General features: G+C 39.2%; 20 protein-coding genes across 50 annotated transcripts in view; 6 read left to right on the top strand and 14 right to left on the bottom strand.

The window, feature by feature from the left end:
• Positions 1 to 2,057, bottom strand: part of ddx56 (DEAD (Asp-Glu-Ala-Asp) box helicase 56) — a 9,443-nt gene extending 7,386 nt beyond the window's left edge. The window contains exons 1-6 of the mRNA XM_079657755.1: positions 1,940 to 2,057; positions 1,067 to 1,228; positions 794 to 948; positions 540 to 710; positions 260 to 350; positions 1 to 116 (exon numbers count right to left, since the gene is read on the bottom strand). The exon at positions 1 to 116 is cut by the window's left edge and continues 126 nt beyond it. Of these exons, the coding sequence (XP_079513881.1) occupies positions 1 to 116; positions 260 to 350; positions 540 to 710; positions 794 to 948; positions 1,067 to 1,228; positions 1,940 to 1,996 (752 nt within the window). The 5' untranslated portion in view covers positions 1,997 to 2,057. The remainder of the gene's footprint in view (positions 117 to 259; positions 351 to 539; positions 711 to 793; positions 949 to 1,066; positions 1,229 to 1,939) is intronic.
• Positions 2,058 to 2,614: 557 nt separating this feature from the next.
• dusp26 (dual specificity phosphatase 26) lies at positions 2,615 to 19,694 on the top strand. Of its 4 annotated transcripts, XR_013803769.1 has the most exons (7): positions 2,615 to 2,939; positions 3,204 to 3,387; positions 5,100 to 5,311; positions 5,819 to 6,007; positions 17,585 to 17,714; positions 18,280 to 19,197; positions 19,389 to 19,694. XR_013803769.1 is itself a non-coding variant. In XM_079657291.1 (5 exons), the coding sequence occupies exons 2-5, from the start codon at positions 3,209 to 3,211 to the stop codon at positions 17,602 to 17,604; spliced, it is 600 nt and encodes a 199-aa protein (XP_079513417.1). In that variant the 5' UTR covers positions 2,615 to 2,939; positions 3,204 to 3,208; the 3' UTR covers positions 17,605 to 19,694. The 4 variants fall into 4 exon arrangements, 2 of the variants coding, with proteins under 2 accessions (XP_079513417.1, XP_079513416.1); XR_013803770.1 differs by having other exon boundaries at positions 18,280 to 19,694; XM_079657291.1 differs by having other exon boundaries at positions 17,585 to 19,694.
• On the bottom strand, positions 9,769 to 12,429 carry LOC307023759 (peptidyl-prolyl cis-trans isomerase-like). Its single transcript, XM_079657293.1, has 5 exons — positions 12,301 to 12,429; positions 12,145 to 12,175; positions 10,364 to 10,452; positions 10,082 to 10,254; positions 9,769 to 9,993 (listed from the first exon to the last, which is right to left on the bottom strand). Exons 1-5 carry the CDS (start codon positions 12,361 to 12,363, stop codon positions 9,861 to 9,863), a joined length of 489 nt encoding a protein of 162 aa, XP_079513419.1. The 5' UTR covers positions 12,364 to 12,429; the 3' UTR covers positions 9,769 to 9,860.
• Positions 19,695 to 19,853: 159 nt separating the features above from the next.
• Positions 19,854 to 22,741, bottom strand: LOC307023758 (peptidyl-prolyl cis-trans isomerase-like). Its single transcript, XM_079657292.1, has 5 exons — positions 22,571 to 22,741; positions 21,641 to 21,671; positions 20,587 to 20,675; positions 20,322 to 20,494; positions 19,854 to 20,225 (listed from the first exon to the last, which is right to left on the bottom strand). Exons 1-5 carry the CDS (start codon positions 22,637 to 22,639, stop codon positions 20,090 to 20,092), a joined length of 498 nt encoding a protein of 165 aa, XP_079513418.1. The 5' UTR covers positions 22,640 to 22,741; the 3' UTR covers positions 19,854 to 20,089.
• A 676-nt stretch (positions 22,742 to 23,417) lies between these two features.
• On the bottom strand, positions 23,418 to 46,541 carry zmiz2 (zinc finger, MIZ-type containing 2). 7 transcript variants are annotated; one of them, XM_079657275.1, is made up of 21 exons: positions 46,403 to 46,541; positions 45,925 to 46,017; positions 41,138 to 41,239; positions 39,078 to 39,195; positions 37,973 to 38,175; positions 36,924 to 37,092; positions 35,970 to 36,173; positions 33,942 to 34,154; positions 33,386 to 33,469; positions 33,089 to 33,266; positions 32,402 to 32,543; positions 31,908 to 32,013; positions 31,517 to 31,648; positions 31,299 to 31,404; positions 30,690 to 30,847; positions 30,322 to 30,389; positions 30,170 to 30,238; positions 29,698 to 29,939; positions 27,693 to 27,811; positions 25,987 to 26,196; positions 23,418 to 25,518 (listed from the first exon to the last, which is right to left on the bottom strand). In XM_079657275.1, the coding sequence occupies exons 3-21, from the start codon at positions 41,185 to 41,187 to the stop codon at positions 25,411 to 25,413; spliced, it is 2,679 nt and encodes an 892-aa protein (XP_079513401.1). In that variant the 5' UTR covers positions 41,188 to 41,239; positions 45,925 to 46,017; positions 46,403 to 46,541; the 3' UTR covers positions 23,418 to 25,410. The 7 variants fall into 7 exon arrangements, with proteins under 7 accessions (XP_079513401.1, XP_079513406.1, XP_079513404.1 ...); XM_079657280.1 differs by having other exon boundaries at positions 31,935 to 32,013; XM_079657278.1 differs by having other exon boundaries at positions 39,078 to 39,192.
• A 301-nt stretch (positions 46,542 to 46,842) lies between these two features.
• On the top strand, positions 46,843 to 60,524 carry pargl (poly (ADP-ribose) glycohydrolase, like). 4 transcript variants are annotated; one of them, XM_079657287.1, is made up of 19 exons: positions 46,843 to 46,980; positions 49,213 to 49,320; positions 53,446 to 53,526; positions 53,735 to 53,818; positions 54,132 to 54,562; positions 55,040 to 55,159; positions 55,344 to 55,430; positions 55,797 to 55,868; positions 55,960 to 56,046; positions 56,137 to 56,297; positions 56,377 to 56,450; positions 56,536 to 56,608; positions 56,996 to 57,071; positions 57,161 to 57,308; positions 57,952 to 58,030; positions 58,623 to 58,731; positions 59,162 to 59,258; positions 59,340 to 59,468; positions 59,548 to 60,524. In XM_079657287.1, the coding sequence occupies exons 3-19, from the start codon at positions 53,448 to 53,450 to the stop codon at positions 59,664 to 59,666; spliced, it is 2,025 nt and encodes a 674-aa protein (XP_079513413.1). In that variant the 5' UTR covers positions 46,843 to 46,980; positions 49,213 to 49,320; positions 53,446 to 53,447; the 3' UTR covers positions 59,667 to 60,524. The 4 variants fall into 4 exon arrangements, with proteins under 4 accessions (XP_079513413.1, XP_079513415.1, XP_079513412.1 ...); XM_079657289.1 differs by having other exon boundaries at positions 49,213 to 49,338; XM_079657286.1 differs by lacking the exons at positions 46,843 to 46,980; positions 49,213 to 49,320 and adding an exon at positions 50,898 to 51,054.
• Positions 60,525 to 61,468: 944 nt separating this feature from the next.
• On the bottom strand, positions 61,469 to 81,895 carry ogdhb (oxoglutarate dehydrogenase b). Its single transcript, XM_079656669.1, has 23 exons — positions 81,759 to 81,895; positions 80,370 to 80,778; positions 77,205 to 77,393; positions 76,249 to 76,342; positions 71,682 to 71,797; positions 71,086 to 71,240; positions 70,810 to 70,956; positions 70,261 to 70,351; positions 69,837 to 70,016; positions 69,627 to 69,755; positions 69,225 to 69,404; positions 67,269 to 67,427; positions 66,570 to 66,672; positions 66,336 to 66,464; positions 66,101 to 66,251; positions 65,710 to 65,837; positions 65,333 to 65,511; positions 65,104 to 65,175; positions 64,491 to 64,616; positions 64,335 to 64,407; positions 64,054 to 64,217; positions 63,360 to 63,514; positions 61,469 to 63,021 (listed from the first exon to the last, which is right to left on the bottom strand). Exons 2-23 carry the CDS (start codon positions 80,601 to 80,603, stop codon positions 62,901 to 62,903), a joined length of 3,075 nt encoding a protein of 1,024 aa, XP_079512795.1. The 5' UTR covers positions 80,604 to 80,778; positions 81,759 to 81,895; the 3' UTR covers positions 61,469 to 62,900.
• A 4,066-nt stretch (positions 81,896 to 85,961) lies between these two features.
• camk2b2 (calcium/calmodulin-dependent protein kinase (CaM kinase) II beta 2) lies at positions 85,962 to 123,806 on the bottom strand. 9 transcript variants are annotated; one of them, XM_079658922.1, is made up of 20 exons: positions 123,644 to 123,806; positions 119,985 to 120,079; positions 118,257 to 118,316; positions 117,264 to 117,318; positions 116,417 to 116,482; positions 113,527 to 113,599; positions 109,557 to 109,659; positions 107,106 to 107,189; positions 106,924 to 107,018; positions 106,711 to 106,833; positions 105,337 to 105,420; positions 104,033 to 104,075; positions 101,378 to 101,449; positions 100,250 to 100,287; positions 91,131 to 91,196; positions 90,313 to 90,357; positions 89,709 to 89,757; positions 87,436 to 87,511; positions 86,285 to 86,379; positions 85,962 to 86,198 (listed from the first exon to the last, which is right to left on the bottom strand). In XM_079658922.1, the coding sequence occupies exons 1-20, from the start codon at positions 123,703 to 123,705 to the stop codon at positions 85,963 to 85,965; spliced, it is 1,620 nt and encodes a 539-aa protein (XP_079515048.1). In that variant the 5' UTR covers positions 123,706 to 123,806; the 3' UTR covers position 85,962. The 9 variants fall into 9 exon arrangements, with proteins under 9 accessions (XP_079515048.1, XP_079515047.1, XP_079515049.1 ...); XM_079658921.1 differs by lacking the exon at positions 113,527 to 113,599 and adding an exon at positions 112,823 to 112,895; XM_079658923.1 differs by lacking the exon at positions 113,527 to 113,599 and adding an exon at positions 112,823 to 112,895 and having other exon boundaries at positions 100,250 to 100,284.
• A 4,215-nt stretch (positions 123,807 to 128,021) lies between these two features.
• On the bottom strand, positions 128,022 to 131,809 carry nudcd3 (NudC domain containing 3). The gene is made up of 6 exons (XM_079660708.1): positions 131,474 to 131,809; positions 130,662 to 130,978; positions 129,892 to 130,024; positions 129,651 to 129,794; positions 129,378 to 129,566; positions 128,022 to 128,390 (listed from the first exon to the last, which is right to left on the bottom strand). Exons 1-6 carry the CDS (start codon positions 131,669 to 131,671, stop codon positions 128,280 to 128,282), a joined length of 1,092 nt encoding a protein of 363 aa, XP_079516834.1. The 5' UTR covers positions 131,672 to 131,809; the 3' UTR covers positions 128,022 to 128,279.
• Positions 131,810 to 132,075: 266 nt separating this feature from the next.
• Positions 132,076 to 134,066, top strand: mrps24 (mitochondrial ribosomal protein S24). Its single transcript, XM_079660713.1, has 4 exons — positions 132,076 to 132,305; positions 133,077 to 133,154; positions 133,249 to 133,360; positions 133,576 to 134,066. Exons 1-4 carry the CDS (start codon positions 132,264 to 132,266, stop codon positions 133,857 to 133,859), a joined length of 516 nt encoding a protein of 171 aa, XP_079516839.1. The 5' UTR covers positions 132,076 to 132,263; the 3' UTR covers positions 133,860 to 134,066.
• Positions 134,067 to 134,498: 432 nt separating this feature from the next.
• Positions 134,499 to 147,933, bottom strand: gnsb (glucosamine (N-acetyl)-6-sulfatase (Sanfilippo disease IIID), b). The gene is made up of 13 exons (XM_079660703.1): positions 147,572 to 147,933; positions 146,043 to 146,102; positions 145,239 to 145,442; positions 144,439 to 144,504; positions 144,194 to 144,292; positions 138,959 to 139,126; positions 138,790 to 138,872; positions 138,144 to 138,262; positions 137,951 to 138,054; positions 137,757 to 137,858; positions 137,561 to 137,671; positions 137,010 to 137,120; positions 134,499 to 136,291 (listed from the first exon to the last, which is right to left on the bottom strand). The coding sequence occupies exons 1-13, from the start codon at positions 147,749 to 147,751 to the stop codon at positions 136,142 to 136,144; spliced, it is 1,557 nt and encodes a 518-aa protein (XP_079516829.1). The 5' UTR covers positions 147,752 to 147,933; the 3' UTR covers positions 134,499 to 136,141.
• A 2,782-nt stretch (positions 147,934 to 150,715) lies between these two features.
• polm (polymerase (DNA directed), mu) lies at positions 150,716 to 165,809 on the top strand. Of its 4 annotated transcripts, none has more exons than XM_079660700.1 (12): positions 150,716 to 151,096; positions 151,719 to 151,896; positions 152,328 to 152,426; positions 154,048 to 154,218; positions 154,313 to 154,384; positions 155,322 to 155,442; positions 155,525 to 155,657; positions 155,746 to 155,848; positions 155,959 to 156,294; positions 156,368 to 156,451; positions 156,538 to 156,660; positions 165,673 to 165,809. In XM_079660700.1, the coding sequence occupies exons 1-11, from the start codon at positions 150,909 to 150,911 to the stop codon at positions 156,622 to 156,624; spliced, it is 1,572 nt and encodes a 523-aa protein (XP_079516826.1). In that variant the 5' UTR covers positions 150,716 to 150,908; the 3' UTR covers positions 156,625 to 156,660; positions 165,673 to 165,809. The 4 variants fall into 4 exon arrangements, with proteins under 4 accessions (XP_079516826.1, XP_079516828.1, XP_079516827.1 ...); XM_079660702.1 differs by lacking the exon at positions 165,673 to 165,809 and adding an exon at positions 160,417 to 165,261; XM_079660701.1 differs by lacking the exon at positions 165,673 to 165,809 and adding an exon at positions 158,992 to 160,349.
• Positions 165,810 to 170,826: 5,017 nt separating this feature from the next.
• On the top strand, positions 170,827 to 173,226 carry purbb (purine-rich element binding protein Bb). The gene has a single exon (XM_079660709.1). It carries the CDS (start codon positions 170,842 to 170,844, stop codon positions 171,868 to 171,870), a length of 1,029 nt encoding a protein of 342 aa, XP_079516835.1. The 5' UTR covers positions 170,827 to 170,841; the 3' UTR covers positions 171,871 to 173,226.
• A 2,436-nt stretch (positions 173,227 to 175,662) lies between these two features.
• cnnm3 (cyclin and CBS domain divalent metal cation transport mediator 3) lies at positions 175,663 to 205,941 on the bottom strand. Of its 5 annotated transcripts, XR_013804281.1 has the most exons (13): positions 203,549 to 205,941; positions 202,062 to 202,396; positions 201,197 to 201,373; positions 199,832 to 199,989; positions 199,223 to 199,366; positions 198,989 to 199,147; positions 196,381 to 196,550; positions 195,677 to 195,773; positions 194,803 to 194,933; positions 193,811 to 193,940; positions 193,227 to 193,293; positions 192,975 to 193,015; positions 187,673 to 190,976 (listed from the first exon to the last, which is right to left on the bottom strand). XR_013804281.1 is itself a non-coding variant. In XM_079660690.1 (12 exons), exons 1-11 carry the CDS (start codon positions 204,251 to 204,253, stop codon positions 193,244 to 193,246), a joined length of 2,256 nt encoding a protein of 751 aa, XP_079516816.1. In that variant the 5' UTR covers positions 204,254 to 205,941; the 3' UTR covers positions 187,673 to 190,976; positions 193,227 to 193,243. The 5 variants fall into 5 exon arrangements, 4 of the variants coding, with proteins under 4 accessions (XP_079516814.1, XP_079516816.1, XP_079516817.1 ...); XM_079660690.1 differs by lacking the exon at positions 192,975 to 193,015; XM_079660691.1 differs by lacking the exon at positions 193,227 to 193,293.
• On the bottom strand, positions 180,490 to 185,789 carry il1b (interleukin 1, beta). Its single transcript, XM_079660710.1, has 6 exons — positions 184,809 to 185,789; positions 184,088 to 184,139; positions 183,296 to 183,485; positions 182,514 to 182,687; positions 181,444 to 181,568; positions 180,490 to 181,212 (listed from the first exon to the last, which is right to left on the bottom strand). The coding sequence occupies exons 1-6, from the start codon at positions 184,841 to 184,843 to the stop codon at positions 180,997 to 180,999; spliced, it is 792 nt and encodes a 263-aa protein (XP_079516836.1). The 5' UTR covers positions 184,844 to 185,789; the 3' UTR covers positions 180,490 to 180,996.
• A 138-nt stretch (positions 205,942 to 206,079) lies between the features above and the next one.
• LOC307025801 (metal transporter CNNM4) lies at positions 206,080 to 232,552 on the bottom strand. 2 transcript variants are annotated; one of them, XM_079660686.1, is made up of 8 exons: positions 230,357 to 232,552; positions 224,934 to 225,077; positions 223,071 to 223,205; positions 222,156 to 222,325; positions 216,501 to 216,597; positions 213,801 to 213,890; positions 211,752 to 211,927; positions 206,080 to 210,944 (listed from the first exon to the last, which is right to left on the bottom strand). In XM_079660686.1, the coding sequence occupies exons 1-8, from the start codon at positions 231,867 to 231,869 to the stop codon at positions 210,429 to 210,431; spliced, it is 2,841 nt and encodes a 946-aa protein (XP_079516812.1). In that variant the 5' UTR covers positions 231,870 to 232,552; the 3' UTR covers positions 206,080 to 210,428. The 2 variants fall into 2 exon arrangements, with proteins under 2 accessions (XP_079516812.1, XP_079516813.1); XM_079660687.1 differs by lacking the exon at positions 213,801 to 213,890 and having other exon boundaries at positions 230,357 to 232,549.
• Positions 232,553 to 232,994: 442 nt separating this feature from the next.
• Positions 232,995 to 241,621, bottom strand: sec14l7 (SEC14-like lipid binding 7). Its single transcript, XM_079660707.1, has 12 exons — positions 241,515 to 241,621; positions 240,627 to 240,702; positions 238,236 to 238,279; positions 238,071 to 238,133; positions 237,495 to 237,683; positions 236,857 to 236,952; positions 236,709 to 236,769; positions 236,542 to 236,625; positions 235,991 to 236,097; positions 235,767 to 235,906; positions 235,081 to 235,250; positions 232,995 to 234,800 (listed from the first exon to the last, which is right to left on the bottom strand). Exons 1-12 carry the CDS (start codon positions 241,566 to 241,568, stop codon positions 234,637 to 234,639), a joined length of 1,248 nt encoding a protein of 415 aa, XP_079516833.1. The 5' UTR covers positions 241,569 to 241,621; the 3' UTR covers positions 232,995 to 234,636.
• A 1,872-nt stretch (positions 241,622 to 243,493) lies between these two features.
• zfyve16 (zinc finger, FYVE domain containing 16) lies at positions 243,494 to 269,062 on the bottom strand. Its single transcript, XM_079660714.1, is given in 20 exon segments — positions 243,494 to 246,267; positions 247,063 to 247,239; positions 247,321 to 247,426; positions 247,980 to 248,082; positions 248,085 to 248,135; positions 248,138 to 248,140; positions 250,381 to 250,461; positions 250,615 to 250,765; positions 251,165 to 251,269; positions 253,695 to 253,777; positions 254,335 to 254,559; positions 254,643 to 254,798; positions 255,761 to 255,883; positions 256,765 to 256,972; positions 257,629 to 257,768; positions 257,873 to 258,049; positions 261,436 to 261,532; positions 263,784 to 265,858; positions 266,274 to 266,382; positions 268,835 to 269,062. Coding segments are annotated over 19 exon segments (4,290 nt in total). The 5' UTR covers positions 266,344 to 266,382; positions 268,835 to 269,062; the 3' UTR covers positions 243,494 to 246,108.
• On the top strand, positions 258,080 to 274,864 carry LOC307025816 (ubiquitin-conjugating enzyme E2 L3-like). 2 transcript variants are annotated; one of them, XM_079660712.1, is made up of 5 exons: positions 258,080 to 258,102; positions 270,723 to 270,867; positions 273,060 to 273,155; positions 273,277 to 273,463; positions 274,146 to 274,864. In XM_079660712.1, exons 1-5 carry the CDS (start codon positions 258,095 to 258,097, stop codon positions 274,298 to 274,300), a joined length of 591 nt encoding a protein of 196 aa, XP_079516838.1. In that variant the 5' UTR covers positions 258,080 to 258,094; the 3' UTR covers positions 274,301 to 274,864. The 2 variants fall into 2 exon arrangements, with proteins under 2 accessions (XP_079516838.1, XP_079516837.1); XM_079660711.1 differs by lacking the exon at positions 258,080 to 258,102 and adding an exon at positions 270,147 to 270,175.
• Positions 274,865 to 275,725: 861 nt separating this feature from the next.
• ckmt2a (creatine kinase, mitochondrial 2a (sarcomeric)) lies at positions 275,726 to 284,892 on the bottom strand. 2 transcript variants are annotated; one of them, XM_079660706.1, is made up of 10 exons: positions 284,737 to 284,892; positions 282,883 to 283,068; positions 280,863 to 281,061; positions 279,672 to 279,767; positions 279,357 to 279,578; positions 278,415 to 278,500; positions 277,477 to 277,600; positions 276,646 to 276,780; positions 276,159 to 276,284; positions 275,726 to 276,072 (listed from the first exon to the last, which is right to left on the bottom strand). In XM_079660706.1, exons 2-10 carry the CDS (start codon positions 283,026 to 283,028, stop codon positions 275,956 to 275,958), a joined length of 1,251 nt encoding a protein of 416 aa, XP_079516832.1. In that variant the 5' UTR covers positions 283,029 to 283,068; positions 284,737 to 284,892; the 3' UTR covers positions 275,726 to 275,955. The 2 variants fall into 2 exon arrangements, with proteins under 2 accessions (XP_079516832.1, XP_079516831.1); XM_079660705.1 differs by having other exon boundaries at positions 279,357 to 279,767.
• Between the last annotated feature and the right edge of the window lie 794 nt (positions 284,893 to 285,686).

Here is a 285,686-nt window from a genome sequence, read left to right as displayed (position 1 = left end):
CTCAGCTTCAGCAGCGTGTAGATGAGCAGGAACTTATCCTCCTCCTCACACTTGAGGCCGTACTGCTGCAGCTGGCTGCTGTCGGGGAGCTGAGAGCCCTGGAGCTTCAGGATCACCTGGGAGAACACAGATACAGGGGTAAAGACAAAACCAGGAACACTTACAGCTTCTAATATGTATTTAACTTAATAAACTGTAAGCAGATAACTCAGACACACTTGCAGCCTTTTTAATATTATGATTTTGAATAAGACATTACAGGGTTGTGCAGCAGCAGCTCCTTTAAGGCCTGAACGTCTTCTGTGAGAGTAGCTGACATCAGGAACGACTGGTAGATGTTTGGCAAATGACTGTTAAAACACAACAAAAATATGATTATGTACATTTTAAGATAACAGAAATAGTGTAGAACAACATGTGGAAATGTTGCAAATGTCACATGTTTATTGTTATAATAACTGCCTGCCATGACTTATTGCTTAATTAAACCATGTGCAGCTGCCTCAGGTAAGTGATTTAAAGTCAAACTGTGTTCTCACCACAACAAGTTCTTCAGGTCTGCCTCGAAGCCAAAAGAGAAGAGCAGGTCGGCCTCATCTACCACCAGCATCTCAAGGGACGAATGCAGGACCAGGTTCTGGGCACTGAGGTGGGCGAGCACTCGTGACGGGGTCCCCACAACCACATCTGGCTTCTCCATTAAGATAGGCCTGTTTAAACACAAAAGAAATCTCATTATATCTTATTACACTTGATACATTCTAAGGTATTAAAACTCCTCAACCAGACTGACCTCTGTGCTGATAGGTCAGCTTTCCCCGTGATGTCGGCCACTCGGACGTCCCTGGAGCAGTACGCTGTTAACTGTCTCATCATGGCCTGAACCTGCTGACCCAGCTCTTTGGTTGGAACCAGGATCAGAGCTCTCACTTCCTGTTCTCTAACGCTCTGAAAATAACAACAAAACAAAACACAAAGTGAGCTGACCAAGGGACAAAAAGGAAAGCTGAAGGATATGCATCACAGAGAGAATATCTTTGGTTTTTAATATAAGTTGTTTTCTCACCTGTTTGGAGGCCAGGATGCGCTGGATGACGGGGATAGCGTAAGCAGCAGTCTTTCCTGATCCAGTCCTGGCTCGTGCTAGAAGGTCTTTCCCCTCCAGAGCCAGAGGGATCGCCTTCTCCTGGATCAAAGTGGGCTGGGACCACCCGAGATCTGCAACTGCCTAAATCATGAAAATAAGAACAAGGATTAATTTCATGCGTTTAATACAGTGATTTCAATAGATGTGTGTTATTTTGTCAGCTCTGACATGGGAATATATAAATGAAATTCCATTATCCCTTGTATAGGCTTCTGACTGGTTATAAGGCATACATTATCCCAGAAATGTGTTTTACGAACTACTTAGCCAACTGAATTGTAACCGATTAACACACTTCTTTTTGGGTGATCAATAGACCTCAGGATATGAAACCTAATGTTAAAGTAAGCTCAGAACAACATATATATGAACTATCAGAGACACCATATATGTACAGGTTTTTACATATTGACAGATATTGTGATTCAATTTGTTGGGGGATAATGACATTCTGGTATGGATTTAAAGTATGTCCTGAAAGTCCTGAGAAATAAATAATAGTGGGAAGTGAACGTTTCATGCAAACAACAAAAATAAGGTCATGTAAACTCTAACATGGATATAAACACAAAGATAACAGTAATAATGTATTTGTTTATAGGTTAAACCCTTTCCTTCATATTTGTTCTAGTTCCCCATACACGAGACAAGTTAAAGCGACACACGGAACCTCTTGTAGTTATTTACGTCGCGTTCCCTTCACGTTTCTGCCGTTTTCCTCTTAAAATAAAGGTTTACCGTTTTATTAACAGTCTATTTATGATTTACTGATAGTGTCAAACTGGGTTTTACCTTTAAAAGACGGTCGTCAAAGCCCATTTCATGAAAATTAAGCATTTCAGCAGCCATCTCTGCTCCTCACTACACCACACGTGCGTCGCAAGGTTCTGACGTCATGATGCCTTCACGTCCCTCTTCTAAAGCTCCAAATTCCCAATTGTTCCTTCATATAATCTTGCTTCCTTTTTTTCTTGTTTTTTAGTCAAACAAACATATATTTAAGGTGGTAAGGTAACAAATAAAGAAAATAATAATAATACCAAGTTAAATAGAATACATTGAAATGTAATTCAATTACATTTAATTTAAGCAATACTTAAAAACTGTCACAATCACAACAAACATAGATTAAAATCAAAATCTGGATCTTTGCACAGTAGATTTTTTTATCTAAAATAAATGTTGCTTTGGTGTATTTGTGAAGAAAATATTTTTTTTAAAACATAAAAATAGTAGAGAAAATTAGACAAATGCAAAATATAGTAGGATAATGGGAGTTTTAATATGATAGGGATTATGTTGCTTAAATATGCAATGTACTTCTACACCAGGGAAGATATGAATAATTCAACCACTGCTGAAAGGACTGTTGTGGTGAGATTGTTTACTCCATTTTCTCGCTTATTTCCCTAATATGGCCAGTAGATGGCAACAAACGCAACCAATGACTCAATCTCTAACGTCACAAAGAATTGTATTAACAATTAAATATAAAAATAACCATGTTACATTCAGCCTACTGAAACACACACACCAGAAGAGCGTCCATAACACAGCATGGACGTGGCTTTGAATTAGCAGCCATGTTTTTGTAGTAGTTTCTTTTGAATGAGGACTTGTTGAGAAGATGGTGCTGAGGAGCGGGGGCTGGAATTGAAGATGTCTGGAGCTGGATGCTCAGCAGCAGCTTTCTCATCTTCCCATCCATCCTCCGAAAGCAAAAATAAAAGAGTCAACATGGCCGCGGAGCTCGCCCTGCAGCACCTCTGAGGCTGAATAAAACCACACAAAGGTAAATAAAACAAACATGGAGGGTTCTTTGTGGAAAATACTGGGCATACATTGTTTTTTCCTCATTTTAATGGATTGTTCAATCACTATGACACATCCAGCCGAGTATTCCCCAAGATAAAGCCACAGGTTGTTACATAATCTAAAAATGATAATATTGTAACCCTAAAAGCTGTAATAATGTCCCTTTATTGGATAATATGTTATACAAGCTCTTTATTGTTTATTGTTTAATATTTCACGGTTATTTCTCTATTGTTTTCAGATTAAATGGCGTTTATGTCCCGGTTCTCCCGGTCCAGGAGCAGCTCCAGGTCCCCGAACCGAAAAGACACCGAGCGCGTGTCCCCGCTGCTGACCGTGTCCGAGCTGGAGAGGCTGCTGTGCACGGGCAAAACTGCCTGCAACCACACAGACGAAGTGTGGCCAAGACTTTACATTGGAGATCAGTGAGTGTACATCACCCTCACTTCATGATAACAGTGATGGAAGAACTCTATGTGCTAGTACAACTAGTGCAATCAAATACATTATACTTTAGGAAATGTATAAGGGTTTACTATTTTGAATACAAGTACAATTAAAAGTATTTATTATACATAATGTGTCATTGCAAATAATACATTACATTATTAAAGCATCACTTTAATCAGAGATGGCAAAAGTACACACATCCTTTACTCGAGTAGAAGTACAGATACTCGTGTTTAAAAATACTCTGGTAAAAGTTGAAGTACTGACTAAACTTATTATCTTTACTCAAGTAAAGTAAAGAAGTATTGCCTTCAAATGTACTTAAGTATAAAGTACCCATAACTACCAACAGTTTTATAGAGTAACTGGTAAGTGCACCTCACTTTATATTAATAGAACATTAAAGATATTCTATTTCAAATTGTAATAATGTCATTGTTAGCTAATTACTGTTTCAACACTGAACAACCACCATTTAGAACACAAGCAAAGAAAAACAAAGTGTGGACAGGAAAGAAAAAAACGCCTAGGCTAAATTATATATTCAAGGGTGATTTTACCTCTTCCTTGGAAACAACACAACATTATTATGGTAATGCTTTTTTTTTAACTGAATTGATGTGAGTTATATGTTCAACTTTATTTAAAATCAAATAATTAACGACTACAAGTACTGTATTTTTGTTAAGTATTAGTTATATTATTAATCTGAAACTGTAGATGAACTCTTAACAAAAGCTGTTGAATGTAATGTAATATGTTTCTAATACAGTGGTCCTAAATGTAGAATATTTCCCACTCAAATGTCGTACAGTAGAATAAGTGGCATAAAATGGAAATACTCAAGTTCAAGTAGTTCAAAACAGTAAAGGTATTGTCACACATGCTTAAGAAACTAATGCACGACATGAAAATGTAATGCATGCATTAATGCAGGCGCACAAAGAAACTACTCCTGCAGCAGATGTTGGTGAAAACAAACTCTGCATATCCATCCTTCTGCAAAGGGAAGCTCAAACAACCCCATAAGTGTTTCACACAACAGAGTCAAACCCAGAAAACATGACATACAGTCAGCCATGTAAGAGCAGAAGTTCTTGCCATGCAGGCAAGTTCAGGCAAGGAGAAGAAAAAAGGCCGGAAAGCTAAAGGGCGTTTGCCAGCCAGACAATCTGGCAGAGAGCTAGTGGAAATAAACCGGTACATAAACTTGTTGGCTGAGAGCCAGGGGGAGGAAATGGCGGGAAAGGGGTTACTGCAGGGCAGGAGGGAGTGGCAGGATCTCATGAGAGTCAGTAACAGAAAAAAGAAACAACAGGAAGGTAACGATCAGGCTGAAGTTGGTACACACAGTGAAGCAAAACACATTTTAGAGTGTAATTTATCCTCAATTTATGAAGGTTCACTCACAATATCTTCCGTACATCAGTGTTGGAAAGTTTGTTTTGTTTGTGCTGTGCTTCAATGTTATGCCACTTAATACTTCCACTTCATTACATCTCAGGGGGAATATTGTATGTTTTTAGTATTTGTCTATCAAACCGGCCGTCAAACTCTAACATCTGCACAAACCCAACTGCCTTTGTTTATGTCACATTTACAAGTTAGAGGATTTCACTTCATTACTTAAATGAAACTGATTGGGAGAGAAGTGAACAAAAAGCTGCAAAAAATGTCTTCTCTGCAGAGATATCGCATCAGACCGACGAGAGCTGGCCAAACTCGAAATTACACACATCCTCAACTGTGCCCAGAGCAAGTGGCGAGGCGGTGCCGAGTATTACGCTGGGATGAACATCACTTATCACGGCATCGAGGCTCATGATTCCCCCACCTTCGACATGAGCGTCAACTTCTATCCTGCTGCTGAGTTCATCCACAAAGCCCTCATCAATGGAGGTATTCTGAGTGTGTGTTTGTGTGTGAAGTGCATCCTTTGTAAACCTCAACAACATGGAAATATGTGGATTTGTCTGTAGCCAAGATTTCAGAAATGCTAGATCCAGAATTTAAAATTGCAATTAAAAACTATTTTTTGGTGTTCAAATTACGTAACAATTTAAATTTGAAGAATACAAAATGCTCCAAATTGCTTTACAGTTACTATATATTTTTTGGGCAATGAAAATGACAAGCCCCAGGCTTTTCCAGCAATGCACATTTTACACAGCACTAAATTAAAGCAAATATGGATGGATGGATTTTTGGTCTATAAAACTTAATTCAGACTAGCAATCATTTTTATTTGTTTTACTCTTGTCTTCAGCAGACACCACACTGACATATCATCCCTTTTTTTAAGTTGATGCAATGACTAAGTCTCAACGAATGACCTAACAAAATGTATATAAACACGTAAGAAACATATGGAACAGATTTAGGGTTTCATGTTGTTTGTGTGTTCAGGTAAGGTGCTGGTCCACTGCACAGTGGGAGTGAGCCGCTCGGCCACTCTGGTGCTGGCGTACCTGATGATCAGACAGAACCTGACGCTGGTGGAGGCCATCAAAACCGTGAAGGACCACCGAGGCGTCATCCCCAACCGAGGGTTCCTCCGCCAGCTCAACGGCCTGGACGGCATCCTGAGAGAGAGCCGTAAGACGTCTTCACAGAGCTGAAAACACACACTCAACTGATATCTGATATTGGTTTCTTCTGATTCATTTGAATTTGTTATTTATTTATTGAAGTATTTTATATTGTTGTTCGTTTGTGTTTGAGCCGCTGAAAAACATCAACGCTGACATTTAATGTCTAAGGGAACTCTCAGCGCATTAATGAAGATCTCATTACGTCTACTTAGTCGAGTCAGTTTTATTGATTACAATACAACTTGGCTGTAAAGGGTCAACAACTATTCTCTTTTCATACCAGGGTAAAGTCCACTTTAATCAAACTTCAGACCATTCCACTCGAAACTGATGTTCTACTGCCACTGAACCTTCAAAAATGAAATCATAGCTAAACAGAATACAGGCTGCAGGAATCCATAGCAAATCTAATCTAATCTCTGGTGCAATTTTTCTTATGTCAAGAAATGTCTTCAAATGTGTTAACAATTATTACTGGAAGAAGATGAAATGATCTCATCTCACTGGTAGATTTTTACAAAAAACAGTCAGTTGTACTCATTTTATTACCAAAGTCCAAGCAGTCCAACTTACCATGTCATTGTAGTAAATATAGACATATAAAATACATAATTTCATTCACTGGAGACATTGAATAGTGTAGTTAGAAACTGTTAGAATAATATATGAGCAATGTTGATGTTTTAATAAGGGCAATTGTAGGTGGTTGTGTTATTTTATAATAATGCAGCAATTTATGTAAATGTTTTGGTAACTGGAAAGGAAGACAACCAATTGAATCATAATGAAATATTTGCTAAATGATATACCATAGAAAAAAACAACAAGGAACCAATAAATAAACATTAATAGTGCTTGTTTTGGTTTTAAAATGAGGCATCATTCATGTGAACTAGATCAATGGGAATCAGAGTATTGCCACTGGCTCTTAGAGCTCCTTAGAATCATAAAGGTGAAATTGTTCTCTCACGCAAGAGAGCTAGTGTGCACTTGTTCACACTTACATGTTATGGTTGTGATTCAGGGTCCCAAACATTTAGTCCCTGGAAATACCACACCTGGTTTTTCAACATACGTGCTTTCCTGTCTTTTGTAATCAAAATGGAGGGTTAAACCTATGATATCAGCCCTCAGTCAGAAGACTCTTGCTCATTATTCCCCATAGATTAAGCATTTGCAGGTCTTCCCTCTACTTTTTTTACATTCAGCAAGTGTCATTAAGTGCTCTGAACAGCTCACACACTAGCGCAGGTCTATACCAGCACAGTTATGTAGCCTGTCGATTATTGTACTACAGTGTTGTCACAATCTGTACATAATTGTTAGCTGTGAGTTTGTGAATAGCGCATACAGTATACTTCAGTATGCTATGATTTTCGTTCGAGTTCAATGTATTGTTTCGATCAAATAGTCACAGTCCTTCTTAATGTTTGTATTCGATATCTGAAATTCATCAAGTAGAGATGGATGGACATCTACGAGATGAACATTACAGTCTGCAGTCTGGTTTATCACTCCTTAATCACTATAAGGGTGAATATTTAATATGCCTGCATTTAGAGGCACTGAGACTTGACGTGCAGTGGGAGAAAATACCACAAATGTGCCATTGCAAAAGCTACCAACTGCCTGGCTGTCAGGAGAGTTCAGTGCTGTACGCGAGTCTTACCAAGTCCGCTCTTTTGTCTTGTTATTTAGTGAGGCCTGTGTTCTCATGCTAACGAAAAACAATCGAGGATCCAATGCTGACATTTAAACCAGCTTTTCAAATACCCTCCAGTGTTTTATTAATGATTACCTCGGGTATCACATCTGTTTTTTGTGACTTGTGGTCTTCATTTGTGCTGTTTTAAAACCACCATGATGAAAGGGGGTAAAGAGTTGTACTTTGCTCAACTCACAGGGAGAAAAACAATGTAAACTAAAAGCTAATTAGTGGATTTGTACAGTCTGTGGGGGTATTAGGGCATAGTTTGAATGTTTTTGAAATAAGCTCATCGGATTTTCCTGCCAATAGTAAGATGAGAAGATAACTGCGATAAGCATGGAGCTGGGGCAGGAAGTGATTAGCTTAGTTTAGCTTAGCATAAAAGCTGGAGGCAGATGTAAACAGCTAGCCTGTCTCTGTTTAACATGTTTTACATGAATGTTGCTCACGGATTAAACATACAAGACGTTTCATGTATTGGGCCCCTCTGTTGCTACGCCTTCCAAAGTCTGTGTTTACAATTAGTAACAAAGGCAGTCATTTTTGATATAACAGGTATTTGATTTCCCACAAAATTTAAAAATGTTAACAGGTTTGACAGTGTTGTTGGTAAACTAATACTAGCAGATTTTATCAGATGTAGTTGTTAAAGCTAACTGTAATTTCGCTGATTTTGGTAGCCTTTAAAAAAAAATAGCTAGCAGTTTTTATTTGTCTTTAGTGCTAATGCTAAGCTAAGATAATCACCTTTCTATTGACTGCACGATATCTTTAAAGAGTGTTTTGTGTTGTGACCTTGGAAAGCGCTATCGCGATTTCACGGGACAGTTTGCTTGCATTGTGTTTTAGATTAATACCCATTTGCATCGTAGCTGGATTCTTTGGGACCAATATATGACCCAAGGGGCCACATCAGACCCCGAAATCCATATTGCATGAAACATATTTTCCATGGCATCTCGGATATTTTAAATTGGCAAATTTGGTATATTTGGATTGATTTGTGAAGGTATGAAATAACTACCAAAATCCAGAATATATGGTAATTTGGTGTCAGGAAAAGCAGAGATGTACTTATGTGTAAGACTTTGTTAAATACAACGATGTCCTGGTGCAGCTTAGACCGTCTTTTTCAAGAATATTTCCACTCAGTTAATACACAAAATAAACACTTTAAAATAGGTGAACTATCCAAGAATATTCCTCTGGATAGGGCCTTTAACCATTGCGAACTTTACCTTTTCTGTATCAGATCTGCGTTTTGTATTTGTGGTTTTACTGTGCAGTGATTGGTCGTTGATCTCTATTCCCGTTTATATTCTCTTTTTTGTTTTCTCACTGAAACCTTTCTATAGGGAAACGTTAACTATATTGAATGTATTTTTGTATTACTCCCTTTGAGGTTCATTGGAAACTGGCAAAGGAGATGTCGATGCGTTAATCTGTGCACTTCACGTTGGATTTTAATGTTTTTATTGTGAATAACACTGAGCCTACTTTGTTTTGATCAATTCTGTACTTAATCAGACATTTTAAAAAACTAAACTTCTCTCAAAGCAGTTGTACTGTATTTTGTATTTGAAAGAGGTATATTTCTATTTCTACACCATTACATCAAAGATGCATTTTTAAAACACTGCATTTGTCTGATAGCTTTTGAAGGACTTACATTTATAATATACTTATTCCAGCACTGTTTAATGATAGGAGTGTCATTTTTCACTGGTTTGAGTTCAAGAGATTCCCCTAAAACTAAGACTTGTTGTCTTAGTTGCGTCTGTGTTGTTAGCTTAGAATGAGCGCTTCACATCTACATACTAGAGTTCCACGTTTTGTTTGTACAGTAGCCCAGAACAGAAAAAAATAAACACTATAAGCAGGCCTTTTGCGCTCATTGACCCAATTTTCATTTTTAATTCTTATGACTTTAGAAGCAATGTCACGACAATGATAAAAGACTAAACCTTATTGTTAAAACACTTGCAATGGAAGATCCCACCCAAATTCCCCAAAAATTATTAGAACAAAGCATCTTTATGAATGAGATGACAAACACATTCAGCTTTAGGTTGCTTTATTGACACTTTCAGCCTCATTTTGAAGTGGATGTTAGAGGGTACATGGGAACTTAAGGAGCTTTGTCACACTATTATAATTCACCACAGTCTGCAATGACAACCTTCGCCGAAGGAGCACCTTTTTGCGAGCCTACCGCGTCCATTTTCTGGACGACGTCGATTCCCTCCACCACCTTCCCAAACACCACGTGCTTCCCGTCCAGCCTGAAAAGGAAAGAGGCAACTCTGAAATAGGCTGAAACAGTTTGAATAAGCCTGAATGCAACAGCACATGGCTCAAAGTGGAGCTTACCAGCTAGTGTCCCCTGTGCAGATGAAGAACTGGGACCCGTTGGTGTTTGGCCCAGCGTTCGCCATGGACAGTGTGCCCAGGCCCTGATGCTTCAACTTGAAGTTCTCGTCACCAAACTTCTCCCCGTAGATGGATTTGCCTCCAGTTCCATTGTGTTTGGTAAAGTCCCCACCCTGAGAAAACATTAAAGTCTCAGTTGACTAAGTATTTTTGGCAAATGGCATACAAAAATCTATTTGAGGTTTGATCTGAACTTGAACTAAATTCTTTCCTTTACTCTACCTGGCACATGAACTTGGTGATGATTCGGTGAAAACTGGAGTCCTTGTAGCCAAAACCTTTCTCTCCGGTGCACAAAGCACGGAAGTTTTCTGTGAAATAAAAACACTGTTATTTCCTTTCATTCCCCCCAAAAATATGTCACAAATAATCAGCAATATTTACTCTTTTTTTGCATCAATCATTTTCAACTACCTCAGCAACAAGTTAGGCTATATGGTTGCCCCTCACCTCGTAGTTTATACATAAAACTGAATTGAGTTTTCCTCTTCTTGTTATCCACAAAAGACCAAAAGCCAGCTAAAACGCAATTGGACAACCAACTGAAACAGAAATCTGCCTGGATACAGATTCTGCATTAATGTGCTTTACATCTGTACTTGTCAGTGGAGTAATAATATAAACTGTATTTAAGTATCACCTTCTTAAAACTACTGTTATAAAATGCATTGTGAACCAAGAAACTCAAAAGCAAAACAGGAGAGCATTCAAAAACAAAATCATTAACAAGTAGGAAATAGCACATAAGACGGCAGGAGTAAAAACAATGCATGAACATGCACAGAAATAAAACATCTGATTGGAAACAGTGAAAACTGAGGGGGGGGAAAGCCTAAATTGAGTCTTGAGAGTACAATGTACAAGAAACTGGTGAGTTTTTTGTTCTTAATGTTCATCAAGTAAGCTTTTCCAAAGTGTTGGAGCTATAACAGAAAAAAACACTGAACTAGCTAACAGGGCCTTAACCAGGAAGAAGCTTAGCGCCAAATCATGCAGGGCCTTGTAAATCAAGATTACGAATTAAAATGCTTATCAGACAGACATGTTTTAGGCCTCTCAGCCTTCCTACAAAAGCAGCAACATCGTTTAGTTTCTCTTTGTAGTCGGGATACTGAGGATATTGCAACAGATCACACCATGATGTATTTGAGCCACTATATAGTAGGATACTCTATGCACAAAGCAAAATGTAGGCCATTTTGTCTGCATCTACTGGGTATATTTAAATGAGATCTTATCACAAAATTTGTTAGACAATTTCTAAGGATTCTCATGCTAGATTCAAGGTTGTGGTACAGAATAAGCAACACTATGCTGTCATCTGCTTGGTGGAAATATTACAAAGAGAACAGTTACTTCCTCTTTCTACTCTTACTTCCTCCTAATCCTCCCTGTGGTAGCACTCCTTTTTTGACTCACATTTGGCACTGCAACTGGTTATTCAGGCTCTCAAATCCTCACCTACAGCGCGCCCCATATTATGAATCACGTCTCAGGTGAGGATTGAAAGCCAATCATAAATCCCTTTGGTGCTTCTCAATGTCGAGGAAAGCAGCCCAAGAGCCACTATTTCTAAGATAATACGTCATCGAGTGCCGCCGGAGGACTGTTCCAATGTCTAGCATACTTGGAATTCTACCAAGGTGCGGGAAATGTCGAGGCTGCACATGTGTAGACTCCGCGGTCTTAAAATCCCCACAATGCTTTGCGCACGGGCCAATTTCCAAATATTTGGTGGAAATCGCGCTTCATTTTAGGCGGGGCCTTGCATATGACGCACACCTGCACACCTGCCTGTACCACAAGTCTTCGTTTTCCTAGGCTAGGAAGGATTCTTGTATCGCTTCTGAAGGACCTGACTCGGAGGGACATGTCCTACCAAGGAAGCGTATTCGACATTGAGAAACACCCAGTGGGTGGAAAAAGCCAGAGCAGTGGCTCAGTTATTGCTACATGCACTGCAGTACATTTTCAACGCTTTCTTCCTTATTGGCAAAGCTTACCTGCAGTTTTTGGGACTACATCATTCCGGAGCTGCAAAACAGACATTGGAATTTGTAAATCATTCAGAGTTTTGTAAAATGCATCCTAGCTGCTCATTTTTAACCTTAATGAAATCACCATCGCTGAAATAAAGGGATATAACTTAATAGTCTTACCTCCATTACAATCCTGCCAGCAGGAGCTCCATCAAGAGTGATGTCAAAGAAAACCTTTCCCATGTTTGCAAACGGCGTTGTAATATGGTTATGATGAAAAAAACATTTCCTGTTGAAGCCTGTACTTATAGGAGTCCAGGAACATGTGATGTCAAAGTTGTTACCAGCCAATCACAGCCATGTGAAGGCTCAAGAATAAACCAATTGGAATGAAGATGGGTGGGGTTCAGTTAGTAACATTACTCCACAGGCGGAGCAATGATCAGTTTTTGAAAATCAGCTCTATGAAACATGCACTCCAGTACAAACATGTTATGATCCAACTCCCCTCAAAAGAAGAAGGTGACATTAAATATATGTTCAGATGGGGAAGGGGGCTCATCCAAAGGGAAAGTATCTGTCCAGATGTGAACAAATGGTTCTAAGGTTAAGATAACCAAATTATTGTAACAGACGGTCAATACATAAATGAATTTTATGGAGGCAAGGCCCACATTAAAGGCAAATAGAATTAAAAACATAGCACTCGGAGTCACGAGTGTAATAAAAAGCCTTATATGTTACACAGCGGAAACTAATGTATTTCAGCTGCAGTATAAACACAGACACCAAAGGCACAAGAAGACTCAAGATGTCATGTCATAAATCACCTGAGCCACCCCTTGAAAAATCCTGTAGGCCTACTGAAATACATACGACGGACACAATACTATTTTCTCGGGTTAAGTTTGTAGTAGATTTACTCAAGTATTGTACTTAATTACAATTGTATGCTACCTTGTACTTTTACTCCACTACAATTCAGAACTAAATCATGTACTTTTTTCAACTAGTGCCACTTTGCAGATTTGTATTAATGTGAAATATAAACACTTAAATCGGACTTTAGTAAATTCCGACTTTAGTAAATTCACAAGCTACCCTATAGTATATAAAGTCATTCAGCTAGCTGTTTTGATAACACTTGAATGCATCAATAATTATAATCAAAACATATTAACATGGTCCAATTTGCATAACAAGTACTTACACTTTTGGTACTTTAAGTATATTTTGATGCCAATACTTGCATTTTTAACTTATTATAAATGCATTATTTGTACTTGTAACATGTTTTTTGTACACTGTAGTAGTTCTTTTAAGTACAATAGCTGGGTACTTCTTCCACCACTGGACAAATATGACATCACTGAGCTGAGTTAACGGGCAAATATTTCTACACAAATAAACAACACCGCATTTATGTATTGCATTACAAATTAGAAAATGTATTCCCTGCTGAAAATGTGTGCGAATGGTGTAAGCTGCGTTAATGTTTTGCTGAATTCAACTGAAAATGCAGAAAAAGGTGAATATGTTAATAGTTGAATGGTATCTGTAGCTGCTTTTAGCTACAGAGACCAAGTAAGTGTTTTGCTGAACTTAGCAGAAAAATGCAGAAAAGTGAAATGATTTGAATCGAAAATTGTTACAACTCAAATGCATTGCACTGACTTTGATGAACATTTGAAAGTGAAGTGTTTTAACTGGAAGAGTAGGAAAAATAGTGATGAAGCTTAATATTTCAAAGAATAGTTTAAAAAGGTATAAATAAAACAATGTATAGCCTCAATGTCCTGAAATAGCTGAATCATTTAACAGTTTAATGGTTTCTGTAGCTGAAAGTAGGCTGAAGTAGTTAGATATCAGATGTACATAGTAGTATACTGTAAGTACAAGTAGTAGTAGTAGTAGTAGTAGTAGTAGTAGTAGTAGTAGTATTAGTTTTAGTAGTAGTATTAGTAGTATTAGTAGTAGCTATAGTAGTGATAGTAGCAGTTGTAGTTGAAGTATAGTAGCAGTAGTAGTATCTGTACTAGTAGTAGTGGCAGTAGCAGCAGTAGTAGTAGCAGCAGTAATATAAGTAGTTGTATGAGTAGTAGAGGTGTTGTTAGTAGTACTAGTAGTTGTAATTGTATTAGAAGTTGTAGTAGTAGTAATGTAGTAGTTGTATTAGTAGTAGTAGTATTTGTAGTAATAGTGGTAGTAATATAAGTAGTCGTAGTAGCAGTATAAGTAGTAGTTGTAGAAGTAGTAGTCAAAGTAGTAGTAGTAGTTGTAAAAGGAGCAGTAACAGTCATAGTTGAAGAAGTCGTAGTGTGTATGTGTGCGGGGGGGGGAATAATTTTGAAATAATTTGAACAGAGTGTATATTTTGGGATTGAGCGGTTTTTAAGGATTTTTTCAGAAGATTTGAAACACCCTCTTCACTCAAAGTGATGATGTCACACACTCTAGCCCTGAAGATTCCGTCCCATAGACACCCATTATAAAATCTAAAAGGGCCTAAAGATTTACCATAACTTACACTGTGATAAGTCAAAAACTGTAAAAGATATCAAAAATCTGAATATGAGTTTAACAGCTGAATTTCTTGTGACCATTTTACAGCTGGAATGAAGTCTGTAGCTGAAAGTATGTGGAAGGAGTAGCATTGTGCACATGGTGTAGGTAAAAGAGGATTTTAAGGTTCGTCTCTTTGAGTTACAGGTTAAGAAAATAATTTTAAAAAATGAATATTTTAAAAAGTAAACCTGAAGTTATTCAACGGCAAAAAATGGGGTGAAATAAGAAAAAGAAGAAGATGAAGGCCAGGCAAGGCAAGTTTATTTATATAGCACCTTTCAACACAGGGTAATTCTAAGTGCTTTACATAAATAAAAGACATTAAGAACATGGCATTAAAAAGCAAAGATAATAAAAGAAACATTAAAAGAAAAAATACATCAATAAAGGTTTACATTGCAGTTTAAGATAGCTCAAGTAAAAGCAGTGGCAAAAAGAAAAGTCTTCAGCCTGGATTTAAAAGTAGTAAGATTTGCAGCGGACCTGCAGGTTTCTGGGAGTTTGATCCAGATATTTGGAGCATAATAACTGAACGCTGCTTCTCCATGTTAAGTTCTGACTCTGGGGACAGAAAGCTGACCAGTCCCAGTGAACCTAAGAGATCTGGATGGTTCATAATTTAGCAGGAGATCAGAAATTTATTTTGGGCCTAAACCATTCAATGCTTTATAAACCAGCAGCAGTATTTTGAAATCAATTATTTGACACAGGAAGCCAGTGTAAAGACTTCAGAACAGGAGTGATGTGATCCACTTTCTTAGTGTTTGTAAGGACTCGAGCAGCAGCGTTCTGAATTAGCTGCAGCTTTCTAATGGATTTTTTTAGTGAGACATGTAAAGACACCATTACAGCAATCTAGTCTACTGAAGATAAAAGCATGGACAAGTTCTTCCAAATCCTGCTGTGACATTAGTCTTTTAATCCTAGATATGTTCTTTAGGTGATAGTAAGCTGATTTAGTAACTGTTTTAATGTGACTGTTGAAACTCAGGTCCGAGTCCATGACTACACCTAGATTTCTGGCTTTATCTGTTGTTTTGAACATTGCAGACGGAAGCTCAGCGCTAACTTTTATACGTTCAGCCTTGGCTCCAAAAATCATTACCTCAGTTTTATCTTTGTTTGATTGGAGAAAGTTCTGAGACATCCAGTCATTGATTTGTTCAATGCAATATTCAGTGTTTGAATTGGAGCATAGTCTCCTGGTGAAATGGTTATGTACATTTGTGTGTCATCCGCATATATGGTAACTTATTTTGTTGTTTTTCATTATCTGAGCCAGTGGTAGCATAGATGTTAAAGAGAAGAGGCCCCAAGATGGAGCCTTGAGGAACCCCACATGTCATATTTGTCAACTCAGATATGTATTTACCTATAGAAACAAAGTTGTTTCTGTCCTTTAACCCTCCTATTTTCTTTGTTTTCCCCCCCTTACTTTGGTGTTCGCGGTAACATTTGTCCGGTCTTGTTTTAACTGCTATTACATTAACACAAAGACCATTCATCGTCACCAAATTTCATTTAACACCCTTTCAAACTGTAAATATTGTATCAGACTATTGGTATACATGAAGAACTGTAGTAAATATACAAAAATTAGACACTGAACATGTATTGCGTTTGCCAGGTGTGATCCATGTGGGGGGATGGGCACATAAGAGCGGGAAATATGTCAAATTTTTCTGTGTGTTTGTGAGTGCCAGGTGTGATTCACATGGGAGGATTGGGCACATAAGGGGTGTGTGTGTGTGGGTGGGTGTTTGTGGGTGTGTTTTATCTGATCCGGATGGTTACTAATTCCTTTTCTTTATGGCGGTCATTTTTGACTGGGAACACCATGGGTGTTACAAAGTCTAAATCATCCAAAATCCAACGAAAGTGATGGCCAGCTATTTTTTATGTTCAAATGTCTACTGTGAAGGATATCATATAGCCTTAATGTAATCAAATGTAAAACAAAAAGTTATGATTGATGAAAGTAGTAAATCTGTCAGATTTGACCCGAAGACAACAGGAGGGTTAAGTAGGATTCAAACCAATTAAGAACTGTTGCCGAAAGTCCCACCCAGTTTTCCAGTCGGTCTAGTAATATGTTGTGGTCAACAGTGTCAAACGAAGCACTGAGATCTGATAATACTAACACTGAAGTTCTGCCACTGTCTATGTTTAAGTGGATGTCATTGAAGACCTTTACAAGAGCAGTCTCAGTGCTGTGGTTTGGACGAAAGCCTGATTGCAACACATCAAAACAGTTATTTAAATTCAAGAAATTACTCAACTGTTGAAAAACAACTTTTTCAATGATTTTACCTAGAAATGGCAGGTTTGATATGGGCCTGTAATTGTTAATTACTGAAGCATTTAGTAGAAGAAGTTGAAGACGTTGCACAGCATTCGCACTAATTACTATTAATATATTTTTTTTAAATTTCTGATGCATTCAAATGTTATGTACATATCTATATATATATATACATATAGACATATAATTAGTGGAAAGAAGAAACAGATCTTCATAAAATAAGTCCTGCACTGATATGGCAAATAGTTAGCAACCTTGAAAACATGAAATAGTCATAATAAATTAAAAATATATATACTAAAGAGACTAAAGTCAATTTCTTCATATAATGATCTGTGGTTTGCATATGCTGTATAATAAGGTTTCTTTCGAGACTTTTAAATATAAAGCTGTCTCGATTGTTAAAGTCATAGGATAACACACATTATATTCTACTTTCATACTTATGCTCCAAGATTGTCTTTCAGTCAGCTATTTGTGCAGCCTATAAAAACCCCAGGTACAAGATGACTGTACACAACAAATGTAGAGTTACTGCTTTAAAGTCACTGATGTTTGTTTCTTTTTAATTCATGTTTGCTTCTATCTTGTTCGCAGGCCATCAGCTCTTTGAATAAGTATCCATTGCCACTTCAAAACGCCAAAGAGGCTAAAATCCTGCAGAGCTTCGGAGACGGCATCTGTAAAATACTGGATTAGAAACTGCAGCGATACCTCAGAGAGAACAGTGAGAAACAGAGGAATGAATGGGTTCACGATTGTATTCATTCACTTATAGATATAGGACAAGATGATTAAAGAAAATCATTGATGCCTGCATTGAGAAAGGGATGAAACTATAAGAAGGGGAAACTAGTGAAACTGGGGACAATTTTACAATGAATGGAAAACAAATTAAAATGATAACCATGCGTATAAAAACTACATGAAATACAACATGAGCATCAAGAAAAGCTTAATGGAGAAAAATACAAGAACATATAAAAAAAACTATAAGAGAATAGATGGGTACAGTAGATTTATTTGACATAAAAATGTAATTATAGCTCCTCTGCACTACTAGGAGTATTACAGAAAGGAAAGGCTAGGAAACAAATACTTACTTAAAGCTTCAATATAATGTATCACAAAAGCGTTTTTGTCTGTAAAAAAAAAAAAGTCTAAAACGCTTTAAATTATATAGCATGAGAATTTTTCTTGGATCTTAAAAACAAAATAGTCTTAAAATGTGTTAAAGTGAATCATTTTACTTTCTAATTTGTCTTCGTTTGCTACCTTTACTTTTACTGTAGGTCCAGACCTCTTGAAGGAGCGTCCCCTCCTGGTCGACAGGACAACAGCCTGGATCCAGATGGAGTGTGTCTGTGTGTGTGTTCATCTCACTGTGTAAAGACACCATTTCATGGTGGGGAAATCCCAATAATAACATCTCAAAGCAGATACATGTTTGGAGATGTGTTCCTATGAAGTGAGTGTGTTCCTGGTCAAAATTATTCAACCAAATACATGATCACTTATTAGTCAATCATGTGCAAAAAACAAAACTAAAATGAAGCTACCCACTTGTTTAATAGAAGTTAAATGGCATTTTCTTTTTGCTAACACAAAATGCTTTAGGAAAACACATTTTTAAATCCCTTGAGACATACCTTTTTTCCAACCTATTTGTCATTGCTAACCTCTAATTTGTGACTTCTCAAGTTACATACTTTTTAATTTCCTTGTAGAAGAATGCAGCAGGGGATCAAGGGAAAAACAAAGGAGGAGGGAGTATAAAGAATGAGGCAGTTAGCACTAGCCGATATAGTTGCAAAAAGATGACATTTCAAAGGATTCAAAGGCTTTATTTCTCAAAAACCCAATACAATAGACAAAATGGGGAAGGTAAGTTGAAGGAATAAGAAAATGTTAAAATATAGAATAAGATACAAAAACTTCATTGAGATTTCTGACCAAATTCTGTCAGAAAGGTGAGTTTTTCATGAGTTTTGTTTAAGGTAATTAAACACAAGGTTGAAAAGTAAAAGGTATACATACATTTTTTTACAAACTCATTTATATTCCCGAGTACAATGCTACTGTAAGAGATTGTTGATATTTATTTCAAATCTTTCTGCCCCACTTATCATTCTGACAGCCTATGAACGATGTGCAGGTGAAGCAGAGAAAGAGAAGCTCCTCTCCTCCATCAGATATGGGAAGCTCAAAAGGTTTGTAGTCCAACTGAATTCACATTTTCCCAGCATGCTCTAATGATCCATGTAGTATTTGTTGTTAACAAGTTGAAACTACTGTGGCTTTACTTACGGTTCAGATACAAATTGATGAAACTGAAAGAAAAACATGCTAAATACTTTATTCAGTGGCAATTAATTCACATTTAATTTTCTCTGCTTTTCAGGAACCTGGGTCCAGCTCTGAGCAGAATAGTTCATCAGCTGTACTGCACTCAGGGAGCACTGACATATGCTTAATATAAAAACATATCATGAACATTTCACATAGTTTCTATCCCTACTTTACTTGAATAATACACATTTTTAGGATGGAATTGTCCTTTGTTATGTAAATATAAACATGCTCCCAAGTTCTCATTACCGCAACATATTGCTACTTGTATGAAGAATTTCCCAAATGCCCCAGGAAACTTAAATAAAGTTTACATTTTGAATAGTATTTTTGTTATTGAATATGTTAAACAAGATGTTCTACAGTACAGTTTGTGAAAAAGGGGCAGAAAGCACTGTGGTAAACTTCTAAACTGTCAGAAATTAAATAAAGAAGAATATTTGTTTAACCCCCTGTACTTCTTTGTGACCCCAGCTGCTGTTGAACAGCATTTACACTAATGACAAGACAAACAAAGTTAGCCTTACATATCTTTTTATTTTTCACCATTAGAATCATTTTATCCAGACTTTAACAAATGTGGTCCTTAAACAGATAAGCAGGTACAAAATATTAAACAAGACAACACGGGAGAGAAACATTTTTAGTGGAGAAAGGGAATTAATTCAGTGTTTTTCTCTGATATTCACCATCTCAAATATTAACTATTTGTTGTGGATGATAAAAGGAACCAACATAATGAGCCTTGACGCACTAATTGAATTGACCGCAGTCGGCAATGGCAACCTTGACCTTAGGAGTGCCGCTCTTTGTGCCTTGCTTCTCCATTGCCTTGACAACATCGACGCCCTCCACAACACTTCCAAACACCACGTGCTTCCCGTTCAGCCTGAGAGGAGTGAAGCTCATTAGTATGCGAGACGGTCATGGGAAACAGTTTGAATAAACCTGAATGCAGCAGCTCATGGCTGAGAGGGGAGCTCACCAGTCAGTTTTGTCCGTGCAGATGAAGAACTGGGACCCGTTGGTGTTCGGCCCAGCGTTCGCCATGGACAGTGTGCCCATGCCCTGATGCTTCAACTGGAAGTTTTCGTCACCAAACTTCTCCCCGTAGATGGATTTGCCTCCAGTTCCATCGTGGTTAGTGAAGTCTCCCCCCTGAAATAAATAGTTCACTCAGCAGTCAAAAAAGTTGAATCTGAGCTCGTTTTAAAAATACAAGGAAGACACATTTCTAGCCTGTACTGTACCTGGCACATGAACTTTGGGATGAGGCGGTGAAATGTGGAGCCCTTGTAACCGAAGCCTTTCTCCCCGGTGCAGAGAGCACGGAAGTTTTCTGTGAAATGGAGACACTTCAGTAAGTACACACCACATTCCTGTATTTTAGTTTGTGTAGCGTCTCTCTGCGGTTGTTTAGTGTCCCTTGTAGTCGTTAGAGTCCCTTTTTGGTTGCTTTGCCTCTGTTCTAGTTTGTTTATGGTAATTTTTGTGATCATTTTTTTCTGTCTGGTGATGTGTTTTTTAGTCAGTGTTTTTCTAAGTAGTAATTTGCATAATATCTTTGAGGACATCTGACTCCTTTCCAAAGCTTCCTGTCACAGCAGATCCATTGACGCTACTTTGCACAGATTATTATTCTGAATCCTACAGCACACTATACATCCTACAGTATAACCCCCCCCCCCCCAGACATTAAGAAGGCCTTGCGGAAAATAAATATCTGGAGCTGGCCCTCAGGATCCTGCTTTTGAAGATATAACATTTGAGTCACTTAACAGCACTGTATGACAGAGGAAGCATATAGGCAATTTCTCTGTATGAATGAGGTCAAATAAACAATGGCTACAGTATGCGGGTGAACATGGGTTAGTCATTAATGCATCCTGCAGGTTTCCATGTTGGGAGTTGAGACAGAGCAACCAATAGGCTGCCATCATCCACCAGGAGGTAAAACAAATCAATGCGAATTACAGCAAACAAGAGTCATTTCCCCTTTCCTCTTCCCCTTATGTTTGAAGTGTGAGAGCACTTGGTAGCATACATTCTTGAATCAATGTTTACACTCACATTCAGCTCTATAAATAGCTACGTAGGTTCTTCAGATTCATACAGTCACACTATGAATCACCCACAGCCACGAGTCCACGACCCATATTCAGAATAAACAGCTGTGGATTCATGTGGACCAGTACTTTCCCCAACTAAACAAATCCATTTTCGGTGTGTGAAAAAGCAGGAGCAGTGTTTATTGCTGCTTGAAGTGATGTTAGAGCTTCCTGCGTGCCTTTAAATCTTACATACCTGCAGTCTTTGGGACCGCATCCGCTCGCAGCTGCAAAACACAAACCGTTTCAAATAAGTGGGTGGCCGTTGAACACAAAATGCATAGAATGAAAATAAACTAAACCTCTCGAAGAAAGCTCAACATGTCTGACAACAGCAACTACAGGCAAAGTGGCTTGTTCAAACAACTGCAGGATTTTAGGCTTAAAGTTGAATTAGTCATTTAGGATTTTGTGTTTAGGGCTGCCAATTTTTTTTATTAAAATGTCACATAATTCTCAAAATTATGTCTCAAATTCGTTTTGTTTAACTACCGTCATCAAACATTGAACATTTGTTGTAATACTTTAAATATTTTTGCATTATTCCATAAATATATCAGATCATATAACACAAGACAAAGCAATATATCCTTACATTTAAGGAGGTTAAAACCAGAGACTGTTTGGCACTTCACTTTAAATAACAATGTTGATTTTCGGTCCATCCCTTCATACATTACTTCACTTATCAGTTCAACTCGCATTGTGTTTTTTTAAGACACATCAGAGAAGATTCATCCCCCTTTATCTGCCTGATCTGCCCATGATCACACAGCAGCACCATTTGTTACACCCAGCTGTTCTGCTGGGCGTTTCCCTCAGGATATGTATAGTCTCTCCGGAGGACTGTTTATGATGTAATTGATGTGATCTGTGCTAAGACAATAAATAAAACAAACAACGGGCTATACAAATATATACAGCGTGTAAATGCAAATTGCGACCAAAATGGAATCCTAAAAGATTCATGAGAAAAGTTGACGCACTACAATAATGTCAGTCATTTCTCCAGGCACTTCAAAGCACACATATGGATGCAAGAGGTATAGGCTTCTTGTCATCAATTTAAACCTTAATAGAATGAAGTTTTAAAGATAGTGACGAATGTTAATGTCTGTTTTCTTACCTCCATTATAATCCTCCCAGCGTTAGCTCCATCAATAGTGATGTCGAAGAAAACCTTGGGGTTCATCATTTTGATGAACGCTTGTGATAGAGTTGATGGAAATACGCACTTGAATTACTACCTATCGAAGCGCCAGTACACTCTGTCTATTTAGGTCGGGTTTGTGCACCAGTGACGTAAAGGATTACAGCCAATCACAGCCTTTTCTGCTGAAAGACTGCAGAATGGACCAATAGGAATGAAGAGGGGCGGGGTTAGTGTGATGCTGCATGAGATGGGGAGAAAGATGGGCCTCTGTGGTGAAAATCAGCAAATTGAATGCACCCGTGTGCAAAGGTGTGTCCAGTTAATTCATTACTTGTAAAACATGTTGAACCCGTTTGTTTCTTCTTTTGCAACACGTGTAAAAACCGAGCTCCTCTTTTAGGGACGGTTCCTGAAGTAGGCCTAATACTTTTTGATATGACCCCTTTGGTAGTCCTGTTTTAAAACAGAAAATGTGATAATCCAACTCCAAAGTAGTTTTTTGGATGATGTAATGTCTCAAAAGAAAATGTATGTCAACAATCTTATTAGCAAAATACCATAAATGAAATGTGAAGTTTTTTTTCCCTTGCCATTTAATGTTAAATATCAATCTGAAAGTAACTATAATCATAGATAATAAATGTATGTAAAGGGTGCAATAGGTCCCTCGCAAATAATAGGGATGAAATAAAAGTAAAGAACAAGAACCTCACAGTTATATGAAGTAGCATTTTATGCAACAGTATTGGATATAAATAAAAATGACAACCACTTCAAAGGCTACTATAAAAATAAGAAAGCCTCCAAAACAAACAATTCGTCAGATAAAGTGATCTTTAATTCAGATTCTGAGATTCAGGAAAGGGACAAGGTAACTGTAGGTACAATGACGATTATGATTAAAAAATAAATAGAAAATAATGGCAATTACAATGTGTTACAAAATGTGGAATAGTTTACATATTAAAAAAACATTTTTTCTAGCAAATTTGCAGTTAAATAGTCCAGTTTCCAAATATAACATTATTGGCTTTCTCAATTGGCAATGAACATTAGTTCTTGTTGCCTTGTTGGACCACAAAGGGTGAGATCATTCATAGAAAAAAACATCAGCTTTAAAAAGTGTTAATAAGAATAATTTCTTCCTCTGCATCTTTAACTGCATTACTCAATGTCAGCTGACTGTTTTCTGTCATACATGCATTAGTACGACCTTTTTACAATTGCTTTATAATCTTCTAACATACAGTATGTATACAGTGCCAACAATGATCCATTATCCAACTAAATAACATTACAATTACCATGATTAACAATTCATTTGATACACACACGTTCTCTAATGAAAACAGCTGATTATACAGTACATAAACCCGTGTCATTATGGGTTATACATGTGAAACCATTTTAAAACATACTAGCTTTCAAATGGCAGAAAATGCCACGACACACAGCTGTACTCATTTACAGATGCTTGAAAAACCCTTCATAGGAAGGTGAAAACAAACCAAGGGAAAGATGGGAGCTTTAATATATTTCACAGTGCTGAAGGATGTCAGAGATACAATGAACCTCAGCCTGCTCCCAAACTTCATGAATTAAAAAAATGTCTATTTTACATCTGGGCCCCGCCTTCATAGGCTGGGCTTAGTTTGTCCTTAGGTGAGGAGGCCCCTCGGATCTTTTTGTTTACTCTGCCATCGGACTGAACACAAAGAAAAAAAAAAAAGTGACCACTGCCCTTATCTTACATCATTGTGAACAAAGTCTAGTGATGCTCTGTGTTTCCTTATTGTCAATAAAGCCCAAATCAACAGAAATGGTATCTACTAACAAGTATTGTGTGTGTATTAAAGCTCGATACACCTTGGTATGTGCCATAGAGCTCGATTGTTGTCCAAAAACACCCGAATACTGCTGAAAATAGTCCCTCACAAATGCCTTATCTCCTGCATTGTATTTGATTACCAGCTGTTTGAAGAAATAACTTAGCTTTTTTTAAAACATAAAAATATAGATGTTTTTACTGATTTTGCTGTCCTTGAATTGCATTGACAATTAAGGATCTGTTTCTCAAGATCTGCACCACAGACAGGAACTCATTTAGCATTGAAAGATGGATTCATATAATGTTGGTTCTTTACATTGGAGTCGTTGACAATACGAAAAGTAAAGAATATCCCTTAATGCAGTGGTCCCCAACGCGGTAGAGGGTTGGAGGGGTTTACTGCTGTTCAATATATATTGAGGAAGGATTTTACAACTCTGGAAACTGTCATCTCAAAGAAAACAGTTGAAATCCGGTTGTTGAGCTACGAAGTAATTTACCAGGAATGTGCATGTGTGCAAAATAGCGACAGAAACATTTGGGAACCACTGTATTAATGCGTCCTATAACTCCTTATAAACACACCCTATCTTCCATTATCCTCCACTTCTAACTATTACAATCTATGAATTAAATACTGTATATTTAAATCCTTCACCCTGTGGTTTGTGCTATAGTTTAAAATGCTGGTCTGCAGAGTCAGTGCCTACAGTTTGTACTGTTATATTCTTCATGAAAGACAGTGATCACATGTGAAGCATGTTCCCTCCGGTTCCTGTATACTGCAATGAATGAATTTACAGCAGGACACTTACAAAAAAAAAGATACTCAAAAACGCAATCATATACACACTCTCAAACACTCACACATTCATGCACACTCACACACAGAAGAGGGCACCCATAGAGACAGTGCTGGCTTTAGCCAATGAGGGCCAGGCTACAGCACCGTGGGAAGCAGAGGCTGGAAGATGACTGGAGGGGGTCAGTTGTTCTCAAAGAGAGACAGCAGGTCATCACTGCTGTTGTTGGGAAGGTCCGGGGGGCCCAGGTAGGACAGCAGCTCGTCCGGGTTGGTCAGCTCAGGAAGAAGCTAAGGACAAATGAAAGTTTTCCCTTAAGTCAGAGTTTAGGTTTTCTTAAAATATACATGTTGCATAAAATATAAAAGGTCACATTTTCTACTTAAGGTTTCCTTAAAATGTTCACATAATTACTCAAGGTTTCCTCCATTGTGCTCTGTACTTAAGGAATTAATATCTCATTATTATTTAAAATGTTAGCAAAAAGAATTAGCAACCAAAGTAAGGAAACAAACTTTCTTTAGGGTGCTTAAAATGCTTTAAAGAGACAACTTGGGAGTAAAAAAGGTATTTTCATATGGAAGTCGAAGGGTGAATTGCAACTCTTAAGTGTTCTCATGTTCAATTACATGTATGTTCCGTGCAGTATACAGTATACAAGCTGATCAATATTGGCCCTGAACCTACAGAAGAATAAAGCTACATTTTAGTTCTGTGAAAGGGCCAGTTTGTGCTCTTAAACAACTGGGTCGACTCACGTCTAGTGCATGGTCGGCCGCGTCCCCCCCGGGGGCTCCAGGGCCTCCCAGAACGAAGGGGCCTTCGTTCTGCAGCCGAGAATTCTGGGTGTTGATGTTCCGCTGCGACAGTGGACTGCCGGCGTCTCCGAGACTCTGGTTTCCATGGACACCTGAGCTGTGCTGCTGCAGGATGTTATGGCCGTGTTCCATTCGTCCAGGATGAGACGTCTGAGAGAGAAAGAAGGAAGAGACGAAAAGACTATCTTTAATTTATGGTAATAAAAACATCAACAAGATGATGCTATTAGGCACATTAAATTCAAACACTATGCTTTTGATGGATTGAAACCTTTTGTTTCTTTCTTTAGAACAACAGAAGTGTGTGACAGTAAAGGAGGATGTCTTCATTGTTCTCTCTCTGAAAGCCTTCAGCAGACAGCTGAACAGCTGACAGCGACAGGTGGTATGTGGTGTAGATGCTCGATATGTAATTAAATATATTCTCAGTCTATGCTGTCTACTTCAGGTTTAGATAAAGGCTCTTAACTAAACTCACAAGCCAGAAGGACGAGACAGTCCGTGTTGGTGACAGCAGCACAATATCAGCCCCTTTCAACTGAACAGCTCCAGGTACTGAAGGACTGAAAGTCCCTGACTCTGGTGTATTCTGTGTTTCTGCAACATCTGAACAGGTTTGGAAATATCTAAGTAGTAATACTGTTGTTCTTTGTATTAAATGTAGAGACTGATGTTTAAATGGATGTGATGAATGACACGTAGAGGGCACCCCCCCAAGGTAGATCATCTGCTGATTGTTTTTAACTTTATAATTCAGTTTTACAAATAAGCAAATTAAGTTTGAATATCTTGGCATCCTCTCGTTGCTCTAGACTAGATCACAGTCTTTCTGTGAAAGTGTTAAGGCAGCAGTGTCCTGTTGTCATACATTTCCAGCCTTTTCCGATGATTCATATTTAGTGTGGTGAAAGACCCACATCAACAATGTGTTGGCCCATGGGTTCCTGCTAAAGATGTAAACACACATTTACAGTGTCAAAAAGGAGGAAATTGTTTATTTTTTGGATTATATTTTTCAGCTTTGGATTAATCCTCATTTGATGCTCTGGTGAATATTTGGGTCAGCAGGACACACACACACACACACACACACACACACACACACACACACACACACACACACACACACACACACACACACACACACACACACACACACACACACACACACACACACACACACACACACACACACACACACACACACACACACACACACACACACACACACACACACACACACACACACACACACACACACACACACACACACACACACACACACACACACACACACACACACACACACACACACACACACACACACACACACACACACACACACACACACACACACACACACACACACACACACACACACACACACACACACACTATGGGTCTGTATGTGAGGGGAGCTCAGTGCCTTCAGGCTGGGGTCTAATCATACTCTGTTTGTCATTGTTGGCCACTCGACCATTAAGGAAAAGGCAGCGAGTGAACTGAACAGAAAAAAGACAGTGATCCTCATAGCAGTGGCCAAAGGCTATGTCGAGGAAAAGGGACAGGAACATGCTGCATGTGTGTTTGCTTCTACATACGGTATGTTGTGTCAGAGAGGGGTGTTGAAGTAGAAGGAGTCTGACCTGCTCCGACTGATAGGGGAGGGGAGGTCCGGAGGAGGAGGAGTACTCTCCCAGTGTCGGGGTGCCGGGAGTGTTGGGGAAGTCTGAGAAGCCTCCTTGGCCGGAGAATCCCTGGCTCCCTACCAAAACAAAACTATTACTTACAAACAGAGAAGCATTGGTCTTTGTCGTCGTCTGTCATTTTGATGGACATAGCAGTAAATATTCTGTCACAATCGATTATAACCTGTAACTTTAATTGTAATATTTTAATGATGAATAGACTGACTTAATAGTATTTCATTTTTCATTAATTTTTGAATAATTTATAAACAGAACAAGCTTATGGATTATGCTAAGGCCATGGATTGACACAACATGTAGCAGATGAAGGATCTGCGATACTCTTTGCTCTGCAGCTTGAAATATTCTTCTGGGTCACCTCCCATCTAAGGGCAGATGATCTGAGCTATGAAGCATGATTTTGTTCAGTATGTGAATATAGAGAAAACAGCGATTGTATACTGTACCAGTCAAAAGTAAACATTTACTAGGTTTAAAAAATACAGTGGGGCAAAAAATTATTTAGTCAGCCACCAATTGTGCAAGTTCTTCCACTTAAAAAGATGAGAGGCCTGTAATTTTCATCCTAGGTATACCTCAACTATGAGAGACAAAACGAGAAAAAAAAAATCCAGAAATACACATTGTCTGATTTTTAAAGAATTTATTTGCAAATTATGGTGGAAAATAAGTATTTGGTCACCTACAGACAAACAAGATTTTGGCTTCGTAAGAAGCATTTCAAGTTCCTGGAGTGGCCTAGCCAGTCTCCAGATCTCAACCCCATAGAAAATCTTTAGACGGAGTTGAAAGTCTGTGTTGCCCAGCGACAGCCCCAAAACATTACTGCTCTAGAGGAGATCTGCATGGAGGAATGGGCCAAAATACCAGCAACAGTGTGTGAAAACCTTGTGAAGACTTACAGAAAACGTTTGACCTCTGTCATTGCCAACAAAGGGTATATAACAAAGTATTGAGATGAACTTTTGTTATTGACCAAATACTTATTTTCCACCATAATTTGCAAATAAAGTCTTTAAAAATCAGACAATGTGATTTTCTGGATTTTTTTTTCTCATTTTGTCTCTCATAGTTGAGGTATACCTAGGATGAAAATTAGAGGCCACTCTCATCTTTTTAAGTGGGAGAACTTGCACAATTGGTGGCTGACTAAATACTTTTTTGCCCCACTGTATATCTACAACTTAAAACTAGGTTAATAAGTTATTATTGTTTATAGGTTTTGTTTTTCACGGTTGACTCTTAAAATGTAATTGACATGATAACTTATAACAGACAGAGTGGGTTGTTTAACAGCTGACAGAGTGACAGTAACAGCTGTAGCCTCAAACATTGTCTCATAATTATCTCCATGATATTGAATGCCTGTCATTTAAATCATAGACCAGTTTCAATCAGACAGATCTCTTTTTAGAATCTAACGTTATATCAATGTTCCCCTCTTTATTTCTTCACAGAGAACAGCTCTACAGTCATTTTCAGCGTGTTCAAATGTTCTAATTTTGGGTTCACTAACACAATAACTGTCTCCGCTGCATTCCATCGTCTGATGATAACCAACAGCAGGAGTTGAAGCTCCACAAACAGAGGAACAGGTTGCTTTGTGTAGTATCTTTGGAGGCGTTGATGATGCTGATGATTAAATGTCCAAAACATTCCAGTTTTCTTTCATCTTGTTGAAATAAGTAATATAAGCCACACCTGTTTGTGCAGTAAATACAGTTTGATGATTAAGAAACAAATCAAAGAATAAACTTCATTTTATTTACATACACGTGGGATATGTTTCTAAATTAAGTACATTTTCGACCTAGTCTAGTGTTCTTTTACTGAGTTACATTTTCAATGCTTGACATTTACTTGTTACATTGTGTTTACAGTATGGTATTAATATTTCCTTCCACCACTGACTATCTGTTTCACTCCTCTCTGCTGACCCTACCTGGCCGGTTGTAGTCGGGGGTGTTCCTGCCCCCTGCAGACAGACTGTGGTAGGGGGACGATGCGGGGCCCAGAGCGGCAATCATCTCCATCACGTTAGGCAGCACCATGTGACTCGGGCTGACGGTCCGGCAGCGCTTCAGCACCGGGCCGTCCGGCTCCTCCTTTATGTGCAGGTCTGGTTTTACAGGCACCGGCCTCCAGCCACACACCGGGTCTATGGTGATCTCCTCATACTCTGAGCTGAGGGAGTAGGGTATGGAGGTTTATTAAGATACTTGCTAAACATACAAATAACTCAAGGAGATGCACGAGTTACAATTATGTTTTTAAAGTCTGAGCTGCTGATTCCAATTTGTCTTTCTTTCCACGACTTAATAAACAAACATTTTCTAACCATTTTCTCTTCCATTAGCAGCCTTCTATCATAGCATCTCTAGTTGTTCACATAACAAACACAAATAAGCACTCACTTCTGGATGTAGACGAGAATCCCGAGCATGTACTGGTCCACCTCCAGTCCTTCTAGCAAAGCTGATTTACTGTTAGACCAAAGGAAAAAGTGTTGGTTATATTTAATTGTGAGAAGATTCCAAAAAGGTGCAATGGGTGCTTCTTTACGTACTTGCACACAGGACATCTCCAGGTCCCTCTTTCACAATTAAGCTGCAAATAGGACTCCAGGTCAAAACACTGAAAAATAAAGGAAATCAATATAAGAGAACATATTAGCAAGTCATTTTAATTTGTGTGTGTGTGTGTGTGTGTGTGTGTGTGTGTGTGTGTGTGTGTGTGTGTGTGTGTGTGTGTGTGTGTGTGTGTGTGTGTGTGTGTGTGTGTGTGTGTGTGTGTGTGTGTGTGTGTGTGTGTGTGTGTGTGTGTGTGTGTGTGTGTGTGTGTGTGTGTGTGTGTGTGTGTGTGTGTGTGTGTGTGTGTGTGTGTGTGTGTGTGTGTGTGTGTGTGTGTGTGTGTGTGTGTGTGTGTGACTCCCACCTGTATGTGTCTGCAGTCGTGCCCCCTGGCTGGCAGCTGGATTCGTCTGAACGTGATCGGACATTTGAGGGAAACTTTGATTGCCGTCTGCTCTACGCCGTCCTCTCCGTTCAAACCAGGGGTCCCGGGGATCGTACCGCTACTGAAATTTCTCTTTACTGAAACAAGAAGACAATTAAGAAAAGCAAAATTACTTTCTAGATCGATGAATAACTTTTATCAGTCTGTTTATTTGCTATCAACGAATACAAATAAGTTTACTTTTCAGTATTGACTTTCTTTGTAAGTGAAAGTGTTACAATTTAGGTTTACAGGGAGACCGAACAACCCCCAAACAAACCAAAGAGGTTGCAGGACATGTGAGCCTGCTGGTGTACACTACACACACTCTAGATTTGTAGGGTAATTGAAGAACTAGGAAGGCGTTTCACTCAAAACTCCAAAAATATCCTGCATTCAAAATCTTGAAGTAAATGTGGGTCAAGGTCATGAACTTAGTTACTTTCCAACACTAGACACAGAACCACTAGGTTAAGCTAAACAAACATAATCAGCCACTGTTGTACACCAAAATGCTTTAAATCTAAAGCGAGCTGGATTTGAACTCACTCTTGGTGATGCAGTGCTCGGCGGGCAGGAGTCTCTTCTTCATCAAACCCTGCAGGACAGACCTGACGGACGGCCGGTGGACCAACTGTAACACAAACAGGTGCGACTGGAAAGAGAAAAGGGTGGGTTCAAAATGGGATTATATAAAGAAATATGAACGTGTGGGAATATGGGAACCAAACGCTGAGACAGGAAGTTGTCAGGTTCAGGGTACTTACACAGCAGCAGGCGGTTACTGTGATCTGCACTGTGTTACGTCCCGGTTGACACACCGTCTTCAGGTACAAGGGCTTGTGGGAGGTTTTGTTGTCCCCTCTTTCAATGCACAGAGGAGTTGCATTGACACTGACCTAATACAGATGAAAAAAGTATATTATTATATTTATTTAATGATGTTTAGCCTTGTTTGACAGCAGAATCCAACAATAATACAAGTAGCATGGTATTGAAGTTCAACAATAAAAAATAGCATCCTGGTGGTATGAAATCTCTACAATTAATACAAGTGATACTTTATTTGAGTAATGTCGATAAAAACCAGGGAAATAAAGTGAAAGCTCTAAAATAGCCAGTTACCCTTTAAGAAATAGTGCCGTGTCATGACTTAACTAATAAAGAAAGGCTGATGATGCTCACTTGAACGGATGCAGGCCAGTTTGTGTTCATCTGTCGGTCCTCGTGGTGGTAGCATTTAAACTGCAACTCCAGGTCCGGCCTGCAGGGGGCAACACAACACTACCATCAGGGGAGACTGGGTGGGGTTATCAAACATTCCTCATTAGTTTTTTCTTCATGTCTCTAAGAAATCCTTCAGTTAGAAAAAGAGAGCTCTGAATCCACACTGAAGCCACATATCACGTCACAAATAGAGTCGTATTTAATTTTTAAGGTAAACACCACATATTTATCTTGTATTCGCAGTAACTTCGGCTCATCAGAGAGTAGGAGACTTTGAAGATATTATTTCAATATTGTTATGATGATATACTATTTTATTTGAATATAAAACCCATGAGATGTTTCTTTAAAAGGGAGTAGTGCTGCACACAGACTGGACATTCATAGATGTTTCAATATAAAAATAAAACTATAAATAATAGTACCTCAACATGAGTGTTTTGTACACAGAGTCTCTCAGCTGGAAGGCGTGGTTACTGACGGCCAGGTTGTGCTCCAGTCTGAACGGCTCCAACACGACGCCGTCTCGTACCGGGAACGTCAGACGCAGGTCGTCACTCGGGTTACCTGGAATGAAAAAGCCAATGTGGTTTTTGATTAACTTGCATACATTTCAACAAAAAGCTGCAGACGGTGAGGGGTGGAAATGCAGATTTTAATGTGTAAAGGCCCTTTTAGTTAAGTCATTATGCTTCTCAAAACAATTTGGTCAAAATAGGTATATTAAAAGGATATTTTACTGTTACACTGATTACGTGTGTATGCACTGTAACATAACAACAGGTTAGTCATAGAAACAAGATAATGCTTTGTGTTGCTCAATAATGATTGAGCAACACATTCACACATTAACTTGGCAAATCTGTATTCACCTCAGGTCAATGACAAGTATTTTCCTCTACCCTGAACATAATGTTATTTTATTAACAATCTGTTCGTAGCCAGACCTTGGAAAAAAGTTTGGACTTTCCGATTTAATTCATTTTAAATACAAAGATACATATATTTGTGACATTTTTTTTTTCAGCTCTGTAGTTAATTTCCCTGCCTGCAGTGTTTGTCTCTCTCTAACCTGCATCTAATAAGCTTAAAAGCTGGATGTGGGGTCTCACCTGTCGAGATCTGCTGGGCGTTTATGTTGGGTTTGATGTCCGGTGGGAGGTAGGGGGGTTTTGTGTCCTGGCCCGGGGACAGGTATGGGGGTATTGACGTCCCGGGTGTCATGGGAGGCGTGGGATTCCCTCCCATGGGAGAGCTGGGATATCCGGGCATCACTCCACCCCGACCTGGCTGAGGGACGAGGATGAAAACGAGTGCTTAGAACTTCAGTGTTTCTCATTAAAAGCCATCGTCAAACTGTTAGAACTCAGTCCTATAATGGGATTAAGAAGAGTGCATTTATGGCTTACCCCGTTGACTGCAGCCTGTGTGAAGGCATTGTATCCTCCTGCTCCTCCAGATGGCAGGCTGCCCTGACCATTGAATGGCTCCGACTGGAGAACAGACATGAAACATGAAACTCAGCTAATGATCGCTCTCTCTGGACCCCTAAGAGTCCAACAGTGCTGACAAAATTAGATCTGTGTGCTGGAAGCTTTCAACAACTTGCTTTTAATAATGTGATCAAACATCACCAGGTCAGGTGGAAATAGGACTTACACCAACAATTCTTTTCTCAATGAAAAATGTATTTAAAATTATTTGTTGCTGTTTTACTGTCCTGCCTGTCAAAATCTTTATCATTAGCAAACTGTGAACTATTTAGAAACATATGTTTTGTAAACAAATCTTAAATAACTTGCAAATAGCTTAATAATAGATTTGAGTGAATTATTGCAATTTTTCTTTGCACATGTTCCTATTTTTTGGGACAAAATGACTTTTTAACATTGGTGATATCAATGTTAGCATGAGTCTCAAACATCCAGAATCTTTCGGCTGTAATTTGTACAGGAAGTGGTTTACCTTATAATACTGTGGAGGGTTGGGCTGGCCGGCTCCTGGGGGGAACTGTCCCAGGTTGTGTGATCCAGAAGAGTACTGCCCCATGAGAGGCATCCGACTGGAGGGGTAGGAGGGTGAGGGCGCACATCGCTGCTGTGGACCAGGGGGGTACTGCAGAGGCTGGTTAGGGTACCCCGACATCCCACCAGAGCCGTACTGCTGCACTGGGAAACCCTGGGGAAAACACAGAGTAAATTGTAACTAGTGTTAATTTCGTTGACGAAAACTATGACGAAATATGTTCGTCAACGACCTTTTTTTCCATGACGAAAACGAGACGATGACGATACTGCACCGACGGCAGTAAACAATAACTAACGAAATCAACATGCAATATCGTTGACGAAAAGTGACGAGACGAAAATGTAGTTTGCTAAATAAAAACAATGCCAAAATCTCTCTTTACTTTCGTTGACGAAAAATGAGGAGACAAAATATTATCAAAGATAACGTTACATCTCTGATAGTAAGTTTTTCTCCCAGCAGTTCCATTTCCGGTGCTGCGGCTGGGCAGCAGCTGTGTGTCCGTACTGCGCGCGGCAGTACATTTGAATTACACTGGGCAGTGTCCGAATATGAACTGTCAGGAAGACTCGGGTCTAACTCATGGTCTAACTAACCTTATTCAACAGAAAATAAAATGGCAACAAAAGGGCTTGGGATTAGTGGTCGCACTAGCGTTAACCGAATACCCCCCCGTCAGCGCGAGTGAGTGATAAATTGTGCACTCGACGGGTAATAATGGATTATGACGGAAATGTTACGATCCTGCCCGTCAAAATGACTGACAACGAAAAAGTCTAAACCCACCACTGCTTGGGAGAAATAAACTATGTGATATTTGGGCCCTTTTTCGCTACAATGAGGCGGAGAAAAAAAGCGAATGCATTGTTATATCAGAAGGGAAGCAATGTGGCCATAACACAGCTGGTAAAAACACCACAAACCTGACCTGATACTCTCTGCAAAGCTGCATTCTTAATCATTCAACCTGTGTTTTTCATCAAATAAGGACAAGATATAATCTTATTTTGAAATAAGTTTGACTAAAAGGACAAATTACTGGTTTTGGCTAGAATAGTTGGACTGAAATGTTCTATATAATCTGATGACTAAAAAAGATTCAACAGTTTTCATTGACAAAAAGTAGACTAAAATAATTAGTTTTCTTAGACTAAAATGCTCAGACTTTTAGTCGACTAAAACTTGACTAAATAAAAACAGGATGAAGGTGACTAAATATGACTAAAACTAAAAAAGGAAATTTAACACAGGACTAAAACTAAATAAAAAAAATAGCTGATGAAATTAAGACTAATTGTAAGAATGTATTGCTGAAGGAGCAGGTACATATTCAATGCATATATTATATTTATATTATACATCATATATTTTATATATAAAACTTTTTCTTTTGTCCACCGCTTCAAACCATGTAATCATATGAAGATACATACTGAAGGTGTGCATTTCAAAATACAAATAGCAGTGAAAGACTGGGATTATTAATCAGTTTCTTTCTTTCATGTTTCCATTTTTGTTTTTTTCTTTTAAAAAGGAGCCTGCGCACTTTGTCTGGTCAGAAAATTCAATTTCTTTTGGGCATACAGTTAAAGAATCTACAGTCTAATACTCAAACATATTTCATTTGTAGTTAAATAAAAACAAAGAAAAAAAAACAAAGTCCTCACATTTAAACTAATGAAGATTCAGCTTTCCCCCCCCAAAATAAATTGGTTAATTAATTATTTAACAGATGTTAAATTAAGATTGCTGTTGATTAATCGACTTATTGTTCAAGCTCTCATCTTATCAACTACTTCTGACATATTCAATGCAACTACTATAAATTGCAGAGTAAACTTGGAGAGCAAAGAAAACTGTAAACAACTTATGAGCAGTGCATTTTGTGTTGGCTTGAAGAATCCTGGCAATAAGTGCCTGGCAAAAATCTAAAAGTGTGTATGCCCCTTCTGCCCCCTCACTGACCTCTGAGTGATACGGGCGTTTGAGCCCCTGCTGGGGCCCGGGATAGCCTCCATGCTGGGGCATCTTCTGAGCCTGGTGGGGGTGGGTGGGATACAGGCCTGCGGTGGAAGGTGGAGGTCCGGGCCTGGAAGAGACCATCCCTGGAGGACCGCGGGGGCCCGCATGAGACAGGAACTGGGTGCTGTAAGAGGATGCTCCACCCATCTGGGCGGGAAGAGGAAGAACAACAGCGGGGGTGAAAACAAAGCTCAAAGGGTGTTTGACACAGAGCAGAGGGGGTGAGTGTGAACAGAGTGACAGAAGGGGAGAAGTCATTAAAACGCTGTTAGTGTGACTGTAGGAAAAAACAGACCAGAGCCTGGATTTATTAATTATCAGAATCTCTCCAAAATATCTCACTGAAACTACATCTAGGACGAAAAACAAGCAAAACACTAGACACATTTTGTATTTCTCCGATAGTTCTGGTTTGAATAATTTCAATAAAGAAAGTATGGCAACTTTTAAAACTAAGTCTAGACACTTAGGATCAGCTATGCATCACACTGTGGCTGCCTCCTATTAGCTGGGTAAGTTGTTTTGGTCTTTCTTCATTCAGTTATTAATTTTTTCATGGGGAATAACTTATTTTCAAGAATCTCATGAGCACATCTTTGCTTTTAGAGCGGAAAGTTTGCATGACTCTTTGTAGAGAAACACAATTAGTTGCCGATATCATAGGATTTTTAGTCGACTTTAATTTTTTTAATGGAGGCCAGCCCTGAAACTAAGATCTATAACTTAGAATTAAAGTTCATTGCTCCAAATTAAGATACATCTAAGACCAACATTTCACATAAGTTGTGACTGGGGAAGTTTACTGGATCAGAAGGGGATAGTTGTTTCGCCAAAAGAGATGAAATGATTCTGGGCTGGGTTAAAAGCTCTCCGGCTCCAATACAGTCACACATGTACCTGGCCATAGCTCATCTCCTGGTGCTGTTTCTCCTGTATTGCCGCAACAGTTGCCGTAGCAGTGGCAGTTGCTGTGGCAGCGGCGGCGGCAACAGCAGCCGCAGCAGCCTGAGTGAAGTCTGAGGGAGGACGGATGCCCATACCGGCACCTCCACCGTTACCAGAGTAACTGCAGAGAGAGGGGAAGACGGGGAGAGGAGTGGGCGATGAACTAAGTGAACTGAGCGTGTGAGCGTGTGGTTTCGTCATGAGCATGAGTCAGAGCAGTGGGAGAGAGCAGCCGGGCTGACATATTTTGATGCAAAATCACGTAGATGTATTTCAAAGCGTAGTGCTACATAACACTGAACATTCATCAAACTAATTTAGTTTTTATAATTTCATTTCTTGCTGATCACAGCCAGGCATGATAAATAATGTTCTCTACCCAAACTGCTCAATGTAAAAGGACAGTTAACCAGTTAGTAATCAGCTGGTGCACTCCACTCCACATCTAGCAGCGAATATTCGGCGCGCTTCAACATGTGTATTTCGGTTTATTAAAGGCATTCATTTTGTTATTCTACAGTATTGTTGTTTTATAGTTATTTGTTAATGTATATAACCCAATCTGTTTTCTTTGAAATTGAAAAGGATATTGCATTGTGTTTGTTACTTTCGTTGCAGTTGTATATATGTCTTAAGTGTAATTTGGCTTCCTATTTTTCCAATTTGAAAAAAAAAAATAATAATAATGAACGAATAACGAAATTTAAAACCGAATAGTACTCCAACGACCGAATATTCGGGTAGAGCCCTAGATAATTGAAAATGTGATATTGTGACAGCCCTTGTTGCAACACAGCCCATGCCACATGGCTATAATATTTTCTTGATTTCATTAACATATAATTATAAACACAAACATCCATAATCTGGTGAAAGTTAAAATAATAATATATCCATTAATTAACTTGTTTCTGCCTTTTCAAATGCTTTTCACAACACAAATGGACATGGGGCATTAAATGAACTGCAGCTGATATTTGGTGAGCAGAAACGCAGCCTACCTTCCTCCGTACCCCGAGGCCGGGTTGTAAGCCGGATTGGGACGTCCGTACATGATTGGCTGGCCGTATCCTTTGGAGATAGCGTCTCCGTACGAGTGCTGGCCCATGAACTGGGACCCCATGCCAGGACCCATACCAGGACCACCGCCAGGCATCATGTGACCGCCAGAGCTCTCACCTGGACCCATGGGTGAACAGAACACCTACATGAGAAAAAAGAGAGAAGTGTTATCACAGTAAACAATCATAAGAACCATAACCAAGTCAATCAGAGAGAGAGGAAGGAACACAAAGGCCACAGTGTACAGTCATATTCACTTCTAAGTATCACAATGATAGTCCCTCTGATATGAGATATGACATCCCTATTTTATGAGGCCATACAATTGAATAATGAAAGTCTTTTAGTTTTCGTCAGCAGTTATGGCGTTTAAAATAAACCCATTAAAAAGACTGACTGATATAGTTCAATCCACCTAAATGATTGACATTTCAAGTGCATTTCAATCTTGCAAAGCTTAATTCAAAGCTGAAAATAATTGTTATATGGTACTTAGTAAAGGGTACATTGAAAAAGTCCTTGAAAGAAAATCTCAATTAAACTCAAATATAGACTTATTTAGGGCTGATAGGTCTTGATTGTAACCTGACATGGTTTTTATTTAGTTTTATTTGTATGAATTCTAAAAAGAAATCCAGTTGCAGAAACATATAACACAAAACAACCGAACAAGTAGCTTAAAAAAACAAAACATGGCATAGATAATATTATTAACAATTTACCTTTACTGTAAAAGTCTTATACTATGGGACTAGGATTAACATTAAATGTATAAAACAATAGAATTTGGAATGGAAAATATTAAATAAAAATGACCTAGGCAATGTCATCCTTGTTCACCACTTAATAAAGGCACTCTGGTTCTTTTTTAAATGATAGGAGCGAAAATGTTAAAAAAATGTGCCTTTACTGTAGCAGTCTGGTGAATATGGTTCTATTTTTTATACATAAATAATACATTTATTTATTGTATCTTTACAGCACATAAAACAGGAGGAGAAGGGAATAATAAAAGATGTCCCCGGGTGCTGAGACATGTGCTACCTGGCTGTGTGTGGGATTGGTCACGCCCCACACTGTGGTTACTACAGAGAGAGATCCTGGGTGCTGATTGGTTCCTGGTTGCCAGGAGACTGGGTCATTCAGGAAGGGGCCGTCACTGCTGCAGGAGGACATGAAGCCGAGTTACAGGGATGTTGAGGAAGGTTCAGGAGAGAAATTCATCCATTTATCAATGACTGTACGACAGACTTTCATAATGTCCTCAATACAACTAAAAAGAGTGTGTACCAACTTATTAGGGTCTTTTTTACTGGAGCAGACATAGTGTATTGAGTAAGAGGTCATCAATACATCATTAACACCCCGTGAGCTAACGATTAACCTGAGCATGGTTTATTCATCTGACGGTTGTGGTTACCCTGTGCTTCCTCCTTTAAAACCGTTTCCTCAACAGGAAACTACCACAACAGCATTGATGTCATACCAGAAGTTATGGGTTAATACAATTTACATCTTTACCCCAATAAAAAGTATTTTTACAAGTTAATTTACTATCTATTTTCCATAGTTCTTGGGGCAAAGAATCATAAGATCACAAGATTGAAATGAACCACTTTGTTCTTTCCCTTTCCTTTTATCACCAGGCCGATTTCTGAGGCTGTTAGTCGTGTCAATGAGCTGGCAACACATTTTAGCTTTCACGGCTTTCTAGGGGGGGAATAGAGCCTTCAACAGGCTTTGTGGCCGCACTCAATTAAAGGAGCGTTTTGGCTCGAGACCACCTGATCAAGACACTTCCAAAAAGGAAGAACAGAGGACACTCAGCAGCCAGTGTCCTTAACAGTTCTTAATTAAAGATTTGAAGCAGTTTGGTGTCCATTTATTTTGTCTTTTGTGCCTCTACAACAACAGGTTTAGCAGTAGCACATCCCACGGCTGCACTCTTGAACGAACACTATTTTCTGATTCAAAGATTCTTTTTTCTGTACAGACTATTAATGTGCTCGTCTGTATGGCAGGAGATACAACCTGACCTACATTCTAGTTGTGTGATAATATTGTGTTTATTTCACCACACAGAATATCACTTTTTCACTGCATTTATCGCCGGTTCATCTTATGTAATATTGGGGACTCTACTCATAGCTCTGAAGATGTTGCTAGTGGTAAAGAACTTGGCTTTTTACATTTGAATCTGAATTGGAAAGGAGTAAACTGCATCAGCAGGGAACTAGCAGGCTGTCCAGCTGTTTATTTGCATTTCACATTATTGCGTTAAAAAAGCTGATTTGAAGATGACGTCGAGTGAACGTCAGTGAAGAGCTGAAAACATCAGACGTGTGTCGAGAGGTGACTTCCTCACCACAGAAACGTCATATTTACATCTTGTTTTCGCATGGTTTCCATGGTTTGATCTAAACCTGGGCAGATGTTGTACACAATCAGCTCAAACGTCTGCCTGATCAGTTGTTGTTTGACGTGCAGCATGATGGGGTGGGGTGGGGGGGGGGGGGGGGGAATCAATGATCTGGCTTATGCAGTCAGATGAAGGTCAGAATTTTGAGTCTGCAGACTTACAGCCTGATTTCCCTCATGGTTGCTGTCAAAACATCCCTAGTACACTGTCTGAGCTTATTTGAATATTTCTGAAGTAGTATTTTACATGTTGTGGATACATTCATTCTTCGATGCGACTAAGCTGTGATTTTAAAGTGAACCATGTCTTTCCGACAACTTCCATGCTGTATTTCACTTCTTATTTCTAAGTACTGATGCCTTTTTTTAAATATTTCTGAGGTCGTTTTGCTGGACAAAATCGACCAGGTGTTCTTTGCTAATGTTCAGAGAGAGCTCCACATCATGGTTGGTCAATTGATTGTTAAAAAGGCCAAATAAAACGTGCAGCGAGTTAACCCAGATGCCAGATCAATGAAAAAAGCACATTCATATTTGTAGAGGATGGAAATGCACATTTAACTGCATTTTCTTTTACAATTGATCCGAAAAATCGAACCAGGTGACCAATACAGGGTGTCACATGGTTCACCTGAGGACACTGAGCTTGATGTCACAACAGTGTGTGTGTGTTTGGGTGTGTGTACCTTTGTGGATTGAGAGGCAGGGAGGGTTTCATGGAGTTGAGGGGGTTCATCGGATGAACGGGGGGATCATTACAGAGCCCCCACAGTCCTCAAGAGGCAGCCCTGAGAGGGAGAGAGACGCACACATAAAAAGACGGTTACTCAGAGCTCATTTGCTGCACAGCAACAATTCATCACTATAGCCCACACTGTGCGCACAAAGACACAGCGCCCTCCCACTCACTTTAATCTGTATGTGTGTGGACTGTGCACATCAAAACGTTAGCCTATCACTGGCTGCTGTAGCTCTGATACCTCTCTGAGGAGGGGGGAGGGGTGCTGGAAGCTAAATTTAGCTTGCTGATTTCAAAAGGAATTTAAGAGAACAGAGATGTGAAGAGGCAGACTCTTCTCTCAGCAGCTCACCGACGTACAAATCAGCCGCTAACACACACTTCTGTTGTGTCGCTGTGAGGAATCATCTTGTTCTGCGATTTGAATCATTTATAAACACCCCTGCATGTTGATCTGCCACTTTCCCTCCTTCAATACCAGATGTTTTCTCTTTGTTTCTACTCTCCATCTCTGCTCCCGCTAATGATTTTCTTTATCTGACAGTTAACAACGGATATATGAAAATGGTATTTATTTGTTTATTTGGTAGGGACACATTAATAAACACTTACAACAATAAATGTGCCAAGCGTAAATATGCTGGATTTAGCTTTGATCTACTTTCCATCCCTCACATAAAACATTTCATTTCTGCCATTTGGTTTCCTTTTTGCACTTTTGCAGATTTGGGTCAGACACCCCACCCCACGTCTTGTGTAGAAGGAGGGGAGGTGGGTGCTTGAATCACATGACCGTTATACCTGAATTCCCTCCTATCAAAAGGCATCTTCAGCCTCCAGACAGCACCTTGTAACTTCCATCACAGCTGAGCGTTAACCACACAAAGAGCTTGTAAGATGTCTGTCTCCATCACAGGCAGCACAGGCTGTACCTGCAGTGCAACGACTGAGACACGCTGTTCTCTCACAATCTCCTTGCCTCTTTTGACCTCAACTTCCTGACCTTTTCTATACCCGCAGCTCTTCCTCTTCATCCAACTGCTTTCTTTTCTTGTCCTTCCGCTCTTATGTCGTGTCAGCTACTGCCATCAGACTGACAGCCAGAAACACTGGAGGCGCTCAATCAACCCTCAGCTGACCCTCGGATTTCAGCCACTACAAACGCTGTTTGGCTTGGACTGATTCCAGCTATTTGTGCAGAAGCAGATGGAACGGATAACAGAGAAAGGGTGGTTCAAGTTTAATAACCCACATTTATTTCTAATGCTCCTTTTCAATGAATACTACAATAAAAGCCACAATGAAACAATTGTCTGTAGACTGTGTACCACATGTTCAGAGGATGCAGTCAAAACACTGATTTATGCAGTTTGAATGCGTTTTTCGAATGTCTATTCAATTATTCTGACAATTATTATTATTGGTTCAATGAATTGTGAAGGCATACAATGCTCCTTATGCTTTTTTAGAGTCTAAAGTGAGGTCTAAATGTTGGCTTCTTTTGTTTAATGAAAATGTTTTTGGCATCTATACTTCAAAGTTCAAACAATGTCATGCAGTTATAATCGTCATTAACATTAACATTTGAAACTGTAAAACGGTAATAAAGCAGTCTTTACAGCTTAATATTTGTTACGTTATCATGTGAAACTTAAAACTAACATTTAAAACAAAGTTATTAACACTAATGAAAACATACTGGAGTCTCTATGGATTTGTTAAAAGCTACTGATTACATCTGGAGCCAAAAATATATAATCAAATTCAATTAAACCTAATAATCAATTCACGTCTGGAGAAAACTGCTATTAATGTTCAAGTTGCTGCTCGAGGGTAAGACAGGTTGGCAGCCATTCAGGAAAGATGATTAAACACTCCCTCTGCTACTTAATCAAATCAAAAACACAAATACACTTTACATAATTAATGAGTTGACAGTCAGACCACCATGTAAATTAAATCAAGGCTCTTCAGTGGCTCTTCTGTTACGACACCCACTGTGTGCAGTGATGGAATGGAACTCAGTACACTTACTCAAGTACAAGTTGCAGGTAGCTGTAGATAACTTATTTCATGCAACTCTATACTTCTTTTCCACTCTATTTCAAAAGAAACATTTAACATTTTACTCCACTACTTTTTTTTGGATGACCTCAGTCATTCTAAAATAAAGAATCACAACACTGAAGAACAAGTTTAGGATCAAGTTCACATTTAAACTTGATGTATAGTAACATTGATTTTTTTTTTTTTTTAAATGATTTGATTACCTCAAATGTTGTGTATTGTTCGACAAACAGTCCAAAACACAAATTTGTTTCCACACATTATGATATGAAACATACAAAATAAGAAAACCCTTGGACTAAAGATGCTGGGACGGTATAATATTAGACTTCTGTATTCATTGCATTACAAAGATAAGTGTTAGATTGTTTCATATTACCCTCAGTAATATAAAGGGGGTGGACAACATCATAGTTACACCTTTCAATATAAAACAACCAGAAACTACATGTCCAAATTAATCATACAAAGTAATACACTTCAACAGAAACTGAACATCATGACCTTTATGAAGGGATGAGTTTTTCAGGACTGCTTGAATAGACTGCATTAACATTCGCCAGCTGTATCTGATAAACCAAAAAAACAAGTTTTTATTACCAAAACATCTATAAAAAAAAAAAGGGAGAAGGGGTCGGATTAAATAAGTGTAAACTTCTTCCGACCCCTTTTCGGACGTGTAATTAGCTAAAGCTTTGTTGTTTATTGATATCAGACAATGATACTACAGATTATTCAATTATTAATTAAATATTTCGTTTTGTTATTGCATTCATTTGTATAGTACTGCATCATGTCTGTATCATCTTTTGTTTCATTTGCAGTTTCTTTGGTTTTACACGCTCGAAAAAAGAAAAATAAACTAAACTAACCTACGAGTCGAGTTGCCCATCTAACATTCCTGAAGCGCAAAGTGATATCTATCCAACAGTAAAAAACCTGAATATTTAAATATCACATGACAACTGAGATACTTAAACTATGAAAGAAAGACTCAGACAATGAAAATATTTCCTGATCACTTTTTCTTTGATCAACCAATTCACTAAATGATGAATTGGCTTATTCTTTTTGCTTTTATTTGCCACTGAATTTCGTGGCAAATAGCTGAGCAGGTACATTGAATTGACTCGGAACGGAAAACATTTGTTTTCTTGTTAATACAATAAATCACCCTTTGACAACAAGGTACATTCTAACATCTGCTCACAATATTGTCGGGAAATTCAAAGTACTTTTCTGAATAACCAAAGCAGCGTAGGAGGCCACTGCTGCCTGATAACTGGGCTTCCGGCTGAAAACATGTTCAACAATACACAAGCTTAACCTGGTTGATCCTGAGCAGACCTGCCTTTAATACAGCTTAATTAAGAGTCTCATTGGGATATGAGAGATTATCAGTTAATAGTCTTATAAATACAGAGGAGCAGGAAGCACCATGGGAGGAAAATGTCAGCTTGCAGCCATCGAGAGATACAAATATTACTCCAAGGAATGAAACATTGTCTCACACTAACAAATGGCATATACAAATTGTGAAGAAAGGATGAAATAAAAGGTATCCAGCACATTTCATATGTTGTTTTTGTTGTCGTTTATGTTTAGTGGTGGAATCTAAGTACATTTATTCAAGTACAGTACTACCAACGGAAATAATGTAGCCTACTCCTTACAGCTTTATTCACGTTGCAGGTGCAGATTACTAATGGTAAATGTATTGCTAAATTATGTAATGCATGATAATGTAAAATTACAGATTAAGATACAACTTTCTTGATTCTGGGGTAAATTGATAAGCCTCACAGTAACATATAAAGTAATACAAATGATTCCCAGCTTTACCAGGTTCACAATTAAAGTGATATACATGCACGAATAAAACGTAAATTATATATGGTTCCAAAATTGATCATTCTACATATTAAAGAAATGTTTTACTAGTGGTACTTACTTAAAGTACATTAGATGATTACAGTGTTGTACTTTTAGTTACAGAGTAAGATAACATTGCGGTTTTGCTACTTTAACGATTGGGGTACTTACATCACACAATGTGGTGGCATTATACGAAAAATAATGCTACAGGTGACTGATTAGAGCTAAAATGATCCCGATCTAGGCTTGAAATTTACCGGAAAATATAAAATATACAGTGCAAGAAAATTAATCGGAAAGAGTTAACAGTACAATTAAAGCCCTCACACTTTACTGTGTATCTGTAGTTATGTCCTAAAGCAAATCAAAAATCATCAAATCTAAAACATCTGGATGCTTCAAAAAACAACAGCATCGATCTGCTTTGAGTCGTTAAAACACCTTCTTCACCCAAGACTGCTTTTTCACAGAAACAGTGAAGCCAACTAACTCAGCCTGGCTTCCAGCCAACACAACATGTTATTGTACCCATGATACATTCAGGAAGTCATGTCAAACAGGGGAAGAAAACCGGCACTGGCTACCTAATAAAACACATTGCAATTCAACAACAACCCATGCATATTAAAACAACTTGTGTAAACCATTCAGGGTGCACAATCAGCTTGTGCAAAACGGACAGAATTTCATTTTACGATGTGCCAATTTGTATTTTGTTTTAAAAGCATTGGAAAATTATGCAAATTCTCTGTACCTGCAAAATATTATATAAAAACAAAACATGCTGCTTACATTTGCAGCAGTACAAAGCAGAACAAAGCATCTCAGCAGTGTGCATGCTATGGAGGAGTGCAGCCTCTCTCTGTCTCTTCATGTTATCCATCACTGAAAAATGAAAATAGCAGATGTTTCCTTTCACCTACCTGAGCTGATTTGCTTCATAAACGCAGATAATATGCAGCAAGTAAAGCTGGGAGTTAGTAATGATACAAATGTAATATCTAGGTGATATTGCTGTGTTGTAGCCTCAAGTTTGAGTGATCTATCTTGTTAGTGGCAGTGAGTGAAACAGGAGCTGTGGAGGGTCTTTAACACGTTGCTGCTGCGCCGCTGGCACCGTTAGCTCCTGGAGGCTACTTAGCTAAGTATGTGTAACGTTAGCTTGTTCTACGTTACACTGAGCGAGTATCTATCTACAGCGTGTTATAAGCAGTTAACTGCAGAGCAAACAAGGCTATATTGATTATTAGTAACTGTAAACAGAGCTTACCTTTTGCCTGCTCAAGCTGCCAGACGATGAAGTGCCGCTTGATTGTAGACGGTTAGCCACTCGGCTAGCTAGCTAGCTAGCTAGTGTCGCAGTCCCGGCTAACAAGACAAGGCTGCTTGATTACCGTGTGGTCGAACATTAATAATATATTTGTATTTTGTTATCACACACCAGCCTCTTGAATAGTAAGTATACTATAAATAACCCTTCAAATGTTATTATGCTACCCTTATTTATTGCTAACTATAAATTATGAACAGTGACTAACTATGAGCTATCCGAGTCAATTAGGATAAGCGTGTTGCAGTCTGTGCTTGGGGCAAGCCATAATAACCTGGCAGCTCAGCAATACCTTCCTCATTGCACAATGACCCTCTATAATATATTCATGAGATCACAAGGGCTAATGTCTCCCACAGAGAAAGGCATTTTCCTGTCCCTCCTCCTACAAGTCAGGCGGCTGGCTGTCTGACTGACTGCAGACCAGAGCAGCAGATCATTTTAGAGAAGAGGGTGGAGGTGGTGGAGGAGGAGGAGGGGAGAGAGCATGGACAATGACGTCACCCGTGCATGATCACGTATGTATGATCCATGCATGCAACATGATCTGTGCTTTCCACTTATGCACCTGCATGCATGTGTCACAATATTGTATACACACACACACACACACACACACACACACACACACACACACACACACACACACACACACACACACACACACACACACACACACACACACACACACAGGTGGGTGGTGTCACTTGCTAACCAGGCGGTGTTTCTCCAGCAGCAGCAGTAGCATCAGGGCCAGCAGGCAGCGAGTGTTATTGGAGTCATTAAGAGGTGTCTGCAGTATCTTGCCAGAGGGCAGTGCAGCGTGGAGAATAAAAAAAGTCCAACCTGCCTGTGTTTTTCAGACCTCTGTTGCCCTGGAAACAGGTGCAGAGATTTCCCATTTCTTCATTTTTTTCCTCCACACTATCCATATCTCTCCCCACCACCACCACCTCTACACTCACACTGCTGCTGCTGCTTCCTCCCCCACGACCTGCCGCATAGTACAATCACACATACACACACACACACACACACACACACACACACACACTCACACATACACCCTTTGCTCACAATTTCCAATCTACGACTGCAGTCATTTCACAATGTCACAGTAGGATGGAGTGAATGACTCCTCAACAACATATCTGCACACAAAACCTGAGACATCAGTGAGGCGTTGAGCCTCCTTTCACTCTGAGGCAATGCTGCAACAACCTGACCTCCAGGAGGAAATAAAATAGGGGGGAGATGGGGAGGGTTGAGGAGACAAAGAGGGAGTAAAAAAACAAAGCTGCCTGCACTCACAGATTAAAGAATGTGGTTAATCTCGCTTTTTTCCCCCCGAGGCAAGCGAGGAGAAAAACGGGGACAGGAACAGTGCCATCTTTTCTAAAACTTGATTATTCTCATGGCAGTTCTATAGAGTTCAGGCAGATGGCTCACCATATTGCACACATAACTCTAGGTGTTATTTTTGAATATTCATGCGTAAAAGTGGTTTAGACAGAAAAGGCATACAGTTGCCACCAGGGGAGACACATTTACTCTGGGCATGTCTCCTTACTTTCAGGCCTTTTTAAGTCATCCTTGTGTTTCTGAAGTGTTATGTGTGCATACCATTGTAGTGACTTCTCTTTGGCATGAGGCAGAACATTCCAGGGAAATGGCTGACCCTGAGTAACACAGTGAGGAAGTGAGGTCCTCCGCCCTTTTATTGCACAAGCTGCTGTTTCCTTACAGACACATGACATTGTGTGTGGGAAAACACAGCCACACATAATATACGCAGCTACTGTAGAATAGCAGCATGACTATCATCACAAGAACACATGACAGTGTTTCCCCCTCAGCTATGTCTTTAAAAAAACATTCAAAATCTTGATTTTCACCCTGCATCCATCAATGAACTCCCATTTACTCTATGCTGAAACCATAGGCTGAAACGAGAGCATTGAGTATTTGTGTTTTGCTAATGACTGAAACAATTCATCTATCATTGAAAAAGTTGCCAATACATTTTCTGAATAAATCTCGGGCTCAACTCAATTACTGTACTTAAGTGCAAATATGTGACACATTAAAGTGTTACTATTTAAAGTAATTTTTCTACTTCCCTTGAGAAAAATATTATACTATATACTGCAATACATGTATCTGTCAGCTATTGTGACTGTACAAATGATCATTTTAAAAACATAATTAATTTATATAGTGCATTTAGATACATTTAAGTTAAAAAAAGAGTGTATAGTATTAGAATAAAGTTAAATAAGCCATCAACTACAATTATTAATACATACCGATAAAAAGCAGGAGAGTAATTTTTTTACTTTCATATTTTAGGAACTAATTATTACTCATGTACTTTTAGTTAATTCATATTCTAAAAATAAATGATTTAATGTGAAGTGGAGTACTTTCACAGTGTGTTATTGCTTTACTTTTTAAAAATTATATAAATACTTTCTCCACCACAGCCATAACCGATAACTCCTTTTCTCCTGATGTCTCTCTCTCTATATCCAGCTTGGCCATCTGTGTGACCCTCCATTTGTGCGATGTGATGATGCAGTAGTGTATTTTTACTCCAGTCTCACTGGTTGAAAGCAGTTTGACGCAATTAGCATGAACTCCAAATCATCCTTCTGTCCTTCGACCCCTAATTTTCATATTTTTACATGTTACTCCTACGACCATCTGGTGCTACAGAGACTCACTTTTCCTTTCTATTTTCATCTCCACAGAAATGATACAGCCCTGTGAATGACTTGTTGGATTCTCCTCAGCAGAAACTTACTGCATTTTATCCGGAACATCAGGAGCAGCTTGACCAGAGCTGTGCCCCCCTGCTGGTACTGGTATATCCCTGGGTATGCTTCAGCAAGCAATGGGGGGAATTATCTGAATACATTTTAACAGCTATTTTAACTTTTCAGATCAAGTTTTACAGTTAAATATAATAACAATAACAGATTTTGAAACTTGTGTTTTCCCCTTTTTGGCTCATCTCAAAAACGCAATGTCTATCGGAAGCCTATTTTCATGGTCTGGACCCAAAAAGGGAAGAGAATCCAATATTTACCCAAAGTTAGAACTTAGTTTCTTTACTTTTTTTGTTTCCACTTATATACAACCCATCAGATTTATCTGGTGACCAATTGCAGGGGGCCATATTGGGGGGCCAACTGGTTTACATGGATGTAATGTGAACTATACTATACACCACTGAGTTGTTTGATCTGTAACACTATATTGCATTTGATAAGCTGAAGTTATATTTTGTTTAAAAGATTAATTGGTTTTAAATAACCAGTAACCACCGTTGTTAAATAAATAAATGTAGTGGAGTAAAAAGCAGAGGTGGGAGGAGTACTTAAAACTTGTACTTAAGTAAAGGTAAAGGTACCAGAGTGTACAGTAGGAATACTATATTACAAGTAAAAGTACTGCATTCAAAATGTTACTCAAGTAAAAGTACAAAAGTATTAGAATGAAAATATACTTAAAAGTACCAAAAGTAAAAGTACTCATTATGCAGATTGGCCCATTTAAGAATAATGTATGTTTTGATTATAATTATTGATGCATTAAAGTGTCATGCAAAGCTGGTACAGGTGCAGCTAGTTTTAATGACTTTTTATACTGCAGGGTAGCTTGTGAATTTACTCCTGGTATAAATAAAGTCTTGTTTAAGTGTTGATTATTACATTATTAATCAAAATCTGCAAAGTAACTAAAGGTATTAAATAAATGTAGTGGATTAAAAGTACACGATTTACCTCAAATGTGGAATGGAATGGAAGTACAAAGTAGCATGAAATGGAAAGTATCTCAAAGTATTTATATAAAATACTTTAGTAAATCTACTTAGTTATTTTCCACCTCTGGTAAAAAGCATGATTTACTGTTTTAATTTTTTAAAATGTAATGTATGAAGTATTATTGTTATTATTATTATTATTATTATTATTATTATTATTATTATTATTATTATTATTATTATCTTGCATGAGTTTGACATTCAAATGATAGAAATAACACAATTATTTTTGAAGTGGTTTTGTGGGAATCCTGCAACAACAACAAAATCACAGCTGGTCTGCTGCCGCCACCTTGTGTTTAAAATCTCAACTTCACTTCCTGTAATACTGTTTTCGTACCAGGCTGGTAAAAACTGTAGTTTATAACAAATACAAATAAAACATAAATAAAATAAAAGGTTAGTATACATAATAGTCAAAATAATTACCATCAAATCTAATGTCCCTATTCTCCGCAATAAGATTATAGTTCATGCTGGATTAATCTCAATTTTAGTTAAAACGAATGTTCTGTTGCAGAAGGTTTTAACATATTATAGTGGAAAGCTGCAATACCACAGAACCATTTCGTGGATAATGTATAACTCACAGTTTCATTGCAGAAGAAGCACTTGCCCTTTAGTTCACTTTCGTTTTCGCTGCAAAGTGAAAGTAAACTTTAGCCTGCGTTTGAGGAGTCTTAACTGCGTTTTCATCGATGAATGCAGTTGTTGAAGAGAATTAAGTGAAATCTGAACACATTATACTCGCTGTCTTTTGTGAAAGGTGAGTATTTTTGAACAATTGTGCTTTGTTGTGTAGGTACTGTAGCTCCTGCGTGACAATGACAGACACAATGTCGCACTCGTTAATACAGTATATTTCATTTTTTGCCTTTCTGCTCTTAAAACGTAAGATTTGTATGTGGGACAAACTAGCAGTGGTGGAAGAATTACTCAGATCACTCATTACCCTAAGTGAAAGTCGAAATGACACATTGTGAAAATACTCCGCTTTTTTCCCTTTTTCTTTTCCTAAGTTAAACTACAAACGTATCGTACGTTAAATATCAATTATTATTCTGGACTAACTACAGGGACGTGCACAGACATTTGGAGGGGCTATTGCTCTAAACTAGAAAAAGGGACTCCCCCCACCCCCTCGAAAACACAAGAACTTTTTATTAAAAAATGAAAACCAGGGACCTTTTTTTTGTTTTGCGGTCCATATCTCATTAACATATCCAATGTTGGTAACTATTAAAGACAAAATGCGGACAATTCTGTTTTAATGTAGTTTGACCATTGTAACGGCTGTGCCTTAAATAAACTCACTAATTGATTATTAAACCAGTTCAATACACATTATTCTTATTCTTATCATTCTTTATGAGCGCAGTAATGGTAAGGTATCTAATTAGTTATTTATTTAGTATTCCATAACTTAGTAACAGAGATGGTCAAACTTAAGTTGAGACATGGCAGAAATCCTACAATGAAGCGGGACAGTGAAGTGTTCTCCCATATGTGAGAGAGGGCGATCAAGAAAAGAGAGAGAGCGGTGAGGGAGTTTATGGAGCAGATGAAAAGACACAGAAAGATAGAAGCACAATAACAAGTATATTTAGGTGTTTTTTTTGTAAATAACCGACAGTGTCAAGAGGAAGTAAAGTCCCCTGGTTTGTCCCCTATACTCTACTGTAACTGCCATGAGAAAATTCAAAATCAATAAAGTATATTTAAAAACGGGGACATTTCCGGGGAAAGATTGACGCGGGGATTGGCCACCAAAGCCAGGCAGGCACATGATCACCATAGCCATATGAGGCCGGACCCGATTTGGAGGGCTTTCCTTTGCTTTTCAGCTGTGAGATTGTAAACAAAGTCACGTATGGGGGCAGATGACTGCGCTGACAAGGTGTGTTTTATCGCAGTGAGACTCTAAAATACTAATTGTGGGCTTATCATGTTTATTCAGCCAAAACAGAAAAAAAGACTTTCACTCTCTCCAGAGCGGCAGGTCATCCAAAAAGTTCAAAAGGGCCGTTGCCCGGGCAACATTAGCCCGTACCTGTGGGTGCACGTCCCTGACTAACATTATGCATTAACGTGTAGTATTATCCAGTGGCGGCGCCAAGGTAGGCTAATGCCATACCAATGGCTTAGCCCCACCATGAAAAATGATGTTAAAGTAAGCAAAAATAAGGTCCCCCAACTCACGTGGAGTAAATTGCACAGACAGCAGTTAGTAAGATTGATTTCAGCCACTTGTCTGGAAATACCGAAGACTAGAAACGGTTTTGAAAACTTTTGTCACGTAGTGATCGTCTTCTCAGTAGAACATCTTTGATAATGTCTTCTGGCCAATCAGAATCACGATAACGGCGTGGTGTTGTTGCAGGAAGTCCCGACGGAGAATTCCTTTCCTGTAGTACATCTACATCGATACAACGTGTTGATAGAAATCAACACGTAATGAAATAAGACCCCACGGTTTGATGATTGATGTGTGTGTGCTGTCTTTCATTTGACACACAGAACAATGGGTGCTATCCACCCTTATCCACAATGTAAAGTAATCCACACAGCCTCTTCCCTCTTCTCTCTGTGAGGAGCAGCAAGTTCAGCTTTCAGAACAAAGTAACAAAAAACAAAAATGGCATTCATTTTTTTAAATATGTCGTCTAGTAATAGATGTATTTATTTTTCTTCTCAAGAGAGTACCAGAATGTGTATTTTATGTTAGTATGTCAAAAACCCTGCAGGGGTGGGGTTTTCAGCATGTCAACTCTTTCACCTGTTGGGAAATTGCAGGATTAGCTCCAGGACCAGGTCGCTCTTTTTATTTACTACAAGACAAATGTTCCTTTTTATTTCATACAGTTCAATTTGGATTGAGACAGGGAAATAATCTAAACCTCACACGTGGCGTTTCACTGTCAAGGGGAGCATACGTAATTACATTGGAAATACTCACTTGAGCCCCACCACTGTATGGGTTAGCCCTACCATTAAATTACCCAACAAAAATACTCTGGAGCCGCCACTGTTTATATCAATGTTAAAGCTTTTATGATCACCTACAATCAGTTTTTGTAAGGCGGTCATGAGGTCAAAAGTTTACGACCAATCCCTCACTTTCTTTTTACAAACTGTCATGTTTTTGTCTTACCTCCAGGGATGGCTGAGGGCCAAAGCAGCAACAGCTCCATGAAGATATTGAAGCCTGAAATAATGCACAATTGCAACAAAAACTCAGGTGAGGCCTCCTCTGCATATAACTATTAAAAGAGTCTACTTTAATTCCACTTCATTAATAAAATGTGTTTTGCTTCTTGTTGCTTTACTGTAATTTAGCTTCGCAGTGCAGAATGTTGAATGAGGAACATTTCCCTGAGCTCACATTACATTTCAGTTTAACCCCTGTAAGTGATGTAGAGAGTTGAAGCCTGCTCTCTTACCTCCAGATGTGGCCGACGGAGGAGAAAGCAGCAAACGCTCCAGGGAAATGACAGAAGGGCTTCAGACTGGAGAACTGCACAAGAGCAAAGGTCAGGCCTGCTCCTCCTGCATTTAGAGATGAAATAAGTAGTTGCCTATTCATAGATTATAATATCAATGAGGGAAAGTAGGGAGATTTCATTCACAGTATTTATAAAGAAGGGAACTTGAATGTTTTAATAGGGAAATCGTATCAGACACAAATTATAATTCCCAGGAGAGAAATGTATTATTACAAGTTTGAAATGTTCAGCAACATATTCTGGATTTATAAAACATCCTGTTCTTCTTAATTGTTTCCTAGAACCTTTTTTGTGTGTTTCAGCCACTTCCTTTTCACTGTAATTTGTCTCTCACCTCCAGAAATGTCAGTGGACCGCAGAAACAACTCTGAGCAGGTGAAACAGTGTTTTCAATCTGATATAAATCCTGAGGGAAAAGCAAGCTCAGTTCAGGCAAGCAGCTCATCCTCCTCTGCACCTCCCTCTACTGGACCCTCCTACCCTGGACCCTCCTCTACTGGACCCTCCTCCTCTGGACCTTCCTCCTCTGGACACTCCTCCTCTGCACCCTCCTCCTCTGGAACCTCCTCCTCAGTACCCTCTTCCTCTGAACCCTCCAGTTCCCCGGATGTTTTAAGTGCTACACATTTTGAGGGGGCTGAAGCAGTGAGGAAGAAGAGGGAGGACGGCCCTTCATCTTGTTGCCTGCTGAAGGATATGAAAAGAATTCCACAATTTGACAACAAGCTGGGACGTCTGGACTTCAGCAAAACGCACACTGTCCTCGTAGATGTAAGATGTTAGCCTTCTTCTTCTATCTCCAGTAACTAAGTACATTTACTCTAGTGCTATACTCAAATACAATGTCGAGGTGCTTGTACTTTAACTAAGTAATTAATTGTTCTGCTACTTAAGACTTCTACTCCACCAACAACTAAGATTCACCAAATTAAATTATGAATTCCACAATGTAGAAATACTCTTTTATAAGTCGTGCAAAATGTATTCCTTAATCAGATATTGGTGAATAAAATATGCACCAATATCTGATTCTATGTGACATTATTAGATTCATCAATATTAGAGCAGCATTCTACCTTCATAGATGATTGATGTTAAGCTACTTATAACTAGTTTATATACATTGAGCTTGTTCAGTCAGATGGTTCCTCTCAGGGGTCAAGACATGATTAATGGGAGAGGAAATAAGAGATATTATGTTCCGTTTTATAATTTTCCTCTCATATTTTTTTCTTATTTTATACTCAGGTGGGCGTTTTCAACTGTGGAGCAGGACCTATGCCTCAGGGCGGAAGAGACGTGTGGAACAGTGACTTTGTGAAAATGCCGTATTCTCAGTCGAGTTACATGAAGACTGGATTTGTGATGGTTAGTTTGAAGCTGTTCACATCATGTTTATCCAGAGGTTGGTAGGGACAAGACAAGTTGTAGGAAATATATGATGTCCTCATTTTCAGGGATACAGATACATTCTCCTCCAGAATAATGGTGCATTATATCAAAACGAATAGAGTAAATGTCCTGAGAAGTTATTTGATTTTTCCATTTGCAGCCAACCAACAAGGTTAGGTGGGAAGTGATCTCCAAGCAGCTGAGCTCTCTGTCCAAGAAGACGACAGCCAGCGTCAATGATTTTGAGGTAATCTGGCTATTCCATCACCATTTGCATATTTAGTTTTGCACGTTGACCATATTTCTCAGACTGTGAACAATTGTACATTCCTTCCTCTTAGTTTCAAACACTCTATACTTGTTTCTTTTGAATGTATGTATTTAGGCATCCCCTCTCTCCTATCATAGCGGTCATTATTAATAAAGGACAAATGCCCCAAAAACATACATTCATGTTTTGTAGTACATTTCCGTTTTAGATTTTTGGGTCTTGACTAAGGCACAATCCATACTGTATATACGACAACCAACTCGGCAATAAACCTGATTCTTATTCTAACGTGTCTGCGGTAAACATGGATTGTACTCCTTCAACCTGTGTATCTCTCACTAGGAAGCTATCATCAAATACAACCCAAAGTACAAAGGTCAGTGGTCCTTTGATGCCCTCTCCAGCTTCGTTAAGGTCAGTGCCCACGTGTTAACACATTATTCAAACATCTGTTTTGTGGCAGAAACCCCTTTAATCATTTGTTATAATTATATTTCATCATCAGGCCGTCCCGAAAGGAGATAATTACTCACCCAAACTATTTCAAAAGATAGCTGAGCTGGCCTTGAGGCTGCCTGAGCTCGTGAAGAAGGTATGACACTCACTGTCTCAGCTTCACTCTACAGTAATCACTATCACATTGATATTTGATAATTGACCAAGTTTGCATCTATGTTTCCAGGCCGTCCCGCTGCTTAAGAGGGGACACACTGCAGCCATCACCCTGTCACAAACTCAGATAGCCTGCCTGCTTGCCAATGCATTTTTCTGCACTTACCCTCACCGCAACGCCTCCGGTCCTAAAGCAGAGTACCACAACTATCCCTCCATCAACTTCACCAGGTCAGAAAACACCCATACCACTCTGTTGCACATCCAATTGCCAAGCCTAAATAATCTATTCTTCTCATTCTGCATGTAGTCTGTTTGGTAACTCGTCCCCCCGGAAGAAGCAGAAGCTGAGGGCCATCATGCATTACTTTCAGGAAGTCACAGGTGAGAGATAGTTGATGCTGAACCTCATCTTCCTCCAGTTTGTGAGGAGTGTCAGTGAAGATCTCTGACTGTTGATGTCTTTCAGCCAAGGAACCAACAGGACTGGTGACGTTTGAGAGACGCTGCCTCAGAGATACTGACTTACCCAACTGGGGAAGGTAATAATATTATTAATATGTATTTATAGAGACATCTCAAACAGTTATACATGCTATAATAACTAAAAGAGAATTCATGTTAAATATAAAAAGACTATAGCCATGCTAGCAGATCCTGTGGGGCCAGCAGTGTTCATGTCATGGATTTATATAACGATTTTCCAACTTGTAAACATAGTTGAACTTTTTTTAGTACGATTGGAAAACGCATTTTTTCTTTTTAAAGCTTCAGGTATATTCAACCTGTCTATTACTAATAAAGAAATACCTTCAGTATAATCAAACAAACAACGTATGTTGACCTTAAGGTGGCACTATATGAAAAGTAAGGATCACTAAAGTTTGTGTAAAGAAGTTAACTCATTATTCTTTTTTTTATCGTGGCAGCTGTAACAAAAAGATGCATAAACTGCACGTTGCCTCACATGGCACCATTGAGAATGAAGGAAAAGGAATGCTTCAGGTAAGATCTGAACTAAAACATCGCGGTCCCAACTGTTTTTGTCCAGAATTTATTTAAATAAGATTTCTTGTGCCTTTGCTTTTGTGCAGGTGGATTTTGCCTCCAGCTGGATCGGTGGAGGTGTGCTGGGCTCAGGTCTGGTGCAGGAGGAGATCCTGTTCATCATCAATCCAGAGTTGATCGTGTCCCGCCTCTTCACTGAGAAACTTGGGGACAAGGAGTGTCTGTTCGTTACAGGTACCGTAGTGGAGAAATTATAAATGGATTAGTTATTGTTGATCAAATTAAATGTTTTAAATTACTTAGTAAAAGGTTTTATGTGATTGTAAACTGAATACCTTTAGGTTTTGGAGTTTTGGTCAGGCAAAACAAGACATTTAAAGATATGAACTTGTGCATTTTCACTATTGTTTTGACATTTTACAGACTAGAAGGTGTATGTCTGATCATAAGGAATCAGTGAGCCACATGCATTACCATAGCACACAAACTGTAGTTTACAGACATTGCCTGATCTCCTAAATACTGACCCAATTGTTGATTAATCCGATTTAAAATAGTCCCCAAAAGATGTGCTTTGAATCTTTTGGTTTGTCTTCTCTAAAAATTTCAGAAGAAGTTAAATATTTACGTTTTTACTAAGCTCCCCAACTGCTGTGGACAGCTTAAATTATTGTCAATCTCTTCTCTGGCATTCCCAATGTGTTCTGCTTATATGTGATTTTCTTAATATTTTGGACAAAAAAATGATTATTTTTGTGTAGCGTTCTTAAAGATTTACCATTTCAGTAAGAACCAATGGGCTTGGAGCTGAGAGAGACAGGAAATCAGAAAGTATTGAGACAGACTAACTCAATATTGGCTTTTCTCTGTTTCTCAGGCTCCCAGCAGTTCAGCAATTACTCTGGTTTCGGGGACACCTTTCAGTGGAAAGGCCCTCATGAGGAGCGCCTCAACAGGTATAATCACTGTCATGGCCTGGCTCTTGGCCATAACAAAAACGTGAAACGGACACGATATTTATTGTAAACCAAACGACTAAACAAAAGAGCTACCACAACGGAATGTGTTAATCAGTAAGATCAGTATAGTGTAGGCGTGGGTGTGTGAATGTGGTGTGGTGCAAGGTGTTGAATGCCAAACTAAGAGGAAGGGAAACACAAGCATAAGTCAGGTAGCTGCTCTCAAAAACAGATCCTCCAACCGAGAGAGCGAACGAGACACTGGCCGTTTCTCAATGTCGAGGAGGCTTGCTTGGTAGCACATGTATACTGGGCATTTAAACAGTGATTCGGCGCCACTCGATGATGTAGTATGCTTGAAATAGTGGCTCTGGAGCAGCTTTACACGACATTGAGAAACGGCCTCTTGCTCGAGTCTTTCACTCCTCCGATACCGGCGGCCAGGTGCCCTCGATCAGCGCTGATAGGGAGGAAGGGAGACCGTTAAAGGGCCATACACAGGAGAGAGTAAAGCAGGGGTCGTCACATCACTTTTATTATACGAGCCACATTTGAATACATCCGGTTTTCTCACATTTGATCTTTTTAGAGACGAGTGGGCTCGGCTGCAGAGGCAGATCGTGGCAATCGACGCTTTGCACTTCAGACAAAGAAGTGAGCAGTACAATATGATCAATGTCACACGGGAACTAAACAAGGTGAGCGGTGTGTATTATTATTTTGTCATTAATCATTATTTTCATATTATTTTACCTAATAATCATATACTAAAAGCCCATATATGGTATCATCTTTTTTTTGTTGCCTTAAATCAATGCATAACCCACCAATCTTTTCCTGAAATAATGGTATAACAAATCTTAAAGGAAGTAGCCAACCACAACTTCTATTTTTGCTTTTAATTTGATTAAATATTGTATTTTTCTTAATTGATCTTTTGGCATGCTACAAACAGAAGTAATAAAGTGTTGGCTCTTGTTTTGGAAAAGTATGTTTGCTTCTGGCTTTAATTCAAAGGACTTCTCAACAGTAATTGTATTATTCTGCATCAATAGTAAAGTTACATTTGCATTTTATCAGGCATTGTTTTATCTATAGTAATCATTTTTCTTTTTTTCCTTAAAAAAGGCATACTGTGGATTTAAGGGTCATCGGCCCGATGAGCCCGACATCGCTACAGGAAACTGGGGCTGTGGAGCTTTCAATGGAGACAAACAACTCAAAGGTACTTTTTCAGTCTCCATCCATTTATTCTTCACCCAGGAACACATTCGACACTGGCCTTGAGCTTTTCCTTCATTTCCAGCTGTGATCCAGCTGATGGCAGCAGCACAGGCAAAGCGAAGTCTGGCCTTCTTCACCTTTGAGGATGAAAGTCTGAAGCAAGGCCTGCAGCAGACGCACCACCTGCTGGTCACAGAAAGAACTACAGTTGGTGAGAGATTTCAGGACATCAGACTTGTCAAATGTTTCTTGTTGGTTCAAAACGTTTCTAATCGTCTTATATTTTGCAGAGAAACTGTACAGACTCCTTGAAGACTACTGTGCCACTCAGCTAGCGCTCGGCAGTGTACATGTGGATCTGTTTGAGTTCATCAGGATCAACTTCAGCCCTTCCAGGAGTCTGCTGTGAGGACGGATTCATCCCCACCTCTGCATCTGAATTTTCACTTAAATCTAAAAGGGACCTTTAAGTAAAAGAAATGAAGAAGCGTCCGTATTGATTAAAGATCATATTTTGCAAATGTACCTTATTTTGATCGTTAAAAGCGTAGCGATAGCCAGGAAATCTGGGCAGAGAGAGATATGATGTGTACCAACGAAGAGAGACATGGTTATTGAACAAGGCGGTTTTCAATGACATGCCTTAAACAAGGCTTTAGATCAATCCATCCAGAAGGTGTTTTTGATTTAGTTTCTACACTTTGATTTATTCACTTTTTCCTCAAGCCAACTGGCCAAGTTGAGAAACTCATAAAAAATAAAATGTCTTAGTGTGAATCATATGTCATTTTAGCTCCATCAGTTGCTCTAAAGCCTGAGAGAAGTTAGCGTTAGACCAGTACTCTCACACTCAGTCAGCTGCTGCAGGTTTTGCAAGTTAATCCATTAACATTCAGCTTTACAAACCATTGTGACAAGGCAGTTGTTAGTGAGTCTGCTCTGCTGTACTACCTCTTACTGTACTATTACAGCCGTTCCAAATCAACTGAGGTACATAGTGTAGGACAGTGGTTCCCAACCTGGGGGGCGCGAAGATTGACTTTTTTAAATTATTTTTTTACTTTATCTTTTTTTTTACATATAATTTTAAAGCAATACATGATTGTCACTAAAAGCCTTGTAGTTACATTACAATAAAATATACAAAATAATTAACTAATTAATTTTAATAAAAATCCAAGTTAGTATTAAAGGCCTAAAAAAAGGTTGGGAACCCCTGGTTTAGGAGTTACATGTGACTGTGCTGATTAATAAAGATTGAAAGCATTCTCTGCATGTTGTTTAGTATATGACACCCACTTGAGTTGTAGAATCTCATTTTGGCTGGGGCACTAGTCAATACAAAAATTACAAAACACATAAGGAAAAAAAAAACATAGCATACACTTCACATACAGCTCTCTTACAGCTGTTAACAAGAACAATTGGCTACAGTGTTCACTGGATAATAAATCAAATACAGCTATTGTACAGGTAAATCAGCACAAATGCACTAATTTAAAAAAAAAAAAACATTGATTTATGAGAGAATAAGATTATTCTAAATGTAAAAACAGCTTTATATAAAACTGACCTGGGTCAGGTCAGGTGGTCTGGCGTCTTGTCTGGTGATGGGAAAGGGGTTAATGCGAGTTAGGAGGGAGAGACCGTATCTGGAATCACCTCGTAGGGTAAAGCGTTCATATTATACATCCATGGGGTAAAGCAGTCATTTTTAAATATTGGAGGCTTCTAAAAAAGAATGTCGATATACTTTATACATTCAAAAGTAAATGCACACTAGTATTTTCAATAAAAGTACATATAGTTTTAATCTTATGATTTTACCCATTGTGCAGAATGGCCCCATTAAAGAGTAAAAGGCTATATCTAGAATTATTGAATTATTTATTAGGAATTAATGTGGTTTTCACTTAAATGCTGCTATAAATGTATGAATATACACTTCTATGTATCTTGTCAATTTCAATACACTAGTTTTATCTTAATCTATAATTCATAACATCATTATTTAGCTGATTATATTTTGTAGGATTATAATGTATCTGCGAAGTAGACCTTTAGTTTTTCAATAAAAAGTTATAAAGACACTAAGAGTTAAATATTTAAGTATAAAGCACATTATTCTATGTTTAAAAATGTATAATATAAAAAAGACTATACAAGAGGTTTTAGTAGCTCAAATAGACACAATAAACTCCAACAGCACTGTTCACCAGGAACTATAATCTTTATTTTTTAAAACAATAAAACATACAACACTTTATGAAAATAAATACATCCTACTAATCTGAGGAGCTGAGTAATCTCACATGTTGTATTACAAGTATTTTCCATTGGAGGCATGATTGTTTTTTTGTTATTGAAATGTAATTTCAAGTAATCCATTACATTTGGCACAAACAGACGTTTACAATGTTGAGGGAACCATGGAGGAGGAAGAAGATTTCAAGCATGATATATGAAAAAACAACAAATTAGGTAAAAGGAACTGAAACAAGGGGTGTGTGTGTTTATGTTACTGTAAATGGAGATGCACATGAAGCCACCCCTCTGATCGCAGGCAGATAACAACCTGGGTCATTTTAAAGTCACTGCTGAACTCAGATACAAGTGAAGAAATACATTCATACGAGTCCCTTTAATCTAGTTCTCTCAAAAGGCAGACATTAATGTTTTCAAAAGGTTTCACTTTTGAATGTAGGGGGTCAAATCAAAAACATAATAAAAGGAGCTTAAAGACATCCCTTTATCCCATTATTTAGCTATTGTAACTCAGCCTTTCAAATAATCAATCAACATTATATTTGTATAGGTTTACCTCATTGTCCACTATCACACTGTAGTTGTGAAGCTTTCTTGGACATTCAACTCCATTTCAAAAAGGGAATCGTTTAATATTTTGGGAAATACGCTTATTTGCCTTCTTCAGTCAGTCAGTTGAGAATATAAACGCTAAATATGATACTCGTCTCGGCAGCTGGTTAGTTTAGCTTAGCATAAAGTCTGTACACGTGGGGAAACAGCTGGCTGGCTCACAGTTCCTTTTTTAAAATGTCCCTACTAGCACCTTTAAAGTTTAACCAACTTACCGCGCATGGTTTTCCAACTCATCTACTTCTCGGCAAGAACACGCTTATGTCCTTGGAAATCTAACCATCCTTTAAAAATGTGCACTGAAGTTTCTTCATTTCTTATGGTGGTCTAAAACCTTTTCCTTTTTAGGTAATCTGCAACAGATCAATTCATTTTTTAAATACTTCTTCTGGAGGTGATTGCATACGGTTTATTGTGTGGAGGTGCAGAGCAGGTTGCTATTACTAAAATGAAGATCGAGTATTTGTCTTACAAATTAATGTAAGAATTCATACATTCATTGCAGGTGAACTTACATTATTTTCTGTAATAGTGTCAAACACTGAACACGAGGTCTTCATGGTAACAGTGTTAAAGGTCATTGTGCGCTTTGTTTGAAGATTACGACTGATAGTAGGTCTGATATGGAGGTATATTGAGGAAAAAACACATCAATGCAAAGTGTTGTAGGTACAATTTAAAGCCAGTCTGGGGAGGGGTCCTGCACTGAAACTGGACAGGCAGGTGAGAGCAGAGGAGAGGGAGAGTGGAGGGAGGTGTAAACCAGTTAGATTTTTCCTGAGAATGCATCCAGATCGAACGCTGCGTCCACTAAGCGCTGCAGCTCCGTGAGGTGAGTCTTTTTGTTTCCAGTAGCTGGAGCTGCTGCAGGGTCACGACCAGCATACCTGAACACACACACACACACACACACACACACACACACACACACACACACACACACACACACACACACACACACACACACACACACACACACACACACACACACACACACACACACACACACACACACACACACACACACACACACACACACACACACACACACACACACACACACACACACACACACACACACACACACACACACACACACACACACACACACACACACACACACACACACACACACACACACACACACACACACACACACACACACACAGTGACAATACATTCAAAGCAGAGATAGTTCCTGAAACTGTATTCCTGTAGAACTCACCAAACGGGGCGGGTATGGTTGGTGGTGGTGCAGATTCGGGGCTTGACGTAGTCGTGGTAACCCTGGTTCTTGTGCTCTTCCTGACACCACACCAGGTCAGCATTCGAGTAACGATCAGTCTCTGCTTTCACCAGATCAAACGGGAAGGGGGAGAGCTGAAAACAGAGAGAAAGCTCTGATGTTAATGATATATTTGGGCGATAATCCATTGTCATTCCCATTGGGGATTGTTAGTTAGCGTTAGCCGTTTGCTACAACTTCATTCGTAAATTGTCAGCATTAAATGTGTGCTAAACTATCTGTTAGCAGTTCCTGTTAGCAGTGTACCCATCGATATACAGATAACTATCACAGGATTCATTTGATACTAAAGAAAACTTCTTTCTACTCTGATTTCCCAGCTAATTTGTTTTATTTACTCACAATGTAAACCAGAGATTAACTATTTGTATATCTTTAGAAAGTGAAAGTTAAGACCCCAAAAACAGAATAAATAATTTACAATTGTGATCATTAGTCTTGACCGAAATACTTGTATGTCACAAGTGAAGCTGCCTTTATACAAACCAGGCACATACATCACCTTTTTGTTGTAAAACTGAAATCCACACACCCACTGCGCGTTCCCTTTCTCAATTTCTCCTCTTCAGTTTTAACTCTATACTTATAAACACCACCTTTACTCTTTTGTTACCTGTTCGATGCGAATCACAGCCACAGTGTCATCCATGCCTCTGTTCTTGCGTTCCCGGGTCAGTTCATAATAGATCTTCCCGCTGCAGAAAACGATTCTCTTCACCTTTTCTGGGCTGGCAGCTGCAGGCCCCTCGTCTGGGATTAGACGCTTGAAGATGGTGGCTGCAGGATAACAAACACACACAAACTTTAAATAACACAGCAAGAAACCAACCAGTATTTTAGAGGGAAAGACCTCACCATCTTCAGTTTCCTGCCCATCTTTCTGTCAGTACTGACCTGGCAGCATGTCATCAAAGCTGGACTTGGCCTCAGGATGGCGCAGCAGCGACTTGGGAGTAAACACTATCAGCTAAAGAAAGAGCACAGGGAAATGCTCAGTGACCTTGAACCACATTATCTTGTGCTTTGATCCATTTAAGGTGTGTCACTCACAGGTTTCCTGAAGGGCTGCAGGATCTGTCTGCGGAGGACGTGGAAGTAGTTCGCCGGAGTGGAGCAGTTCACCACGATCCAGTTACAGTCATACAGCTGATGCACTGCGAAGTCCTGAGTGATTTTCTGTGAGAGAAAGTAGAGTTGCAATTCAGAGCTAAGGTAGAAGTCATTACCAAAGAAACATGCAGTCATCTGTTAATATTCTGTGTCTTTTCTTTCTTTTCAGGGAGAATCATTCTGTTCATTTTAGAACTACCCTAACCCTTCAATACTTAGCCTATTTGGTTCACATCTTGGCAAACGAAAAGTATGATGAACTCTATAAACTCTCCATATAAAGTTGCCAGGCTCCACATCTGATCATGAGGTCAAACAAACTTCCGTGCAACATCAGATAAACAAGGAAAGTCATCTCACTATCTACACCTCCATGATTGTAAATCAGCGTCATGGTAAGTCAGGTTGCTACGGTCACTAGCCATTTCTGATTTCACCATAAAGACAAACAAAGAGCTGGACTGAAAAGTGTCATTCTAATGAATATGAGCATCATCCAAAGTTATAAGGAGCAGTGACAGAGGGAGAGAAATGTTATGTTATTGACACTCACAGGGAAAACATCAGGGTCATCATTGCACATCTGTAGAAACCTCTCAGGGCGGGCAGACGAGTGCTCTGGGCCCTAAGAGAAAGGGAAACGAATGAACACCAATCAATAATCGACAGGTAAGATGTTTTTAACAATCTCCTGTGATAATGTTGTTCAGCACTGGTGACATTGCAGCTCCATGAGACAAAGGCAAGTCAGAATGTAGCAGATCAAGTTTCTCAGTTCCTACCATCCCCTCCATGCCGTGAGGAAGCAGCAACACAATGCCGTTCTGTCGGACCCACTTGGCCTGACCCGAGCTGATGAACTGGTCGATGATACACTGTGCTGTGTTATTAAAGTCTCCAAACTGGGCCTCCCACAGCACCAGCGCATTGGGACTGGCCATGGCAAAGCCTAGTTCAAAACCTGCACACAGAAAACGGGCACAAACAGAGTAGGTTCAGTAAATAAAACACTGTCCAACATTTATATAAGGTTTGTTCTGCATCTTGCTCTACTTCCAAAGTAAATACAATCCCAAGTAGCTTCCCTAGAAAGAGTTACCCATCAAGTTACAGGTACCACAGATGAAAAAGTACCAACAGTTTTGCGTATCCTACTCACCTAGTACTCCATACTCAGATAGAGAGCTGTTGCACACAGTGTAAGGCGCTTGATCAGGAGAAACGTAGTTCATGGGGATGCAGATCCTCTTGTCAACGTTCTGGTCGTGAAGAACATGGTGTCGATGGCTGTGGAGGAAATCATTTAGTCAAGTCAGTTCAAGTGAATTTGATTTATATAGCACCAAATCATTACAGAGGTTGTTTAATGGCACTTTTTATACATAGCAGGTCTTATTTTCCAGTTGAACGTACAGCAGTAGTTAGTTGACAGTTCTCATAGTGTGGGGGGGGGGGGGGGTTTCTCTGAAGTCACTTTTACACAAAAGTTGCCCAAAACACAGAGAAAGATACATTTACAAAGCAGTAAATGTTTTTTGTGTCAGGATTACCTGAACGTGCCTCTCTCCACATCCTGTCCACTGAGGCGAATGTGTATCCCCTCTTTGAGCAGAGAGCCAAAGGCCATGTATTCTCCAAGAGCCCAGTCACACACCCGCTGATCCACCATATTTGCACGGCCCTTTAGGATACGACTCAAACCTGAAACATGGAAACACGGCATTAAAAAACAGACATGACAGCCCAATAAGGGGTTGTTTGAAACAGGACAAGATCATAAAGTACCTCCGTGTATCGTGAAGTCTTCCACAGGCACAGAAGAAGCGATGTTTCCAATATGTTTGAGCTCCTCTTCACTGATGCCAGTCGGAGGGCTGTGCATAGTTTTGGGTTGTCCATCCAGGTTGAAGAAATCTGCAGACAGACACACAAACACATCACAAGGAAGAAATGTCCAGACCACATTCTGTAGAGAAGACATACAAGTTATAACACAAATAAAAGAACAAGACTCCTTACCAGGCCATGGTGAGTCCAGCCAGTGTTTGATGTGAAGGATCTTCTCATCTTTGGAGCGGTTGTAAGCATCTTCGCATATTTTGTCGTACCTCGCCACTTCCTCCTGAAAAAGATTGATGCAAGTTCATTGAAAACTTGAATATATCCGTCTCCAAAGAAGCAACTTTCTGTCTTGTGTTTAGTATATAGGTCTCCAAACATATTCACCTCCTCCAGAGAGTTACAGCGTTTGACAGCCTTTGATTTTGGCATGAATTTCAGAACAGGAAGGATGTTAGCTTCAAACAAGTGACCTCCTTAATGTCTCAAATAACTGACATGATTAATTGCCCTCAAAATCTCCTGTCTTTGTACAGTACTTCATTCAAATCCTCTTTTAAGTGAAGCTCCTCACAGGAATTGGAATTAGAAATGCATAAACTCTTTTTTTGTGTCTGAAATTCATCCATTATTCTGTCTGGTCCCTGCTGCTATCACAACATCTTTTTTCCATTTGCACCTCTCAAACGCACAATTCCTTGTCAGACTATTCAATCCCCCTTTCATTGAGATAGAGATGCTTCATAATGTCTCACAGAGCCGAGATGTCTTTCACACTGCTGACAATGAAACCTACATGGTTTTTTCAATTTGCAAACAAAGCTGTACATATTGAGCGTGCTTGATAAGCAGTAGCTACAGCAGGGCAGGCTGCTTTACCTCATATGCCTGTGTTGTGACCACTCCCTCAGCAATGACTTTCTCAGCAAACTTCTGCAGGACCCCTTTCTCTTTCTGCTTCTTGATCTGCTTGTACATGAGCGGCTGGGTGAACATCGGCTCATCCATCTCATTGTGGCCATTACGTCTGTAACACACCTGAATGTGAGAAAACAAGAGGTTAGGCATTTTCTTATGTCAACAATCAAGTGACCAATTCAGTACTTCATCTGTGTCACCCTTAATTGCTCTATTGACTCGTGCTGGTCAAAGTTCAAGGTTCCCATTGTCTCATATGTATAACCACATTATGTTAGTTATTTATGCATGTTTTTTTTTTGTATTCCCTGTTCCTCTATGGATAATAAACCTGAACTGCTTTCTTTGCCTGTCCCCTTACGCCACTCTTAGCCTGTCGACCCCAATAACAACGTTTTTTATTTATTAAAATGGTTTCTATATTGTAGATTAATACTGAAGACATCAAAACTATAAAAGAACACATATGGAATTATCTAGTAAACAAAAAAGTGTTACAGAAAATCCAGAATATGATTTATATTTTGCTGGCTACTGCGGAATGCTGTGGTAGCCATGCTGGTTAAGTGTGCCTTGAATTCTGAATCAATCACCAACAGTGTCACCAGCAAAGCCCCCCCACACCATCACACTTCCTCCTCCACACTTCACAGTGGGAACCATACATGCAGAAACCATCCGCTCACCTTCTCTGCGTCTCACAAAGACACAGCGGTTGAAACCAAAAATCGCAAATTTGGACTCATCAGACCAAAGTACAGATTTCCACTGTCTAATATCCAATCCTTGTGTTTCTTGGCCCAAACAATTCTCTTCTTCTTCTTGTTGTTCATCCTCAGTAGTGGCTTCTTTGCATCAATCGACCATGAAGGCCTGATTCACGCAGTCTCCTCTGAACAGTGGGTGCCGAGATTTGTCTGCTGCTTGAGCTCTGTGATCATTGATGTGGGCTCTAATCTGACGTGCTTTAATTTGCGGTTTCTGAGGCTGGTAACTCTGATGTATTTATCCTCTGCAGCAGAGCTAACTCTTGCTCTTCCTTTCCTCATGAGAGCCAGTCTCATCATAGCGTTCGATGGTTTTTGCGACTGCGCTTGAGGATACATTCGAAGTTCTTGACATCTTCCGGATCGACTGGCCTTCATTTTTTAAAGTGATGATGGACGGTCGTTTCTCTTTACTGAGTTGAGTCGTTCTTGCCATAATATGGATTACAACAGTAATCAAATAGGGCTTTCCACTGGGCGTCACCCTACCTCTGCACAACACAACTGATGGTCTCGAACACATTAAGAAGGCAAGTCATTCCACAAATGGACTCTTGACAAGGCACACGTGTTAATTGAAAACCATTCCAGGTGACGACCTCATGAAGCTGATTGAGAAAAGCCAAGAGTGTGCAAATCTGTCATCAAGGCAAAAGGTGGCTACTATGAAGAATATAAAATAAAAATCATATTCTGGATTTCTTAACACTTTTTTGTTTACTAGATAATTCCATATGTGTTCTTTCATAGTTTTGATGTCTTCAGCATTAATCTACAAAGTAGAACAAATTATAATAAATAAAAAACTTCGAATTCGAAGGTGTGTCCAAACTTTGGACTGGTAGTGTACTTTATCAAAAACAGCTGTTAGTTTATTTACCTTCCCAAAAGTGCCTTTGATTGAAACATCCTGCCAGTTGACCAAATTTTTTAATGTAACATCTCTAGTTTCTCTCCCATTAACCTGTCCCCAGCTGCTGTCTCTCAATGCATCACTGGAGGATTTAGGCATGAACGTGACCTTTACTTTCCTCAGAACCAGATTCTCAACTTCCTACATCTGTCAGGCTTCTCTTTCAAATTTCAACAAAGATGGATTGGTATATTGCTGACATTATTTGACTTGACAAAACACCTCCTATAAACTTACCAGGTCTACGACTACGTCTTTGTGGAAAGTGTTTCTCCATTCAGATGCCACTTTACACACATATATGACAGCCTCTGGGTCGTCTGCATTGACGTGGAAGATGGGTGCGTTGACCACGCGTGCTACATCTGTCGGATAAGGAGAGGAACGTGCCATCCTGGGATCTGTGGTGAAACCAATCTGTGTGGAAGAGAGTTTTAAATTACTACAATAACAGCTGTTATCATCATCAAGTGCAAAGTTGAAGACATTGTTATTATTTATTATAGAAAATAACATTAATGTAGCTGTACTGTTTTCTTTTCAATTTTGTTTTGGTAATATTCTAAATGACTTTAAAATCACAGTGTATGCTGAAATAAGATATGGACACGATAGCATGCTAGCTGTGAATAAAAATACCTGGTTGTTGACCACCACATGAATGGTGCCATGTGTAGTGTAGGACGGCAGGTCAGACAGGTGGAAAGTCTCGTACACGATACCCTGGCCTGCAAATGCAGCATCACCGTGAAGCAGAATAGACATCACCTGTGAAATCATTCAATAGGTTACAAACATGTTAAGAACACAAGGAAAGGTTTTCTTCCATGTTTGAATAAACCTCAGTACCCTCTTGCCCTCAGTGTCTCCGCTGTAGAACTGCTCAGCTTTGGTCTTGCCCTGCACCACGGGGTCCACAGCCTCCAGGTGGGACGGGTTGGCCATGAGGGACATTGAGATTTCCCGGTCGCTGACCCGGTTCATCCTCTTGTGATACATCCCCAAGTGATATTTCACATCACCAGAACCCTGAGAGCAGAATATCACAAAAAAGTGAAACCCATCAACCTCAGGAAGACTGTTTAGCCTTACACTTATGGTCAATTGATGGCATTTAAAAGGAAAAAATAAAAATAAAATGACTGTCAGTTGAGGCTCTTTATCAAGTCAATAAATATATTTTCTTTTACAACAAACAAATAATCACTGAATACAAAAGAATCAACAGATTCATTGGAAATGGTCATTATCAGTCCTAGTGACCTGTTCAGACCTCATCAGCAGCCTCTAGCTTGGAGTCAAATTGGCAGAAGATTTGGTCCAGCTCTTTCCGGATCACGTTAGCGAGAACATTCAGCCTTCCTCTGGAGATGGAGAAGTTACATTAGGAAGGGAAATTCAAGCAAAAGCTTTTTCATCAGAGGCTATCATGTGACAAAAAGGGTTGAAACCCCCCTAAACTGTAATCACTGAGTTTATTAGTGACACTGATATTTGTCAGGGATCAACTTCATAAAGTGGAATAACATCATTGTATCATTGTACATGTGAAAATACACATATTTAAAAAAAGAAAACACTCATACAAGACAGTTCAACAATAGTTATTAAAGGATGAAGGAGTTAACAAATCATGATCATAAATGTTTTAATGATCAAAAGTCTCATATCTAAGGTGGGAACATCTACTAAACCTTGATTTTATCTTTCCAAGCGTCAACAATGTGTGCATTTGGCAAACGCTGTAGGAATTGAAATAGATTTTGGCCCTGAAAAAGACTGTTTGGTATCTTATTGGATAAGATGTAATGTCATCGTCTACCTGTGAGGCATCCCCATGATCACACTCTCAACTCCGCTCAGACTGGACATGTCGATGATGGTTTTGAGGGCCGGGATGAGCGATTCACAACCCTCCAGACCAAAGCGTTTCTCTGACGACCATTTCCTCTGGAGGAACTCCTCAAACCTGTGAAGGTGTGCTGCGTCACATTGTGGCTCAGAACATCCATCCCCCTGCCCAAACTCCCCCTGCAGCTGCTTTGCATGCTTTTATAGTTGAGGAGTATAAGGAGTGTTGAGGAACGTGTAGACAGACCTTGTGGAGCGGATCATTCTGGCCAAAAGAGTCTTCTTCTCCTCCAGACTGAACTGCATGATTCCAGGTGTCTCGAACTTCTCTCTGATCCACTGGCACTGCTCCAAGTCATTAATGAACATGAACTCTACTCCGATGTGTTGACAGTAGGCCATCTAAAAGAGAGAGAAGAACGTTTTAACTCTACTCTTCACTATCATGTCCTGGTAAAGCTTGAAGCTGATCTCAGTGTTCACTTGGCTGCTCAAACGCATTAAAGGGGCCCTATTCCGATCATTTTCAGGTTCATATTTGTATTTTGTGCTTCTACTGTGACATGTTTACATGCTTTAATGTTCAAAGAGCTCTTTACTTTTCTCATACTGCCAGTGCTGCTACACCTTTTGTCACCCTCTGTCTGAAACCAGAGCCCAGTCTGCTCTGATTGGTTAGCTGGCCGGCTCTGTTGCTCATGTTAAATAATTGCTATCAAACATTTTATTTATTGCTATTATTAATTACATTTTTGTACTAAATTAGTTTTTATCCTGTTATTATACTGTGAATGGCACCGCTGCATAAAAGGTGTCCATTTTGACACATTTTAAATACTTTACTTCCAGTCGTCGGATAATCTCTCTGAGAGGCAGAGAGCTCTCGCTGCCCCCGATGAAAGTGGTGGTGGGGAGCCGGAACACCTTGTCCAGGTCGGATTCCACCAGTCCGTAAACACCTGTTTCAAAGACATTGACATGAGCAGAAAGCGTAGGCATGCAAATCAGGTCAAGGTCAGGGTTAAAAACAGCTTGGAACAGAAAAATACCAAATGACTAACATATTATTAAGACACAGAAGAGAAGGAAACATCCGTAAATAGAAGATTATCTGGAATGTGTGACCCCTGCTTACTTTTTTTTGTTTACTTTTATTACCATTTAACTGCCTTAACAGCTGTCTCATCTGTCAGATTACATTTTGTCCAGAATACTAAAAACATGGGAGCGGTGGAGATGAGGAGGTGTCGGCGTTCTGGCGATTTACTCGGAAGGCTTCAGTCGAAGCTGCTGGGAGTCTTCACAGCAGCTTCGACTGAAGCCAGTCCCCAACTCCGGGGACTTCGGGCGGCAGTATACGATGTGAAGTTGTTTGCGGCCTGCCAGTAAACCCAAAGCAGAAGAAGAAGAAGTGAAGTCAGCGGCTTCATTTGCATAATCTTCCCTCAGGGACTTATTCCGGTGTGAACGCGATCTACTCTTTAGTTCCATGGGGGAACTAAGTGCTGGGAACTAAGTACGGCAAAGTACTTGGTGTGAAAGCGGCAGAGACAAAGAAAGGAGAAAAAGTAGATTATGTTCTCATTATTGGATTATTAAGAGAGTTTGAGAACACCTCATTATATCAAATCGGTCACATAATTTTACCTTTTGTTCCCTGATGAGGCCAAAGCTCTCTTGGGGTTACTACAGAATCATCACTGAACTCAACACAGTTTTTAAGTGTCCCAGCTTTCAGGCCCCGAGGCTCTGGGCAGACCCGACAAACAAGATCAGACATGTTATGTGTCTTTCAAATCAGCTTGAAAGGTTTTCACCTGAAGCTGTGGCTTTTGGCATCTTCTTTTGTTTGTCTTTGTAATGCAATGTTAACTTGATTAATCTAGTTTCCATTTTGTTACTGCCTCTATCAGCATTATAAATTATGATAAAGCCTGACTTTATAGATCTGTTATTTGTGATGTTCTTGTAAGAATCCAAAGGGGAAAAAAAAGGTTTGGTTGTTAAATACTTTTTTTTATTCATTCATTATTTCTTCATCTATAAAATGTGCAATAAATTATACTGTGAATCTTACTTAAACGCTTGCTTGACAACTACAGTATATAGAAACTGGTTTATAAATGATCTGTTATTTGATTCATTAATTGATTTGTTCATATCTTACTTTTTTCACTGATGCATCAACTAAATTGTCACATTTTCTAACGTTCCTTGTGTTTATGACTTCATTTAAACAACTTGACAGGACATTGCTAACGTCACCTTTGACTAAACTGCACAGTATGTTAAACAAGGCACAGTAAAAAGCAGCTGACGTGGTTTAAGCAGGAAACCAACAGGACTGATGGGTTGGATTCTGTGTGAGACACTATAGCTTGAGCTCGTGTTGATCATTCTAAAGCATGTTATTTCCTGGATGCAGCAAACAGAGATAAGACTAAATGAAACAGAGGAGGAGGGGGGGGGGGGGTGTATCTATGTGTGTGTTCGTACACCTCTGTCAGCAAATGAGTGCAGGCTGCTGTGCTGAGGACAGGGGGTTTACAATCCAATATGGCCGAGTCCGCTCTCTATGTTACATAAGAGATCTTTAGACTCCCCTCTGTGAACAGCCCCTGCATGACATTTGAAAAAACACACTTGCTTTCTTTGATGATTGCAAAGTTTAAGCAGAATAATTTAATGCTATAATAAATGGGTGACTTTGTCCAATCTAATCGCAGTAACATTTCAATGAAGAAGGCCCAGATAAGCCCGGATATGCTCCGTTTGATGCCACTGGCTGCTGAGCAAAGGTTAGAAGCAGCCGACAACACACACACGCCTCCTTTCCAAGCATTACTCAACACATTTTTCACATTTTCCACAAGAAGAGATGAAAACCAACATGGAGAAGAGCAGGGACAACCACAACACCAGTTAACAAGCTAATGATAAACCACAGGAAAGTGGTTTCAGGAACACCACGCAGCGATAAAAGAGCAGAGAACAAGATTTTAAGTTCTGCTCCTACCTCTTATCAGATTCGACAGACGTTCTTTAAAAAAATATCAATCTGGAGGCATGGAGAGAAACAAACACACACACTGTAATTAAGTATTTCACAGAGCCTCTCATTAATTCTTTCAGGCTGATTTGGACCCCGAAACCGACCCATTGCTCGACCTCTTTGAACCTCAGCGCCACCAGGACAAAGCAGAACCCGGTGAGACTGAACAATGGCCCGAGTATCTGTGGAAACATCCTACAACAGCTCATAACAATCACCTGTGTTTGAACTCAGAGGCCTAACCTTTTCATGAGGAACAATGACAGTTCGATGCAGGCATGCATAACTCGCCACAGCACACACACACACACACACACACACACACACACACACACACACACACACACACACACACACACACACACACACACACACACACACACACACACACACACACACACACACACACACACACACACACACACACACACACACACACACACACACACACACACACACACACACACACACACACACACACACACACACACACACACACACACACACACACACACACACACACACACACACACACACACACACACACACACCACTTTGTGTGAACTATTTGCACTCCTGCGACAAATCTGACAAGTCAGTGTTTGGTTAACACAGTAGTAACACAGTAGTAACATGTTTTAGAAACAGAAAACTGAATACCCAGTAATGAAATACCATGGAATTGGCTGATGTTGATCACTCCCCCATATATGGTGTTGTGTTAACAACCACCAACCATGTCTTCTTATCTTGTTTTCCTCAGAAACTATAAAATAATATGCCTTACAGTATGTGCTGATAACAGGAGGGACATAAAGATATCACTCAATAATAATCTGGTCAAATACATTTGAGGTATAAATAATTACAAAATAAATAAAAGCGAAGGCAGCCCATTTAGTAGGGCATACTTTACTTGAATACTTTCTATCCCGTCCATTAGGGATGAATTATTGTGTAATAAATTGTTAGATATTTAGATTAAAGTAATAAGCATCAATAAAACATCCTTTTGGGTTGACAGATTGTGCGAGGCATTTGTCCTCCTCTAACACAACTCCCTTTGTCTTGTTATCTTGCCCTGTGTTTCACATTGATAGCTTCTTAAAAAGAGAAAGCCTTGGACCACGTATTTATGACTTACCCATTACAATAACAAATAACTAATGCAGTTATTGCTGTTAACAATTCTTTATCAGTCTCCTCTTCTATTAAATAATCTACTATGTCTGCATTCCGACCTCAGCACAGGGTGACTTCATTAAAAACACATGTGAGTCAATTTAACAAAACATAGGGACACATTGTGTCGCCTCAAGCAACATTTTGAAGGCTAACCGTAGTTGTTATATTTGGCATATGAACTAATGAACTGCGGTGTAAAACATGTTGTCTGAGTTCATACCAACACCAACAATTGTAGTGAGTTCATCCTCGAGTCATGTTTGTGACAAAATAGGGCCGACAAATGGACAACTCAAAACGTTAATTCTCAAAAACAAAATGTATCAAAAAGATACAAATCTAGGTAACAGTAAAACCTGAAAAACTGTTTGATAATTCATCGTCTACTAAACTATAGAAAAATGAGAATATACGCCAGCCAGAAGTTGATCTTTTAATGTCTAAAAATAATAACTTAATTATTTAAATATGTTTTTGTATAATATACATATTTTTGTATTTATCTTTTATTTGCTTAATTGTAAAATGCAGCAACTGTCATAAAACAAAATTTCCCCTGTGATAAATAAAGTAGAATGAAGATAAATACAATTCTAATTCATAAATACAACCCAAACATCCACAAGTAGGGCAGAAGTCCCTTTGTTTTAGGAAATGAGATCAGCTTTTGGCTACATCAATAGTGGTAGAGGAAAGGACTTTTTCAAATGAAATGGAAGCATTTTCACAAGAGTATGAGCAATTGCTCTGAAGCCCATAGCTCCTCCTCATCTGTTTGTCACTCAGTTTGTTATGGGAGGGCTTCAGCTCGGCAGCCATGATGCACTGCGGCTTCAACTCAGCCACGTGGTGACCTCTGACCTTAAGCAAACTCCATGAAAGGAGGAGTGTGTGTTGTTCAACGCAAGTAAGCCAAATAGGTGGGAGGCCGATGGCAGTGGGGAGCTCACTCAGGATAAATAACTGATGGATGTGTGACATGGACAACAGGAAATACAGAGTGGTAAACAGAGGAGAGTAGAAAGACACTCATTGAAAGGTGGGTGGTTTTGCGTAAAAAGAGATCAAGTGTTTGAGGAAAAAAGGGATCCAAAAACAATACAACAGGAAGTGTGAATGACAGGGACAGAGAGGAACACCTTCATAACATGTCAGGACGTTTCAATTTCTCACCAACGTTCTGGAAACCAACGGTACACGGGGTATCGTCGAAGTCTACACAGCTGATCTCCAGGGGGTCCAGCTTGGCTATGTGATGCCCTCGTACCTACACACAAGGCAACGCAGCTCATTAAAAGTGTGTGGATGGTTTCACAGGTCAACCCATTCCTGCAGATCAGTGTCTGTCTGCTTTAGGAAACTGCTGACCACTTCCTACAAGATTTGCTAACCTATCTACACATGTTAGCAGAATCTTAAAAGCAGATGTAGGAAGTTTTTGTAAAAAAAAAGAAGAAATGTACTGCTAACAGACACACTGTTTGATTAACAGGACATTCATTAATTAAACACACTGATATACTCGTTGTGCAAACCTACAAAGTAAAACATCATATTAAATATTTCAAAATGTGCTACTGTTTACTTATTCTCTACTAAGATTCAGAGGCACATTTTCAACCTGACAATATTTTGTCACCGAATACCAGCTGCAATGCTTAAAGTACATAAAAGGCTTAGAAACATATATTATCATCTATATAATAATATAACAGTAGTTTACAAATGAATACTTTTATATCTGATACTTTTACTTTTGTGTTTTGGCTTTATTTCATTATCCTGGATCCAAAAAAAACATTTAATTGAACATTGATTTTGTTATGTCTTTAAAAATATTGGTTGATACGTTGTTGTAAGATATTTTAAAACTCCCAAACATCAGTATCAGACCCATAAATTCAGTATCTACCGTCTGAACTTAGCATAACTCTAAAATGCTTCAAAGTAATAATACTGTAAAGAAAAGTATGAAGAGGAAAAATAATGTGTATAAAATATGTTTACGATCTGAATTATAGTCAATGTCCCTGTCAGAAAATAGTGTGGAGTTCTAGAAATGATATAAGAGCTAATTCAGTGGTAAAAAGGATCGTACAAGTGACATAATCAGCTCAGGTTTAGTTTACCTGGTATGCCCGTATGAGTGAATGCACGGCTTGATGATCCTGCACCAGTTTCTCCAGATTGGGCTGAGCCCCCATCAGGGCCTGGACCCCGGTCAGTCCCTGAGACGACCCGCTGAGGGGGGGGGGGCTCTGATAGGCCGCACCAGGCGGAGCCCCTGCGTTAGCGTTACGGAAAAATATATCCCAGGACTGCAGGGAGAAACAGGAAAGAAAATAAAAGAAGGTTAGTACTCACCACAACATTTGAACAGTTTCTATCTGACGATGGCCCTATTTAAAACCCTATTTGGAGCCATCAAAGTGATCTTTATTTGATTTTATAACTTTTTACTGCAAATGTTGTCCTATGGGGGCCCTATGATATGCCTAGCAATTTCCACTTCAACACATCCAATAACTTAGAACCAAGAATGTCATTAAAAAGTCAGATAATCAGAAATATTTTTGCAAAACATTGTCTTTGAACCATAAATGTCTTAGCCAAATGTTGTGCCAGTCCATCTAGTTGATGTCGAGCAATTGCCTTGAATACTGGAAAATGTGATCTGCTGAATAACAAATAAAAACTTGGAGGATCATCAATGTCATGTGATTAGAAAAATGATCCTTGAGGTTCCCTTAATCTGTCACTGTGAGGAAGCACAGCATGATGAAGGAGACCTTTGTGTTAATCATTTGCCATGACAAACTGCTGGTGTCTTACTGAACGATGATAAGATGTCCTGAATTACTCGGCTGCACTGTGAAGATGTTGCCTTGTTCTAGCTTAGAGATAACGATTAATGTACTATATTTTCCCGGCATTGCAAATGTCAGTTTGAGCTTGCAAAGAAGAATGTATTGTAACGTTTCTTCAGTACTGGCCTTACCTATTTGACTGAGCTTTCAGGTCCAACCATAAATGTTTGAATTGAATCAGTTTGGCCTATTGATGATGTGCTTTATAATACTGCAACTGCCACCATACATTTCAGGGCAATCAAAGAAAAAACATTGAGATATTTCAGTCCGGACCAAAGTTGTGCACACTGCACTATGTATACCTTGCATCTGTGTTTCTAACCAGAGAGGAGAGTAATTGGTTTATTTATCTCAGAGGCTTTTAGGATCAGTAGTCGCAGTGTAAAGGAAGCTTCTTTACTTCGCCTCTGAAGTGGCATATCAGCTTACAGGTAGAGCGTTACATAACATTTTTACTACGCCACCGTAAAGGGATATTAACTCTTGGAAGCACATGCCTCACTCCATTACTTGCAGACGATGAATGCATGGTGTCTGATATTACAGAAAAAACATCATGACTTGATCAAATCCCAACCAAAGATAAACAGTCTTTGAAGTGACAATGAATCAACAGTCTTGGACCAACCTTATATGTTTGTTCAGCATTATTTTCATGGCTCTCCATTGTGAAAGTGTTTGTCCAAGGGTTCCAGCTTACTCCCCCTTATGATGTTTATCAGTTATCTGGATTGTTAATCTGAAGCTGTTTAACTTGATGAGCAACTTCTAGATAAGCTTTGGAACATTTAATCAGCCTTTCTAGTCATTTGAAATGCGTTTGTTAATGTTGGTTTTGTCTATAAAGTTACATTCAAAAGTTATTTAGTGCTGTTTTGACATGTCTGAAGCAACTCTATGTATAAGGTAATTTGTCGATTTACAGGAAGTTGTTGTTGGACTGGAGCCAGTATTTTAAATCAGCTCCAGGCTGTGGTTCTAACAGTTAACAGTAGAACTGGCTTAAGGCATGAGCAGTCCTAAAACAAGGGTACAACAACCCTCACATGAATGTATCTGACATACGTTGCATGAAAAAAAAAACATGTATATTACAAATCGTACTATAAAGGTAAGGATAGTCTTCTGCCCTTTGCGGTCTAGACATCGTGGCTGTTGAACTCAGTATCCTCTTTTAAATCCCTCCTCAAAACACATTTTTATCTCAAAGTTCAGAGTGCATTTTGACTAGAGTAGCATGGACACTTAGTCTGTGTGGGGGAAACTTCTGAAGCAATTGGAGTCAGAACTCTGAGAGAGACACATGGAGAGCTGGAGCTTTGATGGCAAACACTGACGGTTTATTTGGAGCTTCGACCGGAGAATTCACAAGACATGTCACGGGCCACGGGTTGACCACATGGTTGAGATGCCACAATCAACTCTGAAGAACTCAACCCCAGACCCATGTATTTAGCTAGTTCCGAGAGAATAATCAACATTGTGCGCAACAAGAAAGAATGATAACACCTCTATCAGCTGACGCCAACAGGCAGGAACAGGGAGACAGAACACTGAGAGCACAGCAGCCAAGGTTACAGGTGCCTGTGCTCAGCCACGACAGTATGAAATGATAAACTGGGTCAAAGTTATGGGCCTTGGAAATTATTTTCCTAACAGTCTGGACACAGATGTTGCTTTTGAGTGTTAATAATACAATAAAAAAATCGAATCTATAAGGACCATTGAGGTTTGGAGAAATAGCATAAAATCTCAACAAAAGTAAAGTTAAACTACCTTTATGGCCAACTACCACTACAGATAAGTGAAGAAAATTTGTTTTGGTTGAACAAAAACTGATCCTTTTACATTATATTTGAATCTGACCTGCTTTTGGTCCATCATCATCAAGTAAATCAAGTCATTTAAATTTAGATCATTTAAACCCTTTAATCCCCTAACAGGCTGACGTCAGTTTGGCCACTTAGATGCTAATGATGTTTATTGCATTAGGGATGTTGTTCAAAAACTTCTATATGATATTAGTACAATCGTAATGAGATATGTAATTGTACAACTTATATGTCAACCTACTTTGTTTCCTGGGTTCAACATCTTTCAACGTGAAATAAGCACACTCACAATGTGTGTTTGTCCCTCTGCTGTGCTGCGTGTCATTCACTTTTTGAACTATTGCTCGCTGCTGTGGTTTCTGAGATGCCAAACATGCATAAGCAAATACACAAACACACAGAGTACTAGAAGTGTCTACGCTTACCTTTACCCTACTAACTGCTGGACAGGTATCTTCAAACATTGAGAAACATTTGTTTGTATCTGTATGGGCCTATCAGAAGGAAAGTGAAGGGGCCCTACTGAATAGTAAACCTGACCTGAACCTGTTTTGTGTGAAAATATCAAATACAAGCACAAGCTGTACATTACCTTGTGGACATTCCTGGGGTTTTCCAGCCATGCATAGTACATCTCCTCCACATAGTTAGAGCTAGTGCCATTAAGAAAGGGCTCAGCAGCCACAGATGTGTTCAGGCACCTCACAGGCTTAAACGTCCGTAAACCCCCTTCTATCGCCAAGAGTCTGGGCTGTGATATGCTCAGGGCTGACTGTGCAGCCGTTAAAGGCCGAAGCCTTGCCATTGTAGTCCTTAAGCGATGCATGGCTGCAGATCAGCCACAGCTACTATCCCTCCTTATTCCTGGAAGAAAGATACAGCAGCACTGTCCCCGAACAAAATAGATCCTCCAGGCTCCTTAACAGCTGCCTTCTTGTTCCTCCTCTGCTGGCTTCTCCTCTTCTTCTGCTCTTTCTCTTCTGCCGGTCGTCCACTGGATCCTGTTGAGGGAAAAAGTAAATATTGGGCAACCGAAACATTGTACATCGTTTGCAAGAAGTTAGCAAATCTGAAAAGATAAGATTATGTTTCTGTTAGTTTTTAGCAAACATAAGGAAAATAGGCCTTTTTGTGGAGTTTTGAAGCAGCAGGAGAGTTTATGTATCAAGTCAAATTAAACTACTGTATTTATTGTCATGAATCTAAACATCAGGGCACAAATGTGGCTCCTTCGTAAAATAGTTTAGTTTGGTGTTGTATTGTCATTTGCACAACCATTACAGAGAGACAGTCGTTGGCAATTGTAGATCTCAGACAAAATGCGTAGACAATATGTCTACAAATAAAACCATAGTGGGTTAGTTAAATATAATGATAACTTATACCATATATAATGAATTACTATGTGCTGTAACGTCATCTACATGTAAGTTATATGTTGTATAGATCAGATGATAAAACTCAGTACATTAGGTGCTGAACATCCTAAAGATAGACCACCTATACCCATGGGGGAGCGTCCCACTCATAACCAATACATCTGGGTAAAGAACACCCCCAAACAATGGAGATAGAAACTCAGAACAGCAATAAACATACACATGGAGGTATGGTGGCACAAATACGCCAAACGATTAAAAGTGTTGGTGCATTAGTTTCAAATGTGCTTTAACCCGTTAACTACGACAACTTTTGGCTTATTTTGTAAGGTTCTAATCGCTCTTATTTAGGTTATTAGATTGTTAGGTTTAATCGACAAGATGCGAGTGGGTTTTCAATCTGAGCAACTGTTTGTCCGGTAAAACAAGTTCGTTCACACATATTCACCCACTGCTCCACGCTGGAGGCAAACAAACTGCATTTCAGTCACTGTAGCCTCGCGTGCAGGACACACAGTCCGTTAACGTAACGTCTCTCTCTTCTAAGTTGACGGCGAAGCTTCAACTTTCGCTATCGTAAAAAAATGTCTCGAGTTTGTTACCTTTTGTCACTGGTTTTCGCGTGGCTCTCTGCCCGGGTGAACGAGGAGCAAACTGTCCAAAATCCAGAGCGCGAGCCGGATGCGGCGTGTGCGAACTAAAAAAACTTCTGCAGCGCGAGAGGTGAGGAGCTGAGTCGCGCGCCCGGGCACTGTCTAATCACTCTAGTGCTGATCTGCGTCACGCGGGTTCGTGACGTCAGCAAAAGTATGAACTGTCCTCAAATGTGTAGTTACAATTGCAACACAGGAGTAATACTTATACTCTCCTTCGATGATGTAAAAATGTACAATATTTCTTAATATAGAATAGTGAAAGTATTCAATTCAAATGTTTTATTGTGATGTGCAAAATCTCTTCAGCGAAGATCTTGGCAATGAAAATATTTAGTCCCTCTTCCAACAGCGCAGCAGACAATAAGACTTAACATAACAAAAATAAATAACAGAGTGCAAGAACTATAGTGTAAATTACAATTGTGCAAATAAATATGCATGAGTATGTAAACTGTACATGTCAAATTGAAGATAGGACAGAATGTACAATAAAATAATATTGGAATAAAATACTGCCTATTGTATAAATATATAAATATGTGGATTGTTAACAGATGTATGAGTTATAAACAAATGAATAAATGAATTTGAAGACATCTAAAGAGCTCAGGAATTAATCAATCTTATTGCTGTAGGAAAATGTTTTACCTGAGTCTGTTACGATAATAGAAATATGAAAGTAAAAGTAGCTCCAAATTATGCTTTAGGCTTTAAATGATGTACTCTTCCTACTACTAACCCCCCTAACCCTATATAAGAGCAAACAACTTTTTAGCCAGATCATTCAACCACCATTTCCCTGTAAATGTCATAACAGTATGTCTGATTTCCTGACTGCTGATTTACAACATGATTTGTTACAGGTTGTACTTTAACAGCAGGTACATTAATATGTTCAGCTTCATTGCTTCCTTTAATAGATGACTGCATTAAAGGCACTGACTGCCTGGAACAGAGCAATAAACGTCAACCTTTGTCCTCCTGGCGCTGATTATGTGAAGGCAAGTTAATGAACTTCCCATCCTGATAATGTTAACATTGCTTTTACTATTTGAATGCACCGAGAGAGTATTTATCACACCTTCATATTTATTCGCTTATCTATATAGAAGATCTTAAATGATAAGAGTATAAAGATTTAATGGCATAAAAGGGAAATAGTTTTTAAAAGTTGTATTCTTCGGATCAGATGTTTGATCAACACCAACCACTGATTCCTTATATTGAGCTCTTTCTGCTCCAACATGTTGAACTGTGCCCTGTAAAAGTACAGGCAGATGCTAATTGACCAATAACATCACTAGATGGATAAAAGCACATTCACACAAAGTACATATTTGCATTGTCATTTTATTGATTCACACACTGATTACATCTGATCACATTTGAATATTGATTAGACTTGGAATGCACACTATTGTCATCATTTTCAGTATAAGTATAATACATTTTTAAAAGAAACAAGAAAAGCTTTGTTTTACATACAGGGGCATTCATTTATTGTCATTAAGATGTCTCCTGATTGTGTAAGGCTCTTTTAAAACAGTTAAAATAGTGTTTGAGATAAACACATACTAAATAATGGAATAAGAATTGTTGGTTGAATAAGAAATGAATGACCAGTGGCCTTTAAAGCACTGGTAAGATTAGACAGTACATGAAACTGTTCTGGTTTGAAGACCTTTATGCTATACAAATTATAATAAAATAAACAGAAATCCACCTGCACCCAATGCTGTCTCCACTTACAAAGTATTCATTTGTTTTTTTAAATTGTATTTCTTAGGTATTTAGTTATATTTAATCCTTTGTACTCTTATTTGCATCCTTCTTAGTTTTACACAGTGAAAATTAACCAAAGCAATCGTAATAATCTTTCAATTTAGTTTGAAATGAAGTTAGAGGAGATCTGACAACTTTTCTGTATTGGTTTGTCATTGTGTCTTACTCACACTCTGCTTATTATACTTAGAGGTCTAACTCTCACCAAACAGATCACATTTGAATTTTAAACCCTGCATTTGAACTCAGATATGCAGTAATTCTATGTAGTTAGACGTTGGCGCCCTCTTGAGGAAAGATTGGTGTATTGTCAGGAAACCGGAGTAAGATATTTAATGTATTACACAGCACTTTTTAGATGCATGGTTCTGACTGGACAGAAACCTCTTTATTGCGAAATTATAACTGAATGAATAAAAAATATATAATTTTGTCTGGTCAATTGTTTTTTTTGTCAGGATTTCAAAAATCCTGAGAAAACAGTCCTGATATAATTGCATTTATGTGCTTTCCAAAAATATTTTGGGGTATTTTATTTAGAAGGGCAGTTAAGTAGACAGCTTCATTTAAGAAAATTAAATACATCTGAATTTAGCCCTAATGGGAACTTTTAGTTCAGTAGCATTTGCTTCAGTCTGGTCTAAAAAATAAGAGTTGGCATCTCAGTATTTTTGTCTACGATAAAGTTAAGAGACATTTTGAAACTGGATCCAGTCATTTCTTTTAAAGGCATATTCTGTCATGATCCTCACCAGTTTACTCATATAGTACACTATTATACTAACACAAAAAATAGTTTATGCACTTACAAAGCCCACAAAATAGAGGCAATAGATTATATCTCGCTAGCAGTTCAGTCCAAAAAGAGAAAAATCAATAAAATGCACGATAACACCCAACTTACCAATGTTATTAACTTGGAATATCATGCAATTAAATACCATCTACAGCATAATTGTAGTTAAGTCACCACGATGAAACTGGAAATGTACAAAAACAGCGTGATACTATAATTTCAACCATTGTCATAATTTCTGTAGTTAGCTTGCAATGTTCAGTACATAGAGAATCAGTTAAGAACAACAGTAATATGTTAGCATGCTGCATGTTTTTCACTGTCTCACAGAGCGGCTTAGAGGGGTCCGTTCAACAAACGGAGGCGTCGGTTTGGGGTCAACTACACACCAGAGGAAAGCAGGATAATAACAAACAGAAAACTCCATTGAAGAACAAAACAGAACGGATAATTAAATACTCCCACCGGTGTCTCTCTGTGAGACATGCGGTACCGTTTGTTCATTTCACACAGGCAGCATTAGTCGTGCAGAAAAACAGCCACAGGGAACAGAGGTAAGAGTCATGCTCGTCATAAAAAAAAGCAGAAGATACCAGAATAAAATGTTTAAAATGACTGATAAATATACTGTACAGTTGAAAGAGCACAACAATAGACTGTAGCCATAATAATACTAGAAGTTAAGTGACAATAATTTATGTTTGAGAATAAATAAGAAGGTAAATCTTCAGCAGGAGAGTGCACCGCTGGAGGCTTCGCAGCACAGAGGACAGATGTTGTCCAGGTGTGTTGGGCAGCTGCAGGGAACTGAAGACATGACGTAGGCTATAAAGAGTTTCCTTTTTCTTTTGGCTGATACGCCCTCTGCTGTAGTGTAGGTTTTATGATGGTAGCATAGGTGTTACTGTCCGTTGTTGAGGTTGCGGAGAGAGAACAGCGAGATGGGTGTGCAGAACCTCTCTCTCAGAGCTGCTCTCTCAGATTTTCGATTTATTTCTTCTCTGTTCCTCACGGCTTAATCATCAGTCTCTTTTATCTGGTAAGAAAGGAGACAAATAGTTATATTTAGCTGTTTAAACCTGCTATGGGAGAGTTGTTGGCCACTTGGGGGCACTGGGAACAAGCTTTAAACACAACACTGACATAATACAACATGAAGCTAAAACCTGTTAGCTGACAGTGGAACTTACACATACGTTCAAAATGTACTCTGTGTAGCTGTACACAAACTAAATTATGTAGAGTATGTTTACGCGTATGGTTCATTTAAAAAAAAAAAAAAGAAGTCTATTATAGGTTTATCAAAAATAAATAGGGAAGAGCCCCTAGTTGCATACCCCCCCGGCCTTTCTTCCCTTCCGTTTCTTTTTTTTGTTTTTGTCAACTAAGTATTTTCCATCTTTACTAATGTATATAAAAGCCAGAAATCCAATGCACCCTGCCAAGAAATAGTCAACACAGCACATGACCTCCATTGAAACACAACATGCCATTTATACAAATAAACAAAGAAAGGAAGAAACATGCACATCAGTAAGTTTTAGGGGTGTTTTTTGATTTGGACTGTGCACCTCATCCCTGCAGCGGGGCAGCGGGGGCTCCTGAGCAGTGGAAGTGGACATTCTGCCACCGGCTCTCCCTGCGGTGCCATACTCTGGTCTCTTCTGATTGGCTGGAGCGGGGATGTCCCTGCACGTCCACAAACTGGGTCAGGCGGATGTAGGCGATGCAAGCGGCCTCATCCCCAATCATGTGCACGTGAGGGTTGAGGATGGTGGTGTGGATGGGTTTGCTGTTTTTGGAGAGGACTGATGGGAGAGACGGATGAAATGTTAGAACATTTGAATTAACCAACAACTCTAATGGATGGAATCATTTTAATTAGTAGTCTTACGATTGTCAAAGTAAAATCTATGGAAGTCCATCCCCTCTACCAGATTACCCAGCCCCTCCGGCTCGAATGAGGTCAGACCGGGGTCGCAGATCTTCCTGTAAAAAACATGCCGGATAAGGCCAGAAAATCTCCTTTAAATGTCATCATCAATCATCAATTATGCTTGTGAATGATGCTTATGCTGGTACAACTCCTGGTTAGTGAACAATAATAATGCAAACTATTATTTTAGCAATTATTGTACACAATTATATAATAGCAGAACAGGAAGGAAATGTTATTTTCACCATTTTGATGACATCATAGTACCATTTTGCGGTATTGTGATGGGAGAAGAAACTAATGGAAAGTCAGACATGAAATTATAAAAGCTTAACTTTTATTCTTTTTACTTAGTATCTCTTAACTCTTAATGTTAAACACTTTACATTTTGTCCCTAAAAAGTTTTCATCATGATTTTGATTTGTTAGCTTTAAATTTGGAATAACTGTCAAATAAATGCATTAGGAAATAATCATTTAAATCAAAATATGTAATTATTTGGATGACTTTTGACCAACAATCTCCTTACTATTTACTCACTGTATTGTCATTTTTACTTAGTAGTTAAAGTGCATGTTTTTACTAGCAATTCACATTTTAGTAACAAAGTAATAAGTAAATCAAAAATGTGACTTAATATCAAATAATCAAGTAGCTATAGTATCTTTATATTTTACTTGTTATCTTGTCGTTTTGTTTAAGGATGCTGTCATCTTGATTTAGTAAATAACACAACTTACATGTCTCAGAGCGTACTAAGTATTATCACATCATGAATATTTTACTTTCATAATGCATGATTGAACATCTATTGTCTTCTCCTGGTCTAAAAGGTCTCCTATCACTGCAGACCCTCCCCCCCCCCCACCTCCCACTCAATCTGCTTAAGCATTATTCCTAAGTGTGTGGTAGGCAGACAAAAAGAGGGCGTGAAAGGGTACAACAATGACTGTAATTGCTCTTGTATCTGTTAGTGCAAAGACAGACCACCTTTGTGTGTCAATCAGATTAATGGCTCTCTGTGGCTGACCACTTTATTTTTACAGTATGAAAACAAACTTTTCCTACAAGCTGTGGAGAAACCAGAAAGAGTTAGATGTGGACTCACGCATACGCCTCAAAGTCTCCATTGTTCACGGCTTCAATGAGCTGCTCTGTGATCTTTATGATCTCCTGTTTGCGAACTGCAGAGAAGAAACAAAGTGATTTTATTTCACACGACAATTCAATCAGATGATAAAGCCACAGTGCACTTAACTCAGCTCATTAGGCAACTCATTCACAAACATTAACGACCGCACTGAGGATGAACTCACCTAATACCACGTTATTCATTGTGAGTCTTATCAGTCCTCAGTGAAAACTCCACCATGCTACAGCACATATCAAAACTTCTTCCATGCAGAAAGTAGTTCCCTCTCCATGATCCTCGCCTACATATCCACCTTTTATTAGAAATGCTAAAAAGTCACTTCCTGCCCGGTGTAGATGCTGTGCCGCTCTCTACCTCCATCCATCTCCCATCACATCTCTTGTTCGCATGTGAAGTTACTTGAGCTCATCACGCTATTCTTGTCCCAGCGCTTTAGATGAGATTTACTGTGTCCTGCTTCTCCCCTCATTTACTTCCACCACAGAGAGGAGGCTTAGCTCGCTCTGATTTACTCCCTCTCTCTCCCTCTCTCTCCCTCTCTCCCTCTCTCCCTCCCCTCACTCAGTACCTCAATCTCTCTGTCTGTTTGGAGTTCTTTATTTCATCTTGAGCCTCTACAAAAGACCCCATTAGGAAAAATATATTAAAAAATAGTGAGCCGGGTTAAGTGTGTAATATTCCCCAAAAAACCTTCTATTTTCTTTGTATTTAAAGTCATTAATTTGTGAGATTTTTCTTCTACATTTACCACTGTGATTTCAGAATATATCAAAGTGTTTTCTTATAAATGTTCCACTTCATTCTAGTAAAGTTGAGTTCAATGGAACACAAAAGGCTCTGTAAAAGTAGCAACATCACAGTATAAATGTAATATTTGAAGTGACGGTTAATTGTCACCCAAACACAATATTTACTTGCCTACCTCTATTAGTGCACAGATCATTTAGTGTTTTATTCGTCAAGGTTTTGAGTTATATTTTGGAAAGGTTTGTGCCTTCACATGATTACACCCACCAAAGGGTCAAAGGTTCAATCTGGAGGGCTTTCAAGGCTTAAGGTTTGGATGTACTGTCTTTGTAAAAGATTACACCTTATTATGGAGATAGAATACAACTATTAAAGACACAGTTGTGGCTGTATGCTTAATGACCTCTCATGGTTACTAATTGAGTGTTTGATTCCATTATTAAGGGCTCACTCCTTTTAACTTGCAAGAAGGTGCAGCAGGTGATCATGAACAGTTTTGAATCGTGTTTCCTTTAGGTGTTAACAAAGATTCCTGTCCATATTTGCAAATCAAAGTGAGATTTATTCATTCAAAAGACATTACAGCAATGGTTATTTAAAGACACACATGGCAGAGATGAGTGTCTTAAGTTAATAATAAACTGATGTGAAATGTACATTTACACTCTCTAAAGGCATCATTTATGGAATATTAATGTAGGTAGAAGTAGCATTACCACAGTGGACGAAATGATTGGGATTAAGTACAAGAACAAAAGTGATTACCTATGTGATAACTTTAATGTTGCAGCAGGTAAAAGTGGAGTTCAATTAATAATAATAATAATAATAATAATAATAATAATAATACAACTGTATTGATATAGCACCTTTCATGCAAGATGCAGCCCAAAGTGCTTTGCAGAGTAAGACAAGATACAGAATAAAGAGTGAGGAACATAATTAAAAACAAGTTATAATCAAACAAAAATAGTTATTTGACAGAACCGTGGAACGATAAAACATGAACAGTCATCCAACTAAAATGACCAAATTAAAAAGATAGGTCTTTAATTGACTTAAAACAATTCAAATGGAGTTTGATAAGATCCAAGGGGAGGCTGGTCCACGGTTTGGGGTCCTAAAAACAGAAAGCAACCTCCCCAGATTTCTTGTAAAATACTTTCTGTTCTTCTAAAATAAATGCATTGGAGGATCTGAGTGTCCTTGAATGTTTGTAAAATGAAAGGCAGTCACTGATGTATGGAAGGGCAATGTTATGTATAGCTTTGTAAATCTTTAAAAGCACTTTAAAATCAATTCTGAAAGACACCTGTAAATAGTGCAGTGATGCACAGCACAGGGGAAATGTGACCTCTTTTTTGAAATCCTGGCCGCAGTATTCTGAAAGGTTTGCAATGTCATTAAAGATTTTTTAGGGAGACCATTAAAAATAGAAAATAATCTGAAGCAAAGTAACCAATGCTTTGAAATAAGCTCACCTTTCACATCCTCATCCTCAACAGTGGTGCTGCTGCTGTCAGAGGATCCCTGCAAAGTGCACAGACAAACATATTAATTGCAAAATCACATTAAAAGCATACACACACTCGCAGAGACACACTCACTCACACCATTTCTGGTGACTCAACTTTAACACACCGTTTGGCCAAAAATACAGCAACAGATACAGCTGTACGTGTGACTCAGTAGCACACTGCTGACGAACACACACAACTGTAAAGCACATGACGTTTAGCCACCGTGACACACACTCTCCACAGCTGGGTGAAGGGGGGGGCTAATCTGTTAACAGACATGGATTCCTCAGCCAGCAGCGGGAACCACCAAGCTCCATTAATCTGAACACAGAGGGGCAGTGTAACACAACCACCTCACCGGAACCACAGCTCCAGCCTCTCACACTCTCTCCATCTCTCTCATGCATAAAGAAACACACAGATAAATATATTACGCCAAAATACACAAAACCAGCTTCATCTACGTACAGCTTTATCCCCACACAGATAGAGAAACGGAGTGAAGACGAGGATGAGAAATGAAAAGAGGACAGGAAATAAAGAGATGGAGTGAGGGAAGATGTACCTTGTTCCCATCTATTGGATTATAGATAACAGTAGTCTGAGGCTCCTGGAGAAGAATGGAGAGAAACGAGAACATGGGAAAGAGGCAATAGAGAGGGGAAGTTTCATGGGGACAAAATGAGAGTTTGAGACATAAGAGGAATATTAATAGAGAGTCAGATGTGAGCAATACATGGGAAGATTTGAAAGGGTTAATGATGGAGGATGGTTGTAAGAGTTCCTAGATTTAACCATCTATGCTAATGATCTGTGCTAATGCTAGATATCATTCTCTCTCACACACACTCACACACTTTGAATTACAAATGGGATCATTAAGAATATAAAACAAGCAAAACATATTTCTTTCTATCGATAAGTCAATTTACTTAATAAAACAAGTGCTGTTTGCAACACTGATACAGTAAGTAGCCTTCATAACGCTGTCAGACAAATGTAGTCAATTCAACATACAGTATTTCCCTCTGAGATGTAGTGAGGCTAAAATATAAAGTTGCATAAAAGGGGAATATTCAAGTAAATAAAAAAAACCTTATCCTTAAGTTACATTTAACCACTGGCTAACAGTCTCATGGCGCTGACTCCCACTCGTAAACACATTAGAGTATTTTCATTGGACTCCTGGCAAGAAGGGGAAGAAGTGCATTTCCCAATTTCTCAACAAATTCCTCAAAAAGCTGCAAGCCTTGAATTAATAAATGAAGTCGTAGCAATAAATCACGCCTCTCTCCCCCTCACGTTCTTTCATACACACTCCGACACACTCTCCATTTTAAAAGTGTAAAGGTCGGACAGACAGACGGACACAGAGCTGCGTACCAGTGCAGCGGTGACGTGGCCTTTGGGACTGGTGACTGTGCTGTTTCTCGTGCTGTTTGTCTGCGGCTGTGCAGGGAACACAAAGTGCTACATTAGTGCTCAGCAACAATGATGAGAGGTGCCATCTGCCGCTTGTAAAGTGGGTGGTTACTTTGTAAAACAGTGTAACACCACGCAAAAAAATCACAGATAGGATCAGAAGAGTGCTCCAGAGTCAAGAATAGAAAAGAACGGAGAGCACTCAACTTCCAGACAGCAATCAGACAGAAAGCATGACGCGCTGTAGATCAAAAAAGGTTTCCTCACATTTTTCACTACAGAATTCATTAGATAAAAAGGTTTTCTACAATTCATCATGTCTTTTGTCCCTGCAGTAAGATTGAAATCAATCTCAGTCAGAGCTTTGATACTCCAGCCTTGGTCTTTTACGTTCTCATTGGCCTCTCCTGCTCGGTATGCTGTTTAGCAGATGGTGAATAAAAACCAATGACAGCTGTGCACCTCTGCAACATCTGTCAGACATACACGTCCATTTTGTCGAACTGCATGGGCTCTTACATTAGAGTCTCTTAATGTATCTCTCCCGAGTGACACACATACAACTGCATACAAAGACACACAGCACTTATGAAACAGGCCATTCACATAAGACACCATAAACAGCCACCAGCATGCTAAATATACAGACACCTTGTTTTATAAGGACGCACATAACCAACAGCTCCTCTGACAGCAGGCACAAACACACATACTGTATTCAGGCACGACGCGGCGACTTCATGCTTTAAACCAATTAAGTCTGTATTTTTCTGCTCATTATATTCTTCGGCAGGGCTGCCTGTAATTGGAGAGTGTTCGACTGAATAGGAAGAAAATTGTCAGAAACTAAATTCTGTTCATTATAGACAGAAGATGGAAAAGGGTAAGAGAGAGAAATGGCTTAAGAGGGATGTAAGACCACTCGTGAATATGTAGATTTCCCATGATACCACCTGTTCGTGTTTTTGAGTATTTTAATTTGATTTCTGGGAGACAAAGGGTCACTAGGGTTATCAAACTGACACCTCACAATGATAGAAAAACACTTTTTAAGTGACTCCATACTTGCTTTCAACACTAGTGTGACTATTTACCCTGCTTCCTCTTTAAATGCAGGTCTTAGAATAAGTTAGAAGAAGGGTCCAATATTACAGTAATCCACACATACAGGACTGTCTCAGAAAATTAGAATATTGTGATAAAGTTCTTTATTTTCTGTAATGCAATTAAAAAAACAAAAATGTCATACATTCTGGATTCATTACAAATCAACTGAAATATTGCAAGCCTTTTATTATTTTAATATTGCTGATTATGGCATACAGCTTAAGAAAACTCAAAAATCCTATCTCAAAAAATTAGAATAGTTCCTCAGACCAAGTAAAAAAAAAAGATTTATAACAGCAAAACACAATCAAACATTTGAAAATGTCCATTAATGCACTCAGTACTTGGTTGGGAATCCTTTTGCACGGATTACTGCATCAATGCGGCGTGGCATGGAGGCAATCAGCCTGTGGCATTGCTGAGGTGTTATGGATGCCCAGGATGCTTCAATAGCGGCCTTTAGCTCATTAGCATTGTTGGGTCTGGTGTCTTTCAGCGTCTTCTTCACAATACCCCACATATTCTCTATGGGGTTCAGGTCAGGGGAATTTGCAGGCCAATCGAGGACAGTAATGCCATGGTCAGTACACCAGTTACTGGTGGTTTTGGCACTGTGGGCAGGTGCCAGATCATGCTGGAAAATGAATTCCTCATCTCCATAGAGCTTTTCAGCAGACGGAAGCATGTAGTGCTCTAAAATCTCTTGGTACACAGCTGCATTTACTCTGGGCTTGATGAAACACAGTGGACCAACACCAGCAGCTGACATGGCTCCCCAAACCATCGCTGACTGTGGGAACTTCACACTGGATTTCAAGCAACTTGGATTTTGCTCCTCTCCAGCCTTTCTCCAGACTCTGGCGCCTTGACTTCCAAATGAAATACAAAACTTGCTTTCGTCTGAAAAGAGGAATTTGGACCACTGTGCAACTGTCCAGTGCTTCTTTTCCTTAGCCCAAGTCAGACGCCTCTTCCGTTGTCTTGAGTTCAGAAGTGGCTTGACCATGGGAATACGGCTATTGTAGCCCATTTCCCGGACACGTCTGTGAACAGTGACTTTTGATACCTGGACTCCAGCTTCAGTCCACTGTCTTTGAAGCTCCCCCAAATTCTGGAAGCGACTCTTCTTCACAATGCTGTTAAGGCTGCGGTCATCTCTCTTGGTTGTGCAGCGTTTCCTGCCACATTTCCCCCTTCCAACAGACTTTTTGTGGATGTGCTTTGAAACTGCACTCTGTGAACAGCTTGCTCTTTGAGAAATTTCTTTTTGTGTCTTACCCTCCTGATGGAGGGTGTCAATGACGGTCCTCTGGACAGCAGTCAGATCAGCAGTCTTCCCCATACTTGTGATTTAGTTTACTGAACCAAGCTGAGTGTTTTTCAAGGCTCAGGAAACCCTTGCAGGTGTTTCGAGTTAATTAGACGATTCAAGTGATTCGTTGAACACCCTACTAGTATACTTTTTCATGATATTCTAATATTTAGAGATAGGATATTTGAGTTTTCTTAAGCTGTATGCCATAATCAGCAATATTAAAATAATAAAAGGCTTGCAATATTTCAGTTGATTTGTAATGAATCCAGAATGTATGATATTTTTGTTTTTTTAATTGCATTACAGAAAATAAAGAACTTTATCACAATATTCTAATTTTCTGAGACAGTCCTGTATGTGTCTTAATGATACAAAACAGATACATCTGAATTTATAGAAACAGTGTACCAAAAAAAGGCCCTGCAGTGGGCTAACCACCCATCTGTATTAATCTCTCACCACAACTCTAATGGGAAACAAATGAAGAAATATTCCAGAGTCAAACAGGAAGTGTGTGACAGTGTGTGTAGCCCTGAAGTGACCCCAGATGTGGCATTAACTCGAGCATAAAGGTTGCCTATTAGTGTCATTGAAAATCAAAGGGCGAAAATCAGCATGTTTATTTTCCAGCATTGGATTTCCCCATTGAAGGTAGATTTGCTGTGATGTTTATCCTGCCAGCAATCCAGAGGGATAAACGAGCATCCAGCCGGAAAGTCCCATTTCAAATCCATCATCTCTGCAGCCTTTTTCTGTGGTGTCCATATTTCGTGACTCCGTGAACAGGTTGAGATATTTTGGTTTGGAGAGAAATGTCTCTTTTTGATGAATTGCCATGATATCTGGTTCTCCTCAGGGTGATTTGTAATAACTTGTGTGACTTTTACGTCCACTCAAAGTTTGAATGTGGCCAATACTTTGATTCATCATCAAATACCTCCAAAACAAATGACATTGACACTAGCCTCGTTCCTATTTGAGCATGTTAACATTGTCATTGTGAGCATATTAGCATGCTGACAATAGTTTAGCTGTTATGAATTTGAGGCATTCTTCCTTTGTAAACAATAAAAAGGGAGAAGGAGAACAAAGAGAACAGTGAATCATATATTTTGTTGAACACAGTCTGTAATAGAGAAGGATGGACCTGATCAAACACACTGGAGGAGGAGCAGGACGTGGACAGAACTGTTTTCAGGCACTCAGGCTGAAAGATCCCCCGAAAAAGTGCATTGTAAGGAGCAAAACTAAGAAACAGAAACATGTCAATGCACTGCACGAGATTTATCTCACATGAGAGTTGGTTTTTGGAGGGGGGAGGTGATTTATATTCCTACTTACAAGAACACAAAAGACATGTTCAGCCTTTTGAAGTGAGCGTGTGCTGTGAGACTGAGTAATGGTGTTTAATTGAGCAGGAAACAGAGGCAAGTGGTTTGCTGCTCAGCTTGCACATTAATTACACCCTTTATATGAGAAGCACAGCTCTGAGTCTGCCATTGTTTGGGAGTCACACTGGGATTCAACTAAACATAATTTTAGATGTATATACTGAGGTATTGTTCTCTCGCTCACAACAATGTGTGTTGAACACATTTGTGATGATTTCATGTGAAATGTACATCTTTGTCAGATAGTGATGCATGTCATTAAATCAGCGTTAATTGGGGGCAGCAGAATAATTGGTAAATTGTCATTTAAATATTTTGTATCTTTTGTAGCTTCTAAATGTTGGAAAGTTACAAAAGCAATTCTCTGTTGATTCATGTCTATCAGCAACACCTTTCACATTGGACATTTTGTTCATTTGAAAATATTGAATTGGAGCAGCAATGGAGCTAAATGTAATTGATCTATGTTTCTATCATAACTTAAGAACAACTCAACAGGATTTTCTGCATTCAGACTAAGTTTCTGTGAGATTAGGACTTTCTAAATCTGTTTCATGAGCACACTTATGGCCTAATAATAGTATTGGAAATGTCAATGGCTCGCCAAAAACATTAGGCTTTATCCAAATTGAAAGGTAATCTGATGAGTAGTGTGTCATCACTTCTGTTATCAGAGCAAAAAGAAGCACATGGCTCCATGGGACACTCAGTATAAATGGATTGGAAAAGGCAAACTGGGAAACTCAGATTAGCACACCACCACACAGTGAGGTTTGCTCCTTAGGTTCTGTTTTTGTTCTAATTCAGTGTTTTCTTGTCTTTTTCAGTACCTTTGTGTCTAACATTCAAGCCGATATTTATAGTTTTCCTGTTTTTTCTGATTCTGTCATCATTGTTTTGGTTGCCTATGTTAAGTAAAGACTGTTTTTTTCTACCTGAATTGCCCTTTAAAGGTCCTTTGCCTGTGTTCCCAGCAGTTGTTACCACTGGGGAGTTACAGGACAAAGGTGGCGTGAAGTCAGCTTGGAACTAAGCTAAACTGGGTTGGAAGTTAAATAGAAGACTTTACAAAAAAGCATATCAACCTCATTGATACATGATTTTACTGTTCTTCCATTGCCCTAAACTATTGAAACTGGTTATAGAGAAGAAAAGAGCATATTCCCAGGAAATGGCTGGAAAGTGAGAAGAGAAATAGAGAGAGAAAGGAGAGAGAAATAGAGAGAGAAAGGAGAGAGAAAGGAGAGAGAAATAGAGAGAGAAACGAGAGAGAAATAGAGAGAGAAAGGAGAGAGAAAGGGGAGCGGGTGCCCGTGCTAATGCAGGAATACTGAAATAGCCCCAGGGTTGTGTGCATTGGTGTGACGTCAGGGTGCAGCAAAGGAGAAGCTGTGATTATGTAATGATAGATTAATCATCTGGTGGGAAATAATCTGAGATTAGCATCAGGCCACCCGAGGAGAGAGAGGGGAGGGGGGGTGGGTGTCAGGCGAAGAGGAGAGGCTGAAAGAGGGGAAAATAGGCCCAGGTTAATGAAAGACTGCGTGTCATAAAGAAACAGGTCAGGAGAGACTGAGCGAGAGGAGGAAGATGAGGAGGAAGATGAGGAGGAAGATGAGAGGAAACCGTCGGATGATTCAAACATTTTCTACAGAAAGGTATAGTGATCCCAAAGTCCTAGATAAAACACAGTATGTTATGAACTGTAAATCATTATCTTGAGCCAAATGGATCCATATGTTGGGCACACAAGTAATCAGGACACTTAACATTATCCTGCATGACCAAAATACATATTTGAAAATGCATGTTCCAAATAATCTTTCTAGAGAGCAAGATCCATCATTATGTTAATAAGGTTATTATCTTGTTAAAAATTATCGATATTTACTACACATAAAATATCCTATTGCGTCAACAAATTCATATCTTGAGCGAGTTAGGTCTACCTTTTACGTATAAATTAAAACTTGTTAAGATAAATCCATATCTTATGGACGTAGAATACAATCCAGGGTTTCCCAGACATAGACTTTACTTGGGCGGGCCGCCCAGGTATATTAACGGCCGCCCAAGTATATTTCGTGACCAATTTATTTTTTAAATCTTTTTTTTTAATCCGTCCGCGACCACGACGCCATCTGTGATCGATTAACTTGTGGACTATGGTCCCTCGCTCTACGCCTCCTGTACCCAGGCCATCAGGAGGACTGGGGGGTTTCCCGATGGCCTGGCCTGTTAAGTGGCGTGCTGGTCCAGGATTTATTGATTTTTTTTTAATGTATTGTGAACGCAATACTGCACAAATGTGGGCCTGCCTCACACAGGGTGACTGGCTGTTTACATGATGTGGTCTGCCGACATGGCTACTGTCATACAGATCATAAATCAAAGCCCTTGATTGGTCTCTGTGTGTCATTCAAGCTCGGAATAACCTCAGCTCAGGTGAGGTAAAGGACTCTCTGAGTGTTTAGATAGTTAACTTAATCTAAGTTATCCCAGTGGGTCTCAAACGGTTTGGTCACCATTTATGTAAACACATATTTCCATTTGAGGGGGTAGTGATTAGTAAAATATGCATGAATAAAAAAAAAAATGTTAACTAGGTGAAAAAAGGTAAGATAAGCTCTCAAAACTTGTTGAGAGCTAAAACTAGTCTTTGCTGCTGCCTCAAAGAGGAGCAGGGAGGAGAGGAGGGAGAGGTGGGAGACACAAGAGGCTGGTTCAGGAATAAATAAACAAGTTTCAGTGTTTTTTCATATTGGAAATGGGATGTTATTGGTTATGGCCATGGTTTTATGATTATTGAAATGTATACAGTTCTGTTTCATATAGTTGTTTCCATAGTCTCTTTATTTCCCCCTCAAAGTGCACCAGATTGATGCATTTAACTCCAAAATAAATAAATAAATCTTACAGGGGGAGCATGCCCCCGGACCCCCCTAGAGGTTTGAGGTCCACCCCCACTTAAAATCACATTGATAGGTTCCTAAATACATTTACCATTTTTTTTAAATAGTAACCCATGTCCATATGTTTATTTGTGGGTATTGATTTAAACTATAGGGCTATCACTACGGGCAGCAACACTGTAAATATTGACAAATAAATCAAGCAAAATGGCACAAAATAAAACTGGTAGTGTCCGGCTGGGTGTATAACTTCCGGCCTGATTTATTGTCTCGGTCCGGCCCTGCCTGTACCTGTTCGCTCTGCCATCGCGTGAAGGGTCTGCTAGCAAGCGACAGGTTAATGTTATTATTGTTGCACGTCAGAAAGGCACGTCACCTCGCCACGCAACCCCCCCCCCCCCCAAAGTATATTTCAGACCTGTGGGAAACACTGCAATCTTGTATGAACATGATCCATATCTTTTGCATATGATTAATTATCTTGTTTTAAAAATATCCATTTCCTATGGACACAAAAAGTATCTTGCGTAAACAAGATAGATATCTTGTGCATATTACATTTTAATCTTCTGTGAACAAGATCTACATCTTACACATTATTTAGTGGGAACACTTCATTTTAACATATGGACATGTTTGTGGCAGCTACCTTACCCTTTTTATGCTTCTAAAAATAGCTCAAGATTATTATCATGTGGAGAAGATAAAAACTAAATGTCATGCTTGTGGAGTGCTATAAAAAGGTCTCTATGTACCTTTCTTCCTCCGAGACAAATCTAAACCTCACCTTCATTGAGCTGCTCACTTAGAGTTTACACAAAGGCTTCACACCGACTCATGCAAGCACACATGCATAGCAACACAGCAGATACACCACACACACACACACACACACACACACACACACACACACACACACACACACACACACACACACACACACACACACACACACACACACACACACACACACACACACACACACACACACACACACACACACACACACGCGCACACACACACACACACACACACACACACACACAGAGAGAGACATTGCGACAGAGTGCATTAAACACTGACCACAGACACTTACAGAGTGCAACACATTACAAACACTTGTGGGACTGGAGAGGAGAGAGAGGAGCTAACAGAGGAGCAGCGATAACGTCAGGCAGAATCAGAGTACTCTCTTCAAATGAGACGGAGCAGGGACCAATACTTTAATGAGCTTAGTTTTGGCACCGGGATTTTATTTTGGATTAAAAATGTCTGCAGTGGAGTGATGTAAAAAGCGAGCTGTGCCAAACTGAAATGTCTGAGAGCGGAGAGGAGGAAACGCAGCTCCATCAAACCAGTGAGAGAAGTGAGCGTCGGAAGTGAGAGGAGACAGCCTTCAAAATAAAAGTCCTTGTCATGTTTATATTCCTACAGTGAGATTTTACGTCAGAAAGTGTCCTTTTTTCTTTAAGTTTGAGTTTCATATTTTTACACTCAAAGTGACTTTTGTGATGTTTTTGAATGACAGTTAAGTGCAATAAATAATGTTTCAAAGAGTGTTGCTACACACAATGTTAACAGGATGCTTTGATATAAATGACATCCATTTCAGAGCATTTTACAATATCTAATAATTGGATATTGTTGTATCTTAAATTGTGTTTTCGTGAGTGTTGTGTGACTGACATATTGTTCTATGGTGTTTTTCAATAGAATTATTCTTATTATATTGTTTTTGAAATATTACTCATCTTTAAGAAGAAAAGGTACATTTTGAAATTCCAAACATTGCCATTGGCTCTTATTTTCTATTATTCTACATGTATTCTAACACTTAATTGTTTTGTAATAGACTATTTTAAATAAAATATGTTAACTATTGTATAAGATGTTAACTATTGTAGATAAACTACATAAATAATACTCTATACTAATTTGGTTCTTCAGCAAGTTTAATCACTTATTTATGTATCAGGATTGCTTTAAAAAGCTACACTTTCTGGGATCCATCAAATATTCAGTTGTGTCATATGTACTGAAAGTCATGAGGTAAATAAACGCCTGCCTCTCTGAGTAACATGAAAGAATGACAGAACAGGTAGGGCAGTAAATGACAAACAAAATCTGCTTACCCTGTGCCTTTAAGGCTGAAAAGACTGTCTTGAAAAAGTATTAAAGTGAACGCTGCAGAACTTGACAAAGTCAAATCACCTCGTACGCATCTGCCTTTGGACGAAATATTTATAGAATAATAAAAGTAGTTCTGAGCGTGAAGGGCGTCCGAACAACGGGCAGAAAAAGGATTGTACAGAGGAAACGAGACAGTGAGGTCAGAGAAGAGAGGAGCTAGCTTACCTTGACATCAGTCTTCTTGTTGAGGAGACTCTTGGCTGCTGCAGAAAGGCAGAAGGACACACCGTCAGATGGGAGAGTACACATCATACACCTTCAGATGACACAGCTCTCTGGATCTGCTCACTCACACACAGCTGCAGATGCACGCTGATGCATGCACTGGCTAAAGTGAACCACTCAAAACTGAACATGCAGACCACAAACAGAGTGACAAGGCTCGTCTGTCCACATGTCCTCCCCTTCTCCACCCTTAAGGGAAAGACAAAAAGCCACACTGTACAGAATGTATCCCTCCCTCTAAACACAAAAAGAAAACCCTCCCTCCGTCCTGTAAAAAGACATTAAAAACCCAACGAATAAACACACACTTTAAAAAACCACCATCCAACTGGCACCTCCTAACCCTGATCCATTGCCCAACGCGTTAGATAAGCAGAGGGCATCGTGACGGGGGAAAAAAGTCAAACTAATTCTCCATATAATCCAAATACACTCACGCACGCACAGCTACAGATAGAGGGGGGAGATTAGGAGGAAAGCATGCTGGGAAGTGGGATGGAGATGCAGGTATGTGATAATGGGTTTGTTAATCTCAAGAGTACGTTGGATTAGTATGAATAATGGCAGAGGTCATTTATGGTCAGGAATTATAAATGACACTTGATAATAATAAACATGCAGAAGCTGTCAAGTGTTTTGATGCTGTTTATGAATGATTTAAGACACAAAAAAATATCCTTCACTTTTCCCTTTGCACCTCAGACAAATGCATCCCTTTCTGCAAACACAGCTACATTCAAGCTACCGCACACACACATGCCATTTGTCTACTAATTCCCCTTGGGACATGTGACTGTATTGCAAAAGATATCTGAACAGTAATACTCTCTGCTTCCAGATAAGAGATGTGGATGCTTACCTTGGCAGACGTTGGAGAAGCATTAGAGGAAGTAGAAAAGATTTAGGAGGAGAGATTAAAACAAGCTGAGGGTTAGTGTGGGATGTTGTGACTCTGGGGGGATTTCCATTTAATCATGTCCGAGTTCAGGGAAAGGGAAGGATGGGAAGTTTTAGGAGAGGAGAGAAAGAGTAGTGAGTAAGGGTACAGTTGATATGGGTTTACAGTACCTTGCTCCACGATGCCAGAGGTGGTCCCGGGCACATTGCTGACGGAGGCGGGGGCTGTAGTCTGCCGACCCACTGGACCACAGAGAGGAAGGGAGAGGGGGAGGAAGTGCAGTATATACTGGTTAATGGAGTGAATCAGAATGAGATCCAGAATGCTTTCTTTTTCCAAGGACATTTCATTTTTGACATTTGCTCCTTTTCAGAATAATATAAAAGATACAATAAAAAATAAAAAACTGTATATAAACATAAAAAGTTCAATTAAGATATGTGAAGGAAATATAATCATAAGAAGTCAAATGTCCAATAAAAGACTAAATAAAATAAAATAATGTATATACACAAATAAAAGTTAAATGTCCAAAAAACGATTAAATAAAAAAATATATATATTTATGTAAACACACAAAGTAACATTTTCAATAAAAGACATGATAAAATAAAAATAAAAGATACATTCAAAAATAAAAACATGTATATAAACATAAAAAGTTAAAGTAAGATGTGCAAAGTAAATATAAAATAAATATATAATAAAAAATAGATACACACATATATATGTATATATAAATATATATAAGAAGTAAAATGTCTGATAAAAGACAAAATACAATTTATATAAACAAGAAAAGTAAAAATATGTAGTAGCTATTCTTTGATAGTGCTTTTCTTTTCAGAATAAAGATGGCAAGAATAATTTGTTCTTATTGGAGATGTAAATCTTTAAAAACATGTTTTAAAAGAAATCTCAGTTGTTTCCTTAAAGATCTGGCGCCTGTCATTTTATCAAACAAACAGGAGTACAAAGTACATTTGTGGGGACAATGATGAGCAGCAGGGTGGTGTGTGTGGGATTAAGTTGAATGTTTGTGTTCACAGTAATGAACAAACATGTCACCCAGTGCAACAGGGGTGCTAATTGGTGTATTTTGATAGTTCTTTGGACAACAATGGAGCTCTATGGCACAGATTAAGAAGATGTAAATGGCTTTGATAAACACACAATACTTGTTAGTAGATGTATTTAATCAAATTCCTCTTTGAAGAATAGTGCATTGCGTAATATGGATATTCTTTACATAAAAATAGTCCATCTGTCCATTGTGGATTTATTCTTCCAACAGTAGACTTCCACGGGGTAAAGTAAACAGATGGATGTATTAGAGTGTGTGTTATGTCATTCCTGTTATAAGGCTCCTCTGATTGTGATTGGTTCAAAGATACACTGGTCAGGCTTCACTGTTTCTATAGTCTACTGTGTAACAGCTGATATCAGCAACTGCTGTAAGCTCTTCAAATATGTTTACATGGCAGTGTATGCTAGGTTTGCTTTTAGGTGACAGAAATGTGTTGAAGAAACAGCTTTCCCCACAAAGACAGTGGTACTTTAACTTAAGTAACACAAAGATGTAGAAATACTATTTTACAAGTACTGCTTTATAAGTAGTTAGCATCAAAGTGTATCAAGTAGCAAAAAGTAAAAGGACACAAAGAATTTCAGGATAAAATATATGATAGTATTGAATTAACATGATTGATGCAATAATGTGTTTATTACTTTGAAATTGGTAAAGATGGTGCCGATTGTATTTCTTTTATATACAGTTTGTCAACAAGAAAGTATTTAAACTGTAAAAGTACATATACATCTTTCAAAAATTATTTGACGAACAAATCTAAAGGATCTGATTAAAAAAAGGAGTTATGATGTGTTTTTATGTTCAAAAAACATTCCTGTGGTTAAGGATGAATATCATCTCTTTGCATTGTTCTTGGTGGGGAACTAGCTTGTATTTGTATCTTGAAAAAATAAACATAAACTATCAAATATGTGATTATCTAGGGATTATTAATGTGCTCTTCAAGCCATCACATTCGGACCATTACATGTTCATATTTCTTGTGTATAAGCAGCAATATAGTTACTATGAATAACATATTCTAGGTCATTTAATCACATACCAGGAGAGCACTTCACACACTGTAATTACACATGGTAGGTTATGGAGATTAATGTGTTTTTATTGTGAATAAACCATTTGGAAGCCTGGTTAGCGCTGGTGGAAAAATTACAGCAAGATTCATTCCTCTACAGCGGCAATAAACCCACCACACGGGTCCCCTCACAATAAAGCGGGATCTCATTACGTGTGACATTGAATATGATAAGTTGTGTACAGAGAAATGTGTTATTACTTCTGCACTTCGTGATCGATCGGATGTCACCGAACACAGAGGCTCAACAGAATCAAACTCAGACTGCATTTAAGAATCAGACAAACAAGTTATACTGTGTGAGATTACGGACATTAAAACCGAGCAAACATCTCTGCTGAGTTTCCTGCTTACTCTAACACGGCCGCCCATCAACCTGCTGTAAGTGTGTGTGTGTGTGTGTGTGTGTGTGTGCGTGTGTGTGTGTGTGTGTGCGTGTGTGTGTGTGTGTGTGTGTGTGTGTGTGTGTGTGTGTGTGTGTGTGTGTGTGTGTGTGTGTGTGTGTGTGTGTGTGTGTGTGTGTGTGTGTGTGTGTGTGTGTGTGTGTGTGTGTGTGTGTGTGTGTGTGTGTGTGTGTGTGTGTGTGTGTGAAGAGATGACAGAAGACAGATGGCATGTCAGCCTGCCCCCCCCCTCTCCTGCTCAGGGAGCTGCACTCACCAGAGAAATTCCTGGAGACGAGCATGGTGGTCAAAATGGCCCCCTGCGGAGGAAGAGGAGGAGACGTGGGTTAAATAAAAATGAGGGAAACTCTTTCAGACATGCAATTCCTTTATGATAATATGTCAATTTTAAGTGTTGTGTATAAATAAGCACCCTTTTGTCACTTTACAAGTGACAAAAGCACTCTCTCAGGTCTGACTTGTAGCATTTTGAATCTCTTTTGAATGAAATGCTGCAGAAGCTTGGGGTAAAATATGCAAACAGAGAAAAATGGCCATTGTCTTTTCTTAATTCGTTATGCATAAATGTCATGAAATCAATTGAATTACCCATGAAACACTATGAAAGAGACAATTGTATGCTGTTGATGGGGAGATTACTTTCATATTAGATCAGCTAATACAGTAGTTCATGCCCTCGCTGTGGGAACAGGGGAAACGAAAAGCGTTTGTACAACCAATACGGCCAAAAACTAACATTTAGTGCAATTGTAACCAACTTTTCTGAACATCTGCAAAAAGAAAATTCCAATGGAGGCTCGTTTCTCTCCACATCTGCTGGAGCTTATTGTCCATCTTCACCTGGTGACTCCTAGTGTTTTCAATCTTCCTTTATTCAAACAATATGAATGAACACATTTCCAGGAGGCTTCACACAATTTGAACTATTAAGCATTAAACAATAATACAAATGTAACCTCCTGCCATTCATTGCTTTAAAAAGACAGCAGGAAAGAAAGCTACATTCCCTCTATAATAACATTTAATTATGAAGCTGATGTGCAAATGTCTCGGGGATGCGTCACCCGTGATAATGATTATTAAAGCATCAAAATAAGTTTCAAAAGCCTGCCAGATGACAGGAAACACACTCTTCCTCACTCTTCCTCACTGTCATAACATGTATATCTCATCTCTGTTCTCTCCCTCACCCAATTAAACTTACATTATTGCCAGGGTGAAATTACATTTTCCACCCGAGAACAAAATAGATGATCACAGAATGACAAGATCTATCTCTGAGCGCGTGAGGTGCCAAATATCGCAGGAGCACTTATTTTTGTAAATGTGATCTCTGAATAAAACATCAATGTAAAAGTCAGAATGAGAAGAAGCTTTCACTTTACCAGACCGAATAAACCAGTAATGATGTATGTTGCATATCTGAAAGGGGCTTAAGGTAGATATAATAATATAATGTTAGATCTTTCGGAGGGTCTATAGATTCAGGATTGTTTGTTGTTATTTGGTAAACAGAGGAAGATGCAGAGAAGGGAAAGACATCATAGAGCATGTTCACACCTTGAGTTTCCTCCTGGCGTTAAACTTCTTCAGGCACTCGACGGTCTCCTGTCTGTGCATCATGGAGGCCACTGTGGAGCGTTGCTGTGAGGACACAAGAGAGGAAGAGATGCTGAAAATAAAACATTAGAGGAGCAGCTCCGACAGTGACAGGTGTATGTGGGCAGGAGCTGTCGGAGACACTCGCTTCCCTGAAATCTGTTGGTTCTGAAGCTCTTTAGGGGAAGACTTTCTGGCAAAATCGTGTAGGGGTATTTTCAAACTCTGCCTGCGGTGCCTCTTTAGACACACCTGGCTTTGGCATGAAGACAGACTGTAGATACATTCAAATTGTTGACTGTTGTAGGATTGATCACGGGTGAGTGGAGACACTTGCATAGCGTTTAAAAACACAGCTGGTTGTTATATAAATATGGAAAAAGTCTGGTAAAACTCTTATTTTCTCTTCCTAGACTTTAACTGCACATATTAGAGTCTCCCGGGTGTCTCCAAAAGCTGATGATCCTGATACTTTTCAAGATGAAAAGCAAACAGAAGTGCTTATCCCTGGGATAGGTTGCTTTTCTGCTCTCCTGGGTACAACATCTTTCAAGATAAGCTGACCCAGAATCTGCAAATATGAGAGATTGCATGTTTTGAAACAGATGGTGCTGATATTTGGCAGCTTGGGACGGATGTTCATAAACTTGCTTTTGGAGGATTTATAAATTACACATTCGTGTGAGTGTGAAACGGCGGCAATGAAAGATTCTGGTCTGCAGTAACAGAGTGCGTAGTATACTTTTCTTCTTTGCTTGAATAATACGTAACAGAAATAGAAACAGTGCAATTCAGACACGGAATGTATTGTTTACATTTCAAAGAGGCAATATCGTGCTCATTTCCAGGTTCATATGAGTTTAGTGCCCCTACTGGGACATGTCTCATACTGCCTGTGCTGCAGCACCTCTTTCACTCTCTGTCTGAAACCAGAGCCCAGTCTGCTCTGATTGGTTAGCTGGATGGCTCTGTTGTGGTTGATCAACAGCTTAGAGATGTCCCGCCCATTAGACTATAATGTACAATGTGTTGCAGTGCTAGCCAATAGAAGCAGCATGGAGCTGCCAGTTTCCCAGGCTTTACAAAAACAAAAGTGACCCTCAATCATTTTTGTTTGATTTCTCTTTTGAATGTTGAGCTGATTACCTGATCTATTTCAAAAAGTGCTCATTTTATATTTCTATTGCGATAACATTCAGCAATGTAGTTTAAAGAATACCTCTAAAAGAGCTTGTTAGAGGCATCAGCGTGTTTTAATTTAAATGTTCTTTATCTTGTTGAACTGCTTGAGATATCTTTCTCTCTTTTTATAAGTGTTCCTCTACATGTACTTACGCAGACCCATGGGTGCTTCAGAGCCTCCTGGGCAGTGATTCTCTTGGCTGGGTTGATAGTCAGCATCTGGTTGATCAGATTTTTAGCCTCCGGAGTCACAGTGTCCCACTCTGGGGAGGGAAACTAAACACACACACCAATGCATGTCCACATATATTAGATATGAGCCACATAATGTTGGATTTACAGTGAGAGAAACAGAGGCAGGCTCACATCGTACGCTCCGGCTTTGATCTGCTGGTAGAGTTTGTGCTGGTCCTCGTCCCAGAACGGAGGGTATCCAACCAAAAGGATGTAGAGGATCACACCTACACAGCGAAAACAAAACCTTTGTCTGAGTGACGAGAAGGAAAGCGAGGAGGCGGCGGTTAGAAACACATAAACAAAGAGCTCACCACATGCCCAGATGTCTACTGGTTTACCATACGCCTCCTTCCTCAGCACCTCTGGGGACAAGTAGCCGGGAGTCCCTGCAAAACCTGCAAAATAAACACAAACAAACATCAGGGTTTAGTTACAACACATTTCTACTTGGATTTCTGTTAACCAAAACTCAGGGTCTGTTTGTTTCCAGTTTCAAACCATCATTTAACCTCTTGTTTTAAAAAAAGAAACATGACCACGATTGTCCCCAAACGTAACCATATGTTTGTTATTGTAACAGAGTTGTCATTTTAACCTTCAAGTTAAGCTAAACTTAACCAAGTTATGTTTGTGCCTCAATCGAACTTAAACTGTCACGTCATGAACGGAATTCCCAGACAATTAAATGTTGTCTTGCGAAACAAACATAAAAAACCAACAGCATTATGTTGTTGTTGTTTGGAGGACTTGTTTATCTGCACAGTCTTGATGTAGCTGTCCATGGTGCTGAAAACATCAACCAATCGTTATTCAACACATTATAAATACTGAATAATTAACCATTTCCTGTTTGATTTGATATCATAGAGGCTCCAGCAGCCCTTCACTGTAGCCCTCTGGTATCTGAGATGGTTTTATGGAGCTGTTTGATGGTATTTAAAGGAGAAAACATTTGTTTTTTGGTGGCTTACTGGTTGCAAATGACAATCTGTACAAGCAATACTTATTCAGGGCTGACCGTGTTGAGGTTTGGTTTCTTTTTTCTTTTTTGATGAAGGGTTCAGATAATCTGTGTCAAACTGAACTTCAGTTTAGATGTCACATGGTGTGCTGAACGCCTGGTTAACTGTAACATGTAGATATAGGTCGCAGCAGCAGTGACATTGGGAGAATTTAATGCAAGCAGGTTCTAGTTGTCAAAGCTCTAAGTAAGCCATGTGTGGACTCTCACACAGCATAAAGGGGCCTTGCTAAATATGTAAACTGATGCGACACCATACCTGTCAGTGATGGAGCAACATGGTGATGAATCATGTTCAATGTACAAACTCCATAACCTCAATGTACTACTCACTAAAGACTTTACATTTGAGTGTTTATAATGTAGTGAATAATAACTAAAAGCTGGTCCTTTTTTGTGCCATGTTGAGGATTTTTGAGGCAGCATAATTTACACACAGTCTTAAAATCACTGCACTAAGTACATTATGAAATGTAGTTGAATGAAAAGTCAGAGCTTTTGGCTAGCATATTAGTAATTGATCCTCATATTGGCTCTGTCTCCGAGTAGGTACAAAAATCACTTAATGCACTTTATTACATCTGGCTGAAATCCATGTGTTCTTATACTTGTTAGCTTTCTAAATCTGAAAATCAGCACAATGCAAATGAAAAAAGGTATAGAAACTACACAGAAAGATGAAAACAAGAGTCCTGTCAGTCAGACTGGATACGTCTAATATTAGAGGAAGAGGAGGCAGAAATCCCTTCTTGTTTATAGACCGGAGGCCACGCTGACAAAAAGGATCAGAAGACGGTATGGATGAATGTTCCAGAGGAAGCCCACACTTTTCTTTGCTGTCTTCAGAGTGACAGCGCTGCAACACATCAGAGCTGTCAGCAACACAGACCTTCATCACAGGAGGAAGAGGAGGGACACAGACCGGCAGATGTTATTGTAGATTTTCTTTTAAGAGAAATACTGCACTGTCTGTGATTCTCCATTCTACCATCTGTGGGTAGCAGGTTGTTCATCTATGATTCATTTCATGTTATCAAGAATGTCTTTAGAAAAGTGTTGGAGGACGCACAAGATGCTTTTCATGATCATGTTTTAGTTAACAAGCTTTAGGAAAAAAGAGCTTGTGTCAAGATTCTTGTTTTGGTGATACGAAACTCAAGTACATTTACTCAAGTAGAGTACTTTTGGGGTATTTCACTATTGTATTTATTTCTGTTTATTTAATTTAGGTTTATTTGCACCATTTGAAATACAAACATAACAAATATAGCAATGGATACAGTGCAGGAAGATCAAGAAAGCCCACCTAAATGCCACTAAACACAATTTGTATATAGAAAAATACATCTATATTAAATACATGTACAAATAATATGACTACATAATAGTGGTGGTAAACTTTTGGGTCATGACATAATACAAAAAACGAAAAAACGAATAATACTTTATCCTTCTGCTCCACTATATCTAACCCTAACCCTAAAAATGAATATTCTACTTTTTCAAATTCATTGTGTTAGGATTATCTTAATCAGCTACCAAACTCAATGTGATCTATAAATTCAGAAGGTATCTACATTAGAAGCTGCTTTTATTTGGACTCTGTTTGAACTCACAGAACCATTATTTAAAACAACTTCTTCAGTTTGACTTTTTAAATGTTTAAAAGTAACTAAGTCCACATGAGCACACTGCAGATGTGTGTGTTGTGAGTGTTGTGAGTGTTGTGTGTGTTACAAACCAAACCACGCCTGCTGCTCTCCTTGAACCTCGATAGCCAGTCCAAAGTCAGCCAGCTTCACCGCTGCGTTCTTACACTTGCTGGCCAGCAGCAGGTTTTCCGGCTGCACGAGAACACAGTCACGTAAGTAAAACTCTCATTTTACAAATCACATTTCCTAAAAACATCATCCCAACACCTTCTAAATCTGTGATGTTCCAGAAGAAAGCAACAAACCAAAGAAGAGTCCTTATTCAGTGAGATAAAAGGATGCCAAAGAATAGCTGTTATTTGTAATTCCTCCCACACAGGAGCAAGAAAGTCTGACTGAAAGAGACACAACACTTTTTTTGCGTGGTAGTTTTGTGTTTTTTGCAGTCATTTTGTTTACATCTTATGTAGTTGTTTTATTGTCTCAATGTCATTTGTTTGTAAGTCTTTGTGGTCATGTTGGGTCTGTAGGAAATGAGCTTGTCTTTGTGGTTCTTTAGCCTCTTATTGTTGTTTTGTATCTGGTGTCAGGTTGTTTTAGTGTTGTGTGTTTGTGCTGGTTTGTGTTGTTTTAAACTTCTGTGTGGCTTTTCTTTAGTAGATGTCTGATTGATTTCCAACAGAAATGTGTCACTTCATTGGTTGGTTCTGCTCTACCATTTTCATATGAGAAAAGTAGAATTGAAAGTTTGACAAACCACTCGGATGCAACCAATTAAATCCAGATCAGAGGACTAAGAATAACTAAATATGCTGCTTACACAAATTCACGGCAACACTTTCACATTCTCCAAAACCCACAAACACTCCGAGGCTGAGACAGACAGATGGGACTTCAAAACATTGTTTAAGCCTTTTTTTGCCATTTGTTTACTTGAGGAAGACCAAATACAGCTTGTCCTTTAGTCGTTCCTGCTCTGACGCCGATGTAAAAGCAATCTGACAAACAACACAGCACACACACAGCTCCTTGTTTTGATAAGCAGTTAATGTTGACAGTGATTGTTTTGTGCCATTTCTTAATAATCAGTCCTCCACAGAAACAGCTGGATGTTGTGCTCCAGCTGCAGGGCGTTCATCATGTCACCCTCTGCTGGAGGATTTAAAAAAAACACTTGACTGCTAGAGAGGAAGGGGAAGCTCCGTATATAATCAAATCATGTCACATGAAAAGATGTACATCACCTCTCAGCACAACATATTGAAATGTCCATTCATGAAAGATGTGACAGTCCTTCTTTGTCAGGGTGTATGCCACTTTGGGACACATCGGTGAGTCTAATTAATGTCAGACAATCCACTAACGGGTTAATCGCTTCTTGTTGCAGCTCTTATCTGGCTCTTCTCAAAAGATGACTGACTTTTAAAACCACTTCAAATGACTTAGAGACTTTGTAAAAAGTAAGGGGGCTCCAGCTGGAACAAGTTGACATTTGTGTTTCAACTCTGAAGAGTCAGAGAGTGACAAGAAAAAGGACACATTGTTTTTGCTCTTTTCCTTTCTACAAAGACTGCGAGCTGCACAATTCATTTAATTAGGGAAGAACATCATTCCCATGCAGTAAGAAGGAGACAGTGTAGCCTACATCTTCCTTTCTGTTTTTGTATTTAAAAGGAAAACATCTCTCTTCCTTTAACTTGACAAACTTCCACGAGGGAAATAATCACAGCACAACCTTCCCTGTATAGCCTCCTCTGAGTGGGAAACCTTTAATACACTTCAGCAGGTAAAGTAATTGTGGAGCTCCCCACAGAATCTCAATGCAATAACAACATGTGAGCCGAGGCCAGTATGGAGAGGAAGCATGTCTCATAAAACATTCATATATATTATATGAACAGTAAAGCCTTCAAATTAGAATAACCTTGTTGTTTTGCATTCTTTTTTTAAATGTGCCCCCTTTTTAGAGATTGGAAAACACTTACGAATTGCACAGAGGCTGTTATATATGTTTTCACATTCAAAGTTATTAATATTTTTACAAATGTAAACAGCTTACCTAATTCTAGTATTGATATTTTATGATATACTGTTCATCTCATTCTTTTTTAAATCTTTTATATGTATTCTTGTGTGACCTCTTACATGTGCTATCCTTTGTTTTCATGAATATCCTCTTGTTCATGTTGCTGCTAAATAACGGTTGATCTTATCTTATTTATTTAATGTGAACAAAGATATCAACACTTAAAGAACTCATAATATCTGCTTACAAACACCCTACAGTATGTATGAGTGTGTTATTCAGTAATATATCTTCATTTATGCATCAATTTTTTTTAATGTTGTTCAGAGCAATTACAAATGAATGATTGTAAAATCACAGCATGTGTTCTTGATTAAGTCAGTCAAAAGACATGTGTCCTGTTGAGGGGAACGTTTCAAATGTATTATTAAGATTGAATGTAATTAGCACTGTTATATATTTAATTTAATATGCCATTATTGCACACTAAATGTAAATAATATCCTACTTTTATATTGTGTTAGCTGTAAATTGGCCCTATAGTATTTTATTTGTCATATAGTTTACAGCTTTTATATTCACGGTCAACTTTTATATTTTCACCTTTTCAGTTCTGTTTCATCTTCTATTTTTAGATGTTTATATTGTATAATTAATTATTTCTAATATGTGCAATACTTTGTTTTACATGCTGCTTCAACGAAAATATTTCCCAATTTGGGATCAATAAAGTCAATCTTATCTTATGTTATCTTATCTTGCTATATCATGCCTGTGACATGGAGAAATGCAATGAACCCCAAAAACAACTTAACAGCAGGCAGAGAAGCCACATTTTGAAGTCTGATGCACCTGTAACCACGCCCGACAGTGATGTCACGGTGTACCGACACACCCTGAAGTACACTTCTACATCACTGCAGTAAGGTGAGAGCTTCAACATATGGAGTCAAAAACATGGTTTTCAGCTGCTGTTAGGTAGCTCTTTCACTTACATGTCAATTCAAAACATTACCTTAATAAAATCGACACAGTATCGACACTTAAACGCATGCACAGACATACGTTTCTGACACACAGGAAAGGCACAAACACATGCAGACACATGCACAAACATGCTAGGTTTAAATACTGCACTTACCAGCTTTCAGAGTCTGGTACAACAGTGAGACGCAGACAAATACAACTTCAAATCACTCTCAACACACACACACACACACACACACACACACACACACACACACACACACACACACACACACACACACACACGCAGACACACACACAGACACTTATAGACACACACACACATCCCTGGAGGTCACTCACCTTGAGGTCTCTGTGTACCACCCCCATTTGATGGCAGTGGAGCACGGCCTCCACGATCTGCTGGATGCAATGACTGCACGCAAACAGCAGGGGGAGCAGGTTAGTCTTAGCACATTCACTCCCCCAACTGTCATATCCATGCAGGGGCAGCCACATCTCAATACAAGCCACACACACACAATATCACAATCTCTCTCACACACTCACTGCACATTCACACCACCCAAAAAAATATGAGAAGAGTGAAGCTGTCTGTCTGAGGGAGAAGGTGTGCAGTTATCTATTTTCTGTTTTTCAAGGGAGAGCCAAACATTAGTCAGGCAGTGTGGGAGTGAGCTGCAGCACCATGTGGGAGGCACTGTGTCTAACCTGCACATTTCCCTGTGTAATTTATTCAGGATCAGTGCCTTTGACAAAACATTTAGGCAGGTTTCCGAGCATTTGAAGTTCACCGCTGACACTGCTGCTTTTAGTCTTTCACTCTCTCTCTCTGTCTCTCTCCCTGCTTGAGCCCACAGGAAATCACAATTCTAGTTCAGGCCGTCTTAAATAGTGCAACAAGAGTCCCAAAGCAAAAAACCTGGAGACGGGCAGACGCGCAATAAGAGTCAGACAGCAGGCACAGGCATTTTAAAATCACAGGCAGGAATAACACAAGCATGGAGGCAACCCTTACACAATGAGACACGCGCGCACACACACACCTTGAGGTCCCTGTGCACTATTTCATGTTGGTGGGTGTAAGACACACTGTCTAAGATCTGATGGATACAGTGACTGCGGAGACAAAACAACAGGGTGAGGAGCAGATAGGAGGGAACACAGGAAGGAAAGGAAGCACAGTTAAACAGAGAAGAGCAGGGAACATCTGACAGCAGGAGGTTGTTTTCAGCAACAGACATTTATACGGTCAGTTCACCAAAATAACACAGATATCTTATTCAGATTGTTTAGATGTAGTTTTACGAAGATTTGAGAGAATTTTCTCAACATGGCACCAAGCATAGGCAGCATGCAACTCTTTCCTAATGCCTGCTTTATTATCTTGTCCGGATACAGTACAGGTGTATTTCCCATCAGATTTGATTCATTACTGGAATAATCACATTTCAACTCATTTCTGTATGACTGCAGTTGAAGCACTTCAATGAATAATGCAATGTCTTTCAAAGTAAATATAAACTATCTTCACTATGCTAACTATTGTAATTAGCACGCAACACTAGGTGCAGCTGAGGCTGATGGGAATGAATCAAATTTTCTAATGTTTATACTACTACTTAATTTATACCAAATACTTAATTTATACCAAATCACATTTTAATTGTGACCTGGCATGAAGTTAAAGTTCCATCAAAGATGTATAACTCATGCTGAGGATGTCTGAACGAAATGTCATGGCAATTTTTTTAATCGTTTCCTCCAAACCAAGAAACCAAGAAAGACAACCTCATTGTGGAATAGGCTAAAAGTCAGGTGATCCCAAGTTAGTAGGTTTTGAACATGTACAGACATTTTTATGGTTATTCATCTGATTAAGTTTTAACCAAGTAAATTATTGACATTATCTAGAGCTGCTTTTGCTAAATACTCAACTCAGCAGGTGCCTGCTACTCTCGATAATCCACAGCCTTCACCGTCAACAGTTTTATTGTAACTACTTAACACTGAATAAATAGTCCCTTGGGATTATCCCGAATAATTGGGACACTAATGTGGAAAGGCACACTGCTGCCAGTGCTAAGAAACGTTGTTTTATTGCTGTGAATCGCACAGACTAAACGACACACTCCTCCACAGTATTGGCATGCAGGCAGACATCTAAGGGACACAAATCTCAAAACCTGGACGCATAAGACCAGAACTCTCCATATGGCGCGATACTAACCGTGAGAAAATATGTTTTATGTCATTTGGGTGAACCTGCCCTTTAACGGGGTGGAGAAAGGAGGGAAGGGACGGAGTGACGGGGTGCAGATGGAGTACAGAGAGGAAACTGTCAGTGAGATACGGCCGTGCTAATCACACACCCACACACAAACACATTGAGTGACACACACACACACAAACACACACACACACACACACACACACACACACACACACACACACACACACACACACACACACACACACACACACACACACACACACACACAAACACATGTAATTTATGCAAAGAAACAAGGAAGATGAGAGGGGCAAAAAGGAAATAATCAGGAATGTAGAGTACAGAGGAGAAAACATAGATACTTAAAACAATTAAGATGCTTATCAGGGCTCTTGTGTTATTGTGGTTGCATAGTGCCCTGCTTTTACACTGGAAATGTAGTGTGTAAACACTGATGAATGGTGAACTGGTGAATACAAACAACAGTCCTGGTGTCAGTGTAATTCATCTAACATCAATTAAGTTTCATTTTTAATCTTCAATATCCTTTCAATTCACTTCAATTGATTTCAGGCTTTCATTAAAGAGTTGAAAATTCCCTGCATTGTGGGTTTGCGAGTTTTGTAACAACAATAAATACTATTTCTAATTTGGTTTTGAACTGTATTGTTAAAGTGTATTCACACTGGTAAAGTAACACATCATATGTTTTCTATGCAGTAAAGTAACTAAGTAGATTTACAAAGTACTGTAATTAACTACAATTTGGAAGTACTTGCGCTTTACTTCAGTATTTAAATGTTTTGCTACTTTCTACTTCACGACAAGTCAGACTTTTACTACAGTACAAGATCTGAATAATTGACATGGAAAAAAGCCCTGAACCAAACTATGCTTTTTACCATTTTTGCAACAAGTGAAAAGTTAATCGATAAAGACAGATGAAGGCAATTCTTAAAATCAATGAACCAACACCTGTTCGACTGATATCCCGTGGAGTCCACTAAAAAACTGAAACATGATTTAGTCAAATGAATTAAACGGAGATGGCGGGGTGTTCTTTGCAAATGCATTTTCCTGTGGAGGTTTGGTGGTTATTATCATGTGCTTGAATACTGGTCTACAACCTATGCTGCATCATGTTAATGTTGACAGAATTACATTAAAAAAGGAACTCTAAAGCCCTACATAGGACAACAGATGGGGTGATAAAAAGGAGAAGATGGATGAGGAGTGAGAGATGTTATTATTATGTAAAAAGAGCCTCAACATCTTTTCCTCTTTTTACTGCATCTCTCAGTCTCTCTTTCTCTCCTTTTAATATTTCCATCCCCTCCGCTCCTTCTCTCTGTTGCCTCCAAAAACCACCTCCACAGTCAAATTGATTTAAGTCTACCTCCTGAGGGGGGGTTGCGGCGTGGGCGTGTGTGCATTTTGTGCATGTTTCCCCTCTGACTGTAAATTCGGAATCTGGGGAAAACACTCCAGCCTCCATATCTATTCAGTCCACAGAAAGATATGCATCGAGGTATTATCCATCTGAACTAGAAGACTGAATACACCAAAAAAAAAAAAAAAAAAGTGTCAAAATTGTTTAATGAGAGGAGCTGAAATCTCAGGGCTGCGGGAGGACTGCAGAGGCAGAGACACATGAAGGGGGGAAGAGGGGGAGACATGAGAGTCGTCGGGTGTTTGGTGTGTACCTGGCATCTGCTTCACTGTAGTACTCTCTCGCCACAATGTCCTCAAAAAGCTCCCCGCCCGTCACCCTGAGAAATGTAAAGAATGCGGTTAAAACGGCAGATTACATACATGCTTGCACACACACGCACGCGCACACGCACACGCACACACACACACACACACACACACACACACACACACACACACACACACACACACACACACACACACACACACACACACACACACACACACACACAGGAGGGGGATGTCCTCATTAGGGGGAAACCCCGGCTGCAGGATTCACTCTGACTGGGTTGCCATGGAGACTGGCTCCAGTGCGGGGGAGTTTGTGTGTGTGTGTGTGTGTGTGTGTGTGTGTGTGTGTGTGTGTGTGTGTGTGTGTGTGTGTGTGTGTGTGTGTGTGTGTGTGTGTGTGTGTGTGTGTGTGTGTGTGTGTGTGTGTGTGTGTGTGTGTGTGTGTGTGCGTGTGTGTAAGCCGCAAGGATGGAGGTAGGGAGGAGGGTGGGAGCGGTGGACTGTTATGTAATGGGGGAACTGCCTTGGAAGCGAGGAGGGGATGAGGAGGGGTAAAGAAGACGAAGAAGAAGAACGAGGAATGCGGATTTAAAGAAATAAGTAAAGAGGAGACAGATGCAGCAAGGGGTGAGAGGAAGGGAGTGGAAAATGAAGCACCAGGGGAGAGGAAGGAGGAGGAGGAGGAGGAGGAGGAGGAGGAGGAGGAGGAGGAGGAGGAGGAGGAGGAGGAGGAGGAGGGAAAGCAGAGCAGTACAGCAGAGAAAGACAAGAAGAAGAGGCTGGGAGGAGGAAGGCAGGAAGGACATAAGGAGAGAGAAAAGAACTCACAGGTCAAAGAGGAGATAGTGGAAGCCTTCCTCTGAGATGCTGTCATGGAGACGAACTGCAGTAGGGCAAAGAGAAATAGACATTAAAGATTAAAGAGGACATATTATATCTGTTTTCACCTTCATATTTGTAATGGTGTCTCTACTGTGACGTGTCTCAATGCTTTAATGTTCAAAAAGCACTTTATTTTTCACCCTCTGTCTGAAACCAGGGCCCAGTAAATGTGGCAAAAAAAACACTTTATATTATATATATATAACCCACTACAGGAAAGAGAGAACCCCCAAAAAGCACAATAGGGCCTCTTTAAGGCATCAAATAATCATATCCTTTTCTCTAGGAATGATTCATCTTCCTATCTTTTGATGAAATGCTCAGACCTTGTTCATTTAGTCACAAAGGACAGTATGGAGAGATTCTAGATGTTTGTTTGAAGTAGAAAACAATGCAAAGACCAAAACTAGTGATGCACAACTGGGAAAACCCCTGGATCATAGCGGAAGAAATGCCGGCCAATGGTGAATGGTGCTGATAAAACATGCTGTGTGGAAAAGTTTGAATAAAGAAGCAGCAGCATTGCATAGCTGAGTCATGTTATGTGTTATGTAGTTCTTCCTTTAGGGGAGAAGAATGTTTGTTTTCAGGTTGAGTATGTTTTTGTCTTTCAGAAAGCAAGGTTAAGCAAACTATACAAAAAGTATTAATACCAGCTTATTTTTACAAAAGGGAAAATAACTGTATCAGTCTCCTGCTTGTACGTATTATTTACAAACTCCTAATGAAGCTAATTATTTAATTGAGTAGTTTCCATTGCAGGATAGTGACAAAACAAACAATGAATGTGCAGTTTACTTATTTGATTGATCAGTGATTTATCAAGTGCAATTTTGTCTTGCTTTGTTTTCAAGGGTCATAAGGTCAAAAAAGGTCAAGAGCCACTAATCTGATCTTGTCTTTTCTTTAATGAGGCAGCACTTAAAATAGAATACTTACCGATGTTGGAGTGCTTGAGCAATCTGCAGATCCTGGCTTCTCTCTCCAGTTTTTGATGATCTGCAAGAGAGGCAGACTTTAGGATGTAGAGAAACATCTCAGATTTATATCTGCAAACGGACATTACAAGAGACTACAGATGCTAATGGTTTCTTTACAAATGTGTCAATGATATCAAATACTTTATATTGTAATGAAACTAACTTTAAGTTTGCACTGACATTGAAAAGGTAACTTTCTCAAGGTGGTTGGAAAGGGTGATGAAAAACAGCACACACACACACACACACACACACACACACACACACACACACACACACACACACACACACACACACACACACACACACACACACACACACACACACACACACACACACACACACACACACACACACACACACACACACACACACACACACACACACACACACACACACATGACCTTCATACACAGATGCCCTCAGCCTGAGGGCTACATTTGTCCCAGATGCCCATTTAACCTCTCATTCCAGAAAGAGAAGAGGAGAGGAGGAAGGAGAGGATGAGAGGAGGAAGGAGAGGAGGAGAGATCAGAGGAGATGAAATTATGATATGATGAGAGTTTTAGGAGAAAAAGGCAGTAAGAGGAAATAATATGAATGGTAACAAAAAAGAAATGTATGAGGTGGATGAAATGAGATGAGATAAAGGAACATTGATAGTAGAAGAAAGGAAATGAGGAGAAAAGGAAGAGGAGTTGAGGTGACAAGGTGAGAGGTGAAAGACAAGAGATGAGGAAACAACAATTATGAGAGGATACATGGGAGTGGAGGAAACAAGGGAACAAGTGAGGAAAACATGTGTGTAGGTGTACAGTAGGAAAAGAGCAGAGGAGAGGAGAGGAAGCCAAATAAAATGTAACAGTGCGAGAGGAAAGGAAAGGAGAAAATAAAACAAAACTGAGGGAAAAGGAGGAAGGGTGGGAGGTTGAGTGGAGTGCTGATGTTATATGAGTTTGATCCAAGTGTCCTCTGCCTGGTTTTCTATTTGATTGACAGCTCTACAGCGATTACTGCAGGTCAGACACAGACCTCAGATCAGTGTCAATCATGTACAAACTCAAATGTCGGAGTGATCCGACCTCAAAGGACGAAACAGAGAGGCAAGAGACAAGCTTATTAAAAAGGTGGTGTGAGACTGATGCTACCACCTGCAATCTCATGTCTTTTCTTTAATTACACCATTGTTGCTATTTGTAGAGGATTTCTGGGGCGTTTTTTATAGTATTTGATCAGAATTATAATGGGAGACAAAGACAGGATGAAATAATGTCTAAATAGCTACAAATAGCATTATAAAGAGACACTGTTTGCACATTCTGTCACAATCATCACAACAATATAATGTAGAGATCAAGTTCAAACTCAAGATTTTATCCTGAGTAATTACAGTTCTGACGTCCTTTTAAATGCTCAGATCGTTTGTCTGTTGTGGATTTATCCGACTGAAACTGTTATCTCTATTTCCTTTTCTCTCGTTCTCTCGGAGGAACAGACGTGGAGACTTCACACACTGGAATCTAACACTTGCTAAAATATGCGAATGTGAGCTAGATCTAGGACATACACACACATACAAATCAGTACGAAAACACCCATCATGCCTCTCTGCTTCTTCATATCCTTTACGAGCCACTGGAAGAAAAACTCAACACATGTTACAGCTCTGTTAATGACTTCCTCTCACCTCTGGCCGAGAGCTTTTTGGTGTTGATGATTTTGGCGGCATACTCTTGGCCTGAACAGAGTTTGACACAGCGGCGCACCACTGAAAAGGCCCCCCTGGGAAACAAAGACAGGGGACAAGAAGAAGCAACGGGTCAGCAGCCATTTACGCTTTGTCAGCATCAAACGGGCATCTCGGCTATCAGATTGACCTCCTCGTTGTCCTGGACTTCTCTCTGCCTTCAAATCACTCTGATCTGCATGCATGACGTACACAAATCTGGGTTGTAGGCAGCAGTAGAAAAGAAGCCATGGTGGAATAAATACTCAGATATTTTTCGTCAATGTAGTAATACTATACTGTAGAAATACTCTGTTACAAGTCCAAATCCTGCATTCAATTCAATGTTTGCTTAAGTAAAAGAACAAAAGGCATCAAAACCTACATCACAGTTGCAGCTGGTAAAGGTTGAACCCATTTTATTATATACTACTAGTATGTTTCGTAATGTAAAATAAAACATCATCATTTATCAGTTGTCTCAATCTGAAGCTACCTATCACAAAGTAAAATCCACAAAATTATAAAGTAACTTAACATGAAAATACACAAGTATAGTAGAAGTACTTCGAAATGTTACTTAACATAAGTAACTGAATGTACATACATTCCACCACTGTTAGTCCCCATTGCTGTAGAAGCAACTTACTTTTAAAATCACATTTTACACAACAATCATGTACAGGATTTTTCATTTTATGCTAGCTTGTCAAGAAATAGGTGTTGAACCGGTTATAAAATAAACATAAAGGTTATAATCTACAAAACTTCAAATTCAAATCAGTTTGAACATAAAGCTTTATGTTCTGATCAGTGATGCTAATCAGCCGCTCCACTTCAAGAAAGAAAACAGAAAGTAAAAGCTGGAAGCCTCTGCTCCATAAAATCAATGTTGTGTCCAATAATGGGCTGCCAACACGCATCTCTTCCTAGCTTGGCACTAAGCTTTCGAAATTCAATTTTCACATATTTATTCTGATTCAAATGTAAAGAAATATTACTAAATCAGAAGCTAACAAGCAATGTTTGCTGCGATGTACGTTAGCTACTGTACTTGGCTAGAGGAGCTGAATTTCTGTTGATGTTATTCATTCAAAAAGCCTGCATGCCAAAACAAAATTCAAACAGGTTTAGATGAACTTTCCCAATGATACAAGAAAAATATGCAGCATAAATACAGAGGTACTTTCTTTTGCTGTTGAAACTCTTGTTAAAATCCATTAAACAGTGCACCCTGTTGTCAAAGTATTCTTCTTCTCCTCATGACTCAGACTTACATTTAATAATCTTTGAGGTGAGTAATATCAAACAGCATGAACTAAAAGAAGAAGAAGCACTGAGGAGAAGAACTGTAAGTGTGCTTTCTAGGGACACATTTCCTCATCAAATCAAAAGGAGACAAACAGAAATAACCACCTCTGTCACTTGTCAGAGCTAATTTTACCTCACCTCAGTATTGTTACGCAATGAAACACACTCCCCTCAGAGCCCCTGCCTCTCACCAGCACTCCAACGTGAATACATTATCAGGAGGCCGGGTGACTAAGCATGACACTCGCTAACACTCCTGCCGTGTGCTGGGAGAGAAAGGAGGGCTCCAGCATGACAGGTGACCTGCAGGTGGGAGTCAGGAGGGTCTGCATCAGACTATAACAACCCTCTGATTTAGACTCTTTAAGCCTTTTTTATTGGTAAACGACAAAACATGCAGGTGGCCATAAATGAAAGAGAATATGTGTAAGATCCAGAAAAAAAGGATATCTATCAGAGATGGGAGAGGGAGATTATGTTTGATCTTGAAAACTAATATAATAATAAGCTGTTCTTATTTCACAATTTAGCTTTTACATGTGGTTGAAATCTCAAGACAAAGACAACTGAGTACTGTAATTTAGGATAATTATATCAAGTTTGAGTCATAGCAAAATGTTATGCTAATAATTGTCGGTCTATCTGATTTATAATTATGCAACATATATTTTACGTCTCGTATTGTTGCTGAAAGATCTTGGTAGCAAAGCCTCAATTGATTCAATACATCCTTCAAGATGCTTTGAATTTGATTGGCAGATTACAGCTTTAGCAATTAGCCGAGTAATGGCAGCTCTACCAACTCCTGAGTGAATTATCTGTCTCTTTAGCGGCTAAAAGCTCCACTATGTTCCTCCTTAATCTCTCAGCGTGTCTGTCTGCTGATGGCTGCTGAGCAGGTAGTGTGCATTACACAGGCTCCTTAGTCCTTTTTCTCTCAAAGTGACGCTATGAGATCAGGGAGAGTGAACCAGAACACTAAAGCTGCTTCTTTCGCCTCAAAGTGACCAATACATATCAATTTTTTTGCAGGTTATAAATGTCTATAATGAGTCTGACAAACATTGCAGCGCTGACTTGGTGGAGTTGTAGAATACATTTACCATATTGATTCAAATCCAAATATTCCAGATGTATCCCATTTTTTTATCTTCAAGAAACATAGAACATGTTCTATGGTAAATCGCCTAATCATTACTTCAATTGTAACACAACCCCAAACCCTGACTCTTAACACTTATCTCAACATCCTTCTGTCTTAACATCTGCATTACACAAACACACGCATACATACACACACACAATAAAAAGGGAGAGCACCAGCAAATGAGTAATGAGGTTCCGTTATCAGTGAGGGCAGCTGCTGCTACTACAGCATCTCCATTGTCTTTAACTTATCACAGCTGAAACACACACACACACACACACACACACACACACACACACACACACACACACACACACACACACACACACACACACACACACACACACAGAGAGAGAGAGAGAGAGAGAGAGAGAGAGAGAGAGAGAGAGAGAGAGAGAGAGAGAGAGAGAGAGAGAGAGATCTCAGCTTTCACTAAAGACCACTAAGCAGAAACTGAAGCGTCCACACTGGAGCTGAAAGTATGCCCGGCGCTGAGCTGTGGAATAAATGTTCCTGTGAGGCAGAGAGATCCTCTCTACCCACGCACAGCCTGACAGAGACATGCAGTCCACTTCGCATCTACCCACTGTGGCACCCATCGCCTCTCCAGTCTCCCTCAATTTGTCTGCATGCTATTAAGGGCCACACATCAATAAATATCTCAATGTCTCTCCTTTCTTTATCACAGGATCATTAGATTATCAGAGCAGGCAGCAGCAGTCCTATTTTCTGACTTCTCTTCTAAGCTGGGTGCCACTGATTAAAGCCAGCTGATGATGAGGCAGCTTAATACCGACACATTAGCTCCTTCCTGATATTAGGCTTATTTGTCCCTAATTTGATTCCTTGGGCACTGAGGGGAGGAGGGGGGGAGGGGGTGTTCCCAGAAGTGTCCCCTCATTCAGCTCCATCCTCATGCACAATCAAAATATCTGCATTTAAAGAAGCCTTTTGAGGTCAAACATAAATAATAATAAAAAAGTCATGCATTGATCATAATTTAAGGTTTTTGGAGGTGTATAGGAGAGCTCCGGACCAGCGTGCGTTTTGTTGTGAAGGGATGGAGCCGCATCCATCCCCGCAGATGTGCAGAGCTCCATCCCTCACGGTCAGGCTGCATGCAGGAGAATCAGAAAAAAGCATAATGGAAACAGCGGCTTACTTGCCAAGCTCCTCGTAAAGCTGGAATTCGTCTGTAAAACGCGTACAAGTAGTTGCTGCCATGATGTCTCCCCTCCTCGGACGGGTGCGGGTGCTCAGTCCGAAATGCACGGTGTGTCGCTGCGGAAGGGAGGACCTCAGCTCTCAGGCTCCGCCCACCTCAAACCTCCGGACGGCTGAGTGGTTCAGCTGCAGCCTGGCACACACACACACACACACACACACACACACACACACACACACACACACACACACACACACACACACACACACACACACACACACACACACACACACACACACACAGCCTGGCTCGATGGGTTGGCACTGGCAGTGAGCTCTGAGGAAAGACTCTTTAAACTGGAAATGTGAGCTCAACACATGACGTGTTCCTCTGGGTGGAGAAAAAGGGAAATGTACAAAAAAATCAAAATCAAAGGCAGATTTAATGCCATTTGATTACCAGAGGTGGGATGCAACTAAGTATTTACTCAAGTAGTGTACCTAAGTATTTCTATTGTATGCTACGTTGTGCTTCTACCCCATTTAAAAGGGCAAATAATGTAATTTTACTCCACGACATTTATTTAACAGCTTCAGCTATATTTATAACAAAATGCAGGATCTCTAAAAATTAAACTCCTGGATTACCTCTTTCAGAGAAGAGTCAAATTCTTTACATATTTTACAAAAATTCACAACAGTAAAATGTACTTGATGCAACAGTTATATTGTAATGTCACATATATGAATATAACTAAATACACATAAAGGCCTTTTTCCTGCACAATAGTTACTTTTACTTTTTATACGATTTTGAATTCAGCCCTTTTTTTTTTTTCTTGTAATGAAGTATTTTCGCAATAATGTATTTGTACTTTTACTCAAGTAAAGCATCTGAATATTCATCCAGCAATGGTGATTATTTGAAATCCTATAATGAAGAGATCCCCTGCAGCCGATAATGACATCACTTCTGCTGCCTGTCTGAACCTCGTTAATAAGGGAGGAAATTAAAAGCTGCAGATAATATTTTCACAGAGGAATTCAATAATAACATGGGGCTTTGTTTTATTAACAGTTTTAATTAGGCAGGGTCGGTTTTAACCGTCAGGGGGCCACAGGGCAAACAGTTGGTGTTGCCCCCCCACCCTGTGTGCGTGTTAGCCAAAACATTCCATCCAGTAGGCTACAGACAGCTGATTTTGAACAACTGCTTTAAAAATAAAACTTCATTTAGAATATGGAACCTGTAGGCAATATATAAACTAAATTGTATAGCCCATAGACTTTTTATTGCAAAAGCTAAATGAAAAGATGGATTATATGCTAAATGAAAACACCTTATGAACTCACTGCATCTGGACAAGAAATAGTATTTTTTACGTTAATCGTATTTAAAAAAGAAAAAAGATATGCAACATATTTTGCCAAAATCAATTCATTTAAATGAGATTGCAGCAATCAGTGGAGTTGCTTCTTTGATATCATGGCTTAACTCAAGAGAGTCTATTGGCAATTGCAAGCGTTGTAGAGGATGCCAAATTGTTTTAGAATATGGAAAGTAAACTCAAGGAGGTTGTTACATTTCTTTCGGACAGGCCGATGAAAGGAACGCATGCAAGAGGGAAAGATCTGATCTTTACAGTATCTAACAATGTCAGTCACAACGCCCCTTTTTGCTTCCAGCTGAGAAGATACAAGGCTCTCATTAAATGTACTCCACTCTCTTTCCATCTCCCTTTGACCCCCCATCCCTTCAGCACAATATCAACTCATTCTTTCCATGTGGAAAGTGGAAAGATGGATGATAGATAATACACAAATGTAATTGTGAAGGCATAGCACTATCCAGAGTTAAATTAGAGGGATGCAGAAGACGACTGGAATCAAAAAAGCTAAAAGCATTGATTTACCTTGAACCGAGTGATGCTGGGAGAATCTTTATATCAAGCTCAGTTTCCAAAGTGAGAAGGAACAAATTGATGCGTTAAAGAGAGTGGTCAGACTCCATGAAAGAAAAAGAAAGATGTGCAAAGGAAAATAGTCATTGTACGAGGTCAGATAATCAAAATGGGCAGAATACCTATGATTGGAGTCTACTTTAGAAAACATTTAACACTTGCTAAATGAAATGAATGAGGGTTTTATTTGGCAAATGTTTTTTCTTTGGTTATGAGTCAGGTAATCCAGTGAAAAATTATCCAGTCAAATAACTGGATAATAACTTGTGGGAAAGACAGTCGTTTTCCATATTGTAATATCTGCTATTCTTTTCTTAATGTACAACACCATAGACTTACAGTGGGGCAAAAAAGTATTTAGTCAGCCACCAATTGTGCAAGTTCTCCCACTTAAAAAGATGAGAGAGGCCTGTAATTTTCATCCTAGGTATACCTTAACTATGAGAGACAAAATGAGAAAAAAAAAATCCAGAAAATCAGATTGTCTGATTTTTAAAGAATTTCTTTGCAAATTATGGTGGAAAATAAGTATTTGGTCACCTACAAACAAACAAGATTTCTGTCTCTCACAGACCTGTAACTTCTTCTTTAAGAGCCTCCTCTGTCCTCCACTTTTTAACTGTATTAATGGCACCTGTTTGAACTCGTTAACAGTATAAAAGACACCTGTCCACAACCTCAAACAGTCAAACTCCAAACTCCACTATGGCCAAGACCAAAGAGCTGTCAAAGGACACCAGAAACAAAATTGTAGACCTGCACCAGGCTGGGAAGACTGAATCTGCAATAGGTAAGCAGCTTGGTGTGAAGAAATCAACTGTGGGAGCAATTATTAGAAAATGGAAGACATACAAGACCACTGATAATCTCCCTTGATCTGGGGCTCCACTCAAGATCTCACCCCGTGGGGTCAAAATGATCACAAGAATGGTGAGCAAAAATCCCAGAACCACACGGGGGGACCTAGTCAATGACCTGCAGAGAGCTGGGACCAAAGTAACAAAGGCATCAGTAACACACTAGGCCGCCAGGGACTCAAATCCTGCAGTGCCACACGTGTCCCCCTGCTTAAGCCAGTACATGTCCAGGCCCGTCTGAAGTTTGCTAGAGAGCATTTAGATGATCCAGAAGAGGATTGGGAGAATGTCATATGGTCAGATGAAACCAAAATAGAACTTTTTGGTAAAAACTCAACTAGACGTGTTTGGAGGAGAAAGAATGCTGAGTTGCATCCAAAGAACACCATACCTACTGTTAAACATGGGGGTGGAAACATCATGCTTTGGGGCTGTTTTTCTGCAAAGGGACCAGGACGACTGATCCGAGTAAAGGAAATAATGAATGGGGCCATGTATCGTGAGATTTTGAGTGACAACCTCCTTCCATCATCAAGGGCATTGAAGATTAAACGTGGCTGGGTCTTTCAGCATGACAATGATCCCAAACACACCGCCCGGGCAACGAAGGAGTGGCTTCGTAAGAAGCATTTCAAGGTCCTGGAGTGGCCTAGCCAGTCTCCAGATCTCAACCCCATAGAAAATCTTTGGAGGGAGTTGAAAGTCCGTGCTGCCCAGCGACAGCCCCAAAACATCACTGCTCTAGAGGAGATCTGCATGGAGGAATGGGCCAAAATACCAGCAACAGTGTGTGAAAACCTTGTGAAGCCTTACAGAAAACGTTTGACCTCTGTCATTGCCAACAAAGGGTGTATAACAAAGTATTGAGATGAACTTTTGTTATTGACCAAATACTTATTTTCCACCATAATTTGCAAATCAATTCTTTAAAAATCAGACAATGTGATTTTCTTTTTCTCATTTTGTCTCTCATAGTTGAGGTATACTTAGGATGAAAATTACAGGCCTCTCATCTTTTTAAGTGGGAGAACTTGCACAATTGGTGGCTGACTAAATACTTTTTTTCCCCACTGTATATGAAGAAAAAAGAAAAGTCTGAAACGGTAATGAGATGAAGAGAAGGTGAAAAAGATCAGTCCTTGCTAAAGTCTTCAGGTGAACAGTAACAGATTCACCAAGGGACAAGATCTCAGTTTACATTCTTCTTTTTTCATGAAACATTTCTATTTGTACTTACAGAAACTTCTGTTGAAACGCCCAAAACCTGGTTTATATTGTTGGAGAGGTGTTCCATTTGGTGTAAAAACTAAATGCAACAAACACACTCTGAAAACATCGGACCTATGAGTGTCCAGGTTTTTTTCACACACCAGCTGCTCAATTGAATCATTTCCTAATATTTAAATATGAGCAGTGGATTTTGGGTCTTTTACCGATTTTCTGAAATTAAGTAAAAATGTGCGCTACATTTGGAACGCTAACCTGGCTACTGAGAGAAGACTAAAGGCTAAACATTGTCGGCAAATTGGTATGGGAATTCAATAAAATCACTCATATAGGCACTGAAACGTTTTTTAAATAAAGATTAAAACATGTAACAAATGTATCAGATATAATTCTGACAAAACATCAAATCAGCGTATGATAAATGACAAGTCCTCGTCGGTATTCCCACTCCAAACAGAACCAGCTTCAGTGCTGCTCTCCCAGCAGAGGACGAATATAACAGAGCAGCAGGTAAATGTTGACTTTCCTACAGCCAGCTTTGCAAAGAAACTAGCATTTAGTTCGTATTTGGCTGAGTTTTGTCCGGGCTTCAGAACTGCACCGCGCTGGCCGGGATGTCAAACATGGACGGGTCGAACTGCTGCCCCCTGAACGGAGAGCCTTCAGCGTCCCAGCCCTTCTTCAGCATGTCATGCACCTTCTGTGGAGAGACATGGAGGGAGATGTGTGAAATACAGTATGCACCATTCAGGCTATCAAAACCCACAGTGCCATCTAGGGGTAAGTCAGCTCGACGTGCAAATGTTGAGCGTAAAAACACATTAATGCTGATTCAGACAGCGAGCACATTTCTATCATTGATTTCATACCATGTGTTGCTTTCACTACTGTACAAGTCGTGAGTGTTTATTATTTTCAACAAAAAAAACAACAGAGTGAAACATCTTCATTCTAGTAGATCAAAATCATGTTGATTTTAAGAGTTTTAATCTCCAGTTTAACTTGAATTTAAATCATATTAATAATTTAGACACAAAAACCTAATATTTGTGAATGAATGACCAGGACCTTCGGCATTAGTTCCGGCTTGTGAAAAATAATGTGGAATGAGGAATGGTATGATTACCATAACATACTCAGTGATGGGAGATACTCAATTTGAAATATAATTGTGTGTGATTTTGAATTGTTAAAATATATTATTGGATCTCAGTGTGAGAGGAGCATGCAAGCTTCCCTTACAGGGGGGATTCATTTGAGGCTTCCACAAAAAAATACTGCTTTTAAATCAAATCAATGTTGCGCAGTGGTTTAGTCTGCTGATCATCAGATCAGGGGACCAGGGAAGCACAGGTTCTAAATTGCTCCTGAGGCTATTGTCCACAGTGTTCAATGTATTACATGTCTGATATATGTAATGTACAGCCATTTGAGCACTTGGAAAAGTGCTAAAATAAATACATATACCGTACATGTCTAAATTAAGTTGTATGGAAAACCACCTGTTTCTGAATGATCAAAGAAACCTAGTTAACAATAACATATATATCCTACTTTATACTTATATATATAAATATATATAAGTATAAAGTAGCAACAAGTTTGTCTAAACTGTTTCTAAGTACATTTCATGAGTAGATGTGCTTTTTTCCATGGCTTGAATCGCTGTATTGAGCTGGGTCTTTACCGTTTCGTGACTCTGTGGTTTTCCCTGCAGCTTCTGATGGTAGTCGAAGGAAAGTCGGTCCAGAACGGCGTGTTCCTCTTCATCAACCGTTGCCATGGAGCGCTCGCGGTTGATTTGGTTTATATCAATTTCGGCTTCTCCTTTCAGCACTGCGCTCCACCAAACCTCTGATGTCTTACTGAGGGACAGCTGGAGGTCCAAAACAATGAGGTCAATGAAATGATGTTCATTTAAAATATACAAATCTGTAAACATGTATGAGTGTTTACTCACGACCACACAGTTTCCAGGCTCCAGACTCCACAGAGAGTTTTCAGTGTTGATCTTGTGAGTGAACTCTCCCTCCATCAGTGTTTTTTCTTCGGCACCCTCCCTCACACACACCTGCATGCTGCTGGCCAGCAGATTAACTCTGACCTGACGACACACAGCATGTTAAACTCACAACTGAAATCAGTAGAATGATAATTGAGGAATTCCTGGTATGTCAGGAGGTAGAAAACACTGTGTTTACCTGTTTGCCTTTTAAAACCGTCTTTGGCACAAACACGCGGATCTCCACGTCGGTGTAGTCCTGAGACCAGCTGTAGTTTTCCCTCACAGCCCCGTTGTAGGTGTCGGGGTCGGCCTGCAACTTGTCCCGACTCCTGAAACACAAAATACACACAGACAACAATCATTTAATAACCCATGATATGTCAAATATCTTGTGCTCCTCCCCTGTCATTTATTTGACATGCATAAACACTCACTGGAATTCAATTAGGATTATTATCAGATTATCCTATACTACAGCTGGGCAATTATGACTCTGTATCCTTCTTACTTTTGTCATATCAATATGTTTGAAAAACGATTCTATCAGACATAAGAATACAACCTGGATTTTGGTATGTGGGTTCGTTAAGTCTTGGCCGCAGTGTGCCACACAAACGTTTTAGACGATGTGTCTCATACTCTAACGCTGTGATAGAAAGTCGACTTATTATAAGAAAGACCTGGTTCTGAAAAAAGTCTGGTTGTGTGGTCACACTTTGGCATTACTCAATTACAACTGTTGAGTTTTAAATCTGATTTGGGCGTTGGAAACTGATGGCCTCGGGTCTGTTCCAGTCTGGGTCAGTTTCTGTAGACAGTCGGCAGATAAAATCATAAAGGTGTCCCATCTTTAAACTTAGAGCTCATGAAGATAATACTGACAACACAGTGTGCATGTACAGAGATGTACTAATATAAAATTGTTCAAATGACTGAATAGAAGCTTTTAAGGATAAAGAAGCTCACCCTTCTGCTGAGGATGTGCTGGCTGCAGCTGCCTGGTCTCCCTTAGCTGGCTGGCTGGGACCTGAGCTGCTGCTGCTGCTGCTGTGGGGCTGGGGGCTCACAGTCGCCGCTGAGGAGGAGGCAGCAGCTGGAACATCAACAGCATCTGAAGGGGAGCTCTCCGTCTGTGCCTCCTCTGAGCTCTGCTCCACGGTCTCCTCTGCCACCTCCAGCTCTTGAAGTGCCGGAGGAACACATCGACTCTGCTCTCTCCTCTGCACCTCACTCAGCTGCCTCTCTCTGTCCTGATCTGCCAGCTTCTCAAAATTCTTAAACGTCTGAAGAGGAAATCAAAGATTATTACAGGTCAAGGCATGGATTTCACTAGTTTTTATAACTTGATTCAGATAGGAGGAACTAAACAGCTGGCTCTTGTCTCATTGAAGCACAATAGCTTTATCTAAACCTGATATTTAAATCTATAGTTAATTAGTTTCTCCAGGCTAAAACTATAATGCAGTCTATTACAACAGTCCTGCAAATAAATACTATCTTAAACAAAGTTTTAATGGTTCGTTTTTGGTGTTTCTGTTATTTAGCCTAACCTCATTGATTTACATGAGATGGGCAAAACAATAAAAACACCTCTCAATGTATTTGTCAATTTCACAATCCTCAAACCAACACATCCTGTAAGAGAAAAGCAGACTATGGAAATGTATTTAGTATAACAGTGATCTAACTTAATGATTTGTGTTGGTTGCGAGGGGTTTAAGAGTTAAATAGCCATGTTGCCATGACACTGAAAACACCAGTTTGTTGACTAACTTCACCTTGAGCACCATCTTCTCCGCCACGCCGTGAGGGAAGCCCATCTTATCGTTTGGACCTGCCAACAGGCGATAATAGTCCGTCTTGCGGTACAGAAACCCAAAATAGACCTGGAGAAAGTCCTGAATGTTTCCAACGTGCTGCAAGATCCCGAGCAGAGCGTTGTCGTACATCTCTGTCATCTGCAGAGGCGACGCCATCGCTGCTTTCACTGTATAACCGTGTTCACTGACTTTAAAGATAAGTAAAACAGCGGGTTATAACCTAGTTGTAAACTTCTTGTGTCCACAAATATGAGTTTATGAATAAGTAAGAATCGCCTCTTAACGCCTGGTTCTCTATCCAGAACAATAATAACACTTCCGGTTAAGTATTTTCAAAATAAGTGCACCATCTCCACAAACACGTACAATTTGATACATTTAATTACACAAAGCCGAGAAACGTAAATATAAAGATATGTAAGTGTCCTGTGTATGCTTTACATCACTAATGACGATTAAAAATGCTTTTTTTCCAACCAAAAGGTTGTCCAAATGGTTTATTTTTTCTCTATCCGGTTAGTACAGCTCAACAGTCATCCGCTGGAAACAGCTGCCTAACTGTCGGATAAACAGTTCCACTGTATAGGCATAGTTTACCGGGAAAATAGCAAATGTACCATTCAACAATTACTTATAATCAGTGCAGTGTTGCAATTTTATTTCAATATTCAAGCTATAACAGAATATTAAGAGTAAGAGTAATAATCCTTAGCTCTCTGGGGTCCCAACATTGTGGTAATCAAAAAACATGGCGGCGGCGTCCTTGAGCACACGGAGCGCGATGCTGTTGGTAAGTAAACTAATATTTATCTGTTTTTAAATACTTATTTATGTTGACATTTTAACATATTGGTTTGCTATGCTGTATTCAGCTGTACAGTTTGAGAGGGGGTTCATTACAAGCTAACAGTTTAAAGTACTAGCCGCTTACAGCTTTCTGTATGTCATCTCGTCAGAGCGTTTGATAAGGATATCCTTACTCTTTATAAGATCTATTTATTAATTTACTGTGTCACATATTCAGTCTGCATTGTAATTATCCAGATTATTCTTAATGTTTTAACACATCTATGGTGGACAAACGACGTATACATTCACATAACTGTATTCGTACAGTGTACTCTATTAGATGATGCTTTTAGATGAATATTCCTGCTGCATTAATGTGTATTACATATTCATGCTGTAGATGTTTTAGGAAACACTTAAACTACTTAGTATTCTGTTGGTTGGATGTAGTGGAGTAAAAAGTCCAATATCTCCCTTGTAGAGATGTAGTCGAGTAGAATAATAAAGTAACATAACATGGAAATACACGAGTAGATGAAACTTACTTACATACTAACCACAGTAGCTACTTGAGTAATGTTACTTTTTAAATTCCACAACTGGGCTTAATCAAGGGTGGATATGAGTTAGGGTAAACTGGGATATGTAACTGAATTTCATCATTTCACAAGCCCAATTTATACTCTTTGGTAAACCCATTAAAGCCTTCTGTTCTCAGCACTTGTTGCAGAAATCTGATGTTTTTTTTTCTCTCATGGTGTTTCCTCTGCAGAGCTCTTTGGCAAGGTCTGGCTCATTATGCAGCCCGTCTGGAAGCAGAGCCCTCCATGTCACCGCGGTGTGCTGCAAGGTGAACACTGAACTCCAGACATCAAGTTAACAAGCTGACGTCTGTTCAACATGTCTTTTTTACTGACTCTTTCCCTTTACTTTTATCTTATAAGAATCATGCAGCTAGGATCCGAGTGGGGAAAGGAGACAAACCTGTGACCTATGACCAGGCACTACCCCCTCATTACATCGGCCACCGCAAAGGATGGCTGTCGCAGCACACCAGTACGTATAACCACAATTTAAAGAGCAATTTAACAGCTTGGATCTGGTGTTTCCCTCACTCCAGACTGACCAAAATTAATATCTTGTAAATGTTTTCAATTATTACAAATTTTAAAATCAAGATTTTGATCCATCATTTTTCCACAAACCTTAATTGATTAACTTTGGATTTAGTGCTTCTATCTCAATACTACTCTCCTTGCCGCTACTACCAGGTAACCTGAAAGGAGAGGGGGGTGCAGCTGAGAGGACCATAGAGGACGTCTTCATCCGGCGCTTCATGTTCGGGACCTTCCACGGCTGCCTGGCAAATGAAATTGTGATCAAAAGGCGCGGCAACCTGCTGACAGTGTGCATTTTAATGCTACAGAAATTACCAGCAACAAAGTTTTACTTCCTAATAGGCTATACAGAGACACTACTGTCACACTTGTACAAATGCCCCGTGAAGTTAGAGATTCAGACCCTGGAGGATAAACCTGTGTACAAGTACCTCTGATGGATATGTGACATGCTAAAGCTGCATTCTTTTCTTGTCGATATAACAACAACGACTGGATTCTGTTATTGTATAAAATGGTGACTTTGTTCTGGTTTCCTTTATCTTTTCTCAGTGTATCTAAACTTGACTAATCAATTTTTATTGGATTTCAGTTTCAAGGTATTTGTGACTCCGGATAAAATAAAACTATACTTGAAAAACTCATCTGCAATGTCTCTTTCTAGAAATCCTGACTCAGTTACTTAAAGCTGCCATCCTGGTTAAAAGTTCATGTTGCATGTTCTACATTAATTTCCCCCACGTAGGATTCAAAAGCAATTGGCCCTCCCTTTTTAGCAGTTATTAGGGTATATAAACGTTTTTTAATGGTTTATTACACTATAATGTAGTTGCAGGCAGATACAAGGCTGCTGTATAAACTTAGTAAATGAAAATGTAGGTAAACACAGTAATAATTTAAAATGTCTTATGAGATTTTATCATTAGTGACACTTAACATGTCCTCAAAGATGATTAGAACTACATTATAGTTCAATATGTATTTATTTAATATTTCAGTGCTTATAAATGCTGAATAGTCAATTGTACTTTATTAGCTGTGTGACACCTCTTTGAAATATCCACATAACAAGTTCATTTAAATGCTTCTTTTGATTTATTTTTAATTTAATCACATTGCAAATACATTCACATTTAAGGCACGTGAGCCTCGTCAGTGCAAACACAAGGCACACAGGATCAAAGCGTTCATTTCATATGGTACCAGGTACAATTTCCCCTTTCTCACAATTACAACATTCTCAACATATCTCAAAAGTATCACAGCCCTTTTTTCATCTTTCTGTTTAAAAAGGCTCAATAAAAATGTTACTAATAACAGTATAAAATATTGTAATAAACAAACATCAGGACTGAAAAACTAAAATGGTGTTAAGTCTTTAAATCTGAGGCACAAATAGGAGAAATAATCCAACACATCACGATGTCCAATTAAAAAAGCCTTTGTGTCAGAACTCAAGTACTGCTGAATAGATATAAAAGTACGAGTTAAAAAAAATTCAGAAAAGAGCTTTACCATGCATAGGTAATATTGCAAAGAGTTTGAATTGAAGGTCTTCACGATAAAAGTGAAGATAAAGCCAGCAGCAAAAGGACTGGAAACAGCAAGCGTGGCTCTGTGCAAAGGTAACCAAATAAATGTAGCATGACCATTAAAGTTTAAAATTGTTTGTTTAATTTATACACAAACTGACCTGTCAAAACGACAAATAGTAGTTTTATTTTATTTTTTTTCAGTTGGTCTATTTCCTTCCAAGCAAAATTCAGGGACTCAAGAAACAGTCCCGCATTCCTTGATAAAGTTGCAATTTGTTATTTCTACCCAGTTTCTATCTGAATTAACCAAACAATATGAAATTTTGATTGGTGAGCTATAACGCCGCAGCTAGGTGGATTTTGTTTACCTTTGAACAGCACCAGACTAGTTGTTTCCCCTATTTCCAAATGTCTTTATTGTGCTAAGTGAGTTTACCATCTGCTTTTTATGGACAGACGGACATATGAGTGGCATCAATCTTCTCATTTCCCACTCCTAACATATCAAACTATTCCCTTAGAGATGATTGAATACATGACATCCACAGTGTACAAGTGAATATTTGGTTATGTGTCATTTGAACAAACATTTTAGTTTGGCATTTGAACCTTCAATAATGGTAAAAATCATTAAAAAGCGTTTTATTCAGTTCATACGTAGAGATGCAGAACAAGAAGGACTGACTGACTGAAGATCTGCACTATATAAACTGGGTAAGGAGTTATCTTCAAATAACATATAGTAAACTTAATGCGAGATGTATGAGCACAGCTCGGGAAAACAGACGGAACATTTTCATAGCACACATTTTGGCATGCCATTGTAAGAGAAACACAGGTGTTAGGAATACATTTAAAAGGAAACATTTGGGAAATATGCTAATTTGCTTTATTGTGGAGGGTCTGTACAAAAAAACCCTTGTAGTTGTGCAAGCACTATTTATATTACTTTAAGGACAATTTTTTCCTTCCCAACCAAGAAATAGGCACTGGCAGAATCCAGCCATCCTTCCTTTTTATAATTAACACCAGTGCTTTTCCTACAAAGACATGTCACAACACAAGAAACATGGTCATTAAAAAGCCTGATCCAGCTATCATACTTGTGGTATAATTTGGTCAGATGAACCAACCCGTCTTCCACTAAGGGCACGAAGCAGCTTTGACAGAGCGCTGACTCTGCTTTACTTGACGTCCCGGCAGCTGTTGCCCTGACAGGACTGGAGCTTTATGAGCCGCTGGTTCATCGCCTGCAGGACGGCCGGGTCCACCGACTTCACGATGTTCTCCAGCTGGTGGGGGTCTGACGTCAGGTTGTAAACTTCTACAAATGACTGGGGACACAGAGGAACAAGAAAGAGATATTCAGATCCTTTTTAATGAAAGTACAAAAACCACACTGGGCAAATACTTCATTTCCTGCATTCAAAACCTTGAATGTATGTAGCGAAATGTATTTTTAGGATGAAAAGTAAAAGCAGTATACTATTAGATATGATGTCTCTGGATTAATATAAATGCTGCATTCAAGTGTATGTTGCATTTCACTGCTGTAGGACCTAAAGGCTATCTCATTTAAACTCTTTGATATTATGTTCTGTAGCTTAATCTCCTTCTCCAGCAATTCATACTATTGTATAAGATCCTCAAATGATTTCTGGCAATGCTCCCTTTTTAGAACTTGTCATGAGATCGGAAAAAATGTAGTTTTTTATCTTTATGACGATGCATTTTCCAGCTTATGCATAAGGGTAATATATACGGTAGTTTATTTAGTTTAAGAAGTAGAAGATAAATAAACCCTTCCTCTTTCAGTTTATCACAAACTTTAAAAATCAGCATATCTGGAGATAGATTTTAACAGGACAGGAAGGGGATACAAAAACAATTATAATTAAAATGAGCTAAAGCTGTCAATTTTTCTTTAGAAAAAAAAGGAGTAAAGAAGCATAAAATGAAAATAATCAAATGAAGAACCTCAAATGGTTATTAAGAACAGTCATTGAGTTAATGTCCACCACTGTCTGAATGTGTGTCAAAGTCTCACGCTACCTCACTGTCTGCGAACTCGCAGTACTGCAGGTCGTGTTCCTTGTAGAGGGTCCTGACACAGGCGTAGGTGTTGTTGTAGGCGTCTTCACACACGCAGTCCGGGAAACATTGCTGAGGAAAATCAAGTGATGAGTCATCGCTGCAGCTTAGAATTACTGTCATTATCGTTTTTGGAAGCTGAAACCATACACACTCCTGCCAACTGCAGCGGGTAGTGATGCAAACTTCTGATACGCAAACATGTGATTTAAACCCAACTTTATTAAGCAAAACAACTGCATTGTTGCAACTGTATAACTTTCAGTCATATCACACATGCCTCCCCCGCAGGTGTTTGAGGTGTTTGGTGTTACATTTCCTTTCCTCTGAGCATTTTCAGATCATGAGATGTGTCTGAAAGCTCCAGAAATGCTACTGAATAAACCTTGTGTGAAGATAATCATGCATTTCTGCTGGATAAAAGGACTTTAACAATTAACCAACAATTTGCGTATTGATATCCTATAATTATTCGTTAAACGTTACAGTCTTTTCTTGCTGTATATACTCACAGAAAGTCCAGGGCCCAGTTTAGGACATTCAGGGTCAGTTTTTTCATGTCCTTCTCCGGTGTATTCAACAAGGAAAAAGGGGCGTGCAGTGCCATTACGCAGCGTTGGGGCCTAACAGGCAGAGAATTATTAGGTGATGTTATTTAAGTTTGAGAAACAAATGACATTTAGAAAAACATTTAAAGAAGAAGCTGACCATCTGAGAGAGGAACGACTGCCCATCCACATTCAGAGTTGTCAGGTTGACACCAGATATGTCCAGAATGGTGGGAGCCAGGTCAATATTCAGCACTGGAGCCTGAAAGAGCCATAAAGAAATGATTAAAAGACAAACTAATACTATGGATTAACAGATGCAAAGAAAAACATGCGTGTAAATGTGTGTCAGACCTGCAGTGTCTGGTTGGGTTTGATGCCAGGACCTCGGACGATGAGTGGGACCCGAATGTCAAATTCATACAGCTGTCTCTTGTCAATGGGCAAAGAGAACTGACCTGTGAACAGTGGAGATTACTGTGAGGCAGCACACAGACAGGAAGTACAGAGTATATATGTATCTGAGTACCAGAGGAGGGGCTCTCACCTGTGTGGTATCCGTTATCAGAGGTGTAGATGATGTAGGTGTTGTCCAGTTCCTTTATGCTTTCAAGTTTCTTCACCAGCAGCTCCACCATGTCGTCCACAGATAACAGGGTCTGCCACCTGAAGGAGAGATCATTATTTACATTGTTTAAAGTCTACAGTTTGGTAATGTGCTCTGATATAAAGGATAAATATTAAATATAGAATATTTGCACTGTGCAGTGAAATGTAGCGTGATATACAAGGTTACGTAGGTTGATGTCCAGAAAATAATTACAATTGAAATAAGAGTACAAATTAAATAAATATAAAGGACATTACAATGTACATACTATGACGTGTTAATTCTTAATTGTTTAAATAACAACCTAAAAGTAATTTCCTTTTCAGTATTTTTGGTCAATGTATTTTTCTTATTGAAAATGTCAATTATATACTGTATGAATGGTTTTGCAGAACAACAAAGTAGGTCCCAATCCCTTTCTTTGATTCTAATCAGTGAAAAAACATTCTCAAATGTGAAAAATATTCAAGGAAAAACAAACTAAATAAAGACTTATAGTAAGGAAACTGTGATGCCAAATATGACATCATACATATTCATTTAAACACAACTTTCAGTCTGAATCAGATTTGTCTGGCAGTACCTCTTCCTATACGCATTATCCAGGAAGGTGAGGGAGGTTTTGGGCATGGGGCTGAGAGGCTGACGCAGCAGCCAGTGTTTGTCCTGAAGCACAAAGAAACATATAGATTTGTAAATAACATAAAAAACTGTCATATATATCAACAAATATTAGATCATCTTGAACATACCTTCCCTGGTTTGTCAAAGCTCCCGCCTCGAGGAGCTTTAACGTCGCTGAACTCCTTCTGGTACTGCGGGGCTGCCGTCCAGGGGGAGTGAGGCGCGGGGGGGGAAAGCATCATGAAGAAGGGATGCTGAGGGCTCCTGTCATCCAGGAAGTGAAGCGACCGGTTCGTCTGTATCGAGGAGAAATAAGCAGGGACTGAATACACAACTTATTAAAAACACATATGGAGATACTAACACGGAAACAGCCACTTAGTCTGTTATAACCTGGATCAAATATCGGGAAATAAACACTGTTAGTGTATAAATTGGTAGAAAATAAACTGGAAGAGGTGAAAACCGGGAGGGTTGATGCTGCATCTGAGAGTCATTATAAGCACAGGATATGTAATAGAGCTGGTCAGAAGCTGCTAAACACATGTTATTAGATGGGAGTCATGTGACTGATGCTCAAAGGCACAGACTGTGATTTAAATACGGCCTTTCACTGCTGAAGAAAACTTTAGATGCTTATTGGACAAATGGAGGAGTTTCCACCGCCCTTCACCCCCCCTATTACCTTTGAGGATACTCTTCCTTCACCCCCCAGCTCTCTCTACTCTCCGTTCACCCTCGTCCACCCTCCTGGAGTTCGACCACATGAAGGAGATACAGAGGGTTGGCACCAACTCCTTCCTGGAGTTCAATGACTGCATGAAGGCGATACGCAGGGTTGGCAGCATGTCCTTTACCCCCGCCCCTCAACGACGTCCACCACAATCACCGAAGCAGAGACACGCACCATCTCCGCCGTCTTCATCACCGTGCCTACGTCAACCACCTCCCCCCCTTCAATACAGCATCTGCGGTCTCCGAAGCCTGATAAGAATATGTGTGTACAAAACGCAGCAAACTCTAACTGATATGTGCTGGGTCCAGGCTCAAGGGCGTATGGCACTCTCAACTCTTTCCAGGACATGCCGGGGCCCTGCCTGCCAGTAGCTTTGCCGATATCTGTGTTGATAGGTAATAGATTGAGAGCGGTGAATCAGCTTATAAACAGGAAGCGCTCAAACGTTTGTGTGAGTTTATCAAATTTAGCAGTGATTCCATGTCAGCCACAGCTCATCACAAAAAATCTGACAGATTTAACAAACTTAAACTAGCTTTTATTAAATGTCAGGTCTTTGGCAGGAAAAACGTTTTTAATCAATGATCACAATCTCGATTTTATGTTTTTAACGGAAACTTGGATTGAACAACTGTTGATGATTTTAACATCCATGTTGACAACCCCCAGGACAGAGGGGCTAAAGAACTGTTTTGTGTTCTTGATAACTATGGACTGACTCAGCATGTGACGGAGCCCACGCACAATAAGGGGCACACTGGACTTAATTATCTCAAAGTGTCTGAATATCTCTAAGGTTGTGGTTACTGATGTTGCACTCTCTGATCATTCCTGTGTTTTCTTTGAGAGCCTGTTCACAAAAATGTTTAAAAAGAGGTAACCACAAAGCGATATTTAACTGAAAATACTAGGGACATTTTTACTCAGAATTTTTCTTCCACACTTGCCCCTGCTAACTTCTCAGTAAATGAGCTAGTAGATCATTTTAATTCAATTGAATTTTGCCATTGCTCCAACTAAGATAAAGGAAGTGACTGGCAGGAAAATATCTCCATGGAGAAAGGCCATAACCATGAAAACAGAAAAAAGAGAGTGTCGAAAAGCTGAACGCAGGTGGCGAAAAACAAATCTCCAGGTTCATTTTGAAATCTACAAAGAGAAACTTGGCTTTTATAATTTGGAATTGAAAATTGCACGACAGTCTTTCTTCTCTGACATCATTGCCAAAAACAAAAACAACGCACGTGCCTTGTTTGCTACCGTTGACAGACTAACAAACCCCCCAGTGTCAGTAGCCTCTGAATTTCTATCCACCAGGGCCTGCAATGAATTTGCCTCCTTTTTCACTGACAAGTGCCTCTGTATCAGGTACAGCAAATGTTTTGTCCCTGTGTCCACTTAAAATAAATTTCAAACACCATGACACAATTCCAACAGATTAATGATAAAAACCTAGAGGACATTATTGAACTTCTGAAATCCTCCTCCTGCTGCCTTGATATTATTCCTACAGGATTTTCCAAAAATGTTTTTCATAGCATGGCCTACGATCTACTTCATATAGTAAACAAATCTCTTCACTCAGGTGTGTTTCCACAGGCCCTAAAAACGGCAGTCATTAAACCGCTCTTGAAAAAGAATAATCTAGATGCTTCAGTAATGAACAATTACAGGCCCATATCAAACCTCCCATTTCTAGGTAAAACCATTGAAAAAGTAGTTTTTCAACAGTTGAGTGATTACTTGCATTTAAATAACTATTTCGATGTGTTCCAGTCAGGCTTTCATCCAAACCACAGCACTGAAACTGCTCTTGTAAAGGTCTTCAATTATATCCAACAAAGACAGTGGCAGAACTTCAGTGTTAGTATTATCAGATCTCAGTGCTGCGTTTGACACTGTTGACCACAACATATTACTAGACCGACTGGAAAACCGGGTGGGACTTTCGGCAACAGTTCTAAATTGGTTTGAATCCTACTTAAAGGACAGAAAAAACGTTGTTTCTATAGGTAAATACACATCCGAGTTGCCAAATATGACATGTAGGGTTCCTCAAGGCTCCATCTTTGGGGCCTCTTCTCTTTAACATCTACATGCTACCACTGGCCCAGATAATGAAAAACTGCAAAATAAGTTACCATAGCTATGCGGATGACACCCACATTTACATAACGATTTCACCAAGAGACTATACCCCAATTCAAACACTGAGTAAGTGCATTGACAAATCAATGACTGGATGTGTCAGAACTTTCTCCAATTAAAAAAAGATAAAACTGAGGTAATGGTTTTTGGAGCCAAGGCAGAACGTATAAAAGTTAGTGCTGAGCTTCAGTCTGCAATGTTTTAAACAACAGATAAAGCCAGAAATCTAGGTGTAGTCATGGACTCTGACCTGAGTTTCAACATTCACATTAACCTGTTAAGCCCCAAGCCTGTTTTTCAGGTCTCAGGCTCGAAAAGGACATTTCCAGAACAAATGACCATAACTACACTTCTAAAAAGGGGAAAATTAATAACCTTTTATCTCAAAGTAATGATAAACCTGTGAGTCGGATGTAGAAAACTCAGAATCAATATAGATGTTTTTTATTTTAAAGAAAATTCAGATTGAACATAGTAAAAAAAATGTAAATGATAGTGTCCGTCCAAAAACTATTTTTTACTTATAGCGAAAACCACCCTTGGATGATGGGTTAGTAGACTAAAAGCTTTAGGAATCCAGAGTACAACATATAATAAGTACCCTGTATCAAGATTGATGCAAAACAAGTGACATTTGACCTTTTTAGAGAGGTTTAACAAAAAAAACTCCACCTCTGGGGTCATTTGGGTGGAAATGGGCATATTTGCCGTTTCTCTGGAACCCATTGGTCGATTTTGATGATTGACACTCTTTTGAACCGTTAGAGCCAATAGAATCGAAGGGGAATTTCCACATACACACACACATTACCATTGAGAAATGAGAGCTATGCGCACGCAGTTTGCCCAAATCTTACGCTCTGAAATCTGAAAACTTAAAACTAGGTTTATTGCTGATGGATTATCAGAAATCATTACAAAGTGACAGACACATTGGATTAACCTATGGGTGAACCTTCAGCAGCGTTTTTATCGTTTTAATGCCATTGAAGACAACTTTTGATCAGAATAACAGCTAAGGTAAGAAATGTGCTGTGTTTGCTACCTAATGCCACGTGTTTTGATGTCTGTTTTTGTTTCTCATATCATCAGTTAGCTGAGTTTCTTCCCGTTACAAGGATATGAAACATTCATAGTTTATTAAATCTTAAGAAGCCCTCAGACACTGTTGCTTGCAGGTGTTGTGGTTTCGGCCCCTTTGAGTCCGTGGGGCTCAACAGGTTTTAAAACAGTTACTAAATCAGCCTACTATCCCCTTAAGAATATATCTAGGATTAAAATACCAATGTCACAGCAGGATTTGGAAAAACTTGTCCATGCTTTTATCTTCAGTAGACTGGACTACTGTAATAGTGTCTTTACAGGTCTCACTAAAAGATCTATTAGAAAGCTGCAGCTAATTCAGAACACTGCTGCTCGAGTCCTTACCAACACTAAGAAAGTGGATCACATCACTCCTTTTCTGAAGTCTTTACACTGGCTTCCTGTGTGTCAAATAATTGATTTCAAAATACTGCTGCTGGTTTATAAAGCTTTGAATGGTTTAGGCCCAAAATACATTTCTGACCTACTGCTAAATTATGAACCATCCAGATCTCTCAGGTCTCATGGTGACTTATAAACTGGTTGTCACTGATTAGATGGTTGGTTTTCTTCATGATTTGGAGCTGATTTATTTATTTTTAGTTCATGATCAGGAATTGTATATAATAGTCTTTAAGTCGTGCTCAAATCCCATACGAAACACGAAGATATTGATCAATTTCCTCTTCAGTGTAATTGGTTTATGCCAAAATTACCTCGTTTTCTTTTTCTTTTAGATACAGCATAAAATGGGACAACCAAAAACCTAATGCCACAAAACACTTAGGAATATAAATGAGTCTTGCTTTCACCGAAAAAACAAACCAATCTGTTGCCGGGAAGTCCCCAAACTTTATGGAATTGTGATACTCAAAGGCGTACCATGAACTTAAGAACAAACAATAGAACAGCAAGTGACAAGGGAAGTACAGCTCCTCGTAAACTATATTTACAGCAGAATAGGTCAACAGCTGCAGAAAACTCATCTGTCACCTGATGTGGGTGACAAGCAGCAGCATGACACCACGAAACAAGACGACATGCATTTGAAGGAAAACAACGAAGAAGCCAAACATCTTCAATCAACCACTGACAAATATAAATACTTAAATTACGTTAAATACAAAATAAAAAAATGATATTAGCTTGTTTTTCTTGCAGTTTTAGTACACAATCTAGTTGTTGATGATTAACCTTCAACACTGCTGACTGGCAGACACTCTTTAGACACATGTTGTATTTATGAGACATCAGCTGATTCAGACAGTTTTTAGGTGAACACTCTTTTTTTCTTCCTAGAAATCCTTACATAATTGTCCCTATAGATGTCTCAATGCATGAAATAGTGCTGATCACAGACCGGGTTCATGCACAAGTCATTGCACTCAGTACTTACGATCAGGTCGGTGAAGTAGTCCTGTTCATAACTGTCTGCATGCTTTTCCTCTTTGCCGTTGACTGACAGTGTGTAGTTGTAGTACTGCGAGTTCCCCACCTGTAAACATATAGCAATGCATGTGACAACAGAAGTACTCCGACATACAGTAATAGTGTGTGTTTACGTGTGTGTGTGTTTACGCGTGTGTGTGTGTGTTTGCGCGCGCGCGTGCGTGCGTGCATGCGTGTGTGTGTGATACTCACCAATGCATGCCACTGGTCCCAGCCCAGTGGAACATGACCAACCTCTCCTTCATCTTTTTTACCATACTGATGGCAGAAAAGAAAAACAGTTAAATAAGCCACATTAGAAAGTGTGTAACAAGAATTCAAAGCAACACTTTGGTAGAGCATGATTTGCGGCAAATGTTATTATCGTCATCGTCAAGCATAATTATGTCCAAAAGTCATGATCTTTGTTTTGTTTAAGGCATGCGTTTTCTATCTTTTTTTCTTTTAAAATAAAAATGTCTAGACACACTCATGAACAAGTTCAGATTTGAAAGGTAAGAAAAGTTGTATTATACTGACTTTTTCTAAGGAATTGTATATTCTTTGTCTATGGATTACCCTGTCCACTCCAGACTGAATTATATCAACCATTATGGGATTGCTAGCTATGAAATGTTTTACCGACACTCATGTCCCCCTGAGGAAGAATTGTAATGAATTGGAGAACCATTAATTTGTATTTTTGAGCCACCATATGGTTCACTTTTCTGTTTTTGTACGGAATTTGTCCAATACTTTTAATGTTCAACATTAAACATGCTAAACATCTGCTTGGTAGCATTATTCCTATGGCTTTAGTCTGTGTAATTTGGTTAAAATTATCTTTTAAAATGGGAAACATTTAAATAACATGTTTATAACTTTTGAATATATTTGGGTCAAGTTTAAATAATTTTCAAGCAGTCAAGCTTTAGCACAGCTTCTTCTTGAATCATAAAACCACCATATATACTAAACACAGAACAGCTTATCGAGTTTACACGTGGTCAAACCTGGTTGAGATATTTCCCAGCGAAGAACGTCTGGTACTTCTGCTTGTTGAGGTAGACTGGGAAGGCCGTGGACTCGGGGCCTTTCTGCCACTGAATGCTGGAGCAGTTCCCTGATAGTGAGTTGTTCCTCACCCCGTGGTTGTGGGGGTACTGACCGGTCAGAATGCTGCTCCTGCTGGGACAGCACAGCGGCGTGATGGTGAACTTCAGCGGAGAAGAAGGAAGCGAGAGCGGTGACGGAGGAAGAAGAAGGAGAAGAAGGGGAAACAGAGGGGAGGGGAAAGGTGACAACAGAGAAGCATGACCGGGGAGAGAAGGATGTGTTCAGTTTCCACATTGTAAAACATGTGAAATCAAAGGGGACTGAAAAAAGGATGTAGGCCCTTTAGTACAAAATGTACTCCAAGTGTGTATCGAAGAAAAAGTACTAAAATATAATATAATATAAAATATATCCTGTGATATTTGACTGATATTAGAAAGAAATTGTGATGCATTAATGATAGAGCAGTATTTTAGTATTTCAGCTACTCAAGTTGGAGTTAGTTTTAGTCTCTGCCAACAGTTAGCTAGCTTACATAGGGGTTGTGGACCTGCAAAGGGTCAGCAGATTAACTTGAGGGGTCATAATATTTTTTTAAAGGACAATAAACTCATTTTTTTCAGATTTATGAGTTTTATGTAATATATGCTTCTTTGTGAAATATTGGATACTTTAGTGCAGTTCTTAAATACTTAAAGTAAATGAATGGATTTGCATTCATTTACTTTCCACCACTGGGTAAATGTAGAAGACGTACTCACAGCATTCACAAATGTTGCTCCTGCTTCTCCTATTAAGGCTTTAGTTTTCTTCATGGGGGTCTGCAAAACGGAAACAAATCAGATTCAGAATTAGACAAGTGACATGACTCCTACCATTTCATAAGAGCATACATTTGATCTAAAAGTAATACCAAAAGTTGGTGATCATTCTAATCGAGAAAAATGCCAATCACAGTTTCCCAGAACACAAAATGAAAGGCGGCAAAATCCTCACAACTTAGCAGCTGGAATCAGAAAAGGTATTGTCATTTATGCTTGAAAAAGCGACCCAAATCATAATTTAGCGATCGCTTCAGCCCTAATAGGCGTGATCTATACATATTCAGCCATCGGAAAACTAAATGCAGTGTTTCCTGTGCATTCTCGCCAACGCTTTCAATGAAAGTAGCTAGCACTTGGAAAGTTCCTAAAAAGGTACAATATCATCATCAACATTATTAATTAGCCAAAAGCTAAGTGGTTGTGTCCGTTAATTGAAAACGATGCAAGAGAAGAGACCACAGGGAGTTGGTAGAAGAACTGTGAACTGTGGTTCTGTGGGCTCTGAGAAAAGGGATTAGGTTTTTGCACCTCTAGAAACGCTAGAGGTGGGAGGAGTTGAAAAGTGATCTATTGCCACTTTAAGAAGAGTAGCACAGAGCAGCTAGCATTGCTCTGGACTCTTAGTCTACTCACTGCGCAACAGTGTGGGGGTGGCAGTGTTTCACCTTGTGAGTCTGCATGTGTTTCATCATGACCATCATGCTCCTCCGAAATCAACTGCTACCACAGAAGCAGTTTTGAGTACTTTAAGAGGTGTTTATATTCTGTCTGTCTGTTCATGGAATGACTATGTCACAGAGTTAGTGTCAAAATCTTGCAAGATGCACTCATCAAACTCTACAGATGTCAAAATGAGATTAAAATGAAGGCCAATTTTGAAGATGGGAGTTTTTCGTACAAGGGCGCCACAAATAAAGGGGGGGAAGGGGGGTAGAGGGGACTCCCCCCCGCCCCCTCTCCTTTACAACCCTGGCCCCATTTTGGCATTGCTGCAGACCATCACAACATGGTCTCTAGTTACCTTTTAGTTTAAAACGTACTTGTACCTGTATTTGCAAGTTTGTAGCTAGTCCCTGCTCTGTTTGGGGTGCTTATATTCCTCGTGTGTATCCAACAAGTTGTGTACTACCTTGCAATTGTTATCATTAATCGTATGTCTCTTAACTATGTTAATAATGGACTTTCAGGAGTCAAAAGAGCTTCCTGCATTACAGCTGACAGCACAGCAGATGAGAGGGCAGTAGACTTTCACAACCAAGCTTCAAAGGACTGTATCTGAATTATACGAACAATTAGGCGATACAAACACCATAAAGCATGATAAGATGAGTCAAAATTCAATGCTACCTTACTATAAACTCACGTACATGTGTGTATTTATCGGTAGGAGCTTGCATCAGAAGTTACTACGTTTCTTTATGATCAAGTAATGAAAACATGTGATTTTTTTAAGCGGGTCAACTCACCATCCCCCCCAGATGAACATCCTGATCATCGGCGAGGATGAGGATGATGTTGCTCGGTTTGTCGGTCTGTGCAGAGCACCTGACGCAGCAGGTGAGGAGCACCGTGAGGAGGGTGGCCGCTGCAGGGAGTCCTCTCCGCCGGGGTCCTGTCGCTCCTGGTCCGCTCCTCAAAGCTGCCATTAGGCCACAGCAGCACCGGGCCTTGGCTACACACACTCACACACGCCGGTGTTGAGCTGGAGCTCGGTTTCGTTTCCTGGTCAGGGACAGGGGGAGGGTGTGTGTGTTGTTGGCTGAGTGTGTGCAGGCTGGCAGTTTGAGGAAGTGGAGTCGAGTTCTTGGTGGTCATATGATCACACTTAGAAGGGGAGGAGTAAAGACCGAGAACACATTGTACAGCATGGAATTTATACTACTTATAAACTACAAACTTCCTTATTAACTTTTGCTTTTTACTAACCGAGGCATACTTTATTACTATCGGCACAATAATCCAATTTAATGACATACATAGATGTTTGTTGTATTTATTATTAATTATTATTTTTAATATCAAACATTGTATCATTTTAAAATCAAGTTTTAAAAATATATTTTTTTAAAACGTTGTTAATCATAATAATATTATATTGCATTATATGATATTGTATTACATCTGATATAGAAAACATATTTATTAAAATATTTCCAAATGTATTAAATTCAACTTTATTAAACTTAATTAAGTAAGCTCTTACTACAAATATACTAACTAATTCATTTTTATAGTATTACATTTTATTATATAAATATGTAATGTAGCATCTAAATGCACAATATAATAATATTGTGTATGCAATATTATATGTTGCTATGAAATGTTTTTTATTTTACTTAGCATTTCAGTTTGAAAATGATGTAATGGTGACTGCACATAAATAACTTCAAAGATATATAATATAATCTGTCTAATATCAATATTCAAGCCTATATAACAATCTGACACATATATTTTATAGTCTATTACTTTAGTTTTATTTTCAAGAAAATAAAACCTTATTTTACACAAAAGAGGATCTGAAACCAATTCAACAATAGATCTCCATGTGATTCCTCTTAACTTACCCCCTTGAACCACCTGAGAGTTATTATACAGTTGCAAAAAAAGTATGTGAACCCTTTGGAATTACCTGGATATCTGCATAAGTTGGTCATAAAATGGAGGAAGCCACTGCTGTCCAGAAAAAACATTGCTGCACGTTTGAAGTTTGCAAAAGAGCACCTGGATGTTCCAAAATATTCTGTGGACAGATGAAACCAAAGTTGAGTTGTTTGGAAGGAACACACAATGCTATGTGTGGAGAAAAAAAGGCACTGCACACCCACATCAAAACCTCATCCCAACTGTGAAGTATGGTGGAGGGAGCATCATGGTTTGGGGCTGCTTTGCTGCCTCAGGGCCTGGACAGATTGCCATCATCGACGGAAAAATGAATTCTCAAGTTTATCAAGACATTTTGCTGGAGAACTTAAGGCCATCTGTCCACCAATTGAAGCTCAACAGAAGATGGGTGATGCAACAGGAGAACGACCCAAAGCACAGAAGTAAATCAACAACAGCATGGCTTCAACAGAAGAAAATACGCCTTCTGGAGTGGCCCAGTCAGAGTCCTGACCTCAACCCAATTGAGATGCTGTGGCATGACCTCAAGAGAGCGATTCACACCAGCAATCCCAAGAATATTGCTGAACTGAAACAGTTTTGTAAAGAGGAATGGTCCAAAATTCCTCCTGACCGTTGTGCAGGTCTGATATGCAACTATAGGAAACGTTTGGTTGAGGTTATTGCTGCCAAAGGAGGGTAAACCAGTTATTAAATCCAAGGGTTCACATACTTTTTCCACCCTGCACTGTGAATTTTTGCATGGTGTGTTCAATAAAAACATAAAAATATATAATTGTTTGTGTGGTTTTAGCGTAAGCAGACTGTGTTTGTCTATTGTTGTGACTTAGATGAAGATCAGAACACATTTTATGACCAATTTATGAAGAAATCCAGGTAGTTCCAAAGGGTTCACATACTTTTTCTTGCAACTGTCGATAAAACTGTTTATTTCAGGGTTTCACATAATTATATTCTTTTATTTTAAGAGTTTTAAAACAGGAAACTCTGTATACTATGTTTGTAGTCTGAAGATATTTAATTTGCATTGAATATAGACTATGCAAATCCAATGTAGACACGGCATGCAGAAGAAGTTATAATATTCCATTGACTCCTGGTTCGAGAACACTGGGTGCTTAAACATTCATACAACCCATTTTCTGTGTGGAGCACATATGTTCTTTTTAGGTCATTATCTCCCACAAAAAAAGACATATGCTGATCATAAGTATAAGCCTCGACATATGTTATCATCCAAATCTGTGAGCACTTCCCTTTACTGATATTGAGGGGGAGCTGTTAGTGGTAAACGAAACTTAGATCTAAAGTCATGCATAGCAGCCTTTGAGGCTGTACAGTAATGCTTTGAAAGTGAGAATAAATTAAGCGTACATCATGTTTTGAACAATCTTTTTTCCTGCAGCTGTTGATGGCACTGTGAAGTGAAGGCAGGTAGCAGTCAGTCAGTAGGCCTACTGTCAACCTGGAGCTCTTCAAACAATGAACTATGCTAACAGCTGAAAGTGCTTTCTGCTGTTATTACTAGTGACTGGGATTAAAGTTGAAGAACCAGCTCTATTTATCAACTTTCAGCCACATTAAAGGATGGAAAGTACTATTTATAGTACACATTTTAGGTAGGCTCATAATACTTCAGTATCCTATTTCCATCAGAGGCAAACAATGTATTTTTTAAATCACTTAATTTATTGGGTTGAACAGAATAGAATAGGATTCATTCGTTATAATTTTACAAAATATATTTCTAATTTTATAAATTCACTTATTTAATATTATAAGTGATGTTAGTGTTCATGTTATAGGTACACAACATAGGAAATTAAGCAGCAATCCTGCATTATACACCAAACAGTAATACAAAAAAGGAGACACATGTTACCCATGTTACTTACCGTGAGTATTTATGTTTATTTTAATAATATTCATTTTAATAACTTAAAGCTGTCTTCCATACTGGGCCGTTTCAGTGTTCAGCGCAGTTTCCACTCGGAACTATTTTGATAGTGCGCATGTGCAGCCGGTGCATCAACACAGCTGCATCCGGTTGCACTGCTGCACAGAATTTAGCTGCTATTTCTTTTTTCTGCGGCTTTCTTTCACTCTAACCGACCCCAGAGAATGTACCCATTTACGTTAGACGCCTTAACGTCTTATTTAACCATAAAGTGAAACATGGTGCCGTTGAAGAGAAGGAAAGTCTCCTCAGGTGCTGGGAAAACTGGGAATACTTGGAGTGGAGTACCTGCCAAATTCCCTCAGGTGGTTTTATTCCTGTTGGAAAGGAAAATGGGAGCCAGTCGAAGAGCATTTCTCTCTCAGCTCGGTCAAAAGAAAGGATTTCAGGTGGAGGAGTTGTTCAGGTAAGATAAAAATAAATAAAGTGTCTAGTACGATTGAGAAAAACAGTGAAGAACAGTAACTAAGTACATTTTGTCTTTAATAGCTGTGAGAATAAAATTAAAATTCTTCACTTGACTATTTACATTTTGAAGCTTATTTCTACTTCTAGTTGACAGCTTACATTTTTATACCAAATCAAGATTTGTATTGATTTCTTACAGCTTATATTTGAGAAGTGTTACTGATTAATCAATTTGATTGATTAAGTTGATTGACAGAAAATAAAGTTTCAACTATTGAGATTGCCTTTATTCAACTTGTTCAGCTTTACAAGAAGATTTTGTAAAGGATTTTGTATTACTTTTTTAGTTTTTCATAATCCATTTATATATCCAGGGGTGATTTGTCTGCATTGAGCGCTTTTACTTTTAAGTCAGCTTACACACTCTCATACATTGATGATAAGCGACCATGAATTGTTCAAAAGCTTGTACGTAAACGTGTATTTTAATCTACATTCCCCGGGCTTTCCAAAAAGTCATTATAATCATTTATTGAATTGAGTGATTGAGTGCTGCCATGCTCTCACCTTTGGGTACAGTAGTGTCTTTGAATCACATGTTGAATATTGTGTATTCACAGTGAGAGCGTCACACATGTGATTTCTGAGAATAACTCTGGAGATGAGGTCAGGACGTGGCTGGGCTCACAAATTGGAGGTCAGTGCAGGACACCAGCTCTCCTTCTGGACATCAGCTGGTACACAGAGAGCATGAAGGCGGGACATCCTGTTGAAATCCTGGACAGACATAAACTACAGGTGCCTTTTTCTTTACTCACCTCAAGATATTTACTATCAGATGGCAGTCAAGAATTTCACTAAAATATTCCTGTTCCTTCCCTAACATTTTCAGCTCATAAAAGATGGCGTAACAAACCATACATTTAAAATGTATAAAATACAATTGCATTTTCTATCCTACCCATATTAATTTAAGTATTTGTCATGAATTGAAGTAAAAGTAAAGATAAGATAAGAGGTACTTTATTGGTCCCAAATTGGGACACTTTTATGTTGCAGCAGCATAAAAAACAACAAAAACAAAAGCGAGGCATTGCACATAGTAGAAATTAAAAAGTAGAAATAAACAATACTAGAATTTAGATTTTTTTATAAAAGTTCTCAGATGAATCCAGCTCTTGGTTTTTGGTTGTATTTGTGAAGCTGTTGAATCCCTCTGTCTTTAACAGGAGCAACAGGTTGAGGAATCGAAGGAGGTGGAGAGTATCGTACCGAGCTACGCCTGTCAGAGAAGGACCACTCTGGAGAACCACAACACCGTCTTCACTGTAATGTCCCCCAGCCAACACTTACAGTGGGGAAAAAAAGGATTTAGTCAGCCCCCAATTGTGCAAGTTCTCCCACTTAAAAAGATGAGAGGCCTGTAATTTTCATCCTATGTGTACCTCAACTATGAGAGACAAAATGAGAAAAAAAAAAAAATCCAGAAAATCACATTGTCTGATTTTTAAAGAATTTATTTGCAAATTATGGTGGAAAATAAGTATTTGGTCAATAACAAAAGTTCATCTCAATACTTTGTTGTATACCCTTTGTTGGCAATGACAGAGGTCAAACGTTTTCTGTAAGTCTTCACAAGGTTTTCACACACTGTTGCTGGTATTTTGGCCCATTCCTCCATGCAGATCTCCTCTAGAGCAGTGATGTTTTGGGGCTATTGCTGGGCAACACGGACTTTCAACTCCCTCTAAAGGTTTTTTTATGGGGTTGAGATCTGGAGACTGGCTAGGCCACTCCAGGACCTTGAAATGCTTCTTACGAAGCCACTCCTTCGTTGCCCGGGCGGTGTGTTTGGGATCATTGTCATGCTGAAAGACCCAGCCACGTTTCATCTTCAATGCCCTTGCTGATGGAATGAGGTTGTCACTCAAAATCTCACGATACATGGCCCCATTCATTCTTTCCTTTACACGGATCAGTCGTCCTGGTCCCTTTGCAGAAAAACAGCCCCAAAGCATGATGTTTCCACCCCAATGTTTCACAGTAGGTATGGTGTTCTTTGGATGCAACTCAGCATTCTTTCTCCTCCAAACACGTCTAGTTGAGTTTAGCAAACTTCAGACGGGCCTAGACATGTACTGGCTTAAGCAGGGGGACACGTCTGGCACTGCAGGATTTGAGTCCCTGGCGGCGTAGTGTGTTACTGATGGTAGCCTTTGTTACTTTGGTCCCAGCTCTCTGCAGGTCATTGACTAGGTCCCCCCGTGTGGTTCTGGGATTTTTGCTCACCGTTCTTGTGATCATTTTGACCCCACGGGGTGAGATCTTGCGTGGAGCCCCAGATCGAGGGAGATTATCAGTGGTCTTGTATGTCTTCCATTTTCTAATAATTGCTCCCACAGTTGATTTCTTCACACCAAGCTGCTTACCTATTGCAGATTCAGTCTTCCCAGCCTGGTGCAGTTCTACAATTTTGTTTCTGGTGTCCTTTGACAGCTCTTTGGTCTTGGCCATAGTGGAGTTTGGAGTTTGACTGTTTGAGGTTGTGGACAGGTGTCTTTTATACTGATAACGAGTTCAAACAGGTGCCATTAACACAGTTAACGAGTGGAGGACAGAGGAGGCTCTTAAAGAAGAAGTTACAGGTCTGTGAGAGCCAGAAATCTTGTTTGTTTGTAGGTGACCAAATACTTATTTTCCACCATCATTTGTAAATACATTCTTTAAAAATCAGACTATGTGATTTTCTGGATTTATTTTCTCATTTTGTCTCTCATAGTTGAGGTATACCTAGGATGAAAATTACAGGCCTCTCTCATCTTTGTAAGTGGGAGAACTTGCACAATTGGTGGCTGACTAAATACTTTTTTGCCCCACTGTATATTACACCTGTTGTTAGCTAAATGAAAACAGAAAACTGAGAGATTGAGGATGTGTTTTCTGTCTCAGGATGCGCTGTCTCTCCTGGCTGAAAGCGCTGAGCTCAGTGACGAGGACGGACGAGGCGTTGCGTTCCGACGAGCCGCCGCCGTGCTGAAGGCTCTCCACAGCCCGGTGACAGACCTGCTGCAGCTCAGAGGGCTGCCCTGTCTGGGAGGACATTCACTCAGAGTCATCAAAGTCAGTGGAAATATATCCCTTTAAATTAATATCTCCCTAATCACACTTAAACAAATATCTATTATTCATCTGTTTTTATTCTCTTTTCTTGCAGGACGTTTTGGAAAATGGAGCATCCAGTGAAGTGGAGTGTACAAAGCAGTCGGAGCGGTTTAAGGCACTGAAGGTATGTCAGCTGTTTGTTCCGTAAACCTTGTGCAGTTTTGTAGTTTATATGATTTTTTGGATCTATATTATAAATTAAAGGGTCACCAGATTATTAAAGAAAGAAAAGTTTTAGGAAAGATTTCTCTTAAATTGTTAGCTTTTTCTTGTGAAATATGTCATAACTTGACCTCTTAAGGCTCTAAAAAGCCTTCAAATTAAACAATACATTTTCACTTGAATGGCTCACAGGTCTTGCCTCTGAGAAGAAGCAACACAAATAAGAAAATGCTATTATATTTTATTCTATTATTCTTTAATTCACTATTCTTCCAAATGTGTGACAGCTTACATTAAGATGTCTTCTTAAACAGTTCCTTGTGCTACAGTAGCTAGTTTTACTTGCTATTAACATTATTTATTACACTCTCTTGGGAAAAATAGATTAATAAACAACACATGGCGAATTTATTTTCTAATATTTGTACCATTTCCCAAAACTCAGTGACATTTCCAAATAAATATCTGAGTGATCCACATCCAATGATTCACACTCTCCAACATGGATCTCATTTCCTCTCCAGCACCACCTAGTGGCTCTACACTGGATCAGACTGGTTTTATTATCCTCTTTTTAGTCATGTTTTATAGATATAATCTTAACTCAATCTCAGTATAACTTTTCTTTAATACATTAGCCAAAAGTGAAAAAGCTGCTGAAATTCTATAAAACAACTTCAACACACACACACACACACACACACACACACACACACACACACACACACACACACACACTCTTATAATTTAACAAACTGTTAAAGTGATCAATAACCTATTAAGGTTACCAATGATTCTGATGTTATGTTGCTTAATGACATTTTTTAATAGTATTTGTTACTCGCTCAAATCCTGATTTGTATTCCACAGTTTCATTTTTATATCATGATGTGTTTCAGGTGTTAACAGGTATTTTTGGGGTTGGATCAAAAACAGCAGAGAGATGGATCAGAGAGGGGATACACAGCCTTCCTCAGTTACAGGACTCCGCACACACTCTCAATAGAGCTCAACAAGCAGGTGTGTGTCCCGATGCCCATGTATTCATTCACATTGTATTTCATCTTGTTTCTCCTCAAAGTAATATACTGTCTTCCCTAAGGTCTGGAGCACTATGATGACCTCAACCAGCCGGTCACTAAGGCAGAGGGTGACGCCATCGGAGAGATTGTGGCTAAAGCTGTCATGTCTGTGTTGCCAGGGGTACAGATTACTCTGATAGGAGGTTTCAGGAGGTAGATATTATCCCATTGTCTTGTTTTTGAGATTTCAGAAGTTCAAACATATTAAATCAAGAAAAAAATAACTACTGACGCTCTCCAGAGGGAAGCTGACAGGCCATGATGTGGACTTCCTGATAACACACCCAGAGAAGGGCAGAGAGGTGGGGCTGATGCCTAAAGTCGTGTCCTGGTTGGAATCAAAGGTAAACCCTGAGTCAGTGCATTTTTTAAGATGACTTTTTGACAACCTGAAGTTATTTTAACCACATTTTCACTGCTCAAATGTTACAAATATAGTTTTCTGTCTCTCCAGGGTTTCTTGTTGTACCAGAAAACTACAAGAAACTCTTACCTGGAGTCAAAGGACGGTCCTGCTCGGCCTTCCTCCAACATGGACCGCTTCGAGAGGTGTTTCTCCATCTTTAAACTGCCTGAGGATGCGAAACAAGGAACAACACAAACAGAGACACTGACAGAAGATACACCTGAGGACACATGTCGTCTTACAACCCCCTCGTTGGTTAAAGATGAAGGAAGTGAGTCGACAAAACGTGCACATCTCAAACCATGGAGAGCGGTCAGAGTGGACCTGGTGGTGTCGCCCATCAGCCAGTTTGCTTTTGCTCTGCTGGGCTGGACCGGATCAAAGGTGACTTTTTGATATATTATGCAGGATAAATATTGCAAGTGAAGTCCTTCCACTGAGTCTTAATTCTCTGCAGTTGTTTGAGAGAGAGCTGCGACGCTGGGCGGGGCACGAGAAGGCCATGTCTCTGAGCAGCCACGCTCTTTACGATAACACACAGGTAAACACCTCTAATACACCATTTAACACGTTTTGTTGGCGTTTTGGGGGGTAAATGAATAGCAATGCATGTTTGTATTTTTACAGAGCAAGTACCTGAGAGCTTCATCAGAGGAGGAGATTTTTGCTCATCTCGGTCTGGAGTACATCCCTCCGTCAGAGAGAAACGCCTGACCGGAGCTGAGGATGTCCTGCAGGAGGAACCAGCAGGTACCATGTGAGGGTCATACCTGCGGAGAGTGGGGGGGTTAATGCAGTATCAGCTGGTGGTTCAGCCCAAAAGACAGAACTGAACGGGGCTCTATTGATGCAGTAATGTTGCTCCAGTATCCATGATTATTAGGTAACTAAATCCATGACTGATTCCAAAATAATACCATTTTATAACTATAAAATTTTAGATCTCTGAAAAGCTACCATCAACTATTTTATCCACGGTCACCACAATCGCAGCGTTTGAAAACGCAAGAAGATGGAATATGAAAAATATGATGAAGGAATGCAGAACATTTTCCCTCATAACTTTTTACCGGATTAAAAATGTAACTTTTTTGTTCGTCAACGTGAAATTTTGTGTGCGGATTCCTCAGTGTTGCCGTCCCGCTGCTCCGCTGAACTGGCCTCTAAAAATGCATAAGAGTAGCTGCGTTTTTATGGCCTTTTATTGGCTTTTTTTTGCCCTGTTTGCACATTAATATGAACTGAATTCCAGAAATTGAATTTTGAAGCAATATTTGCACTGTAGGGAACCTGTGTTAGTGGACTAGTCAATTCGGCTTAGACTAATACAGTGTAGTACAGCAGTCCTTTAATAAATCACCTACGAAGGCAATGCTTTTCAGTTTGTGTTAAAACGGTTTTAGAGGGATGTTTATTCAACGTTATGATCATTTTGGATGCATTTTGTTTTAGCTGTAGTTCTGGCAAAGGAGTGACCGCATCCTAAATTAAAATGTTTAAAAATGATATATAATAAATGCTCTGATCTTGCTGCTTGCTGAAGAAGGTATTTGTTATAAGCTGCTGAACTGTACAATCTGTTCTTAATATAAATCCAATGAAAAGACAACAATGTGAACCTCATGGTGGCGCTAGAGGAAAAGTCAGGGGCTGCTTCCTCAATAACATGTTATTTAAATGCATGAGATAGTTTGGTCTGGACCAAATGGGTCGACCAAGTGACTAATATAGGGGAGTTTTTATATAATTTTATTTTCTCAAAAGAACAAAGAAAGCTGCTCCTGTTCGATAAAGACAGATATGGTTAATGCAGTCAAAGTGTGATGGGAATACATCTGCAACCCAGCTGAAGATAATGTTAAAAAAGAAACAGGATAACAGTTTGACCTGATCAAACACCAACAGAGCTGAACATCGAAACATGCTATCTGTCGTTTGACAAGGAAATACAGATTTCAAGATTTCTTTTCTTTCATATCTGTACAACTCGTGTTCTTCTTATACAGAGTGACAGGATATTTTACCATCCTGTCTTTGTAAAGTGTTCAAGGAACATTTCCCCACAGACACACCTGTGTGCTACTGATCTGTATTCTACAACGTCTGTTCCAAAAGAAAGCCACACAGCAGAGAGACCACAAGTGATCTCCGGGAAAAGAACAGGAAGTCAGTGACAATATATTAAAAAAATATGTTATGCTGCTTCATACTGCTACTCCACTTCATATCAGGGGGAATATTATCTTTACTACACAACCTTTTTCTAAAGCTACAGTCACTGGCATCGTTTGAGTTAATATGGAGATTTTACATTAAGAAACCTGCTTTTAAAATACAACATACATATAAAGAATAAGCCAGTGGTTCCCAAACGTTTAGAGTGTGATGATATGTCTATGATTTGTTAACAGAGAGTCAGACAGTCAGAAATCAACGAGGTGGAGTAACCGTTCAATAAAGGACAAAATGTGAATACAAATGTATCATATCTTCTCTCTTCTCATTAACCAACTTCTGATCCCTCAGATTTAACTGGTGACCCTCTAGGTTGAAAACATTTGAACTAAACTAGCTAACTTGTACTCAAAGTAGTTAAAACTAGCTGACCAGAGCCGCTACAACTGAGAAATGTTAATCTAAAATGTATCCATCTAATGTCACATAAAACCAGTCACAAGAAGTACTTTACTGCAGAATGAGTACATTTACTGCGGATATTTCAGGGATATTGTGGTGAAAATACTTATATATATATATATATGTATACCTAGGGCGAGTTTAAATGCAGGACTTTCACTTTTATCCGCATACTTTTAAATAGCAGTATTGTTACTTTAACTTTAATAAAGGATCTGAGTAATTTTTCCACCACTGTGTTCCTTACATTGTTTTCTGTTTGAGTGTTACTCTTGTGTTTTTATGCAGGAAAATCTTAACTATAAATAGTACTTAAAATGTTAATAGCATATTAAACGTATATAAAATAAATCACTTCTAATAAAAAAAGACGTATATGTTTTTTCTAGGAGATCTATTTCAATATTGATCTGAAATGATAAGTCATACATCCTTCCTTCACAGTTGGCTTAATTTCCATTTCCACAACCGGCCTCCCCTCTGTTCTCACAGAAGCCCAGACTGGCAGTCCCCTCCTGCAGGACAATGTCTCTCATGTCTGTCCTTCTCCCTCAGGAACTTTTGGTTCACACATACGGTGTCAAAAACAGAGATGTGTCAATGGTGAGGCAGGAACATTGCAAATAAATCCCTTTTTACCTTCGTACTGCATTTCCAACTACCAGCACACTGTGTTTCACACTGTGTTTACATTTCATACAACCTAATCGTGTTCAAAAAATAAAATAAGATCATGGGAAGAAGTGTGTACCCATGTCAAAGAGAGTGGATGTGAGAGGAGACAGAGGTGTGAGCACTGACACAGCCTTTGATGTTAAACTGGTATTTAGAGGTTAATGAGGCTGTTAGGAAGAGGTGAAGGAAACGCCTGCGAGTTCACACTACCACTCTCACACACACACACACACACACACACACACACACACACACACAGGAATATATCTGCGCTAAATGAAGATCTCTGTCATACAAAACCTGAAGGACAAGACTGTATCAAAGGGATAATTTATTTAAATGTATTTCCCAAATGAAATACATGTCAAAGAACAAAAGTGCAGGGTTATTCAGATCCCTTTCTAAAGTAAAACACGCCAAACCAATTTAACTTTAGAATAATAGTATTATCAGAAAATATACATGAAGCATCAGCAGTTAAAATACACATTCTGCAAAGTAGTAAAATGTCTCAGATTCTGTGGCAAATTTAAAAGAGTGTTAATACTGATAAAGGGTGACCAGATAAACCTAATGGGTGGTGGGATGATTAAAGGAGAGGAGAGAAAAAAAGAAACAGAAATCTGTTTTATTTCTTTTGTTGGAATATTGGATCATGTTCTCAGTTTGAACCCAGAAACAGTTATTCGAGTGAAATTTGGAGCACATTTTAAATATGACAGCCAAACACACAGACTGTTTGTAAGAGGTCACAAGCCAAACGTTTGGACACCACTGGTGTAATCCCGCATTTATTTGATATTTTATTTATATACCTTTTATATCTTTGAAAAAGACGTAGCTATATCTGTCAAAAACAAAACAGTGGAGTAGAAATATAAAGTATCCTAACAAAAAAAGAAGAACAAATAGTTTAAATGTAATTGCGAGGTAGTAATCATTTCACATTTCTTAAAATCAAACAAAACCGAAACAATTTTAAACCAAATTTAATTTCGCTCAAGGGTTTCTGCACAATCTGTGTTTACATCTGTTTCTGTCTGTTGTGCTCAAACACAAGACTTAGTGTGTGCATATTCAACATTTACTTGGATATACATGAACACAACAGGCCAATAAAACGGATAGTAATCCTGACTGTGCGTGTGTGTTTGTTTGTTTGTTTGTGTGTGTAAATGCTCCTTATCCGTGCAGAGGGGGTCCCGTCCTCCCGGCCCCAGTCCCAGGCTGCTGCTGTCTGTGGGGTAACGGTCTCCTGCTGGGCCCCTCTTTGATTGGCTCCATTCAGACCCTTTCATCTCTAATGGGCCTGTTTGCTGCTCTGTTATGGACACAAACACACCTCGAGCCCCCCGGGGCGCTGAGCAGCAGACCAGGGGGAGACACATGTCCCAACATGGTGGTCACATCTCTGCATACATCAGCTTATATCTCCGTCTTTATCAGTTTCCTATTGAAAGAGTCCCAAATAAATATCAGTTGAACTCTTCTTTATTATAGCAGTTTGAAAGGACAACACCGCTGATGATCTTAATTTTCTCATTTCCGACAAATCCCATAAAAACATCTATGTGTTAGTTTGTCTCTACATTCTAATTTCCTGTCTGAGGCTCCCAGCTCCAAGCCTTTTGGTTCCTACTTAAGACGAAGTCAATGTTAAGTGTCTTTTGCAAATGAGTTATCTTAGTATATATTTGTTCGATTCAAATGTACGAACTATTACGCTTCACAAGTAAATCATAAATCCCCTTAAATTCATTCCTAACATTTCTTTAAAACACATGTTTCTTTCATTTAATTTCTTGACTACATGGTCCACAATTTATCATTTTAAATCTATATACTTTACTTTACTCTTTGCTCTTTTCCTTTCTTTGAAATAATTAGAAAGCTGTGTGATGAAGTCCCCTTTAACGTAGCTTAAAACAAATAGTAAACGATAATTAACAATAACACTCTTTTCCTTTTTGTGTTTTTAAAATGTAAAACATTTATTTTGACAGGAAGAAGAATAAATAAATGATTTACGGCCTTATCCTGTTGCACTTTAGCCCAAATGTGCATAAAAAACCAGAACAAAACCTGAAATTTACAAATAAAATGTGTCTGTTTCTGATGCTGAATGGATTCCTCTATGCAGATGAGGGTGGTGATGACGCCCAATAATCATTGATCTCCATTGCCGGCAGTCTCCAGCAGTTGCCCGCCCTGTCTGTAACACAGTCAGTTAAGGCCTCTTCCCCTGTCCCATTGATCCCTATCACCCTCTTCAAAGGCTCCCAGGGCTTTGATGGGGCCAGTGAGACAGGTCCTGCTGGACGAGCAGGCACAGCGACTCCCCTCTTCAAATGGGACAGTGAGGCTTGTCTTGTTTTGAGATTGTGACATTTAAATGTATCCCTAAAATCCAGGATCTGGTGGCTGCGCTGTGACGGTAATAGTGTATATCCCAAAACCCCTCAAATGTAAACTAACGTCTGTCTTGAATGGTGGACTTAGTGATTGCAGAGTGACAGATTTGAATAGATTTAAAGGTTTCATTCCTACAATTTGATCTCAAATTAAACCACAACTGCTGTACTTTTTAGTCATCTCGCCGTCATTAGGGAATCTATTTATTTCCTTGTATACAGTTAACATCAACAACACAACACTCTTTTTATTTTCACGAAACACACATTTACATGAGAAATATTAATGACCATACATACAATAATGCAAACAATGTTTCAGAATAATCATGAGCTCATACTAAACCAATCAACCAATACAATTACAAATATATTGAAATGACTCCATTTGAAGTCAAAATACAGACGTTTTAACAGCCACATTTAAACTGTTATTCTATATCAACCATGTAGGGAAATGTCTCAACCCTTAGGTTACTCAAGCATCTGTAACAGCAATTCCGAACTAGACCCTAAGTTTCAATTAATTTTCTTTTGCTGATTTAATTGGCATTTAGGTCAACTTACTGATGTCAAAGGTGATAAAACAAAAACTCTCTATTGTATTGTAAAATGGTTATCTAAAATAAAGTACTTATTAGTATGAATAAAGAGGGTTAATTAGTTCAACAAAAGGAAAAAGTAGCTAGACAAAGTTATGTTCAAGAACCTCAAACTAATTGGTCACTTTTGGCCATTGACTCTGCAAGAGCCAGAAGAATGTATCCCATTTGCTATCAATAAAGTGCATCTATCTTAGATAGCACTCACAACAAGAGTTGCAGAAAAATGAGCGGCAGGTGATTGGTACAGTTAAAAGTTCAAAGGGGTCCTGATCATTTGTTGTCTCTACGTCACCTCCATCGCTGCCCCTCCGTCTGTCTGTGCTTTAATGGTGTGGATGGGTATCAGTGACCGCTTGCTCTACCTTGTCATCTCCCATCATGCCCTGTGACATGCAGGTCTGCAGGTCTTTGATGTTACAGACAGGCAGACAGATGGAAAAGCAGACAGACAGGCGAGAAGACAGGAGACAACACTGCAACATCCACAGATACCAATATCAATCAATATTAAGTCTGCAGCTTTCATATTTTATAAACTGATCACGTTTAAGAAACACATTCATCGGCAAGGTTAATTTGAACGTGAGGATGTCAAACATTTTTTCCTGTAAAACATCTGCACATTTACTTGAGTGGGATTTCATAATGCAGGACACCTACAGTCACCACTGTTTTTGCCATATTTTTCATAATAATAATAATAATAATAATAATAAAGTGACATCATTGAGCAGCTAGAATCAAATGCTGCTTGAACATTAATGTATCAGTAATATAATGTTGAGTATAAAATCAGTCAAATGGGGAATTTTGACTTGTGTTACTATACAAAGTAAATGTCACTGATATTTTTACTGTAACATTATTTTGAATGCAGGACCTAGTATCGCTACTTTTATTTAAGAAGAGGATCTGAGTAATTCCACATCTTTAAACCCTGTTTAGAACCAAAAACTCAGAAGGAAATTGTAATATTGGATGGGAACATATAATTATCAAAGGATGTAAAACATATTAAATATGAATACTTCCACAAAGTATTTGAGGAAGTATTCAAATTCTTTATTTCGTGAAAAGTACTGAGAATGTTTCTAAACTAAAGTAATGGCTACACAAGTGATATATGATTACTTTAGATTTGTATTACTTATTTAGTTTATTGACGTGTAGTATCATGTTGCTAAAATTTGGTAAAAAGTATATTAACTAATTAATGTTGCTATTAATTCAGTGTATTCTGCATGGAATGACATACTAAGTAGACTGACACCACTTTAATACCAGAGTCAGTGTATCAGTTCTGATCATCTTCTGAGTATATTTTTAATGTGGAGTACTCAAGCTGAGCCGATATGAAGAGGTCTTATGGTGTCCTGTCTCGTGTTGGTTGTGTTGGTATCAAAGCGCAGAGCCTCTTTGAAGTGTCTCTGGGATGAGCTGTTAGCACCGCGGCTCTCCAATGCGCTCCTCTCCGCTTCGCGCACAGACGGCGCGTCTGGAGGCGAGGAGATACCGGCCCGAGCACTCTCATTATCCTATCAATGGCACCGTTACGTGATTGACCCGATTAACCCTTTACACCCACAAATTGTTTGGCCCACGCACCATTTGCACACAAAACAGCGCCGGGCTGCCTGCCGTTTTACGCGGAGACAGACTCGGGTCCATGCAGGTGACTTCAAATGTGGGATCATCCTCTGCAGATAGTTAATTATCAGTCACTTTAACTTGATCCCCAAATCCCCATTTTAGCATTGAAAGTGACACAATGGTTTAAGATGATCTGAAGCTCTGCAGAGTAGGTTATTACCATTATGTATAGGAAGTACTTTACAGCTACTCTTACTTAAGTAAAGGATCAGAGTACTTACCACCACTGCACTTAATGTCATGAAACTGGATATCAAACTTTACAATATGTCTGTAGTTTTGCCACTGTGGTTACATTTTTAACTAGATTAAATAACATAAAGGTATTTCTGATGACATAATTCATGTATTATTATTATTATTATTATTATAATATATCCTTGTAGGAAATTAGTGTCCTTTTCGCCCAAAACACTCAAATGTAACACATTAGTACAAGTTATAATAATTGAATACAGTCATGAAGTGAAAAAGGAGTTTACAGAGGTTTGTAATGGAGGACTTTTATCAGGACATTTTACAATTTGTAACTTAAATTATGACAGTAAGTCCTAAATACTAGTACTCAGTACTCGGAAATCTGTGTTTTATGTGTTAAATATGAGGTTTATATAGAGTCTTGCTTCATGTAGTTCTTTAACTTCTATAAAGGTCTGTTTCTACTTCCACAACACTACACATATCATATTTATTGTGATGAGTGATCATCGTAGGATCATTTACCTTAATCCTGATCAATAAAAAATAAATATAATCTAAAAACCTGTCACAGGTTAATCTTTTGTTATCACGTCATATCAGACAGTTTGCCTTTAATCTATGGGATCATCCTTGATTAGCCATTGCTGTTAAATTAAACCACTCACTGCTTGTTATGTTGCTTGTTAAGACAAATGTTAAGTAATGACTGGAGGACCAGTTAAGCACTCTATGAACATTGAAGTATGATTAATGATAAGAAATATCATCATCAGGGATGTAGCTATAATGATTTTTTTATTTTCAATGAATCTCCAGAAACATTTTCTTTTTAAATCAGCACAAGGATTATCCTAAACCAATTCTATATTCTTCACTTTGATGAACATTGGGTGTGATTTGCCAGAATTATTTATTACATTCTCAGTCAGACTTCTCTGTTGGACCAATAGCTTAAACCAATATATATTATACACAAAGAAAGCATAAGCCCTTGATTTAGCTTTTTACAACCAACAGACATTTCTGCTTTAAAAATGACTGACATTCCCTTTAATCCATTCAGTTTTACTTATGTAAGTTTACAAGAAATGTCAGGTGACAGAAAAAACATATCTTAGACCGTTAGAGACCCAGTACAGTGATTTTTAAATATCAAACTGAAACTGTCAACGTGAGGGGGGGGGGGGGGGGTTATTTATTTACAGTAAGGACTGGGTTGTGGAGGAGATGGAGACAGTTTGGGGTGAGGTGAGTCTATTATCTTTTTTGGAGGCAGGAAGGAGGGGAGGTGGCAGGGGGGGGTCCTTCCCAGACTCACTGGAGCCTTGTTGTAACAGCCTCATTGAGACTGAATGAGACATCTTAATTACTCCAGTTGTGAAAACTAAAGGAGGGGAGGGTGGGAGGGACGGGAGGATGTGTGCTTTGATCTTGGAGCTGAGGGAGTTTGAAGCCTCCTATAAATACAGACAGGCTCTGATAAGAGGGCCAGTTAAAACTCTCAGGACAGACCAGCACACCTTCCTCTGCACCCAGGACTCAAAACCTGCTTTCACCAAATACAAGGATTTACTCTTTTCCAGGACAAAACTTCAACACTGCAGCCATGAGAGGACAGTTTTCCATCGAGTGGATGGCCCAGAGCAGCCAGTCCTCCGGCACAGAGAGCTCAGCCTCTGGACCCGCCGCCTGTGGGACTCATTCAGAGAGTCTGCCGGGCTTTTACTGCAGGCAGAAGTCAGAAAATGGACCCGAGCAGCAAGAAACCAGAAACCAGGGCCTCAATTCAATCAGTCTACAGCACCAAACCTCCCACAATAATCAAGGTATGTTCAGTCCAGCCATGAGAAGTTATGTGTTAACTTGAGTTTTCCCATGTTATGCCACTCTATAATTCTACTTCTATACATTTAAGGCAAAACATGTGTGTAATACCCCCATACAAACTGTAAGTTCATCTTATAAACATGTAATAAGACAGTGTGATGTTAAACAGGTATAAGGATATGTTGAATGTTTATGAATGTGCCAAGTTGGTCTGCGAGGATAGCATTTTTTTATGATATTAAAACTATTTTAACAGATTTCATATCTTATTTTTATAGAAACCAGGATTTATATTTCTTAACAAACACATTAATAAGGATCTAAATGCGATAACAACTGCAGAAACATTTTAAATGCAGGAATTTAATTTGTAATGTTAAGTAAAAGTACACATTGATATCGTGCTATATTCTACTCCACCAATTTTCTTACAGCATCAGGTACAAATTAGGATTTTTGAACATGAAGAGTATTAGTATTAGTAGTTTTTGCTAAAATGTTATCCGAATACTTCCATCAATGGATAATTCTAACATGATTTCTTCTGTTATTTCCTCTGTGCAGTAACCGAGAAATGCTTCAACAGCGGGACAGAGGAGGAAACATCCGGCTACGAGAGTGAAGGGGGTCGCTCCCTCTCCCCCTCGGCCCCCACTGACTGCACCTCCACCCCTCCGGTATCCCCTCCGTTAGGGAGGAGACCCCGTACGGCCTTCACAGCAGAGCAGATCAGCAGCCTGGAGAGGGCCTTCAAGAGAAACGCTTACCTGGGAACACAGGACAAATCCGAGCTCTGCAAGAAGCTCAGCCTTTCTGACAAACAGGTACAAATCCTTAGATCATATTCGAGACAGCTTTTTCAGGTTCTTAGGTCATCTCCTTAGTGTTTTATTTTGTACTTTATTTAGCATTATTTTTTCTGCAAATTAAAGACCTCCACATGACACACATATATAAACCAAATTAATTAATATATAAAGTATTGTAGCTAAATAATTTAACGTGTAGGGCTTTTTTGGAGACTATTGCACTTGTTTGTTATTTTATTAATTTACTGCTGTTTGTTTTATTTTATTTTATTTTGTATGATATTACCTACGTTTGCGAGTGAAAACATTGTCTAATGAGACTTCTTCTTCTTCAGATCAGAAACTGGTTCCAGAACAGGCGGATGAAGATGAAGAGGACGGTGCAGGACGCCCTGGCTCACGCCTGCCAGGCAAACGTCGCCTCTCAGTTCATGCATTACCCCGAGCTGCAGGCCTACAGACCGGGACCCTACCCCAGATATCACTCTGCAGCAGCAGCCCAGGACGTCCAAGCCACTACCTCCTACATCCACCCACACAGCCTGCATTACAGCTCCCCTCTGCCCAGCATCACCTCTCTGCCCCTGGACTCTTTCTACCAGTACAGCAGCCTCTCTGGAGTCATTTTGCCGTCTGCCACATCTCAGATAATGGGATCCTACTCAGCTTACCCTCAGTATTACTGACACTGAAGATGTGTAGCGACTGTAATATCTACTGGTATCTTTTGTCAGACAAAATGAGATTGTATTGATTGTATTCATCTTATCCTAATAGGATCAATGCTATAGAAATATAAGGAACACAGGCAATGCTTTAAAGCTTGAACCATGATTTTAACAGGGCGTGTGCAATATTTTGATTTGTGTGTGGATATCTCTGCTTATATATATTTAAATTTGAATATATTAAGTTGTTTTATTTGATTTGTGTTTGTTTTGTCATTGTGAAATCAGATTGCTAAAATAAAATCATTATTAAAATTAACATGTCATCTCATTTGTTTAATCTGAACCTATGGAAGAACAAATATAGTTAGGAAAAGTGGGTGTAATTTAGCTCTGTACACTTACCTCAGTACTCTAACTTAAGGGACTTGTACTTGATATAAGTGGTTAGATCTCAAATAAAAATGTTTTAACAGTTTTACATATTACCAGTATATCTCAGTATTATTTTATATCTATACATATGTATTACTAAATAAAATTGTATCTGAAATATATTATAAATAGATCTTTATAAATGACATTATAAAATGACACAGAAACATTTAATCTTCTATTTAATACACCAAAAGATCATCTAAAAAGGGAAACATATTGTATATTTCTTCTACTATACTATATATTTGCCTACTACTTAATACATTATATAATTACATACTTTAAGTTCAAATGGTACTTTTGAACAGGCTTAAGGTTGTTTAAAACACTAATATAATGCAACCCCCATATGATGCAAATCAAACACACCTACAGTGCTACGTCACCAGCAGGTGCATGCTGGGTGTGGCTAACCTACATGCTAATTTATACAATGAGGATGCCAATGGTTGGATTCTCCGTCGGGAATTCTGCAGTAACTTTAAACTTCCGTGAGGACTTCTTGCTGTTTGTTGACTGGTCATAGCGGGACAGAGGTCGTGTGGTTATTTATCGTTTTGGAAATAAACAAGCAAAGAAGTTGGAGCTGAATAAGAGTCAGGGGGACGAGGTGTACGAGACAGGATGAGGCTCGAGCAGGTAAGTACAGTGCAACTACAACCACACACTGTTTTACACTCCTGCGTGAATTTAGTATTGTATGTAAGTCCACCTTGTATTTTATATGAATACCAGAATTAATGGTAGCATTGGTAGCATTGTTTTTGGTGAAAATTACATTTATTTTCAATTCCTGCCCTGTCATGTGCCAGATATCATACTACACTGGACATGCACTACACACCTTTTTTTTGTTTTTTGTTCTTACTCTTTTTTTGACGTAATTTCACATTCTAGCACAGTTTATTGTGCTTATACCTTGATTGTTGCCAACTACGATGCTCAACAGCTAGCTTAACGGAACTTTTAAGCTGGTATCAGTTTTGTTTACCACCAATCACGGGAGTATTGTGTATAGAAAGTGTTGAGTTATATTTCTCGCGCTACCTAACATCCATGAAGGCAACATGACAGAGGGAGGCCTGCCACTCAGGATGCCAAACTACACTTTGATAAGCCCCGCCCCCCAAGCAACATCAGGACCAAAAGTTTGAAAGCGAAAAATAAAGATCTGAAAGTGAAAAACGATCTGAAAGGGAAAAACGATCTGAAGGTGAAAAGCAATCTGAAACCTGAAAAAACAAGATTTGAAACTGAAAAAATAATTGTTTTGAATCTGAAAACGAAAAATCTGCAACTGAAAAAAATAAGGATTCAAATATCAAAATATGTATAAAAGGGAAATCTGAAAATAAATATTTTATTCAAAAAAATTGCTGAACTGAATCAAAAATGATATTCAACCTGAAAAATTATTTCAAATACTTATTTTTATTTTGAATACATCATTGTATTTTTCAAAGTTCGGGATAAAAACTTGAACTTTCAAATAAATTGTATTTTTTTGAATGATCAAAACGTATGACCCTGAAATAGCTCCATAAAATCCAACTGAGGAAATCCACCTGAATATGTACCTGATAGCCAAATAAGACAATGCTGCCATCTGTGGACAGATATAGGTAGTGTTTGTAGCCTTTATTTAACCAGGCCCCTTGAGATCAAAAGATCTCTTTTCTGACCTGCAGGACATTAGTTACACATAAAAACAACAGAACAGGGATACTGTAGTATATACAGCTCTGAAAGTAACTGAATACATTTGCTGAAGTACTGAACTTAATCCTGAGGTGCTCTTCCTTTACCTAAGACTTTCCATATTATGTTATACTTCTTTTCGACAAGATTTAAAACATGGTTACTTTGCAGATACAGATTAATAATACAAAATACAATCATGAAATCAAGGAAACTTGATCACATTTTAAAGAAAACCAACTTGTATCGTCTCTGCATTGTTAAAAAGGAGTCAAGTTTTTGGCCATAAGGAATAATTTCCTTTAGAAATAACAAATGTTTTTCTTCAGGTGGTTTTATTCTCTGCACCATAAAAGAGACATAGAAAGTGGCGTTTGTATGCTATTTTTTCTTCTTGATATATTATAGATTTACAGAAATGTTGGTAAATTCATAAGCTGTCTATAAATAGTTCAAATATTTGCAAAATTAAAATGATCTACACATTAATGGATACATAATTTAAGGGTGTATAAGTCCGAAATGGGACTTTCTGCATAATAAAAGCTTTTGGTACTTTTATTTGATGCCAATGCTTTTATTTATATATTATTATTGTTTTAATGCAGGACTTTTACTTCAACAACTATTTCTAAACTGTGGGATTTCTACTTTTATTTTAGTAAAATATTTGACTTGCTTCTAAAATATGATGCATTATTATATATTTAACTACCCAACTGCATATTAATTACTTTGAATGAGTTCCGCCTCCCTATGAGAGATTCACTAAACATTCACACGAGTATTAATGACAAAGTAATTTATAATGTAATCATAAACCACCAGAAATTGAAGTAGTTGAGTAATTTAAAATGTATTTGGCAGATTACATTTATTATGTTATTTAACATAAGTGAAATTTTTATGTGAGACCTTTTCATGAAATGGAGCATTTAACACTGTAGGATTAATACTTTTACTAAGTATATTCTTCCACCACTGGCAAGAATAGACAATCACAGAATAGTTTATTAGAAATCGGCAAATTATATCTACTTGGAGTAGGTAGGAAAACTAGGCAGGAAAACAAAGTATGTCGACACATATTTTTCATCATATTTTGTCATAACAACAAAGACATTTCACAACCAGATGGAGAGTGGATAAAAAAAAAACAGAACGCAAACGGAACCTCAATCTGAGCCAATGGCTAATACTGGATTTGACATGTGGGCGTGACGGACAAAATCAACGAACCAATGGGAGAGCCGTTAACGCGGAAGTGGCGGATCGTTGGGCCAATTGGAACGCTCCCTGACGTGCACCGACAATGAGCGTGAAGGCTGAGCGCAACCCAGAAAGCAGCTACGCAGGACGGAGGGGCAGAAGCCGAATGGTGGAGCTGAAGATGGCGGATGGCGACAGCGGGAGTGAGCGCGGTGGTAGTAGCGGGGGAGGAGGCGGTGGTGGAGGAGGAGGAGGCGGCGGCGGTGCCGGTGCCGGTGCGGGTCCGGGTGGAAGCGGCTTCCAGCACTTCCAGAGGGACCAGGAGACCCAGGAACTAGCGTCCAAGCGCCTGGACATCCAGAACAAGCGCTTCTATCTGGACGTCAAGCAAAACAGCAAGGGCAGGTTCATAAAAATCGCCGAGGTAGGGGCCGGGGGCTCCAAGAGTCGCTTGACCCTCTCCCTGTCGGTGGCGGCGGAGTTCCGCGACTACCTCGGGGATTTCATCGAGCACTACGCCCAGCTTGGGCCTAGCAGTCCGGAGCAGATCGCCCAGGCCACCTCTGGGGAGGACGGCGGGCCCAGGCGAGCTCTGAAGAGCGAGTTTCTCGTCCGGGAAAACCGCAAGTACTACCTGGACTTGAAGGAGAACCAGCGGGGGAGGTTCCTGCGGATCCGGCAGACCGTAAACCGTGGCCCTGGCTATGGAGTCGGGGGGCCTTCGGGCGGCATGCTGTCCGGCCAGACCATAGCCCTTCCTGCCCAGGGGCTAATAGAGTTTAGAGACGCCCTTGCTAAGCTCATAGATGATTACGGCGGAGACGACGAGGAGCTGGCCGGGAGCATGGCCGCCGGGGGCTACAGCGAGCTCCCCGAAGGCACCTCCATCATGGTGGACTCCAAGCGGTTCTTTTTCGACGTCGGATCTAACAAATACGGAGTGTTCCTGCGTGTGAGCGAGGTGAAGCCAAGCTACAGGAACTCTATCACCATCCCGTTCAAAGCCTGGAGCAAATTTGGAGGAGCTTTCAGCAAATACGCCGAGGAGATGAAGGAGATCCAGGAGAGGCAGAAGGATAAAACGTACGAGAGGAGAGACGAGTCCGAGGGAGACGACGTGGACGACGACTGATACAATTTAAAAATAAAACCGCTGTTATTCAAGTAACATGACAGATCTGCAATTAAAGGGGGGGGGGGGGTATTTTGCATAAAAGAGAAAAAGCAGAAATGACAAAGTGCATGACAAATCGTGCTGTAATAGCCTACTAAAGTTTTGTGGCGTAAAAAAAAAGTACATGTGCAGGGAATTATTCGTGTATTATCCTAAGGGTTGGAGGGCTGAGGGTTGGAGTGATTAAGTGAATCTGAAAGTGAAAAAAAACAAGTGGACTAAATGTGTAAATGAGATAGTCTCATTGTTAAAAAAAAAAAAAAGAGTGCTTTATTGTAATAAAGTGGAAAAAGAGAACCTACTAAAACCAGCAAATTGGTTTTTATAACTAGAAAGGAAGCCAATGAATGCTTTCCTATTTGCAACATAGTTTATATTTAAAGAGTGAGGAGTCAACCTGTTTAAGATGTTTTCCTTGCTCCAATTTAAGGGGGGAGAACTAGCATCCATTGTATTCCTGTTCCAGTCCAGGGCAGATTGTGGGATTTTTGCAAGTCAGTCAGATGAACCTGAGAGGGATGTATAGAAAGCTAGCACATCAGCAGCCGTCAAATAGCACAGAAGCCTGCAGGATGCAGTCAAACGAAAAGATTACCCAAAATATTAGGACGAAGTTACTGAGAGGATTATCTTTAAGCCCAAACAACAAGGGCCTTGCAGACTAAACTGAAGCTTTGACTCCTGTAGTCGATTACAGTGCAGATCAGCTGGGTTTTATGTTATACATACAATGTTCGCAATATATTTAAAGCTTAAATCATGTTGTTTAAACTAAGATTCACTTTCACACCAGAGCGTCCCCGGTGTTTGAGAACAACCAGCCAACAAGTGGCGAGAGGACAGTCTCTTGTTCCCCCTCCAAGGACTTCTATTGCTTATTTTCTCCCACATGTCACTACAAGGGTCCAAATATCCGGCATTCGGAGGGGGGCGCTGCATCAGATTCAGCGAAAAGCTCCTCTGACCTTCCAGCTCTGCCGGACTGCAGAGCGTCAGCGATGAGTTTTCCCATCAGCCTCTCTGTCACGGTCAGAGCTGAACTGACAACCAGCCACAGGCCACTTTCTGACGTAACTTCCAACACGTGAAGACCCTGGACAGAAATTAATTGATGGATGTTTTTCTTCTTTTTTTTTTTTTTCAAAAGAGAACTATATTGAAATGAGATTCTACTTATAGGAAAACATATTACTGAACAAACCAGCAAAAGATATTTTGAAATACGTATAAAGGAAAATGTATTGTGTAAAGGAATTCCAAGTCTAAAAATAATAATAAAAAAGGTTAATTTCTTAAAATAAAGTTGTGACTGAACCTTCCAGATTTTTTTTTTTCCTAGACTGAAAGTATAACACTTCCTTAATTAAAAAACACTATAAATGCAATACCTGATGTTGTGGTTGTATATGTTCAAATCCCTGTGTTCCTACAGATATAATCTATGAGTTCTGCAGCCAGAATATGAACGTAAGCAGTGGGTTATTCTTGTTATTGGGTATTTTCTTGACTAAGGGATGAATCCTTTTGTCATTAAAATGTCTGATACATCTCTCTTAAGTCATTCAGCTTGCTTATGTTATCCTCCAGCATTCCAACACTGACAAATATTCAGGTTATTATGATTTCAAACATTAAAAAAATCAGGAAATCTTTACAAGTTGGAAGTAATTCCCAAAAATGATTGGATTTTAAAACCGTCCACTTGCAAACAGCATCAGTTTGTGTAATCTGTTTTTAATTTTTATAGTAAATGTCGCCATTTAGTGTTGTATTGGAGTAAAGTAGTTTGGTTCACTGGAACATTGAAATCCTTACTGGGAAATCCAACCGTATCAAATCCAGTGCAGGATTAAAGTGCTTTCACCTCAGAGGTCAGTGTGAGGATTTATAGACTGCAACCATATATTGAATTGGTTTGATGCTGCAACTAACGATTGTCTTCATTATTGATTATACTGTTGGTTTGCAAAATGTCAGAAAGCAGTGCAAATTTCCATTACAATTTCCTTAAGCCTGGAATAGTCTTTAAAAGTCATGTTTTGTCAGGCCCACTGTTCAAAACCGAAAGATATTCTGCTTACAATCACACAGCGAGTAAGTATTCACGCCTGATAAGAGTAGCCGGAAAACCCTTGTTATTTATTTAAAACAAATGGTGAACTATCATTGTTGCAAATGCATTTTCTGTGAATCCACATTTATCCTTTTTATATTACTTTGAGATCAGATACGTTATATTTTCAGCCTTATCTGTTTTTAGTACTCCTTTACAAATGGAAGTACTGCATGTATTAAAATGCAGCTTATTATTTGGTAACTGTATGAATCTTAATTAGAATGTGTAATAAGTATTTAGACAGAGAGCAAAGAAGAGGTGAACTTAGAAATTGTGGTGAATCTTTCTCAGTACTTTATTTGATATACTTTAACGATGAAATAAATATAAATTCCGCTCATAATATTTTCAGCAAAAAGGTCAATGTTGATGTGATGATTAAACAAATCAAGGGCATAAATTGATAAATTATAAAAGGAGAAGATTAATCAGAAAATAATCTGCTAAATTGTTCGTATAGCAGCCCTAATTGGAATTCTACTGTGGTTCAAATAGGCCTCGTATTTCCAATGTATGCAGAGTATGAAGAGCATTTGCTTTACAGTTGCTGTAGACAGACACACACACACACACACACACACACACACACACACAGACTCAGAGTGTAGCGTGAAGCAGCAACTGTCTTTAGACGTTTCTAAAGACTGTCAGCAGGAAACGGCTCAACACAACGAGAGTTTGTTCTAACATCCAGTGTCAAATCAGAGGGATGAGCTTGGTTAGTCCTGGTCGTTCTGCTATATATAACCACCTCCTTTTTCTCTGAAGATGAGATGAACATGTTGTGTGAAAACATACAGCTAAACTTGTGTCCCTCCTGACTCTGTTGTGAGGAGCAGAAAAAAAGGGGGGGGGGGAGAAGAAGGCTTCAGGGTAACGTGATCTCCCTCCACGTGCTGATCTACTGTTGTTGCTCCTTCCTCTCTGCTCGGACCTTTTCTCCTCGCCTCCCCCCCCCCCCCCCCCTCACTCAGTAGTTCAGTAAATTGGCAGCTGCTATGCACTCATGTGTGCGCTGTGAGGGTGTGCTGACAGGACATACTGGCTATTTTAATGTGGGAGGCCTCTGCAGACTTGACATTCCTGTTCAAGGAGTCAGCTGTGCCATTAGGACCTCTTTGCCCGGGGGCAGCGGCGTACAACAGTGTGATTGTGCTGCTCACGTGTGGTACGCACGATCCTGCTCTATGTGCAGGCAGGTACTACTTATTGAGAGCGGTTTTATTAATGGACGTAAGCCTTGTGCCTATTTTCTTCTCCTAAAACAGTGTTAAGAGGTCAGTTTGTTAGGGTTTGTTTAAATTCAAAGAGAATATTGTTGGACGTTGGACAATCAGGCTGTATGTTTTTTTGGGACTTACATTTTATGATCACATTTTGGAAAATTGGCTCTGTTAAAAGTAGGCCAGTTAAGCTATTAGCAGTTCCTATTTGCAGTGTAAGGATAACTATCACTAGTTTACTTTTATGGTGCGGAAAACTTGAAAAACACGTCCTAGGTCAGTGTTCTTCTGAATGTAAAAGTATGTGTGTTCATGTCCCTCTGTTCAGATTTCACTGAGTTATGGTTCCTTTTCTGTGTTGGCCCAACAACTTTAAAACCACTCTTGAAGTATCAAATATTGGAAACAAAGCAGAATAACTCAATTTAATACATGTAATATTTCCCTTTCCTTTCATGCTAACATTAATAGCATTTAGCAACCATAAACCTTGTTTTTCAGCGGTCCGTTCTGCTGTCTGAATTTCACAGCTTGTTATTGTGCCATTGAAAGTTGGCAACCTGTACATTTTCCTTCTCTGACTGACAACTGGATCAAACCAGCCTCTGTCTCATACAGCTGTTACAATATACAGGTAGATACTAACATACTAATCATTTATCACAAATAGGAACATGATCAACGTTATGGAATGTTTGATCAAAACCACACAAAAGAAAGACTATAAGTCAGATACAAATCATGCCAGTTCTTGGAAATGATAGTACGACAGAGCAACTTTAAGAGGCACTCGACTAGCACATCCATTGATGAGGCCTCCTGTGCACATTCACACAGATGCTCTGCATGTAATGTCACTTTTTGAAGACGACTTCATTCCCCAGAGCTCCGAGGTGAGAGGCCGGCTCCTCTCGATCCTTAATGAGAGCTTCGGCAAAGGAGGGAGCAAATCCTCTTCATTGGCTGCTGCTGTAGCTAAAAGCACATGGAAATAGATTGTGTATAAAAAGACTTGCAGCATAATATCGACAGATGTGGCCTTTGTGAGTATGAGGATAAATATGTAACAGTGCAGTGAGTCACAGTGAAATCCACAGGAGTTGTTTCAGTGTCTTGTTTGAGGTCCAAGGTATTTGCACAGTATGTACAACAAATATAAATAGCCTGCCTTTTTATTATGGTATTTCTCTGGTTTCCATTGAGAACATTCAGCTAAATCTCCAGATGAGGTGAGCAGGAGGTCTATTCATGTTTTCTGAGAAATATCGTTATTCTTCTTAAATCTACACCAGGGTGGCTCTTTGGATCAATATGGGTTAATCAGACCGCTACTTTATCTATGACTGAAATATCTCAACAACCAGGACTATTTGATGGATGTTTAAGAAACTTGTATCATTGTATTACTAGTATTATCAGCTAAATGTACTTCGAGAATCAGCAGTACTCGTGCTGCAGTAACATGTCTCCAGTGACTATCTGATTGTTTCTCACATGGTCAGGTTTAAAGCAGTATTGTAATGTTGTTGCTTGTCGAGGTGGAGCTACTTTGAAGTACTTTATAATACAGTTAGATAGTTTACTCCTGTAGTTCCCAAGCTAGGGGTCGCTTCCCTCAAAAAGAGTCACCAGATTTGTTTTTCGTCGCGCTTTTATGTTGATAGGTAAATAGAAATATCTCTTTGGTGAAACTCAAAAATGATCCAAAACATGACAATACCTAATTCAGTGAATTAAAAATATGTCCCTCTGAGATGCAGTGGAGCAGCAGTATATAGTAGCATACACAGAACGATTCAAGGAAAGTACAAGTACTTCAAATATGTACTTAAGTGTAGTACTTGGTTGAATGAACATAGTTAGATTCCACCATTTATATAAGTCTCACCTCATAATCAGTCAGTAAAGACTTTCAGGATGTTCAACGTGCAACATAGAGTCCAATTGAGGAGGGAATCATAGTTTCTCTTATGCCCCATTCATATGAGATACCTATAATAATAATAATAATAATAATAACTTTTTTTTCATATCCAAGCCATTATAAATCTTCAACCAATCCATTATCACTCCGTAAAGTCTCCATGAATACTCCTCCACTGTAGAGCTCCATGTCCCTGATGACCTCCCATCACCACTTTCATCCCACTCTCACCTCCCGGGCAGCAGTAATGTGTGCGAGCATGCACATGTGAACAGTGGGACTATTGCAGCCTGTGAGCAATATAATACCTCACCAGGCACTGTGCCAAATCAAGACGGGATTATGCCACATGCTCCCAGCAGTCCATCACTATCACGCTAGGATCAGTCAGATCCAACCGTGTGTGTGTGAATTCATTGAAAGTATCAAGAGTCAAAGTGCTTAAAATGGTACTTAGACTTTAACAGGTCACATAAGGAATATTAATCTAATATATATAAATATATATCAGCCCTCAAAACTCACCTTTTCACTCTTGCCTTCAACTCCTATTCCACTAACCCCTCGACCCTATTCCACCTAGTATAGCACTTTAGTACTTTTCTTGTTATTTTTCTTTGCTTGCTTGTAAAGCGCTTTGAGAACCAGGAAAACCACTATATATATATATACATTTATTATTATTATTATTATTATATAGTATGTGCTAAATTAAATCTCATTGGGTGGCATGGGACTTTTCTGCTTTTAAGGTGGTTGTTAAAAACAGCATTATTTACCTCTGAAATGTAAGTTGAAGAATAAAAGAAAATGTAAAAATACTCCATTGCAAGTCCTGCATTGAAAATCTTAAAGTATCAAGATTAAAAGTACTTAAAGCTGGAAAACATATCATTAGGTTATAACTCATGTATCCTATTGAAGTCCAAGCAGTATGTTACTATTGTTTGTAAATGGTACTCCCCTTTGGAGCTGTATATAATAGCATAGAATTCAAATACAAAAGTACATCACAACAGTTTACTGTGTGTGTGTGTGTGTGTGTGTGTGTGTGTGTGTGTGTGTGTGTGTGTGTGTGTGTGTGTGTGTGTGTGTGTGTGTGTGTGTGTGTGTGTGTGTGTGTGTGTGTGTGTGTGTGTGTGTGTGTGTGTGTGTGTGTGTGTGTGTGTGTGTGTGTGTGTGTGTGTGTGTGTGTGTGTGTGTGTGTGTGTGTGCAGAGGGGTGGTCAAACTAAAGTTTCAAATACTAACAGGTTGCAGAAGAGCTGTAGCTAATATACTGAGGGGGGGAAAGGTGCATGGTAACAGAACGAGAATCTGCAGAGGGGGAGAATGACAGAGGAAGGGAAAGTGGCAAAAAGGGGGTTGGGGGAGTCAGGAGAGAAAGGGAAGGAGGGAGAGGTGCACGAGATGTTTGTAGGAAGCAGGGAAACAGGGGCAGCGGCAGGGAGGGATTCTACATTAGCGAGGGGAAGCATTATCCTGCTGTGAGGCCGGGCTGCTGGGGCTATATTTAGCTTCTGTTGCCATGTGCCGGGAATGTATGGCAGAGGGAGACACACACAATCACATGCCCACACACACACACACACACACACACACACACACACACACACACACACACACACACACACACACACACACACACACACACACACACACACACACACATAATACACACACATAATACACACACATAATACTTTCATGCTGGTGTTTCTGCACTCCTGCACATGTGAGTGTGTGTGCAAATTGAGGGTTGCAATCTTTTAGTTAGAAGTTTTTTATCATGCATGCATGTTGGCCTACACTTAAATGAATGTTTCCTTTTCGCTCACACACTCTGACACGTGATTTTTTTTACATTGTAGGCAATCACTAATACTGAAGAAGGGGGTTGTGAATATTTTCGTGCCACACGTGTCGGTAAATCAGAAGAACCTCAGTGCCAGATTAATGAATTTGACCTTAAAACCGGTCGATGGATGTGATATGGAAGATATATTCCGTGTGTTTTGGTCAAGGCAGCAGTAAGAATAGAAGATAATGAGTTCATACATTTTTCTTGCAGCTCGTGACCGTTTTGCCCCTTTAAAGTTAGATGCACATCATTCCATAATCAGCTTTGCGCACCCACGAGCTGAGCATCTCTCATTGGTGCTGCAGTCGAGTCGAGACACAGTCCAAGGTGTCGCCATGCAAACCCGAGCAGGCAGTACCAATGAAAAGAAGTCGACTTCCTCCCCGCCGCCTCTGATTGGCTGAGTTTCTTTAAGTCTGTTTTTGGGAAGAATAAGAGCTGATTGACATTTCATTTGAGCAGAGCCGTGAAGTTCAGATTATGGGAGGTTATGGATGTTCGTCTTTTATGGTGTGTTCTGTGACACCTACAGAGGACATCTTTGTGGTACGGTATATCACTAAATCATATTCTCATTGATCACAAAGAGTTAAACCCTGCTGTGTACCGCTGTGAAATAAAAAAGAGGAAATTAATAGCTTGGGAGATTAAAAAGAGGTCAACTAAACAGAACTGAATCTTCTCTGTGATACGGTAAGGTATACTGTAGCCCCGTGAAAAGCCCTCTCTAAAGTTATTTTTATTTGGACAAGACTAATGAATAAACATTTCTACCTTGCTTGTCAGCCCCAGAAATAGTAGGTTAAATGTATTATTATCTACTTAATGTATACAATGTAAGTAATATATTGACATTTGCTTCCTTAGCTGTAGCAGTGGCAGCTCTCGGCTCTGATGTGAACTCATCAGACTTATTATTTTATTACATATAGGTGCAATTTAACCCTTGGATACACATTCATGATATAAGCAAGTCCCTCTATCATTTCATCTAAGAGTTCACACACACACTGGGTTCATGAAGCGTGTAGAAAATGTGTTTAAAGATTTTAAAATAGCTCTTATGCAAAAACATGGCTCATATGTAACCATAAAGATGAAGTTTGGCTGAATGATTGAATATTTTCGCAGTGTTTTTTTTAACTTATAGACACTTCATCTGGTCTAGGTTTAAACATGAGTCACGAGGAACGTCCCTTCTCTAGAGCCAGTGTTTTATTTGTCCCTTCTGGGCTACTAGAAACATCAGAGTTCAACACAGACTCTCCTGCTCCCTATGTGGATTTACTTTTCTCAAAATTCAGTTTGATCTAAAAAAAGAAGGTGAGATATTTTCAGAAGGGAAATGCATCTGTGATTTGTTTACATTGACATTTAGTCAGTTCAACAATGCAAACTGATCAGGCTTTAGAGATGTTATTTGTTTGGTGAAAACATAACAAATGGGAAAGAACTGGGAAATACTGGATTATTTATATTGAATGCATCATTAGCAAAATGAGGACAGCATGTGGCTCATGTCCTTTATGTAAATAGAAAAATGATCACTGAAGTACATAAACACCGAAGATACATAAACAAAAACAACACAATGTTAATTAAACGCTACTAAGCTTTTAGCTGGTTTTACATTCTTAAATCTCTTTTAACAAAACACAAGCAATATTTATTCACAGTTCTAGGTAATAGAGAGATAAGTTGAAGAAAATGAACAACAACAAATATAAAATAATAGTTTGAAGGAATATCCTGTTACAATTATCCGAAGGAGATAAATTAAGTTTCTACAAATCGTTGTCTCGGTGAGTAAAAATATTATAAAGTAGAAACTATCTTTAATGAAATAGAAGTCATTACTGCAGGAGGAGGGAATAGTACAGACGAAGGCTCCATCTAGTGGCGAGGCCGAACAATAGAAATCTTCGACATCATTCTGTACTGAAAAAAGGACGGCAGCAATACTAGTTTAATTTGAAGCAGGTGAGACGGTTGGCACTGTCCAATTCACACATCTCCAGAGGCTTGCTTTCTTCCTCCCAGGAAGTGCTGATCAACCAGCCGCGACACTTCACAGACTCAAATGAGTTCTGAGAGACTCCCTCGGTCCTCTTGAAGAACAGAAAGCGGTCCATGTCTCCATCGTCGCTGATCTTTTTGAGTTCCCCCTCATCGCACCTCTGCCGTAAGAAAGGAGAAGAGAAAATGCCTCATTATGTCATGGATGTATGCTAACACAATTGTAACAGTAAAATAAAAGAGAGATATTTATGATTTTAAAAAAAAAGAGAAAGATAACATTTCAGAGATGACAATATGAGCAAAACAACAACATTGAGAACGTCCTAATTGTGACATCATCAGAAGACTACAAATAGTATTGTATCCAGGACAAAATCTTATCTGCTTACCTCCAAAAGCAACGTAGCTTTGCCATCTTCCAAAGAGCAGGACATGTGCAAGTCTCTACCAATGGACAGGACGACCGTCTGGCCGACGCCATCTTGAGTCATGTACTTTGACATTTTAAAATTCACTGATGTGGAGAAAAAAAAGAATACAAATGTAACGTTCATTTAAAGTCATTGCCGGTTCCATTACATTAGTTTTGCTCTCAACTGTGGAATGGTCAATAATTAATTCAATCAAAGACAGACATACTAAGGTCTTAAAGTCAACATTTAAAAAAAGTGCATATTAAGGTTGTGGTTTTCTTCATGTGTATCCATTTTTAGCTTATTTGTGTACAACTTTGCAGATTCGATGTTCAGTACTGCATCGTATAATATAAGCATTTATTTTTCTCTTTATGTAAAAAAATATACGTGTAAAATGTAACTCTAAGGCAGGGGTGTCAAACTCAATGTCATCTCCGGCCACATTAGCATCATGGTTGCACTCAAAGGGACAGTTTTATATACAAGACTATAAAAAATACATATATAAATATTTAATATTTATAAAATAATGTATTATATTACATTATTGCCTCTGCATTGGATTATTATCGGATAGGGTAATAACTTAATGAGTCTCTTCATTGAGAATGTCACATGTTAAATTATTTAAAAAGAAAAACCAAATTCTGGAAAAAAAGTCCAAATAAAAAAAAGAAATGACATTTTGAAAAAAAGGTCTGATTCTGAGAAAAAGTCAAATTCTAAGAAAAAAGGAATATTTTCAAGAACAAAAGTCAAATTCTGAGAAAAAAGGAATATTTTGAAGAAAGAAAGTCACATTTTGAGAAAGTCCAATTTGAGAGGCATTGTGCTGCATGTAGTTTATGGGCAACCTGCTTCTGTAAATCGGCATGTAACCTTATAATAAACATATTATATTCTTTGCAAGCTCTTGTGGGCCACATGAGATGAAGTCATGGGCCGGATTTGGCCCCCGGGCCTTGAGTTTGACACCCCTGCTCTAAGGTGTAGTGGAGTAGCAGTATAAAGTTGGACAATAGTGTAAATGTAGTATTCAGTACCTTTGCGTTCACCCTGACCTCCTTGCAGAGTGATGGCCTGCAGTTTTAACTCATCTGATGAGTAGACAACATCTTTTTGTACCATGTCACACAGGGTGCATTGTGTCACACTGTTGAGCCGATGAAATATTCTTGTCACTGTTGTGGACGAGCTCTGGGTCCCGACGGTTGTTTCTGTGGAGAGATGTTAGCAGCTTTCAGAAAAGGAGCTGCAAAAAAGGATAAGGTGTCTTGGAGGGGCATGAAGGCCACATTGAGGGGGTATAGTGGCCGTGATAGTATAGCCTTCAAATCAAACTTTTTGCGGAAACTACAGCGCTCTACAACTTAGTTCACCGCTTTCAACTGCTTAGAAACTGGAAGTAGTGGATTTCCTGTTATGGGGCACATTAGCTCATTACCAGCAGAAGTTTCCACCACAAAACCATTTCACCTGCAGCAGCAGCATACAGCAGTTCATCAGCCTTGACTTCCGGGATTCACACAATACAATATGATCCAGGAAGTCCAGTTTGAGTGACAGATGAATGCATTTAAAGGCTCAAGTATTCAGATGATTTGTGTAAATAAATACAATTACTAATTACATACTGGGAAATGCTCAACTACATGTAAAAATCCTGCATTCAAAACCCTACATAAGTACACATATTTAATGTCCTGAGGGTTATAAGGATAACACTTTTTTTATTTTTTATATATATATATATTTGGTAACAGAGCCTGATGTTCTTATTTGACCAATGATAATTTTTAATGATGTAAATACTGTTGTTCCCCACCGGTCACCAGGCTGTCCATGATGGCGCTGCAGAGCTCCTCCTCTCTGAGCCCCCGGCCACAGCAGCTCAGACCCCTCCTCATCCTGTTCGCCGCCAGCAGCAGGATACCAACATGCCGCAAGGTCTTTGGGTTTCTGGAAACCAACAGGACCAGTCCCTCCTCAATACTGAAGATCTCATCTTGAACTTCCTGCACACAGACAGAAACCATGACAGCATGTGCTCCTGCAGGTGCTTCCCCTTTTCTGAGTCAAACCGAGCCAAATGTCGTGCTTGCACATAAACAAGTTAGTTAACATTTGTATTTATTTGCATAATTTGCTGCTCAAACGTAAGCAGGCTTTCATTCATGGATTTTCACACACATGGATTTTTATAGGCATCCAATTTTACATAAACACACATAGATATTTAGGCTCTTGCATGATGTATTTTCATATACTAGCAACTAATTGATCCTACTAACAAATGTTATGTGTATCCAAAATCAGTTTTTATTTATTCTTCTAGTGATTTGTGTCACAGCTGTTTAAGGATTCACATGCTTGCAGTTGAATTAATATGATACCAATAATTTAAGTTAAGTTGTTATGAAAGACGTAGATACTGTTATACTCATAAAGTACATATACAAACATTCTCATCACATTATACCCTTTAATATCACATAAAGACAAAGTGATAATAAATGTGACATGCCATAGAAAATGTATATCAAGACAAGTAAAATTATATGAATATAAGTGAATTATGGCTTTTCGTGGCCTAATAAAAAAAAAAAAAAAGGTTTACCGTCATGTTAAAGAAGCAGCCCTCAAATCCATTGTCCTGTAAATCGAGAGGGCTGAAATACAAAACATTATTTATAAATGAAAAGGATATTATATTAAAACAAATTGTATTCAATACGCAGTTAGAAAGGCTTACATTGAGAGCATTTTCATTTGGTACTCAACGAAATACATTTGTACTTTTTACCAAGTCTTATTCCCCGTGGTGGAAGATGTATTCACGTCATTTACTTATATATATATATATAAATAGCTAACTGTAAATACTCCATTATAAGTAAAAGTCCTTCATTCAAACCTTACTAAGAAAAAAGTATTAACAGAGAAATGTACGTCAAATATGAACAGTAAATGTCCTTATTCAGAATAAAAAATGTTCCTATGATGTGTTTACGGTTTTGATATTACTGTTGCAATAGTGTGTATATTACACTGCTATGGTTTTGGTAATTTTAACTATTCGCCAAAATGTGAACAACATGTTGTAAGTAAGAAGTGAAACACATCGTGAGCCAGACCGGTGTTCCCTTTTTAAAGGCGCTAGTCACATTGTTTGTTTGCAGGAACTCCATGCTTTTTATTTAAAAACAGATGTCTTGCTCTAAGCTTCTGTAACGCATTGAGTATCTTTAAAGTCCTAATTTTCATTTGTAATGTTGATATTTCAAAAATTAAGAGAACAAAGTATTCAGAGAAAATAATGTACGGCAGAAACAACTTACCCTTCTAATGCTTGGGACAGATCGAAGTCGGACATTGTCTTGATGATAAATCTTAAAAAAGGATTAAATATGAAAAGTAACAGATTTCACTGAAGCGTGAGTGTTTCTGACTGAGCGAGGCTGATTGAGCGCCTCCTCTTTATTCTTTCGCAGCCTCCTGGTTCACTTCTGCCATGATGTCATCAAAAACCACAATAAGCCCCACACCAAACAAACACACCTCACAGACACTCATGTCTCATTATGATACTACTAGTAAAATGGATCATCAAATGGATCCTTTTCTGAAACAAGACATAACAAGACAAATGCATTGAAACATTTGTACCCTATAAGAGGATACAATACATCCCTAATTCTTGCCTAATCTGGCACTTTCTAGACGATGACTATGGCTTTTGTTTGCATTTATGATGGTTTTAGCAGCTGTAGATATCTAGACAAACACCTAAACTTTAAAATGAACAGTATGTCAAGGGTGAGGCTTCATCTAAACTGACAGTAGCTTTGCATGCAAAAATGCATCTTATTAATTGATTTAAATGGAGCCAGTCAGCCTATGGTGCACTTTGGGCTCCAGCCAAAATAACACAGGGTCATTGTCAGGTCCTCTGCCTAGCCTGCAGTGTCTCCTGTTAAACTTATTGTTGTCACTCTCCCCCTCCGGTTATACATATTAATTTGTTGTAAAAGGCTTAATAAGTACCGTAACTTTCATGATCTGCATTTTCTCTGTCACTTGTTTGAATTCAAACACATCATATAGTACAGTGTATATGCATCTGAATGGGAAATCCTGCTTAGGTATGACAAGCTCCAAACATATATCTTTTTACTTAAACTGGACTTCCTGGTTCACATTCATTGTGTAAATCTCTAATGCACACTGCTGCAGGTGAGCTTGTGGGTTTGTGGTAGATGCCTGCCGGTATATTTGAGCAAAGTTGACCGAGAAAAAAAGACCCCCAACTGTTTATGTTGCTTAGAAACCGTGGGAGGGGAAATCTGAGACGTCATACTGTCTCAGATTTCCCCTCCCACAGTTTCTATGCAAAAATCTGAATTTGTAAAGTACAAATGTCAAGCTTTCAGACAAATGTTTGTGGTTTATCCAAGAAGCTGGTCTACTTGAAAAGCTCCACTTTCCATGACCACCATTTTACCTTCACACCATGGCTGAAAAATGATTAGATGAAGTGCTAGCAAACAAAATGAAGAAACATAGACTAAACACACACAAATGAGGAATAAAATGGCCAAAACATAATATCTGTATTACATGTGTAATGGTGTATGCAACATTAAAAAAAAAAAAAAAAAAGTAAAAAAAAAAATACAGTTAGAGATATACAGTATAGAGAAACAGTTTGTATCGTGTCTCAAATTTCACATGCTATTACACGATTCACCTTTCACTTCAGCTATGAAAGCAGAAGTTGTGTTCAGTGCATTGTGGTGCATTTTGAACGTTTAGCACACAAGAACAATTCATATTGCATTCTTTCTTTCTGGTTATTTCATACATTACAACACCAATCTATTTCAATTCAATACAATGCCATGAGTTCAACTTTTGTTCCGTTTTTATGTTTAATGTCGTAAATGTTAGCCTGCCTCCCCTCTTCCTTCAAGGCACCCTTTCACAGCCATCAGCATCAATCTGGATATAGTTCCCCAAGTCACCTGCATGAAAACCTCAACCTCCATTCCTTGATCCCATGCCCTCCACTCTTGTCAAGGCCTGCCTCCGCAAACTCACTCCTCTGATCACGTGTCACGTATCATTCAGAATTTACTGAAATGAATTCAACCACAGCGGATTTGAAAAATCACATATGACACAAAAAGGAATTGAAACTAGAGAACAATTAACTCAATCTTTATTTAGTTTTGAATTAAGTGAAATAATGGTAAAATCAGTGTCACATGTATCGCTTATCTTCTCTGGGGATCAACATCCCGGGATCCGTGTCGAAAATACATATACAGTACAGAATAAAAATACAAAGTATAGTATGTCAAAAATCGACATACACCTCTTTCGAAAATATTTAAATAAACGACGTAGTAAAGTATGTCCTGCATGTCGAAGTAAAGAAAATCCAATGACCAAAACATACACTGACCAACACCTCATATCACTCTATTTCAGGCCTTTTAGAGAACTGCAGGTTCGGGGTCCTTAGCTTAAAAATAAAAAAATAAAAAAGAGGAGGGGGAGCTAATGCCTGCTCAGAATTATACGAGAAACAGCTAAATGCTGCCGTGATGAAACGCCACATCATATTCCAAACCACATCAAGGATTATTTATGAAACAGTATGGAGCTCAAATGCTTTTTCTCTTGCTGGTTTACTACGGGTTTATTTCCTGCCTTTTTACACATACTCTCTCCAGTAAAGGTTAGCGATGCTTGCTAATGTAAACAAAGACGATATTACGATATCACGCGCACGCGCACGCACACGCACACACACACACACACACACACTTTTCGAATCAATAATTTTTCCAATTATGATTATTTTTTTATAAAAAAAATTCTTCCTGGTCTCTCGCTCCCCCCCCCCCCCCCCGGCATGCCTCTGTTTAATAACATTAAAAAAGGACATAGTATATTGTGTCGAAAATATTGGAAAAAACGGCAACGTTTATATGTTGAAAACATCAGAAAACATTTGATTGTACATCATGTCATAAAATGTGTCTTCATATAGTACGTCACAATATATGTCATTAAATAAAATGTCTTAGAAAACGGTCTGAAAATACTCTTACATTTTTTTTGTAGTAAAGTATGTTGTAAATAACGTAGTAATTATAAAGTGTGTAAAATAAGAGCATGGGAAATAAAAACAAACACATTTTAGAACAGGATTGAGTTTATTTCCTAAGAAACTTGATTATTGAAAGTGTTAAATGTAATGGAGTCTCAATGCACCAAAACAAACCGGCAGCATTCCCAAAAACTAAAATAAAGTTCTATACAGATGTAACCTTTACAGAAAGACGAATTGCTTTAAATGTATACCTCTCAATAACTCTTGTAGTAACAGTGTTATTGTACCTGAAAACTGATTACCTAAAAACTACATCCTCAAATTATAATATATCTAAGCAGTCATATATTAATACACGCTTCTTCAACCAGAAAAATCTCTCAATCAGTACAAAGTAACGATTATCCTTTTACATTCAGTCTCTTGATACCATACACATGAACTTATTACAACAAAACAAAAGGAAACGGCTGAAAAATATTTACTCAGAATCAGAAAGATGTCTCCTGGAATATGGCAATGGTGATAACAATGAATGAATCAAATACAAACATTGAATAAAATGGACACAAAATAAACAGAAATGGTGCAAATGTAACAGAGCCGACTCCTAAATAACCCTGCTGCTGCTTAAATGGCAGAAGTTTATTTTAACACAGTGCTCACATGTGTGTTGAGCATATTCTAGTTTGGGTATAATAATACTAAAATGAGCACGACCTTAAAATCTAAAGCAATACAATGCAACATACACATAAGGCAGCACCAAAATTGATCCAAAAGAACCTCTTTAGAATTAAAACCTTGAATATGAACATTTTACTGCACGATGAATACTTTGTGATTTTAACTTGTACACGAGTATATTTATAATGTGGAACATTACTTAAGTAAAGGATCTGATTATTTATTCTACCACTGCACTCATTTCCATACTTGCATACCATGCTGCGAATGGATCTGGCCCTTCCTACATCCAGGACATGGTTAAACTGTACACCCCAGCACTTATTGTAAGTCGCTTTGGATAAAAGCCTCAGCTAAATGCAATGTAATGTTAAAAATAATTATCGCCTTCGAGTGCGACCGTGTTCGAAAAAATACAAATTTAAATACAAAGTGGGTATTTTTGAGCACACACATGAGTGTATTTCTGCCGTGGATATTAATTGTCTCCCCAATTTTTTTACAGTGTTGTTGCAGAACAAAGGAGCCACTTTATTGCCAGTATAGACTTCCTCAACAAGGTTTGCATGTGAGTACTGCATTAAAAATATCCTTTAAAACACAGATTTGAATACAGCCTACAGAGAGATTCCTCTTTACGGTAAATACATGAATGTACAAACTGGAAACACAAAGGGTTAGGTTTTTTAGAAGCCATTTCTGAAATATTCTATATGTTTACACTCATGCAACAATGACTGACAGAAGCTTACCATGCATGTTAGGCAAATCATCAGGATGGGTACGGTGAAGACTGGATGCTTGCTTGCTGTACTAGTGAAATATTGTATGTCACTCACACACACAGACACACATTCATAGACAGACGGATAAAACAAACAGATGTGAACATGTACTGGAATGGTAAAGTTACCAAAACATATGATAACAAAGACAGAAGATTTAGAGAGATTAATTTAATCTCCTGCAGAGCCTGATAACTCTTTCTCTTTGTGCCATAGAGCTCCATTGTTGTCCGAAAACTATTTCAAACACACGAATAGGCCACACTGCCACACCGAGGGACATGTTTCATCATTAGCATGAACACACATTGTAGTTTATTTTTGCCTCGATCCCACATACACTGTCCTGCTGCTCCTAAAACTCACTACAGCACCGAATGTAAGAAAAAATTGCCGAAAATATTAATTTGATCGTTAAGATTATTGTTTAATTGTATGTCAATCAATTTACTGATTGGAATTCAATGCAAACTGTTTCAAACTGATACAATCAGTTGAAGACAACGACATCACTGTTGTACAATTACACGCGTGTAATTTGGAAAATCTACTACGTATGTAAATTGTAATTTGTAATTACCTTTTACTTATATATTTTTTGTGCATGCCCTTTATCTTATCTCTCTATCTTCACTTTTGCTGTAACGATGTACATTTCCCCGAGGAATAAAGATATTCTGATTCTGAATACCTGAGTTTTGGTAAAGATACCAACTGCATACTTTTATCAATACCTTACTTGAAGAAATACTTGTAAATTAACTTGCTGATTAATAATCCTTCAATAGACTAATCGAATCACATCTTTCTACAAAACGTTTTATCCTCCCTTCACCTAAAAAGCAAACGTTTAATGTTTGACCTCATGCAACTGAACACAATATGAATAGTGTTAACAAATGTTAATGTAGGAACTATATGCTGCCCGGACATTGGATACTGTACCAAAAGAAAACACTGATGTTGGAAGATTTCTTGCTTTTGCCGAGTTTGTTCAATCTATGAAATGTCAGAAAATGGGGAAAATCTGCCCAATTTAAGACCAAAGTGACATCTTCCAATGCCTTGTTGTGTCTTTCAAAACACAAAATATTCAACTTATATACATAAGACAAAGAATAGCAGCATATCTTTACAACTAAGACAATTAGTTGATTAATAAAATAGTTGCTGATTATTTTCTGAGAATGTATTCATTGTTTCAGCTCTTTTTACAACCAACATCTTCATCTGGAGGCCCTTTAGTTTGTTCAATTTCAGCATCGATACAAAAATATTAGTCTCCTTTTTACTTTGGTTACATCCTTGGCCACAGTCCTTTACCCTTCACTTGACTTAATGAATATTTAAATGATAAACTAACCACTGGAAGCTGAACACACACACCTTTGTGTTTGACAGCAATGTTGTGTGAGGGTAGAAAAATGTGGACGTACCTTACAGCTTGAAAAATAGCTTAAGACTATCTACAGTGCACAACCTCAATGTGCAAATCTGCTTTTAACCAACCTGTGTTATTTCTTTTGAATGTCTCAAACGGACGGATGCACACACGGGTACAGACAACACACACACACACACACACACACGTAGCTTTGGCACCCAGACAGTCACAAGTGAGGAATCATGGCAATGCAGAGTTTAGTACAAACCTGGAAGAAATATAGTTCAAAGTGTATGAAACAGCATCAAATAATATTGCAATGAAAATCACAAAAAAGGAATGAGATATGTGAGCAGTGGATCTACAAAACAAATAAAATCACTCTCACTCCAGTCTTGTCCAATAACTACGTTCCAGCCATAGATGAGTCATTAATAAAACAAACTAAAATCTCTACTGGGTTGGAGCAGGTCAGAACCGCATTACCCATGAGCCTCTTCTTCTGTGGAGCTCTCCTGTGCGCTACTGCCACCTGTGGAGCCCGACCAATGAGAAGGAGAGTTGGGGTGAGTGAGGGATGATATCAAATGGAGAAAACACACACACACACAGGCGCAGACACACACATTTAAAGGTGATGGAGGACATAGAAAAGTGGGAAACATGCAAGATGGCACGAGAGAGACGAAGAAGGGCCAGAGTTAAAGATTAGTAAAAGAAGAAGTCAAAGTGAAACAAGACTTCTATCTTTTGCTACAAATGAAAAAAAAACGAATTAAAAACCTAATTGCCCCTTTTAACAATTCCAACAAACAAAAATACAGCTTTTTAGATTGACTTTACATGTTTGTTCTTTAATTGATTGATTGATTTAATTGAATTGCTGCTTATATTTTATCTCCGTTATATTCTGTTACCAATTATAATTAGTTTTAATATAGCATCCAACCGAAAGTATTTCATACAATTGTACTTGTATAATCGTAAACAAAGTGACAATAAACATCATGAATCAGTGAGAGGCAAACTCAAATTAAACTTCTGTGTTTTCAAAGAAATTCCGTTAATATGATGTTGTTCATATCAGTCAGCTTCTCTCAGAGGCTTCTTCTTCTTTTGTGCCATCTTGTCTCTCTCTTTCTTACTACACTTGGTGATGTAACACACCCTCAGACAGACATATTGGAGTCCTTCTGCTTTAATATCAGATCACTTTCTGCTCAGTGGTTTGGACGGTTATTTTCTGATCCGTTTCCAACTGAGAAGTGATACTACATCAACCTGCTGACTGATTACTTCCCTCACAAAAACTCATCAGTGAGTCACATTGTTGCACTGGGTGACATGTTCTTCCTTTAACATCAACACACTGTGTGTTGTGTTATTTTAAAGCAATCACACATACACAGTCCTGCTGCATCAAATACTCAGTAGAGAACCAAATGTGGATCAATCCGCCGCTGAAAATAGTCCCAAACTAATGCACTACTTTCACCAGTTCAAGTAACATTTTGATTACAACTTTTTTCAATGATTTTAAGGGAATAGTAAATGTATTAAAATATATTAGCAGTGTTTCCCATACATTGATTTATTTGTGGCGGGTTGCCACAATTAAATATCGTCCGCCACAAATGGATCTCATAAAAAAAATATATATATATTTTTTTGGGTGGTCTAATGGATAGTGAGGTGGGCTGATGATCGGAAGGTTGCGAGTTCAAATCCTGCCTGGGACATCACTACTAGTGTGCCCTTGAGCAAGGCACTTAGCCCTTGGTTACTCCAGGGAGAATGTCCCTGTAATTGGTCATTGTAAATTGCTTTGGAATAAGGCGTCTGCTAAATGCCTAAATTGTAAATTATATTTTTGGGAGAATAAATCCCACAGATCCTCAACTCCGGTGTGTTTCACTAATTAACAACGCAACACAGAGCAACAAGAACGTTGGGGGGGGGGGGGGGGGGGGATTAGGATTTATAAGTGTATTGTTTTGAATAGGTTTAAAATAAACTTTTGCAAAAGAGCATTACCCCATCAGTTTTTTAATATCTTAAAAGAGATTACACTTTTTTTTTAATAGGGTAACAATTGCTTTCATGTAATGATTTCCAGGGGGGGGGGGGGGTGCGGTGACCCCACAAATGGAATCAAATTCTGTGGGAAACACTGATTAGGATTTATAAGTGTATTGTTTTGAATAGGTTTCATGTAATGATTTCCAGAACCACTTAAGATGAAAGGATAATCGATTTACTTTAAATTGAATATGCTTGGTTGTACTTTTATAATGAAGAAAACTTAAAAATAAGACCTTTCTTAAGCAAGTTCTGCAGTTATTCAGACCTGTATTTAAATCTATGCACTTGTCCCTTTCACCTCAGGTAGTTTCTTTGGCTTCCTGTCGCTGAGCCTCCATTATGGATGCCAGAATACACATTTGATCCTTTTAAAGTTATAATATTATCTTTATTGATAGAAAATCCTGACATTTCTGTGTTAACCAGATATGACACAACATTTACATACCCAACAGAGAGAAGTGAGATGATTTCAGGAAAAAGCAGAAACTAGGAAGAAGACAGGATGGAGAAATAAAGGTTATAGAGCCTCACAAACACTTACACACACACACACACACACAAATAAGTCTTATGAAAATAAACTGCACCCACTGGGACGGCAGATTTGAAAGGTTAAAAAGAGTCCCGTTACACTTTCAAGAGGAGTGTGTGTTAGTGAGTGTGCTGTATGTACAGTCTGTGTCTGCATTTAATTTACCTCGTGCACAAATAAAACTAACAGTAGTTCTCAATGGAGTCAAAGATTGAAAAGTTTACAGGGAACGCTGCACAGCCAGAGAAGAGAGAAGAAGACATGGAGGCACGCAAGGAAGGAAAAGAAAAGAGAGAGAAAGTATTATAATCAGCTGAAAGCAAACAGGAAAAGGCAGTAAGAGTACTACAAAGACGTTTCCATTCAAATAGAACTGGGCAATATAACGATATTATATCAACATCGTGATAGGAGACTAGATATTGTCGGAAATTTGCATATCATATATGGAATTTTTGTATTCCTCTTCTTTTATTTGCCTTTACCCACTTAGTCCCTTTATCAATGATACTGAATATTAATAATTATAAATCGTATTGTGTAAATGTTTTGTGAAAGCTCAAATAATGACCCCCACAATAATTGCCGTAATATTGATATTGAGGTATTCAGTCAAAAGTTGTGCAATATTTGATTTAGTTTTTATTGCCCAGCCCTAAATTCAAGAGTTTTATCGATTTATCAGTGATAAAATGTTAGTTTTGAGACCAAACTGCAGCAGAGATCAGACGTGGTTCAGACGGACTCACCTTGCTGTGTGGTGTTCTTCTCGTTGAGCAGCTTGGTCTGACTGTTGGGCAGGATCTTGATCTCTGGAGGATCAGGACTCTGACCGACCCGGGACGCCATGAGAGCATTCAGATACTGCAGACGTGTCACCTAGAAAAACAAAATGAAATAAATGTTTCCTCAGAGTGAAACGCTCTAAACTCTATATATTGTGTACGGACATAAGAAGGGATTGAGCAGGTTGACTCAACATCACACTTTAATTAAAGACTGTCAGACTGTTTAATATCGATTTGGAATGTGAATAGAAGTGTATAGAAATATATGCAAGCAGAAAATGCATTATAACCACAAACGCATTTTTTTTTTTTTTATATATGTACTTTTGACGTCTCTATTCAACAGGTGCCATTGACAAGCAGCTAATAATGAAACACATTAAGGAGGCAAACAATATTTTAAGAGATGTGTTGCCCAAATCTTGTCTGTAAGTCTCAAACCAAGAAAGTAAAACAGACCTAAGATTGTCATGGCAACACTCGGGTAGGGGGATAAACTTGACTGTTGGGGGGGTAATGTGAATAAGCTACGCTAAATGTGTTAGAATTAGTATTTCACTCTTTATTGACTGCTGTTTACAATCTGTATTCCTCCCTGTGGATTTGGATTCATGTTGCTCTGGGAATTCAATATGTACAGGTATATTCATTTGTTAAACAAAGTCATACATTTATAATTATATCCATAATTATAGTCGTATAAAATAAATATGTTTGATCCCTAATTGGGTCCTTTTGCATAACAGTTCATGTTGATGAGTATTTTTGGGCTCCATCTTGAGTCGGACATCCAGTTCATCCCAAAAATATGTGTCTTCATTTCATTTCAAACCTTTATTTATGCAGGTGAATCCCATTGAGATCATTGATCTCTTTTTCAAGGGTGACCTGCTGAGTGTGAGGGTGTCTGACTTTTTAAGTGACTGAACACACACACACACACACAAACTTACGCGTATGAGCTGCAGGTCAGTGAGAGCTCGGACGGTGTAGTCGGGACAATAACTGGATGGGCTGGTGCCGTCTGCTGACTCGAACGGATCTCTGGGAGACTGACACTGGGTCGACACAGGAGACTGATGCACTGCACATACACGCACACACAGTCAGCACAATTTCTGCAATCCAGCAACCTCATTTTTATAGTCAGGTGTCGACTCAAATAAACCTCAGTTACATAAACCATGACAACAATTGGAAACTGCTACATGCTTAATGTTTCAACTGCATGATAAATGCTCAAACTTGACAGAACATGTTAGAGGGGAATCTAACCTCAAATAAACTTCACCAGTACTATTTGTAATTATTGTACAAATAGGCTGCTGTGATCCCTCCCACAAAGTTGATTACAAAGTGAGTCATCTATCAGAGAAATATACAAGACGTTCTCTAGTTTTGAATGTTGTAGTTGAGGATTTTGCTGCTATTTTAAATTTGTGTGATTGTAAATGTAATATGTTTGGGTTATTATTTTTTGGTTTTTAATTAATATACAACTATTGAATCAGGTGAATAAGTAGTTTTCCTTGGTATTTTAATAAAGGGTCACAATAAACATTGTAAAAGATAAATGAAAAGAAGCAAGTACTGAAAGTCAAAAATTGTATGTATAAAAATTGTAACATCGGTTTTTAAAATGAAAAGAGCTGTACAGTCTAAAAGATAGATATCCAAATAAAACTCATGGCTCTAACATCTCTGATAAATGGGTTTAATGTCAGCAAACCTTTTTCAACCGTCTCCTGATTCTCTATTCAATTAAAATACTGATGATCAAATCTTATGAACCACCTTCTGTGGTCGTCCAGTTGTTTTTGATCTCACCTGAAGATGGCAGCGTGAGCGCAGACACGCCGTAGTATGTAAACGCTCCGTTCTCAAACTTCAGGCCCTCTTTCCCGATTTCCACCTCCACACGACCCTGAACACAGACAGCAAGCATGTTTATGTTGAAAGATTTTCGGGTTAAATAAAGAAAAAGTATACTATAAACTCCCAAAGATGTAAAACTGTCTGCTTTTTACAAGCCGGTCATTTTTTTCTTGTGAATCTGATTTAACGACAGTTTCTCCCCATCCTTAAGTTTACTCATAAAGTTTTAAAAAATTGATAATTCTTCAAGCTGATAATACAATGTTTCCTCATAGGTATCTATAAACACTGTTTTAAAGTATGCTGTTAAACACATTAACCTGTTTTGTTAAGTTTTTATTTTATTTGATAGATTTATTCAATGTGTACTGATCTTATCATGATTTGTTATTCCATACCACAATATTGTAGATGCTTATATTGAAGTATCCTGATATTTAAAACTGAGATCTGCTTGAAAAACTATTTGAAAGTCTCAAACTCATTTTGAAGATGAAAGTAAATCAACCAGTAAGTCAAAATGTCCCTTTTATATCTACATGTACCTCTTTTCTACAGTGACAGTTCATATCTTGTGGCTTGAAAGTATTCCTATAAAGTGAGTAAAGTACATTTGACTGAAATAAATGTGTGAATACAAATGTGTGTGTCCCCACCTGCAGCAACAGGATGAAGTAGTCCACCGGGTGGTTGCGTGTGTACAGGTAGTGAGCCGCGCTCAGACGGTTGGTCGGGTCAAAGTGCACTTCCTGGTTGACACTGGGGTGACGAAGCAGGTGAAACAAGATCTTCTCAGAAACACGTCCAGGGCTGAAGTGTGACACCTCTGCAGGGGTCAAAGGTAAGAGATACACGATATGGTGAACTGTCAAATATGTCTATACAATCAGACGCCATATAACTTCTTTGCAGTTTCGTTGTCCTATTATCCTGAGCCTTCGGCTGAGTGGTAATAAGTGACAGGAGCATAATAATGACATGTGTGGGGTTAAACTGTGACTCATTTAATCAGTGTGAGGAGCGTGAGCAAACACAGCCTCACTCAGCCCGTCCCATCACACAAACACCACTGTGAAACCTTTGGAATCAGCTGTTATATTCATACTTTTCTGATGTCCTTTCATATCGGCTTTTGTAAAAAAGATTTCAAAGTTGTATTTACTAAATGCAGGTGGTCCCAAAAGTAAAAGAATACATGATTAAAAACGAACATTTTGTTGATATTGCCACATAATTGACAGGTGAGAAAAGTGTTGGAAAGTTGGATTTATTTTTCATTTCAGAGAAGTCTCGATGTTAAACTATATTTTGTGAGACTAAAGCACTATTAGCTGATATTTCTTGTTAACCCAAAATATATATTTGATTTCTTATGTGAAGTTTGCGTGTTTATAAAAGCATCATTGTGCACTTGAAACTGAAACCTGTTCCTATTCAAATCTCCAATCTAAATGCTAAGCTTCCCGTTCCTTTGACCAAATACTAGGGATTTCTTCTCTCCCCATCTGTTGCACAGAGGACTGTTTTTCTCTTTCTGCCATTTCATTTGCAAAACAAACCCCTTTTTTTTTACCAAATACCATCCATTTGTAAAAAGGGCTTTCTACAATCTAAAGGCATAAAAGACCATTCAAAAATATAGACTATCCTTGAGCCTTTTGAATGTATCCATTCAAGCTTTGGTTGCAGGAGATAACTTCATACAGTAGTGTACATACTGTATAGCAGAGGTGCCCAGTACGCCGACCGCGGGGGCAATGCTGGTAGATCGCGAGTCATTCATAAATTTAAAAAAATCCAGCTCCGTTAAAATAGACAAAACAGGTTTTGATCCCTCCTCCTTTGGCCTCCCTGCCACTTAATTCAGGAGTTGACTTGATTGACAGAAAAAGCGACCTATTGCTTTCCAGTCTGTTAACACAGAATGCAAAGCGATACAAAATCAGTCAAGTGCCGGGAGAGACAAACAACAAAATGAGTGCGGGAACGAGCAAAAAGCTAAAGACATACCACTTCCACACAGAATGGGAGGGAGAATCTTTTTTTGTGATGTCACATTCAAAGGTTATTTGCCTTATTTGTAAAGCAAGCGTCGCTCTGCCAAAGAAAGGTAACGTGGAGAGGCATTATCGGAGTGTTCACAAGGCATATGACAGCGACTTCCCTCCGAGTAGCGAGTTGAGAAAAAGAAAGGTCATGTATTATTGCTACACAAACATTATCTCTTAGTCTTAGTGTCGCCAACTCGTTTCTAACATGCAAAAAGACAAACAAATGCGTCTATGGTCGGTGTATTTTCTATCTTTCCAATCCAGAAGAGATCTCTCTCTCCCCCGTCTGTTTGCAAGGGGGCGGGGCAGTTTACACACACGCATCTGCTACATGCAGCAACACACGGAGGAGATGGTGGAGAGAAGCGCTCCAAGGTGTGGTTACATGTTACCCGTCTTGAGGTGGACAATGCTCGTCACCAAAAGTGTTTAGCATGTAAGGGCGGTAACACGAGCAATTTGTCTAAACATTTAGCAAAAGTGCACCACATTCAGACGGAGGAATGCACCGGGTTCGACTGTCTTTCGAGTAGCTCTGTAGCCCCATCCACGAGTAACGTTTCCACGTCAGGTGTTATGTATGCTAGCAGCAACACACGGAGTTAACTACATTATACAAACATGGGTTAATGATTAGAGGTAACGGAGTTATTTATTTTGTTAAAGTTTCAGCTATTTTGTTTTCAGTTCTGTCATCAGATTATTTAATAAGATTTGTTAAAACATTGTTGTTTCTTTTGATGTGAAATATTATTTATTTAATTCAAATAAAAGCAATGTTAATTTTGTTCACAATTTGTTAAGTTAATTTAATAATATATGTATTTTTGAATCAAGTATTCATCTTTATTGTCTTCATTGTTAGTTTCCACATGCCTAAAACAACCTCAAACTAAATCTAAAAGTTGATGGCTAAATAAGAGCGTTTGAGAAATTGTGCAAGGCACACAGTAGTAGTCCAAATAGTCGATTAATCGTTTCATTAATCTATAGATTAATCGATAATCAAATTAGTCGTTTGTTGCAGCCCTATTGTAGTTATCCCATGTAAAAATAAAACGTGTTATTCAGCAACCCTTGCAATTTGGGTTTTTATTTTTGGTTGGTAGACCTCGGTTAGCTGGTCATTTCAAAAGTAGCTCACCAGCCAAAAAAGTGTGGGCACCCCTGCTGTATAGTATGAGTAGTAGAGTGTAAGTTAAGATGGACAGACCTCTGGACAGGAAGCGGTGTGTGGCCAGCAGGAGCTGTGGGGATGTTCGGATCTTGGGTTCTCCCTCAGGAGGCTTGAAGAGAGAAAACTCCTCGTGAACGGTTCGAGGCTCCAGAGAAATCTCCAGCGGGGCGAGGGGCCGCTTCACCTTCCTGTCCACTACAGGAGGAGGACATCTTAATAAGGTACATAGGATGCTAGATGAACAATCACATTTACAATCGACAAACTTACAGTAGCCGTCAGATTCATCCAGGATCTCTGATTTGATGATCTCCTCGATGACGTCCTCCAGCGTGACCAATCCCAGCACCTCGTAGAAAGGATCCCCCTCCCCCTCGTTGTTTACCTTCTGCACGATGGCCATGTGAGAGTTACCTGATAGTAGAGGATAGATCAGAAAGGAGTTTATAAAGAGATTATTAAAAGGGTCAGTTCAACCAATTTACAAAAAACATACAATCTTACAACAATTTGAAATTATTAACAACATTAAGATCCTGCTTTAACATTAAGATATAACCTTTTTATATTATTTGTAACAGCATAACAGTCACAGTAGACATGTTTTTATTTGAAATGCTTAGTACATTTAGTAAAAGTATTTCATGTACAACATCTCTTCAACGTACAAAAACATTTCATAATAAACATTACAGCACATGTAGTCAAATATTCAAGACTTTTAATACCTGCTTAGAACTTATTTTGAAGGAACCTTGATTATAGACTTTTCAAGCTGTAAAGATATTTTGTCAAATTGAACTTCAATAATTCTAAATAAAAGGATGAAAAAACGTTACAGCAAAGACACCTCTGCTATGACACTGAGTGTGAGCACACCTTTCTTGAACTCCTCCAGCATGGCGTCCAGTTTTGTGTCGTTGAAGACGTAGTGCAGTGGGTGATTGTAAAACTTGGTGATAGTCGTCATGGGGGTGCAGTCGTCCGGGTCCACCAGAGCCAAGTCCTTCACGTACAGGATCTCCACGATGTTGGACCTGGAAAATCAAACACAAGTTAATGAGTGGACATGAGAATTGCCATGTGAAGAAACCAAATACCAAATCTATTGTTTGTTGGCACTGAAAGTTGTCTTTGTGTGTGTTTGCCTATGTGTGCTTTTGTAATGAGTTATAGGTCACTAAACCAACATTGCCACGAGAAATCAAGTGTGCTCCAGAGAAGGCTTAAAAAAATAACTCTTTCATTTGGAAAAGTTTAAACCTTGAACTGATCCACATTGTTCTGCCTTATGGCTGAAGGTATCTAAATCCACAACTATATAAAAAGGAATAATCTAACATAATGTAGGGCTGTGCAATTAATCGTATTTTAAACGCAATTACGATTTTGAACTGCCACAATTACGAAAACAACATAATCGAAAAAAACGATTATTTTGCTTTGCTAGGTTGTGACAGTGCAACATATTTGATCTAATTTATTTTTATCTAATTTATTTTTATTTATCATATTAATATATGTTTAGTAGCTTGTGGAAGGGCGCTCCAAAATATTTGTTGATCTTGTTTATTGGTATTTATTATGTTGATATTATTTATTTAAATTTAAATATAAATGTATCATTTATTTTAGTATTAGTTTTTCAGTTGAATTATACGTTCAGGGTAATCAACAGTTAAAAGGATACTGTTCAAATTATTATTTGTATTTGTTTTAAAGTTCAATAAATGGATGCTTTCAAAGTCAATGACTAATCGTATTTAATAATCGTGATATCAATTATTGACAAACATAATCGTGATTATGATTTTTGCCATAATCGAGCAGCCCTAACATAACGTAAATAAATGCACCAATAGGACATACCAGATAAGAGAGAGATTTATTTTCAAATGAAGGAGCCAAGTAAAATTACTTAAATGTCTGTTCTTGCATAAAATATATATTTTGAGCAAGAATTTAAACTTTTAAGGATTTCAAGGACCTGTGGGAACCATGCAGTTCACTCTCTAATATTTGTAGGGATAACATTAAACTTTACATTTTTAAATATATATTCCTAGCAATATGTTTTGTATAATACTTTGAGTGCTTTAACCAAATCCATTTCTAATCCTTCCCGGTCTAGCATCTGTTTCAAATTGTAGTTTGTAAGTACAATATTCTGGTTATTTATTGTTTTCACCATAAAACTACAACTTTTGTTTCAAAGTTTTGGAGAAGCCTTGTTCCTGAGCCCACCTCTCCTCCTCGTAGATGGGCACCCTGTTGTACCCGCTCTGCATGATCTCCGACATGGTGGAGAAGTCCAGGATGACTGAGCTGGGCAACATGAAGCAGTCCTTCAGCGGGGTCAGGATGTCCTCCACTGTCTTACTGCGCAGCATCCCGCGGCTGAACTCCTCCTTCACAAACTCACTGGGACAGAACACAGAGTAGATGAGACGTGGAAAACATAAAAAGGTTTTGAATCAGAATCAGAATTCCTTTATTAGTCCCCCAGCGGGGTCATTTACAGTGTTACAGCAAAAGTGGCATACAGTAGCAGGTAGAAAAATGCATGCAATAATAAAGACTAAATATATTTAATATGTATATATACGTCCCAAATATGTATATATATATGTTCATTTTAATTAATTTCTTATTTTAAAGTTACTTAACTGTATATAAATTGTATTTTTATCTTTGATTTTATCTTTAAATTGTATTCATCTCTAATCTGTGTGAATCTGTGCTGTCCTGTTTTTCATTCTTACCCTGTTGCTGTTAAACTACTGAATTTCCCCACAGGGATTAATAAAGGTCCATCTTATCTTATTCCATTTTAAATCATCATACAACCTAGCCCCAATAAACAAAACAAAAATACATAGATCAAAGCATACAACAAACAAATAAAGTAATAAACATTATAATAAAACAACCACATTTAGGGCCTGTTAAAAGGGCCCATCTAAATGTTATAGTACCCTATAATAAAGTAAACAAAGGCTTACCATCTTGGCTTTAATATTTTAACTAGCTTATTTAACATTTAAAGGAAGGCAATTACAGAGATAAGGGCTCCAGAGACGCAGATTGTGATATGCATGTCTTTATTTACCTGTAAGGGTCGTTGACACTGGTGCGGATCATCTCCATGGCCCTCTCCCTGATCCCACAGGTGGTGATGTCCCTCCTCAGTGCCAGGTCCAGGATCAGTCCCAGGGGGCAGGACAGGGGGAAGGTGAGCACCAGACAGACCTGGGCCAGCCAGGTGAGACCTGGCGCCAGCTGGAAGCCGTACCCGGAGCACAGGATGTGAGGAACCAGCTCAGCCAGGAGGAAGATGAGGAAGCCGCTGGTGAAGACGGCGGAGAGGATGGAGCCCAGCGCCCGGTACAGCAGGACCCCGAGGACCGAGTGGCCCAGGACCGACAGGAAGAGCAGAGAGCATGCCTGGGGAGAGAGGATACAGAGAAATACATTTAGGGTGAGAAACTCAAACTCAGCTGTTATATTCTTAATCCACAATATGGCTTCACCCTTACAAAAAGTTTCTTTCCATCATGCGTACTGTTTTTACAGACATAACACTTTATAGGGCACTATTAGGTTACCCTAACACGTTTTAGGCCTATGCTGATTGGTCAAATTCCCCAATGGCGCGCTCTGTGGCGTAGAGTGATCTTTGCTGATTGGCTGGGAGAAAACCACATGCTTCTCGACCTCAATGAGGGACGCCATGTTTGGTGTGTGCGGAAGTTACCAAATATGGTTCCTCGCCCGATAAAGGGTTAACTGTCTTATTTAAGTGTAGGAGAGTATGTGCATTGACATGATTTTATTTAATGCCTAGCCTCTTGCAGAGTTGTTTTGTTGTCTTTTGTCTTTTATTGATAAAGGTGAAACACTACGGGCAAAAACATTGTACAATTTTGAGTTTGGACTATTTTTTCCTCTGTCTACTAATTCCCTCAAAAGCTAGATATTTATATAATATAAATATTCTGAAATGTGTTATACAACAATTCTCTGTATGTATAAAATAAACTAGATACATTTAAAAAAGAAGGAGAAGAATTTTACAAAACTATTTATAAAAAGGTAGTGTTCTCAAAATAATGTATTTCTCATACTCTGAGCCAGAATTCTTCACATCAGTAGCACTTAGAAACTTTCCAGTTTCACTCCCAACAAAAGGGGTTGATAATATGTTATTAATAGCCTGAATAATGACACATTGTATCCTTAAAAAACATGGCACAAAGTATATATTGTTACGTGGCTGTTAATAGTATCTTTGGTTTGGGGAATGAATGATACAAAAAGATACCCAGGATCCCCTCTCTAAAAACATTGATTTGTCATTTCAAAATGTCAACAAAACCAAAAGCTTTTAACATTTAAAGTTTTGGATCTGGCTTTTTCAGATTATCTCTGTGTATACAAATTATGACACATACATTTTCAATGTTATTCATTATTAGAACAAGATTAGTTGTATTAACGTAGGCAATAACCTTGGGAAGAGTCATAGTAATACCCTAACAGCTGCCCCGACTCTGCCTGCTGATATGTGACTTTCCCACCTTGTTTTCAGAAACTTACCAGGAAGTTCCCTCTCCTCCTGATGGGCTCCAGGCGCTTGGCGGCCCGCTTCTCCTCCTCGGACCCGCAGCTGTGGAGCACATACAGCTCCACGGGGTCCAGCCACAACAGGCTGAGGTTCACTGTTCTCAGCAGTCCGCACACCAGCAGCAGCAACACCACCAGCACCGCCAGCCCCCAGGGCGGGATGTAGTCTGCGGGCAGCCCGGTGTCGGTGTTGATTCGCAGCCGGTCCGGGCCCGAAGAAGCCCATTTCCCCCCGCTCAGCACGCACAGGTGGTAGTAGGACTTCCCGCTGCCGACCCCCGCAGAGATGCTCCTTTTTCGGACCTTCACCGTTATGAGCCCGCTGTATTTCTCATCCGGGGTGAACACCCCCGTCACCTGGAAGGCAGACTGCCCACGGCTGGACTCCTGTCCGCAGGGGTCAGGCGCATCCCCGACCGCCCCTGCCGCTCCGCCAGCTGCCCCAGCAAACGCCACCCACGGCCAGCTTCCATTCAGCTCAGTCCCGTAGAGACGGAGCTTGAACGTGGCTCCTTCTGGCGCCGAGATGATGCGGTCCTTCATGCACACCAGGCCCGCCGGGCTCTCCAGTCGCAGCCCCAGCACCAGTGGAGCCTCTTGGCTGCAGGCGCCGTACCTGATCCCGCAGAACAACACTATCTTCAACAGGAACCATAGACCTGCCAAGCTGGCCACCATATTGGAATTGGTCAACCTGGCTCTGTGCGGATCATGTGACTCCTGCCCCACAACGGCCCCGCCCACCCGGGCTAAGCCAGCCAAACAAAACGAACACTGCAACTGAGCTCCGTGGCGGACATTTTGGCTCTACGTATACAGTTGGAGCTCTGAGAAATCTGTTCATTTTGGGGCTTGGTTCTGAATGGTTTTGTTTTACAGCACCGCCTCCTCTGAAAGCCAGCGAATTGGAGTTTGAGCTCACAGCCAATTCAAGACAACGAAGCAAGAAGGAGCTAACGCCCATCTTTGTTAGATTTCATGAAAACAAGTCAGTCATCACCCTGGGCCTTAGACACAGTTCACATTAATTGAATCAATGCAAATGTAATCACATTAGATTTGAAGAAAATATTGGTTTATCCCTTTCTTAATTCTGTTTTTATTTTCTCTCACTTTTATATTTTGTTCTTTGTTTAATTAAATGAATGAAACAATTGTATTATTTTAAAACAAAACATTTGAACTATCCTGTAAAGTGAGTTGCACCTTTAACACAATACATTTTTTGATTTGTTTAAAGTCATAAAAAAAGGATTCCCTGTTGTGTAGGCTATGCTTGGTTGTTGTAATACTATATGTTTTCATGTTTGCAGTCAGTATGAGAAGTGCAGGATTGTGAATGAGAGAAATATAATAACCAGCTTCCTTTTGATAACAAAATGTGATTATCCACCCAAATGTCCTGTAAATAGTTCTAACGGGAAGTGAAAAAATCCTGCAGACCAGAAAACTTAATTCCAGTAATCCATAGAAAACTTTGTATATGAATCAAACAAAGACAGATTTTCTGTAGAGAAATATATCTCAGGTTTATTAACCTCATAGTTTTCTTCAAATGCCTTACATTACTTATAAAACAGTATGTACACATTGCTTTAAAGTTACACAACCAATGTTTGGAAGTGTACTTCCATCTTTGTTCAGCCATTGCAATAAAAGAAAATTCCCCTCCAATACAAACATGTAGCCATTTCTGAATACTCAAACCTGCCAAACAAGTATCGACTTTATACACCCTTGGGATATTAAAAAGGAAAATAAGTTTACCTCCATATTTAAATCCATAATTCCAACACCTGGATTTATTTAAAGTTTTGTTGCAACGCTTACCTATAAATATGTGTGTCCTTTATGTGCTTGAATTATCTCAATACTGCACTGCAACTCTGAAAAAGTTGATAAATACGGCCTAATATCTCTCTGGTACAAAGTAAGCTCCACAGAAGAATGATAATAGATGCAAAAACATGTTTTGGGGCAATTCATTCTCCTCTCCTTTGTTTCTGCATCGCTCCACATGCATGAAACCCTAAACTATTTCAACAATCCAATTGAATGATACACAGTGTGGAAAACTCACTGGCCTGAGAACCCTGCTCCAGAAAATATTTAACCTTCGTACAGGTCTAATCATCACACCGCTGCAGGGCTAAAAACAACACGACAGGAGTTGCTGATAAGCCCTGCTCCCCCGCTTCAATCCCATGATAGAAAAAAGGTCTGAACAATAAAAAGCTTAGCAAATGAGACCGGTAGTGAAATCCACAGGAATTTCAATACTTTTGAGCGGCGGGAGACAAGTCAAGATAAGGGCCGGGAAAAATGAGAGGAGGGAAAGTGAGATGGAAGCGTGGGAGGAGAGACGAATAGACGGAGACAAAGGATGGCGAAGGATGGCAGGAAAGGAGAAGGATGGGAAAGCATTTTTTGCAGATAAAAAAAACCTTTGGTTATCATGGCTAATAATGAAGAAGGCTACAGAAGATAGGAGTTGTACATTAATATTTGAGGTCAACTCTGTGCAATGTTTATTGCTATTTAATGCCTTCCTAGCAAAACAATGGGGAATAAAACTGGAAATAACATCTCATCTCTCATTATAAATAGAGCTATTTTAAACATTTCTTTCAGCATCACACAAATGCCGCTCTCTTCATGTACAGAGTATTTACAGTCATATCACACAAACAGCAATCAGGGAACTGAACACAGTGTTTCTGGGTAAATTAACCCAATAAAAGCTGCTTCTCACAGCTGGAAGCCCGTTTAACAGAACCACACCCTCAGGTGCCTATAACAAAACAAAACAAAACAATAAATACAATGTTTACAATAAATAAAACATGAATAAGTAGAACCATTGTTTGCACATTTCCCAGTACACAAACTGGCAGTCACACAGCCAACCAGTGGCTTTACTGGAAACCAGTATAAGACCAATTGCTACATGAGACCTATATGAACCAGCAGGCAGGTCTACATTTTCATCCAATAAGGCTAAGTCCACTATATATTTCAATTTAACTAGCAGGTTTACCCCTCAGGTAAGCACTCTATAAGGTCCTGCTGAATTAAATCTAAGGTTTTCAGAGTGCCGATTTTCTTCAGGGCCGGAGCCACCTGATAGGGGGCTCCTGGGGTAAAAATGAGCTGCTGGGACCCCATTCCTTCCCCCACTCTCTGTGCATTGCTTGAACACAGGTTTACTGTATGGTCATTTGGTAAAGCACAATTAAATGTATCAACATGCGAGCACATAACTGAAATAATGAGGTCTTAAAAGTAGATTTTTGACATCTTTAAGACCTCAAGGTGAGAAAATAAACTTGATTTAGGGCTTCAGAGTTGCATTTACCCATTCATTTAAAAAATAAATCAAAATACCACAGTGAATCTGGGAATATTTTGGGCGACCCCAGCGTAATTTGTAAATCCAAATTTGGAAAATCTTCCCACAAAGGAAGAAATGCTTTGGATTATCACTTTTTTCAGACTCACTCAAAACTGACACGTTTAAAGTGTTTTTCAAATCAGTGCTTGCTTATACAATAGTTGTTCATTGTCTTATATTTTCTAATAAATCACTATATCATCAACAAAATAATTATCTCCAGTTACTTTAAATCTTTTCAGTGTCACTGCATACATAGGAAAAGAATAGGTAGATTACATGCTAGCAGCTTTAACATCTGAGCTCAGAATGTGAGGAGTGAGTTGCTACAGTCGTCTTCATGTTAATCTCTTATCTCCACTGGAACACAACCCAACTTCCTCCAACTCCTTGTCTGCTGCAAACACGGGTTGAATAGGTTCAGTATCATTTACACACGCAGTACAATGTACCTCACATTGTTTCAAGTGGCAAACAGACGTATGTTTGCCTGGTAACAGAAAGCAACATGAGAGTTTATCACACCACATTTAGTCCTGACGGGGTTAACATCAGTAGTGTGAAGACATGCAGTGGAATGTTTGTTGTCCATTAAATCTCATCGAGTTATTGTGCTGTGAGTGTTTTCAATATTCAAGTGTCAATCCTTAACTCAGGGCTAACGGCAAGCTCAAAGGTTAACAAACACACGTGTGAAACACAAGTCACTTATTTTCTTGCTGAGAGTTAGATGAGCACATCAATTCCACTCTCATATCTGTCCATTAAATGTGAAGAGAAAGCTTGTGTGTAGTGGGGCAGAATGTTTGTGCCATGCCAAGCTGACTGTGTCCGGAAAGTAGCTTCTTATTTAATGTAAAGAGTGGTATTGTTTTTCTCATCCAACTGTTGGTAAGGAAGCTAAAAAGGGTATTTCTTAAAATGTAAAACCATAAACGTAAAACAGTTTGCAAGTTGTGACTGAATCAGGGCCGGGGCTACTGTACTGTTCTGCATTTTCTTTCTATTCATTTTTTGGGTACTAGCAATGTTGGGAAGAAGAAGGAATACATTAACCCAACAAATTTAGTTTGCTTTGTTGGTTTTAAGCGTTGGAGTAGGTTGGCTTTAAACGTTTTGGAGTAGGTTGATTCCTCTCATATGAAGGAATCAATCCTCTCATCTAAAACCTCTCAGGCCTCTCCATTATATAGGACTAGCAGAAAACATAATTGCCGATTCATGCTTTAAAGATGAAAATACGTTCTTTTTTGGGGGGTATTCAGTATTGCTAAAATCCTGGCTGCGGCTCTGCTTACAACCATAATCTTCCAGAATATGTTATCAGACTCAAAAGATTCAAAAAACATGTAGACATATCCTCATTAAACTTGAACAGCACATACTTGCTTCTGAAAACAGATAGCATTACATTTCTCTTTGCTCTTATTTGGTCTTCATGTCACTCTGTCAGTCATCCAACATGTGCATGCTTACACATACAATAACAAAAGAGACATTCCAGTGTAACTTTCATCCAAATGTCAGTGAACGCACAGTGTTACAACCTCTAAAGATCCAGTTTGGTCAGCGCTTGGTGTCATGGTGATTTGAGAAGCAGCTGGTTTCACTCCGAGCTCCATCACAGTGAGGAATCCATTCACAAGAAACAGTGTCTGAAGAATGCAGCTTGTCCTTCAACTTCAACTGCTTTCAAGAACGAAAGAAAGCTACAAAATAAATAAAATCTCTAAAATATAAAACAAATTAAATGTCAATATGTATATATAAATATACTTTACATAAATAAATATCACTCTTGGAAATTAAATAATTTTAAACATATTGCCTTGGTCAAGAGGTAGGCCATAAACATCCACCTCACATCACCAGATTTAGTGACTTTAAGGACCATACCGATGTTTTTGCAAGTTCTACAAGTATTTCCATGTCTAATTTATATTATATTACTATTTTATATTGCATGCATAACATCCTTTGTACTCTCTTGTTGACTCTGGGGTGTTCAGACTGCCATTGGTTTCAATAAATGTTTTGTAGTGTATAAAAATACATTAGCATTCATAAACTATAACAAAAGTAATAAAACATTACATTTGCCAATTCATATTTTGCTTTTTTAAACACTGTATTAATTTAACAGTGTATTATTCTAATGCAGAGTATTCACAGTTTGTATTAATGGGTGAAAACATGCAAAATCACTGGTATGGCTTCCACTCAGTACTCTGAATCTGGTCTGCTGGTGCTGAACTGACGGACAGAAGCAGCAGACAAACCAATGTATTGGTTCTCATCCATCTTAATAAAAGTTACCCCATGGAACAAAATCAAAACTAAAGTCATACTTATCGTACATAAAAGCATAAACTTAAACCAAAAGTTTTACTCTTTGGAAAAAAAAAGGAAATTGAGCCAACCAACTAAACTGACCCCAGCCCTGATCTGGCAACACCAACCTATAATGTGAGTTTTTTTGTTGATGTCTTACCAGTGATGATGTTGAGGTTCAGCTCACATTAATTACAAAAAACCCTAAAAAGTTTTAGTTTCATGTGAAGAGGTTTTGAGATATCTTCGCTTCAATACAAAGGACTTTAATGTTTGATCTTTATTCTACAGGATAAAACCTTTTGTGAAAACACATCTGGTACATTTTGGTTTAAAACATTGAACAATGGTCTTTGGCTGATGTTAGTTTGGTTTCAGGCTCAAAATCGGACTTTACAAGTCATTATTTCAATTTGGCAGTTGACGTGAAGATACAAGTCAGACATGTTACTCTGACATGAAAGCAGGATAAGAGGTTAGCAATTTCATTTTTTCTGATAGGCAGATAAGTATACGGGTCTATACAAGTAACATGGATATATTTTGTAGTTTATAAGCAAAAATGCATTTTAGGCTTTTCAGAATTGATGTCTACAGACCCCAGTGTGGTCATACAGATGATTTCCTCACTGTAATGCATTTCCTGTGAAAACGGTTCACAGTGAGGTCAGTAGATGATCCACAGATACTGGAACAATTGGTTTTGTAGAGGCACGTTGCTTCTGAGTTAATTTTTCACTAAAAAAAGTGGAAGCAGAAATCTCAAAACCTGGACAAAAAATAAAACTAAAAACATTTGCAAGCCTTTTTGTAATCCTGGTGAACTGACCCTTTAAAAACACACACACACACACACACACACGACCCATTCTTCATTTCCAATCGTAATCACTAGTGTTCCCTCTGCCTTCGTTGTGTCTATACTGCATCTTTTTTTAGTGTCGGGAAGGGATCATGCAGGAAGGGATAAAAGAGGATCTCCGTTTATAAAATACACGTAAAGTGCTGATCCTCAGCATACCCAAGAACTCTACAGAAAAGTTCAGGAGACAACAAGCAAAAAGGAAACAGGAAGTAGTGCGAGAGTGTGTTGTTTGAGTGAGTGCGCAGGTAGTGTAGTTCCTACTTTAGTTAGATGGTGCTTTCAGTGTGTGTGTGACTGATGGTGTGGACGTGAGGGTTTGCCTGGGCACGTTCACAGTTCTGCTGCTCACTGAGCAGAGTGGTGGTCTCCCCCGGCCCGTTGTCCGGGCTACCAAGGGGGCGCGACGGCTGGGACTTGGAGGAGGGCAAAGTGGAGTGGGGGGTGATGGTGCACGGCGCTAAACTCATGGAGGACGGAGGGGGCAGGGAGAGCGGGATGTGGTTGCTCGGAGGGGGGGTGACTTGGGGCAGAGACTGGCTGGGTCTGCGGCGGGAGGAGGAGGGGGGGTGCTGGGGCAGAGCGGCTCGGGCGCCCGGCTGGGTGTTAGACGGCGGGTGCTTTGCAGGAGGCGTGGCCAGCGGCAGCGGAGAGCGGCTCCCCGGGGGGGTGATGGGGGGCAGAGACACAGACGTGTCCAGGCGAGTGTGGCTGCCCTCTGGGGACTGAGGCATGCTGTCCAGCTTGGACGCCAGGAGGCCGTTCTGGTACTGAGCCCGAGTGACCTGAGGAATGCAAGACACCAACGATAGGAGGATACAAAAATGAGGGGTGTTTCACAATATGATATACATTCTTTGGACAATGATATTTGCTGTTTTCATGGATGATTCCATTCATCTCGAATACTGCAGAGTCATGGATTTGAGAATAGTTTTTTATTTCATACCAATGAGCCACACATCAAAAAAGGTAAATGATAAAAGATTGTGACCTGGTGCGGTGACCCAAACCCTAAATTGGGACCCCTGGACTAAATCAGCTCACTCTATATAAAGTAGTTAAAACTAGTTTGATGTGGAGCAACAAAGCACACATGTTGCATCCTGACATCAATTATGAAATAAAATGCTGTGGCAGGACAGTAATCATCTAATATAACCATTGTATTTTACCTGAAGCTGTGAGAATTAACAATAGCCATGTTTGATATTTATCTTCAATATAATATGTTTACGTACAGAAAAATAGTTTTAGAGAAGTGGCATAGGAGAGAGGACTGAAAGGACGGGTTGTCAACGTTTACAACTTAGCAACTTGTATGCAAGATGTTAGCATTTGAAGCTTGTTCTTCTAGCCCCTTTCATGTAATGAACAACACTTGGCTGGGTTTTTCAGTTTGGGAACTTAATACTTACTGTACTCCAGCAAGCATCTCAAGACAACCAACCCTAGCTTAAAGTAGGATTTTGATTTCAGGGTTTCTTCTTGTTATTAGCAGTATTACATTAATTAATTTGTACTTTTACACAAGTAAAGGATCTGTTACTCTTCCCCCCTGTTTACAGTAGAGTTGCCTGACCGGTACCCACCTTAACAAACTGCAGGTGTGTGAGAGCACGTACACTAAAGTCTGGTGTGTACTGGAAGGGGGTCCCCGGGATCTGAGTGACGCTCCCCCCGACGGAGCCGTTATCTGGAGCGCGCTCAGTGCAACTCAGAGACGCTGAGCGGTTCAGGTTCCCGCTGTGTGACGGAGAACGGAACTCTGGGGATTAACACAGAAGAGAGTGAGCTAGAGGATGAGGAAGGAAATACAAAAAAAAACGCAGACATGTACACTTAAACATCAACAAATGCGCAAAACATTGAGTACAAACAAAGTAAAAATGACATGAAAACAAGATGAGCCAAGTAACATATCACACACATGCACAGTAATGTCAACATCACACATGTGCTTGATGGTTTAATGGAGGAGATGAGTTTGTTATGCAAAGAATGCGACAAACATGCAGACTGCGATTAGACAAAGTGCATCGTTTGAGCATTTTATGGCTAAAACAGGACTGTCTGAGTTCAGATGAAGCTCTGTCATTGGCTTGTTTTAGTGATGTCATGGAGGGTGGCGTTATTCTCTTATTAATGAAAGTTAAAGGAGAGCGTTGGCAATGATCAGAGGACTTGATTTCAGCGTTGTATAGATCAAGTGGGAGGCACAGGAGTGTGAGCTTAAGGAATAGTTTAATATTTTGGTATATACTCTTTAGAGATTTGAGATGATAGGATCAATTCAAAAAATGCCAAACTATTTCTTAAACAGATGTCTACAGTCATGGGAGTTATTTCATATCTCAGTGGGTTAAAGGGAGGTAGTGAAAACAGAGGGCCTTGAGCCGCATCCAGCAAGTTCCTCCTAACTGATAGACAGATGTACTGATATTTTCTGTATACATTTCAGTATTTTAGGTCTGAAATAACAGGCAATAATTAATCAATCAACATAAAGTGAATAGAAACATATTTTAACAATGGATTAATTGTTATTTAACAAGCATAAAATCGACTCATCCTAGTTTTAAATGTAAGAAATGGCATTATTCGTAATGTTAAGCTATCTTAAAAGGTGGGATATGTAATTTATTTCAGAAACACTTTTTGTTATATTCCATGGAATGCTCTTAACATCCAGATAGCAATGAATACATTAAATGCTTTGACAATAAATACATAAAAAAATGTCATCTGTGGAAGCCATAGCGCTGTAAAAAGCACGACCAATAATTTGAGCCGGCTCGGCTAAAATGACTGGATGGCCTACCTGCCTGTCAGCCTTCCATCTGTGCACAAACTTATCTCGTGCCCTCATTGGTCATGTGCGCGTTCGTGTGTGTTGGAGGAGGGGCTCTGTAAGGAAGTGGCAGATTTTTTCCGGCTGTGTATTTTCAATTTCTAGCGCACTCGGGCTGGTTTCTCCAAAATTACCTACCCCACCTTAAATACCTATAGATAATTATAGTTAAATATCGATAGGTGTATGACTGTTGATCGTAGGAAGCAACCAATTTGAAGACTCTGTGAACACTTATTTTCCATTTTCCCCCCCAGGATTTATTCATTATTGGTAGAGGACAAATAATAAAAATGTTTAACTGTCAGTAGCCTACAAAATCAAAAAATTCTGAGTCAATGCTTTAAAAGAGCTAACTTGACAATAGAATAAGGGATTTGTAAATACAGTGTAAAGGCACTTTTGTAAAGAGGCAACATTCTTGTATATGCTTGTTTAGACAAATTATTTAACATTTGAGAACTTTTTCCTTTTCGTCTACTTTTGAAGTAAAGTTTTCACTCTTATAAACATTAGTATAGAACAGTTTCAAATAATAACCAATCAAAAAGCTCTTCCTATCATCCAGGACTTTGTTTTAAGGCGCCCCCTGGTGTTAGTGTGGGGGAACTCAAAGGAGCAACAACAAAAGGAAAATGACTCTTGTACGCCGTTAGCTAGACTTAATTATTAGTATTCTGATTGTACTTGCTGGATCAGGGCTCCGAAGATGATTTAAAAAGAGGAAAAATGATGAAGAGAATAAAAGAGGACCCCCCCCCTCCCTCTGCTGGCCCGTGCAAGTGTTTACCTGGGAAACGAGAGAACAGAGAAAACCTCTTTACTGAAAGGCGTCGTGGAGGGGGAGACGCCACTGATGGGGAGAGAGGAGGGGTGACGGCTGAGAGAGGAGGAAGAGGAGGAAGACAGGAAGAAAGAGGAAGACAGAGGAGCTGGTTTATTGGTTTGGTGTATATCACATATGCCGCTCTCTGTATTCTTTCACGTTAGTGGTTTACTCTTTTTACTTACAAGACATTTTCTAGGTTTTAGCCTTCTTCAACCAAGGAGGATAAACTGAGTCAAAGAACTTTCCAGCACCTCTGCGCCCGCCTAGTCTGTATCAAAACTATCCTGAATTCAAATGTAATTATTGTCCTTATCTTTAAAAATAGATCCTAATTTCTAATACTATGAAAACATATTTTAAAGACCTAATTTTGCGAGATATATTAATTAGATCAATTTAAATAGAAAGAAAATAAACCAAGGCGAAACCCGAGATTAAAAAAAGTCAGCATTTCTAAAATCCAGCTTGAAAACGTGGCATCTTTCTCCTAATAATTTAATAAATAAAAAGGGAAAAGTAATCAAGTGAATAATTCGTTAATATTGATTTAGATTTAAATGGAGACTTGATTCAGTAACGTTTTTAGCTTTTATGTTTATTTTCTTTGAATTTAAATCAAATTCCTTATACCTCGGCCTATAATGCCAACACAACTAAGTTAACAACTGTGTAAGGAATATTTTACCTAAAATAGATCCTAAATCTCAGTTATTTCCAGTAAAATGCAAACATGTGTAACATTTATATTTACACAACTATACACGGAACATTTTAGGATGAGAAATGGTCAAGTGTTTGACATGCTGCACACACACTGACTGGCATCGTGTGCACATGAAGTACAGACAGCAGTTTATCCAGCAGACAGAAACAGACCAACAGGAAGGGAAACAGAAGAAGAAGAGGAGCAGAACATTTGATCAGCAATAACGTCGCTGAACCACTAGGAGTCACCAGTGACACACGGAGAGGGCCAGAGTCGCCTCAGGGCAGGGAGGTAGTTTATGGGATACCAGCCTGCTGCACTGTTGATAGGCTAACATCATCCACATCCACCTCTAAAGCCAACAACCTGCATCCAGTCTGCGTCTGCATCATTCTGTCATTTCAGCTATCCTCATCACATGTCTTACTTTGACTGAAATCTGACATACTATACAGGACTTTCACAGAGATTCCTGCTCTGAAGCAGAAAGTCTAATACACTTTTTTGAAACACTTAATAATAAAACAGTGCAAAGTTGTAAATGAATGCTGTATTGACAGTGGAAGATGTTCATTTCTAAGTGTGAAAAACGTTGAAGGGGATTCTTTTCTTCTTCTTACACTTTAGAAACAAACAAAAATGTCCTTTAAAATTGAAAGAGGTGTATCTATATTATTAAATATAATCTTGCTGGATTATATTGAATTGTCTTTACAGTACATAAAGCCACACATTGCAGAAAGACAAGGGGAACACATTGTAATCTTCTCTGCTTTCTGCCTTTTTAGCTATCATACAGGTTCTTCAACTCCAATTTCAAAGACGTCTGCAAAGTAAAGCTTATGGTGGTTTCCTCAGCTTATTTCCTAACCTATTTCTTAATGAACCCGATTACCATTTAGATCTAACTAAATTAAATCAACTCAAGGTAACCTACAACGTTACAGTGAGCTGAGGAAGGCAACAGAATAAATGCAGACCTCTAAAAAAATATGAGTTCAGGTTCATGTTTAACGAATGGGCGTTTCCTGTTTGGTCCTTCACAAGCTCTCATTAATAAATTAAAAGGATACAAATATCTACTCTAGTCTCTGTGATCGATTTCTCAGGCGTCACCTGCCGGCTCGGAAGAGAGGAGACGCACTCTCTCTGAACTTAAAGGGTTTCCCTATTTGGATTAAGCTTATTGACTTTTCCACTTCTCTCTTCAAACACACCGCATCATTAGCAAGTCGCTGACACAGCACTTTGTGAAGGAGCTTCAGCAAGTCGAGGAGAACAGAGAGACATAAGGCTCAGATTACTAAGAACAATAACAGTTGTTATTTCAGTCTTTATGTGAACGGACAGCTGCCACCAATGCAGGACTTTGACTTGTAACAGAGTATTTATAGTGTGGTATTAATACTTTCTCCTGTAGTAAAGAATCTGAAAACTTCCTCCACCTCCTGTGTGTAGTTATAAATCAAGTCACTACAACACCCAAAATGTCTTGTTATAATGTGGAAATTACCTCATTAGGCAATATAAAAAACTTCCAATCATAATGGGACACTGAACTGACACAATACTTCACATTACACCTATCTGGGCGGATAGAGGACACCTACATCTAGAAGAGCTTCAGCAGGAGTTGTTTCACTCTGCAATATGGGCCTCGAACAATATGCCTCGCTGACACTGGGGGCTCGGATAATATTGATGTATATATGAAGTTTTTGTATTCCTTGTTCTTCTGTACCCCATGTTGCTTTCTGTACTTTATGTCTATTTGAGATGTGTTGAATCCATGTGTCTATTCGTAACGGCTGTGAAAACAAACATTTCTCTAGTTCAATAAAACTACATCTAAAAATGTATCCTTTGTCATGTTGCAGCAAAAGCATGCTGTACAGTGCCTATTCAATCATCTTGTGTGCACAGGTGTGTACATTGTGTCTAATGTGCTGTCTCACCAAGTGACGCTGAGCTCAGAGCCATGACTCCGTAGTAAGAGAATGGGCCGGTTTCAAACTTCATGTTTTCGTGTCCGGCTTCCACCTCCACTCGCCCCTGAAACACATGTCACATTTTGATTAATAAGCACAGTATATGACAGTGTGTGTATGTGTGTGTGTGTGTGTGTGTGTGTGTGTGTGTGTGTGAATCAGTCAGGATGCTCCATTTGTGCAAACAGAGACATTAAGGTCCTATAAATATTACATCATGCCAGGTGCTGCTGTGGACCAGTGTCTCTTTACCACACACACACACACACACACACACACACACACACACACACACACACACACACACACACACACACACACACACACACACACACACACACACACACACACACACACACACACACACACACACACACACACACACACACACACACACACACACACACACACACACACACACACACACACACACACACACACACACACACACACACACACACACACACACACACACACACACACACACACACACACACACACACACACACACGGTGAAACAGGAGCAGCTGTGCTCAGGTTGCATGCTGTGTGTCTGCAGTCACTTCATCCACACCTCAGGTGTCGACAACAAAGCCTCCACGTACAAACACACACTTTCAAACACACACTTTCAAACACAACAGCAACACACAAAGAGCATGCAAGTTCAAATGAATGATAACACTGAGCAAAGATACATTTTATATTTACATAAATATTTTGTATTTATCTTCTTGTAAAACTGAGCAACTGTTGACAAATCTAAATTCCCTCCTGGGGATAAATAAAGTATTTCTGATTCTAATTCTGTATTATAGACAAGATGAGAGCCTTTAAGTACAGATAAAGTCCAAAATATGAATAACTACTCTGGGAGTCGGACATTGAAACTATGAATCAAGCTTGGGTTGGGGGTTTATCACAAATAAACAATTCTATAATAAATGCAAGAACCAACAATCTGAATAACTAAATGTATCAAATAAATGCAGTGACTTGCCTCTAAAATAAATGAGGAATAGTTTAATTATAAAGTTGCATAACAATGAAATACACAAGTAAAGTACAATACCTTGAAATTGTACTTAAAGAGCAACTTGCAGGGTTTTTTTTCTTCTACATTTATGCTTAAACTTGCTTTAAAATTACAATTAAAAAAGTGAATGCAGGATTTGATCTGTTTTACGAGACATAAGGGCAGGAATTCAGAGGGAAAGGAGCAATTTTGAGCTCTGCTCTTAAAAACTGCTTTTTTTTAAGGTCATACGTTAAACGCGTCATATTACATCAAAAAGGGGACACATCTCCGCTCTCTGACCGCGGCGGCGGGAATAGTTAGTAGTTGCGTTGAGCAGTTGTGTTGAGCGGTTGTGTTTTAGTGAGCTGGTATTTTTCGGTAGTTTTACATTGTATTTCACCATTTGTAATCATGGTGCAGGTTGCACAAATACCAGCCTATCAGGACATCGAGTCCACTATTTCCCCAACAGGAAAAGAAAGCTAGCTAGCTTTCGGTCCTGGGTTCGTTTTGTGCAGACAAAGAGACTGTTATGGATCAGTATCAACAGTCCTGCCAGTAACGTTACTATATTATCAATGCTACTTTAGTTATAGCCTGATATATGATAGCTAACTTTACAATGTTGTGATGTGACGTTAGCTAACATTCTGTAGCTAACGCCAATCACTCACCAAGATAGCTGGCACTTCCCTGCTCTCTCTTTCCCCTCCGGTACAGCTCCGAAGGTAGTGTGGAGTTGCATTAGGTAACGTTTATCGGGAAACCGTATTACATCTCTCTCCCCCGACTCCCTCCTTCAATGCTCTCTCTCTCCCCTCCGGTACAGCACCGCAACGTAGTGTGGAGTTGCATTAGGTAACGCGAGATACGGCTGATACTTGCGCATTACTTTCTGTTACGGATCAGTATCAACAGTCCTGCCAGTAACGTTACTATATTATCAATGCTACGTTAGTTATAGCCTGATATATGATAGCTAACTTTACAATGTTGTGATGTGACGTTTGCTAACATTCTGTAGCTAACGCCGATCACTCACCAAGATAGCTGCCCAGTTCTCCACTGGTTCTCCTCACACCACAGCTCAATTTCTCTCCGATGGCCGTTATTTCTTCTAATCCTTGGCTGCTCCTGGTCTCTTGGACGCCTAGCAGACTCATTATAAGGTTGTGGTTCGTCATATGCATTCGAATATACATGTTCAACTTCTTCTGTGTCGAAACTAGCATTGGGATCCATGTTTATTAATACGTTACACCGGCCGCTCTCCCCCTTGTTTCCCCTTTGTTACGTCACACGCGGGAGGTCACGTGGGGAGGCTTTTTTGATGCAGAAGTAAACATTTCTTACAAAAACGACGCCAGATGTCACTGTAGTGTATATTTATGTATATATTTTTGAAAATCTAGTGTATACATCATTTTCCTTCACATTTATTCACAGGTGTCTTTAACCTGGAAGTTGCTCTTTAAAGAGGCCCTATTATGCTTTTTGGGAATTTCCTTTTCCTGTAGCTTTGTTTACTTCCGTAACATAGTGACATCACTGTGTAACACTCACTTCTATTGGCTAGTGCTGAAACACATTGAACATGATAGGCTAAAGGGTGGGAAAAATCTAAGCGGTTGAACAATCACAACAGAGCCGGCCAACTAACCAATCAGAGCAGACTGGGCTCTGGTTTCAGACAGAGGGTGAAAAGAGAAAAAGGGGGAAAATTTGATTTTGATCATTAAATCATGTAAACATGTCACAGTAGAGGCAATTAATGCAAACATGAACCTGAAGTGGGCATTATAGGGCCCCTTTAAGTATGCTACTTATTTTCCTTCCACCACTGGAGAAAGCTTTGAAACCATGAAAGGATTTTCTTCTTAGTTTCTGCCCCCCCCCCCTGCTGCTTCAGAAAGCGTCTCTCCTCTTCATCTGTAACTCCTCTCTGCTGTTTGTCTTTCTCCATATGCTGTGCTGTGTCTCTTCTCATCTGCTCTTCTTATTTTCCAACACCCTTAACCCTTCAATCCCCTCTCCCTCCTCCATTTGTCCCCGTCAAACGTAAGAGGATCAATTAGTGAGGACGTGCAGAGACCAGCCCCTCTCACACACAGGAACTATTCATATGGTATTTAAATTACAAAGCATGTTAATAACAACTATAACCACCTACACATTTCATTTATTGCTTAAAACACACCTATAACGCTGAATATATAGGTGTCAATATTTGAAATTAAGGGAATGGTGTGCCAAAACAAACATTTCAAAAATATCTGGATATACAATTACTTGATGAGGCTTTAAACAGAACATGTATTTAAAGCTCTTTAGATTTTTCATTAATCATTTAAGGGTTTATTTTTGCCTTTTTGTGACTAAAACAACATATTTTGGGGGTTTGGATCCTGAGTTGGATATTAATATGTTGGATAAAAAATTAAAGGATTTAACTGGCACTTTTCTACAATTTCCTGATAATTTCCAATCATTTCCAAATAATTCATCAATTAATTTAGAGAATAACTGGTAGATTACTTTATAATAAAACTAATAACAAGTTCTGAATAGTAATAAAAACGATCAAATTATTATTATTTTAAAAATATTTCTACTTTGAAACGTGTTGTTTGTTTTGACCTCATCTGAAAATGGATGTTCTACTTTGAAGAAGTTAACATTTTGGTACAAAACTGTCCATACATTTATGTTGAGTCTCTAAACTAGTTGCTGAATTGATTTTTTGCCCATGAATTTACGTACATTTTACAGTGAATTTAGTCATCTAACACAGCGGTTCCCAAAGTGGGGGTTGCAAGATGATTACAAAATAAAAATTGTAAATAAAAATAAAAAAAACATTTTTGAAAACGTGGCAAAATTATTATTAATAATAACATTTGCGTAGACATTTTTCAGGGACGGACTAGCCATCTATAATATTTTCCCCGCAGCGAGGCTCCCCCCGTTGACAATCCACTAGCGCAGTGTTTCTCAAACTTTTTCATACCAAGGACCACTTAACCAATAAAAAACACTCAGGTTTTACACCTCTTATGAAATGTAGATTACATTTATTACGGAGTTTATGTCCGAGACAACAGACTACAGAGAGATATGCAAAATACACCGCATGTAAACTGCAAAAATAAAAAAACGTTTATGCAGCCCCAACAACAGCCTCTGATCATCAACAGACTTCATCGGATGCATATATAATAATCTCTATTTAACTCCTAACATCTAAATCTACTTTCAGCATGGATAAATGTTCATCAAATACATCCATTGTTTGTTTTATATGCTTCTTGATATCCTAAAAAACACAATTTTTCTAGAACAGATTACCAATCCCCTGAAAATGGTACCAACAAGTGGCAACATGTTTGACGAAGGGGTTGCGCTGGGCTATATCATGCAATCAAAAGAAACTTAAGCTCGCTCCATTGTGGAGATATTCCCGCGAGAGTGCGGAAAACTTCACTAGCACCCCCCCCGTTGACAGGGGTCGCCAGTCTTTGGCACCGTTATTTTGGGGGTCGCGGGCTGAAAAGTTTGGGAACCCCAAATAAAAATACTAAATATTGCAGGTCTCCCTTAAAAAAGAGAAGATCATTGATCTCAATGGGATTTTACCTGGATAAATAAAGGTTTTGAATTGAATTGAATTTAAATATTTGCTGCTTTTATATGTTTTCCATCACTACAAACCGGAATGAATAAAAACTGCAAAGAAAAGTGTTGTTTTTCAACTGCTCCACACTTAATCTGCTTTATCCATTATTACAAAAACCTGCCGTTGTAAGATTCATAAAGCATCATCAGTATTTGAATTTTCTGACTGTAAAAGCATCACGGTTTTAGTGTTTTAGTGTAAACAACAAAAATCCACTTAATTAACTTAAGTCAGGCCTGTCTTAAGGAGTTGATGAGTTTAGCGACTGCATCGGTGCTAATACCTGCTGCAGACTGACGCAGTGACCTGGAATTAACCTCTCACTCGTCTCAAACCTGTTGTATAACCTCACTTTACCCCAGTCTTTAAGAAATCACATGTTAAATAACCATAACCATAAGTTCCACATATACCAGCACTCTTTGAACAGATAGATATTTACTTTCTCAAGTATTTGTTAGTATTGTTTAAACTTTTAATTATACAACTTTAGTTACTTTCAGATTATTAGAACTAAATATGATCAACAACTTAATACTTTATTATTGATTAAATAACCCAGCAGTTATTGCAATGAGCTGTATATTGATTACTTGTAATGCTGTACTAAATATATTTAATGCAAACATGATCTAGTATGAGTGTTTTTAAGTATTTCTACACTATTGTATTGATACTTTCATTTAGCCAAAGATCTGAGCACTTCTTCAACCGGTTTGCTCATTATCTCACAGACATTGCTACTTTATTTAAATATGAATGTAGTTTGAATCCTCTGATTGCAGGTGTGGCAGTCTACCTGCAAACTGAGGATGAAGAAGTGGCAGTGTACCTGCAGAATGAGGATGAAGAAGTGGCAGTGTACCTGCAGAATGAGGATGAAGAAGTGGCAGTGTACCTGCAGAATGAGGATGAAGAAGTGGCAGTGTACCTGCAGAATGAGGATGAAGAAGTCCACAGGTTTCCCTCTCTGGTAAAGGAAGTGCTGCGTTGAGCGTTTGTCGTTTTCGTTGAACTTGAGTTCCAGGATGACGTCGGGGTGGCTGAGGATCCTCAGTAACACTTTGTCTTTGATCTGGAACGGGCTGAACAGACTGACCTCTGGAGGGAATCAGAACAAAGCAAAGATATCAACGCTTCGTATGAGTTCTGTGTTACAGAAAGCAGAATGTTTTTACTTCTATATGCACAAAGACTGACCCTTCACGGCTAAATGAAGGGTAAAAAAAACTTCTGTGGGCTGAAACTCCAAATCTATTTTTACTATCCAAATGTCAACATTGGTTGAAAATATCCCTATAACATTTAAAACAATAACCATAAAACAAAAAGGTTTTAAAAACAGCATTTTCCTTTTTTCCAACAGGTCTTACCTGTTTTAACATTTCTATTATGACATCCTTCATGGAGGATAACAGAATGTAGGAAAAGACATTTAGGAGCAGAGGCAGACCATGGGGTGAATATACAAATTATTTTCCACCTTGACGTATCATAGATATCTTTAATTTATGTTTTATTTTAGGTGTACTTTTTCAATTATCGTCCTAAAATGATTTAACCATGTAAAGCACTTTGTTTTGTATAAATGAAGAGAATTATTATTATAAAAAGGTGTCAGCTGTTACTCTCCTTTATGTATTTTCTGAACTTTTGTAGTAACTGTTCAGGAACTAAATATTGTGCTTATATATTATTAACACAGTGTATGCTGTTCAGACAGACTTGACATCAAGGTTACTGGGTCTCTGAGTCCCTCAAGAGAGCAGGTGTTAATCTCTGTGAAGAATCAGTCAGCCGAACGACAGTAAAACAAATCAGTGGCTGAGAGATTAGCGGCGCTCACCTGTAGCCAGGAAACGATGAGCCGCCAGCATGAGCTGAGGAGAGATCTTCACTTTGCTGTCGCCCTCCTGCTTGAAAGCCGAGAAGTCGGGCTTGTTTTTATTGGGGTCCACCTTTTTCCTGTTTCTGTTGTCAGCTGCAGAACAGAGTGCAGGTTAGCATCAAACCAGAAGTGGAAAAATCCGTAAAACAGTGTACAGAGTAATATTAGACCGTATAAATACAGAATGTAGACTATGAAGTCAAGAATATGAGCGCTAGCAAGAGTCTGTATGAACACGCTTGAATAAATACAATTTCCTTAGTCATGTAATTACAATACAAAGTGGACAACAAAGATATAAAATATCAATTTCACATCTGAAGGTAACATAACAAGTCTCAACTGGTGTTTTTGCAATGTTGTGATATGAATACTACTGAAATAAATAACTAGTCAATAACTAGTCCTTCACTAATTTAAGGCAAACCAAGAGATATAACATGTTCATTGCGTAAGCTTAAGAGATGCATGGTAGGTGGATTCTATAACGCTTGACTTGACCCATGTCAGCACAGCCCTCCACTTTAAAATATAATACACTGTGTATTGGATTGTTTATTGTTTGTATATATATATATATATATATATATACATATACACACACTATGTATAATACTCGTGTTTTAGTTTTTAGCTGTTAAGGTTATTTGTAGGGATGTCCCGATCACCTATTTTTGCTCCCGATCCGATTCCGATCATTTGATTTTGACAATTTGCCGATACCGATTTTTCCCAATCCGATCTTTATACAATGCATTAAGAGAAAAAACTGAATAAAAGCATTCAAGTTGTCCCTTAAGGTTATTTTATTATTTAAATTGGATATTCTATCCAACATGGATATAGCTTCTTTTTTTCACAGCAGCATTGGATCAGTTCAGTTGTGCAGCATTGGATCAAAACAAAATAAAGCATATCAGTACTCGTTAGCTTACTGCTACAATTAGACACTGCGCCCTGCCCACTCTGTTGCCAGATTTGAGAGAAATAAGCAACCAGGTCTATGAAAACAAGCCCCAAAGAAGCAACACATACATGATGTTGTGTAATTTGAAACCAAAACTAAGGCCTCAGGATGACTTTAAGACTTGAACATGGTCATTTTTGTTTTGTAACATTGAATACAAAATTTTAAAAAAGTATTTTAAAAAAAAAAAACGATCCCCGATTTTTTGAAAATCCCGTGATCGGCTCCGATCCCCGATCACGTGATCGGATCGGGACATCTCTAGTTATTTGTATACTAGTTACATTTAAATCTGGTGTAAATGCTTGTCTTTGGCATCCTTATTTAATGCTACATTCTTTCTTAAAAATACTCATTTTTTTCTTATCCTTGTATATATATATATATATATTTTTTGTACCTATTTTGCAACTTATTTTTTAGATTGTTTATGTTCGCACCACCAGATACCAAAGCAAATTCCTTGTATGTGTAAACGTACCTGATTCTTTGACTGATCCACGGTAGCCATCTCCACTGTTTCTAGTCTTTATGCTAAGCTTAAGCTAAGCATTTAGTTACCTTTGAACTGAACCAGGCCAGTAGTATCATCGATTAGTATGCTAAGCTAAGCTAAAGGCAACTTATCAAGAATCTTCTTCGTACCTTAAAGACATTTATAAATAAAACATGAATGAATGTCTCATGAAAGTTGTTTTTTTAAATCACCTGTAAGAGCCACTTAAGAACGAATGACTTCCTTCGAGGGTTTCTTTTGCATGATGTCGACAACATATCAGTGTGTTTGTCTTTCAATGGTGTGTGTGTGTGTGTGAAGTGTGTATCTGTGTGACAGGCAGCATACGCTGACTCACTGTAAAGGTCAGACTCATCCAGGATCTCTGACTTGATGATCTCTTCGATGACGTCCTCCAGCGTCACCAATCCCAGCACCTCGTAGAACGGATCTCCCTCTCCCTCGTTGTTCACTTTCTGGACAATGGCCAGGTGGGATTTACCTGGAGATAGAGATCACATAAAGGTTACTACCAGGATGTACGAGTGCACCTCGAAAGTGACCATAAAACATTTTGCATTCCCACAAACTGGGCTGTTAAGTAGGCAGGAAAGTAGGGCAGCATCAAACAGGAAGTTGAGATTGTCACTGCTGCAGCTGTCTCCTAAACTTCAGCTAGAGGCTTTCAAACACATTTAGCTACATACAAATATCCTTTCTTGTTTTTCTATTTTAGATCTGCTGTTTGATCTGTCAGTGGATTTATCCTGCCGACTGCTGCTGGGAGGACAGATTGATGCCTTAATATAGCCCAGACTGGACTAAGAGCTTTGCAGAGAAAAAGAGCTGGAAGAACTGCCAAAACAAAGATAAAGAGGAGGGAGAGTGGAAGGGAAGATGGAAAAAAAAGACGGATTAATACTCTCCTCATTAAAAAAACCTTATAGACCGTTTTGCCTGCTCATGTTGGCTAACTGCATGCAGGTCTACAGTGTGGCAACAAACAAACTGACATCACTGGGTGGCTGCCAATGACAGCTGAGTAAAGGGACTTTATCTGGAGAGAGGCTGCCAGGTCAGAAAGCTGCCACAGTTGCTCTGCATCAAGACAGAGCAGCATCTATTCCCCTCACTGCTGCGCCTGCATACATGTGAAATGTGAAAGACGCCAAAAATGTATCTGTCAAAGGTTTTCAGGCTTAAAGCGTTAGTTAATGACTGAAAATTGTATTTATCAAATATAAAAAGGCAGTGATATATTTGTTAAGCTTATTTTTTGTCTCTCTTTTTTTCCAATAGGAAAGACGTGAGTAGATAGAAGGGGCCGCAGCTTGGATTCAAACAGGGGCCACTGCAGTGAGGACTCATACTTTACCACATGGGGAGGGCTGCTACACATTAGTAATCAATATTCATGGGAGAAATATCTAGAACCACCTTGACTACACACACATACAAATAATAAAAGCAGTAAGAACACTAGTGTATTTTATATCAGAACTATGCTTTGAATGGCATTGTTTAATAGTAACTAAGACATGAAGATAATATCAAAAAATCCCTATGTTGTGCACAAGCCCAACCGTCACTGACAGATAGTTGACTAATAACTTCCTGAGACACAGCATTAAGGCTGAACGATTAATTGGTTTTAAATCGAAATCGCGATTTGAAAAAAGCCTGCGATTTTTTTTACAATTTTTATTTTGTTTTTCTTGTGTGTTCCACACCAATCAGAAGTGTGCCAGCCATTGTTAACCAATCAGAAGTGGCCCATGATAGAAGGTGATAGGCAGATTGATCCAATCACCTGCCAAGTATTTTTGAAAGTGCCTGCACTTTCCAATTGCAGCTTTCCTAGATGGTTTCGTGAAAAAAACCATCTGAGTCAGGTTAGTAATGCTCCATCACATTTTTTACATCTGTTACATGGGTGAATGTTAAAGAGCACCTTGCAGGTTTTTTTTTAATTTTTATTACATGTATGCTTAACCTTGCCTGAAAATTACAATTAAAAAAGTTAATGCAGGATTTGATATGTTTTACAAGACATAAGGGCAGGAATTCAGAGGGAAAGGAGCCGTTTTGAGCTCTGCTACTAAAAACTGCTTTTTTTTAACGTCAAACGCGTTATAGTACGTCACATGGGGGAGCAACTTTCTCGGACTCCTTCTCTGCCCAATCCGCGGTAGTAGTTTTTAGTTTGAGCGGTTGTGATTTAGTGAGTTGGTATTTTTTCGGTAATTTTACATTGCATTTCACCATTTTTAATCATGGTGAACTGGAGTTTGTGCAGGTTGCAAAAACTCGATCCTGTCAGGGCATCGAGTCCACAGTTTCCCTCATGGGAAAAGGACCGGAGCTAGCTTTCGTTCCTGGTCGCGTTGTGCGAGGTGCATCCACCTCCCTGCAGCACATACTCTCCACAGCTGAGGCCTATCAAACAAATTTTTTATCAGGATACTGTATTACATCTCTCTCGCTCCTCTCTCTCTCCCCTCCGGTAAACAGCACCGTAGTGTGGAGTTAAATTAGGTAACGCGAGATACGGCTGATACTTGCGCATTAGTTTCTGTTATGGATCAGTATCAACAGTCCTGCCAGTAACGTTACTATATTATCAATACTACTTTAGTTATAGCCTGATATATGATAGCTAACTTTACAATGTTGTGATGTGACCGACGTTAGCTAACATTAGCTGTCTGTAGCTAACGCCGGTCACTCACCAAGACAGCTGCTCTGTTCTCCACTGGTTCTCCACACACCACAGCTTCATTTCTCGCCGATGGCCGTTATTTTTTCTAATCCTTGGCTGCTCCTGGTCTCTTGGACGCCTAGCAGGCTCATAATTATAATCATATGCATTCGAATATATATTTTCAACCTCTTCTGTGTCAAAACTAGCATAGTGAACCATGTTTATTAATACGTTAGACCAGCCGCTCTCCCCCATGTTACGTCACACACGGGAGGTCACGTGGGGAGGCTTTTTTTATGCGGAAGTAAAAATGTCTTACAAAAACAACGCCAGATGTCACTGTAGTGTATATTTCTGTATATTTTTTTTTTAAATCTAGTGTATACATCATTTTCCTACACATTTATTCACTGGTGTGTCTAACCTGCAAGTTGCTCTTTAAACTGAAGCTTGACTTTAAAGCAACCCAACAGAAGTTTCATGTAAGTTTAGTTATTTCACTCGTAGCTCGGGTTGCGGGGGTGCTAGAGACGGGAGCATGTTGATGCGACCTTCCTAGCCGGAGATATGGCCGCATTTTACAATAAACTTCCGTTGGGTCGCTTAAAAACAAATATCGCAAATCGAATCGCAATATTTGTCAGAAAAAACGCAATTAGATTTTTCCCAAAATCGTTTAGCCCTAGACAGCATCAACAAAGGTTTGTTCAAAAATACTAACATATTATTTATACTTAATATTACATTCAATTAAGTATTTAGCTGGTCCTCCAACTGCATAGCATGAGGACTTTCTGTACACAAAAAATGCCTGGTGTAAACTACTGGCTAATTAGCAAGAGCATGAGACATACTGAACGCCCTCAAATGCATCACAGCTCTTACTTCTAATTGTCGTCTCTCACATTCTTTCTAAATGCTGCTGCATATGAGATGTTCTCTTTGTCTGACTGAGTTTGCATGTGTTTTCATGATATGGTTCTGATGTGCTGAGCCCTCAGGGACACCGTACGACTCAGCACAAAGCAATAGCCTCTGACATCTTCTTCATCATCATGAGCACACTGACCTGATGCAAGCTGTGTCCCCCCCCAACAGGAAGGTCAGAGGCCACAGCAGCAGGCTCACATTGTGACTTCAGGGCACTTCAGCAGACTAATATTAGCTGCCATGTGTCCTTCAACCTTGAAGTTAAAGTACTTGTTTTGTGACGGATATTTTCAGCCAATTATCCAGCTTATAATACTACAAGTGAGGATTTCATATGTTTCCTTATAAGCAATGAAAATGTTTTGAAGGACACTGTTCCCTCTTCTCTTTTATTCATGGTACAATTAATTGGAATATCAACCAGAAAATACTGTAATTTGCAGAGAATCCTATTGTAAAAAAAGGATAAATGTTACAAATCACATGACTTTCAAAAGAGAGTTTCTTTAAGAGCTATATTGATAATTTATATCCCACCATCTTTCATCAAATCATCTATTTTCTAAGAATTTAAAACAAGAGGGAAACAATCATATTACTTTGGGTATACTATCTTTGCAGTCATTATTAACAAAATATATTTGAGATGTGGAAATAGAAGCTGTCAACAACACCTGAGGCAAGATGTATAAATGATGCTCAAGTACAAAAAACGAAAGTGCTAAAAAATAGCCACTATTCATGCTGGTTTCGCATTATGACAGCTGATAAAGCAGTTATTCTTTTGCACTTCTTTTCAAATGAAAGGCTGGAAAGATGGCAGAAGTACTGTAAAGCAAATGAGTGCACTAAGGGTGTGTCTACATCAATATATAGGTCTAAAAATGAGGCTTGTGCATGTACGCAGATCAACAATGACTTCTTACACAGAATACAAGCGAATGCACAGCTTTATAAATGATGACTGATTCCAAAAAGAATTATCAAGTGTGTATTTGCAGTGTTGGCTGCTTTACGAATGTGAAGAAAAGCATTTGATATCTTAAAATGTAAACATTATTATCATCATCATCACATAAGCTTCAGTTCTCTGCTGGTGCTTCATTGTCACGATACCAGCTTTGTGTTCAAGGTTTAAATATCAGCGCTGATATTTCCAGCACTAATCCAATGCGCCTGAACGTCCACACTTTTGATCCCATCATACACATTAGCACAGAGGCTGCACTCCCTGATTAGTTCCTGCTCTCTGGTGGAAGATGATCATTAGTGATATCCGCTGCTGCAGTGTTTACAGGAGTTAAACCCGCTGCCAGATTAAATAAAACACTGATGCCAATTTGAGAAAAAAAACATGGTATAACATACAGAGTTTCGCTCCTGCAGTGCCTCTTCATCATACATTATTTGTGTTGTTTATGCATTTTTTCAACAGTTTTCCCCTTCTTGTTTACTACCTAAGACTGAGACTAAATATCATTCAGCAGTTTTTCCTGGCTGTAAAAAGTTTTCTGAAAATATGAGTCATTTTTTAAGAACAACGGGCACAGGTTTTAGCTTCTCAAATACGAATATTTTCTGGTTTTCTTCTTGGTTTTTATATATTAATAAGTCAACATGTTTAGGATTTTGGGGTTTGAATAGCTTCTTTCAATTGACTTTATTTTTCTTTTTGGATTATAATTGATAATAAAAGAACAGAGAGGCTTGAGTTGATTGATACTGAAGTTAAGTAAAAATACACAAGGGCACAATAAACTTTGATGTAGTTTAGAAAATCATGATATACACTGACGAGGATGAACGTGAGGATGAAGAAGAGGAATGTGTGTATCATCAGGACCACAGCTGGATGACAGGGTCTGATATGTGGATCTGTGTTGCACTTTGCATAACATTTGTTTTGTTGCATGCCAGTGCTTAAAAGTAGGCTGTGATGTTCCAGCTGTCAATAGAGCTGATCAATACAGACAGACAGAGCATTTTGAGGGAGGGGGACACACAAAGGGTTTATGCAGATGCAGTAATGGCCGGAAACAAACCCTACAGCAGGTGATTTATCTGCAGGTTCCTCAGAGGAATCACCTGCTCCAGTGTTAAAAGAAGACACACACACACACACACGTTTACACCATAGACTGTTTACACACCTTTCTTGAACTCCTCCAGCATGGCGTCCAGCTTCGTGTCATGAAACACAAAGTGCACAGGGTGGTTGTAGAACTTGGTGATGGTCTTCAGGGTGGTGCAGTCATCAGGGTCCACGAACGCCAGGTCCTTCACGTACAGGATGTCCATGATGTTGCTCTTCTCGTCGTCGTACACAGGGATACGAGTGTACCCGCTCTCCATGATCTCAGACATGGTGTTGAAATCCAGCACAGCATCCGCCTGGATCATGAAGCAGTCTCCTATGGGCGTCATGACATCCTCTACAGTTTTGTTCCTGAGCTCCAGAGCGCCCTGGATCATGTTGAGCTCCTCCTTCACCAGGTCGTTGTAGGGCTCCGTCACCCTCAGCATCCCCACCAGCTTCTCCCGGTTGTACACGGTGCCGATCTCCTGACCCAGCAGGACGTCCAGCAGCTTGCTGACGGGGAAGGACACAGGGAAGGTGAGCAGCATGAAGAACTTGGTCACCATGATGGTGTTGGCTCCTACAGCCAGCCCGTGGCGGGAGCACAGCGCCTGGGGGACGATCTCACCAAAGATGACAATCCCAACCGTGGAGGCCACCACAGCGCCCAAACCTGATCCGATCAGGTCATCGAGGAGGATGGTGAGGGTGGTGTTCACCAAGACGTTGCCCAGGAGCAGAGAGCAGAGAAGATAGTTCCCTTTGCTACGGATTGGCTCTATTTTTCTTGCGTATTTCTTCTCCTTCTCGGTGCCACAGCTTTGGACGATGCGCAGCTCCATGGGGTCCAGAGCCATCAGCCCCAGGTTCAAGCCGCTGAACATCCCAGAGAGCACCAGCAGGAAGGAGATGAGGATGCACTGCAGCCATAAGGGCAGCAGGGACCTCTTCTCCTCCAACACCAGCAGCTTGCCATCAGTGTCCCCCAGCAGCACCCACCTGCTAGCCTCCACGCGGCTCCGGATGCACACGCCGTACTCCTTCTGCGGCTCGGTCTTGCGGAGCGGCTTAATGTTAACGGTAAGCAGCCCCGACGAGCCTCGACTGCTGACGTTCAAGAAGGTCCCGACGCTTATGTCCTTCGTGAAATCTACACAAGTCCTGTCCGGCGGCTCCATCATGCCGCTGCCTCCTCCTCTCGTCGCCGCCTTTACCGCTTCATCCTCCTCCTCCTCCTCCTCACCTTCATCCGCGCCACCGCTTGCGACATCCGTGAGGTCCGTGAAGCGGATCTGCGTCCAGGCGCCCGAGTGGAGCTGCACCCCGTAAAACCGGAGCTGCACGGAGCTCTCCTCAGTCACCTGGATGACACCCTCGTCATTGGTGCTGGACGGCTTGTCGCTCCTCTCCAGCCGCATGCCGAGCACTTGGCTGCCGCTGACACCGGACGCTGCGGCCGCCGTCTCCGTGCGGCCACCGACTGCGCTCCACAGGAATATAATGAGAGTGAGAATATAACCCTGCTGCCCGCTCCATTCTGTCGCCATGTTTGTTTCACTGCTCGGCGACCCAGGGCCTGACGTCATTTACTCATGTCCGAGCGGCTCCGCCCCCCGCCGCCCATCACACACACCCCCATTATCACCGCCTACCGGGCAGCGACAGGTAGAGCTAATAAACAAACTCCCCGTTCCTCCCCTCACTAGTCATCACACACAAACACACACACATAGGCCTACACATATACACAACTCCTTTATTTTTTATACTCTGTCATGAGTGAGTGATGCATTCACCCTACGTCCCCCATTTTATTATAACAATCTATGGTCATCCTCAACTCACCACCACCCCCCACCTCCCCACCTCTGCACGGCCTTGTTTTTGTCTCGGGGCAATGCGGCACACAGCGGATGGATGCTGCTGCTACTGCTGCTGATGCTGCTGCTGCTGCCAGCGGTTTCACATCCTCCAATTGTATCCGGAGCCAGCTGATGTTATGTAAGGCACATGGCATCTGCGCACCCCCATCACCCCCTCCCCCCACTTCTTCTCACCCCCTCCTCACCTCCCCTCATTCTCATCCTCATCCTCATCCTGCACCATCCTGCATCGCTCAGGCACAGAGCCCAGTCTTCTGGGTGCGGAGATGAACTCTCTGCAGCTGGGGTTTTGTCTGTCTGTCTGTATATAATAATAGTAATAGTAAAAATAAAACGTATAATAATAATCTAATGTGTTGTAATAACTGATATTGTAATCTATTTTTTTTTTAAATAAATATAAGGCACAAATTATTATTTCTACAAGGCACAAATTATTATTTGTATTCCTTGTTATTATTATTATTATTATTATTATTTGTACGTAGGTTTTTTCTCCCCCTTACTAATAACTCCTTACTTTATTTGAGTTCCTCCTTTAGGCAAGACATTAACTATTTGGCCAAATAATCCCTGAATTGAACTAATTGCTCTTATTATTGGAATATTTCTTACCCATCTTTGTTATAAGGGTCAAGTGAAAAAAAGTGCTGTAATACAGCCTAAAGCAGTTACCCATCTTATTGCCACATGGTGGTCAGTTCAAATGATTCTGGTGTAACATGCTAAACACTTTATAAAATAGGACTTATCCGGATTGATTAGTGAATATTGTATTTCAAAACATCTGCCATAAATGAGTCATAATTGACAGAAACTATATATTGCTTTGTGTTTAATATGTATTTATTATCAGGTTGTAGAAATGGTGTTATAGACTTCATTATATCGTTCACATGAATTTACAAATGATATCATACTAATGACTTGATGTTGTTTATAAGGGTAGACTGAGATTTAGCAAGATCATTATTAACATCATTTATTCAAACAGATATTGACTCTTATGATTAAGGCAAACAATATGAGCAGCATAATGCACAATTATTTAAACATAATCATCTGAAACATAATTTGATGAATGATGTCATTCAGTAACTTTATCTCCTTTGGTCTTCTTAGTCTGTGTATGACGTTTGGCTTCTTCGTACAAAAGGATATGGTTGATGTCACAAAGTTTTCCTGGGATGTGAAACCATTAGTAAAGAACCAACTAACGTAACCACCGCCAACCAATCTCCTCCTAGAGCACCATTGTGTTTTAACCAAACATGGTTTAAAAAAAACAAGTGGCATTGGGAATGGCAGCTCATTTGCATTTAAAGCTACAGATACAGAATCAGCACTTTTGAAACAGGGCTGAAACAGAGGGGTTTATGGGATGCTACAACGCATGATCTGTTTGGGATTACAAGCCAAACCCTTCAGAGACATGTTTTATATCTGAGACCTACAATATATTGTTGAAAAATAGTATAATAGGGGACCTTTAAATTATTAGTTTATAATGTTAGGGATTCTGTTTTCAAATTATGGTGAGACATGTTCTTCTAAAAAAACAAATTAAACAAAGGACAATCTGTCCTGTACATATTTCCCTATTAAAACTTCTACAAAGGCAACTGTGAAACATGTTGTCGGTAAAGTTTAAAACTTTGTTCTGAGTGATATATTTTCTAACTGGAAGATCATGGTATATTTTAGTTGTGTATGTTAAAAGTAAAGAAATGTGTGTAACCATATCTAAATGAACAAAAACCCACACCTTAATGGATATACTGTATGACAGCAACCTAAACGTCTGGCTCTTCTGTTCTGAGGTCAAATCTACTTTGAAATTCTACATTCTTGTACTTTATTGTTTACATTGCAGAAATGATTAAAAAAACGTGTGCTTAAAGAGTAACTTAACACCAGCAGAAAATCCTGCTTTGAGGACCTCCAGTGGTTTAACTTATCCTTTTGCTGCAGTAATGTAGACCTGAACTCTACAGTGTTAGAGTTCATTAGTGTTTATATCAACTGGGTAACAGCCAGTAAACTGATTTCTTAAACGTCACAGAAACTGGTGGCTGTAAATGGAAAAGATAGTATGAGAAGAAGCTCACTTTCCCTTGGTAGATTTATTCTGCAGAGAGTCAGTTTCTTGTCCGTAAAGACACATTTGGAAATGACTTGTACTTGAAGCAGCCAAATTCAATACTGTTACACTAATCTTCCAACTTCTGAGGTGAATATGTGTCTGCTCAGCTGATAAATGCTCCTCGATCTTTACCAGCTATTCTCTAACCGAGACTGTCCGCAGTTTGCTGATCATGTTTTCACAGACTAATTACCGACTGTGACCTTATACACAGTGCACAGAGGGAGAAATGTAATCAGTGGCCATGGCTAATGTTTTGCCCTAGGGCCCTGAAGGGGGCTAATGCTGCCCTGATGCTAAAGCATTGATTTGGCTGTGGATGAACACTCAGTGAACTCTGTCACACGGGGATCTGAGCTCTCGATCACCGCAGCCTCCTGCCTCGTCTGCTGCAAGAACGCTGCATCCGTCCGCAGGAGGAAGCACCTCCACTTTGTAGCTCACCTTCTTGGACTGCAGGATGCTGTAGCTGTTATCAAAGCACAGCACGTCTGCACAAACAAAAGGACAAAACACTAAGTTACAACAGCGACCATTATTCAGGTCATTATATATTCAGGAGACATAACTTGTTAATTAGGTGGATTTTATTCAATTTGACAGAGGCAGGTTTACTGTTTCCCCATGTTGTTAGTCTTATGCCAAGTGCCTTCCTGCTGTTGCTTCATATATTCACTGTACAAGCACATTTCCCTAAATGTAAAACAGCTCGTTCAGCATTTTCATGGAAAGCATGTTTTATGATATTCAAATAATATATCAGAGACTCACAGACTCCGGGTTCGGGGCAGGTGAGGCAGCTGTCTTCAGGCACCAGGTGAGCGTTGTAGCGCTCGCTGGGCAGAACCTGCAGCATCTCAGACACTTTCTGACCCCCGCCCTCTTTAGTCCGTCTGTACACTCCAAACCCGATGTCTGCTCCGTCACTGGTGAACTGCCACCTGGAGGAAAAACAGGGGCCAGACAGAGTGTGTAATTTATATATGAAAACGTAATCAAAGATCAAAAAGGATCTACATTATGCAAAGCACCAGAAACAGAAACATATTTGTAACTGTGTTCATTAATAGTTTAATAGTAATTTGTATTATGTATGTGCTTTTGTTTGCACATTAAATTGTTGTTGACATTTATTTTATATTGATCCAGGTGTTACTTGGTAAGAGCCAAATTATTAATTAAATATATTTAAAAAACCGTTTCTTAGAGAAAGAACTGTTAAATCCTAGAGAGTTTATTAATAGTTTTATTTTATTTTTTAAGTCAAAATACTAAATTCTTTCGAGGAGGGTAGTGTTGTATGAAATAATATGTCAACATAAATCTATATGTGTTTATAAATCAGGTTTTTAATAATTTCCCGTAAAGTTAGTATCAAGTTGACCATTTTTTGAGCTGTTAAAGATCAATAAATAAAGCTTAAATGTGTCCTCTAACAGCTGCTGGTTGTTTGGTACCTCAGCAGGCTGCTGGCGGCTGTCACATCGTACTCCAGCTGGAGGGCGGAGCCTCGGCTGACGGTCACACTGCTGTCGTACTGAACATTCACCGAGTCCAGCACATAGTACGACCTGGGAACTGTGCCACCATAATTTATCTGCAAAACAACATCCACAATTTAAATGACAATAATTTAAGAGACTGACTTACTGGTTCATCGATGTTTTGAGTTTGCTTTCACCATGGTTCTGCAGCGAGGGTCTCCATCAGGGTCCGTCATGTTTCCACCGTACGCCACAGGAAGCTGGTCTGGGTCGACATGTTTACGTAACTCTTCCTGCCAGTTACCTTTACTCAGAGAAATTTGGTTAGTTAGTACTTAGTTTAATTAGTACTTTTAATGCAGAAAATAATCTGCATACCGCCTTCACCACTGCTGAACACAGATTTAAACAATGCTTGATTTAGAATCAGAATACTTAAAAGTGTGGCTTTGCATTGGCAAAGTTTTATGAGGAAGGAAATGCATACAACATATTTGTTAAGGTTCAAGGATATGGAACTCCATTATGTAGTTTACATGTAAACTATTGTTTGTGTACTAAAAAACTCAGCAGGGCAGCTTTAACTTTCAATTCTGTGCCATCATCAGGTCAAACATTTCAAAGTTTAGTTTATGACCCAATTCCTGCAAAGCTAATGACATTCCCTTCAGCTGCCAACTGTTAGCATGCTGATGTTTGCCGCTTAGCCTTGTTTGTACACTTTCAGATCGAATAAAAGTGGTCTTACTTCCTAAAATGTAGATCTTGCGCCGCGTTTCCTCACACATAAAGTGTTTGATTAGATTGTAGGCCACAGGAAACATTTTGGGAGCTGCAGACAAAGACAAAAACTGACAATCATGAACACTAACTAGAAGTCTGGAAAATGTAAAGTCTTCAGATCTTCCGAAGCACCTTTGATTAGAAAAACCCTTTTCAGGCCCTCTGGGTAATTCTCTTCAAACATGGTGAGGACCTGCACACGAGAATGTTGATCATTATAATGAAATACATCTTTATTCAATTCAATGTGATGACATGTTGTGTTACAGTGTGGTCAAACCTCTCCATAAGTCTCTACAGCAGGTTTCCAGATGTGTTTCAGTCCGAGTCCTTCACAGTCGTAGATCAGAGAGATAGATTCAATGTGCCGCCCCAACTGAGACAGAGAGGGAGGAGGGTTAGGAGAGAGGAGGGGAAACAAGGAGGAGAACAAGGAGAAGAGAGGAAACAAGAGAAGACAGAGGAAGAGAGGAGGAGAGTAGAAGAGAAGAGGAAACAAGAGAGGAAAGACAAAAGGAAACTACAGAAGGAATTGGGGAGAGGAAACCTGGCTAAGAAAAGATGATAGGAGAGGCAACAAGACAAGTGGAGGCAAGACGAAACAAGGAAAGAGAGTAGAGGAAAGGAAACAAAAGAGGAGAGGATGCAAAGAGGACACTTAGAGAGGGTCAGAGAGGAGAGGTAACAATTGGATATAAGATGTAAGAAAAAAGTAGGAGAGAATGGGGGGCGGAAACATGTATAAGAGGAGAGGAAATTAAAGGAAACAAGAAGAGAAGAAAGGAGAAGGAGAAGAGAGGAGGGGATGAGGTAATATGATAAATTAGAAGAGGAGTGGAGACAAAACTAAACAAGAGGATAGAAAGTAGGAAAGGAAACGAGATGAGACAAGAGAGGAGAGGAGAGTGTCCCCCTCACCTTCTCAGACTGCCTCTTGCACTCCCTCCTCAGGATCTCTGTGTGTCTGATCTTGGTCTTCAGGAAGTCCTGCTTGCTGGCCGACATCAGGAGACCTTTAGGATCCATAGGACCAATCACATCGTACCAGATGGGACTCCCCTCCCTGTCGTACCCACACATCCCTCCAGAGACATACTTCTCAATCACCTGATTAAAACAGGAAAACACACACAGTCTATATTTATTTTCATTTGTATTGCCAGCGGTAGAATTGTATTGTATTTAAGTACTTAATGCAACTCCATACTTTTAATCTGTCTTAGAAAGACATCTTTTTACTTTATTTGACTCAGAGCTTTGGTTATTAGTTTATTCCTGTCTATGAAGACATGTCATTCCAGATTTGTTGATTTTGAATGTTTGTGTTAAACTAAAGGAGGAATATTCTTCTACTTCCTAATCTAGATAACCTTTTAAAAACCCTCTTGGATCAGCTAGATTGCATATTGAGCTATGATGGAAAGATACCTTTAATAAGTTGTATGAATGTATTCAAACATTCAGACAAAGTGTATGTTAACAAGCCCTGCATACCTCTGGAGGTTTCCAGTCAGAGATGATGGTGTCTACGTTCATCTTCCTCCTGAACTCCACATGCTGCAGACAGAGAGGACAGGTTTCAAACATGCTCACTAACCACATGCTACACCCTTACAAGGTAAAACACACGACTGATCCGTGTTTAAAGTTAGAGCTCACCTTTCTGATCATGGCTTCAGATTTCTGAACATTGAAGCTACGAGCTGCAAAAACAAATAAAACAATCTTCATTAGTAAAGCAGAGATATGATGCTGCAGTCGAAGTACATCCTCATATAAGTATGCCTCAGGACAAAAATGAGGTTCATTGCTACTGGAATATTCCACCAGCACGCTGTTTCGAATTGTAAATGAACACATCTGGATCAAGGAGTAAAGAAATACTTCATACAAAATGTGAACCATGGCATACCTCTTTTCTAATCATTACTCATTCCTACTGTAAGTCCTGCAACATTTCAACACCAACAATGTCTGACAATCACACAATAGAAAGCACGACACAGTTCAGTATAAATTGCCGGTTTTTTCATGCCAAGTAAAGAGAAAAGTCCAAGGTTAACAGCCAATGCAAATATTGATCAGAGTCCCTCCAATGATCTGAACCTCTCTGTAATCTGTTGAAAGCACAGGGTCCTGCATGTCCTGTCCCACAAACTACCAGCTCAATGTCCGTCGAGATAACATCAGAAATGACAAGAATTCCTGGTAAGAAGACCGAGGACCTGACTTAATTTGTAAAAAGTACGTCATAGGAACCTCTTTAAGTTGTATTAACAAGTAAGGCTTATTTTTCAAGGAGGAGAAAGTTCATCCAGTGACATCACTGCAGTTCAACTAAGGTCGAATTGAGTTCAAACATTTACTGTAAAATAAGACGGTTGAGCTGAGGTACTTCAATGGCTCTTTGCTCAGTCAATACTACACAGTATGTTTCAGGGCCACAGGGTCAGGGGGGAGGGCGGTGTTTTAGGAAATAAATTAATGATTAAACAAATGAAGGTTGAACATTTTGTAACTTTTGAAAGACAGCAACGGAAACTACTTTGAGGGGAACCTTAAGAAGTTCTGCACATGGCTTGGACACACTTATCGTTCCACTGAGAAACACACAATGTAGTTCATTTTCCAAAACAACTGACGGATCGCTGACTTTTATAACTTCATAACAAACACTAAACTCTGATTAATTATGTTTTCTCAACTTTCTGTGTGTTGAGCTCGGAGGGCCGTTATCGAACCTGGGAGGGTTGAATTGTGGTCACTGTTAGAAGCAAACCAACAAATTATATTTGTTATGCTTTAACTAACCGTGATGAAATAAACAGTACAACGTGATGGTTATACAAAATTGACACCATCAGTGTTTAGATTTATAAGATATTAAGTACGAGATACTTTACCTAAATATGTATTTCTTGCTTTTTCCCTGTTGGTCTGGATACTACATTTTTCACTCGAAGTATGCTCTAAGTAAAATGGAAAACGCTCTTGTCTTTGCAAAGTAGCGGCTAACTGTAATACCACTTGGAAACAGGATAGTTGAAACTTTTTCTAACTCCACTGAAGAGGCTACTTTATAACCCCACTGTGAACAAATACGTTTTAGAGAACCTGGCAACACACCTGTTCCCCTTTAATACTGCTAATTATTTCATGTCTCAGTATGGTTTGACCTGTGTGATTCAATGCAGAACAATTACGTTGTTATACTTTTACTTCAAGTAACTGGAAACCCCCCCATGCCTGGGTTTAACCTCACATGATAACACTGATCACTGACTGAGAGAACTTTCCTCTTGTGTTGTATTGGCTGCCATTCATATGTTTCAGCTGCCTGTGGTAGTTAATGCCAGAAACTACCCTCACTCTGGTTCATCACAAAACACAGTTCCCATGTTTTCACATGTCTGCAGGGCCGGATTCAGAGCAGGACTGTGAGGGGAATAGGGCTGCAGGCTTTAGTGGCTGTCAGGGAACTGATTTGATCCTCTTCAACTCACCAACCTCTTCTATGTTGCTTCCTTTAAAACAATAACCCCTCATTACTGCATGCCTACATTAAATGTCAAAAATGTTCTACCTTTTAAATCCAATATTTTTGAACAATTTAAAAAGTATGCCAGTTGTCCTGCGTGCCAAACAGGTGTACTTAAAGTATTAAAAGTAATGCAAATGTGTTGATATGTCCTGTTATGGATATCTCAATACAATACAAGTGCTGTAGCCTACTCAAATCCTGAATGTGTTTATGTCGCCCTTAAAAGGATGGTAAACTAAGTTGCCTGTACTGTAAATAACAGTCATACCTCTAGTTCGATGTTCTGGTAACACTTTAATCTCTGCTTTTTTCCTTTGTCTTTACACAGTATTTTTTTGGCAGTTCTCTCCTTTTTTTCTAATCTGTGGACTTCATGTTTCACGCTTCTCATACGGATTCAAGGAGTCACCTTGTACTTGGTGGATGGTTGTGTGAACGTTGTTTTGCCAGCATGGTACCCACACAGAGAAAAGGCTGAATGCTAAATGCTGCCTGCGCAGGTGTCTCACCTCGGAGGAAGCGGAGCAGGTAGTGGTCGTGCTGCGCGGGGAGGCTGGGGAGGACGTCCTGGATCCTGCCCCGAAACTACACACAGGAAACCACAAGAAACATATATAAATATAAATATTCATTAAGAAATAGTGAGACATTTTGGGAAATATAATTGTTCAAGAAACAAGATTAAAACAACTCTCATGTTTGTATGTAAATATGAAACTACTATCAGTTAGTTTAGCTTAGCAGAAGACAGGTGAAAACAGCTAGTCTGCGAAAAGGATGTATGTTATTGGATTATCACTATTTACACATTGAAAGGCAATTACATTTTAGATTTGGAGATAGTTTTCACTACAGTGTAAAAGTTAGATTTATCAATATGAATACAATTTCATAATATCCCATTTTTCATATGAAGATGTTCATCTGAATATTAACCAAAGTCATAAAAGATATAGAAACACACATGTAAAAAGCCTTTTTTAACTTTTTCTTCTGCAACTTTTCTCTTTTCTTTCATTTAATAATGCAGTTATTCATAATCTTATTATGGTTTTTTTGTGCAAAGTTTTAATCTTGAGGAAAAAAAGCTGAATAAAAACTGCAGCATTCCCTAAATGTGGTAAAGTACACCTTGGAATTAAATCTCAATACTAAAGTAAAGTACAAGCACCTCAAAAGTGTGTTTAAGTACAGTATATGTACCACAGAGGTAAGAAAGTTACGTCAAAATAAAAGCAACGTCTCTAATATTAAACAGACTGTGGAGAGTTCTAGTTACCATAGAATCCCTCTGAAACCACAACAAAAGCAACCATAGAGACACAAAGCACGAAACACTCGTTCAGTATCAATACATTAGTGAAATCATAGAAATCCTTGATTTGAAATATGTTTACCTCAGTTAATATCTCAGCCTGCTTTGGGCTCAAGTCTCCAACTCGTCCACTCATGCCTGCAGTTGTTGTGTCCCTCTGTCCCAAACTGTGAATGAAATGCAGGCGAGGGAAACTGACAGGTAGAGGAAAAAACACCACACCCCCATGTGTGTGTACACACACACACACACACACACACACACACACACACACACACACACACACACACACACACACACACACACACACACACACACACACACACACACACACACACACACACACACACACACACACACACACACACACACGAAAGTGAGGCATTAAAGAAAACCTTTTTTTAAATTGTTGGTAGATTCTTATTTAATGTCAAACCTGTTTTATCTGATTTGTATTACTACTGATAACTAATATATAGATTAAACAGCAAAAGTGATGTCATGCAAAATGACACATTGAAGTTACACATAGCTAGAACAATGTATATTATATTAATGGATACAATTATTATAAGTATTATAATTATTGATTTTATTGTTGCAGTTTGTAAAAGGTGATTTAATCAATCATCATTTATTTGTTGATTATATTTTGTAAAAAAAAAAAGGTATTGAATAAATAGTTGAATACAAAAGTAGAATAAGAAAAATCAAGATACTCAAATAAAGTATAAGTACCTTAACATTTTACCTAAGTGCTGTACTTAGTACAATTAGGTTGGGTTTTGATGGCTCTATTAAGATTATCATAGACATTTTTGAAATGGCAAATTAGAAATTTGGTTTGAATTAAATTAGAGGTGCCAAAGATTCCTGGGATTGAAAGATTACAAACAAATATGTTTTTTTTTTTAAATATAAGTCATTTTATTCTTTAAATACAGGAGCTATTCAGAAACTGATGATTAGGACCCAGATACCAGGTTCCCCAAATAAAAGCTGGTGCTTAGGAATAAATAGATGATTTACACAAAGCAACACAATCATAAATCACAAAGTACCACTCAAGAAGAAAGTTGTTTTGATCACCCTAAACAAGAAATAATACTAATTTAACTTGCTAAAAAATGATTTCTCTGTTTGTAATGCTCAAAAGTTTATATAATAATAATAACATGGGTGTCCTTTGTCAAAATCCATCAGCCGTCAGATAACATCAGGCTTGTTTTGAGGTTATTTGCACAGCAGGTGAAACACGTTGACCTTCCCACTGTTTGCTCAATGTAAAGCATCAAGACGCAGATCTCCGCTCAAACCGATTTGTGTTTACTTCAAAGACTGATCAGGAAACTACCAAAATACATCAGATGGTGGGAAGGTGAGGATAGTGAAGATGGAGCTTAATGACCCAGGAAACATATTTTAAATCAGCTTGCTATATGTTGTTTGAAAGTGGACGGGGCTAATATGAGAAGAGATGATGTCACAGATACATGCACCAATCAGAAATAAGCATAACATCTATTTGGTAACCACTGGTGGTGTGTTTGGTTCACTGTCAAGTTGGATTTGTACACTTATTTACATATCTCCTAATGATGATACTAAATTTGAAATTTGAATTTAGGGAACCTTTTAAATATATATATAAAAAAATTATGGGGGTTTTAAGACAAATGCTTGCTGTAGGTGGAAATATACCAACCTGCATAGTTACGCTTGCCACTGACACTTTTTTCAGACATTGGTCCAACAGATTGTTAAGAACCAGTTATACATTAGAAATAAAAGCCATCCAATGCATTTAAAGTGTTACTGATGTCTGTATTACATTTGGTGCCATTCCATTTAGGAGATGTTGACATATTTCACTTTCGACCTGCGGGTGGCGCTAGACAAACGTCAGTAAGAATCATCCTCAGTATATATTTTTAAGCCAATTCATCCGATTCATCAGATTTATAACTGAGTCATGGCCACTCAATGAAAAGAAGACTAATCTGATCACCTCATTTTGAAATCAACACATATATAATAAACAAAATAAAAAGTGAACATGAGTTGTAGAAAGCTTACAGCTGGTGTAAAGCTGCTTTTATTTAGATTTTTACACTTTACTGTACATTCTTTATGCATTGCATTTTAGGATTACACATTTTCCACCTTATGACAAAATTATATATTTTTTTAATTTCTGCGATTAACTGTCTAGTGTTTTTTTTTAATTATTATTCCTCCCAGTGCTTCAAAGATGCTACACAAACTTCAAAATGAATGTAGCCTATTGTCCTATCAAAAATATGAACTATTTTTCTGTTTTATTTTTACTTTTGTACCAATGATTCCAAAAATAACTCTTCATTGTTTTAAAAAGAAAACACCAAAACGAAAACAAATCTCTACGCTTAGTTTTTCTTTTATACATTTAGACAAAAACTGAAAAGGGGGCTTCTGGGACGAGATGAAAAAACTGAGACTTGAATTGTGCAAAGCTACTTTAAACAGTGCATGCTAACCAGGATGCATTTTACAGGAATACAACCTGTGTGCGCTCTTTCATTCTGAATTTAAAGATAATAATTTTATCATAAGTCCTTCCTTTAACCACATCACTCGTGCGAGGATACTGGCATTTGAAACAAGCTTTACATTTGGTGATAAAGACAAGCTGGTGAAGCAAAAAGGGCGACGTTATCCCTGTTGTTATTGACTGATTAAAAACCTACATGTGTTTTAACGGTTGGAAAGAGCCTTAAAGCTAATGGGAAATACATGAAATAAATACAAAATACATTTAGCCTGCTTTGGATATTTTGATAAAACACTTTGAGTTCCCGCTCCATACAAAACACGAGAGGACTTCTACTGCCCTCAGGACACACACAAGAGATCTCTTTAAGCATTTGTTAAATAATTTCCAGAAATCAACGCACTTATTCTTTGCCGAGTTATAAGATATCACTCGGGTGTCTGTGCTCTAGATAAGAAGCTACAGCTACGTTGGCTGTTTCTTTATATTTCACTAACAGATCGAGCAATCTCCTCTCTTGGCAAGAAAGCCAATAACGATATTTCTCAGTAATCTTCTCATTTAAAAGTGTTCACAAAAGCCTGTACATGTAGAATTGCTTAATTTTAAAAATGCAAAGAAGTGTGAGATGACTTCAAAATCTTTACAGAGCCATACAATGTGGTGTAAAGATCTCATCAGGTGTGCAAAATCTGATCATTTAACTCAAACCCTGAAGGAGACATCGTCAAATATCTTGAAGTAAAGAAATCATTGGTATTTCAGCCATGAAAGAGGACGCTGTGCTGCTCATAAAGTAACACATGCTCCATCAGAAGTAAACATGTTTAGAAATTGTTAGCTGAAGCAGAAAATAAGAAAAGCAAAACGTAATGCTAAGCTTTTAAATTAACTTGAGTTTGATCCATGACAGGATGCTCCAACACACCGGCCACATTCACTCTTAGAATGGAGAGGAAGCTCTAGATGGCTGATCACCTCTTGGATTATAAAGCCACATGTATCCTCCTGTGGAGATGAGCTGAGCTTCATCCGGACACACAACCTGTTACTGACACACAGCCGGCCTCATGGAAGGATCCGGAAATCCACTTCATTTCTTTAGATCAATAACTCATTTTATAGTCCGGATCTGTTGAACAATACATGTTTGACTTAAAAATCGCGATTATGGAGGAGTTTAAATATGTTACCTATACACAAAATAAGCTCCTTTGTAAATTCATATTCTTATCGACATATCACCATCATGTATGGCTGCAAATTTACGATAAGCTTTGACTATTTTTTCATTCCTATTACAGCACCTGAAAATGTTACAACACTATCAAATGTTCTCGTCCACCTCCATCGCCTTCAGTCATTTTTGGTGGCCTTGATTATGCTTATCCACACATTTGGTTTCATTTATCACTTTTAAATGAGTTTTTGAGTTTGGTAATAGTTAACCGAAACAATGGTGGAAGGAAAACTTTACTAATAAAATGTCAGAAGTTTAGGACCCAAATGTTTTCCTGCATGAGGCCCGGAGTGTTCCTGTGCAGTGTCATCTTACCCCAGCATATGAGATGAGAGCATAGTACCTTGAGAGGAAATGAGATGCGATTTATTTCTATCCCTGCGGTTTTTAAGAGCGGGGCGAGCACCTGATCACACGTATCACCTCCGAAGTACTGAAAACTACAGTCAGTAATATCCCTTGCTTTAATACCATCATTTCATTCAATAAGCCCATAAAATATAATAAATACATCCAAATGAGAGACATGTCGATAGAGCGCCTGCGGGAAACATTCACTGATGAGCTCCGAGCTGACGGAGGCAGCAGGGAGCCTGGAAGGCAGAGCAGAAGAAACGGGCTGAAGAGCTTGGTTGTATTTGGTCATGTTGCGTAATCCTTGTTTAGTGTTAGGCTTCTTGTATTAAAGCAGCTTTGGTGAGCACGGAAAGCACTTCGATAACAGAAAATCAGTTTACATCCCTCCGAAAGTACACTCCCAACCTCAGGGGGGGAGTGTTGTGCCGCTGCGACTGGCTGCATGTCCAAACTTTGCAAACATGTTGCATGGCATGTCCCGCCAACATCTACAGCTTCTCTCTGTGCTCAGCCATCTCCAATACTTGTTTTAGTGTGTCTGCATGTGCATTAGATGGTGTGTGTGATGTAGAAGATGAACTCCATGTCCATGGCAGTCTGGGGGACACTGGCGCTCCCGCCATGGATGACGGGGATCAGAGCGCTGTCCAGCTCGTTCATGTAGCGCTGAGGGAGGAGCCGGCCCCCGCAACCCGCCTGGTACTCCACCTGAGAGGAGCAGAGGGGGACATTTAACACAGCTCTCCTTAATTAGGCAGAGGACATACTAAACACTTCACTGTGTAACATGTGGGGCTGGACCATTTGGATTAAATAACTAATGGTGATTATTTTTGACTGATGTTGCAATTGTAATTTGTATATAACAGGGAATGACCATTATACAAAATATGTATACATGTTAATAGTACTTTTTTTAAGAGTTTGGAGTGTTTGGCTCCAAACACCAAACAGATTGTGCATTGTAGCGTCCCATAATCCCCTCTGTTTCAGCCCTGTTTCCAAAGTGCTGATTCTCTGTTACTTTAGATGAGAATAAGGAGCCACTCCCGTCGTAGAGAGATTTGGTTAAAAAGAACACAACTGTGCTCGAGGAGGAGATTCAGGTGATAAGGTGGGGGGGGGGGGGGGGGGGGGGGTTACCTTGGTTGGTGATTGGCTAATGGTTACACAACCCAAAAAAACGTTATGACATCACAACGTGGCCAAAATCTCTTTTTCAGACAGGTATATATAAAAGGATCAGGACAAAAAGAGAGAGAATCTTTTTTCCTGAAACTTCCAGAATCTCTTTCCACAGAGGGGACACATGTTGATGTAGAAGAGACATGAAATTGCATAATAGGTGACCTTTAAAATACCATTTGTTGGCCGGGACACTTCATATACATATTTTGCATTTACCAAATAGTGCAGTTACAGTGATTTGGATATTACAGTAGGTCATGTTGCGATCTTATTTAGATTAATGGTGCAGCCCTTGTACCAAGAATTGATGTTTACCATATCAGCCTGTGTAGAGATGCGCAGAGTGAGCGAGTTGATGCCGCTGGAGGCGAGCACAGCGAGGTGAGGCGTCAGAGCGCTGCAGGCGGCCAGAGCCATCTCCTTCTGGAACACGCTGCAGGACGACAGCACCGACGAGAAGTTGCTGTCCGGGGCCTTGAGCTGGTAGAACACCTGGAGGGACATTCAGAGATTCTCACACCTGGACTGCCGGTGCATCAAATGGGTACAAAGGACGACAGTATGTTAGTTCACCTCTGTGCAACTGATGGTGCGTCCGTCAGACTCAAACTCAGTGTCCTGCTGCACCCTCACACTGCGGACCCCATCCAGAGGTCTGCCATCCACCCCGCTGGTAATGCTGCAGAGGAGCAAGAGGAAAGAAAAGAAAAGATTTCAAATACATTTAAGTCACTAAAATGAGTCCCGGTCAGTTATTGCACCAACGGAGTTATGTATAAGACAAGAACGGTGCTATGGAGTTTATATGGTTATGAGTGTCTAACATTTCACCGTTTTACAACCATGCAATAATACATTTATAATTGTTTGCTTTGAATGTTTAGACATAGCTTAGGTGTATGTGACACATTCCTCCTAATTAAGAGTTATTTCTTGTTATTTAATTTGATATATTTCACAGCCTAAGAGATCATTTCGGTTTATACCCTATTTTGACCTGTTGCATTTTGGGAAGAAATCCTTATGTACTTCTCCTTAGCGTGTCTTCTGTGTAAAGTCAAGAGAACGTTAGAAAAGGAGCAAAAACATCTAATGCTTCTACCAAAATCTGTGACACACACGGAGCCCCTCACATATGACGAGCTGAAACAGAGAGTGAGGTTTGTTCGTAGTGCGGTGCAGGACAGATTGCACAACAGTGTGTAAACACTTGTGTGTGTTTGTGCAGTTACCCTGTGTTGACGGGTGAACTCAGGTCGACCCAGCGGACAGTGACGATTTCTCGGACCTCTCCTCCATCGTTCCTGCCGCAGGGTATCTGGAAGTCTGTCTGTCCCTTAGGGCGGTGCGCAGGGACTCCATGGTCTCTGGGGGGATTTGCACCATCACCCATCTGACATGTAGAGAAAATTCATTCCATTTAGTGTTGGTCACAAACACGATAGGCAAGGCAAGTTTATTTATACAGCACCTTTCAACAAAAGGCCTTCAAAGTGCTTTACAAACATGGGAAACATCAAGCAAATATTGCAGCACAAACACATTATACAAAGACATTTAAAAAGAGTCATTCAAAAGCAGAAGATAACAAAATAAACATTAAAGAAGCCAATATAGGATAAGACAGGTATACAATACAAGTAACCCTGCGTTGATATTTCAATTAAAAGCAGCGTCTTCAGCCTGGATTAAAAGTAGTAAGAGTTGCAGCGGACCTGCAGGTTTCTGGGAGTTTGTTCTAGATATTTGGAGCATAACAACGGCTTCTCCATGTTTAGTTTAAACTGAAAGCATTGTAGAATAAGCGCCCACCAATAAGTAAACCGAACGCCATAAAACATATCACTTTTGTCTTTAACTGGAAAGATTTGAATCTGCCTTAATTCCCGGGACAAATGAGTGCACTGGTTACTGATCCAGGGTATATGCAGAAATCCTGAGGTCAAATTTAATACCTTTTAAGACCTTTTTTAAGACCCTTTCCATACATTTTAAGACCTCATCGCAACTTTGAGTTCTAACCGGTTACATTGGCAACACACTTTACCTCACATTTACTATATTGATTGTAAGATAGCACTAAACAGAGTGCAGACAGACTACTGAAGCCTCCTCTCCACATGAACTTCAACCTCTCTGTGAAGGTCAGGTTTAATGCAGTATGCTGCTTTGTTGCTTCTGTACTCTGTGCTCTTTCATTCCAGTAAAACTCCTCAGAAACCAGTATTTGACCAATAAACAAAACAATTGACAAAACTTTGAACTATGAATTATATTAAACTTTGGTGAGCTTCAGCGGGGTAATGCCATATAGGAGCTCCCTCACAAATACCCAGGGGTTAAATTGGGCTGGGGCTGTCCGGGGCTAAGCCCTGGCACATAGGACGATGCTCTGACGTCATCACCCTCACACATTTGTCATATGTTTACAAAAAACGATATATATGTTAAGACTTTTCTCGTTCTTAATATAGACTATATTAGGGTCGATATGTGTTGACTTTACTTTAAAGTAGCAGATATCTGTGACCGGATATAGTTTGGATTAGACCCCGGCCCCACGAGGACGCATACGGTAAAACGCATACGCAAACGCAAAAAAGTCTTCCGTTCACACGCATTCGATTCATTAACGTGTCCGTTCACACTAGACCGCTGGAAATGCTGGAAACGATGTAGTACATATGTCAGGCCTGTAAATGGCGCTGCTACCGCCACAAAATACACCAAAAGCAGCGAAGAAGACCCCGGAGCATGGTTGCCATGGTTGCCCTTCTGTTTATTCTCCGCGGTGGACAGCGTGTTCTCCTGCTGTATATCTCTCAGGTAGTCCACAGCAGATGAAAAACACCCACCTCTCCGCCACTTGCAAGGGACGAGGGAACCGTGCGGCAGAGTTTCCGTTAAAAAAAATGTTCCGCCGGTCAACATGTCCGTTAAAGTTTAAATCTTCCGTACAAAATTAGAAAAGTGCCGATCAGAGGTCTTCCTTTGTTATTTATTGAGCTTTAAAACAAATTGATAAAGACTCTGTTCTCTTTATAATAACATTTAATAAACGGTGCCTGCCTCTCTTTTCCTCCCCCTCTTCTGACAGCCCAGCAGCAGCAGGAGACGTGGGGAGAGGGAGGCGGGCTATTTCATCGTTATCAGAAAATGATAACGATGAAATAGCCCCCCCCCCCCCCCCCCCCGACAGAGCGGAGCAAGGCAACGAAACTTAAAATAAGAAGCAGCATTTTACGGCGCGCTATGTATGGGGCCGCCTTGAGGGGGTTTCCCGACATGTCATTTCAGTAAATTAAAGGGTGTTTCATGTTGTCGTTGCTGTGGGACTTCTTAATAGCTTGGAAAATGCCGTTTAATACTTTTTAATAGCCTTAATTGATCAACTTTTAATACTTTTTAAGACCCAGCGGACACCCTGTGATCGTATCGGTCTCTGATAGATGGAAATATGACACCCAGGTTAACAGGATCACTTTCTTTTAAAGCCCAGTGCTATGTGAGGTGAGTTAAAGTGAATATATAATAAATCAAATGAACAGGGATATGGACAAACATGTTTTATTACCAGCAGATTGTTTTCATTGCATTTGAAAGCTAAAAGATGGAAAAAGGATTTAACTTTACCTTCAACTATGCTGGACTTGGCAATAAATCCAGAGGAGGCTTTCAGTGCTCCGTTAAACACAACAAAACTGGCTCCAGTCACTGCAACGAAACACAGACCATCAGACGGTTAACACTTTACATAAAACAGAAATGTAATCAACACATAATTTGATTTGTTGATGTTGTTTTGCTCACTGGTCCTCTTCAGTTTGATTGGATGCAGTAGCAGGCAGGATAACTGAGCGCTCTCACCTGTGCGGGTCTTGCCAGGCTTGCTGTTGGCCTGCGTCTGATAGTTCCCCTCCTCGTTCTGGAAACACACCAGGTGAGAGTCGGCCTCCGAGCTGAACCTGGCTCCGATACTGATCACGTGCTCGTTGGATGCATTCACCACCTTCTGCATCTGGAGATACATTCACAGTGTCTCAGAGCTGCGTGTTTCCCAGTGCACGTGTTTTAGGTTTTGTGGAAAGGCTCTTTCAATTTCAATCTAATCTTGGACTTCACCAGACAAAGAGGAACTTTGTTATTTGGCTGAGTTGGAAGGAGTATTCAAATCCTTTACTTAAGTACAATTTTCTAAACCACACTCTGAAAAACCACCAGCAAAGTATTGCATTAAAAACCTTACAAATTATTTTAGGAGAAACTACTGTTACAAAGTGCTTTACATACAATTAAAATACAAGTAAAACATTAATTGTGCAGCTAAATGTTCTCTGTCAGTGTTTTACTATTATACTATAGTGTTTGGATTCATTATGGCCCAAGATGTCATGGTATTCCTTTACAGCTCTCCTACCTCATTGAAGCTGTTTTTGGGGATCTCGATGTAGCTGTGGCCCATCTCCATGTGGATCCTCAGGCCCTCCACCACTGACAGACTGTACTGGTAGTTCCTCAGGTCCTGTGAAGCATTTACAGTTTAGGAATACTGAACCAAAGGATGTACTACTGTAAACGTTTGGCACATTTTAAATAAACTATTAGGTAAACATACCAAACAGGAAAATAATGTTCTAGAATAAAAAATCAATGATGCCCTGATAAAAGACCCTGCAGTGTTGGCCAGCTCTCTCAATGAGTATTTCTTAAATAGTGCTTTGGACATTACAAAGCTCTTCCCGCCATCTGAGGTCTCACCTAGCCCGACTGTGGATACACACCCCGTTTTTGACCTGGAGGAAATCACAGAGGTTGAGGTAAAACATATAATCTCAGGATTAAGAGGTTATAAGGGATGCAGATGATTTAGATACCAACTTGATAAAGAAAAATATCGACGGTCTAATAAAACCAATTACTATTCTAGTAAATCAATCTATCAGCACGAGGGAAGTTCCATCATCCTGGAAGGTGGCCACTGTGACACAGATCTTTAAATCTGGGGATAAGGCAATGATGTCCAATTACAGACCAATCAGCATCCTCCCCTGTGTCTCTAAGGTAGCTGAGAAATGGGTGTCAAAACTAATCACCAAACATTTAGAAAAAGGTTTGCTAAATGTTTTTGCTAAACTCCACCCAATGCAGTTTGGTTTTCGTGCTCACCACTCCACTGAGACAGCTAACTGTGTCTTTGTGGAAAAGGTTAAATGTATGTTGGACACGAGCCCATATGTAGGTGCTGTCTTCCTTGATCTCAGGAAGGCATTTGACACTTTTGACCACCAAGTGCTCTTTACAAAGCTGACTCATTTCAATTTTTCGGCAGTTTCGATACATTGGTTTAAGTCTTACTTATCGAACAGAAAACAGTGTGTTTTGGTCAACGGTGCCAAATCCCCCTACCTTGTCAACCCTGTTGGGGTTCCACAAGGTTCCATTCTTGGACCGTTACTTTTTTCACTGTACATTAATGACTTGCCTAATGTCAATCAATCAATCAATGTTTATTTATATAGCCCAATATCACAAATGTTACATTTGTCTCAGTGGACTTCACAGTTTGTAGTGAATATCAGTATGACAATACGACACCCTCTGTCCTTAGACCCTCACATCGTACAAGGAAAAACTTCAGGGAGAGCAGAGGAGGGATCCCTCTCCCAGGACGGACAGACGTGCAATAGATGCCGTGTGTAAATCGAAAGGATAATACATTTACAACATAATGTATGTCCTGAGTTGAATTTGCAAATGAATGCCGATGATTCGGTCATCTTTATACACGGGAAAAACACTGAAATGATCGCATCTTGTCTCTCAAATGCTTTGGGCAAGGTTCAACACTGGCTGAACAACATTTGCTTACAGTTAACAGTACCGCATGATGTTCAGTAAACGACCAGTCAAAATCGAAGGATCCAATGTGTTTTTAAACGGAGCAGAAATAGAACTAGTCCCCCACTTCAAGTATCTTGGAGTCATATTGGACTCGAACTTGACTTTTAAGAAACATATCAAGAAAGTATCCAATACCATTAAATTCAACTTGCAACATTTTAAACAAATTAGACCTTTCAATGCTGCAAAGTCATACCTCCACTGATAGAATGTATTACCATGTCATAAATACTTGTGTGTGCTGCTCTTTCTCATATCATGTATTTTATTTTTGCTTTGTTTGTAAAATGTAAAACTTCTTAAATGTTTTATGTGAGGGACTGCAGATGGAAATGAGCTCAAAGCTAAATCTGGCACTGTTACGCTTGACACATTTGAATGTTTAAAGTGTTCATTACTGTGCATTGACCTTGCCAAATAAACGATAAAATAAAATAAATAAATGGTCTTCTGTCAGACTTTGCAGTCATGCCTCCAAATGAAATCAATAAGGCCGTGCATTCTAGGAACTCAAAAAACGGACCCTCGAGGCAAACGTAGAAAATGTCAAACTCCTCTCATCTGAGAGCAAAGACACTCTCTCCCCGTTACTGAAGACGTGGAGCCTGCTGATACAGCTGACACGTCTTTAGCTCTTTCCGAGAATCCTGTGATCAACTGCTTCAAATGTTCTCCGGTCACAAGAGAGGATGTTTTTATAGCATTGGGGTTCACTGCTGTCTTATTAAACACTGCAACGGCATCTGTATTAAAGCTGTTTTGTTGTTGTAGTAGTAGATTAAAGCTACAAAACTTTAGTAACTACACAGTAAAGATAGTCTAAATTCCTTTTCTTTTAACTCTCTTAACATCAACACTTTTACAGTGTGATTTGGGAATTGTAGGGAATGATTAACAGCAGACAGGAGTTCCTCTGCTACTTAATTATTATTATACTAATCATAGTTTCAATGGGATTACGTTTTAAAGTACATGGCTTTAATTCTGACAACACTTTGTAAGACTGAAGACAAGTAAGGCATCATTTAGCTTGTGTTTGTACTTACAGCCAGTAAATTCATTATGGTGTGTCCCGTCTCTCGATACACAGAGTCCCGAAAACGGACACTTGTCAATGTAGTGGGATAAACTGAAAACAAAAGCAAGATGTAGTTGTTATCACTAAATACAGTAAAAGCATAAAAGTACTGGTTGTGACACTATCATTAATCCTCCTCAAATGTACCTATATGGAATACATATGAAAAAGTATATTTCATGAGGGGATAAGAATTCTGCTCAAATATATTTGGATTAAATCACATTTTCAGTTTCAACCAAAAATACTTAATTTTCTTAGTCATTTGTTCTGCAAATGTGAGAAACAAATAAAATCTCAATGTTTTACATCTAAATTTGACTTATTTAAATGTCTTATTTTGTACGACGGTCCAAATAAATAAATAAAAATCAGTAACTACCACATGAGATGGAGGAAATCAGTACTTTTTTACGAATTAGAAGATGGAATCAGATAATTCTGAGCATATGAAATATTTTCAGTTTAATAAAATATTGTCTTATCTCTAATAATAAAGGAACAATTCATAGCAAAACTCTAATACATGACTTTTTGAAATGATTTGAGCTCAAAACAGTATTAAACTAACCCGGTAACACAACAGTAACGTTCAGAAAACCACACACCATTGTATTCAGCTCCAAGCCGCAGTAGCAGCCTGAGAGGAAAGACTTTGGCCCAGGGAACCTCCAGCTTCTGCACCAGCAGGCCGAACAGGAAGGGCTGCGGCGGGAGAGTGAGGTCATCGAGAGGCTGACAGGTGGGGGCGAAGAACAGCATCCCAGCGTGGTCCTTGCTGCCCAGGAAACTGCTGGTGAACGTCACATTATCCAGCTCCTCCAAGAACTTCCCTGTAGCAGCAGATAATGAAGATTCTCTGGTGCTCGTGTTGCTAAACACAAAGGCAAACAGATCCTGTGTGTGATGTATCTACCTTTTTGGGCTTCTTGGTAAATGTTGAGATAGAGTGTGAATAGGTCTTTTGGAAGGGATTTTTCCTCAGGCAAACACTCCAACAAAAACACCAACTCCCTCTGTCCCAGAGCCTGCATCCCGTTAGAGCCAAAACACCAGCACTGCCGCCCGGAGTCTGAGAGAGGAAACCAAAACATAGAATTACAGGTAGAGCATCTTTAGGAGAGCATGATCAGAGATCCATGATTAGGCCTGTCGCGATAAGCAATTCATTGACTTATCGTACGATAAATAAAAATGAACTCGATAACTTTTCTGACCTCGATACATTTCCGCTTACATGCGTGTTTGTTTACATAAGGACGTTACCAGCATTTTAGCCAGGCGTGCTGTGGCTGCCGGCCAGGCGCGCCGTGAGGGGAATTTGAAGTTAAATGGAATTGGTTGCAAAACTTAACTCCATCTCCGGTGTGAGAATATTTTGGATTTAAGCGAAATCAACGAGGCGAACCTACGGACTTAAATGAGCCGGGCGGTGTGTCGCATTTGTTTTAAAAAGGTAGCAACAAAAGCTAACAATACGACCAACCTTAAACTGCACCTGAAACACAACCACCCCATTCCGTTTTCCCAGCTGGGAGCAAACAAGGCAGCTGGAGATGGAGAGCCCTCATCTTTCCGACAGTTTACAATCAAAGATGCATTTGCCCGACAATGAAAACATGTTGGTGTTCCTTGCTCGAAAACTTTGATTGATATAGATTTGGATATGGCCAGTTGAGGTTTTATTTAATGTATTGTTTTGGTTGTGTGTGATTTAATACATTTTTTATAATTTAATTTATTAGTTTATTTATTATATATCACTTATATATTTAAATATTATTTCACATTTCATTTGCAATGTTGAATGTTCAATAAAAAAGTTTGAAAGGATGTACTTGAATTATTATTATATATTATCATTATGTCAGTGGTCTAAAATGGTCTTACAACGGTGCCGACAATATTATTGTTTATCGCAATAATTTCCGGGAAAATGTATCGTCCAACAAAGTTAATTATCATGACAGGCCTATCCATGATGATTGTTTATCAGCATACGCTATATGTATGTTTGAGTCATGTTCTACTCACAGGTAACCAGTTTGACATTGACCAGCAGGTTGGCGTTCAGAACAAAGGTCAGAGGTCGGGGTCCTCCTTCCTCTAATAAGTGCCGAATCTGGCAGGGGGCAGGACTTTCCTCAACCAAAGCATCTGAAAGGAAAACACAGCAGAGCACATGTCAAGCTACATGAATGGTATGTAGCAAAAGTGTGATTGCATTTGTCAGTGAGATATAGATGACTTTTACAGCTTTTCTTAAAGACAGGACAGCATAGTTTTGAGCAAATGTTTGCATCTGGTTCATGAATGAGCGATAATACTACTAAGTAACCAGCATAAAATGATACAAAGAAAGATCATTGTTTTCATTTGTCTTAAAACATTTATATCCTGCTCCCTAAAATGTGTTTTTAATTAAAAATTCAACTTATTTAATTTTAAAATTCTGCTGCTTACTTTTTTACGTTTGACAAAATGACATGATGAAGATGTGGAGTTGGCAAATAACATCCCATTTTTCTCTATTAGATATTCAAAGAAAATACTATAAGAGTATTCATACTCATATACTGTGTACAGTTTATTCATCAATGTATGGAAACACTTGGACTAAATACTGCTGTTTTGAACCTATTTCTCCACACTTTGATTTTGATGGACTGTTCCGACATGAACAACAATAGGCTCAAAATGTTTCATTATGTGGTATTTCCTTTAGGCAGAGGAAGTGCTACTGATTTGAGACATGTTTTACGGCGACCCTAATCAGGAAAATAATGGGCATTTAATCCCTCTGTGTATTTAACCTTGTGCTGCTGCAGCCTCTACGTTCATCTAAGAGGTATTTAGATCAGATCGTGCAGCGTTGAAAGTTTTATGGCAGAATTAAAGGTCATTGCTGTATGACTTTTACGTAAAAGCAACCTGGCATAGATCCAAATAGTAAAGCTGCCAACACATTTATATAAAGAGGTCTGAAGAGCGCTATAAAACTGTCAGAACCACTCAAATATACTAAAATAAACACCTACCTCCCGCTTCATCCTCTCCGGTGGAGATGAGCAGAGGAGGGAGCTCATCCTCATTATCCGGCAGCAGACTGGGAACCCTCTGCACGCAGGAACCAATTCCAGAGAGCAGGGCGTAGTCCCAGGGTCCGGACACCGGGGGTCGGAACACCTCCACAGCCCCGGAGGCTTCGGGGGAGCAGGATCCACTGACTCCAACCTCTGACCCGGGCTGAAAATATGAGAGGGTCAGTCACTGAGGTACCAATAAACAATACATTTGATCTGAACGTAAATCTCTCTTTCCAGAAATCGTGATCACTCAAGATAATCGAAACACCTTGTTTTGAGCAGTTTCATGTAGAAACTACATTCTACTGATACACAACCCCCAATGAGTAAGCACCACACTCTCGTCCATGAGTAGATGTATTCTTCTGTGCAGTTACATGGTAGAAAGAAAGTAGTTCCCTCGTTAAAAACTGCTCACAACGAGGTCTGAGGATTATCTTGAGAAACCAGGTCATGTTTTCTGGAAAGAGACATGGCTGTTGGGTTTTTCAAATACAAGTTTTTGGAACTTTTCTTTTAGCAATACAAGCCGGGGACCATCTAGTTCATTACATTCAAGACAAGGCATACATCTCTACAGCAAAAATACCCAAGAAACTACAGCCCAACAGATATGAAGGAAGAAATTGTATTTTCGATTTTGTTGTGAACCATTCCATTAAATATGTATAATCTATTTGTAGAAACCTCAGCAGTCGTATTTCTTAAAAAAAGTGTGAAAATTTGCTGAAAACAAAAAATCATGAATCATAAAACAGTCATATAAATGAAGGATTGAGTGTTTCCCTGTAGCTAGACAGCGATGATGTATCTTACCGTAGTTTGGTCCGGAGAGGACGGACTGAACTCCTGCGAGCTCCTGCGGCTCGTCACCGACAGCTTTGTGGTGTCTGCCACCTCTCCGTTGGGCAAGATGCCATCAGCGAACCACACACGCTTCTGTTCACGAGGACAACCTGGTAACACACAGGAAACACACGTCTTTAAAATGGGTAGAGCTCAGGAAAACATCACCCACAGTTAAACACAGAGAGTGCACAGTAGTTAAGAGTGAGCGTACTGTCGTTGTTTGGGTTTTTGAGAACGGACACAGGCACCATGACGGTCGGTGGAGGGGAGTTCAGAGTGCCGGCGGCTCGAGCCTGCTGCAGAGGGGGGATGGTGCTGCAGTACTCAGATGGGACGTTGGGGTTCGGACTGGGACCAGCAGGACTCATCATCCGCTCCAGCGCCTGGGCTACAAGGGGAAAGACGTCATCACCGCGGGTTCATTTGAGCACAAATGACAAGGTAATTCACTCATTTTGATCTCCTGTCAACTCTGAAACGGTTATTGGATGGATTGTCACGATTGTTTACAGACATTCTTGGTCCCCTCAGGATGAACCATACAGACTTTGGTGAACCCGAGGGAAACTGTTGTGCAGCAGCTGCAGTACAAAATAGGAAAGAGTGCAAAAATATGCTATAAATAACCAATAATCTGCAAATAAAAAAGTAAACATATCAAATAAACACACAAATAAAACATGTGTATCTATTATGATATTAAGAAGTTTAATCTCTACCTTCTACCTAGTTTAGCTTAATGCAGCATACAAGTACCGTAGCAGAAGTGCTTGAGGTCGGTTCATTTGGACCAGCAACATTTATGTCAGCTACAGGACCAGATCATACACTTTTTGTATTCCTTTATTGAATTCAGTTCAGTCCTCAAGTCTCTTCTCTTCTTTTTACTATTTGTGTGGTGTCAAGGTTCAAAGGGTCTTTAGACACCAAAAGTAGCTCATGATATGTCACAGTATGCGGGTGCAGTAGCAGGGAATAGCAGGTAAGGTTGTGTTTTCCAGTTTAATACTATAAATCAACGCTGACACAAGGATAGGCCTGTCACTATAATTACTTTATCGACTTATTGTACAATTTATGGACATGACCGTGGTCATTTTTACGCTTTTGACTTATTGTCTCCAGCTGCTGTCGTATTATTCTGGTTTTCAGCTGAATTGAAGAGGAGGGTTGTGGTTGTTGTTGTTGTTGTTACTTATATCTAACCTATAGCTAATTTATTGATAAAAACTTTTTGTGGTTCTTTAGTTTTATTTTATTTAAGTCTAATTATCACAATAATACAATACTTTTTTAAGTTATAATTATCATTACAATTGCTCTTTAAAAAGGGTGCATTAATAATAATGATTTGAATTTTTATAGCGCTTTTCCTAACGCTCAAAAATGCTTAATATGCTATTATGTCATTGGCATAACATGGTCTTAAAATGATATCATTTACCGCAAGTATTTGGGGGATAATACCTTTATTATTAAAGTGCTTCACCCAGATGAAAATATGTATTTGATATTGGAGGATCTTTGTAAAAGCAACTCTGATAAATGAAGGTGTGCCTGAAGCAACTTATAAATGATCCTGTGTGTGATCAGATATCAAAGTGTGATAGATAAGAAGCTAAATTGGAGCATGAGTATGACTGGACGGACTCAGAGGACATGCAGCTGTACAGAAAACCTTGGAAAAGCAGCCTGCAGAGTAAAAGCCATGTTGCAATGACCATAAGGCAGTGACGGTGATTTGTGATTACTGTAATGAGTAATTTGCTCTTGGGAACAGCTTATGTCTAACACAGTGCAATACTGCAGCACATTCCAGTTTTCCTTTTTTTTTCTTTTTTTTTAAAAAGAGATTCGAAAATATAGTTTATGTCTGCTTTTACTGTTTTCCTGGAAGAATCAGACATGTTTAACATCAAAGGACAGTTTTTCTTCCCCCTACAGTGCAGTATGTAGTGCAGAGTGAATGAAGGTTATTGAAAACAGGACAGACATGAGTTGTTGCTCCCAGGAAAGCATGCAGTGACTGCGAGGCTTTCTGAATGCCTTCTGGATGCAGCCTTTCAAAAAATGCTGATGTAGCACTCGTCTACATTATATTGATTAAGCATCATAGATCTTTATCAATCCGTTGTGTACTGACAACCACTACATTGTGCCTTATAAAAGCACAGGAAGCACACAGCAAATACATTACATTCATTCAGACCCTGGAAAACAAACTCTGCTGTCAGTCACACGGCAGATGAGTTGTTTCATTTTGTTTTGCAAGGAAAGGATGACAACGCACAAAAAAGTCATCAAGGATTTCCTTTAAATGACTTCAAGTAAGTAAAAAAACATTTGCAAACCCCATTTTAAGTTAAGCAGCAAAATAAACATAAATCCCTCGGCACGGATTATAAACTCACCGACAAAACACAGAAGCAGTAAACAATAATCGACTTTTTTAAGAAGTCATATGCATCTTACCTCATCCTCATCCTCCCCTCTGCTAAAACTCAACCAGTCCAAATCACTGCAAGCCTATTCCTCAGTGTGACTTCAGACTCTCCCATCACAGCTGTCCTGAAGCCGCTGCTCTCTTTATTCTGTCTGTTGTTAGCCGTATTAGCCTTTTAGCTGGAGGCTGCTGTGAGTGCAGTATGCCTCACATGCAAGCTCCCCACACTGTTATGAGAGATGGAGAGCAGCAAAAGGAGGAAAAAACGAGAGAGGGGGGGGGTGACGGAGAGGAGAGAGGGATCACGTCACACCCCCGAGCATCCACCAGCCACAGAAGTGGATCACCTCTTTCTTCTTAATTTAGACGCCATGTGTTAGCATCACATGTCCGCTGCGTTAGGCGGGTCCTGTAGCTCACACAATCAAGGACAAATGCCAGTGTCCTGCTATAACTCTCCTCCTCCTGTCCTCTCCATCCATCTTCCCCTCCCCGTCTCCCCCTCTCCTCCCCCCTCCCTCTGTCCATGCTGCAGTCTTTAACTATAAAAAGCCTCTCTGCCTTTTATCATCAAAACAATCTGTTTTTTAATTATTTTCTTCAATGTGTGCATTGAGACACAGACATATTGTTTACTTACAACCAAATACATGATTCTAGATATAAATGTTTGCATTTTTAATGGATGTGCAGACAAAAGTGAAAGGAAGCCCCTGTGTGTTCTGTGGGTTAAATATTCATCTGCTGCATAATGAAATGTTACTGTGATGTTATTACGTATTAATGTCAACTTGTGAGGTATTTAAAAATAACTCCTGGGGTTAGTCTGATCCTCTGAGGGGGGGGGGGGGGAGATACTCAAATCTATCCCCCCTGCCCTGACTCCATACAGATGCAGTAAGATAGCTGATCTGAATATTAAGCTGATTTCTCTGGTCACTTGTAGGCTGAAAATCATGCTGTAAACATGTACATCACCTGATGAAGTTGTTATTGCAAACTATTTCTACCTGATCTTCCTAATATAAGTAGCTTAAAAAGTTAAAAAGACGACAATTTAGATCACTATATTACAAAACAATCCTTACAAAAACCAGTCTTTTACGGCTATAGGACGTCTTCCTACAGGAGATGCACACACGTAAATCACAGCTTCTTCCTGTTCCAGAGGACAACAACTCACAACGACTGCCTTCTAAGCCAGCTCATGAATGACTCTGCATTTCTGCTAACATTCTGCCATATTTGCACACTGGGATAAGGAACTTTGTTCACGTCAGTGGAAAACAATGTGGAAGTGAGTCTCTGATCAGACAGAACCAGGGCCTTACCTCTGTGTATGGTATCAAAGCAGACGACACACACACGCGCCTCCTTCTCCAGGTACTTCAGCTTACACTTCCTGTTGCAGCACACCGCACAGTAAACCTGTCACAAAGGAGGAATGGGATTAAAGTGATATACTATAAAGCACCTTGCAGATAAAAAAAAACCCTCCAACAACCCACACATGTGGCTCTCTAGTTCCTGGAGCTGCAGCACTCATGATGTGAACAACAACAAACAGACCCCTTTAACTCCATGTAATGACCGGCCTTTGAAGGACTTAGCTCCATCTTTAGGATACTCGGCTCAGTAGAGGCGCTAAAAACAGAAATGCTGACTCATGCTCTCTGCGTCCGTGAATCCACTGTGCTATTTTTGGTCTCGGTTCGTAATCCCTTTTATTGAATTATATCAGGACACGCACGTTACATTATTACTTTGACTTTTTACTGTTTCATATCAGTGCTGAAAATGCATCTAGAATCTGAAGCAACAAAAGTAAAACAAACAGAAAGGTAAAGGATTACTAGACATATATGAAATATGTGATAAATGATTTATAGACAACATGAAGGCTCTTAACCCAAACCATTACCCAGGATGAAATGAAACCTGGAACAACAAAAAAGGCTGCAGAGCACTTTAAGAGAGCTGAACCTTTCAACTCCTCTCACATGATCCTTTATAATATATTTAATATTCTGTGGATTTGGGCTCTTGCTGACAACTTCTGATAAGGTCCCCGTTGGCTCTAGGAAGTGTGATGGCCTGAGGGTTATGTCAGTTAATGAATTAGTTGATGAAAAAAAAGCGACAATTCTGGTAATTACTAAATTGCTTCAGGAGTCTTTAAAGAGCCTGTGACAACCTCCCAACAACTGTTGTGCAATGAAATATTGGGCTACTAGTCATATCGAACCGTCAGTTTAAAAAAGAAGGTGCGATACCGTTCCGATAAATATCAATAATTTTGAACATCGCGGGGAAATTCCTTCGACTCATTTTGAAGTTTTGGGGGAAGCCGGAAGTGATGTCAATGCGGGAACGCTTCACTGTGCGGCGAGAGAGCCAAACAAGGACAAAGTGTGTTGTCATGCGTAGAAATGGTGAATTACTGAGTTTAGGCACGTTAATAACGTTTTAATGAAGTTGACTATAGTATATTCATATTTGTCAGTGCTTTCATGTCAATTCGGCGAACATAAACATAAATGATCGTGGTGAAGATGATGATTAAATTAGGATTAAAAATTGGTAGTGAGAGCTGCTGAATTTCCTCCCGTTTAATTAATGGATGAAATGCACGGATTATTATTATTATTATTATTATTATTATTATTCCCACTCCGATTGGGACACTAGGTCCACCGTTTCCCCGCAGCGAGGCTCCCCCCGTTGACAGTTTACGTGGGCTGGGCTGGGTGCAGTGGCGGACTGGCCATCGGGACGAATCCCGATGGGCCGGTACCAAAGTGGGCCGGTCGGATAAGTCACTAGCACATCCCCCACTCCCCCCGTTGACAATTTACTAGCAGTACCGAAGTGGGCCGGTCGAGAGTCCCGGGATGATTTTTAGTCCCAGTCCACCACTGGCTACATGACCGTATGATCGCCCATATTGACGCACCTAATTCCTAAACTTCTAACAGATACAAAATAAACCGATCCTTCAGCCTCATATGAGCTCTCAGACACGTTCAAAATGAAACTGTCATCGCTGTCTGAGCTTGCTGCTGTGCGCGCCATCGTGCGTTTACATGCAGATGCTGGGATCCTGAACGGTGCAGCTGGAGCGCTGTGCCCGCATTGACGTCACACATAATTTGGCGGGACTTGAAGAATCCCCGAGAAGATCCAGGAAATGGTCAACATTGAAGGGCAGATTAATGGTTATCAAAGTACAAATATCCAAAATCAGTTCAGTAACGGTTTTCAAGGGGACAATATTTACTCAAATTGATGGATTTAGATGATGGGGGAAACTCTTGTCAGAGGCTCTTTAAAGCCAAATGCTGGAGAAATATATTCTTTGATAATAACTTGAATATGTTTGGGATATTGGGCAGTATATCAGAGAAAATAGCACATGTCACTTTAAGCTTTAATTTCTTTTTTTGTTTTAAAATATGTTCACTTTTTACATATTACAAAATGATTATTTGTATATTTAAGGGAAAATGGTTATGTAAGGTTATTATAGTATTAAAAGCTGGCTAGAAGTGTGAAACCTTCTGTAAACAAATTGAAGAAAATAAAGTGAAAGTATATGAATATAAGATAATTATACATATATTATTTATATACATTCATATACTACATGATATTATTATATTTTTCAAGCTGAGCAACATACCTTCCCACAGGCTCGACAGTGATGCCGCCTCTTGGTGAAGGTGAACCTCTGGTAGCAGTTCATACAGTTGGGAGCTTCAGAGTCTGGCACCCAGGCCGGCTGTCTGCTGCCCAGCTCCTCCCCCCCCTCTCTCTTCCAGTTCACCGCCCTGGCACCTTCAGTGGGCGACTCCCCGGGGTACGGAGGGGGCTCTGAGAGTTCCTCATAGCCCATACTGTACTCCTGATGCTCCTGGGAGGCACACATAGGGCTCAGATCCCTGATGTTGCAATGCTCCTCTGTAAGACTGGTTGGTGAGCTGTCTTCATCCTCCGCTGCACTCGGATCTGTTGTAGAACCAGTGAGTGTCTGAGAATGCTCCTCTCCTTCTTCCCCTGCTGGTGGAGATCTAGCAGTTTGGCAGTGTAGCTGTTTAGGTCTCGCACCTCCATAGGAGGGCTGCTGATCGGGGCTACTGCTGTGCTGGGACTGGAAAGTGTTGCTGGTCAAAGAAAGGCTTAATCCGGAGGAGAGTTCTGACTCTTCTTGGCAAGGTCTGTTTGAGTCCTGTGATGGAGCACTGGGGTTCAAACGTTCCTCTGCAGACACATACATTGTTCTGTCGCTCTCTGGAGAAGCCAGACCCTCTAAATCATCCCGTCTCCCTGGACCACAGCTCCTCAGCTCCTCTCCCACCAGCCTGCCCTCCAGATCTCCTTTTAACCCTGAGAGACTCTCAGGTTGAGAGTAATCTCCAGAGCTGCTGCAGTAAGAGACGCCGCCACCCTGCTCTGCTTCAGCGTGCGCCTGCAGGAAAGCATCCAACTCCTCGTCTGTAACAAGCAGCTCGGCCTGGTCGCTCTCAGGCAGGTATTCAAAGCCAAACTCGGGAGGATCCACTGGGCTGGGTTCTGGGAGATCGTAGGAGGCGATGTCTGCGGAGGGGACAGCAGGAGGAGCAGGTTCAGGAGCGAGATGCTGCCCCTCTGGCGACACCCGGCCCTCTGAAACCTGCACGAACACAGGCAAGTTAACAGCTTCTTCTAAACGTGACCTGTTCTCTCTGGCCTCCAAGGCTGACAGGGAGTCTGCCTCGGTGCTTTCAGAGGTGATCGCTGCCTCCTCACACAGCTCTGCAGCTTCCCCCGACTCATCTTCTTCAGTGTTGATGTTCACGAGAGCTCCACACATGGACACAGCTAACGGCAGGCATGATAAGCTCCCCGGTTCAATTTCTTCTGAATTGACATCGACAGAGGACTCGTTTTCACCCAAGTCTTCTTGCGAGGCTTCCTCTTCATTGACTGAGGTTGTTGTTGGTTCTTGAATGCAATCACCAGGCAGAGTGGGCTCCGGTTCACAATGGTCTAAGGAGTTATCCACGGTTTGGTTTGTGCACGGCTCCTCCTCACAATGCCTCTCCTCTTTCTCTGCTGACTCAGTGGGCCTCGGAGAATCCTCCGTGGACTCACTGCTCCTCTCGACTGCAGCAGGAAGAATGACATCCAGCAGGCGGAGCGAGGCTGAGTATCCACCACTCTGCTGCTCCTGGGAATCCAAACCCAGCTCTTCCATCCCTCCAGAGGCTTGTTTTGCTTCCGATGTGTCTGAACACTCTGCACTTAGGCTTGAATGTCCTTGATCCTCTTTATGTACATTCACAACAGGGCTTTCAAAGTCTACAAGCAGCGTCTCCTCTTCCTCCATTTGCTTTTCCACCATGTCCAGCTCACTGAAAGCATCGTGGCTGTTGGCCCTGACCGGGATGGCTGAGCTTGTGTCGTTCACAAGGTCACACACTGGCTTCAGAGCTCTGTCCGGGCAGGGAGGTGCGGAGCTTTTAGCCGGCCTGCAATCCACAGAGGAAAGGAGGTCCACCCCTGTGAGAGGCTGACCTTTTACCTCCCTGTCATCTGCACTGCGGTCCTGACTGCTGGGGCGGTCAGGACAGCTGGTGGCAGAACCATAATGAAGAGAGTTAAGGTCGGGGAGGTTTGGAGGGACAGTGGACGCCTCGGAGGATAAACACTGAGAGCCCAGTGAGGAGAAGGGGTACACAGAAGGCTTCAGGAAAACAGACTTGCATTCATGTTCCTCTGTAATACAAAAAACAACAAATCATGTTAAACTCAGATAAATACACATTTATTTAGATTATAAATACACACCATTTTTTTCATATCATCAGAGATGAATTTCTAAAATCCATCTACCTGATTTATATAAAGCAACGTCATGCAATACATGTTACATATTTACTCCAGCATTATTTATTGACTATTTCCTCTCGTAAACATTTTTTTAAGAAGGTGAAATGTATGCTTTTCTATGTTCTGTATTATTATGTATTCAATTTTTTTTTTAACTGATGGGACAAAATAATTCATGTCAACTTGGGCTTTATCCCTCTTGGTTTGGCATTCAACAGAATGACATTATGAATGGAGAAATCAGTAAACAGTTTAATCATAATTTCTAAATATGAAATGTAAAGCCTACTTTGAATCTTACCAGTGTTGAGCTCAAAGTCATCAAGCAGTTTGTCTAGATCACATACAGCCGCCTTGAAGAAGCTGTCCATGCTGGGCTAAATCAAAGGGCCTTCAACCCCCTCCAATTCCTGAAGGGATAAAGAAGACTTGTTGCAATACTGGGAAAAAGCAAAACACTTTGTTTTTAATCCTATTTATTGTTTATTTGGTGGTAGTGAAAAACTTCTCCTTCAAAGCAAGAGTATAATTTTGTAATTCTAAATTGAAAAGCTGACCAAATTAAAACCATTGAAATAACACCATCTTAGCTATAAGTATGTTATATAACCTGAATTAAAAAGGAACTGTTGCCATTATCCTCACACAGACCAGTTGCACAGCAAACATGTTATGTCACATCATGTGATCAGTCAACATGTGAGTAATAGAGATTACTTCCAACCCCAACTGATTCACTTCCTCTGGGTTAAACATTATTTATACTCTGATTATTAAAGTGTATTATCTTTCCACTTTTCTCATTGTATGCAGTGAAAACAACTTCTATTGATTCCCTTTTTTAAAAGGTTGAGGCTTGATCACTACCACCTGAGGGTGATTTTCTCTCTCCATGTCGCACAGCACAGTCATATTGTTTAGTTTCCGATGGCCAGCCACATGTGTGTTTTTGTCGCCTAATGAGAGGAAAACAACGTGATACAATACTTTCAATTGCCCTAATCTCAACTTCAGTGAAATAAAACTTACAATAAAACTCTTAATTGTAGTGCAAAACAATCTAGATGTATGAATAGCCTTACAGGTAAGAGGATAAATGCGTATGTTTGATGTAATGGTTGTTCTGAGGGAAGATACCTGCAAGATAGTTTTCACAGGAAGAGAGAAATGTGTAGGCCAATGTAGATAATGTGCTTTGGGGCACAGCGGGCTAACTCCCTGATGCACTGTCAGGCAGCTAACTGCATGCAATAACAACAAAAACTGCAAACACAACAACACCCTTGGCACTTTACTGTAAGTCTCTGACAATACAGACCCATAATAAAGGCACACCCACAAAGTACAGCCTGAATCGCACTATTGATAATAAACAATGGAGTCTGCTTGATACTGATCACTTAGAGGTAAAGGGAAAAAGCTAATTCTCCTACCTGTGAGTTCCACTCATGGATAGACTTTAACGCCTTTATAACATTAATATCAGAACTCAATAAATATCACTGTGAATGGAAATGGGTCGTATTTTAGAAAAGCAAATCTGTAGAATGATTAAAAATAACTTCAAACTGAAAGCAACTAAAAAAAACAACAACAATAGCAGGTCCTTAATAAAATGAGTCCACTTCTTTTCCAAAAATAACAAGCAGGTGCCTTAAAAAGAACCTTTGAATCCATATTATACACAGATGTAGCCCTAAGACTATATTTGGCAGCGCAGTAGAAAATAAGTATTTTTTTCCATAGAAATCCACAGATGTAGATTCTTAAACGTTGTTTTTTTTAAAGAGAGAACTGGCTGTACTGACTCCACAACACAGACAATACTAAAGTCTGCAAAAAGTGTAATTGTGTTGGTTGGTGTCGCAAACAACATTTTTGACTACTTTATCCTTCAGCAACTATCTTTGTATGCTGTGTCACAGTGTTAACAATGGGTGCTAAATATAGATGGGAATGAGGAAGTCAGCCAAATACACATCTTAGGTTAACAATCACAGAAAAAATATGCACCTCCATACATTTGGAGTTACCAATTATTAACAACAGTCATCTTTAATAGCGATGAGAGTGATGACAGTAATATGTGTTTATGTTAAAGTTGCTGGCAATCTCAGGGGTAAATACTGCATAATTTACGAGTCTACATTTGTCTGACAGCATTATTGTCATTACAGATTACAGTGTTATCACTCTCATCCTTATTGCACTTTCATTCTTACAAGTATCTTTATTTAAGTGAGGTATTAGTGCTTCTATTAAGGTATAGTATTACATCTTAATACATCTTCTAACTCAGACCTGGTAGATGTGTACAGATGCATAACTGCTGACATCCCTGATTTGGTCATATTATATACCGTGGTAACAGTGATGGCAACCGGTGTCCAGCTATATATCATTAATACAACGTTTACCTGTCATTTAAAGAGCATTCAATATCACGTACACACTCAACTTAATCCATATAGAAAAAAAAAGCTAACATGAAGGTTAACAGTTGCCTACTCTGTACACCTTTTGCTAACCGTTTAGCAAACAGGCTAACTAACCCGAACAACACAACAGTTAGCTCACAAAACAACTGACGTTAGCAGGTAACATTAGCAACTAGCAGTTCACCACAACAAACACACACTTAGCTTGAGTGTTAATAATAGGGCTGCCTGTAGCTAATTGTTAATGACTTTTTAACGTGAAGCATCCTTAACCAGCCTGTTGTTTGTCACCTGGAATTAACGTTATTAAAGCAGGTGTTGCGTTAGCCAAAGCTAGCCTGTTAGTATTATTATTGAAAGCGTTAGCTGGCTAAAGTAGCTAGCTTACTGTGTGTTAATCTGATTTTGTTTCTGAATTCCTTACCAGCACTGTTTTTACTCCATAACTCCGACGTCGTCCTCAACAATTATTCTCACATTTCGTTTTGAAATAGGAACACAAGTCGCCCGTACCGTCGTCCCATTATCAGTTAGAGCAAATAAAGTTGTGTGGAAAGCTAGCTGTTGGATTAGTTTTATTGGAGATGTGTAAATTCTCCACTCAAGCGGCCATCTTGAACAGACTGTCGGGGGAGGTCACAGGATCTGCTCAGCACAGTGTAGGAAGACTGCCATGTAATTTCCCTGTAAGCAAAACTGCAATTATTTGGGATGATAGTGTAGATAAGGGATAGTAATTTTGTTTTTTATGGCAGCTATATCCATATTTACACACGTATTATATAGTATTTGAAGAAATTACTTTACATTTAAGATGTATCATATTATGGACATGGACATGGCAGTAATTAATTACTAGATTTACTCAGTAGCCTACTGTATTTGAGTACAATTTTGGGGAACTTGTACTTTACTTGAGTTACATTTTGTGTTACTTTGTACTTCTACCCCACTACTATTCAGAGGTAAATAGTGTTCTTTTACTCCACTACCTTTATTTAATACCTGAAGTTACTTTGTAGATGTGGGTTAATGATGTGTACTATAAACAACCATTTAAAGACTAGTTACACCTGGAGTCACATTAACAAGCTAACCTGCAGTATACAAAGTCATGAGACAGGTTTGCACCTTTACCTGCATAATGATTACTTCTTATTTTGATACTAATACTTGGATGCTAATACTTTTTTACTTTTACTTGAGTAACATTCTAAATGCGGGACTTTCACTATATGAACATTTGAAACCTTTAACTAATTTTACCAGTTTATCATACAGGGATTAACGACTAAGGTGAAATAATAAACTACTCTAAACTCCACCATCATAGCAAAATAACTTAATTCTTCTTTAAAAAAGTATGTATTATGCCAATTAAGTAACGCTTAAATAACATTATTATTATTTAAGGACAGTTATTTTTTGTACCTGGCATTCAGAATTAAAAAGAGCAAGCTAAAAACCTTACATTTTCACAGTAAAGTAAAGCAAAGACAAACAAATAAAAGTGGCAAGAACAAAAAAAGGAACAAACTTTTATTCTAGTCAATAACCTTTCATTTCTGAAATAAAACAATTTCAACTCAGTGCATCAGAATAAGGTCTGAAGAGGTAAAACCACCAGACACCCCAAACAAAACCCTTCTCACCTGAAGTGACCCGTAACCTACCACAAGGGGGTGCTACGTCCAAAGAGGCTCCACAGCAGTCTGCTGCACCTGAGAATCATATCAGTCCTCTGCAACAAGATGACCCACAGAAGGTTGCTTCATCGACAGACGCCCAACACATTTTTCTAAGAACATTTATTTTATTTGAAACAAAAAATAATTGTTTTGGGTTGTGTAGATGCTTTTATTGTTTTGGTATTGTTGCTATTTTGTTGTTGTAAATACATAACGTTGTGAGAAAAAAAGTTAATATTGGTTAGGTTTATTGGCGAGGATCTACAAATTAAAGGTATCCAGTAGGAAAGTTATCCAAATAAACCCCACATTTACCAAGTGCACATTACAACACATTCATTAATTAATAATTATTATACCATTATACAAAATATCTGGTGCTTAAATTGCCCATTCTGCAAAATTTGTATTTTTACTTGTTGACCTTTATCTTGATAATAATACTTTTGTTATTTTGCTTTAGTAACATTTTGAATGCAGGACTTTTACTTGTGTCTGAGTATTTTTACACTGTATTGCTACTTTTAATTAAGTAAATAATCTGAGTACTTTATCTGTCTCTGTTTAAATCTGTGTAAAAGAAGAAACTTTGCCCTCATCTGATTCTAACACGTTGCCCTCCAGGCCGGTAGGTGGCGCTAACTCACCGGCCCGCAGGCTGTGCGCCAACTTAAACCCAGATGTAAAGAAGTCGATCAGGAACGGAAAGAAACAGGAAGAAGGAGAAGAAGACAACATCGGTACCACAATGAATAGGAGACTACTGAAGGTAAACTAAAATATCTATAATTATTGATTTTACACTGCTAGCGAGGGTTTAAATAACTTGTCTCGGCTTTATGAATATACATACACCACTGTCGACCAAAAGAAAGTTAATTTAACGTAATACTTTAGCGTTTATCTGTCCGACAAAAATGAGAGGATAATGACGTCCGACACACGGTGACTGAGAGGTAACTAGTTGTAAGTTTGAGACGCCGCTGTGGCGTGACACAGCACACAGCAGGGACATTTGTCAGGTAAAGCTTGAGGACGTACACTATATTTTATATAAATATTGAATCGGGGGAGCTTATTAAACAGCTTCACGGTGAGAAGTGAGGCGGCTCTTTTTTACGCGCTGTCACTGTCTGAAGGCTGAAGAGAAAACATGGAGACTTTGGGGTTGGGACCTGACGTCAAGCCTCCTCTATGCAAAATATCTCTCAGAAAATGATTGTATTGTGAAATAAAGCCGGATTTCATTTATTTTACCTTGATGAACGTTGGAATCTCTCTTTTAAAAAAAAAACAATAGTGGAATGTAACGACGTACATTTATTCATAGCTATTGTTATTCAGAATACATTTGAGGTACTCAAGGGACCAATCTGTCTAAATAAAGGTTTGAAATGAAATGAGGTATTATGTGACTATTTACAAAAAATGTTGGGCTACTTTATACTTTTACATTTCAGAGGTACTTGTTTCTTTTTACAGCTTTAGTTGCTTTAATGATACAAGTTGATCATCTCTTTGTTAAATACATGTATCTCGAGACGTGTTAACAAAGGGATACATCATTTTGATATGGATAACCATAGTGACCACACAGCCATTTAATACAATGAAAGTCTGGGAGGTTATAAGGCCTATTTTAAGTAGATTGTTCTCATAATGGCATACCAACAGTTTTGGTTTTGATTTAGCTGTGTGTATGACACTGTCAGGATATCCACCTGTGTCAAAGGAGACGTCTTGTTAATACTTTCTGAAATCCCCTGATATTCCAGCTTTACATTACAGGTATATAACAGGGAAGTGTCTCCTGACAGGAAGAGGAGCAGAGATGTATTTTAAAATAATTCACAAACATTGTAATAATGAAAAAGGGAAACATTAACTGATGCTGTATTGGTAAAGATCATAACCCTTACCACGTCTGGTTGGTGAAAGAGGTTTTGATCAGAAGATTTTACTGGGGTGGCTGGAATGCTTGAGGTTACAACAAACATATATTTCAAACATATTCTTTTAATGATCTGGCTTCTGGATTACTTAAAGGTGGGGTAGGTAATTTTGGAGAAACCAGCTCGAGTGCGCTAGAATTTGAAAATACACAACCGGAAAAAATCTGCAACTTCCTTACAGAGCCCCTCCTCCAACACACATGAACGCGCACATGACCAATGAGGGCACGAGATAAGTTTGTGCACAGATGGAAAGCTGACAGGCAGGTAGGCCATCCAGTTATTTTAGCCGGGCCGGCTAAAATTATTGGTCGTGCTTTTTACAGTACTACGGCTTCCACAGATGACATTTTTTTAAATAAATGTTTTGTCAAAGCACTTAAGATATTCATTGCTATCGGGATGTTAAGAGCATTCCATGGAATATAACAAAGTGTATCTCGAGCCGGTTTCTCAAACTTACCTACCCCACCTTTTAAGAGAGTTTAAAAAGATACTTTGGTTATTCATTGAAAAATCCCTGTTTTTTTGCCATAGGTTTTTAATTGGCAGGGAGGAAAGACTGTCTGTAGCTCATGATGTTCCTGACCAAAGATCAAATTATCTGTTTTTATTGCTACTGAATTATAGGAAGTTAGAGGCATCCAGTCCTTGATGTTTGATAAACAGGAATGCAATCGGGTGAGACTGTTCAGTTTATGTTTTAAGTGACACTACAGAAAGTACTTAAAGGGAAACTTTACCCAGATATTGAAACATATTTTCCCCTTAACTTTTAGTGATAGCCGGGCTTATTCATCAATGTAGATTGTTTTGCTGTGAAATAAATCTGGAATGCAATAATAATAATAAGCAATAACTCAAAATGTATGGTTACAAAAGTACACATTATTGCATCAGACTGTACACTCGCCGCTGGTGCACGTATACGAGCATAATCATTACGAGTCAGTGGGGTCTTGGTAATCCTATGATTTTATGCCATATAAAATAAATTGTTTTGTTTCAGGAGCTTGATGAAATGCGCAATGTCGGAGCGAAGCATTTCCGCAATATTCAAGTAGATGAAACAAATCTTTTGAACTGGCAAGGGCTCCTTGTTCCTGTAAGTATTGACTTGATATCTTTTGTATTGCTCTTTTGTAGCTAGTAGTTGTTCTATCTTTTAATGTTTATTAACTTTTTTCTGTCTTCCCCCCCATCTACAAATTCTTGTTTTCTTCAAGGATTCTGCTCCATATGACAAAGGAGCATTTAGGATTGAGCTCATCTTTCCCGCGGAGTACCCCTTTAAGCCACCTAAGGTCACTTTCAAGACAAAAATCTACCACCCCAACATTGATGAGAAGGGTCAGGTCTGTCTGCCCATCATTAGTGTGGAGAACTGGAAGCCAGCCACCAAAACTGATCAAGGTGAGCATGATGATTGGATAACCACATCTCAAAGAAGCTCATTCATCATGTGTAAGCTGATCATATAAGAACACGTATGTGAGATGAGCTACTATACAGAGATATGTTGGAACAAAAAAGTATTTTCTTTGCTCGGAAAGATTGTTTGATTTTGACTTCTTGCCTGAATATATATTTTGCCTCAGTTATGTTTAAAACCCTTTTAACATAGTTCTTGTTTTTGGACTATCAGGGCTTGTCAAAAATGTTACCAAATGTTATATTAAGAAGCCCACTTGTTACCAAACATTTTAGGAGTCGTTTAAAAAAAAGCATACATACTGAAAACAACAGATGGAACCTCTATCGTGCAAACAAAGACACATTACATCGAAATGATTTCCACTGAACAGAAAATGAAAGCCAGAAATTCCCCTGGCATACCACCAAGAAATTGTGACAAACACCTGCTGTTACCGCTTGTAACCACAGGTGGCGCCAAATCAACCAGGAATTCAGGGGGAAAGTAACTTTAAGCACATATTGTTATACTTTCTCCACCACTGAAAGACGGAAATCAAAATGATTCCGACTATTATGGTGTCAAAATGCAAGAAGAGTTTCCTCCCTGCAGTTTGAGCTATCTACTCAAAGACTGTTGTGTATAACTTATGTATATATTATGTTTCCCTCTCTCCACCAGTGATTCTCAATCTCGTGGGTCTGGTGAACAGCCCCCAGCCGGAGCATCCGCTGAGGGCCGACCTGGCAGAGGAGTACAGCAAAGACCGTGCTAAATTCATGAAGAATGCCGAGGAGTTTACAAAGAAACACAGTGAAAAGCGGCCCGTTGACTGAAGGCCCCTCACTGACGCTCGCTGCTGTTGACCTCCTCTCCGTGTCCCGTCAAAGAGCCCTGTTCTAACCCTTAAACTACACAGAGATGCCATGTTCTAGCATACCTGCTCTTATTAGCACTTCAATCACTCCTTAATAGAGGCTTGTGTTTCCGTTTCACTTTGGCAAAAAAAAAAAAAATCTGGAGTCTTAGGTGATAGGCAGGCGCTGGCCTCTAGGCGTCACCTTTTGCTTGTTTTGACTTCTTTCTACTGATTTCTTTTTGGATAAAAACAAGAAAAATTGTCAGGGGTGGCATCCTGGAAAGTTAAATATCAGAAAAGGATCAAAAGTGCTGTTCTGCCTACTTAGATGTTGAATGTTTTTTTTCCCGATTATTAGTTATTGCAGACCTGTTTACAGATTTTAAACTTTGTTTTCAACAACACAAATACCCAGTTAATCTAAAGCTGTTGTTTATATCTATTTTTCTTTATTTGTTTATACTTTCCCTTATGATACACTGTACTTTGTGAAATCACCTGTTGCAGTACATAAAAATTAAAGTTTGTTACTGATGCAGAATTCCTCATTCAATCTTTGTGAACATGCAACAACATCCATGTGTCCCTTGATACGTTTTTGTACTTTGAAATGTTGGGGGAAAGTCTCTTATAATTAAAACTCCTTCATTTTGGAAGTTGGCATCCAATTCAATAGACATTTGTATTTTGAATTTAATACGATGATACCCTCTCTTCAATTATTACCAACCCCTGCTTACCTCACTCATCAAAATGCTGGCAATATTAATATATAAAGAAAAGGCCTGATTGGTGCATTGCAATTTAGTGTTCAACCTGCAGTATCGCTGTGGGCAGCAGTTAAACGGATCTAATTTACTTTTCTCCATCCATAAGCAAAATGTAATTATAGCCAGGCAACAGACTGACAGCTGACTATGCAGAGCACACCAGCAGACTCATGCTGTTACACATGAGAAGGCAATGGATCCAACTGCAAATGGAGATCACAAAGGACATGAATGAATAAAGATTTGACATTATTTACTGGGACACGGGTAATATGGCAACATAATAGAGATCATTGTCATATACTTTAAGGGATAATCATGCAATACTTCTTGGAACTACATTTCCCATAATGCTTTGGGACGTCTATGAAGGATTAAAAGATTGTAGATTCACATTTGTATTATTAATCTGAATGTGCAGAGTTACATGTATCCAAAGTTATCAAAGAAATGTACTGCAGTAATAAATAGCTAAAATATTTGTATAAATATAAAGTAGTTGAAAATAAAATCACTCATCTAAGAACAGTACTTGAGTTGATATACTTACTTACTTTCCAACTCTGTATTGAAATGCGTTTGGCTCTGAAGGCCACCATAGATGAGTCAAAGAAATCACAGAAAAGTCAAAGTGTTTATTGTTGTTTTTATTGAAGTCAGGAATAGTGATGACCTGGAACTTGAGGTAGAATCCCCCCTAACTGCAGTCCATGACTAAAATTAGGTTATAAAGATTTGCAATCTTTGTTGGAGAAGTAAAGAAACCACCTGTAGCAGCGGACAGACGTCTCTGAGGTTTGGGGGGAGCTCGGAGCAGAGAGCCCCCCCCCACTAACACCGGTGCTGTGATGAGTTCAGATTTTTACTTCCTGAACTGGTTGACGGGAGACGGGACTTTGATGTCCTGTCCCTTCTCCATCTTCTTCTCACATTCAATCAGGTAGTTGACGCCATCCACCAACATCTGGACAAGCTCCACCTAAAAACACACAGCAAAGTTCATTTCCACAACAAAATATTGGTTCTATATATTTTTTAAATGCAATATGATTTACTGTTCCTGACCTCAGATTTGCCCAGACGGTCGTTGTTGGAAATGTCAAAGGTGTCTCCAGTGGCAGCTGTGTCCACTCCACCTGTGCCTCTCTTCTGCAGCCGCAGGTTGTCGAGGATCTTGGAGAAACGTGTGTCCTGCAGAATAATTTTGGTCAAAACTACAGTAAAATGCCACTTAATTTCAAGACCAAAGATGCAAAAGTCAATTTGTATTGATCTGTGAAAGCTGTGGCATAAGTGAAGATTGGGAGTTAATCATTGATCTTGCAGAAACAAGAATTGGACAAATCAATCCCACCACAAGATCCCATCTGCATTTCTTCTGAAAAAATCTGTTATTATACACAAGAACATGGAGTGTGTGTGTGTGTGTGTGTGTGTGTGTGTGTGTGTGTCTGTGTGTGTGTGTGTGTGTGTGTGTGTGTGTGTGTGTGTGTGTGTGTGTGTGTGTGTGTGTGTGTGTGTGTGTGTATGTGTGTGTGTGTGAGGGTAATACCTTGCTGAGATTTGGCAGGCGCACGTGCACGCCAGCCCTGAGTCCAGTGCCCAGGTTGGACGGACATGTGAGGATGTATCCCAGACGCTCATTCCACATGAACTCCCAGCCTCTCTCCTGGATCAGCTGTTCCACCTATGAGACATCCCATATTAAGAGTTGAGTTATACTGTTGCTCTATGGTGACGTCCTAGATTTTTGGAAATGTATTTAGCTTCTTTACTTAATAAATATATATTTCCCTATAATCTTATCACGCAATTACACTCACTACATCCCTGTTAACATTACAGTTCCTTCAATTTCCAATTACTGTACACCCGTCTGCCACAAATACAAACATAGTTTATTATACTATATTTATCTTTCATTTTATCCTTAGATTTTAACTTCTGCACTATGTTATGTGTCTTCTTATTGCTTGCATCTTTTTTTACAAACAAATGAATTAGCATTGTTTCGACAGAGCCTCAGCTCTATTATTTGTATTAGCTGAAACTAATGGGAATATCATTAGTTTTACAGTATTTGGTTAAAAAAAACTGTTATTTGACAAGTTAAACCATTGACTTAATGATGATAATATCCAATATGTGTCTAAATATTTAACTATAAACAAAGAATCTTAACCTTATACCAGAGGAAAAGTCAGAGGATCAAGTGTGTAGGATTCATCCATGTGTACAAACTTTCATAGTAACCCCTCCAAAAGCTGTTTAGACTTTTCTGTTAGACCATAATTCTGGGCAGACAAACCCCACCACCCCTAAAGTAAGATGGCTGCTCCGTTGCTACATCATGTCTGTGTTTGTTTAACAGGCTCCACTCTACCTGTTTGAGTCCTCTGCAGAATCTCTCAAACACTCTCTTCATGTTGCCTCCCTTCTCCATGGAGATGACTCTGGTGTGGTCCTCCTCATTCACCCAGATCAGGAAGGTCTTCTCATTGTTGTGCCTGAAGAGAAACAGCTAAAGAGTCTCACTAAAGGGTCTCACTAAAGGGCTCTCAAGGTAGAACACTCCTTTCGTTACAGGAGACGACTCATGGTCATAAAGGACCTGATTATAAAGAACATTTTATAATCATGCTGCCTGTCTGCATTAATATGTGAGAGACATGCATTTATAGCAGCATAATAAATATAAAACACAAAAACGATGTCCTGTTGGTATATTTGTCAAGCAACATGCATCAAAAACAGGGCAATATCTTAACACTTATTGAGCGTCACAGTGTCGCATTTAACGGCTGAGATGTTTTAGGTTATTTACATTTAAACTACTTTATATACTGGTGGGTGGTTTAGTGTACAGAAATGTACACACAGTTAAAAAAGATATGTTCTATAAGATTATTGTTTGCATTGCTGTCCTGTGAGCACCATGTATCTCTAAAACCTTTTTAATTTTCACACGTTCAGAAAAAAAGGCCTGTTTTCAGATTAGTTGTTATGCATTTTCCTGCTGATCCGAGATATTTTTTAATTGTTTATTTAGCTTAAGAAGTTTGAGTTTTCTCGACCCATTAAGGAAAACTTCTATACTAGTTAATCACAAACATTCACATTTGAAGCACCAAAACAGGAGATACATGGTTTTCATTGAACAGGAAGTGGATAAAGAATTGTATATCAAAAGGTAACAAAGCTGCCAGTATAAGAAGGTGTACTAAGTTCCTTTCCAACACCGAGTTTATCACTGCATGGGTCAGGAGGTGGAGGTCTATAGAGTCACACAGCAGACATGCAGGAGAGCTGAATAAACCCTACCAGATGCCCCTGGCGTCAGGCCAGTCTCTGGCCATAAAGGCACATGTCAACAGAGGAGAGATAGGCTTGTCAAACAGGAAGTGGTCCTGAAGGTGGGAAAGGTGGGTAAAGGGAGGTAGAAAAACAGAGGGAGGAGGACGTTAAAGTGAATTACTTCTAAAACTAACTGTGTTCCAGAGGAGAGAATAGAATAAGAGTTAGGGAGGACTTCTCAGACCGGGAGAGGGTGAGGCTCGATGAATTGCAAGCATTTCCTCTCATTACTGGCAGCACTAACAGCATTGGGATGGGAGTTCTTACCAGATTCCCCTGGAATCGGGCCAATCTCTGGCCATGAAGGCCGAAGTGAGTAACGGAGAGACTGGCTTGTCAAACAGGAAATGATCCTTTTGTGGCGCAGCGTGAAATAATCAGAACAGGAAGGTCAATACTTTGAAGGTTAAAGAGAGCTAGTCTAAGATGACTAGATGATACATTTTCAGGGTCATTTTGTTAGACTTAAAGTGATAGTTTTACATTTTAGAAAAAGATAAGTTAGAAGAACAGTACAATTACTGTGCTAGATGTGGAGCAGATATGAAGCTGGAGCCTGCAGACATCTAGCTTAGCTTAGCATAAAGACTGGAAACACAGGGTAACCTTTTTAATTATTCAACTACTATAGCCTCTTCATGCTTGTAAAATCCTTAAAAATGAGAATGATCAAGAGGGGGGAAAAGTTTTAACTTCTCACAAATGATGTCCACAGTATAAAACCAAGACTACAAACTGTGATAAGTGGTCAGGTTTTCCTAAAGCATATTACCTAAAAAAGCTGCTCTGTGAATATAAAACTGGGACAATTCTTTAAATATTCAGAAGAAAATTATGACCAATTATGACTTTGGGTATTGTAATCAAAATATGTGTATAGTTTCTGTGTCTAACAAAGATGAAACTCACGTCAATGAGCTGCTGCTGCTCCTTGTCTGTCAGGTCTTGCAGGCCGTAGTAGCGTCCGGACAGGTCTCCCTTCAGGCCGGCCAGGGCCATCACCACCACCCGCTCCACCTCACGGCGCTCCGCCCTGGAGCAGGCGGGGGGGAGGCTCAGCCCGCGGATGCTGCGCCCAGTGCGGACACGGGACGACAGGACGTATTTGTCATCAAACACGCCATTGGTTATCTGGAGGTTGGAGGAAGAGGCGAGAAAGACAAATAGTTTTAATACATTAAAGAACAGCAGGTGGATGCAGGGATCATGCAGTGGTGTAAATACCTTGGATGCGTCCAGGTCAGTGGGGTGAGTCATGGTGGTGGGGTCGTAGCCGTTGTGCCTGTCTTTGATGATGGGGTCAAAGAGTTCAGAGAACACCTGGGGGAGAACAGAGGACAGAGTCAAGTGTCTTTTTTTTTTCTTCAAACAATATACAATTCTAGATTCAAAATCCAAAAATAACTTTGAACCTTTAACCCTTAGATGCATAAGTGGGTATTTTTTTGACCGGGTGAGGTGGTTTTCTTTTTTTCATTTTTTTATCATTTCATATTCCAGCTATTCCTCAAAAAACATGTTTTGGATATCATGCCATTCAAATTTAAAATTTGATACATTTTAAGAAATTGTAGTTTTTGTATTACTACCCCAAGCTTCCATAAGTGGGTCAAAAATGACCCGCATGCATTTCCTATGGAATTTCGTTTTTTTTTCAAAATGTAAAAAAATGTCTAAAATTATAAATAGTGAAATATTAAATATAACATATTTCTAGTGTGAACCAAAATATAATACCAAATATTATACAAGTGATTTTTCTCAATCAAAATGACAAAAATGGCATAAAAACACATATTATTCTAATACGTGTCCTTTTTGGAAGAGTGTAGGGTCCAGTCACTCGTGCATCTAAGGGTTGATTAAAATCATGTTAAGTGTCCTTGATGAAGGTAAATACTATTTTCAAGGAATATATCCGGTAAATCAAATATTGACATTTGTTTCAAATCTTAATCCAACAGAGGAGGTGAAGGGACTTCAATTTAGCCTTCCTTGAATGTTAAAAAAATTATATATTCGCACATATATACAAAGAAAACCACAACCACTATAAAGAAAGACAATAAAATAATAATAGTCATACCTTAAAAAAATAATAAAATAATAATTAATCAAAGTTTCAAAACTAAGTGGTAATATAAAATTGATAAGTATCATGTACCACAAAATCTATAATACAATAAAACCATTAGGTTTTTTCAGATGGTATTTTAATGCATATTGAAAGCCTTCAGCCTCAATGACCTCCATCTAAGCACTCGCTGCATGGCTAGCTGCTGCTCATTAAGCTCATTACTCAGCGAATTAAATTATTTATGAACTCATATATTCTCTCATCTGGATTTGGTGCAGCGGGTCAGTCAGAGGACATGGTTAAAAGAAAGGTACAATGTGACCTTTGACCTCTCATACCTCATAGCTCTCCTCATCACCAGCCACACAGCCCACGGTCTTGATGAAAGGGTGTCCGGGGTTGTCCACTCCGGTTTGGATGCACTGGTCCAGGGTCCAGTTGTTGGGGGTGATCTTGTCCCTCAGTCTGCCATAAATGGCCGGAGTCAGAGCCTTGGCCATGCAGTTGTTGTGTTTCCTCAGGTCGGGGAAATCAGAGCTGCAGGAAATGAAGAAGTGGAAAGAAAGAAATTGTAGGGTAAAACAAGCTGTACTCAGTCTATTAATGATCCTAAACTATGGTTACATCATGCTTTTTCAACAAGCTATGTTTCAAAATGCCCTGAAGAAATCTTTTGTGAAAATAATCTGCCTTAAACAACAACAAGCGTCCACATTGAAGTCTGCATTTACCAGTTTTTTTGCCATTTGGGGGAATAACAACTAGCTGTACTCACAACATTAACATATTATACCCTTCATAAGTTGATTATATATATATATATTAACACCCAGACACAGAGCCACCCTGTCATCGATTTAAGGTTGTGTTTGTTTCCAACTAATTAATGTCGGACAAATATGAACTCTTTTAGCTCCATTTTTGGTCCCTACCAACTCCTGAGGGAAAGAGATGGTGCTTTTGCTGCTGAATGCTTAACAGAACTCAGGAAAACTTTAGACTAAGGGTTTATTGTCTCTGTATCAATATTTTTTTTGCATTACATACATTCTTAGTTAATAAATTGAAACTTTACAATTGCAAAGGAGACATCCTGTTTCGACCAGAAATGTACCACATTAAGAGAGAAAAATGCTTAAAAATGTATATAGTCTATTTATAAGTAAAGGTAGTGTAACTAAATTTAAAGCGATTTAAAAGCAATTAACAACAGTGTGTGTGTTTGTCCTTACTCTGCTCATGTATCAATTACGATTTACGCAGTGGTGTTTGAGAAGGTGAGAGGGGGAACAGTTCTGTGAAAGAACTGGGCAGAGGGAGGGAGTGAGTCAAAGGTAACATAGATGAAACTTGAGAGTGTCAGAGATCAGGGCAGATGATTCCAGAATCACGCTGTATGACCTCTGCTCTTTAATACTCTCAGTTTCCCACTTACGCAGTCCACACTCAAAATGTTTTGATGACATACCATTTTTTATATAACACTTTTACTATATAAATGAATTAACACTTCTGATGTCAACTTTTAGCTGTAGTGGAAAAGTTATTCATATCCTTAACTTAAGTAAACAGACTCATACCACAAAATAGTAGAGTATTATGGACAAGAGGTGGTGAAAGTATGCATTTTTTACTTTAATGATCTCAGAAAAAACACCTGCATTCAGCCTTGTGACATTGCATTCTCCAGCTAATTCAAGGGGTATATTTAGCTTTAGAAGAAGGAGAATTTAAAGGAACACTTTATCCTTCAATTACTTTAAAAATAATGAGATAAATGTAGTGTAGTAAAGAATACATATTGTTTCGTCTTAGCTGTTTTGGATTTAAAGCATAACGTTTCATAAATGTGAACACTCAAAGATCAAATAACTGAAAATTGTACTTAAAGGTAGGGTATAGGTAAGAATGGGGAAACCAGCTCGAGTGCGCTAGAATTTGAAAGTACACAACCGAAAAGTACACAGCGCCACGGCTTCCACAGATGACATTTTTTATTTATTGTCAAACCATTTAATTTATTCATTGCTATCGGGATGTTAAGAGCATTCCATGGAATATAACAAAAAGTGTTTCCGAAGTGAATTACCTACCCCACCTTTAAGTAATGTACTCGTCTATATGTGTATATATAAATAAGTTTCATTCCACTAATTCCCCTTAGTTGTTTCTGTTGTGGTAACAAAAAGCAATGAGTCATTGTTCTGAAATGAACAAGTGATGTTGCAAAGCACGTAGTCAGTTTTTAAAATATCTGCCTTAACAGGTTGATAATTATAGAGCTTGAAGTATTCACTGACAAGTCAAGGTCACCCCTCTATCTGTGTGTTTCTATCAGCCCTGTGGTGTTGGTCTTACCTGGGGGGGTAAAGCTTTGTCCTGACCTCAGCAGCTAGGGGGTTATCACTCATCAGGAAACCAGTCGCCATGGTTCCCGCGCCCAGGCTTGCCAACAGCACAGCCCCGTTGCGTCCGGCGATCATACGTGTGAAAGAGCCAGCCATCTTTCTGATAGTAGGTAACTCTTTATAAGAAACAAATGAGCTGTCGAAAAAGAAATACATAAATTAAAAAAAGAACCCACTAAATATAAATTCCTATTATTCAAGTTCATTATTTGGCATTGATGAACAATCTAAAAAATCGATCTATTTTATTTTAGCTTCAAATTCAACTTTTGTGAACTTTGACCCGTAAATCGTAACCTTACCAATATCAAACTGTCTTCATAGTAATGATCAGTAAAGAATAGGCAGAAGCTAGCAAAGCTAATTAGCTTTGGCGTACTAGCTACTTTTATTTGAAATCTTCTGTGGTAGTATAAATTAGCACATGTAAGGTAAATCACACCGGCTGGGATTAAGACCCCTGGGTTTTTCCTTTGGAACAGTAACAAGCTTAGAGTGGGTAGCAGGTGGGATAGCTCTTAGCTTCTTAGCATTAGCAGTCTCCCACCTGCAACTCTCATACATCCACGAAGGCTTAGCTAATGAACAGACGTCTGTCTGAAGCTGAAAGGAAAAAGTGGGACTTGAGACAGCTCAGGAAGAAATCCGTCTGCAGTAGTCAGTAAGAAAAAAAGTATATTTTCAGTATTGTTAATATAGGCTATGTCCATCAAGATGGATTAAAAATGTTAATGCAATACTTGAATTAAATGTTCCTAATGAAAGGTCAGATTCTAGCCTGTCCTTCACAGAGGGTAGGTAGTGTCCACGAGACTGTGTCTTAATATAGAAGGAAGCTGGAAGGACATCATTACTCCTGTTAATCCTGTCAACGTAAAGATGGCTGATCTGAAACGCACTAGTAACTGAGGAGTAAAGCATTCCCCCGATACACCACAGGACTTTTTATACTGAATTTATCCCAATGACTCTCCTCTCAATGATTAGAGGCGAATGACAGTGGACTCTTTGGGTCAGTGGTAATATTATTTATAGATCACTGGAGAAAAGTTATGCTGCCAGGATACAGTGCCAATAGACATTCATCCCTGGCTGATAACATAGTGACATTATGATCTGGTCACAAGACGGGACCCTCATGAGAGAAAAATCAGGTGAGAGGTGACGCAACAAACATAGACATGGAAATGCAAGAATTGTAGTCCTTCATGCCAATCTGAAATCTCATCCTGTCAAGCCTCCCCTGCAAACTGATCCTGTGGATCCAGGGTCTTAAGGTAAGGATTACTCCAAATCACTGAACACTGTGACCTTTTAACTCTGCTGGAGTCTGTTTAGGACGTCAGAGCAGCTTCGTCCTCTGCAGAGGACACAGCAGAGTTAATATCATCTCTGAATTTAGTAAAATAACTCAAAAGGATGTCAAAAATATATATTTTCAAGAAAAGTGCAACAACAAACTGCTTGGAGAGAGCAAGGGTTTCTGAACCATATGCATAGATCAAGTTCTGCATCTTTGCAGTACTTTTTCTGTTACACATCAGCTTGAATATGACATCTCATCTTTACTTCGGCTTCAATCCACCATCCCTATTTAAAACATAACTTTTAAATCCTGCACTCAATTGGTAAGCCTGTGTATGTAAACTAAAAATGTCAAAAGCATGCCAAAAGATCAAAGTCAAGATGGTGCAGAGCCTGTATATTCTCTGAAACAGATTTTACAAATTAATCCACAAACAGTTTGCGATGCATGGAGCTAGTCGAGCTGTTCTGCAAGAGAAAGAAGAAAGAAGGTACATACCTGTAGGAAAGCTTCTGTGCCTTCTTGCTGAAGACGTCTTGTTAAAGAGCTTTTCACCCTCCTCTCTCAGGGCACTCCGCCCCCTCATGCAGGATTAAAAAGTGGAGGCCAATCATAAGTTCAGGAACAAACCAATGAAGGGCCACCAACATGAGCTACACCGGCACAGACCGATCAAGTTGAGCTACGATTAAGCATGACCACAGAGGGTCCGATATCACCGTCCTGTCTGACCTTGATATTTTCCACTTACACGTTTATCCCCACACACACACACACACACACACACACACACACGCACACACGCACACACGCACACACGCACACACTCTCTCTCTCTCTTTGTCTCTCTCTGACCCCTAGAGCTCTACACAGGGAAACTTCCAAAAATAAATGTAAATAGAACTAGTTTGACAAAAACCACAAGGCATTACGGAACGTATAAATAAAGACGGCAACCAAATAACTAAGAAAAATGCAAATACCGTATAAAAAAACCTTTAGATGCAGAACAAATTGTTATTGCAGAGGACACTTAAACAAAAAGACATGCCCAACACATGACTTCATTAATGGCTCATGTAGTGAGGATGGCATCCCATCAGTATTGAAATGAAATGTAACATTCTGGATGTAAAACATTAGATACTGCAGATATTTGCCAATCCTCATTTTCCAACAAAATTGACAGATATAGACTTAACTCAAGGAGTCAGACCATTGCACGCTAACGTTGGATTCAGGAACGTTAGTGAAATGGTTCAATTTAAGTCAGGTCATTGGGTAGCGTTTTAGAAAATGTGAGCGTTTGACAGTTTCTGCGAATCAAAGATGACCATCTAGATGTGTTGGCAGGTTTTTTGCTTGTTTTGTAACTTTTGAGTCATTTGCAACTAGCAAGGTTTCTTTAGCACTGCTTGTATGGATTTTTTGTTTGCACTTTTCAGTTG

This window comes from Notothenia rossii, assembly GCF_949606895.1.
Source record: "Notothenia rossii genome assembly, chromosome: 11".
In the NCBI taxonomy this organism is placed as follows: domain Eukaryota; kingdom Metazoa; phylum Chordata; class Actinopteri; order Perciformes; family Nototheniidae; genus Notothenia; species Notothenia rossii.
The sequence above is the reverse complement of the archived record's forward strand: the minus strand, read 5'-3'. Positions and strand labels throughout refer to the sequence as shown.

Excerpts from the sequence above, each read along its gene's own strand:
- cnnm3 (XM_079660688.1), bottom strand. The coding sequence starts at position 204,253 with ATGGTGGCCAGCTTGGCAGGTCTATGGTTCCTGTTGAAGATAGTGTTG. Across the intron at positions 201,374-202,061 it reads AGTGTCAACGACCCTTACAG|TGAGTTTGTGAAGGAGGAGT; the intron begins GTAAATAAAGAC and ends GTTCTGTCCCAG. Across the intron at positions 193,941-194,802 it reads CTGACCTGCAGCTCATACGC|GTGACACGTCTGCAGTATCT; the intron begins GTAAGTTTGTGT and ends TTGTTTTTCTAG.
- ckmt2a (XM_079660705.1), bottom strand. The coding sequence starts at position 283,028 with ATGGCTGGCTCTTTCACACGTATGATCGCCGGACGCAACGGGGCTGTG. Across the intron at positions 278,501-279,356 it reads AGCAGCAGCAGCTCATTGAC|GACCACTTCCTGTTTGACAA; the intron begins GTGAGTTTCATC and ends TCCCACCTTCAG. Across the intron at positions 277,601-278,414 it reads CCTGACGCCAGGGGCATCTG|GCACAACAATGAGAAGACCT; the intron begins GTAGGGTTTATT and ends GTTTCTCTTCAG.
- LOC307023759 (XM_079657293.1), bottom strand. The coding sequence starts at position 12,363 with ATGGGAAAGGTTTTCTTTGACATCACTCTTGATGGAGCTCCTGCTGGC. Across the intron at positions 10,453-12,144 it reads TGTAGTCCCAAAAACTGCAG|AAAACTTCCGTGCTTTGTGC; the intron begins GTAAGCTTTGCC and ends TTTATTTCACAG. Across the intron at positions 9,994-10,081 it reads TGCACAGGGGACACTAGCTG|GCTGGACGGGAAGCACGTGG; the intron begins GTAAGCTCCACT and ends TTTCCTTTTCAG.
- polm (XM_079660700.1), top strand. The coding sequence starts at position 150,909 with ATGGTGCCGTTGAAGAGAAGGAAAGTCTCCTCAGGTGCTGGGAAAACT. Across the intron at positions 151,897-152,327 it reads TGGACAGACATAAACTACAG|GAGCAACAGGTTGAGGAATC; the intron begins GTGCCTTTTTCT and ends TGTCTTTAACAG. Across the intron at positions 156,295-156,367 it reads TGGGCTGGACCGGATCAAAG|TTGTTTGAGAGAGAGCTGCG; the intron begins GTGACTTTTTGA and ends AATTCTCTGCAG.
- ogdhb (XM_079656669.1), bottom strand. The coding sequence starts at position 80,603 with ATGCATCGCTTAAGGACTACAATGGCAAGGCTTCGGCCTTTAACGGCT. Across the intron at positions 77,394-80,369 it reads ACCCCAGGAATGTCCACAAG|TCCTGGGATATATTTTTCCG; the intron begins GTAATGTACAGC and ends TTCTCCCTGCAG. Across the intron at positions 70,957-71,085 it reads AGAATGATCCGCTCCACAAG|GTTTGAGGAGTTCCTCCAGA; the intron begins GTCTGTCTACAC and ends ACACCTTCACAG.
- il1b (XM_079660710.1), bottom strand. The coding sequence starts at position 184,843 with ATGTCCGACTTCGATCTGTCCCAAGCATTAGAAGG. Across the intron at positions 184,140-184,808 it reads CTGTCCCAAGCATTAGAAGG|CCCTCTCGATTTACAGGACA; the intron begins GTAAGTTGTTTC and ends TTTGTATTTCAG. Across the intron at positions 181,569-182,513 it reads AGGTCAGGGTGAACGCAAAG|TGAATTTTAAAATGTCAAAG; the intron begins GTACTGAATACT and ends TCTCCACATCAG.
- LOC307025801 (XM_079660686.1), bottom strand. The coding sequence starts at position 231,869 with ATGACGTCAGGCCCTGGGTCGCCGAGCAGTGAAACAAACATGGCGACA. Across the intron at positions 216,598-222,155 it reads TCTTCATCCTCATTCTGCAG|GGGCGAGTGGAGGTGGAAGC; the intron begins GTACACTGCCAC and ends CATGTGTTTCAG. Across the intron at positions 213,891-216,500 it reads TCTGAGCTCAGCGTCACTTG|CCGTCACCCCTCCTCTCTCC; the intron begins GTGAGACAGCAC and ends CTCCTCTCTCAG.
- dusp26 (XM_079657290.1), top strand. The coding sequence starts at position 3,209 with ATGGCGTTTATGTCCCGGTTCTCCCGGTCCAGGAGCAGCTCCAGGTCC. Across the intron at positions 3,388-5,099 it reads AGACTTTACATTGGAGATCA|AGATATCGCATCAGACCGAC; the intron begins GTGAGTGTACAT and ends TCTTCTCTGCAG. Across the intron at positions 5,312-5,818 it reads CAAAGCCCTCATCAATGGAG|GTAAGGTGCTGGTCCACTGC; the intron begins GTATTCTGAGTG and ends TTGTGTGTTCAG.
- gnsb (XM_079660703.1), bottom strand. The coding sequence starts at position 147,751 with ATGGCAGCTTTGAGGAGCGGACCAGGAGCGACAGGACCCCGGCGGAGA. Across the intron at positions 144,505-145,238 it reads CTGGGAAATATCTCAACCAG|TATGGTAAAAAAGATGAAGG; the intron begins GTTTGACCACGT and ends TTCTGCCATCAG. Across the intron at positions 138,873-138,958 it reads GCTTTGACAAACCAGGGAAG|GACAAACACTGGCTGCTGCG; the intron begins GTATGTTCAAGA and ends TTTGTGCTTCAG.
- purbb (XM_079660709.1), top strand. The coding sequence starts at position 170,842 with ATGAGCGTGAAGGCTGAGCGCAACCCAGAAAGCAGCTACGCAGGACGG.
- pargl (XM_079657287.1), top strand. The coding sequence starts at position 53,448 with ATGGCTGAGGGCCAAAGCAGCAACAGCTCCATGAAGATATTGAAGCCT. Across the intron at positions 56,609-56,995 it reads GACTTACCCAACTGGGGAAG|CTGTAACAAAAAGATGCATA; the intron begins GTAATAATATTA and ends TTATCGTGGCAG. Across the intron at positions 59,469-59,547 it reads CACAGAAAGAACTACAGTTG|AGAAACTGTACAGACTCCTT; the intron begins GTGAGAGATTTC and ends TATATTTTGCAG.
- nudcd3 (XM_079660708.1), bottom strand. The coding sequence starts at position 131,671 with ATGGCGTCGCCTCTGCAGATGACAGAGATGTACGACAACGCTCTGCTC. Across the intron at positions 130,979-131,473 it reads CGGAGAAGATGGTGCTCAAG|ACGTTTAAGAATTTTGAGAA; the intron begins GTGAAGTTAGTC and ends TTTCCTCTTCAG. Across the intron at positions 129,567-129,650 it reads AGCCTGGAAACTGTGTGGTC|CTGTCCCTCAGTAAGACATC; the intron begins GTGAGTAAACAC and ends TTGGACCTCCAG.
- LOC307025816 (XM_079660711.1), top strand. Across the intron at positions 270,868-273,059 it reads TGAATAGGAGACTACTGAAG|GAGCTTGATGAAATGCGCAA; the intron begins GTAAACTAAAAT and ends GTTTTGTTTCAG. Across the intron at positions 273,156-273,276 it reads GGCAAGGGCTCCTTGTTCCT|GATTCTGCTCCATATGACAA; the intron begins GTAAGTATTGAC and ends GTTTTCTTCAAG.
- camk2b2 (XM_079658920.1), bottom strand. The coding sequence starts at position 123,705 with ATGGCAGCAACTACTTGTACGCGTTTTACAGACGAATTCCAGCTTTAC. Across the intron at positions 116,483-117,263 it reads CACTATCTCCTCTTTGACCT|GGTGACGGGCGGGGAGCTTT; the intron begins GTGAGTTCTTTT and ends TACATTTCTCAG. Across the intron at positions 101,450-104,032 it reads CGTCTCCAGGAATTTCTCTG|TGGGTCGGCAGACTACAGCC; the intron begins GTGAGTGCAGCT and ends TCTGTGGTCCAG.
- LOC307023758 (XM_079657292.1), bottom strand. The coding sequence starts at position 22,639 with ATGATGAACCCCAAGGTTTTCTTCGACATCACTATTGATGGAGCTAAC. Across the intron at positions 21,672-22,570 it reads CTGGGAGGATTATAATGGAG|CTGCGAGCGGATGCGGTCCC; the intron begins GTAAGAAAACAG and ends TGTGTTTTGCAG. Across the intron at positions 20,676-21,640 it reads TGCGGTCCCAAAGACTGCAG|AAAACTTCCGTGCTCTCTGC; the intron begins GTATGTAAGATT and ends TCCATTTCACAG.
- mrps24 (XM_079660713.1), top strand. The coding sequence starts at position 132,264 with ATGGCGGCGGCGTCCTTGAGCACACGGAGCGCGATGCTGTTG. Across the intron at positions 132,306-133,076 it reads CACGGAGCGCGATGCTGTTG|AGCTCTTTGGCAAGGTCTGG; the intron begins GTAAGTAAACTA and ends TTTCCTCTGCAG. Across the intron at positions 133,155-133,248 it reads TCACCGCGGTGTGCTGCAAG|AATCATGCAGCTAGGATCCG; the intron begins GTGAACACTGAA and ends TTATCTTATAAG.
- zmiz2 (XM_079657275.1), bottom strand. The coding sequence starts at position 41,187 with ATGAACCCCCTCAACTCCATGAAACCCTCCCTGCCTCTCAATCCACAA. Across the intron at positions 38,176-39,077 it reads CCAATCCCACACACAGCCAG|GTGTTCTGTTCACCCATGGG; the intron begins GTAGCACATGTC and ends TTTCTCATGTAG. Across the intron at positions 33,267-33,385 it reads CACAGGCTGCAGTCAACGGG|CCAGGTCGGGGTGGAGTGAT; the intron begins GTAAGCCATAAA and ends CTCGTCCCTCAG.
- sec14l7 (XM_079660707.1), bottom strand. The coding sequence starts at position 241,568 with ATGAGTGGACGAGTTGGAGACTTGAGCCCAAAGCAGGCTGAGATATTA. Across the intron at positions 240,703-241,514 it reads AGGCTGAGATATTAACTGAG|TTTCGGGGCAGGATCCAGGA; the intron begins GTAAACATATTT and ends TCCTGTGTGTAG. Across the intron at positions 234,801-235,080 it reads CTGCCCCGAACCCGGAGTCT|ACGTGCTGTGCTTTGATAAC; the intron begins GTGAGTCTCTGA and ends TTGTTTGTGCAG.